This window comes from Lonchura striata, chromosome 5 (assembly GCF_050655825.1).
Source record: "Lonchura striata isolate lonStrDom1 chromosome 5, ASM5065582v1, whole genome shotgun sequence".
Taxonomy (NCBI): Eukaryota; Metazoa; Chordata; class Aves; order Passeriformes; family Estrildidae; genus Lonchura; species Lonchura striata.
This window is the reverse complement of record NC_140707.1, coordinates 29,472,113-29,757,227: the sequence shown is the minus strand read 5'-3', so window position 1 is coordinate 29,757,227 and position 285,115 is coordinate 29,472,113. Positions and strand designations below refer to the sequence as shown.

Here is a 285,115-nt window from a genome sequence, read left to right as displayed (position 1 = left end):
TTGTGGCTTCCAGGGTAAAACATTTTTCAGAGGAGCTTTGACTCCTGGGCAAATGCACCTTTACCCACATGAGGCTTCATTTGGGGTCCTACCTGTATTCCTGTTCCAGAAACTGAATGGAAGATTTGCCTCCACAAAGCCTAATGCCAGCAGCATTTTCATCCTCCATTTAATACCTCCAGGCTATTGATATCAGCCAGTAGTAATGAGTGCCCCTTCCCCTCCCAGCACAGCTCTAACACTTCAGCAGCCACAGAGCCTTTACTCATGTTCTGCATCCCATCCAAAAATCAGGACAGCACTTTCTTCAGACACCTGTTTGTTCAGCACTGAGTGCAAGGGGGCATAAAACCAGAAAACGCTACTTGGGCTTTCAAGCACTGTCCTCAGTTTCACAGGCAAACCCATCACACCCATCCATCCTTTTAGGCTTCATTTAAACTAAGCAAAACCAGGGAGAAATGCTACGCTCACAAGGGATGTTTCTGTAGTCCCTAAAACCACATTGTCTGTGATATGACTGAGCAGTTATGATAGGGATGCTGCAGAAAGGCTGTTCTGGTCTTCCCTCTGCTTTGTTTGATCCACAGCAATTTAGCAAGGGCAGAAATTACCCTCCACCCCTGCAAGCTCAAGAGAGACCTGTAGCACTTGTATAGAAATGGAGAGTCTGAGGGGGAAAAAGGCAAGAAGAAAACAAACTAGATTAAAACTGAGTTTCTTCATTTAATAAATTGTTGTATCAGTCTAAGATGAAACCTTGTAGGAACAGAAGTCAGAGAACACAAATTGCTCCAGTGCATGTCTTTGCTGGAAATGTTTTAAGACATGTGCTCTCACTTCTCAGGGAAAGACAAATAATGCCTTTGTTGTAAACTCTGGAAAGAAAAGCAAAGGCTTTTATTCTAAAGCTGCCCAGCAGCTGAGATATCCATGAAACAGCTAAAAGCCTTCTAACGTCTTGCTTAAATTTAGACATACTCCTATACATCCCAAATAAATGTTAGATTTTGTGCCAACACATCATTATTTTCTCTCTTTTCAACTAATGCATACATAGAAGCAGGATTTACAGACAGGAATTGTCTCTCCTTCTCCATTCCTGATTACCTGACTGAACAGACATAGCCTTTCTGATTTATTCATGTAAGAGAGGATCTTCACTCCTTGATCATCTCAGTAACCTTTTCTTGTGCATACTCATCACAGCCTGAATTAATCCTTCTTGGAAGGGAGAGTGGAGTGTGGGGGGCTGTGCCTTCACAGAACTGTGTATATTCCTTTGCTTCCTGCATCCTTATAAATAACTGCCCAGGGATCAAGAATCACTCTACTCACCTTATGCTAAGGATTGGAATGTTTCCATCTGAAGGAAAAAAGTGAGTCACACCACTTCCTACAGAGGCAGGTAAAGATTCCTGGTTGGGCAAAAGGCAAACACTGCTGGCAATCATTAGCCACAGATGTGCTGTCATAATGATTTGGGTGGCATAGACAGACCTCATTTTATTATTTCTGTTTCAGAATTGCAGTAAATAATTCAGAATGAAAAATGGGAGGGTCCTGATTTAAGCAGGAACCTGTATCACTGAAGCAGAGAGCAAAATAGGTCTGAAATGAAGCTGTGAGTTTCTATGGGTTTTTTTCTCCTCCACCTTCTCTCCTTTCCCTGTGCTGTTGACCTATCAATTACAGAATCACAGAATATGCAGAGTTGCAAGGGACCCACAAGGATCACCAAGTCCAGCTCCCATCCATGCACAGCACCATCCCCAGGAGTCACACCATGTGCCCAAGAGCATTGTCCAAACACATTTTGAGCTCTGTCAGGTTTGGTGCTGTGACCTCATCCCTGGGGAGCCTGTTCCAGTGCCCAAACACCCACTGGGTGAAGAACCTTTTTCTAATACCTAAAGCAAACCTCCCTTGACACATCAGGGCATTCCCTTTGCTCCTGTCACTGGTCACCACATGAAGTCACACAGTACAAGTCCATTTATTGCTTGGTGCATTTGCTGTCAAGCCTGCTTGCCTTTTAGGTGATGCACAAGCCAGGTAAGCAATTTCTAAAGTATGCTTGTTTAAACAGGAGCAGTAGGAACTGTCAACTCAAGAGCAGCTCAGCTAAGTGTGTAGCACCTCATCTACCCCTAATCTAGCTGGCCATAGTCTCTTCACCACCAAGGCCAGGCTCAGAGGCTCCAGGGAAAGCTGCAGGACCTGCTGCCTGCTGTTAGCAGAAAATTCATCTCCCTAACACAATCCTGAGCAACTCCGCCCATCCTGGCAGAACCAAACCACACGCTCATTTTTGCTAAGTCCACACAAAGAAATCCCTGAAACACCCAGCAAAGACAATATGGGCTCCCCTTTTGAGGGAGAACTCCCTGCAGAACCACCACACAGAGGACTGCTCTCTCCTGCAGTTGCAGCCCTCTCATGTCCCCACTGCTGGGCACCAAGGGCAGGAGGAAGGGTGTGTTGGAGATACAACCAGATGCTGTTTCCAGCAGAGGAAGGGCTTGCAACTCCACCCATGCATCTCTTGTGCCAGAGTTTTTCCTGTAACAAAGCACTAAACAAGATGCTTCTTGTGTCCAGTGTGGATTCCTACCCCCCAAATCTCTCTCAACTCCCCCTTGCAGCTGCTCCTATGCTTAGACAGAGAAGTGATCCACGTCTGCTGCTGCTAATTAAAAAAAGCTACAAGCTTTAGCCAAAAAGAGGCAGACCTTTTTGTCTCAGAGGCATATAGGGATACACAGAGCAAGCAGAGAAGACACTGTTCAGCAGGTTTGTGGCTCACTGATCTGAGATAGGCCTAAAGGATCCTAATTTACAGATGCACAATAATTTTCTTCCAGAAATCTTCACAGAAATCCAAACACACACACATACACACCCCACTTACATGATTAAGTCTTTATCTTTTAGTATTTACTACTGGTACCTCAAAATTGAGTTCTCTTATTTCATACAGAACCCTCCTGGTTTTTTCTGAACAATGCAAATGTTTCTTATATGTGTAATGGCCATGTTGCTATTGTTTCTGCAATTCTTTTTATGAAAAAAATCTGTGCAAGCTTTACCAACAGAGTGAAGCGTGCCTTACACCCTGGCTCCCCTGAGAACCAGAAAGCACATTAATTTCATCCTGTTAACTTCCACTCTGCTGTTCACAAGGCATAAAGATATAACCAAAAATAATTCAGCTGCGCAAGAGTCACAAGTTCAAGGACCCTTAATTCAGCTCCTTGGATGAGAAGCATTCTTTTTCTGCAGCTTGCTGCGTTACACCATAACAACACAAAGCTTTAGAAAGGTAAAGTCCTAGACAGGAAATCTGACATCATGCAATTTCTCAGCGGGCCAGTGTGCCAAGCAGAGCACATAAAAATGCAGAGAATTTCACCACAGAGAGTCAAGTGAGTCCTGCCAGGATCTTTTAAAGTCATTAGCAATGTAATTCATGGTGCACAGACCCCAACACTGTGATGTTGAAATGTCACAAGTGGTGTTTGCTTAACAGACAAGACAGAGCTCAGACGAACCTTTAACTAAAAGTAGAAATTACATACAAAATAAACTAACAAATACTTCCACCAGTTTTGTACTTAAGACTTGAAATGTGTTCTGTACCTCCCCACTCTTCCCTTGCCAGCAACCAGGTTTTACCAGATTTTCAATCCCACGCTGTCCTGTCAGCATGCAAAACCTCCCCCCTCAAATCAGATTCCCCACCCACCCCTTAAGTGTATAACACAATACTTGAGGTTCTTGGGACAAGCACTTGCCATTGTGCTCATGTGTCATTGGTTTTTGTCATTGTGCCAGGTCATCTGAAAACAAAGCAATTTTAAGTACAGTGGGTGCAATTGTTACAAAAATAGTTGAATGGGCTATTATAGGCACAGTGCTTTCTTTTAAAATACATGTGTTCTTGAGATATATTGTAGGATGTTTCTAAAATTTCCCAGTCTGAATACGTGGGAATATATTGCGTGGGTTTTAAAGAAAATAAACTGATAATGCTTTGCAGCCTACCTCCTCATGTCTCATAGACAACAGATTAAAACTACTGTTCTATATCAAACCATACCACTTTTTAGAACCCATTTGAAATTTCCTTTCTTACTTAAAAACTTGTAAATATAGCAACCTGTAAAAGACAAAATACCATTAGCCTTCAGGTTGCTCGAAAATCATGGTAAGTATGGCACTTTCTGGAATTTCAGTCGACCTCACTAATCTGCTGTAATGTCACTTTTTTTAGATAAATCCATACTAGCAACAGATTGTTCAGCTTTGGAACTAACAAGGAAATAATTCAGTGAATAATTTCCAACCTCTGAATCTGATCTCAATTTCCTTGTCCTGGGTATGCACTCACATTGTGTAGAGTTCATTTTTTCACCTTTTTTTATGACTCTGAGCAATATGCAAGGGGCCACATGAGCAAGCTGATATCCATATGTCTGTTGACAGTATCTGTCATTTCCAGTATTGGATGTGACTGCCAGGGATAGGCTGGGCACGTATGCTGTCTCAGAAAGAAAGGCTCTTACACACCCACTCCTGGCTGACCTGCTGATATCTGTCTCAACATCTCCTACATCTCCTCCATCAGCCAAGTGTCATCCACCCCAGTCCCATCCCATCCCATGGTCTCTCACAAGATACAGACATAGCCTGGTCCTCATAAAATTCTATCTTTCTCCCTGAAATTGAAAATTGTTCACTGAGCAATCTCAGTCCTTTCTCCTAACAATCCCTGTTCTTCTGGGTTGGTCCATGCTTGACATTTTTCTAGTATTTGTGTTTTGCATTCATTGATCCATGTACAAAACAGAACTTCTCTGCCTCTTTCTTTTGGATATAGGAATTTCTCTTCTGCTGTTCAGTCCAGTAATTTCTCATCACATGACCAGAGCAATCAGAACTATCACAGGATATTTTGGCTGCCAGTTTAATGTTGTGCTCTATCCCGACAATTAGGCACAGGAACAATATCTGAACATAAATGGGGAAAGCAGGGTCAGTGCCCCTTGGCCTTCCTTGAGTGTTTGTGCACCTGCTCTCAGTGAGACCTCATTTTTACAGTAGAAAGTGAAAGAGTAAGGGGTGAAGCTTTTTCTCCTTCCTTAACCTGTAGCAAGCCTGCAGCCTTTTTTTCCTACCTGATTCACAGTGGAGACCCATATGGCCAGAGGAACAGAGATACAGTGGCCTTATCATGGGTGTGAAATATCTGATGCAGACAACATGATTGTGTATTGACAGATGGAGCGTGTACTGTCACGCATAATTAGGTGACTTACATCACCACACTGAAAGACTTACATCTTAATTTTCTAAACTTTCCACTTTCTCAGGGCATGCTCTGCCAGCTCAGGCACAGTTCTTCCAAACAGAAGTTCATTACAGCTTTCTTTGTAACCTTTCCATTTTGACATACACCTCACACTGACCATATATTGCCAGTAATGCCATGTTTGTGACTCTTAACTGCAAAATCCTTTTCCAGTTTGATGCACTGTGTTACAATCCAAAGAACATCTTTCATGACATAGGAATCTCTTTCCTTGCTCTCTATGCACAGTTTTCCTGCATTTTGTAAATGTTTTAACAGTGACCTGGGTCTGTTACAAGTTCTAAATATTTCTTGCATCATCTGCACTGATTGCCACACCACTGATACTGTTTTCTGCTTCTCATATTTCTGCCATCCATCAAGTCTCATTCTGTTAACTTTTTCCTAATACGGACAGCTATGAGCACCAAGTGATCTTTTCAGCACCTGTATCTTTAGGAAAGACAGAGCATCCAGCATCTATCTGGTCAGTAAACTTTTTAATATCCCTTAATGATAGAAATAACCTCTTATTCCTGAACAACTCACTGTATTGTTTTCCCTTTGCTGTCACCTTGAGTCCTTTCACAGTAAATGACTTTCTTTTCTTTTGGCAAGAATACTTTAGCACTTCCAGACTTTTCACAAAATGTCCTGCCTTGCTCCCACATGCCATCACACAGTGTGACAGTCTCATGTCACACATCTGGGTCTGCACTGTTGAGCAGTCTTTCCTGCTCCTCCAGATCATTGTCCCAGAAACATTTAATTTCCATTTTCTACAACCACACATCATTTGTGTGTCCCATGATTCTCAAGGCTGCTCAGACTCAAGAGCACCTTTCAATATTACCTCTCTTTCCAGGTCTCTCACATTTTGTGTTGCTGTTTTCTTGATGAGCAAGACAGTTTTCATGATAAATCCTTCATGACAAATGAAAGCAATGAATAGAATAAGATTTTTTTAATCTGCTCTTTCCTCAGTGTAGGCTGTCACCATACTCTGTCCCTGTGCTCTTTTGTTTGACATTTAGCAGCCTAGTGTGCTGAGAGACATATTTGAAGCCTACCCATATGCCACAGCTGGATCTCTGCAGAACTTGTCATCAAACATGTGCATCTCATTAAATTCCAGGTTTCAGTGCAAACACACTGTTTCACTGCATTATCTGAAACCTGCTCACTTTCAGAAGCTTTTGGCTTGTTAGGACTGGTAACTTCAGGTGAAGTAATGAAAAATTTGAAAGTTTTGGTTGGATTCATCCCAAAATCTCAATTCTAAACTGAATCTTAAAGGATTTAAGATAAAGCACAGTCATCTGGACTCATGTGACATTAGAGATTTCCAGTAATGGAATAACACTTGAAGCTTCATCATGTATATGTCACTGTAATTCTGCTTTCCTCATGTAGCTGCAGATTGCTTTATAACCAAATATAAACATGTACATTTTCCAGCAGTACTTGATAATGAAATTCTGAACGGATAGTTCACGCTTTTCAAAACTGTTATTATCAAATGACTGCAATTCTACCTTTTCAGATTGAATATTAGGACTGGCCCTTGCAATATTGTGCTCAGCCAGTTCATCTTGTTGATATAAATCTGATTTCACTCAGTGACACAGGCATTGACCTTGCACCCCTTATACGCAAGAGTGAAGAAAACAAATCTCCCAGCTTTTAGACTTTTCCCTACCTTTGTTGTATCAAATAGGTCTGTGTGTCAGAGTGTTCCATGAATAAAACCTTCACCCAGTGCCAAATTGTCCCTGTTTAAAGTCAATATCTACATGCTCATGGCTAAGGGCTCCAGGAAGAAGAGCTGCCATTCTGAACACAGTTTGCAATATCAAAATATTTCTGCATGATTGAAAATTTTCACTGCTCCGGGAATTTCATTGTAACACAAGTGTGGATCTGTCAAACCAGCTCTGCCTCTCCTTAAGCATATTAGCATCCAAACACAAAAAATATAAGCCAGTATCAACAAAGCTCAGAGCTGAAGAACTAGCCTTCCTCCCCTCACTCCTGGCCTGCAGCCATGCTACTGCTGGCTGTGCTCTGTTCACACAGAATTCTGCATCCTCAAGAGGGGCAGCAGGGGTGCTAACTTACACAAAACTCAACTGCTGGGGAGCCAGAGGGGTTTTGTGGCAACAGCCACAAAATAGGGTTTTTTTTGGGCTCAGCCTATGTTTCCAATGCCTGTGAATTTCACTCTCCATGTCATTCCATTTCACTCTTCAATATAAATGACACCAAGTTAAACAATAATGAGGGCAATCTTTTAATCATGCTGGACTTGATGAACTGTAGGGTTACTAGAGATCTCATGGCACCCTTAGCAATGGAGAGGATTGTCCCTGGGCTGTAATCAGTCCCCTCCTAGATGTTGGCTTCTGTTTCCTACTGCCTCTCCTGCTCTGGGATCTTCATTTCCCCATTTACAAATCCATGTGTACCACTGAGGGTCCAAAGAACACCAGTGCCAGGGCATGAGTAAATCTGTGTGTAGGAGGAAGGAGGGCGGAGCACTTCCAATTTCCAAAGTGTTTCTAGATCAGTCTGTGGCAAATAAGAGCTACATTTAACGCTGCTTATATATACACACACTATGTATGTGGGCAATCCTGGATGCACAGACAGACTGGGGAATGAGAGGCTGCAGAGCAGTGCCACAGGAAAGGGCCCTGGGGTCCTGGTCCATGGAAGCTGGATCTGAGTCTGCAGTGCCCTGGCAGCCAGGAGGGCCAAGCCTGTCCTGGGGACATCAGGCACAGCTGGGCAAGGGAGGGGACTGTCCCCTCTGCTCTGCACTGGGGCAGCCTCACCTCCAGTGCTGGGGGCAGTTTTGGGTGTCACAATATAAAAATGAGCTGAAGCTATTAGAGATTGTCCAAAGGAGGGCCATGAGGATGGTGAAAGCCTTGAGGGGAAGCTGTGTGAGGAGCAGCTGAGGTCACTTGGTTCAGCATGGAGGAGACTGAGGGCAGACCTCACTGCAGTTACAGCTTCCTCCTGAAGGGAAAAGAAGGGGTAGGCACTGATCTCTTCTCTCAGGTAACACTTTTCTCAAGTGACAGGACTCGAGGAAATGGCCTGAAGTCACATCAGGGAGATTTAAGCTGGATATTAGAAAAAGGTTCTTCACCCAGAGTGTGCTTGGGTACTGGAACTGGCTCCCCAGGAAAGTGGCAACAGCACCAGCCTGACAGAGTTCAAGAAGTGTTGGGACAATGCTCTCAAGGCCCTTAATGGCATCCTTTGTGTGTCCTGTGTAGGGCCAGGAGTTGGACTTGATGACCATCGGAGTCCCTTCCAATGTGACATATTCTGTGATTCTGTGATGTATATGCACATACATGAATGCAAGGTCCATATCCTCTCATTTACGTAGCTACTCTCATCTTCAGACTATCTCACAGTAATAAAAACCTCCTTCTGAGTTAGGATAAAGGGGCATCTTCCCTTTCTAATATGCTGCAGAACATAGAGGTGTGAACTTCATCTACAAGAATAAGTCTCTCCAGCCTAATTTGTTAGTATTGAATGAAACTGAATAATTAAAACCATTGTAGAAATTCTACAGAGGCAAATTTATGGACTCAGGTGAGCAAAATTAATGAATTCTTCCTGGGGCAGCCTACTATACCACCATTCTTAGGTTTTTGCTAGCCCTGCAGCCAGCAGAGCCTTGCAGCACAATGGGAGAAGCTGCCGTGTGCTGCAGTTCATGGACTCATGTCTCAGTTCAAAGTCCCCTTTACCCATAACTAAAGCTGAAATGTGAACAAGGGGCAGATATACACTCCCTTGCCTGCATTTCAGGCAATGGACAGTCCCATCCAGCAGCCACACATTCAAAGTTAGTGCTCTCTGAAACCTGTGTGGGCAAACATGGGTCAGGACCTCGTGTGGGATATCCATGGTGATTAGACAATGGAGCTATGCTAGAAGCAAGGTGTTTCTGGACACCAAATTGTACTCTGATCCATGAGGACCCCCCATGGCTATCCTCAGGGCAGGGGATTTTCACCAGGCAGCATTATAAACCTCTCTGGCTCCAGAAAATTAAACAGCTGGACTTCTGCACTGACCAGCTTCGTAGCTTAAGTTATTTTGCACCCCACTGCCATGGTTTCCTTACCTCTAAACTGGCATGTGCTGCCAGGCAGACAAATGTACCAGTACACTCCTCATTCACAGCTCAATGCAAAAAATCAGTAGCATTCTGGTTGTTGTGTCCACATGAAGACATTAACAAAAGCAACAGAGCAGCAGCCCCACCTTTCTTCTCTCCTAACTGTGCTCAGTAATAAAATTTACAGCCTTAGTATTTGGAAATGCCCCAGATACCTTTTCCTTGGATACCACGTGCAAACTGAATTAGGTCTTAGTTTAAGAATGTTGTTAAGAAATTTAACAGCTCTGCAGAAACAAGTGCAAATCACCCAGTCCTCTACCTTCTTTCCCCAGTCATTGGGACAGTCATAAACATGCAATGAAGAACCAAATCTTCTGCAGTCCCTCTGGATGGAATTCAAATTTTGGAGACAACATTTCAAAAATGTAAAGGCTTCATTAACCAAGGAAGACAACAAGCAGGGATGAGCAACAATGAGATCCCCATAGCTAATGATAAGGTTTGTGTTGCTGGTGGAGATCATTGGTATAAAATGGAGTCCAAAGTACACATTCATTTTTGCACAGCCTGCACTTGAGAGCAATAAGGGATCAAACTATGTCAATCTGCTTTTTCACCTTGGCTTCCCACTTGTCTGCAAGAAATTCTCTGTGGCCAACAAGAACTATGATTCAGGTTGTCCCCTGGTCCCTGAGAAAGATTTTTTGAAAGCCTTTTGGGCTAGGGAAAATGAGTCCGTGATGCTTCTGTCTTCCTGTAAATGATGAAAAGTGACAGAGCCAATCTATGGATTCAAATTCTAAGATTTTCAAGGCAAGGTTTTAAGGTTTGAGCGGAAATCTGAGCATGCCTTAAACTGCCATGGAAACCCAACAACTTGTCAGCTCAGGAAGGATCACTGCTACTGTGTGGAGGCTGAGCTCGTGCCTGATGACATTTATGCTGCCTGTCCCTGGGTAGCTCACTTTCCAGAGACCCAGTCCTCTACAAATCCTTGAAGGTACAGGGATGGGCTGAGTTTCAATAAGTGCTGAAGTATGCACACACTTCCCTCACCCCAAGGGTTACTGAACTTACTGAGGTTTGGCACAAGCCATGGCATTCCCACAGGTAAGGAGAATTTACATTATCAACTTCACCTTATCAACTTCTTAATGAGGAACACCTCTTTGCAAAGGGAGTTATAAGATTAATATTTTGTGTCTGAGGGCCCTGAAAAAGGGAGTGAGTCACACATCCTTTTTCCATCATGCTTTGCAAGATGATGCAATATGACTTCAAGAGTTATAAGAAATACTCTTCTTCCTCCTCTTAAAGAAAAATGTTTCTTTTTCTTTCATAAAGAAGACTGAAGTTTTGAGTCATGGCAAGTTGAGCTCCTTGTGAAAAGCAGGAGGCCAGCATGGCTTATTTTCAAAGGATAAAAATAAACCCAGTGTTAAATAGAGAAGTTTATTGCTAGTCCTAAAATTAAAATCATGTTAGTCAATGCTTTGATTTTGTCAATGAATATACTATTTCCCTACAATGGTTTTCCAGACTAGATTGATTCTGTAATTGAAAATAAAATGATGCAGAGAAAAGTCAATAACTCTTCAATGAGGTTCTGGTACTATCACCCTGTGTCAGTCAACAGCTCTTTAGTTTCACAGTTCAGTTAAAACTGGGATCCCATTGGCAGAGCTTGTGTTGTCTAGGTGTGTTCTAGGAACAGGGCTATGTAATTTTATTTCTGATACTGTGCAAGGGGGGAAGAAGGCTGGTTTATGCCTCTGGGCCAAATTCAGTTCAGTAATTTTCCCCTCAGGCACAGCAGATATCCCTCATGCCAAGTGAGACCACACATGCTGGTATTTGGGAAGATTTTGAACTTGTGCACACCTCTGAAATAAACTCCAAAAAACCACATTGCAATAAAGATATGTCATAAAAAATCCTAAGTAGAGTTTAGAATTGCTGATGTTCAGAGATTCTTATAAGAATAATGCTTTTCCAGTTTAAATATTGAAATAAAAACTCAGACTTGTCACCAACACAGGTCCAAGTGGTGAGGAGGTGACTTTGTTACATGAAAAGCACAGTGCAGGCTGATGTGCGCACCCACAGTCATGCTGCAAAATAGGGAATTCCGGGTGCAGCATGTCCTAGATGTGAAAATGGACAAAAACATCCTACCTGCACCTTTCAAGGGAGTGAGGGGTTATTGCTTAGGTCAGATGTTGTGGATAAGTGTGCAGTCTGCACAAAGTAAGGATAGATAATAATGTGTACACTGGCATGACGGACTTCAGCAACTTCCAAACTTTTATACTGAGATCTTTATGCAGCACCATTCCTGTTTCTTGTCAGGAAATAGCTCATGTCAAAATCCAAAAGTATTATGATCAACACCCTATCTATATTTTTGCAAGTAAAATGTTGTTTCATTTGCCTTTGAAGTGTTAATTACTTTAGCACCTAAGAAAATATGATTCTAGGGAAAACAAACTGCTGATCTGATCCAGATTTTGCTCTGCTATCCCCTCTTTGTGGAGACAGGTATCTAGGCAATTCTGTTCTTCAGACAAAAGTTAAAAGATCCAACTGAAGACTTTCAACAAGAAGCTTTGTGTCCTCTGTTAAATGGAAAGGGTGGAGCTAGGCAATAACAGTGGTCCTTTCTGATTTAAGTTTTTAACTGTGCCTTTCTGCAGTAGCCCCATGGGAACAATCACACAGCTCTCTGAAGGCAGCAGAGCTTATAAAAGAAGTAGTGGGAAGGCAGGATGATCCTCATGGCAGAGCTGACAGTGGTGGTGGCTGTTGCTTAGGAATGCACAGAAGCAGCAGAATTACAGAGTGTCTGGGAGTGCTTTCAAGAAAGCAATGGCTGAGGCTCTGCCACAGAGACTTAAAAAGCTAAATCATTAGGGAAGAGGAAAGCAAACTGCTAGCATACACTAAATAAGCCCTTTTATAAGTGTCTTTGGTTTTGAGGGTTTTTTTGGTTTGGTTTTTTTTGGGGGGGATTTTTTATTTTTGGGGTGGTTTTTTTGGGTATTTTTTTTTATTTTGGTTTTTGGGGTTTTTGTTTGTTTGTTTGTTTGTTTTTTGTTTTTTTTTGGGGGGGGGGCGGGGTTTGTAATTAAAAAAGTAAATCGACTGAGTTTTGAAGCAGGTGGTGTTCGTGCCTGGGCAGTGCAATCAGGGAGCTGCTCCGGCAGCTCAGCCCGAGCACTTACAGTGCGGCAACAACAGAGGAGTTGAGGAGAAAATAGCGAGGAGGAGGCACAGTCTGACTGCACAGAGATTAACTCCTTCCCTCCACTTCCAATCTCTCTGCAAAATTCTGCCGGAGGGGGAAGAGACAACTCCATTTATGCGCTTCCCCTCCTGTAAGTGGCCAGAAGAACGCTGTGTTGTGACTGATGTGGGACCTTCTGCGGAGGGTCCGGTCCTCACCTCCCGGCATCCTGCGATGAGACCGGGCGCTTGCGGCGGAGATGACCATAAGCGCTCGGAAACACCAGCCGGGTTTTCCTTTCAGCTCTCATCAGATGCTGCTCGGTCCCCTTAATTCTTTGGGTTAGTTCCCGTTTTCATTATCTCTGCCTTTGTCTTGCTGATGGTGGCTGCATCTCGGTCCAGCTGAACCCGGGCTGTGCAGAGCATGATGGCATCCCAGCCACAAAGGTTTTGAAGTTGTTTCTTTCAAAAGCGGACAGGAAAGTATTTCTCATTCTAAGGAACAAGCTCGGGAGGTGAAAACCGGATCAGGTGATTTTGCCGTTTAACTCTTTTCTAGGTGGACGAAGAAATATCAGCGTAAATTAAACACCAGCGTTCACACACTCATCCCCACCCCATGCCCACGCTTGTTTGCCCTTCCTAAACACTTTGTTCCAAAGATTTTTGTTTAGCCGGGATGCTCAGGGAATGTCAGCGTTTCGTACCAATAGCTGCATACTGATACAGAGCAGAAACAAAGGAACTGCCTCTTGCTCGTTTACTACAGTCTTCACGATTAAAACAAAAACCCAAACCAACAGCCATCCAAGACACCAAGAACAGGAACAACCCTTAGCTAACTGGTAATTTCCACAGCTCTGAATTCTTGGTCTCACTTTCTCCTGACATTCTCTGTTTTGAAAGAGCAAGTTTGCAAGAACAAAGCACTGCAGAGAAGCAGACAAGATGCACATGCAGTGATTTCTACTTGGCAATCAAAACACAAGTTTTCTCCAGGCTGCACTGGAATAACAGTAATGTACAGAAATTAGTCAACCCATGATACCAAAAGCAACTTGGACATGCTAAAACAACTTCCTAGAGAACAAAGTAAAAAGAAAGTAAAAATTACACATTTTGCTTAACAGCTGCAGCAATTACATCAAACTCATCAGCAAGTATGAGATTTAATAGCCAGGGCGTTGTCTCTTTCAATAAGCAGTATGAATATGTATCAATTGGCATGCTCAGGATAGAATTCCTTGAGTTGGAGCCGCAGGGGTCTAAAACAGAGGAAGGTCAGCACTTGAGCCTTCTCCAGTTGCTTCAGTTTATCTCAAGTGTAGCAATTCCTTATGTTGTATAGTTCAGATTTAGATTCTTGTGGGACCCAGAGTTTATGCAGGGCTGTAGATTATGCATTCCTGCCAATGATTTGGTGGGATTGTCACTGCTGTGTTCCCCACAGAATGCTTCTGCATCATACCATTAAGTATAATCTCACTGCACAAGGTGCAATTAAATGATGGTATGAACCTTGACTACTGCACATTCAGCTTCAGCTTTCAACGTGTGCCTGTGTGCAGGTGTGGGCTGATTCCTGAAATAAATAGAAAGTGAGAAAGTGCAAATATTTAATCACCATTTCTTGCCAATTCTGCCCCTCTGTAGGAAAAGTGATGCAGAACTACGACTTCACATTTTCCCTTTTTCCATATGAAAATCACAGGTCTCAGTGTAACATATGATAAAGCTAACAAGGCTAGAGGAAAACAGTAGGAGATTGAAAACCCTGTGAGAAAGTGAGACCTTTTCTATCCTGTCTCTGTAATCTAGCTGAAGCATCTGCTATCCAAGTTGACATCAGCAGTCCGGCTAAAGAGAAATGCCTCCTGTCTCTTTACAGCTCCTGATGTGTTGCATCAAATGCTGCCAGTTCAAATGAAGCACTGCTGTTTTCTCCCTGTGTCCTGCCTGCTGCCTGACTTGTTGCACTTCTGTGTTCAGCTGCAATCTAGGTACCCTGGCAGAGGCAAGTGATTGCCCTGCTCCCTTGATAGCTTGAGGAAGCAGCATGGCCAAGTAGGCAAATCACCATAGTAAGGATCAGACTTGCCCAGCTCTGCACATCTCTGAAACTGGTCCTTTCCCTCCCTAACTCCAACTTTTTGTTTAGAAAGAAAGATTGCAGTCTAGCAGCCATTCAGAACAGAAGCCTTGTGCAGGCCCTAGAAAACAGATTTCCAGACTCAGCTAAGTACATGGTCTCAAATGAAATGGAGCAGCACTGAAAATAAGTGCAGTGCACCCAGCTTCTGCTGTACTGTATATTTAAGAGTGCTCCATATTCAGATGCTCCTACTTTCTCCAAAGACCAGTTTTCTACTGATGTGAAGTGTCAACAGGGACCATTCAAAAAGTACAAATAGATACAATACAGAAGCAAGGATTTTTGGAGGAGATAAAAATATCTCAAACTGTGAAGATGTAAAATTATATTCTTTTGAAAACTGGGATATACAAAACCCATACATAATTTATTTCGAACCTGTGGCTTGTCCTCCCAATTCTTAGATTAAATATCTTTTTGGATCTGAGACTGTCATGGTTCAACACCAGCTGGCAACTCAGCCAGACAGAGCCACTCACTCAATCCTCCACAGGGGGATAGGGGAGAGAATCAGAGGGTAGAAGTGAAAAAACTTGTAGGTTTGGATAAAGACAGTTTAATAGGGAAAGCAAAAGCCATGTGTATACAAGCAAAATAAAACAAGTAATTAAATCACTTCCCATGGGCAGGTGTTCAGCCTTCCCCAAGAAAGGAGGGCTCCATCATGTGTAATGGTGACTTGGGAAGGCAAATATCATCCAACCCTTCCTTGTTCTTCCCCCAGCTTTATGTGCTGAGCACAATGCCTTATGGTCTGGAATATCCCTTTGGTCAGCTGGGGTCAGCTGCCCTGGCTGTATGCCTTCCCAATTCCTTGTGCACCCCCAGCCTCCTCGCTGGTGGAGTGGAGAAGCAGGAAAGGCCTTGACTCTGTGTAAGAACAGCTCAACAATAACTGAAACATCCCTGACTTTTCAGAGCTGTTTCCAGAACAAATCCAAAACACAGGCCCCCACTACCTATTGAGAAGAACCTTAACTACCCCAATGAAATCAGCACAAAGACCAAACACTCTTCATTTCCTCTCATCTCTTAAATGACATCACTGGACTGTTGAGCAAAAGAGATTAAATCACAGCAAACACAAATTTTCCCTCATAACACACTGAAGATCAGCTTTGACATCATGCCAGTCTCTTAAAGGCTACCAAATTCATGTTCTGTTTCACCTCCACAAACTAGCAGGCACTGGGATTCCAGGGCTTTTAGAAGCCGTGCGCACACGGTTTCAGACTGACTACTTTAGGAAGATAAGTGTGGGTCAGAAAAAAACTTTTGCTTTACTGTGGCTTGGAAAAGCCCTTTTATCTCTCCTGATTTTACAAACTGTCTTCCTGTTTCAGATGCTTCAATAACATTTTAGGGCTTCATCTGTTGGACAAAATGATTTGCACAGTCCCAGCTTTCTTCCTATGCTAATCCTGGAGATGTTGCTCTTTCAGACATCTTGCCTAATGTAGCCATTGACTCCAGGTGCCATTATGCCCCTAGGTCCGTAGGGGATGGGAATGTCTTCCCCTACACTCATCTCATTGGAGCAATTCCTTGCCAGGGCATATTTTTGATTTGTCAAGACACACACTTCACTGCAGAGCTGTCCATTGTTGAGCTATAAAGGAGGCTGCCTTCTCTCGCTAGTCTAAAACAAGTGGCTCAGAAGGAAATATCTCAAAATTTATTCACAAAGCCTGCCCAAAAGAAAAACAACAGACAGAAAAAGCACAGATTTAGGCCCCTTAAAGTGTCCTGAGAATTATATACACTCTCTATTTGATTAGACTGTAGTGTGATATACTGGGAAACACCACTGGAGCCATAATGAACCCACAGGACATCCTGACAAGTTTCCAGACTAAACATGAAACCACAGTCTCTTGACTGTTTAATTTGTGTTTCTTTTTCCCTTGCATTTATTCTCTGGTTCCCAGTGCATTAATTTATCCTGTCCACAGACATGAAAATCTTCTAAATACTGTGAATACTGTGTTCTCTGCCTGCTCCCTCTCAGGTAGAGCATTGCCTTACTACTGAAGACTTCAAGGTTTCTAGCCAGGTAAAGAGCAACTGGCACTTGCTGGGACTTGCACATACAACCACACCCTTTCAAACCCTTTGGAAGGAGTGTCTCAGAGCAGGTTTTCCCACTGAGAGACATGATCTTCCACCTGTTGACCTCTGGAATGGGAATTAAGAAGGAATGTGTCTCAGTAGACCATGCAAATGTTGGGAGAAATCCTGATACTGCTGAAAAAATCCTCTACTCCTCTTTTCTTTCAACTCTTCTTTCCAAATTGAAGAAACAATTCTCATTTGACATGTCTATTACTTTCAGAGACATCCTGCTGTATAAGAAAGGCTGATTCAATGAAGGATTCTGCAGTCTCTTTACAGCACCTTACAGTGCTAAAACAAATACCAGACATTCACCATAGAACATCAAACAGGTAAGCAGAACCCAGCTTGAATTGGTCATGCCATAGGGAAAACCTCACTTACAGCAACATGGAGATAGAAAACTGCTGGGCTTCCAATGTCATCATGGCATGGAGTATTAAAAGAGCTAGCCCAGATCCTGAAAACCCTAAAGCATATGAAGCAGGAAGAGTCAGACAGGCTAATTTACACCTCCTACTCTGCAGTTAGTTTGAATATTTCCATGGAGTTTTCCTGTAGGCAAAGACAGAGAGAGAGAAGGTCAGAAATTTAACATACATTTAATATAACAGTGTTTACTATGAGGGCAACTAACAATGATCCATCTGTGATCATTTAGCAGAATAAACTGATTGGAAAGAGCAGTCAAGAAGTGTTTGTTAAAGCAAAGAATCTACTGAACTTCATTCTTCCCTCCAATTTTTGCACAGTTTTGGCACTTCTATTTAGCAAGTGTTGTAGTGCCTCTCGCTGAACAAGAATTAGGTGTTAGAATAAGTCCCTGCCAATAATGCTGACTAAACACTTGTGATACCAAGAAGATGGAGAAATGCAGCTGAGCAGCACCACATACATTTTATTAATGTCTCCTTTCTTCTTTTATCCTATTCCTAACCCTAGTTTCCACTATTGAAATAAATATTGCTGAATCTACTGAGTCCTCCCCCATATAGGGTCAATATCCAATTGCTTCTGTAATATGGTCTACTGCTTTATCAGTCCAGTCTCACATATGTCATAACAATGCATTCATCATTTTCTTTGTGAGGTAATTCATCAGTCTCCTAGACAACATGACAGTAATACTTAGGTCCAAAAATTAGGCAAGAGAAAGTGTATTCTAATTCCTCTGTAAGACATCTGGTAAACAAACCTGGCTCCACAACTTCTCTCTTCACATATTTCAACTACCACCAAATATTTATCAAACCTCTGTAGCATAACCAAGTTCTTCTTTCTTGAGTCCTTTTTTTTTTCCCCTTATTGTCTTGTTTGAATGTAGATGCAATGCCTGGTTAGAACCAGTAACTGAGTACTGTCACTAGGTAATTTTTAGTCTTGTTCCATACACACTGAAGTGACCAAGCATTTAATTAAAATCCAGATGTTCCAAATTCTTTATTGAAAGTTGCTAAGGTTAGACACATTTTTCTAACCACTTCAAGTTGCTCTGTTTTCTCTTAGTTTCCTGTGGAGATCTTTCTCATTCAATGAACCCCTTCCTCTGGCAGAATAAAGTATGTTGGATCAGACATTAATTTTTTAAATGTCTGGCACTTGTCCTTGTTAGAACAGAAATCAAATAAACCCATATAGAGAGTATTCCTAATTGTGTAATAAATAGTCCTTGTTTAACCCAAGGTTGTATGTATAAGCAGAGGCTTCTACAAATCTGAAGCTGCAACATGTTTTAGTTTGCCAGTAACCACAGATTTGCTGGAAGTCTTCAGTGACATCTACACGAAGGCCCAAATCCTAAGAGGTTGCTTAAGCAACCAAGGGGAAATTAGAAATCCCATTACTCAGGATTTGCAATGAAATAACTTACTCAAAGTCATGACCAGGACATGCGTTCAGCAACTCTGAAATGCAACCATGCTCAGGAACTTCAGTCCAAACTCTATTATAAAACAGGGTGAATCCTGATGTATACCTTGAGACCTTGAAGGTCTCCTAGAGACCACTGGGAGCTTGCCACACCTGTGCAACAATAATCAAAAGTAGATCCATCCTTGTCAAGATTTGAACTGGGATTCTGTCATATATGAAACCTGAAGTTATTTGATAATTATTTCTGTAGGCAAGCAGTAGTGTGTTAAAATTTTATAATATGGGCACTGAAATCAAGATAATAGGAAGAAGGTAGCAACTAAGAAGAAAATTCAGCAGAGAATTTTGAGGGGATATCTTTTCTCATATCTTACTTATTGCTGAAAGAAACACACCTGGACAGGCTGGGGCTGAGCTCTTGGAAAGCAGCTCTGTGGAGAAGGACCTGGAGGTCCTGGTGGAAAACAAGCTGTCCATGGGCAGCAGTGGCCAAGGAGGCCAATGGGATCTTGGGATGCATTTGGAACAGCATTGCCAGCAGGTCGAGGGAAAAGATCCTGTCCCTCTACTCAGCCCTGGTGAGGCACATCTGGAGTCCTGTGTCCAGTTCTGGGCTCCTCAGGACTAGAGAAACATGGAGCTCCTGGAACAAGTTCAGTGGAGGGCAACAAAGATGGTTAAAGGGCTGGAGCATCTCACAAGGAAATGCTGAGGGACCTGGGCCTTCAGCCTCAAGAAGAGAAGACTGAGAGGAAACCTCATCAATGTCAATAAGTATTTGAAGTGAGGATGCCAGGAGGAGGGAGCCAAGCAATAGAACAAGAGGCAGTGGGCAGAAACTGATGCACAGGAATTTTAATCTGAACACAAGGAAGAACTTCTTGACTGTGTGGGTGATTGCACACTGGATTGGCCAGAGAGTGTGTGGAGTCTCCTCACTGGAGATACTCAGGATCTATCTGGACACAATCCTGTGCCATGTGCTCTGGGATGGCCCCATTTAAGCAGAAAAGTTGGATCAGATCACTATGGTCTCTTCCAACCTGATCCATTTGGTGATTCTTTGAAATGGCCACAAACAAATAGGGTCATATGCTTATGACATTCTGGATTTAAAGAAATTGAGATTCAGTGCTGAAGCATGAATCTGTAACAAAAAATGCTTTTTAGGTAGAATTAAGTACAGTATTTTACTAAATCAGGAAGCTAGCTGACTGTTGACTTTGAAAGGTTTCTGTCACCTTTCTAAGAAAGAAAATTAAGTATCTTAGTGATTCCCCCTACTCCTGAAATACTTTTCTTCTTCTTTAAATGGGCCATCACTGATATATGCTCAGATGTAAAAGGAATGCACAAAGCAAGAAATGGTGTAATGCAAGCACTAATTTTTCTCCCTTTAAAACATACTGCTATTAAAGATAGAAAACACATATTGTAGTTTAGCTCCAGACCACTCAGAAATGGCTCAGAGATGGGTGAAATATTCATTCAGAAATTCAGGAATAAGTTCATGTACAAGAGGGGAGAACAAAATGCTGTTGCTGAAGGGAATAAGAAAGGAGGGGGACCTTAGATATGAAACATAATATTCCTCAGGCTATTATGTTACCCCACTTGTGTTAACATCCAATATTTCTTCTTTTAAATTGCAAATTGTATGCCCTGTATTTTAAGGCATCAAATTATACTGCCATATTGAGGATTATTTAAACAATCCCAGAAAGTAGGTCAGTCAGTAATTTGCTCTTGGTTTATTAGAGGGTGCTAAAAGAAAAGAGCAACACCGTTATTTGTTAAATGAACAGTTGGGCCCAAATTGTTGGGGGAGAAAGAGTCATTAGTTGAGGAACTGTTTTGTTAAGATTTCTAATACAATGGAAAGTATGGCAAAACCTTTGTTTACCACAAAAATTTGTGTAGTGAGCAAACACAATTAGAGCAACCTCCTTTGCACAGCAGGTTGGATTAAGCATCAGGAGGAACAAAGCAAAGAAGAGCTCTGATGACCCAGGGGACCAAGACGGGGGATGCATTTGGTCTTGTGCAGCCTCATTAGACCAGGTTTTTCCACAGTGAGAGTGGAAAAACTCCAGAAGCTGCTACTGAGTGAAAAAAGGAGAAAAGGATCTCAGTCAAATTTCTTTAGAATCACAAGCAAGAATCATTCAGTTATGATTTTGACATACACAAAGGCAAAAAAAAAATTATTAAATTGTGCTTATGAAACCAGAATAGCCTTCTGGCACCAAGTATATTTACTTGGTAACTAATCTCCAATTTCCCAGTGTTCCCATTGGAAATTCTCTCCAATACTGTAATGCATCAAAAGAATTCTAAAGAGAAGGTATTGATTTTGATGTGTGGCTGTAGGTAAATATATAAGGCTAGAATAAAGCTATTAAAAGGCACTAGCTGAATGGCATAGAAGGGGTGAAAAGGGCAAAAATCTGGTCTTAAAGCTGATGGAACAAGGCCCTGACACTCATTCTTCCTTCTGAAAGCAGCATCAGCAAATCCTCGATGTGAATACTCTGTGGTGAGGGATTTTCATGGGTTTGGATACAGATGGTGGTAAGGTCCTGCCTGTGCATCCTCACCACCACCCAGAATGGGCAATAGTATGCACTAATGCTTAGCATTCATAACAGAGGTAAATGGTAATATTCTTTTGGCCCAGTTATTTTACATCAGTATAACTGCTGTGCCTGGGCTGTGGTAATAAACCAACAGTTTTGCTGATGTTGGCCTCAAGAGCTTCTTTGAATGCTAGCTCTCAGTTACAGTTTGTCTTTTCCTTTGCTTAGAAACCTTGCTCCATAAAAACAAGTTTTATTCATGAACCTAGCTCTAGCTGGCCTTCTTCAGTGCAAGAGACTGATTTCAAAAGTTCAGCTTCCTTTCCCTCCCTCACAAAGAAATTTCTTTTCATAACCTCTGAAGCAAAAACATAATTAAATTTCCAAATCACTGCTACAGGATTTTATGGGAGACTTAACTTTCCAGAAGAGTCTGCAATAAATCAGAAAGGCTTTATTAAGAGCTAATTTAAAATATCCTGGTAATTTTTTTGCCCTTACAGAAACATCGAGATGAAACAAGATCATTACATCATTCTGCTATAGAAAATAAGTAATTTGGGGCAGTAAGTAAGAAATGGGTAGTCAGAAGGCCAGTACTGGGACAATCCCTGGTCTCTATTTAGTTCTCAGTTTTCTAAGTTCATAGCCTGTGGAGGGTAACAGGATCTTCCTATTAAATACTGGAAAATGTTAAGCAGTTACAGAATACAATTCTTGAACTTATTACAAGAACCAGCTCTCCACAAAAGGCAGTATGTCCAAGTCCCCACTGTTCAGAGCATTAGGAAACTTTGTACACAGGCAACTGCATTTTCAAGGGATCAGGAAAACAAGTATAGACACAAATTAACTGAAAGTCAATAAATTAGGGTACCAGCCTGAAGGGGGAAAAACATTTCATCAGAAATTCATTATCAAGGAAAGGAAGGAAAGCCCTAGATCTTTCTCTGGCACCTTTCTTGTGACAGAGTTTATTAGCCCAGATACCTCAGACAGTCTTGTAACCAGCAGTATCAGCTCATCTTCTCCAGGTAACCAGGAATCAATCCATTTAGGACACCATGCATCACATTTCATCTGGCAATCCAGAAGCCAGCAAAAATTGCAGAGCACAAATAATTTTTTCCTGAAGAAAAAACTGTCTGCCCATGGACTCTTGATGTTCATGGCTAATCCTGAGGCACAAGCAGTATGAAGATCATAGAGTTCATGTGGATTCCTTCAGGTGGCATAAGCATGGATTGCTGTTTTCTCCAGATTCCGAACCTAAATTCATTCCTGACAGCTGTGGTGACCTCATGTGTGTCCAGCCCTATGTCCTGCCCGCAGGATAATGTGTAGCTGACTAAACAAACCCAAACTAGAAATTCAACACCTTGCAGATGGCATGGCCTGCATGGTCTCACTGTTACCTTGAAATGGCTCTAGCTCTCAGGAGAGGCTGACAGAAAAACCAACAATTCTCAATTCACTTTGAGATGAGGAGGATAACAGAGTCAAAACAGGTAAACCAATGCCAAGGCCATTAGAGAACACATGTGTCCCTGCCACAATACTGAGCATGTCAGTATTTCCATGGTCAAGGAAATCAGAGAGAGATGACTCAAAACAATCAAATCTTGACCACAGGAAACCACAAAACTGATGCAGTAACCCAGGTTTGTACAAGGTACACAAACTATCCAGCCTCCAGAGAGTCAGAGGGTGTCAGGCATCATGAGCGATGAATCACCTTTTTCACAATTCTCTCCTAAAATAGGACAACTAAGAGTAGACTCATAAATAAGATTGCAAACAGCAGGAGAGCAAACAAGGATCCAGTAATCCCTTGTTTGAAAGCAAGCTTTACTCTGTGTTGCCCTCACCCCCACAGAAATGGCCTTGTCAGTCTGTCCTGTCCTTAACTACCATTTCACCACAAGGCACAGTGCATTAACAGATTTCCTCAGCAAAATTTCACTTCAGAAAATACTTTACTTTCACTTCAGAAAATACTTTTTTTCAGGAAAAAACCCTGAAAATTCACATAAAAATTAGATCATCTGGCCCATGAAATATGAGAAAACTTTCCACAACAAGAACCAGACAGATGAACAGCTACACTAAGGCAGCAGGATTTTTTGCAAAATGCCTGCTCTATAGTGTCTGGCTGATATAATGAATCAATAGATTACAGGCTTATGACCTGTGGAGTTTCCATTCCCTTGCAGAGCAGAGAGGAATATGGGTTAGAACATCCTCTAGCAGAATAATTCAGTGGTACTCGGGCATTAGCTACAAAATGCTGATGAAAAATACACCAAAAGTAGAGCTCCTCCTGGAAATTCCACTTACTAGTATTTTAACCTAACACATTTTTCTGCCTCAAATAAACAAGCATATGAGGAAAAAATGAACAGCTAAGAACCATTTGGAATTTTTTTTCTTTTTTAAAGTAACAAATAGCTGGTTTCTACACTGATGACTTCTCAATTACAAGGGGCCATTTGGTTTTTAAAAGCTTAACAGAGACTGTAACTAGACCACTGCTGCTTGCAGATTTGTAAACTAAAATTCTATCCGCAACATAAAGCGACTGGAAGAAGAATGCAAAAGAAATGTCTGCATTTCTGTGTGAATGCAGAAGGTATGGCCTCAAATCCACACACAGAGCCCGTTCAGCAATGCAGCAGCCTCACGAGGGGTGCCCAGTGCCCAACCCAAGCATGGCCAGGTGGCCAGAGCAGCTCTGACACAGTGCCTGGGGCAGGGGGCTTGCAGGGAAGTGGCCTCTTTGGGGCAAGGATGATGAGACTGGCCAACCCTGTCCTACAAGCTCTGCCTGCTACACCTAATGGATGGATACTGGATGAAAAGGATAAAAGCCTACAGAACAGGCTAATGGTTATTATGGGGTGTAACAGGACTGGCAGACTGTACAGACTGGAGCTTCAAAAAGAAGCTGAGATAGGGCATGATCGTATAAGCTAGAATCCTGGAGTTTATTTAACATTAAAAAATAAAACAACAAAACACATAATTGAAAGCATTGAACTGTTCTGTGTATCTATACTTTCTGGACAAAAAAGGATAGCAGAAACCAAAAGCATACCTATATCAGATGTTAGGTGTTACTATGAAAAAGTTAAAGTGAATTTCTATTACTTAACCATAACGAAAAGAAGCTAAGACCTGAGAAGGAGCTATAATAAAGAACAAGTTCTGATTTCAGTTGTGGAGTCCTTTAAAGACATTGCTCTTACATACCAGGTCTAAGGTTTTCTTGAGGAGAGAAATACACTACCAAAAGCAAAGCTGCACTGGGAAAAATGAAGGTTTTTCTTCTGTACTTCTCAGTTTCAGCAACAGAAGCTGTTTCAATGCAAAGAATAAAGTTGCTGTATTTCTTGAGGCAGCTGAGGAAAACCTTCAGGGTTTGCTGTGAAGGTGCAGTAATCTCTGCATTCAGCACAACACTGCACATGCAGTAACATCTTTGGCAGCTGGGACTCACACACAGTGCCCTTTATGCACAGGAACACAAGGCAGTTCTTAATGCCTCATCTCAAGCCTGGAATTCTGTTCATAAGACAGAGTCTATCAGACTACTTAGACATTTAATAAGATATTGCTCTTACCCTTAAGGTTCCTTAGTGAAACCAGGGCCTTCCACTGACTTCAGCTTTCACTGAAAAATCATTGCATCCTGCAGCCACCTAGACAGCTGCTCCCTGCCATTCCCCTGCCATGTAAACTACAGATTTGAACCTAGCCGCCTTTTTTGGGGGACTAATAATGTATTAGCTGCCAGCAAGTAGCTATTTTTCTAGAGTAGTTGGGATGTGAAGAAGTTGTATTGATAAACTGGGCTCTGAGCCCTTGAGGGAGAGCTGCCTCTCTCTGCTCATGGCAGGTCAGGCAGATATGACCTCTCATGCTGGCAGACATCTGCTGGGGAAGCAGCTTTCTGACACGATGGCACATCATCTTCCCCTTTGTGTGAAAAAAACCCCACTGACAAGAAAAGCCAGAGCTCCTTAAAAGAAAAAGGGGGTTCCCATTAATATTCAGAAGAATCAAGAAAAATTTCCCCTATCACCAGATGTCCTTTTACATTCAGGTAATGGGAATGAGAAAGGACAGCAAAGCAGGAGAAGCAAAACTGATTTGCTTTATGCAGACAAGTGCAAGCATCTACTCTGATCACTTCCATCCACGTTCTAACTCTGAATAGGGAAACTCCTTGTTTATCCTGGTGTGTCACTGACCAAGTTTCCCTATTTGTCTCCACCTCTCCTCAGAGGCATCTTGGAATTCTTCAAAGAGGTAAACGGGTTTGGCATTGAACTACTAGCCTTCAGCTACAGACTCAGCACCCTGAATCATGTGAGCCAGACCTCCCTCAGTCTTGGAACACAGGCTGCTTCTTTTTCAATGCTTCATTAAAGCAGTATTTGCACACTGGGCCCTCCTTGCTCCTGCTGGGGAAACTATACCCTCCTAGAAAGTTAATCCAGGTCTTCAAATCCCTCAGAAATTTCAAGAAAGACAAAATTTCCAATCAGCCTTCATCTTGGAAGACCTATCACTGCACTGCCATGACTATGGTTACTTCTGTCAGAAGGCTGAGAAGGATGTCAGAAAGTTACAGCAAATCAAAAAGAACTTTTTTTTCTAGATCATCTAGAAAGATGGACACAAGTTTATTCTTCCTCTAAATTAAGGGAAAGGAGGAGAATGTGAAAGGCTAAATTTCAGGAGAATCTTTTACTTCACTGCAATGCAATTTTTAAACCCTCTTAAGTCACATAGCAAACCTTTGAGGTAGACTTCATTAACTTACTGATAGGGTATGAAAAAAGAAGATTAGAAGGACAATGAAATAACAGAGGGAGACAGGAGATTAGTGAAATGTTTCACATGCAAAACTAGAACTGTATTGAGGAATCTGTCATCCCAGCCTTTCCCTATCCTCTAATGGCACCATTTCCAGTGAAGAGTTTTGTGTTTTCATTATGCTCCCTCTGTAAACTGCTAGTGAAGTGTTACAACTAAGAAGAAAAGCAGACAAACATCTTCTGAGACTGACCAAGAGGAAGGTGCTGTCTGCAGAAAAACAAAGTCAGAATAGGCAGGCATGTCTAGAACACATTACATCCCCGCTTTTCTGATTCCATCCCTCTGTCATTTCAAAGTACCAGCCCACGCACCAACTCAGAGCTTTCAATCCTGCCTCTTGCATCTACCACTTTGTGGTTTCACACAAATGCCAAAGTCATCAGGATGGAGTCTTTAACAGAGGAAAAAAACCAAAAACAACCAAACCAAACCCTGTCAAGCCAAAAAAAAAACCCTTGTTGCCAAGGCAAAGCCCAGTCCAAATGTGTTGGTAACTTCTTACTTGCCTGTATGAAAAAATGAGTACAGATTAAATTTCCATCTCTTGCCTTCTATTCTGCCTCCAGGAATAACACAGTCTTTCCACACCTTAGAATACAGGCATCAAGCCTCCTCCATGGACATCCATGGCAGTAACCAATTTTTTTTTTTCCATGCTTCAGTCCCAGACAGAGCTGAGAGGACAGAGAAAAGGCTCTTAACAGTAATATATTTCAATGTGCTTTACAGCCACAAGGAAGCAGGTCAATTATGACAGTTCCTGAAGTGATAATAACTGAGGTAGATTTACTGCATTGCTCTTTGGAGTCCAGCAAGACTTTCTATCATATTTAGGGAAGACATCTTATCAAAGCTGTAATGCCATTGCACTGAGACACACATAGTTATCACAAGCACACTGAGGGAAAGCCTCAAAAGTAAGCACAGACAAATGATCAATTTTTCTTTCACTCTAAGTAATCAAATTATTTACCAAAGAGACTTTAGCAGAACTCACCATTACATGAACAAAGTAGGCAACTGGGCATTATGACCAAAATTTTGAAAAGCAGACAGAGATAGATTGCCCCCTTTGTGACATTTTACAGTGATCTCTGGTTGCCAAAAGAGCAGAGCAACAATCCCTCTCAATCAGCCTAATCTTAGCACCTTAAATGGATAATGATTTTGAAAAACCAAAGTGAAAGTCACTGAAAATTCCACCTCTACAGAATGAAATTTTCCTAGGACCTGCAGGAACCTCTCCTGAGGCTAATCAAGTAGTTTTAGGGCCAATGTCATGTAAAATGGTGTGACACTCCCATCTGCAGAATTGTAAGGGTGAAACAGCAAAGCAGATATGTTGCACTCGAGTTGAATCACCAGAAGAACACCAAGACTCCTGTATGTCTTTCAACATCAAATAAAGCCAAAGTGGTTTTTCCCACATAACTCATATCTGGTACTGTATCCAAATGTCTTAACAAAAATTGGCTGGCTTTGACAGAATTTTTTTCTGGATTTCTTCCAAACTGTTCTCAAAATTACCTCCATAAGATGCAAGCCTCCAATGTAACAGACATGCAAGAAGAAATGATGCTCAGTAGTTGCATATATTAAATCCTGAGACATTTTCCACTGTTGCAGGTGTTGATAGATCATCTGGTCCAAACTTACTTCAGCTCATATTTTTTATCCTTCCCCAAAATACATAAATGAAGTAAAAAAGGACAGAGTTCTTTTAAACTCCTCATCCTTCCCTCCCCTAAATTAACCTCTTGCATTCTTCCAAAATGTGTAATCAAATGGTAAAAGACATTATTCCCCCTTCTGAACAAGTAGTGAACAAGTAAACTCCATTTTGCTTGATGGAAATGCTGCAGAGATGCACTCAACTTATTTTTTGCCACTTGACATAAATTCTCTATATTTTTCCTTTTTTTTTTTTTTTTTTTCTTTTTTCCCCAAGGAGAGGAAGAAGTCTTGTGCCAGCCCTGGGATATGAAGCCAAAATTACAAGCACACAAATTATCCATGCTACTGCACCATTGCTGGGTAAGGCAGCCTTTCTGGAAACAATAGCTGAGGCTTGAGGTACCCACAGGGAAAAGAGAACATTGTGCTTGATTTACTGCCCTTCTCATGGGATTTACTCTTAGCGAAGTGCCTGTGTTTTATGTCAGAACATGACTTGCATGTGCATCCAGTGCTCACTGTGAGGTAACTCTTTCATGCTGATGGAGCAAAAAGGAAATGAGCATCTAGTGAACTTTAAAAAAGCAAACAACAAAACAAAACCAAAAACACACCTGAGAACCATCCTCCATCAGGAAAAGCCAAAGGCCTGACAGGCTCTGATAAGAGAAGGAAAAAGATGAATACCCACATATCTCTCCAACAAATCCAACAAAAGCAGTGATGAGAAGAAAACACTGTTAGGTTTTGTAAGTAGATAATGGCAGAACAGTGTGAGTGCATGAAAATCTGCAACAAGAACATTTCTGGATCCTTTTTTCCCTTTCTCTGCTGTTTGGATCATTTTAGAAACAGACACTAATTTTTCCAGGTGTGTATTAGTACAAGTAATGTAGATAAATATAGATGGGAAAATAACACTTTGATCAGCATACTCAGGTGGAATCAGATCAGTATCCATCGGAATATTCCATGATCCTGTACTTTAAAAACAAACCAACCAAAAAACCTGTCAAAACCGAAACAACTCTGTCCAAGAAAAGAAAAGCACCCACACAAACTTTCTACAACAACAAAGCTTGCAAGGTGAAATCTGTGGTTTTGCTCTATCACTTGACACACAGGTTCCTACTGCTAGTCACATGGATGGAGACTGCTCAGTAACAGAACTGCAAATACCATCTCTTTGGATTCAGCAATCTGTAATGGATGAATGCAAATCCTTCCTCCCTTCTAACAGGTGTGATCCAGGCAGCCCAAAGAGTCTGCATAGCAGAACCTGGTTCACTACTATTTACCATGAGAGATAGTAAGCAGTTCATTGTTTCTTCTGGTGGCCACTCAGGATTAGGTCAGGTGTAACAACTACCTCTGCTTTGTCTCTATTTTAGAGGAGTTGGGGGACTGAGAGCACCAGGCATCTTGCTGCTGTTTGTGGAACAAATTTTCTCTGAACTTGCAGAATAATCAGGAATGGGGAGTAACACTCTGTATCATAACTCCTCGGGACTCTGTATTCTTGCACTGATTTGCCTGTCTGTGCAGGAAGGAAAAGTTGATTATAAAGAAAATTACAGGATTAGCAGCCTTCCTTGTTGATATGACAAAAGAAAATTAAAAATTCAAGCCAATATAATGAATTTCTGAGTAACAATGGAGCTTTGGGAAGATAGTAACAATTCCTCCCTCCAAAGCATGGAAATCGCAGAGATCAATACAGCTTAAGGGAGACACTTCCCAGCTCTCAAAGTTTTTGTAGAGCAGCCTTCATACAAACTGCATCCAAAGTAAGCAAGCAAAGCAAAGACACATAGAGACAAGGAAAAGCAACCCCAAACAACCTAAGCTGAGTTTGGAAAGGAAAAAAAAAAGGGGTGGATTCAGGTACAATTCAAGAGGAAATGGAGAATACTTTTGCAACTGCCCTGGAAGTTGCAAATCATGGGCTGGCTGTGGTCCAGCTGGTCACCTGCTGTATGCACAGTTCCTATGAAGTTAAAGGTGAGCCAGGAGAGTCAAACTTCTAGAGATGTGCTACTACAAAACCACAAGCAATTTTAAAAGTACCCAGAAGCAAGCATTTAATTCCAGGAAAGAAAAAACCAACACTCCCCCCCCCCCAAAAACAATCCCAAAAAAACCCCCAAAAAACCAAAAATAAACAAAAACCCAAGCAAAGAAACAAAAAACCCAAACAAAATATTTTTTAAAACCCAAAAAAAGAGGGAAAAAACCTAAACAAAAAACAACAACAAAATGAAAACAAAACCAAAAAACATATCTTTATTTAAAATACCTTTTTGATACCTTTCTGTACATTTATATAACATTTAATATTGTGGGTCCCTCATGTGACTGGGCTTTGTACATGACACCGTAAGAGCAATAACAGGCTTACTGAAATTAGTAAATCCATAATAAATTGGAAGGGCTTTGCCTCAAGTTTGTGAACAATACCTGGAGCCTCTTTTTCTTCAGGTTCCAACCTTTGTTTTCTGTACAAATACCACCTTCTGTCTATCCATACCTTTTACACGGAGACAGGTCAGACAGACAGACATTGGTGAAGGAAAGCAGGAACAAAGCAGTATTTGCTCAATAGCAAACCAGCATTCCTTGCTGAGAACAATAACTGCAGCATTCTTCCAAGGACTGGTGAAATCTATCAACAAACAGAACTAATCTCAGAGAAGAGAGAAAAGAGAAAACTGGAAGCGTTTTCACTGGGTTCTAACTGGCATCCAAATATTTGCTGGGAGTTCTCTCAAGAAATTCTGCATCTTTAGCAAATGTAATGTGCATAGTTATTTGCAAATGAATTCTGACTGTTCCTTCCTGCCATGCAATTCTTCATAATTTATTCTCATCTCCCTTTTCCTCTTCCTCTACAACTCGAATTACATTTTGGAAATGCATCTCTTATTTGAGAACCAGGATTTAATATCATCCTAATCAGCTCCAATTTTTTGGGGAGAAGGATAAAGGAATTGAAATTGTTATTGTTTCATTTGCTTGCACATGTTCATATTTTAGAAGAGTGTAATAAATCTAGGATCCCTACTCAGAAAGTTTTTATTTTCACCATTTTTATGGAAGAAAGAAAGGTTTCCTCCCTGTACACAAAGACTTTTGGTTTCCAGGCACATTTTCTAGCCTCTGTGTCCCTTACCTTCCTTCTAAACAGCAAAATCCAGTTATTATTAGAGATAGCACTTACAGCTAAACTCCTCAACCCTCTCCCAGCTTTTTGGGCTGGACACAGCCCAATGTGCACAGAGGCTGTGACTACAACATTGAGTGACAGAGGTTCCTGCACGTGAAGATAGTAAGATAACGACATCATTTATACTTGATGGTGGGGGGAAACAAAACCCAAAACTGGACTTACGCAAATCTCTACAGATACTGATCAGCTGATTTCAAACATGAAGAAAAGGGATGAAGTTGACATGCAGCAGTGGAGAAAATCTGCCTTTAATCATGGGCAGGCGTCTGAGCTTTTATAGTCAGTATTTCTTCACTGTGCCCCTATACTGGAGTCACAGAAGACATCCCTATAAGCATCAAGAAATTAAAACCTACACATTTTATAAATAAAAATTTGCAGACCCTAAGTGAATACAAGGATGTAATTCAGCCTAAGGTTTCTGCAGCTGTTAATAAATCACTCAAGCTGCACTCTGGCAGCTTATGACATCAGCAGATCCCCTCAAGTGAATTACAGCCATTAATTTACACAGAGGAGGCCATCTATCATCTATTATTGACCATCTGCTACTAAGAATACATACATATTTGATAAATTAGTAAGACTTTGGCGGGAAACATCTTTTATTTTCTTCCTAAGTATAGTCACTTGTGATATCCAGCTTTGGGTTCGTGACTGTCAATCAAAAACAACTTGTGACATCAGCCAGAAGTGGTCACACCTTGATGGCCTGAGTCCACCTGCCAGCACCTCACAGTGGCTGGTGCTTAACATCCTGCTCCTGCACAGAGGGAAGGGACTGATCCTCTCACAGCTACCACAGGAAGGTATTTACTCACCCAGTACACAAAGGAAACAAATTCTTAGTGCCACCATGCCAACAGAAGAGTGTTGTTTGCAATGTGAAACCTGTTACCGCTTCACACATCATTTCTTCCCAGTAGTGAAAGTGATGGCTACACTTTCACTTGAACAACTCCTTGCCCTGCACAGAATATAAAAAAAAAAAAAAAAACCACCATAAATGAAAGATCAGGCTCATTACACCTGATGATTTCCTTTGGCTCCTTCCTTGTAACACTCTCTGCTTCTGCATACTTCACCTCCACTCAGTGATACTGCTGGGCTCCTATGACTCTCAGACCTGATGGTGAGGATTTGAGCACAGTATTTCCAGTTTAGAATTCCAACACAAGTTTTACATAAGACATAGCACAAGTCATGGTGTGCTTTAAAACTTTTATGGCATGAGGGTGCCTTAGAGCCTGGCAGGCGTGCTAAAGAGCCAGAACATACCTGACAACTCAGCTTTGACACTGGCACAGGAACGCTCCCAGATGTCTGTGTCACAGCTGCTGATGCTGGGTCTCTGTAAAAGCACTGCAGAATAAAAGTCAGAAATAAAACCCCAGCGCTTGCATGGCAGAGTAGAACTGTCAGGCAGGTGATGGACTTTTCAATCGTGGTTGTATATTTGCAGTTCTCCAAATTACCCACTGCCACAGCCTGTAAATCAGATTTGCAAATAAAGTCAGAGTGGGCACACAGGCACAGAACACCATTTGCTCAGCTAGAGCTGCATCTTTTTCAGCTTAAGCTGGATTTGGCTTCATATCAACAGCAAGGTCTTGTTGTAGGGATGGTTTGGAAGAGGGAGGCTCAGGGCTGGATTCTGACCCTGCAGAGGTCTGGGCCCACACAAATCCCCAGAGATCACAGTGCAGCAGCAGCTCCTACATGCAACTCAAGTCTAAAGTTACCCTTTTGCTTCTTAAAAGATATGGCTTGTATAAAACTACTTATCAAATGAATATTTTAGTAATTACAAATTCCTAGTAAAAACTGGATGACCAAAAATGTTTACAATATTAGGGATGTGCTATTCCCAAAGTGGGAACATCTACAAAACCTGCAAAAAGCAAATTTTTTTTATAACTGTAACAATTTAGGAAGACTACTTTGGGAATTTAAAACTACTGATTCTTGCCAATGCACACTGAAATTTATCTTGGTACATGCTGAAAATCTTTTGGCTTAATCATATCAGAAAAAAAAAAAAAAGTCTCCAGAAGCAGAAGTCACTAAATCAACACAAATATCCTGAGTAACATGTAACTGAAATTTTTACACCTTGAACAAATTATTCCATCATTCCCATCCTTTGATAACTAAGTAGAAACAACAGAGGTTTATTACCCGAGATTTTTTTCATGTTCTGGTGAGGTCTAGACTGATGTGGCAACATTAACTTAGAAAGTAAAACTAATGTTGAAACTAACTGAAATAGTTTCTAATTTGAAGTCTGAAACATCCTATACAAAATGTAATAAATTACCCAAATTACATTTAGTGGGTGATAGCTACCATGTATCTGCTGGTTTCCAAAAAAAACCAACCAACCAACCAAAAAACCAAACCAAAAAAAAAACCCAAACAAAACAAAGCACTCAAACACAAAATAACCCAAACAAAACCACAAAAACCCCCAAACAAACAAACAAAATCCAACAACAACCCAAAAGGCACATTTAACATAGGAAACTTATTCTTGAAGCATCCTATTATAATTTCACCATGGTTTGATCACCCTTGCTTTCAAAGAGAGTATTTCGTTCTATTGAATCAAAGGCCTGCCATGCAAAAATGCTACAATGCAGAAGAAACAACAAACTGTAATTGAATTGGAAATGGTGAATATTTTTTCATTAAACTTTCATAATTGTTACCAGAAGAAATAAGTCTCAGATAAATGAATTCTGAGGGGAAAAAAAATAAAAATTGTCCTTCCAGATGTAGCCAGAGCTTTGTCAGCAGATCACCTGCTGGAAAGGATGCAGATAGGGGATTTTCTGTGTGCTGCTTTCAACCACACTAAGGATTCACCAGCCATTGCCAGAGCTATGGGAAACTCTTGTTGCCATAAAGACTGAAGTCAGCACACTCCAATCTAGCAATATCCGACCTTCCAAGAGGACTGTAGCCATTCCCATAAACCTACAGAGCAACCTGGTGCACTATAAAACAATATGCACACATTGTTACTAATATTATCAGTGCCACTGCTTGCAATGCTGCTGACAGTCCATTCTGGTTTGAATTAAATATTTTAGACGTTTATAATTTACCTGTAAAAGTCTATGTTAACTTGGTTTAGCAACTGGGCAGGCAAAATCTCAGCTTCAGAGGCAATTTCTTGTTATCAAATTAGAGTAAAATCAATTTGCCTAGCAATTTGGCTTGTTGAGACACATGGCATTTCCAAATATCATCTCACTGGTGTTATTAAAGCTAAATCAAACAAAGTCACCTGCAAAATTATGTTCAATTGAAAACCTTTAGCATCCTACTGTGCATAGAGCTGAGGATTTGGTATTCTGGGTGAGTAGCTGTTTACAGGATAGGTGTTACACGGAAAAGCTTTCCCTCTTGCACAGATGTTTCAGGTTGCCTTAGAACAAACAATCTAAGAGCTTTGAGAAACTTATAAAAATAAAGCTCGTATTCGAGAACACTTTGTACTGCCACAAGCTCATTGTACAACAAAATACAGACTATGCAGCATGAAATATCACGCACATCATACAATTCCTGAACTTCCAGCAGGAAAACGTTGCCCTGCGAGCTCTCCAAGCCCCACGAGTGTAGCACCGCTCAGCAGCTACTGCACTAAGCAGCTTTTTTCCCCCGCAAGCGGGTGCGCTTCCGCCCGTTTCTGCCCTCGGGCGGTGCCGCAGCCGCGCCTCCCCGCCCCGCTATCGCGACAGGGCGCGACACCGGCGGCGCCGCCTTTGTTCGGGCGCGGGGGCACGGCCGCGCCCCGCCACCGGGGGGCGCTCCCGCCGCCCCGGGCCCGTGCGGGCCGCGACCACCGCCCGCCGCTGCCCGGGGAGGGGAGGGCAGGGGCGTGCCGTCCCAGCCCCTCCGGCCCGCGGGGGCCATTTTTAAATGCCTCTGTCAGGCAGAGGCGCGGGGGGGAGCAGGTGCCGGAAGAGCTGAGTTTGCGATCCCACTCCCCTCTCAGGCGGGGCAGGGGGAGCTGTCGCCTCCCGGACCCCCGAGACCAGCACGGCAGGGGACCCGCGAGGCGGCACGAGGAGCCGCATCCCGGCTCCATCGCGGTGCGCGCCCCGCGGCGGGGAGTCCCCCGCGTTTAAAGGGCAGCACCGCGCGGAGGGATCCCGGAGCGGGACTTCTTCCCGCACACACGGCCGTGCGGGGCGGCCCGGGCCTCGTTCCCTCCCTCGGCGGGATCCCTCCGCCGCGCCGGCCGGTCATGGGCCCCGCGGCCGCCGCCGTCCCCGCTCCGCGGCCGGACGCGCTGCCCCGCCTGCCCCCGCGCCGCCCGCGGTGAAGCGGCGGCGGGAGGAGGCGGCGGCGCGGAGCGGCGCGGCTGGGGGCGGGCTGTGTTTCGCTGCGAGCGCTGTATCCTTCCGCGGCGGCGGGAGTGCGCGGCGGCGGCTGTCCGCGGTGTCCCTCCGCCGCCGGGAGCGCAGGGGCACTCGGCGTCTCCCCGGACGGGGCGAGGAGGTCGCGGGCTCCGCCGGGAGGAACAAGAAGAAACTTCGGGGCGCGGCGGCCAGCGCGGCGCTCGCCGGGCTTGGCAGGGCGGCGGAACGAGGGCTCCCCGCAGGGAAAGAGAAGAAGGACGAGGAAGCGGCGGCCGGCCCGCGCCGCCACCCCGCGGGGTCTCTGCGGGGGAGCCCGGGGGACTCTTTCTCGCGGGGTGCGGCGGAGGGATCTCCAGGCGGCTCTGCCCGCCGCCTCCCCCCTGCGCCGCTCGCCCCTCGGCGCCGCCATCTTGGATTTTAATCCGCCATTTTTTTTCCTCCCCCCACTTGGAATTATTTTTTATCACTATCGCCGCTTTTTTTTTTCTCCCCCCCTGCCTTAATTTTCCTCCTCACTCCGCCCCTCCCTGGCTTGGTCTTCACTTTCCCCCCTTCAGCTTCCTCCCTTCCCCCTCCCCCCCCCACCCTTGCCTTTGATGATTCATTTTCTCCCAGTGGCAGCGGGGGCAGCGCCGGCGGCGGGGGACCCCAGCGCGCGGCGGTGAGTTTGGGTCTCTGGGGAGGGTCTGTGCGTGCTCTGTGGGGCAGGGGAGGCGCCGAGGCCCTGAGGGGGCTGCGCCCCTGCGGGCGGGGGGGCCGCGAGGAGCCGCGCCCGGGGTCCGGCAGCGTGCGGGCCGCCGCGGGCAGGGCGGGGGCGGCCCTCGGGGCTCTGACAGCGGCGGGCGCCGCGGGGACCCGCGGGCGGAGGGGCGGCCGCGGGCGGGGCCGGGCCCCGGGCCGGGGGCGGCGGGGGCCGCGCGGGGCCGGGGCGCGCGGCGCCGGCGCGCGGAGAACGCCAGGGGGCGGCCGCGGGCGCGGGGGCGGCGCCGCCCGGGCCGGACCCGGTCCCGCTCCCCTTTCCGCCGGGCCGGCCCTGCGCTCGGACTCTCAGCCGCTTCCAGCAGCTCAGCGTCTGGGTCGGTGGTTTTAGTGACCCTCTCGGTTTGATGGAATGGCCGGACTAGTTGCCTTGGGGTGTTTTTTTGGTGTGATTTTTGGGTTACAGTTGGTTTTTGTGATTTTTCATCGGGGGATACATGCCATTAGGGAAGGAGTAAAAGGCACGTATTTGTCCAACATCTGTATGTGAAACTTTAAAGTGAAGTTACCTTAGACGTTACTCTCGGAAACGCGAAAACCGGTGAGTGAGAGGGAGAGTGCGTGGTGTTTTGTCAGGGTGTGTCACAGGCAGTGAGAACCTGAAGTGTAGAACTTTGTGGAGTTTCTGGTGCGTTAAATTCAACACGTCTCAGGAGAAGACGATAATCTTAAATTGTGCCGGGTGAGGTTTAGGTTGGACATCGAGAAGAATTTCTTCACAGAAGGGGTGATTAGACATTGGAATGGGCTGCTCAGGGAGGTGGTGGAGTCACCGTCCCTGGAGGTGTTTAAGGAAAGAATTGGACATGATAATTAGTGCCGTGGACTAGTTGAAAGGGTGGTGTTTAGTCACAGATTGGACTCGATGATCTCAGAGGTCTTTCTCAACCTGTTTGATTCTGTGATACGAGATGGCAAGATGATCAGTGTTCCTTAATGTAGCTATAGATACCTACTGGCAGGTTTTTATCAATGAGGATAAAATGTATTGTAGCATAAATTCTCATGGAGCCATGCCTTGTTTCCATGATCTGACCATTATAACTACATATGCAGCTGCTTCAATTTTCTTAATACTGAACTTTTCTCTTCAGTTCTCTGCTTTCTTCCTTGCAAGTAACAATATGGGAGGAAATCAAGGCTTACTTGGTTGAAAACTTGGATGTTACTGTTTCTTTATCAGGCTGTTTTCTTATTAGCACCAGATAGACACAGACATCTCTGCTTTATACCCACTGGAGCTCACAAACTGGAAATTCAGACTTATTTAAAGCAATAGCTTAATGTATTGCATATAAAATGAATGAGTGGGATGATGAATCCTTGTATACTCAGTAACAGGACAGATTAGGGCTCTTGAATGCTTTTTCTGCTCTGTTAGCACTATCCTATTCCAGGACTACACTTCCCAGTATGCTCTTCACTGCACACAGCACATGCTTAAGGCCCAAGTCTGTTGCCCAAGTCAGCATGGTACGCGTGAGGTGTGATGCCCTTGTGCCAAACCAGAGCTGTGGCTTGAAGATGCAAAGAAGTCCCAGCTTAAGTACTTACGTACCCCTGACCCTGTGTGTTCCCCCTGCCCCAGAACATCCACTCTTGTTTCAAGCCAGGCTCAGATTTGTCTGGTGACTCCCCTGATTCAGTGACCGAATTATTCGGGTCACTTTGCTCTGCATTTGTTTTGTTGGCACAGAGGGAAGATGCATGGATGAGCGCATAAGCAGTTGTGGGGGCAGAAACACTACTTTTGGAGTTACACTGGTTTGGAGTCTTCATTGGACTGTTTGACCCAGCATGGTGGGGCTGCCCCAAACTGAACCTGTGTAAGTCACATAGCTGCATACACACAGAGCTAATTTGGGTTATGGAGAAGTCCACGGAGCACCGGAATTGGTGGAAATGTTTGTGTGACTTGGCAAGTGGGAGGACGGAGGGTCTCCCTCTCCTGGAAGCAGCTGAGCTTTTATATTATCTCTATGACTGCTGAACAGTGGAGTTGTTGCAGTGACTTGGGGGAATCGCACAGGCTTTGGGCTGCTGTGCTCAGCCTCACCCTGAGAGAGCCCCCAGTGGAGGACATGGCAGGGCAGAGGAGGAGGAGCTGGAGCTGCTGTATAATTTGGTCTTTGACACTCATTTTGTGCTGGTACTGGATTGCTTCTGTGCCTGGATTAGTATCCAAATTGACACACAAAAATCATGTGGCTGCTCAAGAAAAAAGGGGAATGTACAGGCCGAGCTGTTGGTGAGAGACTGGAGCCTGGGTTTGGGTCAGTTTTGGATCCAGGTCTGCTCTCCCAAACTCCATCCTGGGGCTGCAGTTCTGCAACAGTCTGGACTGACCTGAGTCAGTTTTGATACAGTCTTACAGCCTCTCCCTGCCACTATTTATCCGCGTCCTATTCTGCACTGAGCTTATTCGCAGCACTAACTAACTGAAAAGAAACACTCAAAAAACATTTTTTGGGGGTCCAGTTTACTGAACCTCCAGATTCAGTAGTCTCAAGTCTTCTCAACAAAACTTGATTTTTCTGAATAGCTCCTTAAAGCTGTGCAAGTTTTCCTTCAGCTTTGATTTTGATCAGTCATTTTTATTCTGGTGATCCCATAGGAAAACTAGTTGCACAGTTTTGCTCTGCTCCCCAAATTCCACGGTCTGTTTACTTTTTGTAGGGTTATCAATAATGAAACCTTTGTTTTTTCTCTTGATACCTCTGATTTGTCCAGAAGAGCTGAGGCTGGGGTTTTGTTGGGGCTTTTTTGTGTCTTATATTTGCTTTAGGTCACTGTCTTGTTGAGGAAAACTTTCTTGGAGCTATTGTTAATTAAAATAAAAAAAAAAAAAAAAAAGGCAAGCCAAAATGTAGGTGTTTGAGTACTTAAAAATAATTATTTTAAAAATCTATAAACTATATTTTAAAGGAGGTCCATTGCTTGTCTGTACTAATTGTTTGTGCTTCGGTTGTTGAATGGTGCTTCTGAATGTTATTGACATGCAAATAATGCTCAGAAAGTGTTAATAGGTTTAATAAATTTAGAACCAAGTAAATGAAACTTGAATTTTCATTTTTAAGAGTACTGTTGTAATGAAATGCCCGATACCTCAGTGAAAGGTACCAAATGTAATTGAGCTATGTTTTGGTATTTGAGGAAATGTGCTTATCAAATTACCATAATAGAATTGCTAAAGGCAGTGTGATTTAAAGAGTAGTGATGTTATTAATAAAGGCTTAAAGCAGCGTTGTGGTCATTTATATTGAAATACAAAAGGTCCCTTGGAAACTTTAATTATGCTGGTAAACTTCACAGTTGTAGGTAAACCTCAAGTCCTTAGTGGTCCAGGTGTAGTGTTAGATTTTGATGGCAGAACTCTGTAGGAAGAGTTTTGAAGTATATAGTGGTGTAAGTATATTTGAGTGTTTTATTGAATGGGAAGATAGTATTCATCTCTGCCTTTTCTCCCTCAGTTCCTAAAGGACTTGTCAATATGAATCTGATGTAGAAAGCAGTGAGAACAAATCACATCAGAAGATATATTGAATACCACATTGATGGTTAGTGGTGCAGCTTTTGCTTCTTTCAGGTTTTCTGTTGGCATTATCTGCTGAGATGTTCATGGGAAAAGGAATCCTCACTGTTTCTGGCTTTTGGAAAAGCCAGAAACAGCTTTCCATGTCTGGAAAGCTGGCTTTGGGTAGTGGGAGGAGTCAGAGTCACAGAAATCAGGTTGGAAGGGACCTCAGTGGGTCCTCTGGCCCAACCTCCCTGCTCAGGCAGGGCCATCCCAGAGCACGTGGCACAGGACTGTGTCCAGACAGATCCTGAATAGCTGCAGTGAGGGAGACTCCACACCTTCTCTGGGCAGCCTGTTCCAGTGCTCAGTCCCCCACACAGTAAAGTTCTTCCTTATATTCATGTGGAATTTCTGTGCATCTGTTTCTGCACATTGCCTCTTGTCTATGGAGTAGTGGCTGAAGAAGCACACTTGCAGTCTTCAAGTTTGTCATTTGGCTGATACTGGAAAATAGAGGCAGCAGTAGACTGAGACAAAGGTTTTCTTGCTCATTGGGCTGAGGAGCCCAAACAAACAATGATTTTTTACCAGAATTGTGCTATGCACCATTAAATGGCCTGAATTTGCTTGAGGAGGACTTATGTTGCTGTCTGTATCAATCTCTTTTGGAGCAGAACAAAGTATTTTTTCTAATGTTTAGGACGGTTTGAGTATCATTCTGTGGCCACATTGCTTCTTACCTTTGCAGTTGTACCTTCCTTGTCATTGCTGTTATTGGTTAAGCAGAACATGTTAGCCCAGGCAGTACTCACCCTGCTCAAATGGCCCTTGTGAAAGATGGGTTTCCTTCTCCATGCAGAGAACGCCTTTCCTTCAGCCCACTCTGGCTGCTGTACCTGGTGATTGTCAGAAAATACCACAGTAAGCATTTCCCCCAGACTGCTGGATACAATACAGGATTCACCTACAGTCGGACGTCTTGGTAATTTCATTCACCTGTACTGCTTTTGAGCTGTAGCACAGCATGGACTTCAGTCCTGGTGTACAGACACCAAGACCGAATTTCATGTAAGCTTTTTATGTCGTTTATGTTCTAATGCTTTTCGCTACCAATGTTACAAAAACATGGCAGAATCAGGGTTAGTTATAGAACCCTGTAAAGTTAATAGGTTGAGAAGTAAGATAAAGTTGGAGAGTGGATTTGTCATTAAGTGTTTATGTCAGAGTCAGTGGCAGATCTTCACAGAGTTGCTCTTCTGACAGAATTTCAGGTAGGATGCTTAAAAAGGAAGTTTAAAGGGGTTGTTTGGTTGTTTTTTGAGGTTTTGTTTGGTTGGGGTTTTTTTTCAGATGTATGTTATCATAAACTTACATGTGTAGGTTATCAGGCAAGCTCGGTGAAATGGAAAAAAAAAGCCTATCCAAGGGTGTTTTGGCAGTACCTTGAAAAAGAGCTGGGTCTACCTATAGTTGAATGAATAGAATTAATCTTGGGGTTAAAGAAAGTCCCTTCTATTACTGGCAGCAAGAAAATTCTTTGTCCACTGAACCAATCTCAATTCTTTTTCTTGATATTGATGTAGTAATTGAGCCAGCTTTTGCTCAGTGTGATTCTGTTACACTTTGTTTATAGTCTTTACTGCCTTTCTGTAACAATTTTAAAAGGTTCTAAAACCTGTCAGTTGCTGGGTGATAAGTTCTAGTAAGATGCTTTTAGCCAATGAGTCTGTTAATATACAACACGCTTGTCTTTACTTTCCCTAATTTGCCTCAATTTTCTGCATCTTTGTAAATAACTTAATTACTAATCATCTGGCTATAAGTATTTCTTTAGGTAGTTGGATCACATAGGTGTCTAATAGAAATCTAGTCATTTACTTACTCTTACCTGATAAAAAGCAGAATTTCTACAAAAGACAGAATTTCAAACATCTATTAGTTTATTGTGACTTTCTTCCACCAGATTGAAATGTATGTTGCAATGGCCTGATACCGGCTGTGAGCAGAGCATTGGGTTTTTTTTATAAATACAGTAAAGTGAAAAGGCACAATTTATTTCTTTGTGAGGAAGCAGTAGGGAGGAGGGTGAATTAAAATCAAGAGAATTAATTCCTAATGTGTAAATGCAATTGTAAAATAATTGTGTAAATCAGATCGTATCCTGCAAGTTATACAGAGTGAGACACAACTGTGTACAAAAACATGATTAGCTTTCTTATAATTATGTATGCAAAAGACATTGAGACTTCAGACAAAAACTAGCAGTTGCTTTGCTAGACATTTGTGTACTGCAAAATTGCAACTCTACTTGTGACCCCACTTAGTATTGGCATGTTGAACCAGGTGTGTTGTGACTGGTTTGTTTTGTAATATAGAAAAGTAAGACTGGTAGCCTGGGTCCTCCAGGTCATCATTGAGGGTTTCTTGAGCTCTGATTTTTGAATAAAGATGTAACATCTTTCCCCGAACCTCATTGCAAAAATGTCTGTTTTCTGATTAGTTTTTTTCTTCTATTCTTCCAAACTCTGCTCATCTTTAGTTCTTGGAGGATGCATGTAAAATGGTCTTTGCTGTAGAGTTCCCAGTAAGTTCCGGGGTTTATGTATTAGGAGACAGAATCTCAATTGGATATGTATTTGAAAATACTCTGGGTCTGGAGTCACACAGCTCTGGACATGTTTACCCACATGTGCATATACTTCTACAGGTATATCTGTTGGTATAGTCCAGCTCTTAAAAATGAGCTGTCATTAGCAATTTATCAGCTCCAGAATTCTGTCCTTGCTGCCAGATGCCATTGTAAATTGTAGGACAGTACTTCACCTGTTCACAGTTCTGTGTACTGGTGCTAATGAACAGCTTTTCTTTCTTCCTGATGCAAATGCATATTGCTGTCTTTCCTCCCACCTTTCCCCACTTTTTCTTTGGAGGGGGTGGGGGTAAGGGTGTGTTTCAGTTCTCTTTTACTACTATTATTATTATTGTTGGGGCATTATTACTATTTTTTGTTAAACTTTGTGTCTTGAAAACAGTTTCCCAGTAAGTTCTAATCATGTTTGTTTTACTTCCAGTAGGACTTGGAACTGAATTTATTCATCCACTTCTCCAAGCCTTTTGAAAAGTGACTAAATGCAACTGAGTCAGATTGTCTGTGGGTATGAAGTGGCTGGGAGAATCCAAGAACATGGTAGTGAATGGCCGGAGAAGTGGAAGCAAGTCAACTAGTGACCACGCACAGACCAAATTGCAGCATGCAGGAAAGGAGAATCCAAAGACGGGCAAAAATGGAGTTGAGAGAAGATCAAGCAGATGTATGTACATGTTTCTGCTGCTTAGTGCTATGATTTACTTCCTAGTTTGCCAGCCAGGCTTCTGTCTTACCTTAATTCATGAGAGAGGTCTGCAGTCAGCATGGAGCTAACATCAGAAATATTAGTTATGTAGATATTTTCTGAATGTGTTAACTCCCTTCAGGAATATAGATTTCTTCAGATCACTTTAAAAGTCAAGTAAGAATAACTGGGTGTAAATTAATTTTGAACTTTTGTAATTATAAAATGCATGATTGGCACTAAGTGACAACTAGTATGATTTGAAGTGGATAATGTAATTTGAAGTACTTGCCCAGCTTTCAGTGAATACACATGTAGAAGTAAGCCCCATTTTTTAATCAAGTCACTTATATCGATAGCCACTCTGCAGTGGTTTTAAGGAATATGGATTCTTATTTTTGCTATTGGTCTGGGATGAAAGATTAAATGCAAATTAGTCCTTTATTCAGATGTCCTTTACAGTCCTTTATTCTGCTTCTCCAGGTACTTCATCATCAATTGTCCTGTATTTTTTGCCTCCAGCCTGTGTGTCTTGTCTGTCCCTAAATGTAGCTGGGCTTTATCATGTCCCTTAAAAGATATCTAATTTGTGCTCTCTTATTTGCAGGTAGTGGTGCTTCAGGATTTGAGGGACAAAGTCGTTATGTGCCTTCCTCTGGAATGTCTGCCAAGGAACTCTGTGAAAATGATGACCTAGCAACTAGTTTGGTTCTTGATCCCTATTTAGGTTTTCAGACACACAAAATGAATACTAGGTAACTTGTCTTTATTTTTCTAGAAAAGAATTCATCTTCTTAGTTGATGTAAATCAGCAAAAACATGGAATTTTGTGCATGTTATAACAAAGTGAAAGAATGCAAATTTGTGAGTAGCTTCTGTCTTTAAAAGGGTGTTGCATGTGAGTCTGGAGCTCAGCACTACAAATGCAGCTGCCCACAGTGCTCCATCATAGGGCTTTCCATTAGTCTTGTGTATTTGTGCTGTAGAACAGGTTGGTAATAGGCATCATTTTCTAGCTTAAACACTTAACTAATTGTAAGTTTGAAACCAGTAGTCATTTGAAATTATTCAAAGGCAGAAGCCGGTGTTTGTTAACTTTTCTGTTTATTCCATGTGCCTCGATGCTTTATTTCTCCTTCCTTATTCTTAAACATCAGAAGATGTAGCTCCTGAGCACTTCAGTGTTGGTGCTACTTGATCTGAAGTTCTTGCAGACCCCTGCTGAAGGAATTGCTACTCAGACTTGTCTGTGTGGATAAGATAAATGAGTGTGCCAGCTGGAAACTTGCTTCCCAGAGTTGCACCTACTTTTGCACTGTTACACATCTGTCTGAATGCTTTGATTGTGAATACTGTGGTCTCAGGGTTTAGCTGTTTGTGCTTCTCCCTCTGTTACCGATGTATCACTGATGATAACTGTGTTCTATAGATCTCTCTTAAGCTTGTCTGCATGCAAGATCTGTATTGATACCTTAATGAGGAAACTGTATATAAATTACAAGTTTCTAAGGACAGGAATTGTGTGCTTACTACTGTGCAATAATAAGAGCTGGAGTTTCCTGGCAGCACATCATGAGAAACAGACCCTCAGCCCTTCAAACTGTTGCTGTGACTATTTTTAAAGGACATTTCACCTGTGCAGCACAGTCACATAGACACAGTATCAGTTAAGCAAATTGTATGTATGCAACAAACTGCTTGAGTCAATAATGACTGCTAGATGAATTGGTGCTGTCACATTACATAAATAGCTGCTGGTATAGCCTGACAGTATCAGCTGCACATGAAATTGCAGCAGTGTGGTCCTAATAATTGTAAAGACTTACCCCAAAGAGATCTTTCCTTTTTGCTGGGGAGTGCAACATCCTCCTTTAAGAAGGATGTTGGAGTTTTTCCTGTTCCCTCCCTGCTATTGATTACAGTAGCACATTGTCCAGGTATGTATCCTTACAGTTCAGTCAGTTCAGTTTGAAGTGTCTTTGTATTTTCATTAGTTAATCAAGCTAAGAATATATGCTGAAATGAATTTTTTGTTCTGTTGCATGAACCTGTCTGCAGGTTATGCACAGGTTGTTAGGTCTTACACTTTTTGCTGTGGAAATGATATAGTTGTTGTTTAATGACTACATGGTTGTCATAGCTGGAGAAGCTACTTTTGTGAATGTTGTTTTATGTTGATAGGTTGTCAACTAAAATACTTATTTAATTACTATTTTGAACCAAAAGGCTACACACAAAGGCCATTATCATGTATTTCTTCCTTTCTCAGACTTGGAGAACAGTTACAGGCAGTCTTCAAGGACAGTAGTTAATAATCTTGGAGCACTATGGGAAATACTTAGGTGAGGCTTACATCTCCTATCAGATGTACACCTTCTCCCTCTATCATATTGTCCGATTGAGGAAGTTTCTGATGTTGTAATAATTAAAGTCCCAGGCATCAGCATAGTTCTTGATTATGTTTTGGGGGCAGTGATGACACCTCCTTGTTACTGTGGCTGTGATGCTTAGATTATCTTTTTCCATTTAGTAAACTGTAGTCTTTCTAAAACTCCTTACTGTTATTTTAATGGCTTTGAGGGAAGGTGGGGGGAAAGCAGGTGTGAAAAAACTATACTGCTTCCAAAATGCCAAGTGCCAGTACCCAAATATTACAATGTAGTAGAATTGAAGATTTGCAGCTTATGTTTGGGCATCTTCTGCTTCAGTGCCATGGAGTCATATTAGTTACGTAGTTTGTGTATGGAGATACACTTAAAATAAAACAGCCAGTTATGGTGGCAAGCAAAGATTTCCTGTTCCCTTGTTCTGATTTGTTTGAAGATGCCCTATGAAAGTGTCTGTGCCACTGTTCTGCTGTGCTGTGTTGGAAACATGTAAGAGATTTGTATTTTTGCAGCCCATTGTGAGTTGATGATCACTTACTGAAGTTCTTCCCCTTACCTTGGAAGCCAGGTCTGTACTTTTGTATGCCATGAGTGTCTTCTCTGTGAGCACTTTTTCTACTTAATTATTCCAGGTGAAGAGTTTGTAAATTTGATTTATCTAGAGTATTTTGATTAAAGAAAATACCCCTCATAGTAAAGTATCTAGGTTGATGTTGAAATTTACTTGTTTTCCATCGTCTTTATATTGAGTTAATAATCTTACAGTAGGATGCTAAGAACATGACTGTTACTTTACTTGCTGTGTTTTTGTGTTTTGGTTTGGAGGTTTTTTCTGAGTGTACAAAACTAAAGTCCTGCAGTTTGTGAATGCCCACCATCTTGGGAATAGGGTTGTTGGCTCTGTAAACTGTCAAATCAGGAATGTCTGAAAGAACTGAAGACTGTTTCTTAAAAGCTTACAACTGAATCCCCTAATGTGTTTGTCCAGTGTTCCTCTAAAATGTCTTGTCACTAGGGATTTGAAGGACAGTATAACAATGTAGCTCTGGAAATATCCTCAATGGCTTTACCCAAAAGTATTTTTTGCATCCACTTGGATTTCCAAGAGAAAGCAGGATGTTTTCACAGCTTCCAACCTTTTTTACAGGCCCAGTTGCCATTCTTTCCTCAATTTTGTAGCTCTTATCTCAACAGAAGAGCAGCTTAGCAGTTAATAAAAGAAACCCCATGTCTTAAAAAGTATGTTCTTGTCAAGTATTGCTGTTCTTAGAGATTTTGTTTCTTCTTGTACAAATCCTGTTATATCAGCCTTTGTTTGTCTGTTGTGGTAAAAACAAAACTCATTTTGCAAGCTACATTTCCTGGGTTGAAGGTTGACAAACACTTGAGATTAAAACTGACACTTGTAAAATGCTAAGTGAGTTCTTGCCTGTCTTGCCATCTCTTATTTTTGGGTGCTTTTCCCTAGGCTGAGCGCTGAATCTTAAAGTCATATGCCTTAGTGGCTAATCTGCTCTTCATGCTATCTTGCATATCAAAGTGTTACTGTTTAAACCTTAAGCCAGACTCCAGATCATGTTGCTGCTGTTAGCAGTCAGTGTTGTTTCCTGGGTCCCTAAAGCACCAGCATCATGCTAGGGAATACTGAGAGCACTTCCAGTGTGTCTCCAAATCTGCAGGTGGTTTAGGAAGTCAGATATGTTGTGGTCTGTTTGCTGCTTTTAGTGAAGTTACAAACAGGTGTATGGTGTGGGTGGTTTTGTGTGATTACATAGGACTAAAGGACAAAGCTTTAAGAATTTCCATGTTTTCCATTGGAAACATTAAGTGCTTGGGGATGATATGCAGGAAGCTGCTTCGTCCCTTAGAGTCACCACTAGGCAGTAGAGACAAAATGCACAAAGCAGTTTCATTGCATTTATGAGCCTGTGCTGAATCTCCTCTGCGTTCTTTAGGTCATTTCCGTATTATAATTGAAGGGTTCATTATTCATCTTGAGTGAGGTCTGGAGGCTGAAAAAGTGATGTGGGTTCTGCTAAATAAGATTATGTGGCCATACAGATCAGCTTCAGTGTTGTAGTGCTATGGAGATACTGGATTAAAGGTATACAACTCTTATGTAGTGATAACCTGTTTCAAAGTGAAACTTTTACATTCTTCAGACCTTGGTGTCTGTGTACGTCACAAAATTGTTTTGATTGGCTTTTGCATAAAATCAGATTTTTTAATTTTTTCTAGATTTTTTTTACTGATACCTTAATTCAGTAAAGTCCTTTACCTTGCTCCTGATTGTCTTCCTTCCTTGTATATAAATCACACAGTGATTACATTGGAACCAACTGTTTTGCTGTTCCTAAATGATTTGAATTTTAAAAAAAATCACTACCAAAAAAACACGCTAAACCATGCCCTGCCCCTCAAACCAATACCACCTTACTTTTACAGTTTTCTTATTTGTACTTTTAGCTTCAGCAAAAAGTTTTACATCTTCAAAACATGGAATGGCTTGCATCCATTGGTCATGTTACCTGCTGAATTAAATTTACGATTTGGAGTGTCAGAATAGGATTAGAGGCAAGTGTTAGGTTGTTGATTTGGGGGGTTTCTTGTGTCCCCCATATTTATTTTTTAAAAGTACTTCTTTGATAAATTGTGAGAATTTTATTTATTTCTATTCTCAACTATATTGGTGTTACGACCGCACTGGTGTGTATTTAGTGTCAGTTCAAGACATTTAAGTAATGTGGATTACTTTCTTCATTAAAAGTGCTGTTTTGAATTTGGCCTTTAAAGAACTTTAGTTTTTTTCTGTATGAAAACAATGGCAATAAATGCTGAACAAGTTGATCATAACTTGTATAATTAATTTTGAGGAAAAAATACACTACAGGGTTGGGCAGGGAGGAAGCCAAAATGTATGTTAATTAAGTTGTTTATGCTTATTTTAAATAGATGATTTTCAACTCTTGTTCTGCTGTCTTGAATGCTTAACAGGCTTGTAGTTTCAGATTAGTGCTCAATCTCTGGTACTAGGTGAGCATAAACTTGCTGTTTTCCAGAGCAGCTTAAACAGAAATACCATCCAGACAAGGTGCCTGTTGTTAAAAGGCTAATGGGTTGATTTGGTTTTGATAAATTCACTCTTCTTGTTGTTCCCTAGTCAGAAGTTGAGAAACAAGGTTTGGAAGTTAAACTCTTTATCATGCACTGGTTTGCTGTGTGGAGTTCCATACTGGATCTCTTGCAGGATCAATTTATCCTTTTTGTTCAAACTCACTGCTCTCAGTGACTGAAACTGAGCAAGGTACTGTGCTTCTGAACTTACCAGAAACTCTCCTTTAACTTCCTTTATAGGCAAGCATCTCACTGACCTTTGGCTTTATACCTTGGAGTTCCAAGAGTCTTTAAGTACTCCTGAGGTAAGAGAAACTGGAGAGAGAAAGAGCTTTGCTTCCCCAAGCCATTTTCCTACGTCTTCCTTGTTGAGACCATGTCAGTTTGCCCTTAATTGGGATGAGATCATCTTCTATCTGATTTTGAAACTGTAGTAGCCACACCTTTATCAGATCTTGTTGACTACTAAAAAAAAAGTATTTTCTAGGGAAGTGTGAAAAGTTTCTGTTCTGCAGGTTGTCAGGAAGAAGGGCTGATACTATTTCTTTAAAGATTCTGTTGTATCTGAGGTTTTCATTCTTTGCTCACTTCTAACACCTGAGTGTCTTGCAGCAATCTTCCTGTCCCATGAGACCTGAGCTGTGAAGCTGCTTGTAGATTCTGTGCCTGTGAGCAGATTCAAACACCAATGTGTCTTGTTCAGTTTCCATGATAGAATTTAATAAGCGTACTGTTCAGAGGAGGAAACCAAAAGTCTGGATAAACAATTCTGATTTTAATTGCCTTTTTTTTTCAGAGACTGGGTTGGCTGGTTTGTTCTGTTGGTTTCCTTGTGCTCTTTCTATCTCTCTTCTTTGAACTAGTTACTTGTTTTACTGATACTTAAAAGTTAGTTTCTTTGGTTCATTTTATATGTATACATTTAGCTGTGGGGCCTTTTCGGGCTCTCTTCATGGTGGAGGCTCAGAAACAGTGTGTAGATTCTTCCAGCAGATGTGTAGGTTTTTGGGGGTTTTTTTGATCTCATGTGTAAATGTGGAAGCCATGTAACACCAAAATGGTAGTATGCAAGGTTGCTTCTCAAAATCAATTAGCATTTTGGTTGAAAAAAAAAATGAATAAACTAATTAATTACACTCCTGGGACAAGTGAGGTATCTATCAGCAGACCCAAATTCTTCAGGAACATTGGACTTCTAGGCTTTCTTGGCTTCTTCAGTGTCTCAAATGAGAAGGTACTTTTTAAAGTATATATGAAGATTCACCTGTGAAAGACTAAAGCTTTCATGAGGAGTCTGGACTGTAGTATTCTGAATTTGTTTATAAACTTCATATGCTCTCAGTGCAATTTACATGTGCTGTTGAACTGTGAACAGCCCTCTAACTCAGGCTCAGGGTGCACAGTGTCATTCTGTTTCATCTGTTTGGGAAGCCTTGGAGTGAAGTGTTGAACATAATGTTGGTTTCCAGCATCTTTTTATGCACTTGTGGATACTTCTTGCTTGTTTGGATTCCTGTTTGTCTTTTCTCATTATCTCTGTCTTGTCACGATTTAAGAACAACATTTTGATAGAGGTGCTGCAGAGAGTCCTTAGTATTAATTTTTGAGCCTCTGGGTGCAGAGTCATGTTCTTTGAAAAACCCAGTTCCCATTTGGAATACTGTCATGCAGTCCAGCATTCATCTGACCTTGTAATGTCTTGGGGGTTTTACAATCTCTTCTTGTTTCCAGCCATGTTTTTGGTCCTTGAAGGGCTTAGGCATACACTAAATATTTTACTTTGTATGAATGGTGTTACAAAAGTTTCTGCTAATCACTTAAATGAATTCCACCAGCAGTGTGGTGCCTGAGACAAGAATCCATAGAGACACCTGCTGAATGTGATCCAGGGAGGTATGCCAGTGACTTTCAAGGGCTGGGGCGAGGTTCCAAGATACCTAAGGTCAGGTAGACATCGAGTCAGCCTCTGAGAATAATGTGTTGTGAAACACCTAAAATACAAGCACTTGGGGCTGTAGAATGTGCTTTGAATTGCCAGAAAATGTAGGGTATTGATTCTTTTTCTGTAGGTCTTGAGAGCTGCTGTTAAGCTTAGGATCTTCCATCCTTTTGTATCTGTATTTCTTTTCCTCACTGGTGGTTCAGTTGGAATACTGCTTTCTTAATATTTGAAGCCTTTTGATGATAAATAAGTATTATGATGTCTGTCAGCACATATATTGCTTGTCTCGGGTGTTAATGCAATTTTGCTTATGGTGGCTTTTCTACCTATCTGTGCTCCTGCAGGTCACTTAGCTAAAAAATGGTGTATTTCAACATGTAAATACAGTGTAAGGGAGAGGGCAGTCATTCATGTAGCCCAGCAAAAACAGACATAGCTGAAGACCAATTTTATCTGGAAATCCTGTGGGTTTTTCCCTTATGTGATGTTTGCAGAAAGAGGTGTAAGCAACATATTACCGTTACTCATTTGTGGAAATTGGTGAGCTCTCTAGTTCTCCTTGTGTAAGTTCAGTTAGCTCCTTGCTGGGAAAGTTGTTTCTGGTTGAAACTGAAAGTGAATGCCAAGTCCTGTTCTGAAACTAGTCAGGTTCAGTTTAGACTGTGTGATTTTAAATTCCCTTCATGTAGAGGAAATTCTGTGAGTTATGACTATCAAATCTGGGCAAAGTCTTTCTGGTTTTGGGAGAGCAGAGATATTTTTATGTGTGACTGGCAAGTTGAGGAAGACTTTGGTGTGCTGTAGAACAAAAATAATGGTTCTGTCATCTGTAGTCTGAGAGGAGTTTTCTTGCATGGTAAGGTCTCTTATTAGGTAGTTAGCTTTTTGGGGTGACAATACAAGTATATTCTTTAATAAAGAACTTGATTTGAAACTTTGTGGCATGGTGTGTGCTACAGTTGTAAGCAGGCATCTGTTTCTTGACTGATTCCTGCTGTCATGTTCAATGTCATATCCCAGCCAGAAGAGAACTGAACCTGATGTCTGCTCAGAACTCCTTACTGTGCTATGTCCTCTGAAAGCCCACAGGTTTATGTTGATAAATTTTGCTGGATTCAAAAAGGTGTAAAAGTGTGCTTAAGTTATTATGTCACAAGAAGTTTTTCAGATGGAGATTTGAGAAATTTATACAAGCAGTAGCATGAAACGCTGATAACCTGCTGAAAGTGATTCTGCTCTTAGGAGATCTGTCTTCATTGTATCAGGTGCATAAATACAGCATCTTCCTTCTAAGGAAGGAAATTGAATCCTCATGGTTGTTGCTTATTTCTGATTAGACTTTGAGTATTTTATGAAGTGAAACAAAATCAGGAGGTAACACTTTTTTGTCTCCTTTATACAAGTGGCATGGAAGAGGCAAATCTTACATGGTCATTTAAAATAAGTTACTTGCAACATTCAGCGTTCTAAGGTGATAATAAGCCAGTTCATATGAAGATTTAAAAAACAGGGTATCAGTGAGGAAGTTGAGGTTTACTTCCATCAATTTCAAGAATTTCCCCCCCACACCTTGTTTACTTTTGTAATGAAATACAGATTTCATTTGGCAAGTAAGAGGAAATAAAATCAGAATAGTAATGCACTTCCAGCAACAAGTAACAGGACTTACTCTTACACATGTGCTGAAAAGTTCTTAGTTTGTTTAGCACTTCTGTCATACTGTGTGTAAGCAGAACAGATGTAAAAAGAGCTGCAGAAAATTCTTTCTCATGATCCTGGGAAATTTTTAGCTTTGTGAAGAGTCCCCTGGGGTGTGGCACGCGTTTAAAAATACCCACACCCCACCTCTGCCCCAAAGCAGAGCATATATGGGTATGAGCTCAGTCAAAGGCAATGTATAGGGATTTGGCAAAATCTCTTAAGTGCTGCTTTCTCTCGGTGGTTTTGCAGCTCCAAAGTGGAGCTTCCACTTCTGGCAGTCATGCAGGATTTTTTTCTGCTACTTTTTCCCACTGAAGATATAAAGGGTAGTTTTTCTTAAATCTAAAGCTTTGAGAAGAAGGCAGAATTCTCTGCTAATGTACAGGTGTTTGTTTTCATATTTACATGCCCAAGAGTTCCTGTTTGGGGGGAAAAATTCTTACAATTGCACTAACTTTTGGAACCTTAATCTTCCACAGATACAGCATCTGCTATGTGTTAGTATTTGTAGATACTTCTTGTGTTTTATATGAATGCACATGTTAAGTCTGCAATCCACATAAACCCATGTAGTGAATTTATCAGTATAAAAAGGCTTTGGATTTGGCAAAAGTTGGTCAGTGTTTTATGCAGGAAGTTAAACATTTCTATGGGTAGCATAAAGAACTGTGTGCTGTAACTGAGGAAGAATTGAGAATGACTGATGGTGGACTGGAATAGCTTTATTTTTTATTTCAGATTTCGACCTATTAAAGGAAGGCAAGAAGAACTCAAAGAGGTGATTGAACGTTTTAAGAAAGATGAGCACTTAGAAAAAGCCTTCAAGTCCTTGACGTCAGGTGACTGGGCCCGGCACTATTTTCTTAACAAGAACAAAATGCAGGAAAGGTTGTTCAAGGAACATGTAGGTGTATTTGTAATTAATGTGCTTTTTCAGATGGGTGAAAGGCAAAGAAAAAGTAAAAATTTATTAAGAATGTAGCAGTAATAAAGCAATTGACTGCTCTGTTATATGTTGTTTTACTGTTTTTTTAAGAGAAACTTCCTTTGTTTTTTAAAGCCTAACTAGACACACCCTTCCTTTTTTTTTTCTTGTTAACCTGCATTACCTTTTATTAATAGAGTGTAGAAAGGAAGGGGTTTTTTCCCCTTCATAATTTGTTTGTATTGTGGTTTGTTTGGGGGGGTTTGTGTTTGTTTTAGGTTTTTTTTTACTAACAACTGTTGTAATTCAAATTGGGTGACAAAGGAAGATAAGGGTAAAGGGAGTAGCCTTGTTACCTCAAAATGCCCCAGTTGTTATGGGTATAGGGGCTATACCCATAAGGGTATAGGGGCTATACCTATAAGGATTGTTCCTCCTCCAATTCCCAGGCCCCAAATCCATTTTGTATGTAGCATAACAGTTTTTGATTCTCAAAGTTCAAAGCCAAAAAAATCATAATACTGTTTACTTAAAAAAAAAAGATGCTTCTTCAGGATTTAATCTATTGTTTCCGGCTACAACCAAAAAGAATGTGGCCTACTTTAAAATTACCAAATCTAGTAATGCAAGAAAGAGTTAGCAGAAGAAGTTCTGCTTTGTTACAGTGATTTCATTAGTTGGACCAATTTTGTATCACTCCAGGTATCTTTGATTATCCAAAGAGTTTAAGAAAATTAAAGATACCTGTGTGAGGATTCCTACAAGTCACTGTGAAGAAATAAGATCAACATAATATGGATATCTTAAATGCATAGAAACTCATTTCAGCAGATAGCATCCTGCTTCAGTATCCATGTTGTGTGTGGTTTTGTACTGTTCACTTTCATTATTTATATAAGAAGTTCCTCACTGCTTCCATTTTGTCTGTAACAGACAAGTACTGCGTTTTTTCATTGCAGGTATTTATTTATTTACGAATGTTTGCAACTGACAGTGGGTTTGAGATACTGCCTTGTAATCGGTATTCTTCTGAGCAAAATGGAGCCAAAATTGTTGCAACAAAAGAATGGTAAGAAATACAGTTTACTGTTGTGTTCTGTTTCTGTCAATCATTTGAAAGAATCTATAAAATTATATTAAAAAGTGTGGTTTAGAATTAAAACTGCAACCAGTGAAATGGCTATTTGTATTGTTACTTGAAAATTTAATTTTCTCTCTGTTTTTGCTAAGTACATAATACAGGATCCATGCCTCTGGAAGGTAGTCCTATGTATGTTTGGATTTATGCATATAGTCTTCATTATACTTTTTTTTTTTTAATCTTGTTTTCAGTCAGTTTTTCTCTACTCAGGAGCTGTTAGACTTCCACAAGAAACATGACATTATGGCAGATTTTTTATACAGCAAATAACTGGGGAAAATGAGGTTTTTGCCTTTTTTAAACGGGTGTTGTTTGTGTATTTTGATTGTGCAAGATGAATCTCTCCTGGAAGCACAAGGCTGGAACCCCAGTGTGCCCCATCTCATTCTGGCACATCTGAGTTTCATTATAAGCATGTGTGTGACAGCACCAGCAGATTTTACCTTAATTCAGATTTTAAAATCACTTCAAATGTAGACACCAATTGTATGAGGTACATACAATTCCATAACACGTGGAGGTTATGTTTGTTCACATTGGGATTGAGTGGCCAGACATCCTGCTAGTGGCAACACAATCTCCACCTGTTGTAGAGGAAGCTTTAAATACACTGAGGACAGTTTCCAGCTCTTCATGACCAGAGCTGAGAGTTCCACAATCCTGATACAACCCAAAAAATACTGATTGGGTTTTGGGGTTTTTTGGGTTGGTTTATTTGTTTGGGGTTGTTTTTGTTGTTGTTGCTGTTGTTTGAATTCACCCCTTGGCTGATTCTTTGGGGTAGAAGCTTTGCATGTGGTTGTTTTGAAAGCAGCCTGAGAAGTGAGCAAGACAGGTGGGCTACATCTTAACCCTGCTGATACCTGGAAACGTATCAGGACTCCAAACTAGAGATTAGAGTTCTCAGCACTCTCTGTCAAAGGAGAAATTTGCTCTTAAACGGCTTCGCTTTTAGTTCGTGTCCTTCCTATACCTTTAGTATCTCCATGGTCATCTCTGTCAGAGTAATGTGGAATGGCCACTCTGAAGAGCAGTGGAAACAACGCCCACAAGAAAATGAAACTCTGTGCTCCTACTAGGCTGAGCATTCAGTGCCTCTGCACTGCTCTAGTCATGATGGCATATTGGCTGTCTGCACACAAAGGCTTCATGGTTTTGTTGATTTTTTTAAGTGTCATTCACCCTCCTCATTCAAGGACCAGCTTCATGCTGAAGAACTAGTCATGAGTGAGGAAAACATCTTGCTTGAATTCCAGCCTTTGTTGGAGTCACTTCTGGGCCTTATTTAAAAAGCTGTGGAGCTGTAAGCATTTTCATTTTGCTGGGTTTTCCTGGTCACAGGATGAAGTTTAGGAAACACAAGCAAGAGCAGCTGGAGGAAGTCAAAATTTCTCAAGTGGTGATGGGGAGGGAGTGTACACAAATGAAAAGATCTTGCTTTTGGTTTTAACAATTTCAGAAACTGAAGTAATCAACTCTTACAAGAAGCCTCAGGAAATTGTAGAAACAATGGTTGTAATTGTTTCTGATGTCAGATTTGATGTAATTGATTCTATAACAACTTTTCTTTCTGTGAAATTATTTTGTAATTTTGGCACATGTAGTCTTATTTCTGTTAATCTTTTTCCATTAAAGGAAACGAAATGATAAAATAGAATTACTTGTGGGCTGTATTGCTGAACTATCAGAAATGGAAGAAAACATGCTGCTGAGACATGGGGAAAATGATTTCAGTGTCATGTATTCCACACGAAAAAACTGTGCACAACTATGGCTTGGTCCTGCTGCATTTATCAATCATGGTGAGTAGTAAGTATACGAAGCATGTTGAAGAGCATGAGAAATTCAGAAGTGTTGAATGTGAGCCAAACAGCACAAGAACTTGGAGAAAAATGTCTGAATCTGGAATAGTATATTAATGTAGGACAAAATCATATTGGGGTTTTCCCAGCCAGAGCTAATCATCTTTGAAACTCAGAGATGGCTCTAGGAAGCGATGCTGTTTTCCTTGAAAGAGACTTTGGAACTAGCAGCTAAATTAGTGGAGCATATTTTGGGTTACCTTGAATTCCTTATGAACTCAGTCAACAGTAACACCTTCATTAGGTGAACTTCTTATGGCTCTTTGACCTTTTGCAGAAGTTTAGCTGATTGTGTTGTATTTGTGTACCAAAGGAAGAGCAGGTAGGATTGAAGATGAAACTGCTTACCCTAAAGAGGAGGGAAACTGGACATTTGTAATAGCATAGGCAAGAGCTCAGAAATGCAGCTATACCAAAGCAGGAGTCTTTTGATGTATGGCTTTGTGCATTACTAACTTAATTCCCAGTATTTAGTTGAGATTCTGCAGTCTTTGAAGTCAAAGTGAATCCTTATTTTAGATATCTACAACTATTCATGTTTCAGGTCTTATCCACAGTTAATTGACTTTATCTTTTGGACCTTTTTCAGATTGCAGACCTAACTGTAAGGTAAGCAAGAAATTATAAATAAATAAAGTACCCCACTTTTTATTTCTTTGTCCTTCCAACTTTTCTTCCCCAATTATGTTACTTTTATTTCTTACTCAGATACTGTGCTGCCTTAATGATTAACCTTTTTTTTCCCTTCCTGTCATCTGCTTCTCCAGTTCGTATCAACAGGCAGAGATACAGCATGTGTGAAAGCTCTAAGAGATATTGAACCTGGAGAAGAAATCTCTTGTTACTACGGAGATGGGTTTTTTGGAGAAAATAATGAATACTGCGAATGTTACACCTGTGAAAGGTATGCATTGATGTAAATGGCTTTCAAATGGAATTGGGCATATTCATGATCTATTTTGTGAAACTGAAAGTCCTTTATTATGAGTAATCAGATTTTTGGACACAAAATTATTGCTTCCTACCTGTTTGCTATAATGATTTTTCTGTGTTGTTACAGAATGGTGATGATTCCTGAGAACTCTGTGTTCTCTTAATCTGTTGATCCTCCATTCTGGAGATTAGCCCAAAATGAGACACAACAAAACAGGGGTGTAGATTCTTAAAAATATTTGTACCGAATAAAGTAGAATTGGAAGGAAAAGCAGTTGCAGCTTCTACAAGACCATTGTGAACTGACCCCCAACTTTTGCTCTTCTTTGCATTTGATAAAGCAAATTCCATTAATGTTTTATTTGTGGAGATGAAGTTCTCTTTTGCTGGGAATGGGCAAAGTAGTTTTTCACCCAGTGTTGTTAGAGCTTGGGGGTTTGTGTATTCGTAATTATCTACTGGTTTGGACTGTATTTGTTTCTCTCTGTCCCTCATTCAATATTAGTTTTTCGCATGTGCTGCCCCAACCTGGTTTCTTCACATGAGCTGAAAGAATTCCATAGTTGATTTTTGCCATGTTGAAACTTCTCACTGTGAGCAGGGAGGCTCAGCATCATCTGAGAGAGCTTCACTCAGTTGCAAGAGGAGCTGCACAGAACTCACTGTTCTGTTTGATCTAACTGTAGGAGGGAAGACCCTATAAAGGACAAAATACTGCTCATATTGAGGAATAGCTTAGTGCACCTGCATATAAATAGTTTAATAATCCTACTTTCATTTTTATTGGCTACTTTGGTCACTAACAAATCTTGAAATTAAAGGGAAAACACTCTAGCATGGACCTCCAAGCTCATGTGATGTCAGATCATTCCAAGTGAAGGATGCAATCTCAGACTATCTTGAGAGCTGCTAGTAAAAAATGTACTTCCATCCTGGAGACTGTAAAGTGTTGAATAACTAGATACTAGAATTGTTCTTGCCTTGTGACATGGAGCAGTGTGGGGTTTTTCTCAAGTTCTTTTGATCATTGATTTCAGTGTAATATGGGCATACTTTCTTTTTAAGGACAAACTAGTTTTCTGTGTCTGAACGTTTTCATTAACTTGTTGGTTTTGCATTTTAAGTACATGAAAGTGTTACTTTTTAAATCTAATGTTTGAGTCATTTTAGCTTTGGGAATCTACTTTTCAATTACAAAGCGGTAGTAGAGGCAGTCAAATAGATAATACTTTATTTTGGGAGGAGTTAGTGAGGACTCATTTTGTGCTTGTTTCAAGACTGATGAGGCAACAGTCACTTTGTATACCACAAAAAATTAATAATTAAGTGTGTCAATTTTAACTAAGCTGTAAAGAGTGTTAATTTGCAATGTTAAAATGCTGGGATCTAAGGATCTGTGGGTATGTTTGGAGCAGTGGTAGATTTGGTGCAGTACAATTTGTTCCAAGCCTCGACAAGTCATCACCAGGAAGATTTGCATCTCTCTACATATGTCTATGTACTCTTCCTAGTGATCCTGCTGTTCTTGCTGGCCAGCTGAGACATTTAGGCACCCAGGATGACAGGTAGAGGACAAAACAGCCCACAAAATAGTAACAAGTTCTGTGGCTATTGGTATTGTTGATCCAGATACACCTGGGATCCAAACTACTGCATATGAAACAAAGCTCTAAGTTTACATTAAGATTTCTTAATACCTTGTGTCCTCTTTTTATTTGTAGACGTGGAACTGGTGCTTTTAAATCAAGAGTGGGATTGCCAGCACCTACTCCTGTGATTAACAGTAAATATGGACTGAGAGAAACAGACAAACGATTGAACAGACTTAAAAAGTTGGGTGACAGCAGCAAGAATTCAGATAGCCAGTCCGTCAGTTCTAACACTGATGCAGATACCACTCAGGAAAAAGGTAATGCAAGTAAGTAAGGAGAAGAGCTTAGAGTCATTTAAAGGCGTCACAAAAACATGGAAAACTTTCACAGTGATGGAATTCCTCTCTAAGTGTTGAAATGCTTTTCACATACTGGTCATTAAAACTTAATTTATTCAGGAATCTGAAGGTAATTTAAACAGCAAATTCATGGGTTTCCACAAGTGTTTGAAGAACAATAGGTGGTATGTTATTCTTTTGTTTTCCTTTTTTTAATATCAAAAGCAAATTTATAAACATGGCAGTTAAAATCCTGCCAATAATTTCTGTATTTCAAAATACAATAAAGTACCACAGGCAATAGTAGGGTTTAGGAAAGAAAACTTACATAGTTTGAATTCTTAGGAAAAGAATTTCTAAATAAATACTCCTAGTAGGTATTATTAAACAAATAGTTGTTTCCTTTAGAGGTCTTTTAAATTGGGCAGTTCTTCTCTTTCCACATCCAGAACTGATTGTTCAGACACCTCTTGTGCAGTGAAAGTGCACAGTTAGTAATTTCAGAAGAAATTGGAAGGCATTTTTCTTTGTAATCTTCCTGCAAGACTTCTCTCCATGGAGTAGGGAGTATGATTTATTTGCTTTCCTCACTTCCCCATCTCCACCAACCTCAGTATGGGCAAAATACAAATTATTTAAACTTTGATTTAACTGGTAAACAGATTTGGAGCTATGTAAAACACTGTGGTTCCATCTGTCTCCTGTTTGCTGCTGTGATAGTAAAGAAATGAAATGCAAAAAAACCATAAAAACCCAACCAACCAATGAAAAAAAAAACTTTAAAAAATGTCCCCAAATCTTTTTATTATTTCTGATTACCAGTATTTAGAGTTGCACCTCTGTTAAGCAGACAAAACTCCTTTGCATGCCACAGTAGGCAGTAGTTTCACCTGAAGCTGAAACCATTACATTAGATAAAGGTGTTTGGGGTTTTTTGTTCTTTCTCCATTAAAAAAACCCTGGAGATAATACTAGATCATGCTAACCATCAGGTTTTACTGGAATAATACTCAGCAAAAGCTGTGAATAATGTCAAATAGATTTTTTTTTTTCACTTGGTAGAAGAAGAAATTAAGTGAAAACACAGCTTAGTATACTGGTGGTAGGTAGGGGGAAGTGTATCTAGAAATGTTGATGTACTTGTGGCCTGTTTGGCAATTCCTTTCATGTGCTGAGTTGCACATTAAGCAGTCTCATTCCTTACTACATACTATCTTGTCTCATGGATTAGTTGGAGGTGCCTCAAATAAATGAAATAACTGCAGTATTTGGGAGTGGGAAATTCAAGTTATAGTAGTGTCATAACAAAACTGCTTTTTTCTTTTTCAGCTAACAGAAAATCTTCAATTGGTGTAAAAAAGAACAGCAAAAATAGAACATTAACCAGACAGTCTATATCAAGAATTCCAGCATCATCAAACTCTACCTCATCTAAACTAACTCATATAAATAATTCCAGGGTACCAAAGAGACTGAAAAAGCCTGCAAAGCCTTTACTTTCAAAGATAAAGTTGAGAAATCAGTGCAAAAGGCCAGAGCAAAAGAATGCTTCTCGAAAGCTTGAAGTGGGAAATTTAGTTCTCAAAGAGCCTAAAGTAGTTTTGTATAAAAACTTGCCCATTAAAAAGGATAAAGAATTGGAGGGACCAGTCAAAGTTGCAGTCTCTAGCGGATGCTTAACGAGGCATGCAGCAAGAGAACATAAACTGAATTCTGTGAAAGGTGCTTATGAGCATGGTGGTATTGCACCCTGCACATACATCACGAGGAGGTCCATGAGAACAAGGATGAGTTTGAAGGAGACCTCTGACACAAAGCTTGAACCAAATACATTGGATAGCTATCAGAGTAACTTGACTGGAACACAATCGGACATTGCAGAGCAGCAGTCTCGTGCACTAAACAACAGCAATGTGGCTCATGGACCATCACATAAAGGAGAGGGTCGGTGCCAGAAAAGTGATGCAGGCACATCAAAAAAGAAATCTCGACAAGGAAAGCTTGTGAAACCATCTTCAAAGACAGAGGAAAATGATACTATGCACAACACGCCTGTGAAGGATGAAGTACCAGATCTGATTAGTTCTCATTCAGAACTTGAAGAGAGGAATAATGTGGTGGACACACCTGTTGGCTTTAAAGACTGTGTCCCTGGATCTGGTGGCTGCTCTGTAACAACTGACAATTTTAAAGCAAAAGACAGCTTTAGAACTGCAAAAAGTAAAAAGAAAAGACGAATCACGAGGTATGATGCACAACTTATCCTTGAAAATAGCTCTGGGATCCCTAAACTGACTCTTCGTAGGCGCCATGATAGCAGTAGCAAGGCAAATGATCAAGAGAGCGATGGAATGAATTCTTCAAAAATAAGCATAAAATTAAGTAAAGACCATGAAAAAGATAATAATTTATATGTAGCAAAGCTAAATAATGGGTTTAACTCAGGATCAGGCAATAGTTCAACAAAACTAAAAATACAGCTAAAACGAGAGGACGAAAACAGAGGTGCATATCCGGAGGACCTTCATGAAAATGGTGTGTGTTGTAGTGAAACTCTCTCCCTTTTGGAGTCAAGAATGGAAGTAGATGATTATGGTCACTATGAAGAGGAAACAGCAGATGAATCTTCATCAGAAGAGGATGATGAAGAGGAAGATGACTATGATGATGAATTTGATGACTTTATTCCTCTTCCTCCAGCGAAGAGATTAAGGCTTATTGTTGGCAAGGATTCAATAGATATTGATATTTCTTCCAGGAGGAGAGAAGATCAGTCTTTAAGGCTCAATGCATAAGCTTATAGGTCTTAAACTGACCTGTATGTTGTTTCTAAAAAAAAAAAAATAATTAAAAAAAAATAATAGAAAACCCAACAAAAATTCCATTTGATTATTCCTCAACTAAAGAACTTTCTGAAAAACTTAGTGGCAGCACTTCTTTATTCACTTATCAGCGTAATATTGTAGAAAGTGTACAGCATACTGACTCTTCTTAAGTCTGATTTGTGCAGATTTTTATTGTACTTTTTAATAGCCTTCTTATGTGCAATTCCAAGTTAGAGGTAATGCTCTGTTGTAAAATAAAGGCTCAAGCAAAGTTACGAAATTGCATCAGATCTTTCCATGCAGGACAATGAGAATACAGTGTGGCTACAGAGTTATTTTTGATCAGTAGGAGCGTTAGTTTGCTCTTACCATATTTGACTAAACAATTTACAAAATCATAGTAGCAGCATATTAAGGTTTTCTAGTATATGTTAACATCACCAGCAATGATCTACAGCTTTCCAATTTATTTGCTAGATGGTTTTTCCCCCTTGGAGTTTGTCAGTTTTAACACTGTATGCTGTCCCAGACGTACTGTTTGTGGCCTTTGTTATAGTAGCAAACCGTTGGTTGGAAGTCAAATTTATTTCTTTAAAAAAAGAGAAAAAAATATGAAAAGGTGTTGACAATTTGCTGACTTTTTAGTACATTATATGTACAAGGGTAGCAGTATGCAGAATAAAGTTTGGATATGGTGTATTTATTGCTTGTTACGTAAATTAAACACCTTGTATTTAACACTTTTCAATACTTTTAGATAAAATTGTTCTTTGCAAGAATGATTGGTGCTTATTTTTTCAAGAATTTGCTGTGAAATAATGTGATTACGACGGGCAACATTTATCCAATGAACTGCAGCTATCCTAAATTGGTTCTTCATATTTTTCTGTTGCACTTGTAAAATGCTACAAGGAATTTAAAGAAAAATCTATTCACTTTAACTTATGATAGTTTTATCAAATTAAAAACAACTAAGTCACAGCTTTTGTTCTGTGGTAACCTAAGAATTGTTTGTCTTTTAAGAACCAGTTGTAAAAGAATGAAAAAATATGTATATGTTGTAAATATTTGTGTGTTGTGAGAAATTTTGTCATAAGAAATTGAGATAACTTGCCAGAAAGGTTTTTAAGTTTAGAAATACATCCATGCCAATAAAATAGGAAACTGTAAACCTAGTTTTAAACTCTGCATCAGTTGGAGTTCTTCACTCATACATAATTCACTTAATACTTCAGAGTCTGCTTTATAACAATGAAGAGCATCAGGGCGATCTTTGGCTCTTTGGTTTTTAATAAAAGAATGCTAGGAAACTTCTGGGCACAATGGATTGTTTGTATGTATGAATCAGCTTTCTAAGCCATTTTTTCAAACAGGTCTGAAACATCAGAGTTGACATAACTGTGTATTGCTTTGGTCTGTAGCATTTGTGTTTCTACTTGACTGTGGATTAAGGTTTCAAGTTTTTGTATCTAGAGGTGTTGAAACATAAGTTTCATGCTAAAACAGGTGCTGTTGGGTCAGCTGAATCCACTGTTGGCTGCTCAGGATTTTTTATGTCATGTCCAACTCTCTCTGCCCTAAAGATCAAGAGCTTGAGTTACATGGCCACTGTGTTACCCAGTGGTGAAAGCATTAGTGGAGAGAATTAAGTGTAGAATTGAACCTTATATTTGTACCATTGTCAGTCTTTGGGAGGGGCCTTGTGTCATGCCAGGGTGTGTATGTTTTTAGAATGGGGGTGGATCTCTCTGTGTAGTCCATGGCTCATACTGTCACACCTTGGCCTTCAGTTCAGGGAAGACTGCACAGATGCTTTGGTGAATATGGTCACAGCTCTGGTGATTGATCTTGTGGGGTCTTTAATTGTACTGTATCATAAAATGGGTTAAAGGAGATAGAGATGAGTTGTTAAGGGTTTGCCTTAAAGTCAGATGTGTCCAGGAAACAGCTGATGACAAATGACATTAATACAGCTCTTCTAGAATTCACAGGTGCTGTGACTGGATGCTATGCTCTACAAGCATTTCTGGCTGTATCAGCAAAAGCTGAACAGTCTCTGCATACTTCTACCTGCAGCCCTTCTGTGCCCTGCTGCTTCTGCTTGCAGGTTCATACTCAGTGCTCCTCTGGCAGCCTTGGCAGATGTAGTGGTGGAGGGCTGGTTTGTAGAAATGTCATTCACCTGGATGTCTGAGGAAAAGGGGGGTCAATGCAGCAACTAAACAGTGTCCACCATTGTAGGTATTTATGACCAGTGTGCTCTAGAGCAAGGCTAGGGCTTCCTAAAACAGCATCAAGCAACAAGAGCAGATGATAAAACAGAAGAACTTGTAAGTGAATCATGCCCTTAGAGGAAAAAGCTGTTTTCCTGGAGTGGATGATCCTCCTAACTCGTAGTTCAGCCAGCCCCTTAATGAGAGCTGCTTTCCTTTTCCTTTAGTGTGAAGGTAAGTACAAGTAACTCTGGGCATCAGGATTTCTGGATTGGTCTTGTTCACTGAACAACCTTCCTGTCTTGGAGAATCTGGAACAAAAACTCCTAGTCATTTCCATGGCCGCGTCCTCCTGTACAGATGTTTGTGTTACAGATACCTTGAAAACAAATGTGTTCCCTCAAGTGGGGCAAGTGGGCAGGGTTTCCACAACCCCAGTTGTGCCCCCTTCCCATGATGCATTCTAAATGTACATGTGAATTGGTGGATCTCAATATTTCCGTAACCTTGGTAGCAGGGGAAGGTGTATGTTTGTCACCTGTATGAGAACCTGACAACCTGGCCGTGTTTCTTGTCCTGGTTGCAAAGCACTGTGGAGCTCACAGTGGTTTGACTGCCAGGGACTCCATTTAGCCTTGACACTCATTGCCCAGCATACAGCTGAGTAGGTTTGGGGTGACCACAGCACCTTTTAGCAGGTTGGAGAACTGGAAGAAGTGTATCATACATAGGCTTTGCCGCCTTGTTGTGTGTTATGTGTAACAGGTTCAGCTATAAAAGAAACACCACAACCACTATGAAAAGGACAGGCTGGCTGACTGCAGATTTGGGAGCGTCCTGTCACATGTAGTTATGCTGCCAACCCCTTACGTAGCCAAAATATATGTTCATGTCTCATTTGGCTGGGGTTTTTTTCTGGTTTGTGCATTTTACCTAGTACTGTCAGTTTGCCTTCCTTAAAATCAGCTCAGAAGCAGTTCTTTGCTCCTTATATTTGTATGGTTGGTTGCCCTTTTTAGAATGAAAGGTTGAAGGCTTGGGAGCTGTGCAGAATGAGACCTACTGAAAGTCAGCTAAATTTGCATTATATCTTCTAGCATCATGCATTTTCTTAAATCCCCCTGCACTGTAAGTATTCTCTTGTTTGGGCTGGGTCTTAAGTAAAACTCTGGCCTTGCATAATCTCTGTTGGCCCTTCCTAAACTTGATTTCACAAAGTAGGAAGGTTATGGTGGCTTGCTGTTGTTCAGCATCACTTCATGGCAACAACAGTAATATTTCTTTGCTCTTTTTTGCCTGCTATAACTCCTGCTTTTTGCCAGCCGAGGGAGCTTCTGTGGTAGTTGTGCTTGAGTTCACATATCTTGTTTACCAATATTTTATAACTATTTTATAACTTTTTTTATTATTGCAAGGTATACAGGTTATTTCACTGTTACTCCTCCCCACAAAGGAAATCCATTACTTCTTCCCAGGCATCTACATTTGATTTAACTGTAATTTTACTTGGATATATTCTTGCAAGGAATTTGATCACAACAGTTCCTGCCACAGACACAGGAGCTTGGGTGGTTAAGTGGTGGTGTTGCAGGACTCCTTGTTGCATGTGCAGGTATCTCAATGCCGAAACAGATACGGGGCCAGTGAAACTGTTGCTTGGGAATGGCTTTAGCTTAAGAAGCAGAGATTTGAGTGTTTGATTGTGTGTTTCAGTCAAGTGTGGAGCTATTGATGGAGCCAGCAAACCATAGGTTTTTCCACTGCTGCTTTATGATGTTCATCAGAAGTCAGTTCTATTTAATAATTAAATTTATAGTACTTTTTACTTCAGTCCCCATTCATTTAAGAGTTTGACTCGATGATCCTTGTGGGTCCCTTCCAACTCAGAATATTCTGTGATTCTGTGTAATTCTCATGTTTAGCCACACTGTGACAACATTGGTAAGCTGATAGATCCAATAAGATGTGGCCAGCAGGTCAAGGGAGGGATTCTCCCCCTCTACTCTGCTGTCGTAAGATCCCACCTGGAATGCTGTGTCCAGGTCTAGAGTGCTCAGCACAGGAAAGACACGGGTCCAGAGGAGGGGCACAGAGATGGTCAGAGGGCTGGAGCACCCTGAGCTGCATGAGGCTGGAGGTTGTGAGGACAGGAAGAGAGCTGGGGTTGTTCAGTTTGGAGAGACCTTAGAGCACCTTCCCGCGCTGAAAGGGGGCCTGCAGGAAGGCTCGAGGGGGACTTTTCACAAGTGATAGGACAAAGGGCAGTGGCTATAAGCTGCGAGACAGGAGGTTTAGATTAGATGTTAGGAAGAAATTCTTTCCTGTGACAGTTGTGACATTGGATCGGGTTGCCCAGAGAAGTTGTGGATGCCCTATCCCTGTCAGTACACTCACGTGTTCATTCATCCTACCCCTTCGGCAGGATGTTTCTTTCCCAGATAATTCCTACCTTGCTGCAGAAATATTTTTCAAAATACTTTCTTTCCCTCCTTTGAGTTTGCAAAGAAACCCTGAGGTGAATAAAACTCAAGACAATACTGTCTGCAATTCCATAGCCAACTTGTAAAAACATTCCAAGTGGTAAAGAGGTAAAACTTAACTGATCAACAGTAATACAAAATCTTTGCAAATGACTTCGAAATACAAATTTTCAAAAAGTAATAACCTCTCATTTTTGAACAAATTAGCACATAAAACCATGAGGCTGATTATGCTAAAGTTCCCCTAAAACTCAGTGTAGAGAAGCAGGCATTTTCAGAAGTTCAAATTTGACCAGATGGAATTTAACTCATCTTTAGAGAAAAGTCTCAAAATAATTTAAAAATAAATAAGAAATTAAAACCCTGCTTTTATATTCCCCAAGGAAGCCAGCTGGCTTGTCTCACCTGTCCATTGGTTTAGCATAACAGTATTTTGTATCTGGAGATTGCTCTGTAAAATGCTTGTTGCATTTTACTGGTTCATTTTCCACACCTGCACTACTTATGGGTTTACCTGTTGCAAACTAGGCTCCAGCGGGGATGCCAGTAATACTCAAAATACTCAAAATTTTCCTGTTTGAGGTGACACCGTGTTTCTCCCTGGGCTTGTTTGTGCTGGTGTCTGCCAGCTGCAGCTAGCTGTGCAGGGTTACAGCGGAGGTGTGACTCTGAGCCGCTGTCTGGGGTCAGGGCAAACCTGCAAAAGTTGCTCGCTATTGCCCACCCGTCCCTTCATAAAAGGACTCTGCAGCAGGATATTGGGAGTTATGTTTGTTTGTACAAAGAGGAAAGATCTCCAGAAGCCAAAACACTTAATGCAGCTTTGCTTCAACGATGGCTTCTCCGCTTCCTCTCCTTCACGGTTCTGGACTAGCTTTTATCCATTGACTGTTACCGTTCCCAGCACAAGGTGGCACTAAGATTCCAAGAGAGGGACTTCTCAGCCATGCAGCCCTGCTACCGGTTAAGAACCAGTTTGTATTAGTTACAAGTTATTTGGCCATTTATTATTTTGTATGTGGGGTATCCTGGGAGTGGATCTGAGCATTACATGAAAGAAGCAAACAACCAGCCATGCTCGGCAAGGACAGTTTGGGAATACCTTGGTGCTGGATGCTGCTGTGCTTTTGCCGGTTTTAATCCTTTTGCATTCCACCAGGAGTTTCCCCTTCAGCACTTTCCAGCCTTCTCTGTGCCTGTCTCTCGAGTTTCCTCTGTTTCCATTAGTCAGAACAATTCCTGCCAAGGGCAGGCAGGCCGCATGTGCTGCTGTGCCCTGCATCCTGCTGGGAGCCACTTGCCACTGTGTTAAAGGTCCTTGTGCAACGGGCACCACCAATACAGGAGCAGTGGGACATGAGGGGAAAAGAGTGGAAAAAAGCAAGCAGTGTATCATCCTCCTCTCGTCCCCTGAGTCTATAGGAATTCTTTCTTGGTCGAGATCCAGTATTAACACTTGCCTCAGGAATGCCGTAAGGGTTCTTGAGGGGGAAGGGCTGTTGGCTGGTCTTACAGCTCCCAAAATCAAGTGAGAGCAAGTTGGCTGCTGCCTGTCCTGTTGCTATGCAGTACTTTTAAATTAGTATTTGCTATGGTGTTGTACCTCCATGCTGTGTGCTAGCAGCTGTAGGAAGATCCTGGCCATCTAGGCAGCATCTCTTTCTGGAATACTGAACTCTCTCATGTTTGGTTTACTTGCTATTCTCCCACACACAGTGAGGTATTTATTATCTGAGCAGACTTGGTAGAATAATTTCTGTGAAGTCTTAACAAAAATGATGGATGAATACAAAAAATGAAAAGTGTAGCTGAACGCTACCTGACTTTCATTCAGCCCAGGCTATGTGGCTGTTTTCTTTGTTCTGCAGCCCTGCCTTGCTGCTCTCAGAGAAACCATGGGGCTTAGTCCACAGACCCTTACTTTTGCCCATGCCTTTTTTTAGATCAAAAATTACCCAGAACCATGCAGCAACAGTAAACAGCAATCTACCACATATCCCAATGGTCTTGAAGGAGATCAGAGTTACGGTTAGCAGTTCATTCCTTAAGGGAACAGAGCAGTGACACAGTTTTAAATAGTACTGATCTTCTAAACACTGATTAAAGTGCAGAGACAAGACCTTCTGTAGAGGTTTAAGAATTCTCTGTCTGACTGGGACATCCAGTCAGAGGTGACAACGGTCAAAGGTGCAGGAAATCTTGGTTGGCTATTATAAGTTGCTTGTGTGCCTTTGAACTGGGTCCAGAATCCAAATTTTACTTGTTTGGTAGAAGCAGAACAATACGTAAATGCTGATCTGCTCTGAAAGTTTGGCTTAGGTTGGGTGCTCCAGAAAGTCAAATTGACTCACAGAAAGGAAGTTGAGGGGATAGGAGGCTCTACCAAATCTATAAAATCTATCAAAACAGCCTATTTAGATGCTTTTAATCAGTGACTGAGTAGTCATAGTTATCAGTGGGTTAAGGGCCCTGAGAACTGAGCTTTTCCACAACTTACTGGGAAATGCCTCTGGCAGAACTAGCAGGCTGGGGAGACAGAAGGGGATCTGCCCCCTCACTGCAAATCTCCCAGTCTGCACATGTGATCTGTGGTCGAGGTGAGTTGGTGACAAGCACAGCACTGTGCACTATAGAGTCTGAGCCATCCCATGCTGCCATTCATGCTGCAGTCCCAGCAACACAGGGGCAGTCTCTGGAGGAAAGGAGAAGTTTGAGTGCCTGGGGATCAAGACTTCTTGGTTGCATTGCGCAAGAAAGATTGCAATGGGTATTCTTTTGTGTAGTCTTGAACATTTCCACCTTATATTTATTACTTCTGTTCTTGTGCTTTCTTCAGACTTGCCTTACTAGACTTGTCTTACACATTACCAAAGCATTCGAAGTCAGGCTCCTCATCTGTGATCTGTCTGCAAAACAGAGATGATCTTGCCCATCACCTAATAAAGCCTTCAAGTCCAAAGAAACTATAAGCTCCTCAGGACAAGGACTTTTCCTAGTTATGCAATTTTTTATGTATTTAGTATTAGCCTTGAATTAGGTATTTATATTTCACATAGTTAGAACAATAATATTATTAGAATGCCTCTTTTTTTTCTTTTAGATTGTAGAAGATATAGGGCAATAGTGACTTTCCTACATTACTTTTTCTCTTTTTGAAAAGCTTTACCCCTGCCCCAACCTATCATATCTGTACAAGTGAGATTTTCACTTCTTTTATGTTGCCAAGCAGATGCAGTTGCAGCCAGTAAGAATCCATTTAGACTAATTAAATGTTGCAAATCCATTATGGCTCTCTTGTTGGCACCTGTAGACACAAAAAAAATTATGTGCCCCTTACAGAGCCTGACTAATGGCAGGGCTTCCCAGTGCTTGGCAGGCAGGAGTGCTGCTGCACTTGACTTCAAAATGGTGTAAGAAGGAGGAGTCTTGGCTGTGGAAAGCAGCTGTAAAGCCAAGAGGAATGGCTGTGTGTCTTGTGACCTTTGCTGATTGCATGATTGTCTGATGTGGAATCATATGATAACTCTCAGAGACCATTAAGAATCAAGCAAGGCTTTCTCACCAGGATGAAAGGTTCTACCAAGTTGTCATAGCATGTGCAAGTAGACAAGGTGGATGATTTTGGTCAAAGTCCAGGGATTCAGAAAGTGTTCGTTTGTTTGGTTTTACACCCTGCCACTGCTTTCTGTTTACAGGCAAGCCTGTCCCTCTCTATAACATGGATATAATTTTTTTCTCATTTTTAAATCATCACTTTTCCACACCAGAGGTCATCAGCTGGGAAAGGATTTAAAAGAAAGAGGCATTTCTAGTATCAGCCAGTATGGTAAATAATCATGAGTTGTTAAGCTCAGCAGAGCCTTTCACCTCTCTAAGGCTGGTTCATGTGGGTATTTACTGGCTGCAGTAATATGCCATTTTTCACCAGTTGGTTCTAATCTTATTGCAAGATCTTCTGAGCTAGAGTCACTGCAAAAACTTTAACTGGACTTTGGGATCCTAAAGCAGCAAAGATTAACTAAGTGGTGAATATTTCTCACCATGAGAGCATGTTTCAAGGTTATTCTTCCATTTCTTCACTCATAGCGACTCTAAAATTGTCAGTCCTTACCAGCACTAAAGACTGAAACTGGTGATTTCTGTCCAATTTCCAGCAAAGAGGAAATTCTACTCCAGCATTCACTCTGAAAAGTGCTTGCAAGCACTATTTCCTGGATCCTTGCCTGCTGTGCCACTGGACCACTTCAGTGGTTTGAGAGTGGATCTGGGTGGAGCTTGGAAGCAGCACCAAGCAGGGAGAAGGCAGTGTTGCTGTTGTCTGCGCAGGCTGGAGCGGTGCTTGGCTGTGCACGAGTCTGGAGGTCACAGCTGGCCTCACCAGCTCGGGCTCCTGTAGCCAGGACACAGCCCGTCTGGGAAGGGCAGCACGGGGGTCTTGCACCTTGCCCTCTCCCACTTGAACCTGGAAGCAGGGGGCCTGGCTGCCTGTAAATTCTAGGGGTACATTGTTTGCTTGAGGACTGTTTTGGGTTGTGATTTTTTAACTTTTTTCCGGTCAGGTTTTCCCCAGGAGAGGGAGCAGTCCACACAAATGATGTCGAGGGGGATGAATCTGCTTATTCCAGCTCCAGCTTAAGAGTGTTTGCTGTATTGCCATCAATGTCTTCTTTCCTCGTGTTCCTCATTACCAACTCCTTTTGTTTCACCTTCTGACTCCTCTGGTAACCTTGCAACCGCTCCGGCAGTGCTGGCCCTTCACGGCTGGCATTCAGGGCAGGAATTGCACCTCTTTGCTCTGTAAGCCCCCTTTCCCATCACAGTACTCCCAAGGCTGCTCCCAGTGCCTGGTCCCACAGCCTACATCTGCATAACCGGGCCCTGAGTCAAAGTCACTTCATTCCCAGCACGGCGTCCCACTTGCCTCCGTCCCAAGCCACAGCGCAGTGGCTCGGCGGCAGCTCCTCTGGTCACTATAGCGACAGTGGTCAGGCAAAGGAGGACATTGGTTCATTCAGGAACTCAGGGCTGCTTTGCTTAAAATCTCCTTTTTATTCTAGCTATGGTAACTTCCCGAGGCTTGCTGCTGGTTAGGTATCCATCTGGAGGGTTGACCGCTTCCCTAGCAGATGATTATATTTCCAGTAACATATGCATAGAAAAACAGACGAAAGTTGGGGGTTGTGGAGTTCAAAACCACTGCTGCCAAAGTTCCTGTCTTCATGGTGTCTTTTGTTGTGTCAGGAAAAGTTCCAAAGCACAGTAGCCTGGTTACCACTTAAGGAATGGATTGTGGTTTCTTGTTGACTTACTTCACTATTTATTCCTTCCTTTCCTTCTTTCTTTTTCAAATAACCAAGGGGGAGAGGGGGATGTAACAGAGCTAACTTTGTGTTACTCAAGCCTCTGCTGCATTGTATCCCAGTGCACCTTATATAAAACCATCTACTGACGTGTGCTGTGATTCTTAGCACTGCTGTAAGCTGAACCACTCTGGGAAAATTTCCAACGAATAATGGGTGGAATTCTCAAGGACAAGATGAGGAGGACAGCACAAGGTATCTGTTCAACAGCATTCCTGGGAAACTAGTGTACCAGGGAGGCTGTCATAGCAGTGACTCGCATGAATAATAGTATTACTTTTTATTTTGGTGTGCCACTGGAAAGACCAAAGAGGTTTTGTGTATGGATGACCCTCAAATTAAGGGCAAAACTTGAGAAGGGGATTTGCAGCAAAGACTTGAACTTATAAAGCTTTTAGGGGAATAAACTGTTTTCACTGGATGAGACCTGCAGCTGCCTGCTTAGAGATGGTCATCTCTGGTAAAGACATTCCCTGGGACACATGCAGTCTTTTAAGAGCACATAGCTGCAACAATTGCATCTCTGCAGCGTGCTATCTGAATGTCTGATACAAAGAAGACTACAGACACATGCTGTGATTTTTAATGCTACTGTCAGCTGAACCACTGGGAAATTTTCCAGGGAACATCGGGCAGAATTCTGAAGGACAGATTGAGGACAGCACAAGGTATGAGTGCAACAGCACTCCTAGGAGACTCCTGTTCTAGAGCCATAGCCTGAAACAGGGTAAACTCTTGAGTGTAGCCTCTTTTAAGTTAGTACAAGCAGCCATGCTGAAGCACCTGCAAAAAGCTTGTGTAGTGAGCAGCCCCCTCTACTCCCATTTAACAGTATATAGGCCACGCTTATGTCCCCTTTTCTGTACATGGGCACAGTGGGATTTCAGATATGTGTGTCCTTTCTTTGGGTGGAGGAGTATATTACACCTGAGCAGTGCTGCAGTTCATGAGGCACTAGTTGGAGTATGATAGTTTGCTCTGTCTGTGTTGTTGAGTGTTATCTGAACTATCAGATCATGTAGTTCATGTTGATTTCGCAGCCTGGAGGGTGACACTACACAATGATCAGGGTAAACATTTCATACAGCAGCCAAAGTTCACTCTTGCAGGTCTGAGTTATCGTCTCTTCTTCCAGGTTGCATTGACAAAATGGAATAAAAAAGGAAGGAGGTAAGTGGAAGTGGGTGAGGCAGTTTAACTCATATCATTGATGTGTCCATTCAAAGGGCAACATCAGTCAGCTGAGCATGAGTAAATTCCCATTTATGAAAGCCTGACCTTAGACTCTGGACCTCCACAGCTGAAGAATTACTATAGGGCCACAGAATTACATTTTTATTGAAAAAAGCATGACATGAACCTCAATATAAATACCATCTCCACCTCAGCCTTATAATGTGCTCTGAGATAACAGCATGTATTACTTCACTTTGCCATCTCAGCATAGACCTGTTGGCTGATAACACCCAAGGGATAAGACTCTTAAAAGAGTTTATAATCTGTCTTATAATATTTTGTTCAGAAGAGATGTCTAGGCAAGGAATTCCTGCTTCCTGTTAAGGCTGGGTGTGCAGCAGGTTTTGTCTGTTGATGTTGGCCTGTCTCTTTAGGCTTCATTTTAGTGTCTTTTTAGCTCTTTGCTTCCATGCTTCATTACATCAATCGCATGTCTTAAGATTTAAAGTTATTTTCAGTTGTTCCTTCTACTTGCTGGCATTGCAGTGTCTGGATATGTCAGTATTTAAAAGCACAACAGTGATGCTTAAACTGTGACAGTCATGCATAGTGGACCCCTTTTTGCTTAAGTCTGGGAATTTATTTAAACATGGATGAAAACTACCAAACAGGATAGGTTCTTGTGAGAAGCTAAGTTCAGCTGAAGTTTTGGATGTGGCCTTAGATGGGTTCTGACAACTGCCAGGCTCTCTCACTTTTACTTGCATACAAATCTATGTAGGAAAGAAGTTCCTGTTTAAAGGATTGTGATTTTGTCGGTTTATGTAGGAGTCTGGTTAAAGGGCAGATTCCCAAGTGCTATTAAGAAGGAAGAAAAGGACATTGGTTTAGATAGATCTTCTCTACTGCCCATCGTGTCCACAGTGCTGCAGATGAAAGATGTTTTCAATTCTACTGTGAAAGCAGAAAATTTCTATACAGAAAGCAGCCCAAGTTCACAGAGTCCAAGGGTGGCATTTTTCAATAGTACCAGCTGCTTCATAAGCCAATGGCTGATTTGACCCTGACCTCCATGGTAGTGGCACCAGGCCAACACTGTATGCTCCAGCTAATCATTCCCTCAGGCTCTGTAGATCCTGTGCTATTGTCCTGCTTCTGGGGCACTGAGAGGACACCCTATGTCACTCATGCACTGAGAGCAAACTATGCAGCAAGGGTGGTGACAGTGCTTTAAGCTGCTGCACTCAGCATGCAGGGATGGAGCTGAATCCCTAATTTTGGAATATCACTAGCTAGACCACTGCCACTGAGTGAACATCAGTTGTCTGCTTTGGCATTTGCAGAAGTGCACATGTCACGCTACCTGCTCAACATGAGACTGTGGAAAATAGAGGCCTCCTGAGCTGTGAATCAGAAATAGAGCAGCTGACACCATGGACTGTCCTTATTCCCAGCTGGAAGTACTATTTGCTGCAGTTCAAACTGAACACAGCCTCCCAGCCCTTCCTGCTCTCTCTCTCCTTTGCTCTTACTGTCAGCATGTACAAATCTTTTTGTTGCAAACTGAGATGCTGTGTGAGAACACAATGTCTTCACCCACAGCAGAAAGGCAAAGTTTCTTTACAAAGCCTTCCACTTATGAGGGGACAGCAGAAACATTGGTCCTGTAGCCATGTTTGAAAGCTGTTGTTTCTTCTATTTCTACTAATTTCATGCCTTTCAGCTGCTCTGGAAAGGGATAAAGACTGGATGAGCTAGCAAGAGACAATACAGAAGGTGAGTGGCATTTGCATGGAAGATGGTAACACGAGAAGTGGGGAGGAGGTAGAGAGAATGGAACAAGCACAGAGGTAAGATGACCTTGGCAGGAGAGAATAACAGACAGGGATGGCCCAGGAGAAGGAAGGAAAACAGACAGTGGACAGGGGAGACCTTGGAAAGATTAATGAGACTCAACTCTGCTAAGGCGGAGGGACCTTGCACTGAGATTTCCAGGCAACTGTGCAACCATTTTCTCATGCAGTGAAAGACATAAGCAATCACACTATGTGGTAGAAAGCAGAAATACAAGAATAAGGAATTTTTCTGTTTCCTCTCACAATTCGGTGAAAAATTTTGCCCTTTCTCTAGAGCTGGGTTTTTTCCTAGAAGCCGTTTCTTCAGAAGACATGACCAATTTTGCAGTTCCCCAGAGTCTGGATTTTAACTATACATACAGTATAATGCCTGTTTTAAGAAGTGTCATGCACAAATAGAAATCTGAGATTTTATGACTGGTAGACCGATAATGATTTAAAGAAAATTCCTCTCTCTGTACGAGTTAAGACATGTCAAATTTACTCTTTCTCTAACATCTGTGGCACCATCCATACAAACTAGTCTGAGCAGGCAACATTTTTCATCTTTTTTGAAGTTCTAGTCAGTGGCAGACCCACTGAGAGACCAAGTGAAATCTGTCCTACCAACTCCACCACACACTTGGCAGGTTCACCAAAGCTTGTAGTGTGGATGTCAGTGCACTGTTGAGTTAATAAAACCTTTGAAGCTGCCCTAATTTTGCTGATGTAGCTCTCTCTTGGGCCCTAGAAGTGGTATGCAAGAGCTCAGGTGGCTATTTCTAACATTTTTCCTCAAGTACATTCCACTGTACATGGAGGACGAGCCCTACTTTCCCTTTAGCAATCTAGGCAGGGCCCCATTACTTAGCTTTGCTTCAGGGAAAAGCTGAGGATGGATTGTCTTGCCTACAGGAGTACAAAACAAACAGGAAATACCTGACTGGGCACTGCCCATCCATTCTCTAGATGTGTCCTTTGCAGATGGATTTCTCCCTTTGCTCAGGATCTATGTGTGATATTGTGTCCCAGAGGAGTAGCTGCATCACAACAGTGGTGTTGTCTGTGCAGGGCATGCTCTGTACAGTCTGTCTCTGGGTACAGCATTTGGGAAATCTGCCCAAAGGCAGCTTGCCTGGCACACTACAGTCCTGGATGTTCCAGCTGGGAGTGCCACCCCACCTCTCAGCAATGCTGGGGCTGCAGCCTTGGTACCCAGGCTCCTTGGCTCAGGACTGCAGCTCTGTCTGTCTCTAACTGCCACACTGGAGGATCCTCAATCCGATGGCTTTGGCAGAGCCCCAAGCAGCAGCAGCTTGTTTCAGGAGTGGTTTCATGATACTGAAATGGAGGCATCCTATCCAACAAGCCTTTCCAAATGCACTACATGCATGGGAAGGATCGAGCTCCCCTCTGCCAGTGCTATAGGCCAACAGTGACAACAAATGGGTTGAACATTGGAGGAATCTCTCCTTTGAACACCAAGATTACTGGATTTTAGTCGATTACCAGCATAGAGAAAATTAGAGTTAAGTGAATTGATTTCTTCCTTCCTCTCATATTTATATGTTAAATTAATATTTTATATTCAGCAAGTCAACTGTGTCTGCAACTGGGTATGAAATACTGAAATTTGCTTTAATTATTCTTTCAGAAAACTCTGCACATCCTACCTGTGTAAAAGATATATACCTACATCTTACTTAGGATACCTCTATTTGCACAGGGTAACTAAAAGGTATTTTGGAATAGCTGGTTTAGTTGTCCCTGGTCGTGTGTTCCTAACACAATTCTCATGAATGGGGCAGATGGTGGTATAGAACCTCAAGTGTTTGATTTGGTTGATGGCATGTTTCAAGTAATACAAGTGAAACCCAGAGACAAGAAAGGAGATGTTATTGACTGGTGTTTTTCCAGAGGTTTACACTGCTAAGTTGGCAATTATCCCTGCTTTCATTTCCCTTCAATTTGACACCTCTACCCTTCCTGTGTTGAATGCCTGATACAGTGATTTACATTCTTCCCTTCTAGAAGTGAAGTTTCTTAACCAATTATAAATGAGCAAAAGATGTTTCTTGACAGTCATTTTATCTATTCAGAAATTATAATAATTAATCCAATGTACAGAGGTATTTCACAGTTAGAATAGTTCAGGAAGTGGTTTTAGGATGTATTAAAGAGGTCTCCATACTGTATCTCCTTTCCCACAACAGCCCTAGACACTGGAGAGCAAGTCCTTGATATGCTGGGCTGGTGATCAGTGTGGTACGCACAAAGGTCTTTTACCAAGCACTAGTTTGCAGAGGTGGGAAGTTTAAAAGTTGGGAAATCAGATAAGTGCTTGTCAGAAAATATAACTCATAGTGTCTGCAAGGTGTTTCAGTGTTGGATAGGTAGGGGAAGATGGAGACAGCATAGGAAAGATTATTACAAAAGCAGAGATGGTCTTTAAAACTATGATAGCTTTTCTTGCTTGAAACAGGCAGATGAGCAACTTCTTTTTCTAGCTGTTGGAAGCTGTTGAATTGATTGCAAATATTTGGCTCCACAGCTATGGAGGGGCTCATTCTCTAAAAGCAGCCTGCCTTCCAAGGTTGTATCCAGACCCACAGCATGTTTGGAAAGACACTGGTATGTTGCTGATTTGTGTAATTTTCTTTTCTAATGATGATTTTGCCTCACAAAGGAAAACTGGGGTTAACACTGGAGCTGGAGAGAAAAATTATTTGTGTGATGCTTGGAGGGGAGAAGAGGGAGCCCACTGTTACTGTCTCAGAGGGGCAGTGGGCTGGAAGACTACTTCTATGAGAAGTGCAGGCATTTCCTAGAAAAGGATCTCTGAAGTACCTGCTGACTGAAACATTCCAGGCATTCCTGCACTGTGCTGCTAAGCTCCCACAGCAGCAACTCATGCTGCTCAGGCTGCAACAGCCTGGCCTCAGCAAGTGTCCTGGTCAGGGACTGACACACAATTCTAATTAATAAATTCGCTGTGTGGAGTAGCACTGTAAGCTGTGAATTTGCAGCTGCAAGAGAAGATGGATGTGATTTTAGTGTGCTGCTATTGTGAACAGACCAGCCAGGAGCAGGTGAAGGGCTTGCAGCAGGCTACCAACTACGGTGTTTTCGCCAAAGATTTCGTGGGCACTTTGTGCACAGGCCGGAAACTGTACTTCTCTGTAGCCCTTACCCCCTCCTATAGCTGCTCTTTCAAGTTGTGTTTGCATCTACTGTAAGGGGCAGAAACTCACACCATCTCAGTGTCAACAAGCTTGTAAATCATCTACTTAATAGTCACAGGTGAGATAACATATTAAATACTAAAGGCACTGAAAAATCTTTCCCACCTCGCTCACCCTCCCCTGCAAGTACTGAATCTTGTCCAAAGCTGCACAAACAGGATTCAAAGATAAAGACCTTGGGTAAGAATTACTAAAACAAACAGAGCGTGGCATGGCTTGTTGAGGGACTGGCTTCTCAAGGCCAAAGGGTGGGTGTGGAAGAGCACACCACACGCCTTACAGAGAGGAAAGCTAAGAACATTTAAAAAGTACATCTTGGAACTAACTCCTCTTCAGAAGTCTGTAGTATTTTAAGTAAGTTGATGTAGCACGGGAGGAGAATCATAAAAGTACAATGCAAAATGTATTATCTGTGACTTCAGTAACTAGCAGCACAAAAGCTCTCTAAGTAGAGAGATTCTATTCTGCTTAGCAGGGTGCAGTGCAGCGGAGTTATTCAGAGTTAATGCAGTTCTAGCAAGGAAACAACATGCTCCAAGCTACATTTCTGTCTTTCCTTTAAGAATGCTTTGAAAGAATTTAGCATTCTGCTGCAAACTACCTGATTCTGAAGAAAAATAAAGGGCAGGAATTTCCCAGCTTACTTCTTCCCTGCCATGCCATGTGCAGGAAACCTCTCCATAGCAGGACAGTTCCTGGGGGCATGTTAGTTCAATCACCATGCTGTGCCTGCCTATTGATGGCTGGCTCAGTGTCAGGATTTCTTTCCTATTTTTGTTGTTGCACTGATGAAATCCACTGCTAGAGCACTATCTGCTATTGACAGGGGATACATTCTGATCTAAAGGCAAAAAACTTCTTGTCTGTGATCTTGCTAGCCTGTGACCAGCACCTGGGGGAGATATTTGAAAGTGGAACATGATGAGCCACAGGACTAGAGTTTTAAGCGAGTAACACCTCAAAACTTGTTCCTTTTGCAGGTTGATTTTTTTCCCCAGAAGAATATGTGGTCTATAGCTTTAGTCAGTGCCTAGGGGTAATCTCTACATCCCCTTGACTCAAGGCTTGTTTAACTTTCCTATGCTGCTGCAGAGCTATTGTTAGTTTGCAGATAAGGAAGTGTTATCATTTTAGCACAGTCTAAGAGAAAAGGATAGGAGGGAGCTATTAGATTCTCTCCTGTGTTACTCTCTATCTGGTGGCAGGATTGTCCTTCACACTGATCTCTCAAATGTGGTAATAATGACAGTAAAGTTTTATTTTTACTGGTTATCAGCCAAAAGCAACAACTAGGCTAAACCAGAAAATACCATCCTTTCTGCCTTTGCAGCATGTGTGCTCAATCTTTGTGCTGATGCTGATACTTCTCTAGCTCTTTTCTGAAGAAACAAGGAGACACAGACACCTTCATCCCTCCCCAAACAACCTGGTCTACCTAATCCTGGCCATCATCTAAAAGCAGGCCCTCTGCCCTCTTCCCAGCAGGGCAACACACATTCCCACCCTCCCAGTCCAAATCTGCACCAGCTCCCTTCTGTCCTAGCTTGCTTTTGCCATTAAGACATGGTAGACTTTACACAGCTAAATATTCCTACCTCTTTATGTGTGTGTGCATGACAGTCTTCTGGCATTTCCAGGGGGCCATATCACAAACAAGTTGCCAAGTTTGAAACCAAAGAAGACAAATTATGTGTCTGACCAAAAAGCCCCTGTAAGGGCCAGAACTGGGAAAACACATGGACTGATCCTTGTGCAAGCACTTTGCTTTTCTCTGGAGTGAAAATGCTCTTTAAGGACATAACAGAGACTGTCTCACCCAAGGTGTTGAGGACTATACAGAATTTAGGTGTCTCTAACCTCACATGTTTCTCCTTTAAAAGAAAGAAACCTTGCTGCAAAGGTTACAAACCAAAAGGAATTTTGGCCCTCTTGCTGGAAAAAAAGAGTGTTCTGGCTTGCTTAGCTTCCCCTTCATTTGTGTGAACAGTGAGACTATAATCAGGAGGATAATTTCAGAGTAATTTTCCATGGTGTACATCATTATTCTAGATATCTGCAAAGTAGAGATGTACACCAAGCTAGCCAGTCTGGGTTCCTTTTATGGCCAAAGGGAAGAAACTAGTAGTTGTTTGAAGAATTTTCAGGATTAAGTGAACCTTGCCCTTGGTGCTGTTGACTGCACACAGGAGTTTGGGCTGAGCCGAGACACAGGTGTCTGTAGTGAAATCCCACCCTTGGTGTAATAAAATCCATGGGGAGATCCTAAGACCCAAGTCATTCTGCACTGTGAAAGGAAGATGTAGATCCCAATAAAAGTGTGAACAACCTATTAAAAAAAATCATTTTCAGGTTGTGGCTCTACCAAGTTTACATGAAGATGGATGGTTTTTCAATAGGGAAAAATAGGTCTAACAGACCCCTGCAGGCTTCAGTGTGGGGGACAGAACATTGCAGGCAGCAAGTCATTAATTTCAGGGCTGGCTTGCTGGGATATGTAGCCATACAAAACTGAAGCTCCTGTGAGGCTTGCCAGTAGGTACAAATGATGGAAACTGGGTTTTCTAGGAAGGCAGGTGATGATTGCAGAGCACTTCTATTTTTGTTTTTTGAGGTCACCCTATTTGTTTTGAAGTCATTCTAATCCAGGACAGGAAGGGACCAGGAGTTGTTTTTTTTGGCTACAAATTCAGTTTGAACTTTAACTGAGCAGTGTCTTACTGTGGCATGCAGCCACGAGGAGTGATTTTGAAGGGCAGCAAGAGGCAGGATTGGCAGCATCCCTCAGGCTGCATTGACAGACTGGTCATGCACAAGTGCCAGAATGGCCTGACCCAGCTGGTGCCATCACTGCTGCACCTCTGCCTCTCACCTTGGGATAACAGGACTGCTGGGGCTCTGCCAGGGAACAGCAATGACCAGGTAGGTAAGGGGACACCGGTGTCCTTCTAAAGACAAATATAGGATGTCCCACGCCAAATAGGTTAATAACAGGGAAGAGGTGGCCTGGTTCTGCTCTTGTGTTGACACACTACGTGGCTCTGGTTTTGTCAGCATTTTCTCAACAATGAACCTCCAGGAGGAGGGGAATTGTCCTCTTGTACAATTTTCTAGTCACAAGAGGATAGCTGCACAGGTCAAACATTCTACATGGGGAGTATCTTACTGACATCCTGCATACCCTGTCAGTGTCCTAAGCAAGTTATCCATCCCTCACTTAAACATTTCTTAGCAATAGCCTTGGCATGCACACATGAAAGAAGGAAACCTCTTACAAAGTTTTAAATAGGCTTTTTCATTATTTCACAAAGAAAAAAAAAATCTTATCCATTAGCTCTTCATTTAGCATAAATGCAGGTTTCAAAGAGCCTTGCAAAACAATGTGTTGCAAAATCCATGTGTAGGAATAAGAAAACAAATTAAGGACTTATGTTTGGAAGAGCTTATTCTCATTTGAATGATCTGTTAGACAGTCCTAAAACCTCCATGTGACAGGAATCTTACAGATATTGTGCTTGGAGTCAAAATTAAGTTGGATTTTTTCCTGATCTTGTGCAAACCTGGAATTACAGTAATTTTTGCTTTAAATGGTTGATGAGCTAGAATTATTTCTCATAGCAGAGCCAATTGCTGAGATAGAGTATTTTGATACTTTGCATGCCCAGAAAGCATGCTACACTTATATACTGTTGTTGAGAAGCTGGGAGAAAATCCTCTACATAAAGTAATGGCAGTGTCACTGGTACAAAATTGCCTGCTTGAACCCAGCACTAGAGAACGGGGGAGAGGAAATGACATAACAATCAGTCACACTTTGCTTACAATACTTTCTCTGCTCCCATGTGGTGCTGATAACTGCAAAGTAGCTCAGAAGACCTTTTGTTTTTCTCAGCAGAAAAGGTGCACATCGGGTCCAGAGCAGCACTTCTTGAAGTTTAGTTCCTAAATCAGTTGTTTCAGCACCTGTCTAATGTAACTGTGATTCTGTTGGGTACCACACAGCTTTGGTTCTCCAAGCTGCCACTGAATCTGCTGCTGGCATTTCTCCAAATGGCAGCACAAGCTTTCCCAGGCCCTGGGGCACAGATCCCACAGTGATATTCAGAGGAATGAGTGCTGTGGTCACTCTCATCCTCCTGCCCAGATGCAGCAATGAATCACTCTATGCATCATCAGATGTCTGGCTGTGAGGCATGACATGTTTTGATGAGCTGTATAGCTGAGATCCCTAATGTCCTACTGGAATTCACAACAGAGAGGTCCCATATGCTGCTGGAGGTCCTTTTCTCTTCCAGAGTGGTGGATTTGCCAGGCCCATGTCAAAGTTTGAAGAGAAGCTAAGGCAGACCTCCATCTGGCCAAATCCTATCCAAAAAGGAAACTCATTTTGAAGAGGACTGTGAAACTGAATTCCTGCAACTGACATAGGGGGAAAAAAATATGGCTACAACGAGCTGGGAACCACCATGTTTGTTTCAGTTGCAGAGCCTGGATTGCAATAGCAAAAATTATCCTTAACACTGCAGTAGTTTGTCAACCAGTGGACAAAGAAACTGATTGTGCAGTTCAGAGCAATCTGCTAGCTACATTTGTAAGGAAAGGGTTTAAAATTGCACAATGTGCTAAGGAATGATACATGTATGGATTTTGTATTACAACTATTGGCAATTAGAAGGAATGGAGAGATAGCTGAATTTGCTCTGTTCTTCATTCCATGGAGCATAGGGAGACTCAACCACAGCAGATACTGCAGGCCAAAAGTATTCAGTTTGGCATGCATGGGATGTGTTCATGGCAAGGAGAGTCTGCACAGAGTTCAAGGAACAATTTTCTGCTATGTGCTATGGCATTGTAGAAAGCATATCACAGTAAAGATAGCACCTAGAGAATGTTTTATTAGGCTAGTTAGATATTAGAAAAAAGTTCTTCATTGAAGGGGTGCTCAGGCATTGGAACAGGGTTCCCAGGGAAGTGGTCATGGCACCAAGCCCGTCACTATTCAAGAAGCATTTGGGCAACATGCTTAGATTGTTCAGCCTTTTTTAAGTTTGCTCTGCATGCAGTCAGAAGTTGGATTTTATGATTCTCATGGGTCCCTTCCAGCTGAGGATATTCTATTATTTTAATTAGTTTTAATTCAGTGACTAGTTAGGGATTATTTATTTCCAAATGTTATGATTTATATAATGTCTCATGTGGTGTGATGCTCTAAGCATTGATTCCAACAGAGTTGTTACAAATATTATTAAGAAAACAGTGTTAGTCCGAAAGCCAAGATAATGCATAGATTTATTTTCTGTGCCTTTAAATAGTTGAAACAATGAGCTATTCTAAGAGATAGAAGTAGGCCAGGTTGAGCTGTTTTCATGTAAATGTACTTATCTTAAATTGCTCAAAAGAGGATCTTCATTTTTGTGGTATAATTCCTTTTCTTAGCAACTGGTTTAGTCAATACTGCAATTACAGAGCCACTCTTAAAAAGAGTATCATGAACACATGAAGATTTAGAGCACTTGGCTTATGTTACTCGTAGTCCACTGATTCAGACTGGTTGGAATGGAATATACATGCTCTTTTCTCTAATTGCTGCCTAAGGACCTGCCAAGACAGCAGTGCCCAAGAGACTGGAGAAACTCATTCTCATTGAGCTCTCTGTGAAATGTATCCAGAAGGATCTAACTATGAATGTATCCAGCTTTTCCTGCTCAGAAGAACAGTTGGGATTCAAGGCTAAGTGAGGGAAATTGCTGTATTGCAGTGGAAGAGGAGATTGCCTGTGTAGATGTGCCTCACAATACCTCTTGTAAGAGTAAAAACCAGTGGGTGCCGCATTCCTTTTCCCTTCCAATTGCTTGGAGCTTCCTCCAACTGATGCGAGACTCCTATTTTCCAAAGTGTTGAAGACAGTTTTTCATTTTGATGTTCAATGTTTCCTTCACACCTTTTTCTGCTTGTTCATTTAGTTTTGTGTAGTAAAATATATACAGGAATCTATAAGCAGGAAAACGTACCTGCATGTCCCACTCCCTTCCTGCTTTTAGTGCCCCATAAATAACTTTTTGTGTCTCATTCTCCTCTGCCCAGATGTTACATCTCTCTGGAGTGTAAATAACTGAATAACTTAGTACTTAAACATGATGTGATACCTTTGATTTTAGCACATCAAAACTAGGTTCTGATAGAGAGTGTCAGTATCAAAAGTGAAGGCAAATGCTCTGTTCTCATGAATTCAAACTGAAGTAAGCACTTTGATGTTGATCTCAAATGAGCACGGAGGGAGCAGTCCTCTCTGAAGTGGTTCAGTCAGCACCTGTAACCTCTTCAACTGCAGCTCTATCTCTCATAGGAATCAATATTTGAACCAATATTGACTTAGGACTCAAGCATGATTTATATGGCAGTCTTGGTATTGCAACAACTGCTGTGTTACTCAATCAGATTCCCAGATGACTGGTTAATACATAACAAACCGGATTTGTAGATTCAGTCGGCACGTGTTATCATCAGAATGGAAAGGGGAAATTAATTCTATCATGTAGCATTTAATAAATCTGTTAAATACCTGTAACTGAGTACTATGTGTTTTAAACTGTGTGTTTAAAGAAGCAGTGGGTTTCATTCTGTTTTCAGAGGGTTTTAATCTGGATTAATTTCTTGGTGACCAGGATTTTCTAGTTATGATGAGTAATTGATATAATGAGTGTTTCACAATAGAAACAAATTAGGATTAAATTAGTTACTTACAAAATTTCACATTAAAAAGCTCTGTAGTGTGCAACACTATTCTAGTAATAATTAACAGTCAACTTAATTGTGGGGTCAAAAACCAGTCTACAGCTGTTACGTTTAAGTAGTTTAGGCATATCACAAAATCACTCTGTGTGTCTATAAATTTACCCTCACCTCCCAGGCATTATCAGTGACTGTTTCTGAAGGAAGCCCATTCATCTGTGTGATTGTGAGTGTTTCACACAAAAATCCACTCCACTCATTTTATGCCAATATAGCAATTTAAAGATTATTGAAACTCTAAAGACTTGTACAATAACAAGATATTGTTAGTCAAAGATACTAGGTCAGAGGACTGACTTTAAAAATGTTATTTGATCTTTTGAGAGAATTCATACATATATATATATATCAGCACAGAACATTTAGAGTGACGTGTTTCCTCCTATAAATAGCAATATGACTTAAATCTCATCAGATAGTCTAAGAAACTGTGAAACAGACAAGACCTGTAGTTTTCTAGGTTTCAGGCTAGAGCATTTGAAAATCAATGTGTGTGATGAAGAACATGCTCAAATCTCTTTGTTCTGGTGACCCTCCTGTGTTTACCCTGTCTGCCCTCCACGTGTGTGCTCCAAGTCCAGTGACCACGTAGTCTTTGGCAGTCAGTTCTCCATGATAATCACACTGTGTCTTTTTGGAATAATTTTCTAACTCCATGACCTTTCTTTAACCTCAGAGTGCTAATTGTTATCACTGGCAAGGAACAAATGGGTCTCAGTGAGGTAAATAGGTGAAGCTCTTGCCTAGAACACGTGTCTTGCCCCAGGCAGAGTTCCACTGCTGCCATTGCTGCAGGCTTGGCTGCCCAAAGATTCCAAAACTTCCCTCAGTCACCTCCTTATGCTGACTGCTAGAGGTTTAATGGCCCATGAGGAAATAACCAGCTAGAAACCATTCTTTGTCTTAAATGGGAAGCTGCCAGGATGCCATAAAAGTGATGCCAATGGCTTAAGTATAATCAGCACCTGAGTCAAAACTATGGTGTCTGGAAGCCATACCTGGAATCCACCTTTTTACATCCTAACATAGGGAGGAAACTGCACCATGCTTGAATAACCAGCAGTACTGGAGTTGCAAGTTCCATCACAAATCAGTTCTTTCAGCTTGCTATTAGTCCATTGCTATGCATGCTTAGCATAGCGAAATGTTGCATAACAAGCAAAAATAGAGAGGGAAAAAAGGTCTTTTAGAAGTCCAAATCATTCTAAGATTAGTCTGTGACTTACCTCATTATTTGGATCAATAATAAATTTTGAAATATTTTAGAAATGTATGCTCATTTCTATTTTATTACTGGCTGTTGTTCAAACAACATATTGATGTGGGTGTGTTCTGGAATCTTTTTATTGTGTTGTACTTAAATATAGACCATTTACTATCATGGTAATGGCAGCAACATGAACATAAGAAGGAAGTCTTCTAGTTGGCTTGCTCCTGCCTAGTCTGTCCCACTGTCCAGTCAATGCTTTTGGGCCCTTCACAGCACACAGACTGAGCATTTAACACAAGCAATGACAGTGCCTGGTGCCTTGTTATCATGCACTACTTGCTCTGTCATATATGAATCTCTGCAGCCTTTTACTATTGGCCACAACTACATCTACAGTAGTTAATTTTGTGGCTTTTTTCTCCCTCCCTAGTCACCACATCATACCCTCCTGAGTCCACTTGCTGACAGAGGACCTTGTGCAGACAATTTGTCCATGGGTCTGGAATGTTATTCCTTACAGCAGGTTTGTTTGGCTCCCACCTATACACTTCCACAATGGAATTCATAATACAGAAAACTATTAGTCTAATGCCTGGCCACAGCAGACGTATTGGAAAAGATACACTTTAGTATAGTTTCGAATTTTTTCAGTGGTTTCCGGTAATTTTTAACCTTAGGAAGAGTTGCAAAAATGTGCTATCAAAGAAAAGAAACTGTATTCAGTTTCTTTTTTTCACTGAAATTTATCCCAGTGAGGCTGCAGAGGATGTGGAAGGAAGGCTACAGATGGCAAGTTGCAGGTGTGTTCTTGGACAAGATAGCAGTAGGGTTCCATCACAAGCTGGGGCAGGAAGGGGAAGCAAAGTGCCTGACCCTCTGCAGCTCATGTGGATCTGTCACAAAAGGACAGTGCTGGCAACCCTCACACAGGACATTCTTCAGCAGGCAGTTAGCAAGCAACAACCACCTGATGGGCGAGGACCCCCTGCCCCCTCCAGTGCCTTCCACGCATTCCTGCAGCCTGCAGAACCAAGCACAGCCCTGACCTGACGAGCTGCTTCTCACTCAGAACTAATAAAACCAGAGATGATTAAGAGGCTAGAGAGAGCCAATTCCGTGCAGGTAGAGAACTGGTTACTATAGCAACTCTTCTTCTTTGAGCATAGGCTGGGAGGGACTCCCTCGCAAGGGGATTTCTGTGCAGTCCTCAGGCTGGGGAGGGAGGTTGCAGCAAGAATCTCGTTGGACAAAGGTTTCGTGGCTGCACTCTTGAACTCTGTTGGGATCGTGGAGGGGGGGAGGGGGTGGTGCTGGGATAGGGCAGTGGAAGAGTTTGACTCTCATCCAAAAGTAAAGCAGATGTTGGAGAGCCTGTATTTAAAAGTGATACTCACGTCATGATGTATTGTTCTGTGGGTTGCAGCTACATCTGAAGCTGGCGTTGTCACAACCAGGACTTTCAAGGCTAGAGTTGTTAAAAGATGTAAGAGAATATTTAGCTTATTACTACTGGGTTTTTAAATCTGAGGTCCTAAGAAAGTTTCCCAGATATATTTCTTCAATAATCCCAAATTAGTGCACAGTAAGAAATTAAGTATCTTGTAATATAATAAAGGCTTAGTCATTTTGACTCTGGGAAAAGTCATTCTCTGGGACCAGGGCCAGGTAATGTTATCTTAGTGTACTGCTTGGAGTACCTGGCACTGTACAAGCTGTAGGTCTCTGTGGTTACCTTAGACCAACATAGCAAATGAATGAGCATATTATCCTTTTGCTAGGGCTGCTTTCTGGTGGAACACACCCCTTGCATTCACAGGAGACACAAATACCGAGTAGTGCCTAGGGTAAATCCCTCCCCTTTACCCTCCTTAACCCTGTGTGCTCTGGCAGGTATACTACAAGGGTCAAAGTTGCACCTCGGTTTTTTGCTAATATTTGGTGCCGGAAACTAAAAAACACAGCAGGAAAATAAAACAACCTATGATTGTCTCAAATTTAGTCCTGAAGTTCTTTGTCCCACAGCGTCAAAGCACAGAAGATGCAAATTCTTTTGGGAAGGGACAAGCAAAGGGGCTTTGGGTGAAATATTATGCTCTCCTGTTCTCCCTAGACTGCTTATTGTCTACTTTTCCATGCAGTATTTTTGCTGGAGACACAAATCTAGGAGAATATTGTCTGCCACTATCCCATCACCCTTCCTATCACTGAGGAAGAGGAAAGGGGGACAGCTGTGCAGCCTCTGTCTCGCAGCTGCATCTTACCTGGGTGTCTAACACAACTACAAACCTAGAAACCTTCCGAATCCCTGTCTTTCAAAGTAGCATTTTTTTTGGCCATTGATTCAGGGAATAAGAAACAGCAGCCTTCATTTTTGTTTAAAATTCAGCAAGTGTTTTACCAGATGTAGAATCAAGGAATTGAAAAACAAAAGCAGTTTCCCTACTCCAAGTGCAGCCTGAATGTAGGAATAGTCTGGGAGTAATTTGCTATGGCAAAATGCTCCCTTCGGAGCAGTGCGCTGAGGAGGTAAGCCAAGAGGCAGAGGGACTCAAGGACCACCCCAAACTCTCACCCAGACTGGAACAACTGCACAGTTGCCATGTCTAAGTCTTGGGCTCAGCTTAGCTTCAGAAAGGGGATTCACAAATTCAGTATCAACCTGCTACTGGTCCATAAAGAATCAACAATTTATCAACAACTACTATTTTGATGTCTGCAAGCTTTTCAGCTGAAAGAAGTATCTGCACTCTGTCATTCTCTCTATGCCATGCAGCAGATCTGCCCTTAGATGGTATTTGATCTTGTCAGTAAAATCTGCTGCTGCTTGGAATAAAAGAGAGAGACTTGTGAAAGTTGAGCACTTTGAGTCAGAATTGTAGACTTAGCTTTTTTGTGAGCAACAAGAAATATCTCCTGTAGCAATGCAATTGGTGTGAATAAAATCACATAAAATTGCATCAATCCAACAGTAGTTCACTTTGCTGCAGGTATATGAGTTTTACAGAAAAATGGGGAAAAATATTCCAATAAGCTTTACTGAATTACACAAACTAATAAATTAACAAAAGGCTCATATTATACCATCATAGACAAGAGATATGATTGACTATTTCCTGATTGAATATATGATTAAGGCTGCATTCACAGGCAACGAAATACAGACATTTTCTTCAAGACTTGCAGAAGTGTCTCCATTACTTCAAAGGATGTAGTGGATTCACTGACGATTATATTCTGTTCAGCCATTGAAGTAACAGATTACATGGTCATGGTGTGGAGTTGAAGGCAAGGTAAATTACAGAGAAAAAAAATGTGTTTTACTGTCTGAAAGGAAGGAGATTTCTGTGAGAAGCAATTTTGTCTCCCTCCCTGCTTACAGCAGAGGTCATACATACAAAGTCTCAAGGTTCTGCTCACACAAGGAGAGGGGAGCTTAGTCCAGCTTGCACCTTGCTTACAGCAGAATTAGTCATTATGTGTTTGTAGCCTAACCTTCCTTATCTCAGTTACTTCCTTTACAGGCTTTAAAGCCAGGTTATCCAGGAGATACAGGCAACTGAGGAATTATTCTCTTAATAGGTCTCATTTATTAGGTGCTACATCAAATTAACCTATGAGATTGAAGCAAAAGTTGAACATAAATACAGAAGCCACATCTGCTACAAAAGTGTGCTAATGCAGCTTGGTTGCTATGGTGTAAAATGCAACATAAGGATCATGAAGACACATTTGCCTTTTCTCATTACGAAGAAGATGGCTGGTTGATTGACTAATCCATGGAATAGGATATTGCACTGGTCCTAACAACAATGGAAACTGACATCACTTGCTGCTGAGAACGTACATAATCAGGCTTCACAAACCCAAGTTCAGGACTTGAATTAGTCAGTCAGTTTTGGAGCTTCTGAGCCACTAATTCAGTACTTAATTCTCTTCTTTAAGGTTTTTTTTTTTTTTCCTGATGCCTTTTAGGTTTCAATACATTCTTAAGTTAGCAGAAGCCTTAGTTTTGTTAAATTTTATTACAGGCATTACTTAATTGTAATTGATTCCTCCTCAGGAGCAGAAAAATATTGTACATATAAGTAGAAGAAATTGTTTTGTTTCCTTTTTTCCTAACTGTTTTATTTGAATGTGGACTTAAAACTTACGACAAGTCCATCTTAGTAGCTCTGTAAGGAGAGTATGCCATTCTGTTTATCTGTTCAATGCATGCTGCATGAAGAAGAGAAGTATAAATTCCTGATGCATTGCTCCTCCTCAATGCTTTGAGCCAAAATGGGGAGGTTCTTGGATAACAGCAGAAAATAAGAGCAGATAAGAGCAGATTTCTTTTCCTATCTTTCCACATACTCTGCTGAGTTTTGAATCATGCTCTCAGACCACGGACTTCATATCTCTGGCACTGCTGCCTAGGATTTTAGTCAGAGCAAGCCTGTGCCACATTGCTTCCTGCCCACTCCAGCCAGCCACACTTGAAATGCACAATGCAGGGTACCGTGGCTAAAAGAACTCCTACCCACAATGTAAACATGAGCACAATCTTAAGCAATAACCAATATTTACTTTTAGGCATAATGAAACAAAAATAATTTTGGCAAGTAACATTGCCTTCATATCAACCTATTTGCCTTCATATCAACTAAACCTGCAGTCCCTTATGATTATTCACCTTATGCAGATCACAAGTTCTCTTAGGAGTATTTTGTTCTTGCCTTTAGTGTGCTGTTCACTCTTGTGGCTCCTCAGGAGAGAGACCATGTTTGCTGGAAAACACAGTGAACTGTTTTCAAGTGAGTTACACCCTTTTTGCAAAATCAACAATGAATGGCTGTGACTTGCTCACTGCTAAGAAAGCATGAAACCAATAAACGGTGTCATGAGCAGAGCAAACGTCTAAAGGGAACACGCATGTGGCCTTCACATGGATCCAGGATACTTATCAACATGGAAACCATTAAAGGACTGAAACCCAAGCTAAACTTACACTAAGAAAAGGTGTGTTGTAATAAAAAGGTTATAAAAATAGTTCATAATTCTCCTATCACCTTTCTAATTCTCTGATATATTGGAAGAGATTACTGGAGGTTTTGAAGCAAAGCTTTTGGACAACTGTCAGTGAAATGGAAGTAGCAACAAGATGGAGTTTTCTTGTCTTTCTCTATATCCAGGAAAAACAAATGTTTATTTTATCTGATTTTACTGCCTTTTCTTTCTACACTGATAGCAATCTAGAAAAAAATCAGTCAAATAACTCTAATTAGGGAAAAAACCCAAGTCCTCTTATTAATGCTATCATGACAAACCAGTGTGAAGCTTGAGCACTTGGAAACAGAAGGGCCTGTGTGTAAGGCAAATATTTTTGCTCTTTTCATCACTTCTTCCTATTTTTTTTTCTGTTTAGCTATTTAACATCAGTACTGTTGACAGGTACTTGAGCAGGGTACTGAAAAAGAAAGAACTCCTCAGCAGCCCTGAGTAGCCATCTCCTGCAGTAACTGCATATCTCCTCTTCAGCATCGTAATCTGTGCCTCAGACAATGGATTTTATTTCATAAAAGAAGAGCTGAGGTATAAAGAGAAAAGAAATCTCTGTCTCTTCTGTCCCAGTTTGGCTTCTCTAACTCATACATCACTCTTCCTCTTAACTAGAGTCTGGTATGCCTCAACCAAAACAGCTTTGGTTGTGCTGAAGGTGCTTTGCCAGCACAAAGCCTGTTCCAAAGCCAGTTCTGGAGCTTTCCTCTCACTTCCTAGAAAGTCCACAGGAACTTCCTTGGGGGTTTTCCAGCACTAGAGTGCTGAGTTGTAGCATGCAACAAAATGAGAGAGCAGCCCGTGCGGTGAAATAGTTTGGGGAAGGATGAGGGAAGGAGCCTATCAGGAACTCCCTCACAACCCAGCAATCCCCAGTTTTAACAATGATCACCAAGATAATGGCAACTTTTATTACAAAAGTCCGCAACTCTCTCATATACAGAAAAAGACCATCAAAGGTGAACAGCCAAAGGAGAAAAAAAAAAAATCAAGGAAGTGCAGAGGTAGTTCAAGGCTTGAAGGGATTTATTGCTTTAGTGCTCATTTATGACAGGTGATGTAAGATGTTGGGCGACAATCGCAGCCGCTCCGCTGGAGGGGCGGGAGAGCCGCGGTTCCTCCAGCGGGCTGCGGCATCACGGCTCCCACACCCGGGGGCTGCACCGCACGGCAGGCGCTGGCGCTTCCCGAAACAGGAAACCGCATTTCCAGTGCCAAAACTATAAGTAACTCAGCTCGAAAGCACTGCGGGTAGACATCATTCTTGCTCCCGTAGCTTTACCCTTCTGTTCAGGCGCAACCCTCTCCCGAGCCACGAGAGACCAGTTTTCCATGCGGGCATGATCCAGCCGTCACACAGTAATTAAGGAACTCGGTAACTTCCAGTAAGGAGCGGATTTTAAATAAGCGTAATGCTGGTTGCCGCGACCCGCGTCGCACCGTACGGAGATTTCCCAAATTTTTCCAAAATTTCCCAAATTTTGGCGTCACGTCACGGAGTGAATAACACCGGCGCGTTGTGCAGCCCTAAGCAAAGCCAGCCCTGCCTGTGGGGGTGCCGGCTACATCCAGCACCGCATCACCGCGGACCCAGCGGCAGCAGCCTCACGGCACAGAGGACTGTGAGGTGTCCACTCTCTCCCTCCCTCCTTTTTTTCGTTCCTTCCCTCCCTCCCTCTCTCTCTCTCTCACCTTCCCTCACGCTCCCCTCAGGCTCAGTCCCCGCCCCGTGGGCGAGCGCCTCGCGCTCCCCTCGCGCGCGCGCACCAGCCACGGACGCCCGGAGGGGCCGCGAGCCGGGCGCGCGCGCCCGCCCTCTCCCTTCCCTACCCACCCCCGCTGCAAGGGCGGAACCGAGAGCCGGCTCCAGCCAATCACAGGCAGACGGTCGTGAAGCGTGAGGCGCGAGCGGGCCCGCGTGCCGAGACGCCGTATAAAAAGGGGGCCGGGCGCGAGCGCGGGGCTCACTCGCCGCCGGCGCTGACGGCGGAGGGACGCACGCGAGCTGCCGCACGCGAGCTGCCGCCCCCGCCCGCCGCCCCAACGGCCGCCGCGCCCCCCCCACGCCGCGCCATGAAAACCAAGTTCTGCAACGGCGACGCCGACCCGTCCCCGCTCGGGCTCCTCCTTGGCCGCGGGTCCGCCGCGACCGGTCAGCCGCCCTCACCACTGGCTCACCCCGACCCCGAGGGGAAGGATCCCACCGTGGCGGGCAGAGCGACCCCGCCCCCGGCGCTGCCTCCGCCGCTCGAGGAGGAGTCGCCGCCGCTCGACCCCCGGACGCGGCGCCGGGCGTATCTGTGGTGCAAGGAGTTCCTGCCGGGGGCCTGGCGGGGGCTGCGGGAAGAGCAGCTGTGCATCAGCCCCATCAGGTCAGCGCGGAGTGGGAGGTGGCCCAGCCTTGGGGCGGGGACGGGGGTGCGCCGCGGGTCCGAGCCGACACCGGCGGGGGAGGCGAAGGGCTGCGTCTTTAAATTCATTGTATGATTTTAGGTCGCTGCCGAATTGGGTTTAGCGGGAGCGGGCGGGGCGGTGCGGGGGTCGCGGGGCGGTGCCAGGTGCGCTGCCGCGCCCCCGGCCCGGAGCGGGTGGCGGTGCGGGCAGGCGGCGGCTGCATCGCGGCGGCCCCGCCTCGGCCCCGCGCCGGGGGAGGGGCCCGAGCCCGGCCGGCGGAGGGATGGAGCCCGCAGAAACCGCTGCACCGAGCGCCCTGCCGCGGGAAAGGGCCCTGCGGGGCTGGCCCTGGCTGCTCCGCACGGAGAAGGCAGCAGGTAAACGCGGTGTGCCGGCGGTGTGAGTCATCTACAGCACACTGTAGCGGGTGCTTGTGACTCAGCACGTTGGCAGCAGAAATATGTAAATCGGGGACGTTCTGGAAGCCATATGATGTCATGTGTTGGAGATCTTTGCCTTCTTTGCAGAATTAAATAGCATCTTTATTTTCTTCTAACTAAACTGATGTTAGTTCAGAGTTTCCCCTTTATGCACTGCTTGTCTCACATCTTCCAGACGGATCTTTCTACTTGATCAAACACGGAGTCGAGGACAGTTTCAAGGGATACTGTTATCAGTTTGCTTTCCCAACTTTCTACTTTTGTCCTACGCAAACCATGCACACATCTACCCTAGGTACCTAAGGGAGCATACACAGTTGACAAAGCTCTGATGTGTGAAAGTATGGTTAAAACACATCTTGCCCATTTCTAAATTTATTTTAAAAGCTGTATTGAAAAAATGAGCAATGCACTGAGACCCAGTGCAGGTTTTTTAGATTGTTTGGTTTTTTAGATTGTTTCTCCTCACTTGACAAGATCATAAGGAGTTAATGAAGGGAGAGGATTTTTAAAAACCAATACAATTCCTAAACAGTAGACTAGTCTGATATGCCTAGTTTGAGTTGCGTAATTAAATTTTCATCTGTATTAGTGTGTGTTGCTGACTTTGGTTCTTACTTTCTAGAGCCTTACATTTTAGCACAGTTATCTTTGCATTTCTTGGAAACCTCTCATGTGAAGCAACACTTCAGAATGGCTTGGTGGTTTCTAAATTTGGCAGAAGAGAAGATGAGCTGAAACTTAAGAATGTATAAAGCCATGCTAATTGGTAGTTGGAATTTTTTTGGCAGAAGTCTTCTCACCACTTTCATCTCTGGAAGATGCATCATATTGGTTTGCTGATTCTGGTTTCAGTCAGTATGCATTCTTCAATGTGTCCATTAATATTACAAAATGGTGTTCTTGTACAGCTGTCAGTTAAGTAGCTGGTAGCTTTATCTGTATGAGTGAGATGTGCCCTTTCGACCTTTAAACAAGCTGTTGAGTCAAGTGACCTTTCAGAAGAACAGTGCCTTTTGTTATGCTCCTGTATGGATTTCCTGGATAACTTTTCCAGGTAACTTTTGAAGTCTTAAATGCTATAGTGAACTTAAACACCACAGATGCTAGAGTGAAACTTCTGTTTAATGGAGTTTGACATCACTAAGACATTCCACTTTGGCTTGTCTGGTAAAAAAACCCAAAAATTTCTGGGCTTTCACACACTGTGCAGGCTGAGCATTTTTTGAAGTCTGTAACTCTACATATATTCTTGAGCTTTAGTACAGTATTTCTTGTAAAGTATTTTTCTGTGTGCTTAGTACTTCTATTTAATTATTGGTATCTTCACCGAAGTTTTTATCAGAGCCTTAGAAAAGGTGGCAAATGTTTTTTCACAAAAATCTGTCTAGTGCAGTTTAGATAAAGCCAGAAGTGTAGTTAGTATAACCAACCAGTTTTTGAATTGTGTTTGAGTAGCTGACTCTGCTCTTTCTTTGATATCCTTTCCATCTGTCTCTTGGGGTTTTTTTCCAACCTGTTCACCTTCATGGTTCAAAGTTACTTCATATCTTGTCTCTAAACATCCTTTTTTGGGTGCCTGCCAAACCACCTGGTTCTTTTCTATTTCCTTTCTTAAGCATATTGTGCAGCTGCTATTTTACCCTGTTTTCTTGAGATTTCTTTTTTTCTTAGTTGTTGACTTTGGATATGTAGGCCAGCTCCTGTCTCCTTCTTGGTAGTTTTTTTTTTTTTTCCAGAAAGTCTTTTCTGCTTCCCCACTGTGTTGAAAGAGCCCAGAAGAATATTTGAAAAAGCATTGAAAGGAATGTCAAGTTAGGACTGAGAACTGCATTTTAGCCATTACATTTTGGATCTGCTGTGGATTCTTGTAATCCAAGGTCACTGCAGGTATTATATTTTACAGGCAAAATCACTTGCAAAAGGAAAACTTGAGAATTTCATTCATGAACATAATAAAAAAAAATGCAGAAAGGCAAAGCGGTAAAGAAAATGTGGGTTGAGTAGATGTGTGTTCTTAAGAGCTGCAAGAACATCAATAAACTTAGAATCTCATCAAGATGGAAACTAGGGAAATCTATGCTTTAGTCATTCAGATGATAGACAGTTTTTTTACAACAGTATTTTTACAGGAGAAAGTCACAGCATTTATTTTGTTTTCAATAGCTTTATTGATCTAGATAGATACTAGATCAGAGAAACTGACTGTGATTTTGGATTTGACAAATACATGAGCAGCTTATTTCAAATAAAGAACTGCTTTAATTGTAAAATTCAAAATTTAAATTGGGTGCCTAAGAAAAACAGCAGAAGTAAGACTTCCTTCAGCAATGCTATAGCACAGTATTCAGGTTAAATCTTTATATCTGAGTTTTGTAGCTGCCAATCCCAGCGATAGCAGCTCTTAATTAAAATTTGGCGTTTTAAATTCGCTGCATGGTTTTAAACTATTTCTGCGATTGTTTTGCTTGTGCACCCAAGTATATCTTGACAAGACTCCAGCATCACTGAAAATAATTTACTTAGATCTACATAATTGTTACATTTTACATCCATTTGCTAATAGCTTGAGCTGTAATTTGGATCAATAGCTCTGGGTGAAGTGTACTAAGAAGCATGAAGCTGCCATTTTTTTAATCAAAGTCTCATGTGAGTTATTGGTACTGTTGGAAAACTCTCTTGTTAGAGTAAACCAGTTAATCACACCAAAAGGGTGTTTACTGCACCTCTAATCTGTTGAAAACAAAAGGTGTGCTTTTCCAAGTTAGCTAATCAATTTATTTCTGTGTCTCCAGAGGCGGCCTCAGCAACATGCTGTTTCAGTGCTCACTACCTGATACCATTGAGACAGTTGCAGATGAGCCACGGAAAGTTCTCCTGCGTTTATACGGTGCAATCCTGCAGATGGTGAGTTCATACAGTGCTTTGGGAGTGGGAGGGTTTCTATAGCTTCCCTGTCATGTTTGGAGATCTTCATTGGCGGTACTATGCAGCTTTATCCTTTAGAGAATGTTTCTGTGGTGGGGGGTAGATTGCAAGCTGAAATCAGTTTTCTTTATGGTTTGTTATTGTCTAGAACTTACACTCCTTTCTACACAGATACCGGCTGGCGTGAATTAGCTGAAGGCTCATTTGCTGTTCCTTTGGGCATTAATGTTTTGTTTATGGTCTTAAGTTTTGAGTGTGGTGTTGCAGAAAAATTTGCTTCTGTACAGAATGTAGGACTTTGCTATAACTAGCTAGATTGCAAGAGACTAAACTGCTTAGTTTTAATATTGATAGCACTTACAAATCTTGGAGGTTAGTTGAAGGTTTTGTCAAGTTTATACACTGCTCAAACATTTTATTAGATATTATGGGTACTTGTGCTGCTGGAAAATTTGATCTATAGTTTTAGAATAAGAATGAAGTGTGAACATCAATACTGTACAGTCATCTCATTCCAAAACCTGCTTTCCTGAATGTGTGAAATGCCTTATAGCTGGCACAGAAACTTAACCAGATGTTTTGTTGAACTCTTTTAATGTTAACTTTATTTGCTTAGTAAAATGTAAATAGAATTGAAATTTGTCACACCTTAAGTGGTTGGCAAATCTGTTTCAAATAGTAACATTTAAAAGAAAGACTGTTTTGTAGTCTTCTAAAGGTCTCTTCTAAAGCTGACAGGCTGTTACTCTAGCACTGTACAGCAGGTCTTCTCTTATCCATATCTGCTACTTACTTGATTATATTGTAAATAAGCAATCATAAGTGTTTAACCTTATGAAAAATTGCAGCTTCATAACATTACATTTGTATGTTGGCAATTGTTTCTGTTTGACTTGGAGGGTCTGGTTTTATTATCCATTAACTTTATATTTTCCAGTACTCAGTCACTTGCTTTGAACAACTGATCCAATATCTGCAGAAGATTTTCTGTTCCTGAGATTTCAGCCCATTCTTCCTGCTTCTGCTGTCTTGACCAAACTTACTATTAAAAGTCTCAATAGAAACTGTAGATTTAGTGACTTTGATGTGCTCCTTTATTATGTTATGCGAGTTGTTAACTTTCCCGTAGTAACAAACTTTACCGGAAACATGCAAAATATTCCAGTGGTTTGGAATAGCATGAATTGCTTGGCTACAGCACCATATGTGTGTTGGGAAAGTTAAACTCTTAAACAAGAGAAGTGTGTAGAAGTTCAGTAATTCAAGCTTAAATAGTCTTTAGTTTCACTCTTAGTAAAAGCTGAGTGAAAAAAGAGAGGGTGTGAAACTTTGTTTTCAAAATGGCTCCTAGGACTGGTGCTAAGTTGGGATTTTTTTTAAGAATTGTTACTGGTTTTAATGTAATGCTGTGTTAATATGTAGAAAGCTTGAGTAGGAACATGGGCTGTAAAACCACTATAGTGGTAGAGCTTCTGTTTCCCAAGAGCTGTAAAGAAATATAGCCTTTCCCTTATTTTTCAAAGGAAACTAGAATTTGGCTGCCCTCTTCTTCCCTCAGGGTATTTTTTAACTTGCCTCTTCTCTGCCCCTATCTACTGAAGAAATCAAAATAAATTTTTGGACTCTAAAATCAGAACTAATTTGGTTTGAAAATTGAAAGTGTGTTCATAACTTTCTAACCTTTCTGCTCTTGGTGTTGAAGGATCTTTTGAGATGTCTAACTTCCTTTATTTCCATAGTGGCAGTGAAATGACTGCTCTTGTTGGTGCAGTTCACTAATGGTTAAGTAAGCAGAGAAAGTCCCAAGGTAAAACTTTGATTGCATTGAGGTTCACAATTTTTGTCAACAAACATTTGTCTCTTCCAGCCCCTATACCTTAAATGCAAGTTAAAATATAAGCAAACTGTATTATTGGGTATTTTGAAAACCCCACATAGGATTTCTGAGTGTCTGGGTGGCATAAGCAGAATGTTATGACAAGACTGTTAAGTGGGAGTAATTTGACATTTTTAGTAAAGTTATTTAAGTTAAAAACCCTGTAGGAATTAAGGAACACTGCTTAAGTAAGTTGAATTTTGAGACCTTGTGCTAAAATCACAACTTAATTCTCAATGACTTAATTGTAACTGCCACTGGGTATTAGTAGTTACCACTTGTTTGTTTGAGCCTTTGTAGCATGTTTTAACTCTTGTCCATTTTACCTTCTGTTGAAATTGGAGCACAAACCAGTGATATCAGTTCTTTATCCCTTTACTGTAAATACTGTGTGATCTATAGCAACCTGCACCAAATTATTGTACATACAGAAGACAAGTTTAAGTTAAATTTTTGAATACAAGCGGAAAATAGATCCTTCATTACTAACTTAAGAATGAATGATACTGGCACCATAACTCTTTGAGCCACCTTTTAAATGAACCTTTTTTGCAGTTTGAAAATAGCTCCAGTTTGCTTATTATGAGTCTTGGAAGACACAAATGTCAGTACATAAAACTCATCCAATATAAACCATGCCAGCTGGCGAAAGCTGCCACACAGGGAAGGCTTTGTGCCTTCCTCTGTCATAGCTGATATGTTTAAGCCAATTTTTTGTGTGCATGACTGTTTTGGGGGGAGCTGGGTGGAGATGAACTGTGCTGGCTCGGCCATTATTATGAATGGTCGCACTGGCATGGATGTTTACAAATCAAGGACTTCTCTTGAGTATATCCTTGAGCAGAATTTTTTTTTTTTAAGGCGAGTATTGTACTTGTGACAGGTTAAAGTACTAACCACATTAAAACTCCAATGTTTGAGGCACAATGCAGATATGTCCTACACTGAAAAAAGGGAAATGTCTTACTCTGCTTCACTTAATTCTTGCTCCAGCTTAGTTGCTAAATTTAAAGAGGAGCATTGAAAGTAAAGCTTGTGGCAGAATGTCTTTAACTGTTGGTTGTATTAGTGTAAACAACTGAAACAAAAGGTTATCTAACAATATGCCATTTAATGTCCAGACTTTAAAATTGGATTTCGTATTCATATCACTGTAGTGTTTCTACTTAAATTCAAAACAGCATCTTGAAAATGCTAATAGGATTTCAACATAAGGTGGCATCAACAAAAAACAAGCTCAAATTAAGGTGAAATTTAAGTTCACTTATCAGAAGGTAACTCAGGGATTGATTCCCATTCTTTTACACATGTTAAAAGACCCTTGAACTCTGATGCACTGTGACTCTGTTACCTTTACAACAGCCAACACAAAATCTTGTATACAAATGAGGAGAACCAAACCAGGATACCTAATGTTCCTTTCTGGTCTCTCAATTTCTATGTGAGCAGATGCAAAATGAGTATAAATGGTTGCCACAGTTGTGTGCTAAATTTTTTCCATACCTGCCTTGCTGCCTTTTATTTTGTCTAACTAAATAAAATGCAGACTGCTGTGTAACTGTAATTATCAACGTCTTCTGTGGTTGTTGGTGTCCATGTCTGTTTGTAGCATGGAGTAACTACAAATCCCTGGCACTGGCAGACGGCTTGAAAGAAACCAAGCACCTCTTACGGGGATATATTTGTGTTGGGTGGCATTAAGGGTGTTCTGGGGGTAATGTACCACTTTAGTTGTATATGCATGTGTTCTCTGCTGCAGGCTTGCCCATGCGATCGTGCCTAGAGCACTCTGGTTTCCAGGTGACAGACACGATTCACGGTATAGTATGAGATCTCTGAAGTGGAGCATTCTCTACAGCTTTCATTTTCTTTAGTACTGGATTTCATTGTTTAAAAGTAAGCCTTAAGTAGCACCAGCTACTGTCTGTGCATCTAAATGTTTACAGAAATAACGGAATATCAAAAAACTGTCCCTTCCTTTTCTCTGCTCCCTCAGAATGGTAACTTGAAATGTAGAGGATTGGAGTTGTGGCTTTTTTAGAGCTTGAATTGGAAATTCTTCACATGCTGGATTTTTAGGACTTCAGCAAATTAGTATCGGTTCCTTCTGGTCTGACAGGGGTAAGTGCTCAATGGCAGATCCTGAGAAGCAGAAATGGTTATTGCTAAATCTAAAGCTGGTTTTGTTCCATACACTGAAGTTCAAATTGACATCTGCCAACAGCTTCTAGAAAAGTTTCCCCTGCTTACGTCATCTCTAACCTCTGAGGCAATTCATTGTAATGTTGTGATTTAAGATTTGCATTCCTAGGGATTTATCTAACTCCAAATGTTGCAGTATTCTGAAGTATTGAAAACTAAAGCTTAGTATGCTCAGAAATATTGAGTTATATTTTATTCAAGTTTGTAGGCAGAGCTCAAAGTTATGTATAAAAAAAGAGATTAAAGTTCCTTCTCTTATAGAATTCTCTGGTCAAGCATCATTTGGGATTTTTGGTAAGAGACTTGATCTTCCAGCTGCAGAAGAAATAAATTGGGGGCATTAGGAAGGAAATGTTGAACTCAGTTTTCAAATTGCCAGATGTATAAACACTGTCTGGTTATCTGAGCAAAAATCAATGTGTAGTGTTTCCCATTCAATTTACATGATCACAAATTAGACTCTGAACAACTTCTATTGAATATAGCTGTTCCCTTACTAAAACTATAGCAAACTTTCTCAGGGCTTTAAGAATAAATCTTCCCACAATAAAAAAAAGCTCTGAACAAATATTTGAAGAAATCTTGAAGCTGTAGAATACATATCCTTTTCTAGTTAGTTTCCATGTAGAGAGAACAATTAAAAAGATCTAGCAGTTACCCAGCGATTCTCTTTTTCAGGTAATTAAAATTGCTAATATCTGTTGATGTGAATAGCTCTCAGAATTAGACTGTAGTTGGAGTGGGCTATTAAGGGTTATGGAAAAAGTGAAATTGACTGATTTTTGCCAAGAATAAGAGAACTCAATTGGTTGATCAAATTATGAGATGGCTTATTTTGAACTACTGTTCTCAGAGGTGAGTGTGGAATCAGGAAGCAATCAAATTCTACTGCTTTAATCTGTTAAACTCTTAAACTTCTGGAACATAATATGGCATTCTGCTTACTTTGTTCTCCTTGCCCATGTATAGTGAAGAATTTCCTAATTCTAGGCTGAGTACATGGCCTCTTGTGAAGACTGATCCTCTCCAAGCTCCCATTCATATTTGCAAGTTATTTATATTAATTTTCTTCTGGAAACTAATGCTTCATGCTGAGGGAACAGAAAAGAGGGAAGGGATGTTGCAGAAGTCTCCTCTTGTGATGACTGCAGTAAAGCCCTAACTGCCCCTTTCTAATGGCACAGTAGATGCCATTAGGCTGTCTCCAACACTAATTTGAGGTGAACTTTTGGAACTGGCTAGCTCTTTATACAGTATCTGCTCTGGAAAGCAGATGCCAGTTCAGGTTTTAGGGAAAAGTCTAATGTGCTTACCTTCTGATTGAAACAAACCATTCTGAGAGCACCACTTATCAGGAAAGACTCCTGAATGGTGAGTAACTTTGACTGTTCAAGAAAAATCTGAGAGTGGTATTGATGTAGACCATGCTTGTTCAGAGAAGCCCTTTGTAAATGATTTTAATGCTATTGAGTAGTTGCACATTCAGCTGTAGTGAATATGTTTGGACTTTATTAATTTCCTTGAAAGTAATATAAAGTAATAGTAGTTTCCATATTGTCTTGTTTTAAACTTATATAGTAGTGTTATGGGAAGTACTTGCTGGAAGACCATGGATTGTTGTTAACTATCCTTCTTCTATAGCTTCTGAAATACTCTTAACTGCAGAGCTTGTTGTACTGTACTTAAGGCAGCTGGTGTTGCTTAACTGTATTCCATTAAGTTCATATTTCCACCCTTGTTTTGGACATGTTAGAGCTGTGGAACAGGAAGGTATGCACATGGTTCTGTGAATGCAATGTTTGTGTTGAGAAGGTGGAGATGCAGGCTGCCTTTATGGGCCTCTAAAGTTAGTCTGGTTTAAACAGTCAATGGTGGAATTGCAACATAAATAGCAGCCACGAATTGTCACTAATTCTAAGCAGATATTTGCTTTCTCTTCTCCTTACCTTCAAGCCCTTTATAGGACAAGGTTTTTAATACATCTTGTATTTTTAAATGTGCATCTCTATTAAAAGCATGTGCCATTGAGGGTTCAGCTGCTGAGGGTATGGTTTAGTATTCTTAAACTGCTTTGTAATGACTCTTAAGAACCCTAGCACAATACATTATTCATGGAATTTGTTAAAGTTTTGCTAGTATACTGTGGTTCTTACTGAGACACCTTTAGCTTACATGGTCAATTCATTCTAAGAATAATCTTGGATTTGCAAAGCCAGTGGTACACTGGACATACAGCCAAGACAGCACACTCTAAATAAGAAATTTCTAGTCACAAGGCATTTGGAAAATAGGGTAATAAGCAAAAAAGTGCTTTGCAACCTTCATAACATGACTCTTCCAATAGTCCTTGTAAGGCTTTTATGTAATTTCTGTAATGTGTCTCAAGTGCTTTGGCTGGAAGAATCTCATCCCAGATGTCATGCAGAGGGAGTTAATATTCTCTTAATTAAAAACATTCCTCTGAGCTTATGGTGCATTGAAATCTTGTTTTGAAAGACTGGGAAAAAATACAAATAAGTGAAAATCAGGTATTTACATGAATGGTTTGGTCTCAATGGCACATCCTTTTGAAAGATTTTGGAATTGTTGAAAGTGTGGTGGTCAGAGGTCAGATGGATACTAGTTCTGTAGCTGTCACAGATCGGAGACAGTGTTGAGACTTTTAGTTAACTGTAGCTGGTACTTCTACTCCCTTTGTTCTGGTGGTTGCAGGTTAATAACTTGAAATTTCATCTTCTCATTGTGTTTGCTTTTTCTCATTCATAGAGGTCCTGTAATAAGGGAGAGTGTGTTCAGTCTCAGAAGGAAAATGACTTACAAGTGAGTAATTAAATTTGCTTATTTCACAGAATTTTGTAGATTATAGGGAAATGTGGTGATCCTGCTTTAAAATTGTTTTAAACCAGTAGTTATTCCACCTGGACTATGTGTAGAAAAGGTACGAAGTATTTGGTCACAGAAGCAACATTATTTGAGCGTCTGAATGTAGTTTGGAAAGATTCAAGCATCTCACGTTATGAAGAAACAGGCCCCCAATTCTACCCTAAACCTAAATGGTTTCTTACCATTTTAAATATTGGTATCAGTACTGCTATTTCTAGTATTAGACTCTCCTTGAGTAGATGAATGTCAGTTCTCTGCTTTACCTAATCCCTAATTTTTTGATACTTATAACTCCTCTGAGGAGAGTACATGGAGCTGGAGAGAACTTGCTCTTAAATATGAAGTGTTCCTGGTTAGCACTGTGCTTGGATCATCTCTGGTCTCCAAAGTTTAAATTTCTTGCATTTGGAATAATTTCTTCTGCAGCATATTATTTAGCTGAGTGTATCTTTTCTTGAAGTCATCTGAACAGGATTTGGTGATTTAGATTTCTACCCTGGCAGTATTTTTTCAGTAAGGGATAACATTGTAGCATGCTAGCCAGATGCCTTGGTTGTTATGTACTCTGTTTTCAGCTCATAATGATTTTGGCAGTGACTAGGGAAAAGTACATTTTACTCAATTGATAAGTGCTGCTTTTCTCCCCTTGTATTTTTGCCTTCTGGGAATGCCATCTGAAACATTTTCAAGCATTTCTTTGTTTTTTTTCCTAGTGAGTTGAAACTGGTTTTAATTTTTTTGTTGTTGAATGACTGCTTTTGAAGTTTTGTTGAACTTTTGTTTAGCTTACTGGAACAGCTTCAATCAGTTGAACCAAGATTGAACTGAAAAATGTACTGGTTTGATACCTCTGTTTTTTTTCAAAGATGAAAAATTGAGATGGCTTGATTTCTCCTCTACCACAATCATGTAAAAAAGGAGTTAAAGTTATTAAGAAACCCCCAAAAGTCCAAACAAGCCCCACTCTGGTGCAGAAGCTCATAGAAGATTTGCAGTACAGGAAACAAGGTTTTGAACTTCAGAACTTCATTTGTGGTATTTGTTGCTTGAAAATATTCTCTGCTGATAGGTTTTCTGCTATTAAACTCATAGTGATGAAATTTCACTGTTGAATCTGTTCTCAAGAATTACTGTCAGGATGGATTTGTTAATTTTCTTGTGCTTGGCTATGAGAGAAGATGATATTCTTTAGAGGATAAAATTCTCTGGGTTCACTAGCAAAGTCATTGTAGCTTCTGAGCTGCCTGGTGTGAGACAACTGTGTCTAGACATTGTCAGCTCATAAGGCCTTTTAACAGGAATTTATTTGTTTTACTTTGGTTTTGCTATGACTTGCAGTAATTTCCCTTAGAATATGACTACTTTATGCATTTTACAGTGAAATTTTTGTTAAGGCAGGAAAAAAAGAAGCTTCAGCTCCAACTGAAGTGTATAAAGGTATTTGATCTCTTATTGCCTGTATGGGAGTTGCATCCTGGGAAAGCCTTGTAAAAAATGTGTATAATTGCTAGGTTTAAAATAAAACATTGATCTCTAAGTAGTCATTTAAAAGCATGAATGGTCCAGTCTTCTCCAGAAATCTAAATACAAGTGCTTATGGATGAATCTCTGAAACTGGTCAAAATGGAGAGCTTTATATCTTAAAATGTTGTCTTGGCAGTGTAAGTATATTGCAAAATGTTTGAAGGCATTGAGGTACATAATTTTCTTTGGTTACGGTGCTTGATCCTTTGAAGTCATCAGGTGAACATTAATCTGAAGAGTCAGATACCTAGATTTGTTCAGTGTCCATATGCAGTTTGCTGCAGAATTTCTTTAACATCCTTTAATAGTTTATTTCCACACCTATCCTGTTTGACAGCAGTGTATGGAGTGGACACTTGGTAAAAAGTCCCTTGGGTATTATGAAGGAGAAGCCTTCATGGATGGAACAATACATGGATGGTACTGTTCCAAAACTCTTATTGGACTTGTGCTCAAATAACCATTTGGTTTCAGTACAGGAAAGTTCTTCTAGTGCTTGCCACTTCTGATGCATAAAGAGGTGCCTTAATGAATAACAGGGATTTTTTTGTACTTTCTGTTATTCAAGAATAGTGAGTATCTTTTCAGTAAGATATGGAAATAAGGAGCTGATACCTTAATGGGAATAAACTTAAACATGCCTGGTGATGTACCACGCGCAGTCAAAGTCTGTGTTGGTTAATAATAGAGTGGACATTTAGTAGCTTGTAAATAATTTCCTTCTTGATGCTTGGCATTAGGTTTCAGAACTGAATGGAAAGAGTTCAGACCTGTGATGATTAGGGCATGTGAAATGGTTTAAAACATATTTTTGCTATGTTAGTGGATAAAGCATTTGGTGTTTTGAGAAACTGAAAAAATAGTGGGATTAAAATTGAGGGGAGAACATAGATGCAGTACATTCTTATGCAAATTGCCTTAACATCTGCAGAACACAGTAACACGAGTCTTTACTACACTTCAAAATGGAACTCTAGAATTTATTGAATATCTCAGAATAATGTGTGGGACAGTAATAAAAATAATTTGTCAACAGTGCTGCCTGGAGTGTTCGCAAGAGTGGAACTTCTATAGAGTTATATACTGTCTGACACTGTGTTGACTGCAATAATGCAAAAGGATCTGTGGTCAGAAATACCTAAGAGGTTTCTTAATGTTGTGCTCTTCCTTCTTACACTATTAAGTTTTATGAGTCTGACTTTGACATGAGCTGCTCAAAAGTAGGCAGAGGCTTGGAAGATCTTTAGGAACATAATTGCTAGAAGTAGATATTTATAATGTGACCTCTGTGCTTACTTACAGATAATCTTACCCATCCAGAAAGTGATTATTAACTGTGTTTTTAGACTAAATATTTCCTATTTATATTAACTTTTAAATTAATATTAAAAAGTTGTCTGCTTGTTACTGTAATGAAGCAAGCCTATTGATGTATGAAAACCTTAGAGAAAAATTACTGAAACTTGAGGTATGTTTGGTGGTAGAAAGGGAAGAACATTTATTCACACACACACATTCCTTAACAGGAGCTTTAATTCCTGAGTTTAAAAAAAAAAAAAAACCTCACCTTAGGAATTCCTTCCATTAAGCACATTCTAAATCATTCTTCTAAAGGAAAAGTTTTGTTCATTTGTTCACTTCATTCACTTGTGTAGTTAAAATGCTCTTTTGAGAGATAGTGTTCTGAAGAGTATCAAAATAGTTGATATAGGATAATATTTATAGTTCCTGTGTTGTTTCAGTGGGATGAGCTCCTCTAGGAAATGAATTTGCAGAGTTTCCACAGGTTAGAGAGGAGCAGCTGGTTTGGTTTTTGCAGTTTTCCTTTGACCTGGTCCACCAGAAGTTAAGTAATACAGATTTTCTTCCCCAGCTTTAAACTTGAAAGCAAAATACTTGTATTGCTCCCATGCTGACTAAAAGTTATTGGTCAAGAAACTTTGAGTAGAATGTTGAGTCTTTTCAAAGCTAGCCCTAAAATTTCTCACTTGGTAACAGTTTAGCTGTTGCCCACACCCACATTAATTTCTGTGCAAGCACCAACTAATGCTTTTGGTAATGTTTTTTTGGTAGGGAGCAGAAGCCATGGTTCTGGAAAGTGTTATGTTTGCCATTCTTGCAGAGAGAGCGCTCGGCCCAAAGCTGTACGGAATCTTCCCACAAGGGCGACTGGAGGAATTCATTCCCGTAAGTCCTGCTCATAATTAGTTAGTGGGCTGCTGGAAGCTGTTTTAATTGACTGTGACAAGGAGGTCTCTGGACTGCCCAGAAAAGCAGAGATGTGGGAATGGAATACTTGGCTGCCTGTAGTAATTGCTGTCTGTAATTAGATACAGTTAGAGTGGGTGTTGGAGAGCCCCATTGTAGCTCTTGCCAGGGAGAGATATCTAAAAACTCTACAACTCTAGCAGAGGCTAATAAATGAAGATAAAAAGCCTATTAGATACCAAACATAGCATGGGGAAGCTGTGGAGTAACACTTCCCCTTAACAGCAACAAGAGCAGATGCTTTTGATGTTCTTAAATATTTATACTTGATCTGCTTTGAAGATATTCTTAGTGTGAGATGTGATACTCCCCAGTTCTTGCATCTAGAAGTGAATTGATTAAGTTGTTAGTAGGGCTGACTAACAGCTTTTCCAAAGGCAGCAACTTTGTAAGTTCTCCTGTGAGCAAAAAAAGAGTATTGCTTGAGTACTATGCTAGTATTTCACACTATACTGCATGGACCCTAATGCTAGTGTTTATAATTAATCAATTCTGTAACTCGTCAATTAACTGTATTGTAAGAATACTGCATTTTATTACAGAGCAGGAAATTGACCACTGAAGAACTAAGCTTACCTGACATATCTGCTGAAATAGCTGAGAAGATGGCCAGATTTCATGGCATGAAAATGCCATTTAATAAGGAACCTAAGTGGCTTTTTGGAACAATGGAAAAGTAAGTTATGCAATACTTTATGTGGAAAAAAGGTGACCTATTGTAATTTTGATAAGCAGATCATTCTTCCTGAATGCCTGAGAACACAAGCTTTCACTGTACCCAGAAACTATGATATCAAGGACTTTGGTTACCTTGAATAACAGTAATGTTTTCTTCAGTAACTCTTTCAAACTTCCTTGATTTTAGTTTAAATGATATCGTAGTATGGGAAGAATAATATACTCCTTGTTCCAAATCCTTTATTATTGTCTCTTTTTTTACCAGGTATCTAAATCAAGTGCTGAGGATTAAATTTACCAGAGAATGCCAAACCAGAAAACTAAACAAACTTCTCAGTTACAATCTCCCCCAGGAAATGAAAAATCTAAGGTAGGCTTATTTTGTCTACCACTATCTTCTAATCTCCACAGTTTCTGGATAGATTTTTGTATACTTGTTCAGACATGTTATACAGTATAACACTTTATATTCATCTTACTTTGCAAGCCGAGGACTCTTTGGTTCTGTGACCAACCTGAGTCCCATACAAATACAAAATTCTTTGATGAAACTGCTAATCTGATTTACTGATCATGAAGTCAAACTTTGCGCTGAGGTTTTGTTCCTCATTAAGAAAGCAGGCTGTTGCTAGGAGGGAATAGTGTTCCAAATTCTTACAACAAAATTACCTGGAAGTTGAATTGAACTAAGTAATTTGTTACTTAATAGATGCTCTGTTGCTTTTTTCTAGAGCTATGCTTGAAGCTACTTCTTCACCAGTTGTATTTTGCCACAATGATTGTCAAGAGGGTAAGCTGCTATTTCAATATTGCTCAGTGATGTACTGTTGAGCCTTTTCTTGTTACTTGTTTGCTCTCCTAGAGGTAGCCACATTGTGGAGACACTGCCCTGACTGGTGTGCTATACCAAAGCAAAGTATGGGCTTCTGCAACCCTTCAGGCTTTTTCAGAGAACTCTGGGGTCATGACTGGGTTAAGCTAAGAATGTACTCATGCTCTTGTTAGTACAGGTCAGTTGATGATGGGAGCTTTGTGTTTTGTGTTTAGACCATACCTTGCTTTGCTGCAATATACACAATCAGAGTAGGGTATACTGGAGCTGTTTTAAAAGAAAGATGCCAAAGTGCAGTGAGTGGTGAAAATGGAGAGTAGGGCATTTTGACATGGCAGTTGTTAATTTGTACTGGTAAGAAACATTAGGAAAACCTTATCCACCTTTTTTTAGTGTTGATTCGGAGTCGTGGAAGGAATAACAATTTTCCTGAGCCAGTTACTGTAAAAGATGAGAAGGAAGCAAGGCTGAAGGTGTGCTTGGTATGCTGTGTCACCTGAACAGTGGACAAGCTGGGCTGAAGTGGAAGGATGCTCTAGTAGGACTGTGTCTAGGGCTGTTTTGTTGTCACTGGTCCCAGCTTTGTCAGCTACAGCAGAGGAACTGCCCTGGAGGGTAGGTACATAAGGAGAGGCAGCAGAAGAGGAAAAGGCCACTAACCTGAGATGTCAGTGGTGGTGAAGTTTGAGGTCTCCTTGCTGATGTGGCAAAGTGCACTACTGGAGAAGTCAGAGCATAGTAGGGCTGAGGCAAGCTGGGGAGCCTAAAGCTCCAAGGGGTTTGAGGGATGTGTGTGAAATACTGTGCTGCTTTTTCTGTTGGTGCATGGAGAACAGATGTACCTTCAGAGTCACACTACTGCAGAACTTGACATTGCTCTACATTTATCTACTAACTGGTACTTGACATAGGCAGACTTGATGTCTTTTAGATGAATTATAGTCACTGTGAATTGAAAGACACATAAACAATGGCCTAAACTTTCTGTATAGATAATGGTTGTGCCACATATTAGAACAGCAGAATGATCAGACTGACTTTCAGGCTGTTGACAAGCAATTTCTGTCCCAAGTGTTGTAGGATCAGTGAGAGTGCTATGCTGATATGAAAAATGCTGTGAAATTTATAGATCTCAAGCTGTGCAAAGAAACAATGCAGCAAGGACTGCTAAGGCTGACAGGGCCACCTGAGCCAACTGCAAGCTAAACTGGGGATAGAAGATCCTTGGGAGAACGAATTTGCCTCTCCCTGTACAGAAAAAACTTTCTTGCTTTCAGCTTTACAAGGTAAAGCTGTATATCTCGACTTCCAGAGAGCTGGTGAACAGCCTGTGCAACTTGGCTTTAACTAAACCCAGCTGGCAACTCAGCCCCACAGAGCCATTCAGTCTTCCCAGTGAGATTGGGAAGAGAATTGGATGGGTAAGAGTGAGAACTCATAGGCTGAGATAAAGGCAGTTAATTAGGGAAGGTAAAAGCTGCTCACACAAGCAAAGTAAACAGAGAAATTAATTCACTGCTACCCGCAGGCAGGTGTTCAGCCGTCCCCAGGAGACCAGGGCCCCATCACACACAACACAGACTTGGGAAGACAAACACCATCACTCCAAACATCCCCTCTTCCTCCTCCTTCCCACTCTACATAGTGAGCATATAGTATGGGATATTCCTGTGGTCAGCTGTTCAGCTGTATCTCCTCACAACTCTGCCTGCACCCCAGTCCCTTTTTTCACTGGGCTGTGAAGAAAAAGTCCTTGACTCTACAGAACCACTTGCTCAGCAATAACAAAAACATCCCTGTGTTATCAACACCACAAATCCAAACATAGCCCTGTGCCAGCTACTATGAAGAAAGTTAACTGCCCCTGCCAAAACCAGCACACCTATAATTCTTCTGTGCAGATACAAGGGATAACTGAGATTAGCTGAAAAATGTTCCTTGAGATACACAGTATTGCTTTTCTCAGATTTTCCTGCATTATTAAATATGCAGTGTTATCTTACTTTTCAGGTAATATCTTACTTCTGGAAGGCAGAGAGAGTTCAGAAAATCAAAAGCTGATGCTCATTGACTTTGAATACAGCAGCTATAATTACCGGTAAAAACTTTATTTTCTCTTCAGCATGGGAGTATGTTTGTTTCTGCATGCTGCAGGGAGGCCAAGTGCTGCATTAGTGCTTGTTTGTCTATTTTAGTGAATTGTGTTCTGCTTTGATAGTGGTGGTTAGCAAATATAATCAATCAAAACAGTTCTGATGCTGTTGAGTTTAGGCATACAGCAGAGGCAAAGTTGCTGTGGTTTCTTGATTGTTCAGACTAGAGAGTTTGTTATGCACAAATGGCTTTTTGCTTGCATGTCAAAAATGTCTTTCTGGTGGGAAGCTGAGGAAAAGGGTAGATTTTGTGTACATATGTATGTAGGACAGCTTTGCTTTGGTGTTTTTTCTGTCTGTCCTAATGGCTTTTTCATCTATGCAGACAAGAATACAAGTTTTTCACTATATGGTTATGCAACATGCTTGTTTTTCTTCCCTCAGCCATCTAGTTTAAGTTTTAAGGATGACCTAAGTGTATATAGTCACTGGGATTAAACATCACCATAGCTGGAATTCCAGTGAATTTCAATAATGTACAAGTGGAATATGTTGAAAACTTTGAATATTACTTCTTTGCCTGTAAGAATGCCAATATTAGAGATGTCTGACTTCATGTTGAGATGTAGTACATACTCAAGTATTTTTACTGTCTCCATTGGTATAAAGTTTGGTAGCAAATTCTAGTATTTTCACATAGCTGGTAGCTTTCATTCTTAACTGCCGCTCTTTACTGTTATTATAATAACTTGCAAAAACTGGTTATCAGTTCTCTACCTGCAGCAAAAGTGCAGTAAATTCTGAGTAGCCCAATGCTTTTAAACTTGATTTTGGGTTTGCTTAAAAAAACTCCAGATTGCTAGTTTGCAAATATTGAGGTACTTTGTCTTTATTTCTTTTTCAGAGGATTTGACATTGGAAATCACTTCTGTGAATGGATGTATGATTATTCATATGAGAAGTACCCATTCTTCAAAGCCAGTGTTCCTAAATATCCTTCAAAGAAACAGCAGGTAGACACAAAAGACATAGTTAAATGCCAGTGTCCAGTCTTCATCTTAATTATTTTTCAGTTCTCTATTGGACTTATTGTGTCTAAAGATATTTCCTCCACAGTTTCCTCAAGTGTTAATACTTTGTCTAATCGTGACTGCCTTTGCTTTAAAAATCATAGTAACTTAATAGCTATTCGGGATAGAATATGTACTACAGGCGGTGTAGCCATCCGCCACAAAAAGTCCAGTAGTTGTAGACTGCAACTATTAAATTAGTTAGCAGTAGCAATATGCTGCCTGTCCTAGTATTATAACTTTTCTTAAACCAGACTTTCAAGCAATTGTTGGAATCACATTAATCTTAAAGCTAACTCCAACACTGTTGATGATTGGAAAAAAATAAATACCAACTTATTAGGTCTGCCTAGGCCTGAAAGAAACAAACATATCTTGAGATGAAAAGCTGTAACTTGGTTGTTTATTTGCCTTCCAGCTTCATTTCCTCTCCAGTTACCTGTCTGCATTCCATGATGGCTTTGAAAATCTGAGCAATGATGAGAAGTCTGAACTAGAAGAAGAAGTGTTGGTAGAAGTTAACAGGTAACTTGCCTTGTAGAATTGTATCTTCAGACTTCCACTGTGGTACTTAGACTTGTATATATCTCACTGGGTGGAGGAACTTGAGCCATGAGAGATTGAAAGCTATTTATATGCGATAAAGAACAAACACTGTAACATTAGATATGTGATATACACTATTAGTGAAGTAAACAGAATACTACTCAATGGGGCATTATTTTTGTAGTATCATAGTTGAAGAAAAGGTGTGGACATCCCCAAACTAGGGAATACTGTTCTGAGAGGACATGGAAATAAGGTGTTGTGACTTAGCTGCGTATTTATTTCAATAACATAGCTTTGTAATTTCAGGTTTGCCCTTGCATCACATTTCTTCTGGGGTCTGTGGTCTATTATACAAGCAAAGATCTCATCCATTGAGTTTGGGTACCTGGTGAGTTTTATAATTGTAACTGTTATAATTGTAACACAACTGAAAACAATCTAAATAACCTGTGATACATAATTGAAAATGCAATGGAATGGTCTCTCACAGCAACTAGTACCTTCTAAGTGGTGTAAAGCTTTTAAAAAATTCATCTGTTACTAGTTTGTGCTCTTTCCTTAAGAATGTAAACATAAAAATTTCAGAAGTTGTTCCCATGGTTATGCAGGGAGTGTACAGCCTTGTGTCCAGCTATATTGCAGCATTATTCTGCAGTAAGACATCCCAGGCAAGAGAGGGGCCAACATGCAGTGAGAATTTCAAACTAAGTGCAAACTCTAAGTGAATGTGTTGTCCCATGGTGATGTTCAGTGTGCAGCAATATCTGTGCCAGGTTGCCGCTTGTACTTGAGAAACTGATCAGTCCAGCCCTTGGTCTATGCTCAGTGTACTGTAAAGTGATAGGAATGCCAGGTACATGGAATATCTTACTGGAAGTGTTGCAGGAGCCAGCCTTTTCAGTGAAGTTCTGGGCTTTTTAGTACCTTTTTTTCTGATATTTTGGCAGCAGCTAATTCTGTTAGAGTCGAAATAAAACTGGAGGAAATTTTAAGAAGCCAGAACACCTCTGGAGAGATTATCCTTCTGAATAGAGCTAATTAGTGCATTGAGATGATGGATTAGGAAAGTAACACAGTTAATTCCTCATTATGTTTACTGAATACTGAATGTCCCTTATTTCTCTAGGAATATGCGTTATCCAGATTTGATGCCTACTTTGATCAGAAGAGGAAGCTGAATGTGTGAATGTGGGAGGAGTAGCCTGTTGGTTACTGTATGAAGAGGGCAGCTGAACAGAACTTTCACTGTGCTTAGGCTACTGTATCTCTAATGAGGGTGTCGCTGAATTCCAGTTCCTGGGAATGCAGGTGTACAGTACTGAGGATTATAAAAATTTCCTGTTTACAGTTCCGTAAATAGTTGGAATGAGATTGGGAGGCAAAAGTAAAATACAACCATGCAGTATCTTTAAATCTTTTCAATCTAGGAGCTATTTTGTATTATTGGAGAAGCTTAAAATTAGGTGTCAATACCACATGCATCAGAGCAAACTTGCTGTGGGTACATTTTTGGGGGATGTTGGCATTCTTGTTTGTGTTGTAAGTGGAACAGCTGTAAAAGCTAATTTGTTGTAGACACTGCCTCTTACGGAGAAGGAAAAGCGAAGGAGACAACTGCTAAACTGTGAAGTAGGCTTAAAAACTTACTGTGAGTTTAGGTTCACCATGCCCCAAGAACACTATCTTCAAAGCTGCTGATACCTTACACCACTTTTTACCAGAAGCAACTAAACACCTTGAAGCAGTGTGCTTTAAAGTGTTAGTGACACACACATGAATGTTTCTCTTAGGCTGGTGTGCCTGGGAAGTGAAGTACCAATGAGCTTTGAACTGGGCATTCTGAAGGAGTTGTTCCATGTCATTCAAGAATATGCTTTAGCCCAGCCTGGCTCTCTTAAAATGCTGTGTCCTGCACAGGGTGTTCTGTGGGCTGGCAGCACTGGGAAGAGTGCCTTGAATTGCTCTAGCAGCTCCCCAGATAACTGGATTGGCATTGACAGTACTGGTAATTGAGGCCCATCTTTCTTCTTGTGTTGCCACAGTATATGGCTGTAATAAATAGTAGAGCCAAAGACTGTGGAGAGCACTTCAGGAAATTGCTGTTCTGCTCATCCAGTTCTTATGTGGCTTGAGAGGTGCTTTTCTTGCACCTCCAATTCTCATCATATTCCAGGAATCCAGTAAAGTGGAGCATCTTGTGGGGAACAATAACATGTATATTGAAACTTGAGTATAATCTGTGTACATGCCATCTAAAGATTTCCTTTGATTTTTGGGAGCTTGTTTATTTTGAATGTTACTTGTGCTTTCTAACACACTGTATTATAAACAAACTTCTAAGTTTACCCTTTTTGACTTGTATAGCAAATACTGTTTGAAGCGGCTGAAAAAATGTGCAGCATTTCATGTACTGTATAGCAGAACTTGTAAAGGCTGTCATGTTACTCTCTTGTACAGAGAATCATTTTCCATACATCGTTATTAATACTTTATAATAAAGATAAAGCACTTAAAAGCACTGTTGTTGATATTCTTGAATCTCTGTTACAGCTGCAGGAAAAAATAGATGCCCTTTCTGGCCCTAATCTCTGTTGAATCCTTGTGAAGACAGACTGAGATACAGGCTTAGTGCTCTGGAATAGATCTACTTAAATGTGTCTTCAGTGTTTATTATATAATTGAATTCTAATAGAAAGAAAGGTGTTTAAAGCAACCAATGAAAAGCAAATTGAACATCAGTTTCTAAGTTGATAGCTTTAGGTAGGAAGAGTTTTAGCTGAAGCACTTCACTCTATCTGCCCTGTTAACTACCCCCAAAGCAAAGTTAAAAGGTACTAGCACACATGGAATTTTACTACAAACACTTCATGATGTGTGCCATTATGAACAGCCAGGTCACGTCTCTAGGCTGCTGAAGGCTTCATTTACAGTATTGTTGCACACACAGCAAACCCAGTAGAAATGGTAGTATAGGGAAAAGGGTGGGAACAAACACTTCAGAATGAGGCTTTGCAGATAATTGAAAATATTATTGATATGTAATATGTGTCTGGAATCTTGGAAAGTATTCCAAGAGTAAATTCAAGCTCTTGAGAAACCACCCATGGATACTGACTCATCACTTCACGTTTCTCAGAAGCAAATTGGGAAGGGGACTCAGTCACAGTAGTGCGGTGATCCCCTTTAAGGGAGTTGCAGTGCCTTGTAAATTCTGAGAGGAAACTCAAGTTCCCTGGTGAGATGCTTTGGGCAAGTCCCGGAACTGCAGCTGTACACCAGCACTTCTACTGTGATCTCTCAGGGTGAGGAAGGACCTTGAAGGAAAGCAAAGCATGCTCCAGCAAGTGCCTTCTGTAATATGAATTGGTTTTTAAAAGGATATGATACCCCTGAGTGGGTTGTGGTATACTTGTTGGGGATATAGGGAAGTCAACACTTGTGAGAAGAGACAATGCTTAGATACTTCCTAGTAATTTTTTAAGACTTGGCTATTGATGGCAAGTTCCTTCTGTGTTCTTGGAGAGCTTGGAGTAGACAAAGGAACTGGAGTAAAACTTTCTCTTACTCATAGTCACTGAATGTTAAAGCTGATTTATAGGCTGATAAAGCAGCTATTTAAATGTACTGGCACTTCATAAGACTCAGTAAAAAGATAAGTATTTCTTAGTTTTTAACTTCAAAATGGTTATGGTCAAACTGATTTGCTTTTCAGAAAGGCAGTTTAAAAACTACTGATTGATCCTCCTTTCACTTGATTTGTAAGAGCAATTTGTACTTGAGCTCTTGCTTGAAACTGCTGAGTTTTATCTCCACTTTGTGAATTCTTGTCTCTGGACCTGCTATTAACCAAAAATGTGATTTTTGGTATAAGAGTTAAAAGAAGAACATTTGTTACATTTAAAGGAAGCTATTGCTTTTCTAGCCAGACACCTTATCTCAGCCACCATTTGGAGGTAAGTCAGTGGGTAATTAGCCCTAGTGTGTTATCCCCATCACTCCCACAACTATTTATATGTTCAAAGTGCATCACTACATTTCACTAAGGATTTTCCCTGCACAGTCCTAGGGCCTTCTCTTTAACTGGAAAAGTAGGTATTTCTGGGCAGAATGGCATACAATCAATTAGTAAATTAAACATATTTGATAGTGGTGATGCTACTAAATAGAATTACACTATTTTTGGAGTTGCTGTTCTTCATAGAATCAATTAAGAAAAAGTTTATTTCCAGCCTTTCCTCAGGGTACACACTCAGCAAGGAGAAGCTAGCAAAAAGCAACAGCAGCTTTTGCTCTCTGTGACTCTGGGCCTTTCCACCAAATGCAAAGGTACTTGGCATAGTGGGAGGAATCTGAGGTTTACCAGATTTTGATCTCTTAATGTTTGAGAACTGCTGTGTTTTCACTGCTAGGCTTTGTCACTTAAGGCTTCAGAAGTTCCCTTGGACCCTGTTCCCCAGCACTGAGCATACTTCTGGGAAAATTTCACTGGAATTGTTTGACATTTTTCTTCATGGCAGCTTGGATGAGTGATAAGTGTTCTGAAAAACAGGGAAATGTGCATATCAACTCTTTCACTGCAAATTTGCTACTATCAATAAGAATTTCTGCTTTTTCCTGCATATTGACTTGGCTGAGGTTGCACTGCAGCTTAAATGGAATCAGCTGGGTTTCACTCCTTCAGGTGGATGTAATTATTTCTCCTTGGTGATTATGGCTGCGGAAGCTCCTCAAAGGCACTGGGGCTTGCAGCCTGTTATTCAGGAACCTAGTATGTCCTGCAATTTCATTAGACATGTTGATGGGAAGGCAGGAACCTGGCTTAATTCTGCAAGAATCTCTAGGGCTTGGAACTGAAGAATGAATTCTCTGATTTGCAATAGAAAATGAGAAAGCAAATTTATTTCCAGAATAAAGAAAGATGACTGTCCTTAGCCCATGTGCCAGCACCTCAGCTTTATGTATTCTCCTTTCCAACTGCAGTGCTGTGAGCTCCTGAGGTTCAGCTGATGAGTGAGGCTGTGTTAAGTCACACTGAATCTGCTGGTGTCTCAAGACACCATTCTTGTCTTGTCCGGTCTGCAGACTACATCAACAAGTCATCACAGTTTTTCCAGGATGGTAAAACCCCAAGTCCAGCAGTCTCTGCTGCAGTTTCTCCACCCCAGTTCAGCTATCCCACTTGATACAGCCAGCAGCTGCTGGGCAGCACAGCCTTGCATTCTTTCAGTGGCTTACAGAAAAGCAGGTAGGTGAAGGATCACTCTTTTCTGGGCCTTACCAAGACAATAAGGCTTTTGAGAGTTCAAATCCTCCCCTGAAAGATCCTTGAGGCAACCTTGGGTGAGTTCCCTCACCAGGCAGGGAGGATTGTCCCTGATGCCAGCCTGGGTCCATGTGAAGCAGCAAATGGAGCACTTCTGTGGAGAATAAATGGCCATAATGGCTCTGGACTGAAATAAAATACAGCATACTCTTACAGGCTCCTGGCAAGAAGCAAAAAGGAGCTTCTGTACTTGGTACCCCGGCAACAAAGCTGATCACTAAAAAACAGACTACTTGTTTTTTCCTAATGCAATATTCACTTTTTATGGCTTTCATTTTCAAAGTATGCAGAGCTCCTATTACCTCAGCATTAAGTGCTATTGTATTATAATGGACAAGCAAGGCTCTGTGTGTGTGTATATATATATATACACAACTTCTTAACAATCTCATTAAAGAGGGATTAGCTAATAAAGTCAATGCAGTCCAGTCTGCCTTGCATGAATACACTGAGTCCTGCCTTTGGAGAAAACATCCTAAGCAGAAGCCATTTGAGATGTGGTACAGGCACTGGAGTGCTTGTCTGAGGAATGGTGCTAGAAAAGGCAGGACAGCAAGCAGAGGTGAGGGGGTTTGTTACAGGTCACAGGCACACTCTGGCAGAGCCAAAAACAGCACACAGCACTTGAATTCCAGCCTAGCATGCTGGACTAAATATCTTTTCAGAAAGCCTTACAGATGCTACCTCTGCTGCCAGTCCCAGGGAATGTTACTTTTATTTATTGTTTCCTTCTTACAAAAATAAAACATGCCTTGGGAATCAGCCATCCTTCCTAATTTTCAAAGCTGAAATAATTCTTAAGGTCCTTTAAAGCCAGGGCTGGCAACTTCTGTCTAAAGAGCTCTGACATTCTGTGAGGGCATCCCTAAGAAGATCCCAGCTTCCACCAAGTGAGAAATAAAGCAGAGCCAAAAGGCACAGCCTTGAAGAGAGGTGAAGCATTACCAGTTGCCTTCGATCTGCCTCAAGATAGAGATCTCCTCCCCAACAGGACTTTCAGCCTTTGGTTGGGCAGAGGAAAAGCCCTGCATGCAATCATCTTGAACATTTGCTGACCTCTGCTCTGGTTTTTGCCATCTGGAAACTCTCAGAGCTTCCTCTCTGCATGTGCTTTTTTCTCCGTGCCGTTGCACTTCCTCTTACAGCCAGTGAGGCAGCTGCTATGCTGTGTTTGTCTAGATATGTGTATTGAAGGCAAAGGCTATTGCAGTTTCTGTGTTAAAAACCCAAATCTTCCATGCTGAACAATCCCTCCAAGCCTGTGTCCCTCGCTTCTTGCTGCATCTTCCTGAAGAATAATACACTGGAAAGCAGCAGAGACTGTGGCCATAGGAACCCATTGCAGATGTACATAAAGAGAATAAGGAATGGAAAGGAGGAAAGAAGCCTGCTGTAATTACCCAAGACAAAGAACACTAAATAATACAATCATTTCCTCAGGAAGAGATTATAGAGGATTGTGTGTAATGTCTCAGGTCTGAAGGGTTTAAAAATTCACCTTAGAATGAAAGTCTAATTAGAAGGCTACAGCTGCAAAGACAAATGGTGATTTCACAAATCCCTCATTAGAGTTGTTTGGAAAAATACTAGTTTGTCTTTAGAAATAAGATGAATAATTTTCTCATTTTTAAATCACAATTCATTTACATTGAATTATGTTTTGGATGAAGGCTCAAGACAAACTCCTGGTTTTTTAAATTCTCTGAGGTCTTTTTCACTCCAGTCTGAAAGTATGAGCAACCTAAAGTAAAATGGAAGTTTATCCTAATGTCTTCATTTATTTTCCTTTCTAACCTCTGCCAACTAGCTTTGATTTTTTTCTATATTTTGCTCAGTTTAATTAGAAATATGCAGGCTTTTGTAAAATATTTATATTAAAAGTATTTGTACACCTACAAAAGTATTGAGTAACTGACAGGTAGTGATGATTTCTGAGGAGCAAGTGGATCGCATGGTGATGATCCTTTCTACTATTCAATTTAATCAAGAGAAGACAAAATAAGAACTAGTAAGTCATACTTAAGCACAAGTTTCCATGGATGAATGCTCCAGCTGTATTATATGTGAAACCACACTTTGTGTCAGAATTTGTGTTTTCACTTCCCAATAAAGTAAAGACAAAAAAAAGAGGAAGGGATGGAAAAGAAAGACAAAACTGGGGAGGTTGTAAATAGCAGTTTTAAAATGCCCTTGTTGCACAAGTCACTGGTTTTCACTGGGCATCCTCAGGGCCTTGCTCTGCCAAGGCGCCTGCAGGGCACCGTGAGCTGATGCTCTGCACCAGAGCAAGGTGGCAACAGAGAATGGATCTTTCAGGGAAGGGGCTTCCCAGCCCAGCTCATGCTGCTTCTGCTTTTGCCTGGCTGCTTCATGGCTCACAGCCTCCCAGGCTGTGAGCTTGGCACTGTGCCAAGAGCTGCCAACAGAGGAGAATGGCTTCAAATCCCAGAACCTGGGATGCTGGAGTGGGCATGTCCAGCAAAGGTCCTCCAGACAGGAATGCCCTGAGGAACAGGATGCCAGCATTCGCACTGTCTTCAGACACCCAAACTAGGTCTCTTGCTTTCACTCGCTACTCAATGTAAGAATGCAGCATCCAGAGCACTAACAAACCTGCAGTCTCCCACTGAAATATTTATGTATTGCAAAGAGTTTCTATCTCAGATGTCAGACTTCCTGGTAATGTTTTACTTTCATCTTCACCTGTGGGACAGACCCAGGCTTTCAGAATTCAGTTGTAAATTAAGTCTCTGGATACAACTTTTTCAGTTGGACTCTTCCAGTATGGGCTTGCATCAGACACATTTTAGCACTCCTGCCTTTGGCATAACAAGCAAGTTCACACTACCTTGAGGACCTTATATTCTTCTGTCAAGTTTTGGACTCCTCGTGTTAAGTCTAAGTCATCACTGAACAGTGCAGTGGACTAGAAATCTTGGCAGGGATCTGACCAAATCTGTAAGTTAATTGCTTTCTGTTCTCACAGAATATTTTGCTCCAGGACTAACCTTACCTGCAGTACTTACTTGTGTGTCATGGGTTGCTTCAGTGGCAGTGTAAGGCTGGCATTGTGCATCTACTGAACAAGCTTTGTTTTGGAAAGCTCCTGGTATTGCATCACTGCACGGGCTCTGGCAAAACTGGATGCTCTGTGAGTACAAGCTTGCTGACCTCTGAAAAGTGTAATGGGATGATGTGTTTGGCTCAAGAAACACATGTACAATTGCAAAGGCACTGGGCAGGAGATGTAAGAAATGGGGCTTTAAAAGCTCATCTCCACTGGGTCAAACCGGAGATGATCCTGTGGACCTTGGTATGCTGCCAGCTGAAGCAGCAGTAGGTGACAATTCTTAAAGAAGCTACTTTAAGAGCCCTATGTGGTGTTCACCAGGACCTGATGTGAGGGACCAGGACTCAGGGTCTAGTGGAACTGAGTGGAGCCTCCTACTTGGTTGATCCTCTTGTAGAAGGAGATCCATGGGCCAACAGCTTATTTACACATTTTTGACCCAGAAATTACAACATAACTTTGTCTATCCTGACTCTGATCCTTCCCCAAGGGAAGCTTTAGTCACAAGTTTCTCCTACAGTTCCCAGTGGCTTTCAGGTCACTGGGAGTGAACTCATTGGTCTTCCCTGCATCCTCCCTGAAGAAGGAGGGGTTCTCTGAAAAAACAGGACCAGGCAGTTGATGTAAAGGTCAATTGCCCTTTGTATAGGATTTCTAACCCTACAGAAGGATAATAAAAATGATGAGGATGTCACTCAGAAGGGAAAAGGTTATTTTAATAGTGTTTTTTCCTCAAGCCCTAGCTAAATTACAGATTTCTTGGCTTTACCTGTTACCTGCCACCAATACAGAGCAGAAGACTGGTCACTGCCCTGTCACCAACGCATCCGTATTTTTATTACATCAAGATTTCTGTGAACAGTGCAAGCACTGATGAGTTACTGAAAAGCTGCTCAGCCCTGTCTCCTCTTTTGAGGACAAAGTTGTTTGGATGCTGAATTAAGGTATAGGAAAAGGACTGCACAAGCTCTTGTACGCGTATTATAAAACAGAACGTTTTTGGCCGGATAACCTGAATCTGTTCTTCCTTCAGCTCCTGTGTGCCTGGTCATGGCTGCAGACTTCGCTTTTTCTTCTTCCATGCTAGTTTCCCTCTCCTGTTTCTGGAAATCCTGGGAAGTTTCAGTTGATGGCACCAGTTTGTTTACAGAGATGGCTTGATATGTCCTGTGTATACACATACATTAAAAGAAACCAACCCTCTCTTTCCAGGCCATCCAGTACCTGGATGGCCTTTTCAGCAACTGGTTTTGGCTTCAGTATTTGAAAGTAAATATTATGTTTGTGGAGTGAGCGTGACTGACTGGACTCAGACTGACTGACTGGGGCAGCTGATAAAGATGCTGGGCTGACAAAAGGAGGTGATCAGCCCCTGGGACAGCTTCCTTGCATGGCAAACCACCAGCATGACTTGTGTGCCTCCAGCTCTCAGTGGGTCCCCTGTCCACAGCCCTAAGAAAATCAAAGCCAACTCTTGCCTTCCAAGGTCACACCTTGGGTTTCAAAGCTTCCCTGCACTCGCACAAGGCTATTGGAATATCTGACAACATAACAAAAACAAACACCAAAACAATCCCCCCGCCCCCAACCAACAAATTAGCTTGGGGATGCCTTGATTAAAAACTTTTTGAGTTTTTGTGAGCATAGTTGCTCCTTTTGGGGTTGACCTGAACTCTCCCTCCCGCATGCTAGAGGGCAGATCTGAAAACCACTAAACTTGAGAACAGCTCAGCAATGTCTGGATGCTTTTGATTAAAATGGGATGATAAGAGGAATCCAGGGGAGAGACCTCTTTTTAAGCTGTAAAGAGACCAAATTAAAGGCCTCCTGGGATGTATATGAGAGTTCAATCCTGTGCTTGCTGCAGATCAGTGACTGGGGGGGAACATCTTCAGTTGATGTAAGCAATAATGCACCATGGGCTTGAGTGCCCTCCCAGGCACTGGAGCTCGGATGTTTCCTGATGGCCCTTAACGAGATCTCCATCTCAACCCCTGCTCTCTAAGCTGCAGGGAAATTGTGCAGTTTATGGTTAATGATTAAGATGTTCTTCTGGGAGCCGTGACTCTGCTTGGAGGCACTGGTTTGTTCATTAACACATGTCTAAAAACAGACGTCAAGGACATCCCCCAGGAGGCACACATTTAGTGTGGTTTTGACCCAAAACCAGAAGTCTCTATTTCTCTTAGGGAAGGAATTCTGAGTGAGTGAGAATAGCTAGATTTCAGACTGCATGCTGAGGGTATTTTCTCAAATTCCCACAATGCATCACTTAGGAAAATGGCTCAGTACAACACAGAGCTATGGAAGAGATGAGAATGGTGAGAGGGGCATCTCCAAAATGTCACCCCTGAACACTTCTAGGTCCCCATGCAGAAAGCCTTTAAAAAAAGGCACAAAGGTACTTTTTCCCTATTAAACAACCTGAAGTCTGGGATGATAGGAACTAATCTTAAGTAAATAAAGAGAAACTCTTGCACAAATTGGGCAACAAACAATCTGGGGCACCAGCACCGTAGTTATTTCTAAACATTTCTATTTCTAAACCCTGTGTGTATACAGGGCATGCTGCAGTCTGTACCACCTGAATTCATTTCAGGACTCCTCTTATTTATAGTTCTCAATGCTCATTAAAATGTGAGCATTTTCAACTGCCAGTCTTGCTTTACTAAAATTAAAAAAAAAAAACAAAAACCTGTTCAATTGCTGCCCTTGAAAATAAGGGTGCAAGAAACTTATTTTGAGTTAGACTAAGGAAAATTCAACATACAATCAGATGCCCAAACATGCCACTTTGGTGAGGCTTGAGTCTTCCAGGATGTACTCAAATTTCATGAGAAATTAGGTGCCCTTAATGATGGGATCTTTAACTGCTGGGGCACCAAAAAACACTCCACAGATTAAATTTTTTTCTCTAACCTTGCCCAGCTGCCTCTGGATGGCAAGCCTTCTCTGTAGGAGCAGACCTGGCTTCAGGAGAGGACAACAGAAGGGTTTGTTGCCAAAGTTCTTTGGGCCATGGCCTGAGTGAACTGATGTTTTTACCTCTCTTCAAAGAACAGTGAAGTCAGTGCTTGGCCGAATCCCTGGCATATGAAGAAGCCTCTCTCCCTGCAGGCTCATTTGGTTCTCCATAGCATTTCCTCCTTTTGCTTACATTGCTTCTTCCTCTCCCCACCTCAGCCCCCACACGTGTCTTTTTTCCTGTGTAGTTTTTCCTGCCACGTTGTTATCCCCATCGGGACAACAGCAAGATATTTCTTAAGCCAGAAGTTGAATGGTGAGTGCATTCCATTCAGGAATTCCTTCCCTTTGGCCAGAGGACATGTTGCACTTGTTGCCTGAGCTCCACCATGCTCGCTGCAGCCAGGCAGTGCTAGCAGGGGTGTCTGGAGGGGTGGGTGCTGGGCTCCCCTACACGGCAGGAAGAGGAAGCTGCCAGGAGTGAGCATGAGATCTTCGCATCTGCTGGGGCAGAAAGCCAGGCTCAGCTCACTGGGGATGCTCACACTGGGGCACCGGTGGATCCTCTGCAAGGAAAAGCTGAGCCTCGGCTCTCCTCAGCTTTGACACAGGCAGGTGTGCAGGGATACAGGGCTACAGACTAAGCAACGTGGGCCAAACATACTGCCCTTGGTCCTTGTGCCAAATCCTAGAGGCATAAAGAATTCAGACTTCTGTTTCTCCAACCTGTTATTCCCCCGCCTCTTTCCCAATCTCCTTTTCTAAAAACCTCTCCGTTTAACCCAGGATTGGAAATGTTATGCTACTACCAGGTAGCACCTTCCATCTTCTCATTTCTGCCCCAGCCACAGGGTGGCTGGATAAAATGGTTTGCTAGCAGGGTCTTTGGTGAGAAATGGTTTGTAGGGAGATCAGCTGCACTCCCACATGGAGTAAAGCCTCTGCCTGCAGCTAATGAGCAATACCAGGGCTCCACAGGTTTAAATTCTCTTCCTTCTTTTTAACAAGCTTTCTAGGTGAGTTCAATCAATGTGCCCTTATCTCTAGCATGAAATAATACTCACCTCCCAGCTAGTTTGTTGCAAAACGTAAATCAGTCATGAAGCCTCTTAGCTTCAGTGGTGGGAGCCTTGGAAAAGGAGATAAGTGCTGTGTGGGAAAGCAGATGCTTATCTAGAGCCAAGCAGACCTTGGAGGCTGCTGGATCAAGCTGCTGCTGTGCTCTCCAGGAGAACCGACTGCTCCTCCTTTGAAAGGTTGTTGTCTTGGTTTTGCTGCCGTAGGCCCTGCAAGACCTGACACAGTGATACAGACATGACACCTGGTCCCCTGCCAGCTCCCTGCAGTTTGTTTTTTTAAAACACACATTTGCATTTTGTTTCTGTGGGGTAAATACAGGGGGAAGGAAGCACAAATTCTGACTGCTGGATGTTCAACTGCTGGCTGGTACAAATTGCCTGCTTTGCTTGCCTGGGTGGGGCTGTGGACCACCACCACCTAATGAGACTGGGTGAGGACCATATGGCATGAGGAAGCAGACACAGAGCTGTCCCAAGCACACACTACTTCTGTCCTGACAAGCACAGAAAGAATCTTGAAACACACAGAGAAGCTCCCAGAGGGATCATATCCCCATGCAGAGTGTGTGAGTGCTGCATGGGGGGACACAGCTGCATGGGGGTAGGCACAGCTAGGGGTGCTTCCTGACTCCCTGTTTTTCACCTCTCATTGCATGTGATGGGTTACTCTAGTCTGGGACTTCAGTTTGAGTGGGAGATGAGTGCCCAGCATCAGGTCCTGTGTGTCAAAGGCAAAGTTTGGCATTTCTGGAGAAGTAGGGTTCTGTATTCATAGGAAATATTTCTGAAGGAATATTGGTGCAGCTGAGAACAGTTGGCAGGGACAGCAGCTTCTGTCCAAGGTCATCAGGAACACTCCTGATGAGGGATTGTTCTTATCAGAACTGCTCTGGCTAGGTTGGATTAGAAACAATCACATGCTTGTTATTCCAGAGAAGATGCTTTGCTGCTTTTCCCAGCAGCAGCCACTAGCACACAGAGATGGTGGGGGAAGGCTGGGGACAAGCAAGTGGGCTGTTCCACCTCACCAGCAAGCACCACTGTACCATCAATGTCATCATGCTCATCCAGGAGGGTTAGAATCATCCTGGATTTGATTTTTCAAGTCAACAGTAAGGGATAAACAACACCGAGATCTGGTCTGGTCCTCAGGAGGTTTCACCTGGTCCTGAAGATGCCCACCCATGACAGGGAGGGTAGCTGAGGGTACACAGACAAGAAAACAGGATTCAGCATTTTCAACTCCTTCCCATAACAGCCCATCTCAAGCTGGCACTTTGAAAGATCCCCACTCCCCACTCCAGCAGCTGCCACTGTCCCCAAGGACAGCTGCACAGGCCAGGAGGAGGGGACCCCAGCAGAGAACAGGGCAGGGAGCTGCCAATCTGGGAGCTGCTGCAGGCAGGGGAGGAAGGATTCACATTTGGAAGAGATTTTGGGTGGCTTTTGTTTACCCAAAGGGCCCACATGGGGTATGAGAAGCACAGTCAGGAATGATTTTAAGGTCATGCTGGGAGGGCTGCCAAAGGCCCGGGAGTATGGAGGGCATGGGAATGGTGAGGCAGATGCCTGGGCTTGATGAACGGCGCAGGATCTGGGCAGCTGCCTCATCTCTTCCTTTCGGCTGAGGAGCAGGACTTGCACTGCACAATGACTGGGCTGGCAGGAACAGGGAGAGCCAGGGCTCTACTCCCTCTCTTGCCATGGCAAGCAGGTGCTTAGAGAAGAGGAGGGAGGGAAGGGTGGATATGGGAAGTTTGCCAGGCACCAAAGCAGCTGGGAAATCTCAGGGAGGAGACATGTGGCACGTGTGGGCAGATTAACAAATTGAGCCGATCAAAGGCTGCTCAATCCTGCATCCATGTGCCCAGGCTGGCTGCCAGCACCTCTGAAATTATTTTTCCTGGCCAGCATCTGAAGGAAGGTGCCATTCAATGTGGCAAATTGATAATAGTTTTGTTTCTACCAGCCAAGCCTTGTCTGAAGACTCTCCTGGCTGGGACCAAGTCTTGGATGCCAGAGCTCTCAAAGTGTTCAGCGACACATCCTGGCTACCCTCAGAGTTCCCTGCATGGCAGCATAGCACAGGACAATGTGGCTTAGGGGACTTGTAACTAAATGCTGAACTGGTTTGACCCCAAAATTTGTCTCAAGAAATGAATCTCAGATTTGCCATAGTCTGAGGAGATCTAACCTGAGTGTAGAACAAAAGGGATCTAAGAACTTAGATGTTTGGGTGTGGTTGAACTGGACATGTTGCTTTAGGTCCACTTACGTAGTGTTTTGCTAGGGCTACATAAACATTAAATAAAGAAGGTCTCTTCAGGCCTGTTTTTAACAGAAAAGCCAAGTGTGTGACACTTTTGTCCCTCAGGCAACTACAGGAACTCAAGGTGAGAAATCCCCCTCCTTCAGCCTCTTGCTCCCAGCTATTTGTAGGGAAGAGCTTGTCTTCATTGCAATGCATGAAATCTGTGGAGAGAAACCCTGGTGATGCTGGGGGCTTCTGCTGGTCCCAGGCTGAACTTGCACTGGGCCCTCAGAGCTGGATCCTGGCTCCAGAAAAGCAGCTGTGCATCGAGCTCATGCAAATCTGCTGGTACCTGCATGAGAGCCTGGCACTACAAAGCCAAGCTTGCAGAAGGAAGCACAAACCCTGGAAAACACTAGGAATAATCCCAGGTAATCTAGGTTTCTCACTGAAGCTGCACAGACCAAAAGGAAAAGCCTTCATGTCTCTGTTCTGTGCTGCTTTCAGACAGTTCCCAGCTCCTGTGTGTTTCCTGGGACTCTCCGGTGCATCACCAAAACTGGTTTTGCTACTTCAGTAGGGAATTCTGCTTTATAATCCTAAGAACATCATTGCCTGTAGTTACTACAGGTAGGCAGGAGAAGCTGTGTAAGGACTTGAGCCTGTAGCTCACTGTCAGAGCTATCCCAGGCACCCCCAAACCAGTTGAACACGGCCAACAGCCAGGACAGGCAATTATATAGGAATGAAGCTCCATTTCACGTTAATAGCTCCAAACCTAAAATTGCCAGAGGCTAATTATGGAAGCTTTGAGACTTTGAGTAAAATTATCTTAATAGTTTAACTGTATAAACACACTGACTCATTATATTGAGGGTGGAATAACAGTCTCCTGAGCAGTGTTTTCACCTGTGAGCCAGAAGCTGGCTTATTCTCCACACCTTTGCCTTGAGATAAGGAAATATGCATGAGGAAGAAAGGAAAGTTATGGCTCTGTGGTAGTACTGAGTCAGGTAGTCCTGACAGGTTTTACAGAGCCATTTGCCCAACTGTCTGTACTTCTGCCCGAATTTAAATATTTTTTAAATTACATAATAATACATATTCATATAGAAACACAATGTATTTAGTTATAAGCCTCTTTTCTTCCTCAACTCAGCATCCTCTGGCTGCAACTGGAATCATACCTGTTGTCCATTCACACTCATGGGAAAGCAGCACAGCACCAGACCTGGTGAACTTCAAGTGAAATCTGTGTTTGGGAGAGAAAAATCATCCACCGCAGAACACCTGAGCAAGTGGTTGTCTTGGGGGGATTAATAATGATAATCTATTCCATGACCTGCCGCTCTGTGCCACAAAGTGGCTGTTCGTACCTTTAAGGCGTGTGGCCGAGGGAGGGAGTAGCCTTGAGCTCTTTGGCGGCTTTTTCTAATCCTCACTCCCCAAAAACCAAGTGCGGTGCAGTCTGCTTTTGCTTGGCTAGTTTAGTTTTGTCAGGCCAGGCAGGAAGCTTTTCCCTTCGCGGGCCCTGGAGAAGCTGCAGCAGCAATCCTTCAGCCGTCCTTGAGCTGGGCGGTCTGTGAGCCCCACACTGGAGAAACGGCACCCGTGGCAGAGCGGCCGCTCCGCTCCGGCCCCACACCTCGGGAAGCCGAGCCAGGGAGAGAAAGGAAACCAAGACGCTCCGGCCCAGCTGTTTCCTCTGCCGTGGAGAAGAGGTCGACGCCAGAGAGTCACCGTGTTTTCATCTGCTGCCTGAAGCTCCGTTTGTTTGGCGCTTTTTCCCTGAGGGAGGCGCCGGCGCCATCTTGTGCCGCGCCTCACACCGTGAGCAGGTGTTTCTCCCCGTGTGTGGGCGGGGGATGAGAGCTGACAGTTTAATGTCTAGCATTTATTTAATTTTTTTTTTTCCCCCTCCTTGCCTTGTGGACATTCTGATTGTTAATAAACTGTCGGGGTTTTTTTCTGCCCACTTTGATCCATTAATATTCATTTCCTGTTGGTGGAAAGGGACTGTTGGAATCTTTTAGAGGGACGGCTCATTCCAGAATGTCTTCTCCTAAACTAGCCTCTAAACTCAGCCAGTGGTACATCCTGAAAAAGGCCAGAGAAAGCGTCTGCCCCAGAGTGGCAGTCAGGGTGACAGGCATCAAAGAGTGCTGCTGCTGCTGCTGCTGCTGCGTGTGGACAGCTTTGGAGATTGAAGCCTAGAAGGGCTGAAATGCTCATGGATGAAAGGAGGAAGACCCCAAAGACAACCAAATTACATTTAGCCTCTGCAGGAAGGAGTGGACAGAGGATGACAAAGAGAGTTCTTACTTCCTGTTTTCTCCTTGCAGCTCTAAAATCCTGTTTACCTGGAGAGCTTCCACCACTCAGGAGCCAACCTCCTGCAAGCAGCCCTGAGCTGTCACCCGCTGCCATGGCCCTGCCTGGCCTTTGCACCTTGGGGAGCTGGACACTGGGGACACCTCAGCTCAACTCCAGAGAGCTGGACACTCATCTCTGGGGACACCCCCTCCAGCCTGCAGTGCATCACAGCCTTCCTCCACTCTTCCTCCTCCTAATTCCTGCCTGCACAGGACAGGAGCCAGGCCTGTGCTGCCACCCAAAGACATTCTGTAGGGCAAGCAAACAAGAAAGGAACTGTGCAAAGATAGGGATGGCTGCAGGGTCTCCCATTTCAACTCAGCACCTCCCCTTCCCTTCCCTTTTCTACTGGCCTCCTTTTACTTGCTTTCCACACCAACGGAAGCCTCTGTGACCTTACTGTTTTATTTTTGTGATGCTCTATGCAAAACCTATCCACACATTTAACAGATTTCTCGGGAGGTGAAACCTTATATGTCTTGTGACTAGGGCATAGTGGCAGGATTTGTAAGCAGTGCCACTAAGAAAAAATACAAAACAAAGGAAGACTGGTGCTTCAACCCACACCTGCCTGCAGGCAGGTCAGAGGATGGTTCTTTTATGAGGGAATCTGCCATTTTGAAAGCGTGGGAAATCAGTCACAAGACAGGCTGGGAGTATAGGAAATGATAAATGGATCTCTCTTATCACATCATGACAGTGAAACAGGTGAAAGGAAATTTTAAGCTGTGAAAATCTATTTTTCTTTAATTTATTTTCCCCTATGACATGCAATGAGCATGCCCCAGAAATTCCCAAGGGCAAAAATACATCAAGATTTAGAGAAAGACTAAATCGATATGAATGGCAAGAGTATCAGGATTCATTAGAATTAATGTCAGTAAAAATGTCATCAGGTATATTAAACTCCCTGCTTCAGGGTGCAGAAAACATTTGAGCCATTAGATGCAGCTGGAGTAGGGACAAGAAGGGTGGGGAGGCAGATCCAGCTTCAGCCCTCCCTGAGGATCCATGGCAGGTTCCTGCAGCAGGGGGACAATGTGAGGTAGGCACATGTCAGATGTGTCTCACACCGCTGTTCCCTTGGACACGGAGACAGGGCAGGGCCCCACAGCCACGGCCACCTTGGTGCTGCCAGGCTCTTGCCCTGCCAGTGCAGCGTGCTCGATGCTGGGAGCAGCTTCCTTCCCTGGAGAAATTGCTTCTGCACAGAGGTCAGAGATGAGATATGACCCTTGTATCTTCAGCACAGGAGAGGTGCCAGTGCTCAGTTTGGGGATGGCTGTACTGCTATGGAAAGCCTCTGTCTGGTATTTCAGAGTAGAGCGGTGTAGGATACATTCCCATTACCAACATGTTCTGTGCAAGCACAGTAGGGCTCACACCAAGACAGCTTCACTTCAATATCTCCAAAATCTCTGTTTTCACTCTTACTGTAGCAAATTTGGAAGTACTAAGAAGCCAAGCCTGGCAAGCTACTAGGGAAAAAAATGGTGATGGTTTTCTGAGCTGCTGGAAAGGATCTCAATACAAATTCAAGCTCCCAGCTACGTTTCTTGTTTGAGATTAGACATATCAATCAATCTTTTAGTGTATTTTTATCTTCTAATTGTGCATCCATATGGCACACAGCTGAACTCATTCAAGGGATGCTATCTGCCTTTAGGGCCTGTGTTCTTGTGTTTCTGTTCACAATCATGGGCTTTTGGGGAAGTCAGGATTGGGCTCTTATGCTAGCAAAGGGGCTGGTGTCAAGAAGGGAATTTCAGGTGCTTTCTTTTGGTGGTATCACCCTAAAAACCTATTCTGCTATGGTTCCACCCAGCTAATGACCTAGTACTCTTGAACATCAAGTGTCATTAAGTCACCCTGTCCTCTTTCTCAGACTGCTTTGAATAGGCTGTGTGGAGGCCATGACCCCTCTGACCTTGCTGAGTCCTGCCCTGCCTCCATGCAACGTTTGCCAGGGCTGTGTGGAGGGCCAGGAATGCTGGAATCCCCTTGCACTAGGGCATGAATTCTGCCAGCTGTCCACACTTGCTCCATGGTGGCTTGGGGCTGTCACTGCACATGCTCACACATGGCTTCAGCGCTCAGTCACCTCTTTGTGTCCCCCCTCCACAGCTGTTTCTCCAGCATGCAGCCATTTCCCACATCCAGTCCAAGCTCCCTGGCTTTCAGCTTGCTACCCCAGGAAAACTTAAGGGCCAAATCAAAGGGGCTTTGAAATAATGTGCAACTGAACACTTGTCAAGGAACATGATATCTGTAGCAACAAGTGGGAACTGCCACTCAGGTTCAGAGCCTCAAGCCATCTAGTCCAGCAGTGCTTTTAGGAGCAGCAATTGCTCCAAAATTGTCAGCAATTGCTGGCTGTTCCTGCAAGGAGCAAACATGCCTAAGACCAGAAAAGGAATATGTGGCCCCAGGAAAGCCATCAATCCTTGGCTGGTTACACCCCTAGCTAACACCTGGAGAACTGTGAGCTTGCACCAGCTCTGTAGTACCAGCTTGTCTTTATCCTGCTGGTGGTGCAACTCCAGATTTCTGGGTGACCCCCTTGCCTCTACTTCAGCTGAGCTCCTGGGCACCATGGCATAATGTGGAAAGGTGTTCAAAGTACAAAGCCTTCAGTTTCATGCACTTTCTTACTGCCAGCCCATGGTGTCTGCAGACCATGTGCAGGGAGTAGTTGGTTAAAAAATTAAACACAGATTTTGGGGAGATCAGTTCCCCCCCACTACATCAATAATGCAGAGCCCAAACATAAAATGTCCAAGAAATTGGTACGCATTTGAAAGCTAAAACATTTTGGGGGTTCTGGGCTTTCTGATTGGTTCTGAGCCTTCTGATTGTTGATGGCAATTTTGGGGTTTTATTCATGTTGCAAAGGGCCAGCCTCTCATCTGGCTGTACCATGAGGCCTTGTGACTTGCCTCACTCTGTTTCTCAGAAGGATAAGAGAAGGAGTCATCTCCAGAAGCCACTACACATTTCTTCTCTGGGCAAGGAACCCTTCTTTATGGCTACTGAGCTCACACCGTCTCACTTCCCACTGCAGTGTGTTTTTCTCTATCTTAGCATCCTGCAGGGAGCAGAGTGATCCCAAAGACTGGTCTGCTGCAGTCTGCCCTCCTGGACCACACACTGGAGTCTGGCCATGTGGGATGAGACCAGCCTCAGCAGCTGGATCAAGATGGGAAGGTAGGAAGGGAGGCAGGAAGGATGATTTAGTTCTGGTAGTAGGGCAGGAGTCTTAAATCCATGTTGCTGAGGTTCTTGGTCGTGTTAAAGGAGGAGATGGAGGAGGAGCATGGCTTGTTCAGCTCAGTTTGTAACAACTCCACCTAATGAAAATGAAGACAAGAGGAAAAGAGGTATGGATCTTTTATAGTCTAGTCATGTTGAATTTCTCTCCTGTTCCTACAATGGTAGTAAGAAAAAAAGGTATGTTTAGACCTGGTGCCTTTGCAGTAGAGCCAGGGGGCCCATGAGGGGTTGTGTGGTACATCCAGGACTCCTGGCACAAAATGAGCATCTAGTCCTGATTCAGGCAATGGGAAGAAAGATCTGGAAAAAGCATGGCTTTACTCAGGAGCTGCATGTTGGCTCAGGCTGGGCAGTGAATAAAATGCACAGCCCAGCCTGTGCTGCAAGAGGGAGAATAAGCATTGGCTAATTCCCTCACCCCTGGGCATGCAGGACAGGCTCTTTCAGATTTTAATCCCCCTCTTGCTGTGCTTTTCTTTCTGCCCCTGTCTCTTAATCAGAGAGGAGCAGCTGCAATCCTCTAATAGCTTCTAATAGTTTGGTCTTAGCAGCTGTCGGTGGTATTTTGATGCTGCCTCCTCTCTCCTGTTGCTGAGGTGGCTATTTCCCCACTGCAGAGCTGCCTGCCTGGGCTTTCTCCTCCCCACTGAGCCATGGCCAGCTGCAGGAAGGTCACTGGGGATTTGAAGAATTCATTTTCCTGGAAACCACATCCAGCAACCAAGACATGGGTTGGAGTGGGAGAAGAAACTGGATCCATTTAGTCATAGGAGAAGAAAAATTGTGGGAAAGGTTTGCAATTGCTTTTTTTCAGTGAAAATTTAAGAGATGGATAAAGGAGAAGGAAGTAAATTAAAACTATTGATCAGGTGAGACGAGAGATTTCACAACAGTTTCCCCAGGACCATGTCTGCAAATGTTTTAACTTCTCTTAGTCTTGTACTTCAAAAGCTCTGGAGCTCCCTTTAATGCACAAGGAAACAAACCAAGGTCCCTGTCCCACATTTTGATACCTCTCCACCATGTTTTGCTTGCATTCCAAAGAGCTCATCTCCTCATTTCCCTGTTCTGCATCTCTCTGACTGATCTAGTCCTGGCCCTGGTGCATGCATGGGAAGAGCTTCTGTTGGAATGAAAAAAACAAGATTTTCTGATACTTGGATATAAATGGAAGTGCAATGTTGCATGTAAAATATCTCGTGTTTTGCTCCATTCTGTTCTAGGTAATTATATTGTACTTTGCATCTCTAGTATTTTTGGTCTCTGTTGCACATGTGGTGCACACCTGTCAAGACCTTCTGCTGGAGTGAAAGGGGAATAGTTTCTATTACTATGATACAAATGGAATGTAGGAAGGGTTTATGTTTGAGGGAAAGAGCATGATTTGATATTATTGGGCTAGAAATGGAAGTAAAATGTTCTGTATAAAATATATTGTCTTGGGTTCCTCTCTCTTTTGTGAATAAATTCCAAAAAAGGCCTGCCATTTGGCTGTGTGCCAAATAAGATGGGAACTATTGGATTGTGATAAGGTGGTTTGGTAAAGAAAAAAAAAGGAAAACAAAAGTTTTCTTGTACATAAGCAAAGGGAAACATTCATCTCTAATTCCCATCAGTGACGATGCTCTGGAAGGCAAACACTGTAGAATAACAAATGCCCCCTATTCCTTCTCTCTCCCTTAGCTTTTATATCTGAGCTGATGTAATGTAGGTATGGAATATCCCTTTGGTTGCTTTGGGTCAGCTGGCCTGGATGTGTCCTCTCTCAGGACCTTATCCACTCCCAGGCCCTTCATGGGGGAGAAGGAATGCCACAGTGATGGCACTGCTCAGCAGTATCCAAAATCCAGGTGTGTTATCAACACTCTCCCAGCTCCCATAGCCTCTTTCCTTTTCTGGTAACTCATATGTTGATGCTTCTCAGGCACAAGTCACCTTCTCGGGCACTGTTCCAAAATCTTTGCCTTCTGGCTGGTTCATAACCTCTTCTAGGATTCCTAGGAAATAGGGTTTCCTGTTCGGGTTGGTTGTGTAATCAGTGCTACCCACTTACTCCATCTAGCGCTGGTTATATGATGTGTTGAGGGGATGTTTCCTGGAACATCCAGTGTGAGACAGGCAATTGTGGTGCCAAAAGGAGATGCTTCTGTCCCAGCAATTCCTGAGGTAGCTTGTACTCCCTCATAGGCTGCTAATTTCTCTTTTTCAGTGGGAGTATAGTGGGCTTCTGGTCCTCAATAACTCCAGCTCCAAAACTGTAACAGGTGACCTTGGGTTTCTCCTGAGGTCCTTTGCCAGAAGCTCCAGGTAAGCCCCTGCTCCCTGGCTGCAGTGTAGGGTGTATTTTGCACATCTCCATATTCACAGCAGACTTTCTCATTCCAAACAAACTCATTAACTCAATGTCATTCACCAAAGAGAAATCACTCAGCAAGGCAGGAGCCAGTATTGGTGAAACCAGGTCAGAACAGGGCAAACGTGGGGAAGGAACAAGGTGGAGAGGCTGCTGCTTCATTAACTCCAGCATAACTCTGGAGGACTGGTGTGTTGGGTGCCTGCTTGGAAAATCCAGCTATTGGAGTCACAATGAGAAGTGCTCCATACCTGCTCCCTTGCAGGTCCTGGGAGCTGCCCAGCGGGCACCACGCAGGACATGAAGGAAAAGCTCTTGAGAGGCTTGCAGGAGAGTAGTTCTGACCCCTCGCTGGACTTGGTGACACCAACCCATATTGACTTGTGAAGTCCTTCCAGCGCTGCCAGCCCTTCGTGGGCACAGCATAAATGAATGGCCCAAGAGTATGTGCTTTCCACCTGCTTTTGCTTTGCTGTTGCTTTAAATCTACTTTTGTATCCAAAGCAGTAGGATTTTTTTTTTCTTTTTTGGACAAACATTCTGTAGCAGCTTGATGCCAGCAGTGAATACTCTTCAATCTTTGCACACACTTCTGGAACTGGATCCATATTCTCAGAAGCACCAAAGCCACCCCATACCCTTTCAGTTCTGGCAGGCCTAAAATCAAGGAACCTAGAAAGGCTTGAAACACTTAGCAGCCATGAGCCATCTGAAAAGCAGGAGTGGTTCTCTCTTTTAGAAGATGATGCTAAATTACATGGAGATTACAGGGCCAAGAACTCTAGAGGGAAGTGAGAAAGGATGTAGAACACCATCCTCCAGTGCTTTCCTTCCTCCCTCATCTGGGTTTCAGTCTTTATCCTACCTGGACTTCGATGAACTTCTCTGAGAAGTCTTGGATCAGTCCCATTTTCTCTCTCCAGCCTCGGAAGCTCTGCTTGCTTTCTCTCAAGTGATCCAAATCCAGCCAGATTTCCTCCCCAGAGCATTCATTAGGTGACTCTAACCCTTGTCGGTGGAATTACAGCTATCTTTGATGCTGCTGTAGTTAGGAGGCAGGGCTGCATGCCCTGTGGTGTGTCTAATTTAGATTTGCTTTGCATCCTGTGGCACTGAGCAGGGAATGGATCCCCTGGGAGTCTGATGTGTAGAAAGCAACTAGTCCCCACTGGAGTCAGGGCTGAACAAAACAATCTTCTTTTCCCTCTCTGTGGGAAGTGCCATGGAGCAAATTCTTTGGTGCTTTATATTCCGATTACCTCTGAGTGCAGCCTCATGCCTTGGTTTGCAGTTGTGGCATGTGAGAGATGAGCTGACACCTCTAACCTGGCTAGGAGGAGCTGGTTCAGCTGAGCTGCACCCAGAAGTCATGGAGGCAGGCAGCACTTCCCAGGCAATCCCAACATGGCCTGTAGAGCTCTTCTGAACCCATGAGTAAAGAGGTGCTTTAATCATCTGCCAAGTGTAATTGGGTTGGAACTAAGTGTTTCTGTGAAGTGTAGACAAGGCAGAAGCAACTCAGAGGGGATGTAAAGAAGCTGGGGTGGGCAGTGCTAGGTCTGTGCACTGTCCCGATGGCACCAGGCTGTTCCTGGCATGTGATAATCACCAGTGAAGTAGGAAATGGAACAGCAGAGGAGGATTTGCCTGAGCTCCATGTAGGGTGCCTGTGCAAGTGATACTGTGCTGGTACTTTATTTCCCTCTGGGGATATTATGGGCTGCTGTGTACCAGCCTGAGGGCAGCATAGCCTGGCTTAGGACTTTTCCTGAGTGTTTGTTCTGGAATATCTTCAAGGGCTTTGAGGAAGTGCCAACAATTCACCTCTCCCTCTGCATACCTGCCTCTAATTGCAAACCAGATAGGCTCTGACACAATATTGGCCAATTAAAGTTTCCATTCCCCCCAGCCACATGGTCCTGCATCCCACATGCCACCGATTTGCCCTCTAGCTTGGAAAGGCTTATCTGTGCAGTCATCTGACCCAGCAGTTTCTTCCTCTGGCTGGGGGCTGCGTTTCCTCTCATAGTGGATGCAGCTGGCTTTAGCTGAGAGAGGCAAGACTAACCTCACATATTCATCAACCTGCCAATTTGCAAGTCCTTGCCAAGCTGGAAGAGCACAGGACTGGCTGGCGTTTGTAGTGTGAGTGCCAGAGGAGTGGGCATCACTCAGTCAAGAGAGGGCTGTGATGCTGTGCCCCAAGAGGAAAATGTTCATTTGCAGCTGTGAGGAGGGGAAAGGGTAAAGTAGATCAAAATTCTTCTTACCTTATGGGGAGAGGGGCTTTCCTGCCTAGTGGTTTATTTAGGGTTTTTTCCCATGTTTTTTCCCCTTTAGTAAAAGATGAAATAGAGATGTAGTGGAGGAAGGGGCAGCTGATGAAATTGGCACATAGAAAGGAGACAATATATTGTAAATTATAGTTGAAAATCACAATGATCTGTGCAAAAGAGGAATTCAGGCAACAAGTAAGTCCCTTTTAGACTATTTTAGTAGAAGTTTGGGAGTGACTCGGATGGCAAGCACTGTTTTTAAAGCAGGGAGCTGTGTGTGGTTAACGCTTGACACAGTGGGCTTGACTTCCCCTTTCAGACTCAACTGGAGCACTGTAATTGCTGATAGCATCACTATCATTTGAAGCTGGTACCTGGGGCCTTGTTATGCTGGAACTCCTTTCCAAAAAGCCCAGGTACCAAGAGAACAGTCAGGGATACCAGGGCAGCCATGACTTAATATTCCAAAGCAAGTAGGAGGTTTGGTTGGGGTATAAACTGTGAGGACAGTAATATTTGTTTAACTGCTTCTGGCAATGTTATCTGGAACACTGTGACCTCCCAGCTCAAGATCATATGCTGTGATTAATAAAAAATTACATTTATTGTAGAATCTGAAACTACTAGCAGAAACCTGAAGTTTTACTAAAGCCTAAACCACTGTTGCTGTTACTGAGGTCCAAAATACAGACCTATTTTCTCTGAATTGAAGACCTCTGGAACATGCCTTTTAAAGTACTAATATTTGCTTAAAGTGAGTCATACTTGTATTTCTTAATCTTTTATTTTGGCTGAGCAATTTTGTCCTTAAGCTTCATTATATGAGGTGAAATTCAGCCCTCACTGGTAGAAAGTCAGTACTTGCAAACCACTCTATCAGGGGGTCCAAGCATTTGCCCTAAGAACTAGGATGTGACTGCAATGTCCCAGGAACTGCTGAGTTCTCCAGCTGTGATCTTGGTATGAGTAAGGCTTTGCCTGCCAGCCTAGTACATAGTCCATATGAAAGGTTTGTGACTCAGTTCCTGACAACTTTAGCTTAAGCTGACTACCCACACATCTAAAATGCAGAAGCAAACTCCTGTGTCTTTCAGCTCTCCCAAGTTCACAGTCATGACAAGGTTTGTCAGAGAAGTGAGCTGGACCAACAAATAGAAGAATAAAACCAAATGAGGTTTATTCAAGCAAGGAATAGAAATCCTTGCTCGAGTCTTATTTATGAGCACAGGTGTCTCTTCCTACAGTGGCTTGCTCCTGGATCCTGGGATTTCTACCTGCATTTTAGAGCCAAGCACAGGACCTTATGTTGTCCTAAAGCACAGCAGAGGTTCTGAGTGCACAGATTTATCCCCATCCTGGGGGAAATGTAGAGCTCTACCAGACTAGCCTGGTCTGAGATGCCCTGAGCTCATGAGGAGGCAAAATACTGCTCTTGTGGTTTTCCTTGCTGTGGCTGGCAGCTGGACATGTGGCATTTGCTGCGGAGACTTTTCCAAATTCTGTCTGCATTCTTGGAGGAAATGCAAAGCCACTCTGGGATCAAAGGCAGGCGTGGACTTCACCCTGGCGGGAGCAGGCTATCCCAGGATGAATGCCCCCAGTGTGGCCATGGTGGCAGACCCTTCCCAGTGCTCATCTGCCTGTGGGGGAGGAACAGGAGGCATTTTCCAGGCAGTGCAGCTGCAGTGCAAGAGAAGAGAGCCCCCTCTCAGGAAGCCAGGATAGGGAAAATCCACTTCTGTTTGCTGTGTCTTTTTAGAGGGCTGTTTTTACACCCTCCCAGATGCCTGATTTTTCTGGCTCTCCCTACATATCTCTTTACCCTCTGGAGCTCTGTCTTCTCCCCCAACATGAAATTAATCTGGGCATCTGTGCATGCCAAATCCAGGAGATACCATGAACTGAAAAGCCTGTTTATGAGCCTCTTAGAATGGTTTTTATTCATGGGGAAGACCAAAGCCAAAAGGAGTGGGGTTTTAGCATTTTGGGCAACTATTAGAGACGTGCCTTGAGGAAAAAAACAAATCCTATCCTTCACACCTGCCCGAAGACACAACTAAGCTATTTCTCATGCACCATTTTAAGTTTGTGAAGGCTACTGTAGAAACTGCTTAGGTCAAACCTTCTAGGACAAAGAAAAGCTGGTTGTGGCCTCTACAGGATGAATGTGAGCAGCAAGAAGCAAAGCCTAGAGAACAGCTTTACCTTGGGTGCCACACAGAATTTGCCAGTGAAGGAAACACCAAGTGACCACTCCAGGATGACATGTTGGGGAATGGGATTTTTTTGGCATTCATCCTGCCAGCCAAGGATAATGCCAGGCTTGCCTTCTATATTTTTAAAGCTATATTCATTTTTTTGTGGTTTAGGTGTGCAGCAGTTGCATTTTCTGTTAGAACAAGGGTTTGTTACAACTCTGGGCATGAAACCCCAGTGTCCCCTGAAAACTGAAATATCTTCTAGGCTTGTTCTTTATCTAAAGCCCTGACTAAGATCTTCTCCTGGCATGTTTCAGCTAGGGAGTTACCAAAAACAAACAAGTAAAGCAATGTGTTAGTAATGTTGCAGTTCACAAATAACTACGTTGGTCTTAAAGGAGAAATATACAGATATATTTTATTTTTATAAGTAGAAAAATTAAGTATAAAGTTCCTGTAGAACTACTCTTTGCCAGATCAAACATATCAATCATTTAATCATTTCCCATACTAGCAGAAATGCACACAGCATCTTTTGTTTGTAGGAAAATCACTTTTTAAAGGACATGAATTTGACATTACACAGCTGAACAGCTGGTCATTTCTTTTTTTTTTTTTTTAGTGCCTTGGCCACCACTGCTTTTCCAAGAACTCTTTTAGGGAAAGACAGGGCAGAGCTCAACTTTAGATTAAAAACATTTATGTTTTTTTGAAAGCCTTCCCCAGAGACCTATCAAAAGCACCACCCAGTAACAATACAGTGGGTAGTTCTCTTGCCTTGGGAAAGGAGATCTCTTTAAAGCCCAACTAATTTGTTAGAAGGGATTATAGGATTAAAGAGCTCCTAAAGGCTAGAGACCCACTTTTACAAGACAGTAATTGTTTATTTCAAGGATAGTGATGCTGCAGCTTTCATGAGTCTCAGAGTTAGTACATCCAGAGACGCGGAGAAGGTCTATCAACTCCCCAAACACCCACTCAAGGAATCCACAAATGGTTTTGGTACGAGAAAATTCCCTATTAAGTTAATTAGTTTTACATATGAAAAGTTCAGATTAAGAAGAGGACATTGCTTTGACGTTGTTCTGCAGGCAGTCACCTCTCATGAAATGATCTTCACTTCAGGCTTGGACTCTTCCAAGGCTCTCAGTTCATCATCCACTTCAGAACTCCACAAAATGTCATACAAACTACACCAAAACAAAAAGGCAAGCGAGATTTAGTGAGCATCCTCCTGTTAAGGAAAGAGAAAAATGTACAGCTGGCCAGTATGAGAAGGTCATATGCCAGGAAGGGCCACATCTAGGTTTAAGAGCAGCCAGAAATTGGCTTTACAGCCCAGAACTCCCTTAGTCTCTCACCAGTACCAGCCTCCCACCCCTGCCACAGCTACCACCATCTCTCACATTAACTGCTGCACGTTGCAGCTGGGCTTCTTCAAGGCTTCACAGATCTTCCTGATGCCTTCGTCTTCCAGAGGGTTGTAGCTCAGGTCCAGCTCAGTGAGGCACTGCTTGGTGGCCATGGCAGTGGCGAGGGTGGCACAGCAGCCTGCTGTCAGGTCACAGTTTCCCAGCCTGCACGGAGAGGAGGGAGAGGCCAGCACGGTGAGCCCTGGCTCCAGGAAGCCCTGCCCACACCCGGGCAGCAGGTGTGGACATCCCCAGCATGGACCAGAGATCCCGGCAAAGATGGCACCTCCGAGACATCAGCAGGGGCTGGCCTGTGGTCTTGGCACAGAGGCCGCTGCCCTCGTGGTGACTGCTGAACACCTCAAAGGCCTCCCTAAAGCATAACAGCGTGTGGCTATGAGTGCAGAAGGAACCCACTGAAGTTATTCCAAATTTCACCATCATGCATCATCTTCTCTTATACTTGAGACTTGCAACCACCTCTCTAGAGGGCAACTGAGGCCTCTCAGTTGATGACCAAGTAGCTTTAAGTGGTCAAAAGACACTTTCTGGGACAGACTTACAAGTTGTATTGATGTCTCCCATGACCCATCTGCTTCACTCACTCACTGTGAATTTAGGCATCAGAGCACAGCTCTGGCTTCTGTGCAACTGCATGGAGAGAACAAGCACAGGGCCCTGAGCATCACACAGCCCAGAGCTGGGCCCAGCTGGGAAGGGAACAGGCCCATGGGGAAGGCAAATCCCATCCCAGGGCTGGAGGTGATGCTCCAGCTGGCTGCCTGCTCCTTCTAGTGAGGCTGGACCAGCACTTGTGCTGGCACCTATAAGGACCATGGAAGTAGAAGACAAAGGGTGATTCCAGACAGCAAGAGAAAGACAACTTCTGAGAGTGCACCTTACCATAGGGACTGGATGTTGCAGTTGGGGTGCATCAGCCCTTCACACAGCAGCTCCACACCTGCATCTCCCAGCTTGTTCTCGCCTATGTGCAGTACTTTCAGGTGCTTGTTGGTGCTGAGAGCAGAGCTGACAGCCTTGCAGCAAGCAGTGGTGAGCCCACACTCCCTAACCCTGCAAGGCAAAAGTGAGATGAGATCCAGGTGGGACACCTAGAGACTATCAGGCACTGTTCACTTCTTTACATTTATTTAACAGGAACCCAGACAGTGGGAACAGAGGAAGCAGGGCTTCCCTGCAATCACTGTACTCCTCTCAATGTCTATCTGCTCAGTCCTTTCTAGGCAGCACCTCTCCCACCCTTTATGTGGGATGTCTGTCTTGGAGTGTGCACCTAGGAAAGGCACCTGCCCAAGAAGCACAGCAACAAAGAAGGATGAAATGTCTTCCTCTGACAGTTACTGCTAGCTCTACTGTGCACTCCTGAGGCACCCCATTGACTTCCAGGCCACCAGGGCAGGGGAACAACCCAGCTGGGGCAGGAGCTGAATCGCCAATGCAGGAAAATTCAAATTCTAAGTGAAAGAACAAATTTCCTCTCCTAGACCATTCTAGCCTAAAAGGTAAGACAATCAACAGAACAGGATGATGAGAAATGTTTAATGTCACTAGAGCTTTCTTTTGTCTCATCAGTGAGAGAGTTTAGCTCCAGTGGACAGCCTGAGATACCTGATCACAGCACTCATTTTGCTATTTCATCAGGCCTTACAGACTTCAAAGTCTCTTAACTATCATTTGTTGCATGATAAAACAATTAATTAAAAGCTCTGCAAGTGATGCTTGGTTTCCTTTTGGTTGTAACAGGATAACTGTTATGGAGCACATCTTCAAAGTATCTAAGAGTTTAGAAATACAAATCCTTTTGAAGTCCTTAAGTCTAGAAAAGCCCTTTTTAACTCTATAAATCCTTTCAGTAACAACCAGCAGGATTTGCTTATGGAACCATCACAAATGAGGATCTATCTGGGTGGGCATTACTTCACCTTAAATCTTTCTTCAGTGAGGCCTCCAAAGAAGGCAGTAGATATGTGAAACTTGACAGCAGCTCACCATAGCTCCTGAAGCTTAGATTTGGGATCCTTGAGTGCCTGACACAGCATTTCCATCCCTGAGTCTCTCAGGTTATTGTCTATCAGACTGATCTCTGTGAGGGTCTCCTTTGTACTGATGAGTCTGGAGAGATCTTTACAGCTAGCACTTGTGAGATCACAATCCCATAACCTGCAGGGAAGAACAAAATGTTATTTTCTCCCAAGAATTACTTAGATTAGAAAACAGAGTCCTGTTTTAGTATTCTAAATTTGTGGTTACATTGTCTCATTTTCTTGTATCCTTTCATACATCATACCACACAGCTTCCTCCTTTTCTTACTTTCCACTTGCTGCACCAAAAGCTCTGTTTGTAACACACAAAAAAAAGAGAAACAGAAATATACAATTCTAGTAGACAGCTAACTCAACTGGAAGTCAAAACAATGCAATCATAAACTTATATTTGCCCTCTCACCAGAATTTGATCCAAGTAATTTCAGTGTGGTCTTATTTGTTCATTGTGTTCTCCATCCAGTTTTTGGGAATTAACTAATTTGCAGCTGAGACACTTTTTTGACCATAAAGGGTAAATGAGAAATTTCCACTTTGGAGCACACCAACAACACAACCTAAACAGCTCAGAAACTGCAGAAGGGATATAAGAAACCTCTGCCCACCCTTACCACAACTTCTGGATTTTGCAGCTAGGATGCATCAGTCCCTGGCATAGCAGAGCCAGACCAGAGTCGCCAATCTTGTTGTCCCCCACAGAAAGATCCATCAGAGATGACTTGTTCCTGAGAACAGCACTAATCTCCATACAGCTGTCGCTGGTTATGCCACAGTTCTCCAGGCTGCAGGAAAAAGCACAGCTGGAGTTGCTGCTCCACACCCACTGTTAGATACACCCCGATACCCCAGTTCAGACTGAGAAGGGTCCTTGCTGCAAACCAGTGCAGCTCGTACTGCCACATCCTGCAAGGTTCAGAGAAGATACAGATGTCCAAGATGGGACTCTGGGTGAGGTATCACAGTGCTCCTGCGTTTCATGAGGCTGCAGGGCACTTTGACCCAGCCATTCATATGCATTAATACAAGGATCGTTCTTGCCAAACTTCCCTTTTTATCAGTTATCCTTTCTAAGAGGAACTTTTGGCAGCATCATGCAGTGAGTCCCTGGTGAGCCAACCCCTGCTGAACCTCAGGGGCAAGATAAAATTAATTGTGCTTTTCCCAGAAAGCCCTGCACGGTCTTTACCACAGAAATGAGGCCAAACCCAGCACCTTTGTTTTGTAGCAAAAAAGGTCTCTGAATAAGTATACTCAACAGGCTGGTAATTCCAGTTTAAGAACTAGAGCCGCTGAGGGTGATTGTTCCTCTGCTCTGACACACAGGTGAGCAGTCTCCTTTAGTAAGTGGTGGTTTAACTTGGGAGTGCCAAAAACTCCAAAACTAAAAGCTCCAGCCATTTGTGTGCAGTTTCCAGTTACAAAAATCTGAGCCAGCAAAAATCTGGCCTACATTTCAGGTATTCCTGACAACAATTTTTTCTGTCCTGTGGATGGTATGACTAGCAGCAGCACTAGTTGCCATTAGAGATGACCAGCTCTTCCTTACTGTAGTAACTCAAGGTTGCAGCTTGCCTCCACCAGACCCTGGCACAGCTGTTTTACAGCTGTATCTCCCAGCGTGTTGTTGCTCAGGCTGAGCTCCTTCAGGGTGGGCTTGCTTTGCAGAGCAGCATTGAGAGCTTCCACAATATCAGCTGTAAGTTCACAGTACTCCAGCCTGCAAGAAAAAAAGTTCAGGCAAAAAGACAACCCTCCTTACACATTCTGCTACCAACAAGAATCAGCTGAGCCTGGTGTTGAGATCAGGCAATGCATAAAACCAGAGATAACTGTAAGTTTTTAACAGCATCTCTCTGCTCACTTCAAGAAACGTTAATTCTTAAACTAGATCCCAGGGAACCCTAGCAAGACCGATTTTTACATTAGGCCTCCATTAAACCAGTGTATAGGCAGCTTGGAGGACAGGGCTGAGCTCTGCACTGCAACACCATCAAGAGCTTCAGCTCTGTGCCTGCCCAGGGAGAGTTGGCTGCAAATACACCCAGATCCTGCTCAGTCATGAAACAAGGACCAAGGGCAGCAGAATATGATGTTTCTTGGGCATCTGAGAGGTCTTGCATTTACAGCCACCACTGCCATGAGGGCTAAACAGAGCCTATGGGAACAGACACCTGACTTCCAAACCCACCAAGATCCACCAGCATGAATAAATATGACAATTTCAGGTAAAACAAGAACAAATCCACACTTGGCAACAAAACTCCTGCCCATGTCAAGGGAAAAGTAAACATGGCCTGTTTGATGACCGAAAAAGCCCAGTGACTACTTACTGGAGTTTCTGCAGCTTACAGCTGGGGTTCATCATCCCTTGGCACAGCACCTTCACTCCAGCAGTTCCCAGTCTGTTATCCCCTACATGCAGCTCTGTCAGGGATGGCTGGGCACCAAGCACAGAGCACAGGGTCTCACAGCAGGCACTTGTCAGATTGCAGTTTTGCAGCCTGCAGGAGAGAGGCAACAGGGGAAAGGGAAATGCACTCCTAGAATTACAGAGGCTCTTCTCAGAAAGGTTTGTCTGCTATGGTTGGAGCTCGGAAAAGACACCACAGCTCTGATGGTACATAATCCTCTAGGAAGTGGTTTGTCCAGGTTAGTACCATTATTTTACAGGTGTGCCATAATATTTTATCAACTACACCTGTGCCACAAACAATAGCTTGCATGCTTCCTTCAGTGTAATGACTCATACAGCATCTCCAGCAGAATAAGGATTCACCCTACAGGTAGCCCCACAACTGGTTTATAGATGTGGTTTAAATATGAGGAGGCTGACCCCAGAGATAAAGCAAAGACATCTTATGATTTCTTGCCTCCTCTAGAAATGTGCAGGGAGGTTTGACTTGGGTTTGGTTGCTCTTTTATTTCCTCTAATTCTTTATATTCCTCTTACTTCCTTTTTATTTGGTTTCTCTTTTATTTAAGGCACCTTAGCAGAACCCCAAAAATGGACAATTTTATTTCTACAGAACTGAAAAACACTAATCCAGGCTGTTACTTGAGCATGTGGAGAAGTCTGAAGCCTAGGACGAACTCTGAAAAATTACTTAAGTTTTTCAGTACAGAGTACCACAGTTACTTCTCGAAGGACCATCAGAGAGCTGCAGTTTCATCAGCTTCACAGTCAACTTTTTTTCTATTTGCCTGAGTCCACATTGCAGGGGGCACAGGGACTTTAATATCTCATCTAAAAGGCAAATGATTTTTACAAGGAAGTGTCCTGAGGATCCCAGATTCCCCTCAGGAGCTGGAGGACTCCTGCACCCTGCAGAAGAGATGTTGGACAGGGAAGGCAGAAGCCCTCTTTGAGGGCTTCTGAGGAGCAGAGGCAGCAGGCACTGGCTCTGACTAAAGCTCCTGCACCAGGGTTGCTGAGGGAAGCCCACTAATGCTATAATGTGGTGGGTGCCTCTATAAAATGCCTCCCAGAGCCAGGGAACTCTCCAGTCTGCTGCATTCTGAGGATTGCTGAATGATAACGGATCCTGGGATAGCACCACCACTCCCAGAAGTTCAACTTCAAAGGCATCCGATGTGAGTCCTTCACTGAATTTGAGGGGAATTTTCCACAGGTGAGCACCTTGTACATAGTCCTTTAGGTTTGTGTGCTTGTGAGTGGGAATATGCTAAAGCAAATGGACTGTGACTGTTGCTGTCCTGAATTATTAAGTACTTTAAATATATGTTTGGCCTGTGAGTTACGGTTGCATTATAGTAAATTCTATATTAACCTTTGTTAAATTGTTTAACTCAAGCTATTAATCAAGTGCTGTTAAGCTGATTAGGCCTGAAAGTTTTAACTTCTAGTTTTTAAATTAAAAGTTAAATTTAACAATTTAAGTTGTTAAAGTGTTGGTCCAGTCCAGAACTCAGTTTAGGATTCTCAACCTTGGAATTCAAAAGGACTGTCTTCTTTATTCACCCTTTCCTGTCCTGACCCTTCCCCCAATCTCCATGTAGATAATTCTTCAGTTGACATTGGTTATTAACATTAGATTTTTGTTTGCTTTTTCTCTGTGTACTTTAACCATCTAATAAGTAGTAGAGTGAACCTTGTCAACAAATTGTTGTGCTTTCACTTTTATATAAAACTTGCCTTTGCCAGTGATTCTTTAAGAGACCTCACAACACTCATTTGTGACAGTATGATAGAGCAAGACAATCAGTGGAGCTTTACCATAACTTCTGTAGGCTACAGCTTGGTGTCAGCAACCCTTTACACAGGTATTCAACACCGGCATCTCCCAGCTCATTGTTGTTCAGCTTCAGCTCTGTGAGGGATGGATTAGTATTGATGATGGAAGAGAGATCCTTGCAGTTACTGCTGGAGAGATTGCAGTCATCCAACCTGAAAGACAAGGAGAGAAGGAGCACTTTAGAACTCAGAGTTGCTCTGCTCTCCCTGGCTGGAGCACTGTTCATGAAAGCAAAGTGGGCAATGTTCCTGCGGTTCTTGGGATGACTCCATAAGTATGTGCAGGACCTGCTGGGTGTTGCATGGCCCAAAACAAGGTGTGCTCTGGGCTGCACCACAGGACGGGCTGGAGGGCAGCTTCCCAAGCCTTGCTCCTCCTCTGTGCTGCACAGAGGAGGGCACAAATCATCCCCCTACAGCTGGAGGCAGCACCTCCACTTAAACAGTGACAGGACAAACCATCTGCCAGCTTACAGGCTGTCAGACTGGTTCTGCACTGAGAACTGCAGGCAGTCCCACAGACACTCATCAGCAGGTTGATGTCTTGCAGGTGAGTCATGCTGGTTTGCACCATCTCCCTCCAGCAGGAATCTCAGCACACAAACCCTGAGTTTGCGGTTCAGGAGCAGCTTTCCACATGGGACATCAGCATTCTTCTAGGTGCTGCTAAATGGATGAAGATGAATTTAATTGAAAGGAGAGCCAAGGAAAGGATCAGGACCATGGGACAGCCAGGGAGGTATAGAGGGAGGCAGAAAAGACACAGAGCAAAAAGAAGGTGTCATTAAGAACCGTACAGGCACAGCCACAGCCAGGAGTGCCAAAAGTTGTCTGGTCATTTCTCTTTAGACAACAGTATGAAAACTGAGGCTTTAGGAGGGTTCTCCTTCCCTCCCCCAGCAAGAAGACATGACTTCCAATGAGATCATGTTCAACACTGATGAAACAATCCCTGCATCCCTGCAGCAGTCACCCTTATCCATTGCCTCTGGAGCAGCCCAGCCTCTGCCCAGGAGACAACCATCCCACTGCCTTCTGCCACCCAAGGCAGGCCTTGGGAAGTCAAGGCCAGGCCCATGAAGCTTTGCCTTCAAAAGGCTCCTTTGCAAAACAAAAGGAAGTTGCCCTCACCAAGTCCGATGCCCTCTGAGGCACTGCTGGCATGAAATGGCCCAACCTCTCCAGCCCCAGCAGGATGATGCCATCCCATGAAATGTGAATTCCCAAATAGCAAAGGGGAAAGATAGCAGTAGCAACTCTTCTGGGCCCTGTCCTACACCTTACACCCCAGGAGATGGTTTCCTCCCATTGCTTGCTCAACAAACAAGGCTGGTACTTCTGAAGGTCAACTGAAGAATTAAAAGCTGATGGTGCAAGGCTTGTGCCTGACTACTGAAGCCAAAATCACTTGACAGCATTGAGCCTTCAACCCAAAGAGTGTGCAACCTAATTAGCACAGAGAGATGTCTCGCCCCTCTTGAGAGACAAAAGGCAGAATAGCCAAAATGGTGGTCAAATATTTAAATCACACTACCTAGCTGAGCTCTATGGCACACCAAGAAACAGGGCAACATTACTTCATACCAAAGGATATATATCTGTAGTTCAAAGAGCTTTGCAAGAGGACAGGGGTTTATCCACTCTTTAAATTAACTTTCTGGATAAAAACAGGTAGACTCATTCCTGTTGCTGTGCAATTTCTAGGTCCCAGGTCAAACAGTTCTGAAGATGAAAAGCATAGGAGAGAAATGCAACAGTTCTTACTCAAAAGAGAGGGTACACAACTAGTTACTACCTGATGGTTTTGCAGGATTTCATTGTGGTCAGAAGTTCAGCCCATCTAGATGGGCTCATCTCTTCACACTGGATGTCAAGCTCCATTTTGACAGTTGAGATAAGACCTGAAAATTAAAACAAAATAAAACCACCTTTTCTTTAATTGACTGAGAAGCAACAATGTTCTTCAATCCCCCCAGTTTTCAGCCATGAGTCATACTATGTAAAGGGGACAGATTATAATTTTCCAAAACCTGCAAATACCAGTATAAGGCCAAGAGAGTTGGAATGGTTTTGTCTGGGACTTGGGAAGGCCTTCCTCTGAGAGGAAAAAAGCAGAGGAATCCTGAAGAGATACAGCAAAAGCTTGTTATCTGGAGGTTGCTCGTGTGAGAATAAGGCATTCCCCCTCCACAGGAGCTTAACCAGAAGGAGCTTTATAGGGGCACTGGTGCTACTCACTGTGGCACTGCTGAGCCACATAGACACCAAGTTCCACCAGCATGGCACACTTTACCCATTGTGGACCCTCAAGCTGTACTTAAAATTGGGGTATTTTTGGGATAATTTGTGTGAATGAGAACGGTAAGCATAAGAACTGCCTGGACTCAAATTAAAAACCCTGCTGGACATGCGTCTGTATGTGAGAAGTGGAACTTGCATGGATTGGAGAAGTGTTCCTCCCCAATTCGACATCCAAGGCTTGAAAGATCACTCTGGTCGGGCAAATCCAAGTACAGAGAAGCTGGTAAGCAGATTTTTTTTTTTTTTTTTTTTTTTGGTCTGCAGTAAAACTGCATTTCTGAACTGATGTAAACAGCGCTGTGCAGAACAGCTCCAGATAAACGTGCACAAAAACATGCCAAGGCCAGTAGCTGAGCTCTAGGTTTAGTCTACAAGGGATGGGGTTAAAGGCAGCGCTGTAGTAGGTGATAAAATGCAGCCTTGGTCTCCTGGTTTGGCCAGCATGACTCAGACTACGGGGCATGAAAAAGAAATAATCCCTGAGCTATTCCGTGGGAATGTAAACTGCAGGCAGCCACCGTCTTCCCTCTTTCCAGTCCCCTCCTGCCTGCCGCCGTAACATCGCGGGGACCCCAAGCTGGCTTTTCGGAGGCCAGCGCGCACCAGCGCTGCCGTCAGGGCGCGCCCACAACAAACCCGGCACCCACGTGGGGAGGGGCTCGGCAACCGCGGCCGGACCGGGACACGGCGCCAGCGGCAGCGAGAGCGCACCGACCTGCCCGGCCTCGGCCCTTCCCTTCCCAACGCGAGCGCTGCCGGGAATCCCGGCCCACGGCCTCCGCGGGACCGCACCACAGCCCCACGTGTCGCGGGCTGATGGGGATCGGAGCCAGCGGCGACACGCGAGGGGACAGTGGCAGCCGGACTGCCATAGCCCTCGCCGCGTCGCTCGGGCACTCTCCCGTTTTAGCCCCCCCCGGATCGAGAAAAGGTTCTCCCCGCAGCCCCGAGTTCTGCACCTTCCTGCGAGCCGAGGAGGGATCCCGTTCCGTTCGGGGTCCCGGGAGCGGCCCGGTCCTACCCCGAGGCACTGCCGCCACCGCTGCCGCCGCTCCCCGCCGCCTCCCGCACCGCAAGCAGCGCTCTTCCCTCCCAGGCTTTCTTCCCTCCCTGCTTCCTCCGCCCCGGCCCGGCCCGGCCCGGCTCCCGGCTCCTACCGCCGCGCCGCCACCGCGCAGCTGCCGCCGGCTCCGGCCCGGCTCCGCCTCGTATCGCGGCGGGGAGGAGCAGGATCTGTCCCTCCTCCCCTTTTCCCCTTTCTTCCCCCTTTTCCTCTTTCTCTCCCTTTTTCTTCCTTTTTCCCTCCGTTTTCCCCCTCTCTATTTATTCATGCCCTCTCTGACACTTAACGCCCTTTCCCCTCTCTTTTCCATTTGTCTTTCCCTTTCTAAATTTTTCCTGACTTCTCCCTGCTTCCCTCTCCCCCTCTTTTCTGACCTTCTTTCCTCCTTTCCTCTCTTTTCCCTTCTTGCTTTCCCCCTCCACTCTCCTTTATCTGTTTCCTTCATATCTCCTTCCTTCCATTTTCCTCACTTCCTTTTTTTTCACTTTTTAGTCCTTCCTTCCTTCCTTCCTTCCTTCCTTCCTTCCTTCCTTCCTTCCTTCCTTCCTTCCTTCCTTCCTTCCTTCCTTCCTTCCTTCCTTCCTTCCTTCCTTCCTTCCTTCCTTCCCTCCCTCCCTCCCTCCCTCACTTCTCTCTTCCTCCCTCCCTCACTTCTCTCTTCCTCCCTCTCTCTTCTCTCATTTTTCTCTTTAACCATTCTCTTTTGTTCCTTTTTCTGCCCTCCTTTTTTCTGCTATCTCTCCTCCTCTGTCTTTCCTCTTTTTCATCTTCTCACCAACTTCTCTATTTTCGACCTTTTTCCCTCCCTTTCCTTTTACTCCTATATCCTGTTGCCCTTTTTTTCCCATCCTCCCTGATACCCCCTGAGGAGGAGCACTGGGATACGCAGGAAACAAAATAGGAGAAAGAGAAATCCCTATCATAAGGGGATGCACAAAAGGTGGCAGTATCAAACAGAAGATGAGGTAGTGTACCAATCAGCTGAGAGGGCAACCTTTGCAGTGTGCCAGGACCTGGAGCAAGATGGGAATGCATGCAGATCACCCAGGGCAGAGGCACCGTGGCAAGATCTCAGCTAGGGGAGACAAGATTTCCCCAGGGAGCACGGAACTAGGAATTGTTTGAACTGGAAACAACAAAAATATCCTCAGTGGTCTCCCTGACTTCCATCTTCCAGACAGCTGTGCACGGGAGGCCAGCTCGGAGGGCCTGGCAGCCCCTGCTCCCCATCCCTGGCACCAGTCTATCCACGACGCATCTTCTCGTATCTGTGTCCCTCATTAGCGCAACACCGGCAGAGAGCTGCACCTCGCTGGCACAAAGGCCTCTCTCTCTGAGCCCTTTGGAACGGAGCTGTGACAGCAGTGGAGGATGGGCGCCTCGGCCTTGTGCTGCTGCCAGGCCTGTTGCGCTCCGGGCTCTCCCCGTGCCACTGCCCCCACTGACCCCAGTGACCAGTGGCTGTCCCGCACATCCGTCCCGTGGCAGGGCGAGGGTGGCAGCGCTTGGTCAGGGCTGGAAGGCATTCGTCATCCCTTGGCTCGCTTCCTCCTCCGCCTGCTAGCTACTCCCTGTCTCCCTCCCTATTGTTTCCCGGTAGTTTTAGCCTCGGTAAAAGCTCATTCAGATTTTCACAAGACCGAACAAAGAAAGGTTTTGAAGTGCCGAGAGGCATTAGGCGACACCCCGACTTGCCTTTCTCCCTCCACCCCCAAGATCTCAGCGTCTCCCCAGTTTTTTCTACCTACAAACACCCTCTTTCCATAACCCTGGCTCACACAACAGTTCAACTAAGCACAAGCAGCTGTTCCCTACAAAGCAGGGCTTTGAAATGGTTCCGTGCTCCTCCCCGGAAAGCAGGAGGGAAAGTTTCGGGAGTTTCAGAGCCTGCTTTTGCCGCTGGTACGTACCTTGCTGTTGTCGGTTCTGTGCAGCAGCGAGGGGAGCAGAGCCGGCGCCTTCCTGCTGTCGTTACCACGCAACCTCTGCTGTCGTACACATGGTGCCTGCTAGAGGGAGGGAAACAGTTTTGGGCTCTGACGGCTTTTTTCCTCTCGTGGCAGCTCTTCAGGGCCTTGCAGAGCAAGCACGATTATGTCTGGCTTGTGACTAAGCAAATGGTGCAATAAGCTCCTGATGGCGACAGAGGCAGCTTTTACTTCTCGCACTGGATTATGTGGCCACTTGCCATGGTTTAGCACAGAACAAAGGAGTAGTTGCCACTGAAGGATCCATCCGAAAATGAGGCCACCACAGTGTTGAAGTGTGGGTAGAGATGGTGAAGTTTGCCTAGTTTCTCAATTTTCCAGGCAAGCCTGTTCTGCCAGGCTTAGGAATGATGCTGAGCACATTACCTGTCACCTTACTGGGGTCTCTGCATCCCTCTTCCCAGCAGGGGCTAGGGCACAGGCAGTCCCCTGCTTCTGCACAAGCTGAATGCTCACACTGTCAGGAAGGGTCCCTTGGGCACAGTCCTCATTGTGTCTCCCTAAAACTGCCCCTCAGCAGCTAGCATGGAGCTCACTCCTACAACCTTCTCCTCCCAAATTCCCACTGAGGCTCTTCTCCTCCTCAAGGAAAACCCTGCCTTCACTCAAGCTGTATTGCACAAAAGTTGCGGGTTGAAGTAACGTGCCTTCTTCCCCCATTCTCAATGGTGTGAAGATGAATTAATTTTTCAATAGCCTGAAAATGATCCAGTAGCAGAAGGACAGATTTGTCTTTCCCTTCTGTGGCTGCAGATGCTGACAGAGATGATGGTAGAATGATGTCCTGGGAAACAGAGCCTTTGTTGAGTCACAGGAGAAACACTAGAGGCTTTCCCTCCAGCTGCATTTATTACAGTTCTCCTGAAGGAGATGGGAACCAGGAGAGCTCAGTGAGCTAAAACCCACCTTCCTCAGTGCCCAGAAGAGAGTTGAAAGCCAGAGAATTCACTTCTTCCCTATTCCCTCTCAGGAAAACAGGGTCATCCACATAAAGAATTTGCTAGTCCTTGTGCTTCTGGGTCTGACCTGAAACCTGCTGAAGCACTGGCAAGAGCTTGGGGATGGCCTGAGCTCCTGGCTTTGGTGCTTGTTAGGATGCTCCCTGGCAGGCAAATGGAGGGGATGCTGTGGCTATTGAAGGATGTCTCTGCCCTTTTTGCTTGGCATGATGCTTTCAGAAGACCACTAGTGTTAGGAAGAAAGTTTATGCTGGCAGATCTCCCAGTCAACCAGGCAATTTGAAGATCCGACAGCAAAGGTGTCATTTCCTATTCAGCCATTGCTGGCATCTCTCTGCTCTTGGTTCCCACTTCACTGCACTTATCAGGAGTCTCTAAAGGACAAAGTCTAGTGTTTGTTAGTGATTTCAGAGAGGTTTATGTCACATGGACCTTCTGTAGACCTCTTGTCCTGGGCAAAACTCCCAATACACTCTGGTCTGTGTTGGTGAAATATTATATTTATAGGCCAAATAGCCTTACCAAAAGGTTATGTGCTTCTGTACCCTTTGGCTGCCCTCACTGTGGGGACAACAAAAGGCATCTCTGGAAAAAATCTATTGCCTTTTTCCTAGCATGCAGGACCAGGCCATCCTGCTCATCGAGATACACACAGATCCAGAGGAAATGATACAAAATGGGGCTCAGAAAGCCAACAGCAAACACAAGTGAGAAATACCTGTGAATGTCTTGCCACTGAAACAGTGGAAGACTCCTGACATGGAAGGCATGTCCATTTGGTTATTTGTACAGGCTCAAGCTGATTCCTTAAAGATGCCTTGAGGAGTCTGGCAGTGACATCTGCCCTGTGTTCTCCTCTTTATCACAGTTTCCCATTATCCTTTTGCGTTCATTCAAATTTATCTCCTCTTTTTTTTTTTTTAGATCCTCTCCCTCTTTTGGCCTTTGTAGCAGGGAGGGAGAGCATAATGATGCCCATCTTGCCCCTGCTGCCTCTCTGCATTTAAGATTACTTTATTTTAAAACTAAATTTATGCACACAATCCTAGAGTAAACTTACAAAAAAACACTTAAATTAAGGCCATTAGTGTAAACTGAAAACTCTGCCTCTTCCCCTTCTAGCAGTTTCCTGTTCTGTCCTCTCTGCTCTTATGATGCCTCTGTGCATATACTTAATGGTAATTAAAGACAATAAACTTCTAAGAGTAGTGACAGATCTTTTTCTAACTTGATTATGTGATCTGTACCAGCAAATTCATTCCATAAATTCAGCTGTGGAGATCAAAACCGTGAGTTTTAAGCATCTGCCCAGCTCCATTTGTTGCAGTGAGTGATTTGTTTATATCCTACTTGATCCATTGCTGGAAGCCATTTGTTCCTTCAGTTTGTGTGCAAATTTGAAGTAAGGCTTTGTAGGGTGAGGAAATGCAAAACTTGGGTCATTCCTGAAGAGTCAGTGGGCTGATTAAGCACTGGGGAGCAAAGTATCTGTGGAGCTAGAATGGAGAACCTGACACTGTGGCTTAACTGATGCCTCAGGAGCTAAAAAAAAAAAAAAAAAAAAAAAAAAAAAAAAAAAGGAGGTTATAAACAGGTGCTGGTAGCAAGCTGTGAGCAAGGTTTGGGTGTTTCAGAAAATACAGGCAATTGCTCACCCTGACTTGCATGCGTGCACACACACATATGGATGTTCCATTCTGTGGCAGCTCATTATAGATTCCCACAAGAAAACCATTAGAGAGGAAATTCTTGCTGTTCTAATGTGGTCTCCTTGTTCTTGTAAAAGAAAAGCTGTTGTTTCCATTTTGCACTGTGGGTTTTTTTGGGTTTTTTTTTTTTTTTTTTTTTTTTTTTTTTTTTTGAGGGATTGGAGAGCATTATATTGAAGTAGTGCTGTGAGTGTATGTGTAATATTTTATCCCTGTGGATACAGTCTTTCACAGTGGGTCCAGGGAAAATGGAGCCCCAAGAAAACGGAGCTTGCCAGATATCTACATCAACCAACACACCTGCAGAAAAAGTACTGTCAGAGGAATTTTTCTCACATCCCTGCTTTTCTTCATATTCTGTCTCAGCCTTCGGCAGTGTTTGCCTGCCCGTCTGCAGAGGGCGATGCAGCATCAGTTTGACCAGACTTATGGTCCTCTGGTTTTCCCTCATCCCGAAGTTGCCCTTGGTCACCAAGACATTGCAGGGGTTGAGGGCTGAGATGGAGCCACAGCTAGAGGGGAAACGGAGAGGACTAGACCAGAAACACAGGTGTATTTCACAGCACAGTCTCTTCATGCCAGCTGTGCAGCAGCTGATGAAATGGGAGACTGCAATGGATCTCACTTTCCTGTTAAATCTTGCTGCACAGGAAGACTTGAATAATTTGCTGAAACTTTGAAGGTCACTGTAGGGACAGCTGGTTATTTCATTATTTTGTCCAGGACTCAGAAGTGTGAGTTTAAATCAGCTTTAAAAGTCAAGAATGAAATCTTGGAGCTAAAAGAACCTCAACCACCATATGCTAATCTGGTTTTCAGACCTCACTTTACATGATACCATTGCTTTTTTGCAGAAAGGAATAATAGATGTCCTCTGTCTATCAATAATAGATGTCTCCATGAGAATATCCATGAGAATTCATGGGTATTTGTGTCCAGAAAAAATCACTTTGTATCCTAGAGTCGCGATGGTCAGGAAAGACCTCAAAATGATCATGTACATCTGTTAACCCAGCAACACTGTGTTCACCACTAAACCATAACCCAGAGTTACATCCACATGCCTTTTGAACAATTCCAGGGGTGGTGATTCCAACATTTACCTGGGCAGCCTGTTCCAATGCCTGACCATCCTTTCAGAGAATAATTTTTTCCTAATATCCAATCTAAACCTCCCATGACACAACGTGAGGCCATTTTCACTGATGCTGTAACTTGTCACCTGTGAGAAGAGACCCCTTCACCTGCCTAAAACTCCTTCCAGGCAGTTGTAGAAGTGATTTGGTCTCCTGAGCTTCCTTTTCTCCAGGCTAAACAGCTCCAGTTCCCTCAGCTGCTTCCCATAAGACTTGTGCCATAAAAAAACCCACTTCATTCTCTCTTTAATCCAGTTCTTCCTTGGATTATTAGAATTAATTTGCTGCAAAGGTTTGGGGGTGGGATATTTTGGAGTTTCCTCAGCTGTAGGCTGGAGCCTGAGAGCAGCTTGAAAGTTGAATTTCATTCTTTGTCATTGAAATTTGCCAGAAAGATAATTTCCTTGTGCATATAACTGAGGAAAGTGCTCAGAATTGTTTTCCTCCACTGAATCCCAGTTCAGTTTGTGGCAGGGATGGAAATGCCAGCTGAGTGTAATCCTGTGAGGTTGTTTTTTCGTTATGATACACCATCAGTTTTAATAAACTGATTTTTTTTTTTTTTAAGCTTTTGGTTATTCCTTGTGGCTTGTTGCAGTAGAATAGGGGCAGAATGTGAAGAACTTGCTTGAACTTTGCAATTGGATAAATTCAGGGAGCAAAGTCTTGACCTTTTTTTAAATAAATGCCACCTATATCAATGACTCCTTCTTAAATTTGCAGAAGATGAAGAAGTGTTTTGGCTCCACCAGAGGCCTCCAGGTGAAGGCACCTCAAAATGCTTTAGTGCTCTTGGGTGGGATGAGAAAGGAAGTGCTGGGGCCAGAGCTGCATGGAACAAACTGGATGCAGTGGGTGCTGCTCACTGTCGTGGCCTTATCCACTGTTCAATAAGGAAACAAAAGACCCTCTTGCAGTGCCAGGAATACACAGATAGTGTTCTGCCTGCCTTAGGCATTTGAATAAGCATGGAATAGTGTCCGTGTAGCCGTTCTGGGAGCAGGTGAGGTCACTCGCTCTGGTGAGCCTGGAGGAGACTGAAGGGAGACCTCATTGCAGTTACAGCTCCTGGTGAGTGGAAGAGGAGGGGCAGGCACTGATCTCTCTCTGGTGCCCAGGGACAGGACTCAAGGGAATGGCCTGCAGCTGTGTCAGAGGAAGTTTAGGTTGGATATTAGAAAAAGGTTTTTCACCCAGAGGGTGGCTGTGCACTGAAAAAGGCTCCCCAGGAAAGTGGTCACTGCACCAAGCCTGACAGAGTTAAAGAAGTGTTTGGGTGATGCTCTCGGGCACATGGTGTGACTTTTGTCATGTCCTGTGCTGGGCCAAGAGTTGGACTCGATGATCCTTGTGGGTCTCCCTTCCCACTCGGCACATTCTGTGGTCTTTAAAAACGTGAAGGAAGCAAATAAGAATAGAAGGAATTTAAAAAGGCAGAACCACTAACTAACGCTGTGGCTTGCAATGGAAACAGGCGGCAGGCTGGCCACCGAGGGCAGGAAAAGGAGCTGGAGAATGCGGGCATCGATCCCGCTACCTCTCGCATGCTAAGCGAGCGCTCTACCATTTGAGCTAATTCCCCGCGCTGCTGTTCTCGCCACTCAGCATTGCCATATTCAGCTCTCGCGAGATGCCGTGCGCCGCCGGCTGTTACACGTCCCGCTCGGGGCTCCCAGTGCGCCTGCGCGGGGGCGCGACGGCCGGGGCTCGGCGGCGGGCCGGGCTGGGCGCGCGCCGGGAGAGGAGGATGCGCCCCGCGGTGAGACCTGGAGCGGGAACGGGGCGGGAACGGGAGCGGGGCGGCGACGGGAACGGGATGGCAGTGGGGACGGGAATGGTGGGGGGCTGCGAAGGGCTGTGTGTTTGGCGGGCAGGATGCGTACGGCTCTGTGTGTGTGTGTGGGGCGGCGGTGCGGGTGGAGGTGGGAGCAGGGGCTGGAGCCCCGGCACAGGCTCTGACTCTGGCCTTTGAGTCAAGGCGGGCTGCGCTGAGGGCAAAACAGAACGAAACAACCAAACAACCCCCCCCACCATAAAATATCGCCCCCCACCCCGGCCCCCAGCTGACGGAGGGCGCCGGAGCTGCCCGGATGACCCCGGTGGCTGTTCAGGGCTGTTGAGGACGCTTCGCCTGCCGGCAGCTCCTGACCGCCCTGGGGCGCAGCGCCCGCACCCCCCGTGCTCGCGGGGCTCGGGGTGGCACTCGGCCTGGCTGGGCTGCCCCCAGTATTTGCCGCCACCCATGCTGGGATATCCGGGCAGGGTCCCTGGCGTGGCTGGGACGGCGGGGATGCCCAAGTGCCTGGATGTGCAGACCTGCTGCGGGCAGTTGGTTCTCCCCGCTTTGCCTTGCAATGTCTCTTCTGAAAACAACACCCACAGAAGTGAAATCTGGCACCGTGGTGAATCGTGAGGTCTTTTCCTCCAAGAAATGGTTCCGTTTGCTCTTGTGCTCCAGCTGGAGTAGAATTAAAGGCAGCAATTTCCCTGCTGGACAAGGAAGGAGATGCTGGCTCTGGAGCGGGGAACTTCAGGTGCCTGTTGAAATGGCAGATGGGGGCATGTGCTGGAGTGTTCTGGGGAGCTGCATTGACCAGATGAGATTTTGGTGCCCCTTTTGAATGCGGGAAAAGGGGATGCCCTCAATCAAGGGGTGCATAGCAAAGCAGGTGAGAGCACTGGCTAATTTCTCTGCAAGCACTGAGGAAGACGAAGCTGTTAGTGGGCTTGCTGCTGTGTTCAGCAGTAGCAATATCCAGGACTCAGTTAAAAACCTGTCATTCTGGTAAATATCTTGCCTTGTGCTCAATCACTTTTCTTCTCTGATGTTCTTGAGTCAGACATGACAAAACCCTACAAGCATTGATAGCCAGTGCAAAATACTTTCTGAACCAAAGTGATTACAAAATAACCTTGTTGTATAACCTCGGTGGTGGCTGCTTAACACCTAGCTATGTGGAGAGCAACAGAGTCCTAGGCTGAGCTGGCCAGGCTGCAGGCAGTGATCCTGGTCATCAAGTCGCTGCAATTCACTGAGCCAGCAGGGAATTTGGTGAAAGTGATGAGACTTGCTGTAGCTTTTGCTCCATCGAGTTCCTGGGTGCTTTACACATTGCTTTCCTGCAGTACTTTTTTATTTCTGCCTTGGCTGTGTTCAAGCCATCGTCTGTTGGTTTCAAAACCATTCCCTGCTCAATTTTACACCCTTCCTGAGCGATTTGCCTTAGTTCTGCTTGTGATATACAAGTTACTTTTTCTGGATGAATTTGCTGAGCTATCCTCCTCCAGACTATGAATTTCTGATTAAATACTCCTATATATCAACAGCTTTGCAAATGAAATAGATGCAAAACATTTTTTATTTATTTTACTTGACAGGTTTCGGGCTCTGCAAATGAGGTCTGCTTCTTGCAGAGTTTGCTTAATAGGTTCTCTGAATGATATTTTATTGAAATACTTAGAATTTTAAATTTACTCCTCTTTTGTTCTTTTTGACGTGTTGTATCTTACTTTAAAGGGCTGGTGAAGCATGACCTCAGAGCTCTTTGGAAACTCTCCTGTCTCTCATTTATAGTTTTCACGGTTATGAGCTTCCTTCTGTGTGTGTGTGTTTGGGGGTTTTTTGTGGTTTTTTGTTTGTTTGTTTGTTTTTTTTTTTTTTTTTTGTCAGAGAGAAGATTGGCAAACAAACATGGACTGAAAGACATGTTTATCTTTAAGAAAAAACCCAACAGCAACCAAACAAGCAGGCAGCCACACCCATCCAGCAGTATGATTTCTTATCTTGGAGCTTGACTCATAATTTTGATGGCTCCTTACCCTTATTGTTTTTTTTTGAAAATAGTTTTTGTAGCTGTTTCCCTGGGTACCACACTGGAGAGCATTGCACTTTTGTAATTTTCTTTTTCTCTTTTACATCACCCTGAGCTGCAGAACAACCCCACAATCTTACCCCAGGTTTCTCTTTTTTTTCTTTTTTCTGATATGGAGTAAACCAGGAGATGTTTGAGAGTCTCTCCTGCTGAGGACTCTTACCTTCAACACACGCAACAGCGTTTCACCAGCTTGGCTTTGCTAAGTATCAAGCTGACTCTGTGGAGCTGGAAAATATGTTTCAAGCTGTGTTTTGCATAGATGCTCTCAGATGTGAGGTTTCACCCCCTGGGTGTTATGTGTTTTTCCTGTCACGGGGCAGTCTGCCTCTGAATCATGTTGCTGGGAGCTCCTGGCAGAGCAAATGCAGGGGCAGGAATAAGAGAGGCCTGTCTTCAGCCTTGCTTCGTCAACGCCAGCCATAGCACTCCCTCATTTGTGCCTTGTTTGGTTTAATAACAGGGTTGTACGGCAGCTTTTCCCACAACAAAACATATTTTCTCTTTTCTTTAGAATCAAAATTGCTCCAAAGAATGTATTAAGCTCAAAGCTTGTCAGTCCTTCACAGTCATGCTGGAATAATGCCTGTTCTTTCCTCTCCTTCATTTTAGTTACAGGGGAGAGTAGTTCAGCTCCCACAGCTCAAGCTGTTGGAAGGATATGTCTTTGCTCTGCAAATAAATAAACTTTGTGCTTGCTTTCTCTGTTCTGTCTTCCACTTGCTCTGGTAGAGCTCACCTGAACAATGCTGGGCAAGTATTGTTCAGGTTTTGGTGGATCTCTGTTTTCTCCTTGTGCTCCATCCATGCTGGATAGAAGTTGCCTTGCAGGTGACTGGGAATATGCCACCTAATGAAGCATGCAGCTGCTCTGTGTAAAGAACAGCCCGCAGAGATGCTGAAGTTGTAAAGCTATCAGTGCAGCTTTGTGCTTGCTGCATCTCCTTCAGCTCTCAGCAGCTTGGGACATTCCAGTTGTCCATTTTACTGGGTGGTGCAGGGGTTCTTTAAGGGGCTGGTTCATGCCACGCTGCAGATTGCTCAGCATGGCACTGCAAGAGCTGCTGTGTGTTGGAAGGCAGATTTCTAGAATGTGCAAGATACTCTCATGTACTGAGGGTAGCAATCTCAGCTGCTTTTCTGCCATACACCTCCCAGACTGAAGTAGCAGTGGGTATTTCTGAAGCAAGTATTCAGACTGGAGTGCTTGCTCTGATTTTCGAGGTGGGTGAGCGCTCTCTGTAGCTGTGGGTTTGCTTTGACACCCTCAGTTTAAGGTATTTGTAAGGGACTGGTGTAGATTGTCCCCCCATGTCTCCTCGAGTGCCAGCCACTCTTGCCGGCTCCGCATCCCGCCGGGTTGTTCCTGCGCGTGCCATCCCCCTCTGCACTGCAGAAGAGCTAAGTCGGGGTTGCAAGAAAGCTGGCGAGAAGCCTGGATGTTCCTAGAAAGATATTGATTGCCCTGGACAGTTCGGGGTTGTTCCTTTTGTTTCCCTGGCTCTCGTCACGGGGTCGGGCTCGTTCGGGAGGCAGCTCACTGGAGGATGGAGAAACAGTGCCGGCTTTGCGGGCTGAGGCTGGAGCGGAGCCATCCCAGCCCGCCTCTCTCAAGTGTTAAGTCTGAAGCAGCCTGCCTGGTAATTCCATTAATGAGAGCCTAGTGCCAGAGAGATAAATGTAATTCCTCCGTAAAGCTAACGCTCAAGCTCAAATGGAAAGGATTTGCTGGTTCTCCCAGTGCACTGCTGTGAGTAATGTACTCCAGTATTACCCACAGACAATGTTTCAAGTCTACATTTCACTGCAAAGACTGGGCAGTGATAAAAAAATCTGCTTCTAAATCTTCATGTGAGGAAATCCGTAGCTCCAGAGTGTAGCTGTCTCTTTGCAATGGGTTTTACAGGGAATAAAAGTTTCCTGCTTAACTCCTGACATGCAGGATGGCACCATGCTAAGCAGCCAGCTGATCCAGGAGACAGCTTGCATGGGCTATAGCCAGAATGAGCTCTCTGTGTATAATCAATGCAGAATAGAAATTATATACCCTTTGTGCTTGCAAGCACCTCAGAGCTAGCCACCACAATTGCAACTCACACAAGCTTCTCTACATTTTTGGCAATGAGGTCCATGCTTGAATTCAGAGCTTACAGTTCTGGCTAGCTTAGTTTGATTTCTTTTTGAAAGAATTTTTTCTGATTTCTCACTTTTCTTAGTTTGATTTGTGATAGCAGATAACATTTTCCTGTTTGCAGTTGTATAATACCCTTGTGGCACCATCTTCAAATCTTGTGTTGAAAAGGAATGGTTAATTGGGATATTTTTAGCTCTCCTTGTGGCTTGGATCCTGGAAATCAAGCACAGGAGCCAGCGCGATTCAGCTTTCTGCAGAGGAGCTTCCCGTGCTGCAGGCAGCAGCTGGGTAGTTGTGTCTGACAGGGTGGGAGCTCACAGTGCCAGTGAGCCCCAGTGCTGTGGTACCCCAAAGTTCAAGCAAACAAATCACTTGCCTCATCTTTGGAGCTCAGTGAAGGATTTACCTTGTCATCAGTCCAAGGTGAGGGAAAAAATTTCTGTGAAAAAGAAGCAGGTGCTGGGGATGCTCAGCCATTTGGGTGTTCCCATCATTTCACCTTTGCCTGAGTGTTCATCAATACATATCTGACCTCCTTAGTTAGGTCCCTGCTGGTGTCCTGACAGCAGAACTAAAGCTAGCTTGCTCAAAATGCTTGTGTGTTGGTGTACTCAGCAGCTTGCTGGTGCCTCTTGCTGCAAGAGGTGTGGGGGAAAGTGGCTCATTGGGCAAAGTGAGGTGCATGCTTTGCTGGTGACCTAGCAGCAGCTGGAGCAGCCAGCCTCTGCAGCCTGCTCCTGCATCTCTTACTTCTCTTTGCAGCAGCTGTGCACACATGCCTGCCTTTATGCACATGCTGTGGGCCAATTCACTCACCAGAAATCAGGATCAAAAGCAGATTGTCTTGAGTTTTTAAATCTCCTGCCTCCCCCAGCCTTCAGTTTTGTTCATTAATCAGTGAGGGACATGCGTGTGAGAGCCACATCTGCCACTCACCACCGCGGTGGCAGGATGTTGGGGGGGATACAGTATCAGTGAGAGCTACCTCAGTTGCTCTTTAAAAAAACTTCTCCTGTTTGCGTCATAGCTGACTACAGAAGTTTTAGCTTAGTAGTGTGGTTTTCTCACCCCAAGTCCAATTTTTTCAGTATCTCCTTTCTTTCTTTTAAAGCTCTGACATCTGATTTGGGCTTCAGTGGAGCAAGGTAGTACTGATAGCGAGTTATGTGTTCTGCCAAACATTTAAATACAGAGTAGATGAAGGAGCAGGTAGGAAAATGACCTGCACATTTAAAAATTCAGTTTTTTGAAAAACTCTGGTGCCTTGTTCTTACAGTATCTCTCCTCCCCTTCAGTTCTGTGAATCAAAAGTGATCATGAGAGTGTTGATACATGATTGGGGGGTATTTATCAGGAAGGATGTAATGTGTTCGTTCCTCTGGTGGTAACAAAGTGGGTCAGAAGTGTTACCTGTTGTGTTGCTACTGCTTACAATGCTAACGAAATAAAGTTACTGAAATTAGTTCAAAGCCTCGCTAATTGCTTTGCTCCATGACTTGCTGTATAAGTTTCACTGGGAAGCCTATATCTGACCTGCAAGGCATTAATTTGTTTAGTGGCTCTTGTGGCCAAGAGCATGGTTGAGCCACAATGGTGCTGCCAGTCTAGGTGGCCTGGCACTGGATTTTTTCTTTACCAATGTATTTTTGAGCCACAGTTGCATTCACATCAAGTTTGCTGCAGAGCTGACCAGGCTGACAGTAGCTATGGTAGACAATCAGCCACCACTTGGCTCCCTTGGATAAAGGGCTGGTAGGACCATCGCTTGACCTCCCAGAGATGCTCTAAATGTCTGGAGGCTGAGCAGAGCCTGATACATTGTCCTTCTGCCTGCCTTGAGCTTATGGTGTAAATCTCCCAGCAGACTCGGCACGGGTGACCTGATGGCTATACTTTGATACCTCTGTGTGGTAAAGAGATCTGGCTGGAGTTTGCTCAGGGTTTCCCATGCTGTGAGAGAAAGATGCCATGAGGTGCCACACGTGGAAGGTGAATTTGGAGTGGGAAGAGGGCATATGTCTCATATAGCTGAGAAAACCAGTAAGCTTCACAAGATCTTAACCACTGAAGGGGCTGAACTTGTTTCCAATTGATGTGTTTAAAGTGTGATTAGTCACCTCCTAAAGTAGGGTGCTGTAATGCTGTTTCTGTGGAAAAAATTGCACCATACGTGTGTCAATACAAGGGGTGGACTCAGTTCTGCAAGTGTGTGTGTGCTTTCAGGCTGGGTCTATAAATCCCTTCAGTTATTCTGGCCCTCTACAGTCTTGTAAGAACATGGGGAGTTTTCTTTCCTGCAGCATTGCCCTCGCCATGCTTTTAACGTCTGAAAGTCTGGATGGAAATTGTTGTCATCTCACCCTCTTATGTGCCAGCACTCCGTCTGATGGCAGACAGAGATTCCGTGGCAGCCAGAGCTTTTCCCTCCATTCTGCTGGAGGGAGAAGGGGCAGGGGATATCTCTGCCCCTCTTTGGCAGTAGGCTGTTGTCAGCCTCCTGTGTGTCCAAGGAAACAATTTTTTAAGATTTTTGTCTGGATTTTACAGGGATCTCTTCATTTACTGCTTTCCTGCCTTGGGCATGTATGCCAGCTGGATCTCCACTGACCTCATCCTGAGGTCAGATCAGTACTTGGGAGTCCGCATATCACCTACAGCAGGGTGCTGGATCTGGCATGGGGACAGCTGAATGGACAGAGAGGTCCATTCCCAGAGAGGCTGGGCAGGAGGGGTATTCCTGAGAAATGCATCCTTGGTCTTTAGTTTGTGGCTCAAACAATGTTTCTACTCCATATTCTCTGACTGCTGGAAATGGCAGACTGAAATGAAAAGATTGGATTAGCCACTATCCTGCCGGAGCTCAGAGAGAATGAATTTAGCTGTTCTTGTTTGATTTCAAGAAATTGCATTAAAATGAGCAAAGAGGCTGTGTACCAGAGACTGCTTCCGCTGCAGGCATCTGCTTGCAAAACTGTGTTGCAGAGTGATTCCTGCTGGTGCTGCAAAGCTGGTGGGGAAAGCAGAGCTGTGGCACGGGCCAGGAGACCTCTGTGGAGGTGCAGCTGAAGGGCTTGGCTCGCTTGATTGCTTTGGCAGCTCATCTGTACTTAGAAACAGGTGTGGGCATTGCTTGCACCTGTTATCAGTGGTCACTGGTGTCTTGGTGAGTGCAATGAGCTGCTTTTCTCTGCAAGCTGAGGAGCCATGCTCTGCCCCAGGTCCCTGCTGCTGGGAGGTGGCATGCAAGCAACTGGAAGGTCCTCAGCCTGAATGTTGGATGTGTGACGTGATGATGGATGTGATGGCTTTTGTGTCCTGACTCATATGAGCTCTGTGGTTACACCAAGCTGCAGCTGACTTCTGAAGCTCTTCTCGGTAAAAACTGACCTGAATTGATCCGTTGTGATTTCTTTATTTATTTTTTTAACTAAGATGCATTTCTGCAGAGGTGAAAGCCTGAGCTGTATTACAAAGGCCATGATTTTCTTAAGGATGCTTTGGGATATTTTGGGGGTATGTATGTGGTCTGTGTTATCAGAAAAACTGGGAACAGGTCAGTTGGAGATGTGTAGCTGCTTAATTGATTTAATACCATAGAAATTCAATTTGAGTAACTGGGTGCTTTTTCTGCTGGGGGGAAAAAGTAGAGCTATGTTAAATGGAGGGGCAGCTCTGGGTATTTCTGTGAAAGGTGTGTAAAGGAGGCTTAAATGTGAGCTTTTGAACTGTGCTTGTCTGTTCCTGTCGAGAGTTGGTGGTTTCAGTGGGAACACGCAGCAGCCATCGAAGGCAAGGCTTGCCTGGGGGCCCTGGGGCAGAAGCCTGTGTGACTAATGTTGTGTAACTCAGAAAAACAAGGGAGGATTACTCTACCTCCTTCCCCTCTGTAAGGAGCTAGTGATGGGGAGCTAGTCAGGCTGCTGCTGGGATGCTTGGATAGGACCTCTGGGCAAGCTGATGGATCACAGTGCAGCTTTGTGGCATGTACTTTTTAGGTGGGGACTGTGCCGCTTGCTGGTTTTGGAGGCGAGGTGACTGGCTGGCATGTGAAGGCTGATGCTGGCAGCCCCTCTGATAGATACCCTGTGCTGCACCTGTGTCTGCTGTAACCCCTCCATCCACACCTGTGCCAAAGGAGAAGCAAGGTGGGGGTGAGGGGGCTCAGGCTTCCCAGTGCTGGGGAAAAGCCAGCCTGTGGGGACCATGCTGGGCTGTGTTCTCCTCTCTCCATACTCCTGGTGCTGTTGAAGTTGGTCATGTGTTGGGATGAAGGTCTGGCTTAGAGTTTGAGCCTATGCTTCTACTTTTCCATCATTATTTTCTAGGCTTTCTCTACAAGGAAATGGAAAATCCTCTCTATGGGCTGCCGTGACAGCCTTAGAACTATCCAGATGGATTTGAACTTTGGTGCTGCAAAGGGCTTTGCGTATTTATTTTCAGCTTCCTGCTGTCTGCTTTGCTTAAGAGCTTTTGCTAGATCCTTTGCATATGCTTGTCCTTGCTCCTCTGCTCCTGGAAACCATTTGAGAACAACCTTCAGCTATGACAAAATACCCCCCTCCTCCCCCCAAAGAAAATATCCCCAAACCGCTTGGAGGAATTTTATTTTACTGCTGTGCCTTGGTAAGCTGCAAGGCTTGCATAGCTGTGGTATGTTGCTGTTGGGGTGTACCAGCCTAATTTGGAGACTTCAGAGAGCAAATCACTGGGCTGTTTCGGATGAGTCTTTAGAAAAGTGAGTGTCTGAGCATGCTCAGCAGTGGATGGAGCTGTTAAACTGATTTTACATTACTTACCCCTGTGCAAAGACAAATATATGTTGTGTTGAAGCCTCATCTAGGTTTCCACATGTACCACTGTGCTGTCTTTCTGAGATCATGCTTCTCATCGGCTTTAGCTGATCTGAGGCTGTTCTCTTGCCAAAAATTCTTTCCCTTAATTTTCTTATTTCTGAGATGGCTTCCAGTTGAATCAAGCAAATGATGGTTGATACCTCTAGTGTAGAGATGCCTGGGATGAGTAGAAGAGGGGGGAGGAAAAAGGCAGGAGTGACTGTTGTGGCAGCAGAGGGTAGTTTTGGATCAGTTGAGCTGATGAGCACGTGGGAGTGGGCATGGCTTGTTGAAGAGCAGCTGTGCAGCCCCTGGTAGAACATGTCCTGCTTCTACTCCAGTTTCCTTCCATGTGAAAGGATGGCAAGGATTGCCAAGTGCATTAATATTTCTGGGACGATACAGTATTGGAAGAATGCTTTGTGGGGCACTGCTGACTGATGGCTTTGTGCACATGCTGCCAGAGTTTGGCTTCCTGCTTAACCCAGGGGAGGTTTCCCTCTGGGAGGACTTCAAGCACGGCTTTTAAATAAAGCTTCCTGCTGAATGTAGATTGAATATAAGGGAGAAGTATTCTGTGATGACGGTGGTGAGGGCACAGGAACAGGTTGCCCCCCGAAGTTGTGGATGCCCCATCTTTGTAGCCGCCCAGTATCACTCAGTCCTCTACTGCTTTGCTTCATAACCTTTTTATAAACTCTGGTGAATCTTTGTTTGCTGCATTAGATGAAACAAAAGGTTATCATGTTTCTGCAGCACTACTTCAGTCTGCAATAATCAAGAAGTCGTCTTGGCCAAGGACAGAGAGAATCTGCTGGGTTGGTGACACTGAGAAATACGCATTTTGATGGACAAGTTGGAGCTGCAGGAAAGCAGCAGAGGAGCTTAGCTGTCATGTGTCATCTATGCTCTGCATTGCCCGGAGCCTGGTGGTGGTGTCTTGGGGAGCAGCAGCCCTAGGATGAGTGACTCTGCTGGGCACTGCAAGGAGGAAGTTTGGGAACCAAGGGGGAGGCTGAGCACTCTGATTCCCTGGTACTCTGCTGTTTCCAGTATATTTGTCTGTTGTGGACAACATGCTTTGTGTGAAAGCTGCAGTTGCTTTGGGAGGGCAAGCCAGGCCACCTTCATATGGCTTTGATTAAATCCAGCAGCACTTAAGAAAGCTTCAGGCATCTCTTTTTGCCTTGCTTGGCAGTATTGGAAAGCAAGGACTTAAAACTTTGCCAGTGATGTTTCTTCAGTGTTGTATAAGAGTAGGAGTTGCATTTAGAAAGTTGTTAAATGGAAAAGGAACTGGAGGAGGAAGGGAGAAAAGGTTGTCTGTATGGCTGTCATGTTGATTACTCCCCAGTGCTGAGCCCTGGTGCAGGCACGGGTCAGTGCCAGTGCAGATGAAAGAAGCTCCCCCCCGCCCTCCCCCCTTCAGATTAAGCCATGTGAAGTTAAGGTATGATTTCCTTGCTTTCTGTACCTTTATCCATAGGCTACTACTGAAGATTATTGTCCAGGTTGGATTTTTCTTGTTATTTCTGTCCTTGTAGAACTGCTAAACAGTGTTCATTTACTGGCTTCAAAAGAACAACAGAAGACCCTCCTGGAAGTACATAACTGGAGTAAATAACTCTTGCGTTTTGGTAATGTAGAGTAACAGGGTGATGGAAAATTTGTGATTGAGGCTGGAGTCCAAGATCTGTGCTGTGGTCTTGTGGCCTTCAGCATTTTTTTCATCTTTAGAAATGCCTTCAGCCCTTCTATAATGGGAAAGGGGGAAATGAGTGAGAGGGAATCACAAATGGATTAGACTTGTCTCAGTTCTTTAAATACCAGTTGGCAATGACAGTCTCTGAATCACCTGCAGAGACTGGGGAAAGCAAGCAAGTCTCTCTTTCTCAGTCCAAGGTAAGCCGCTGTGCTGCATGAGTAAGTTTTCTCACAGTTCATAATGAGGTCCAGTTGGCAGGAAGTACATGAGACATTGTCAGGCTGATTCTGTACCTTCCTCTTGCTGATTTGGTGTTTTGACTAGGGACGTTGTCTGTTTCCTTACCTCCCTCAGCTTCCAGATCCTCTATGTGTTAGCGTGCTTGAGGATGGTCCTTCTTCCACCACATTCCTTGCTATCCCCAACAACTGCATGAACAGGATGGAAAAAGTAAAATTACATTAGATGTGGTGACCTTTGCTTCAGTTGTATCATCAGAAAAACTTCTCCTTGTGGCTGCTTAGAATTGTTTCCAGTAAAACATTCCTGCTATCTCTTCTTTGGCATGCAGCAGGCACTTCAAATGCCCGAAATGAGGTGTTTTTGCAGCCTGCAGAGGTGACTTTTGTCACAGCTCTTGCTGGTTAAATGTCTTCTGTGTGACTAAGGTACAAAAGCTTTATACAGCCATCAGTGGAAAATATAAAGCCTTTTCTATTATGACACTATAATGATTATGAAAAAATGGAAGCAACCTGGCTCTGACATCATGTAGGATTTGCCTCCTCTGCAAACTAGAAGAAATTGCACAGGTGCTGTGGAGCAGATCTTCAGCAGCATCTCAGTGAGCACAGTAGGCATTGTAGGTGAACCCTTCCATCCCATTTACCAGTCTCTTCTCTGGCCCTGCATGTAGATGTTATCTTCATTGCAATGGCTGTTTAGGTGGCTTTACTGGATGAACAGTCTTGGTTTGGGACTCATCATCTTGCCTTTTACTTTAGCTTCATTCTGTGATTTTAGAGAAGTCCCCTGATAGCCTCATGCCATGTACCTCTGCTATGATGCCAGGAGTGTGTTCAGGGCAGTGATCTAACACCCTCCTGATTCTCGCGAGATTGTTTTGGCATCCTTCCTTTTCACCAGCCAGCTCATTAATGTAACTAATTACTATTCTCTGTAATGCTTACAGGATTTGCCAGTTCCTGTATGCCTATGGGAATTGTGTTCTGGCTCCTTGTCTGTGCTATAGGAGAAGCTGATGCTCTGAACAGGTATGTTTGTCATGTTCCTTGTGAGGGGAAGAGGGGCTGCATATGGCCAGGGGTGAAATGTGTGCAGGGTTTGCCTGATGGGCATGGAATGGACCCTGTGGTGCAGACTGCTCTGCAGTGAATAGTTATTTTTTCCATCCAGAGGTTTTGTAAAAACACCCAGGCAGAAGATAAGGTTTGCAGGGCTGGAAAACAGTATTACTGCAGAGCAGCCCCTGGGAGGCCATGATCCTTGCTAACACAGGCACTGCCTTTTCCTTCCCGGAGCACCAGCTGGGGAATCCCGGCCGAGCTTGCGGCTGCGCAGGCGGCTGCTGTGCCCTCCTGCTCAGCTGGCCTTTGGCAGCTCCCCCGTGGCGTCCGCCTGCGTCCCCAGCGGGGTGGGAGGGAGCTGTGTGTGTGTTGGTATCCAACCATGAACAAATCTGCTGTTGTTTTCTTAATGCATGGCAAGAACAGCCTGTAGCAGCTTATTCCTCCCTGGATAATTACTGCTCTGCTCTGCCACTGATTGCTCTCAGGAGCGGTGGAGTAGTGCCTCCCCTATGCTGCCTTGTGCATCCTTTTGCCTGAGTTATTTGGTTTGTTATTGCTTTAAGGCATCAGTGCTCAAATAAAAAATCTAATCTGCGCTCTTTGCAGCTGTTTGACATTCTAAGTGCATTGCTTAAGTCACTTGAAGTCCCTGAGATGCCAAACATGCTTTCAGTGATGCCCCTTGCTATGCCACAAGCAGGTCTGCTTGCATCTCAATTTCAATTTCTGGTTTACTTTGAATAGGAGAAAATATAGGGCTGGGTTGCAGTCTACTATTGTATTATCTGGAATTGTGTTCACAGCTGATCAGAGGTGCATGTGCAACTGGAATTGGAATGGAATATTTTGCCATCTGTGGTTGCTCAGGGGAGGTCTGAAAAGCAGGTGCGTGATCCTGCTGTGGGAGCGTTAATGAACAAGAGAGGGTTAGCCTGGTGCACTGAACTCAAACCTTCAGTTTGCCATAGGAGCAAAAGGAGCTCCTTCTGCAAACATCTGTCCCTCATGGACCTCATAAAAATGGCATTGCCTTGCATTTAGTTTGCCTGAATGGCCCACTTGATTGTATAAGGATATAATCACAACTTGCTGCATAGAGCTTTCTTGATCCCTAAGAAAGTGAAATGGATTCATTATGGAAAGAGATCTTTCTTGAAAACCTGGTTCATCCGGGACTGTCTGGGTGGTGCTGCAGACATGAAGAGGAGTAGGAGTCAGGGTGGAGCTGTGTCCACCCGATTCTCTTGTATTTCCCGGGGTTTATCACAGCATGCAAGCAGACGTGCCCTCCACTTTGGATCTGAAAGCACAGCTGGTTAGTTGAGCAGTGCCTGTGCTTCCTGTGCCAGTCTTCTTGTGCTTTTTCTTAATTTTCTGCTGTAAAAGGCCTGTTCTTAAAGGGAAGACCACAATAGGAAGGGAACAGCAAAGGTAGGAGTGCCTCCTTTTGCTAGCAAGCTGTTGCAGGTGTGTCTGAGTTGAGGGAGCCAGCACTGAGTCAGTGTCCCAGACTCCCAGTGACTCAGGCAGCAAAATCCCAGGTAATTCCCTTCTCATGCCTGAATTGCAGTGGATTTCCTGTAATAAACTCTCGCCTTCTGTAGTGACCATGCAGGGAATGCCATCCTCTCCCTCCCAAATGGGTTATGACCAGCTTGGTCCACTGGGGATACAGGTACATGGTGGTGGTGGCACTTCTCTTCCTGCCACCACAGGCAGAAAGTTGATTTATCTCAGTACCCTCAACCTTACTTCGCTCCTTCCCCCCCTCCCCACTCCCTGCCTTGTTTCTTGTTAAGATGGGATAAGTCACAGGAGTTGCAGCTGTCTATTGAGCTTAAGGAGATTCTTATGCAAATCTGAAGGCTGTGTTCTCCTGGCAGATCTGCTTGCATGCGTTATCCACTACTTCATTGTACTGGAAGGAGATCTATTTTCTGAAACATGGTTTATTTTTAGTAAAGATTTTCGCTGTCTAACTGGCAAAAGTTCAGCATTTGCAGCAGGATTTGCAGAAGAAGCAATTTTGCCAAATCCTTGGACTGGGGGAAGGGAGAGGAAATGTTATATTAGCTAGCAAAAAAGCTAAGTGCTGACTTTAAAAACAGCTTAGGACACTGTTGTGAGAACATAAGGGTTGGGTGATGCAAGTTGAGAACAGTGTTGTGTTGCTGCAGTGGATAACTCAGTCTGGGTGGCTCTTGCTTTTCCTTTTGATGGCTGCCACGAGGTTAAACAGCAGTGGGTGGGGAGTGCTGCTCAGGGCAAGGTGGTCAATGAGCCAGCCTTTTGACCTGATGCTGAGCAGTGAATTAGCAGTTACCTTAACTGCAGCATCCATGGGAAAAGTTCTGTCCCTGCAGTGCATTGCACTGTCCTGTTGCAGCCGTGTTTGGGGCCCCTGGAGGCTCACGGAGGGTTGAGCTTTTTGATGATATGGAATGTATCATGGCCGTGTTTGAGTGCCCTTGTCAGATACCCTGAAACGAATAGGGTGGCACGTGGCATGTCCTGGGGCAGTGCTGCAGCTGTCTCCTCTCTTCCCCAGCTGCTGCTCCAGGGACAAACTGTCTGCACATGCCTCATTGCTTTCATGAACTGCTTCTAACTGCTCTGGGTCTTGTACTGCTTTCTCACATGAGTAGCAACCTTTCAGAGGTGCAGGGATATTTTCTTCTTGGTCTTGCATCTCCTCAGACATTTCCACCATTCCTTTTACAAAGTAATCTTTGTTACCATTAGCTGGTAGTGCTGCAAGCACCAGACATCAGAGATGACACCAGAGAGTGGATGACTGTGTCCAAAGCCTTTGGTACTTTTCTGAAAAAATGCGAGTTGATTCCACATTTTGGCATGTAAATAATTAGTTTCCTGCTGTAGGTTAACTCCACCATGCTGCTTTAGCCTTCTTTTTCTTTCTGCCCCAATTCCCCAAGAGACAATTGCATAGCAACTTTGTCATGGTTCCATTAAGAAAACAAGGAGAAATCCTTCAGTTCCAAGTTTTTTCTGAATGTTTGGAAATCAGAAAAATGGAGAGGAAGTGACACTAGGAGTTTAGGTGTGTTCTGCATTTGGAACAAGTTGGTATATGTTGCCTGCAGGTAAAGACCCGCATCTGTGTGAAAGGATTGGGGATGAAACAAAATTTTCAGTGCTGTTTCACTCATTGGGGTAGAAGCACCATGAGAATCAAGGTAGGAGCACTCATTAACTGCCTAGAGCAGTAATCTTCCTAAAGGAATTAATCAAATTTAACCTGATAAAAGAATTTATGCAGTGGGGGAAGTCTCTACCATTTCCTGCCAAGCTTCCTGAGAAGACTAGGAAAAAATAAGTGCCAAAATTACACTCTTCTCTCCATGGGGGAGAGGGCTTATGTCTTCCTAAAGCCTGTTGTTATCTTTCTGTTAAAAACCATCTGTATTAGCTGGCAAATCAGGATTGTTTTAGCTATTCAATTTTCCCTAGTTCCCTGGGGACTTCCTAGTTGCAAACCTATTTGCAAATCCCCTGTCCATCTGGGATGCAGATGATCTCGTTGCCCCAGTGTTGATGCAGAAGGAGGCCCTGTGCTTGCCATACACCTGGTAGCCTGTGGGTATAGAGACTTCATAAGTTTGAAGTTAGTTAGTTTGTTCCTTAGGGAAAGTTTGTGGGTGGTTGGGTTTTGTGGTTTTTTTCTTACACTGCTAATTATTTCAGGGAAATTCCTATCTTATTAGTGCTTTCTCCCCAAAAGCAATTCTCTTCCTCTCTGTCTCTTTTCCTCAGAGGCTGGAAGTATGCTGATATGTTAGGAAAGCCAGTCTCTGTTTTAAATGGCCTTAAGCATGTCAAGATTCAGATCAATTTCCTCTTATAGTGGCTTGCTACAAAATGAGTGGGAATCTCAGGGCATCCCTGGGTCAGCTTTTTTTCTGATGCTCAGGAAGGTTTCATTCCAGACAGGTGAGTTCATGGAGGAGGAGATGTCCACCTCGAGTTTTGTGTACTCTGATAGGAAAATATTTTTTCTATCAGTGAATTTTTGCTGATATCATTGAACTATACTTAAAGTATGTGGGCATGTGTTGTAATCTGCTGGCAAAGACACTGAAATTCAGAGTCCTGGGTTGGCTCAAAGGTTCATGTAAATTGCTAATGTCTGAATCAATACCCTGTGTAACAGGAGCTGCTCTGGAAGGACTTGGATAGAGGCTGAGCAGCCTAATTCAGCATTCCTATCTGCTCTATCTTGACCCTGTGCCTTGCAAATGTGCTGGGTTTTAAGCAGGCTGAGAGCTGAACTTGGCTGGTAGCCTCCTGTCCCATCTCATCTGCTGGGGCAGATGAGGAGCTGAGTGCTGGAACCCACATCTGCATGGGAGGGTGCAGCAGTGGGAATCCTGGCAGTCTCTGGGGTACCTGCAGAAAATAACGGAGCTGACTTCAGATTGCCATTTTAAAACCTCTGTTCAGTGCAGGTGAGCAGTTCTGTGGGCATTCCATAGCTTGTGCTTACCCAGCCCTCCCAGCACAACTGTGCCAGTGTCCCTCAGCTTGGTTTCACAAGCAGAGAGCTCATGCAGCCCTCATGGAGTTCAGCATTTGGTGACTGCCTGAACTGCTGCTTATCCCCAAAGGTGCTTCCGCTCTTCATTGCTCTGTAATTACTTGCCACGAATTGTGTTCTCCCCAGCAGCTTTCACTGTGGTTTTTAAAAGGGAAAATAAGGAACAGTGGACAGATGGACATCTGGGAGGACTGCTGGTAGTGGGCAGGGGGAGTGGTTTTAGCCCTGGTACTTGCATGCAGCATACTCTCCAGGCAGATCCCACTGTGATTCTTGATGAAGTTTCCCTTTTCTTGGCTGGCTCATTGGAAAACCCTTTTCATTCCAAGTTTTGTTTGGAAAGAGAGACGCCCACACAGATGGCTGCTCTTCAGTTGTCATTCATGTTCCTTTCTGCATTACACTCAGGTGAAATCCAGGCTTGCCAAGAAAACATATCCCAGATTTAGAAAGAAACTAAACAGTAAGAATATTCTGCTTCTTCTCTCTAAGCTGGGAATGCAGTGGGCTATCTCATATTTTATCGGTTCACAAGAGATTGTGTTATTTTATCTTTTTGGCTGAGTTTCCTTGTAGTTCTTGTTAGTTTTCCTCAGAGAAAAGGTACAGTTTTCATTAAGGGTGGTTTTGGCTATGTTTTCCTCCTTCCTTGAGACTGAGTGGTTCCACTTTTTCCAGACAAGTGCCAATGCTCTCTGCTTTGGAGTCCTGCTGGTCTTATCTGATAAGAGTTGGGATATTTTTTCTCCTGAGTGGCTCTCAGAATTGCTGGATTGATAAATAGTGTTTTTAAGTCTTTGAGATATTATAGCAGAGGGGAAGGGGAAGAGAACAATAGCATTGCTGAAAAGCATGAGTTTGGTATGCTGGAGATTTATGAGACTGAAGTTACAGCCTCTTGCTTGGATCCCTTGCTAGGTTCCAGGATGCTGTGGATAGTGCAGTCCATAAAACCTGAGTTTTAGGGACTTGCATTGCTCCTGGCCTTTTAGCTGTAGAGAAGAAGCAGAGTTAAGTCACAGCTGGCCATTTTGCAGCTGTGGTTGGACTTCAAGTGCCCTGGAGAGGATTCAGGAGGGTCCCACTCCAGGGTGCCAGGGTGCAGGAAGATGAGGCTGAGAAATAAGGTGAAAATTGCAACCTGAAATGGCAAAGGTTTCTGGTAGGTTTCTAGAAGTGTGGCTTCCTGTCCTTTTCCTTCTTTATTTATCTAACCTTACAAAATTGCTGTGGCAGGGCTGGTGGTAGGCTTTGGGAGGCTGGAAAGATGCCAGTACAAGGAGGTGGCTAGTGCTTCCTTCCAAGTGTATTAACTCATTCCTGAAATACACATTTCTTCTAAAAAATAATTTCTACAGTAGCTGTTTTTGGAGCCTCAGTGGTTATGCTTTGAGTGGAAATGAGGCTGTCAAAGAGTTCTTCAGGAGGACAGGACCAGACACATGCATAGCTTTCAATGGTGCTGACAGTACTGCCATCAGCCCCACGTGTTTGCAGACCTCCATGTTGCATGGTGGGGAGCACACCAAGGAGAAGTGTCGTCTCCCAGGGATTTAGCAGGTTACATCTCTATCAAAGAGGATTTTTTTAAGGGATTGACAATCAATCCTCCACTCCTTGTTTTTTGCCCTCGCATGGTGCTGGCAGCCTAGGTGTGGTGGCTGGGCTTGTCCCACATCCAGGTGGAAGCTATGGGAGCTTTGGAGTTGGGAGGATCCCTGGAGTTGGGAGGAACCCTGCATGGTGTAAGTGCCAGCAGCTGCCAGAACCCCTGTGCTAGTTTTCTACTCAATGCAGTCCTGGATTAAACTAAGTAAAAACCAGGCTAATGGGAGCCAGGATAAATGGCCTGACCATGGTGATTTTCTTTTTGTTATTTATTTCCTAGCATGCAATTGCTGTAATTCTTCTGTGTTACTTTCATCATTCTTTATTTCTGAAAGCATGTTTTCCTTTTTTTTTTTTTTTATTATTTTCCTGAGGGTTTTGGAAAGTGTTTTCCAAAGCTATTGTGGTGGGTATTTCCCCTTCTCTCTCAGAAGCAGCTTTCATTTTGGAATGAATAGCTCAGCATTGTTCACATTGTATTCCACTTTTATGGGCTTTTTTTCCCCTTTGGGCTTTGACAAAAGGGGAAAGCAGTTTCCTAAATACTTCTGGAGTCTTTTGGGTTACTTTGCAGAAAATATTTCTTTCCTGTTATAGAAGGCCTCATATTCCAAAGCTCCAGGCAGGAAAGGTGTTTGCAGCACTCACGTTGGAGTTTCTGAAAATGTGGTTCTTGCATAGCTTTTGCTTGGTTTTGGCCAGGTTCAGTTAAGATTGTGCTGAATTCACCTTTGATCAGGACTTTGTAACCTTGTAGGAGTTAACTTTTGTTGTAACATTTCTAACGACCTAACTTGCTACTACTGGTTTCTACAGAGCATCCCACATGTTAAACCTGTTCCACTCTTCCAGACCAATGCCTATTTTCAAACTCTCCCAATTCCCTGCAGAAATAGCAACTTATTAATAGGATCTTTATGCATATGTGTTTACCAGCCTTGACATAGCTTTGCACCAAAGTGTCTCTTTACCTACATTGCACTCAGAAGCTGAATGCTGTGGTCAGCATGGTGTACCTCTGCAAATCTCCCTTGGTTTGTTCAAAGCATGATGATCTGGCTGTGCAAACACTAAAATTTGCTTCTCTATTTTAAAATGAGTTGCAATAATGAATTTATCCACTCAGGTTCTTATGGAAATAAATATTGTTTATTTTAGATGAGGGTTGATTTGCATTTTTGTATTTTACCCTTCCACTGCAATAGCAGTGAACAGCTTTGGGTTACATCAGCCCAGGTATATGGTACTTGTAGCATATAGCAGTGATGTTTCCTAGGATGTGTCTGACTTCTTCCCTTCTCTTTTAATGATCATTCTCCTTGTTGAGCGGGCACAAGGTCTCCTGCCCTGCTGGGTCCTAGGAGTCTGCTGATCCAGCAGTGAGAGGGTTTTGGTGAGCCAGCTGCAGGGACAGGATGTGAGGCACCAACCACAGAAAGTCACTATGATCTTCTCAGCTGCCACTCGTTAGCATGACCTTGCTGCATTTGCAGTGTGTGATCTGATGCTCAGGAGATAGGTTTCCTGGGTGGTAACTGTCTGAACATGCAATCCCAGGACTTGTTGCAGCTGACCAGCCAAGTTGGATATGCTCTAACAATGTGCTCCTTTGGCTATAGTTCCCTTAAGATGCCAAAAGAAGAATAGAGGGTGGAGGCAGAGAATGCAGTACATGTAGAGATTAATAACCTCTTCTCAAGTCCTTGTTCTCTTTCATCCTTTGAATTAGCTTTTTTCCACCTAGCGTGACAACAGAATTTTGTAATAAAATCCACATGGGAGAAACCAGTGGTGTGTTTTCTAGTCAAAACAACCTTCATGTCATCTGACTATTCAAATGGCAATAGAGAAGTGTTTGGATTAAGAGACTAGAGGTTGAATGCATGTTGAACGAATTAGTTTTTCTCCTTTAATGATGTAATGGTGATGCTCTTAGAGAAACCACAAAAGAAGAACATTTCTCAGAGCATCTCTTCTGAGTTCGTGTGTAAAAACTGCAAACTCAAGTCCTTTTAGTCTCAGTTAAAACTGTTGGGTTTTGTGGTGGGACAGCAGTATGTGCTTGCTGCTGGCAGTGGGTTCGTCTCAGAGCAGAAGAGCTTGTCTTCCTTTTTCAGCCCTTATTCTCCTTTCAAGTCATGCCATGCTGTATCGGCCCCTCTGAGGACATTGGTGATAGGTGTGGAGGGATAGTAATTATTTAGCTCAAAACAATGGTGAATATGAAGTAGACCATTTTCTTCACAACTATTTGCTTATATTGATCTGGAGTAATACTCCAAGCATGGTGATGACTTTTATTTCCATAGGAAAAGATGCACTTTCTTTCCATCTTTAATTCAGTTTCCCTTAAGGTTGTTTGAAGCAACTGTTTTCAGATACCAGCAAAAAATACTGGTGTTCAGCCTTCAGAAGGCTTAATGTGTAGGTTAAATTAAGGGGTAATTTACTAAAGGACCTAACCCTGGCACTGCAGCATCCCTTAGGTAGTCATCATTACCTAAAAATGCCTAAGGTATCATAAGAACTTGATGATGCCCTTCCTTGAAAAATCTGGTTAGAATTAGAGGTCAATTTAAAAATTACAATTTTTTGGAAGGACTCATATTTTACATTTTGAATATTATTTGTGAGTGAAAATGCTGTTTACTTTTCTTTCTGACAGTGAGAGATCCCTTCAGGCATCCAAGGCAAGAGCACCAGGAGACATCTCCATGCTGCAGTAGATTCTCTTTAACTTTTTTGCCTGGTGTATTAAAATCCTTCCAGATAGCCTGGGTTGTGTTTAAATTATCTTATCCTCTACCTTAGCTACAAAGCTCTCTTGAATATTTTTTACTGTTGGTGTTAAAAGAGAACATTTCTGTAAGTAGCCTGATGCCAAGGCTATCAGGATGTTAATTCTGTGTGGAAAAAAAAAAGAAAAAGGAAAAAGTAGTCTATGGACTATATTCTTGAGCTTTCCAGCCTTGGAGGTTTGGCAGGCGTGTTGTGAAAGAGACTCCTGCTTTCCTGATGGAAACCTCTTGAATTAAACTTTCTTTGAGTCAAGGGACTTTGTATGTCTGTGTATGTATGGAAAAGCCTGCGAGTGTACTCGTCTCTCGGCGTCTGTGGAAAAACCAGCTGCTGTGTCTGCTTGTCAGTGTTTGTCCTGGGGATCTGCCTGAAAAGCTGTTTTTTCCATTGCTTGAGCAGAATATCAGGCTTGGCACACTTTGTCATGCAAAGTGATACAGATAGGGTTGGCACCTGGCACACCTTTTAAAGAGCCTGTTATTATAATCTTGCCATAACTCCTTAATTATGCTGTTGAGGTAATGGTAGTGGTATAGTAGTCTAGCTAAAACAATTTCTATACAAACCTAAGTTCATTTTCATTCTGTCCTTCCAGTTTGACATGCTACAAAGGTACAAGGCAGTTCTATTTTTCTGTACTTCTCCTTTGTGTATGTATTGATATCTGTGATAAAATAATCCCATGCTGTTCCTAACCAGCTTGCAAAAGCTGCAAAGATGACACATGGGAAAACAGGCTCGATGTTAATGATTTAGCAGAAAAATAATTAAGATCACAGAATCAGAGTGGTTTGAGTTGGAAGAGACCTTAAAGATCATCTCATTCAACTCCCCTGCCATAAGCACACCACAACGCCTTCCACTAGACCAGGTATAAAATGCCTAATGCTTTCTTAATAGTTATGGTTGTACGCATGAAAATATGATTCATGTATTGATAAGAACACCCTGCAAAAGGTATACAGTGTGAATTTTTACCTATATAAAGCCTCACTTGTAGATGTAACTGTTCATATTTATACCTAAGTATGAATTTATCTAACGAAGAATTAGATATTGGCCTGCACTTGAAAGGTCACAGTGGTTGTGCTTACTGAGGACTCTGTAAAGCTGCATTGATCTGTAAATCGGGCAACCACCTCCTTTTTTGTGGAAATGTGACCCTAACAAAGAGAAGTCTTTAGATTAATTGCAGTTACATACTGTTTTCCTTCCAAATCTAGAATTTCAATTTATGAAAGTAAGAGGGGAACAGAGGCTTATTTAATGCTCCTGAGAAGATTTCTGGGATACCCTTTGCAGCAAAGAGGAAAGGAACTTTCAGCTTTCCCCATTTGCTACACTTGTTCCCTGGTGTGCTCTTGTCTGCAGAGCAGATGCTGGAGGGCACCAGCTCAGTCCAAGCTCTGCACTAAAATGCTCTGCTGGTCTGAGGTAAGTGTAATTGCTGTCTCTCTTTCCTGGGGGCTGAGCTATTCGCCTTCCCTGGAAATAAAGAGGAAAAAAATTAGCTGTATTAGCAGATCAAAAAAGAGCAATCTGCCAGCCTTCCTAATGCATGGGTCACACCGTGCCCGGAGCTGGGCTTTTTGTTAAGAGCAGCTCAAATAAGAAAAGCAAGCAAACCTCCAAACAAAACAGAAACCAAAACCAACAAAGGAAGCATCTGCTATTCAGATGAACTGATATAGGTGAGGGAGGAAAAAACAAGTCATCAGAGACTTCCAAAGGCTTGCTGCTTTAGCCAGGAATCTGCAACTTGAGATTGCAGGCACTTCATAATGTGATGGTGATGCAGATGGTCCTATGGTGCTATCCCAGGCACAATCAGACTGGGTGATGATGCTGAGCTAGGATGCAGGAAGGCCAAGACTCTGGTCTTGCTCTGTTTAGAAGTGTTGAGATGTGCCTCTCCAGGGCAGCTCTGGTTCTGTTGTGGGCAGACAGGAAGGAAGGAAGGAAGGAAACTTTGTCCCAGTATTTGCCTCTGTTTTCACTTTGCATGTTAAAGTGAAGTGTGGCAGTGGTTTGTGGCAGTGCTGAGGGACTTGTTTGGCCACTCTGAATGAGCATCTCTCCATAGCAACAGGAGAGGAGCCTTGGTCCATAGAGCACTTCAGACTGAGGTGGGTTAGTTCATTTGAAAGTCTGGCACAAGGCAGTGATGCTTAGGTTACTTAGGTTTTATTACCATAGCATTTGTAATGCTGGGTTAAAGATGCATCCCTGCAAGCACATGAGCAGGAGGATTTTTATGGTTATTCTCCTAGTTGTCAGAAGCCCAACTGGTTCAAGGTGAGAGAAGAAAGAGAGAAAGGGTTGTTTTAGCAGGATGCCAAATACAAAGAGTGGGTGTAACGTGCCCGCCGGCTGCACTGTCGGCATATAAACCTAGTGAACAGGAGAGAGGACAGACTGCTTGTATTGGCACTGCTGTCAGCTCTCATTTTCTCACAGCTGGGGGACCATGAATACACAGACCCCATTGATGGGATGTCCTGGTTTTAACCTTCTCAGTTGAGGGATTTGTCAGCCCCAAAGCATAACATGTTCCTGTGTGTACCTTTCCAGTAGCAAAGGGTTTCACACCCTTTGCTGAGTGGTCGCTTCCAGCTTCAGCTTATCTGCACCTCTCTGTGGAGCAAGAGGTGATGGGCCCATGGTTTCTAATTGTGATCATCACTCATTATTACTGCCTGCAATGCCCACAGAGCTCAGTTTTTTATCTAACCAGCAACTGGTGAGAGAATCCTTTTGAAACTTTGCAAACTTGATTTTAGTTCCTTAAAATTCTTGGCTTCTTCTAGTCAGAAATGAGTAACCTGGTGTAAGAATACCTCAGTGCTCTTAGTGTGCATGAATGCTTGAAGCAGCTGCCTAAGATGGGAAGCATGACAGGAGCACAAAGAATCAGAAGCATTTTGTCAGCCAGGTTGGAAAGTAGCTACAGCAGTGAGCAAATTATTCCTTTTTTGTGTACATGCAGTGTCTGACATCCAGGCAGAATGCTGACAAGCTGCTGTGGCTTGGAGGACAAGTTGAATGAGCTGCATAAAGTCCTTATGATTTCTTCTCTTAAAGCAAAAGTGGCTTAAAACCCTTCAGAAGAAGAGGCCTTCATATTAATCACGTAGCAATTACTCTCTGATTTTGTTGTGAATTTGTTCTAGAGGGTTGGTTGCCACAAGAAGGATCCCTGCTCCAGGTTACTGGTTTTGGATCTGCTCCTGGTTCAAGGAGATAGAGGTGTCCTCTGTGTGAGCCATGAACCTGTCTCTCCTGGATCTTGCATTCATGCATCTTCTGACAGACAGAGATGCTTTAGAGCGGAGTTGATCAACTTCCTCTTGCTGTGAATGTTTCCACTGTTAATGAAATATTTTTGTTCTGGAGGCAAAACACACCCAAAGACACCCTGGCAGGTTTGTTTGTGCCAGGTTTTGACTCAGATACTTAGTGAAACACAGGAACAGCTTGAAAACAGTGCCCTGGTCCTTCAGCTGCCTGAGGACAAGTGCAGGAGTAAAGTGGTTTAAAGCTCCTTCAGTTCAGTAGCATGCACAGCACCTTCCTGTTCCTTGTGAGTGCACTGATCTTCACAGCCTTCCAGCACCACCTACCAATTAATGGCTTTGAGAGGGCTTGCTGTTTGTGGAAAAGCTGTGATGTAGAGAGGTGATCTTGGTGGAGAGATGTCTTCCTGGAAGTTTGTTGTGTCTGGTGGCACAAAAGGTTTTAAGCATGATCTGCTTGTTGCAACATCTGAGATTCCAGTGGTCTGTGTGGCAGGGATGTCCAAGCAGATGGAGATTACTCTTGCCCTCAGATTTCCTCTACAAAGTCTGTGGCCCATTAATCATGAGGGTGTCTCTTTTTCAATGGGCTGATGGCTGTAGATGCTGGATAAGTTACTTGGGATCTCTGTTCTGGAGTTTGAGCTGCCTTTTGGTAGAGGAAGGGTTGCACTTGTTCTTGTTTCTTTGAACACAGCTTCTGTTTCAGAGTGTCACACTGTGGAGGAGACAGGACATGCTGTGTCTCACTGCTTGGGGCTCTGCACCATAGAAGACATTTCCCCTCTGAATCCTCTGTCCAGGAAAGATGTTCTCTGCAAGAACATTTGGAAGTATCTGTGATCCCCTCTTGCTCTGCTTATATTTCAGACCCCTGTCAGTGGCAGTTTCTTAAGATGCCAGGTCAAAGGGTTTAAATGCAGTAGCTCAAACCTTTCCCAGCTCTGCCCTAATGCCCATGTGTGGTAGCTCAAGAGTGGAAGATCTGCTACACTGGCTCCAGCCAAGGTCCAGATTGGCCAGTATCCTCCCCTGGTGACAACCAGACTGGATCCTCACAGAAGGAGGAACATCAAGATTAAACAGCTGCACCAGTGTTGTCCTCCTGCAGTGTCCATGGTACATTGCAGACACTTTCTATAACTCATTCTGAATAGCAGAACACAACACTATTGTGGGTCACTTGGAAGAAGTATTTCCTCCTTCTGGTTAACTTTTTTTTCCTGCTGTCTCATGGTCTTTCACTGTGAAGAGCTATTCTTTGCCCCTAACATGGTTTGCATGACACCAGTGGGTCCTGCACATTGTTTTCTTTCTTGCCTCAGTACATAGGTTCCTTTCTTTGTGGTGGCCATAGCTTAATATTTCATCATGATCCACTGTCTGCATTGACTGTCCCACTCTGGAGTCTGAATTCAGGGAAATGCTTTGTGGTTGCTTTGAAGGGGATTAGAGCTGACCTCTACTTGAAGGGAATATGGAGTAATGTCAGATTTAGTTGCAAAAGCACTCTGTGCTTCTAGCTGGAAGAGTTGTTGAATACACTGAAGAGAAGGAATTTAGAAACATGTCCACATGACCCCACATCTATTATTCAGCAGGCATTTCTGTTGTACATCTTGCATTTATTTTCTTGCTAAAACTTTAGGCAATTTATCAGTGTTGCCATTCTGTAACTGGACACCCCTTTGCACTGTCTGCCTCTCCAGCCAAAACTGAAGTGAGAGAGATGTTAGCTAGAGGCATGATCTCAGCAATTCATCTAGACAAAGACAGAAGTTGGCTGCTCTCTCCATTTATTCACTTAGTTTAAAGTAAGTCACAAATGAACTGGTTTCAGTTTTCCAATGCTGTGAGAAGATAACCAGCCCCATTTCCTAAAATTTTCCAGAGCTGATGTCCATGCACATAGAAAAATCCAACACATCCAAAGTCTATCTCAGGTTCCTACACAAGAGCACCACTGCTTGAGATGGCTTGATGGAAATAATAGTGCCTCCAGCAAATTGGTAATCATGTTCCACAACAGATAGTACACTTAACAGCAGCTTAACTTCCTGTTTTGTCTGTAGGTTTTTCTGATCTCTCCTCAGCAAAGATTTATATTTGAATGTCTGTGGATTTCTGTGTTGTGCATATTGCTTGGTATGGACCTTAAAGGCAATGGTAAAGCTTTGCCAGCTCTTACATCAGGTGAGGTGCGGAAGGGAGCAGCCCAGAAGTTATGCCTGCAGATTTCTACTTTTCTGCTAAGCCTTGTTTTTTCTGTGCTGGTCCATGTCGGAGGATTGGAGATGCATCAACAACAATAGAGTAAAAACTGTATGGTAACTCGTTCTGGTGAAACTTTCCTGTGTGTCTTGGTTTCTCTTTCCAATGAAATTTCCTGGAAATTCTCTCCCCAGCTTCTGGTGCCTGTTCCTGTCAGATTGAGAATGGCCTTTGTCCATGGCCAGGGCTCCCAAGCACTAAGATGACTAATTGATGAGTCTGAGTGGAGGAAATAGCTGCCTGCCTGATCAGATGCTGATGGCTTAGCAGGACATTTCCTCTCCTCCTGCTTTTTTGGTGTCCCACATTCTGTGAGACTTGTATTCACTGTGCATGCAGGATTTGTTCTTCACCTGTGACCAGAACGTGACTGGTGTTTCTTTAGGAATGACAGCAGCAGAACCAGGTAGCTGTCATCTGCTCTCCAAAAAGCTTTTGGTTGCTGTTTTCTCATATGCTACAACAAAGCACTGCAGATTTCTCTGTCTTTTGCTCCAAATGCAAGTAGCTTTCTTTGGTCTTTTGTGTTCCTGAAGAACCTTGTGGCAACACTACATCAAAATTCTGCTGTTCAAGTTGAATAGTGCCATGGACATATCCTTTCCCTGAACGGAGGAGCAGAGCCTGGACCAAAGGTGAGAGATGTTACACATTAAACAAGGTGACTTGACACAGTCTATCTGGCATCAGTGGTCCTGAGAGCTAAACTTTTGTGGGGTTTGATGTGCCCGTGTGTCCTTTCCACTGTGAGATGAAACTTGGCAAAGTCTGGCTTTGGAAAGCAGAATAAAATGCTATTGGATAACTTACTCCTGACCCTCTGCCTTCCGGCTCGAGCAGAGGCTGCAGAAGAGTGCCAGCCTTTGTCAGTCTGAATTCAAGGGGCTGCTGTCCCCCAAGGTGCAAGGGATGGAGAAGCTTTGCAGCAGGTTGGGAACAAGGAACATCTGTGGCTGTGTGAGTGTTCTGTGCTCACGTGGCAGAGAGTGTCTGTCAAGGCATGGGTTTACAAACATAGGAGCTCATCAATTAGAGCAGCCGGATGGTGTGGCAGAAGGCCCGGACTTGGGTAAGCTTTTGAGCAGCTACTCAAAGGAAGAGGCAGTTGCTGTAACATTCATAAACTTGACTGTGAGCAGACTTCCCAGTTGCCTCATCCTCAGTAGAGACAAGGGAGTATAGCCAGGAGCTGCTGCACTCATTCCAGGGGAGATGGCAGAGAGCAGCAGGCTTCAGAGTTAATTCTCTTCATTAATTCCCATTAAAAATTTCCACCTTCAAAAGCCTAAATGAGCAGAGGCCTGCCAGAGCAATATCCCAAGTGGTAGCTTTTCCTATTTTTTTTTCCTCTCATCTTGTGAGATTCATATGGAGGAGAATGCTTTTGGAGTCTCAAGAAAAATAGCAACAAAACAACGCTAAACATTGGCTATAAAAAACCTACTTATTTGTTGCATATGTTGAAATGGGACAATGGGGGCATCTCATGCAAGCCCCTTGTTATTTTAGCTTTTATCTTTGCCTCATATGTAAGGTGTAATATTTTTAAAATATTATTCCTTTATATTTGGAAATATTATATAATATCTATTTGTACAGTGGTTTAGCTTCCAAATACCTTCACTCTCTGCATGTCTCTCAAGGCAGCCAGGTGTGCTGTACCTGGTTTTATGGCTCTATGTCTCACACAAGCTAGGCTGACCTATCCGGTTGAGAGCATTTTCCCACACTGTTGTCTTGTTTTCCTTTTTAAATTTTTCCTGTTTTCCTCCTGAAAAGTAACAGTGGGTGGTGTGAGGAACAGAGTCAGGAATTCAAGGATAACTGCTACGCTTGTCCTCAGTTCACCTTCTCATGTCTCTCACCATGACAGCCTGTGTTAGCAAAGATGACAGTGTGTTAGCCAGAAGAAATGCATGTTTTGCTGTTTGAAGAATTGGCTAATCATTACATGCCTCATCTTTCCCATTTAAGAATGTGTTCTTTAAAACTGCCTGTTTTCTCCCAAGTTTGTATCTCTTTCAAACAGCATGAATTTTGTTATAAGGTCCTCTGCAGCAATGTCATGAATCTGATGCTGTTTCCTCCAGAGAGGCTCAAAGTGCTTCTGTGCATCAGTTAGGGAATGGCCTCCATAAGAGGATAAAACTTGCAAGGGGTTCTTTTTGGTTTTTTGGGGTTTTTTTTAAAGGTACTTTTACAGATGTTGTGGTTAAAGGCTTCTATATTTAAAACCCTAAATCTTGGAATGTGGCTCCATAACAGTACATAGTGGGATTTGGAAAAAGTCTGCTAAAATTGCATATAAGTAATAGTGAAACAGTTAGGTCATGTTAAAGTTGTTAGACTTTCTGGTGCTAGTGCATGTCTTTTGGGGGTTTTTAATGAATGTTTTTCTTTTTAAAAATACAAATAATGGACCTACCATTTTAGACAAATGTCCCTTTTTTAGGATGGTGATTTTTTTTTCTAGTAAATGGCTTTTTCAGTGGGAGCTGCCTTGCTCTTCCCGTCTGATCTCTATGCCCACATCTCTGAATGTTTCCATTCCAGAAAGGAGGAGGGTTCTGGTGCCAGCAGGCAAACTTAAAAAGCTGCAGTGCAGGGAAGTTCTCAGTTCCGAGGCATTTGGAATGAGCAAGAAAAAAAACAACACCAAAACCCCTTAAACTTTTACTGCCATGCAAAAATAACAGAAAAACTTGCTTCTTGTTTTCTGTAGTCCTTGTCTTGCTAAAGTACTGAAATGGAATAATCCTGTCATCTCCTAAAAAGAACCTGAGATATTTAAGAGCATGCAATAGCTTTTAAAGAAAATACAGTGTTTTATCTGTTGAATGCTGCAGTTGTGCTCTCACACTTGATGACTTAAAGTGGGACTTTTGGGTGCTGCTTAGATTCAGGACACAGGTAATGGCTCTCTTTCCCCACATGCAATGCTATTACTGGTGTTTGTCACACCACACACCCAAGTGGTGCCCAGTAGTTGTGCTCACCCCTGTGCCCAGCATCTAACTCCAGCCATCCTGGTGGAGCCGAGTTTGAATTAGGCAATTTTTTTCTATCCAAGCCTCCTAAGAGCCTATTGAGAGAGAAGGGGAATGGCTTTTCTTTCCAAGAGCAGCTGAATGCAGTGCCCTAGTTACCATGGTTTTTTAAATGGAGTACTTCAGAGAATGTACAAAAGCATCTTTAGTACTTGCAGTACAAGGAGAATGAAAGGACCTAGATTGTGTCAGCAGTGTAGCAGAGGCTTAAGTGAGTATCATTCATTTATTGTTAGGAGATGACCCAATTTGGATTGTATTTATGGAGTTGGAGGAGAGAATGGACCTGTTTCAGATTACTTTTGAGCTTTAAATGTACTTACAGGCTTTGTGTAGGAATTGCATTGGCTCCTGCTGGGTAAACAGAGCCTTTCCCCATGAGGAAACAACATGAGGGTGTTCCCCATGTAGTGGAGCAGTGATGCATCCTGGCTTCTCTTGTGCTGCCAAAATGGGTTGATTCATACCACATCTCTCCACATGGCAATGTACTGGATGGGGAAAAAAAATGAGCTGTCAGACAGAACTTGTCCAGCTCATTTTTATTTATTTTATTGCATTTTCCTGCAAGGATTTTAAAGCCTCCAGTTACTATATAATTTTCTGTCTAGTTCCAGCTAAGCAGATCCTTAGCTGAAGGTTGTGGCCCTGCAAAGGGCTGGTGAAGGTAATAGGGTTGGTTTCCCCCCACTTCCTGTAAAACGGTGGGTGGTCTGTTTTAAATACCTGTGTCATGGTTCATTGGTGCCTTCTTTTACCTGACTGTGATGGCAATATCTGCATCTCCTTCTGGGAGTCTCCTACTGTCCTTTGAACAGTTTAGGTACTGCTGAGAGGAACATGTCATCTGTAGATCCTGTGAAGGATGTAATTTCTTGAATTATTTTTTTCTCCTGCATGGGTTCCTGTAGTCATTACATTAAACTCAACCCTGATGCAAACCACTTTCAGAAGAGTCCAGAGCAGAAGCTGCTGTGCTTAAACCCATCTGCAAATTTGAGAGGGGGAAGTGAGATGAGCATGGAAAACTCATAGGGAACTGAAGCTTGGTTAAACTCAGCTTTTTCAGCAAAAACTACATGTTAGTTCAGATGGGTCTGTGTGAAGAGCATTTGAGTTGCATTGTCAATTCATTAGCAGCGTTCACATTCATTTCAGTGGAGCCAGGGTTGCAATCTTCTGCTAACAGATGCTTTAAGTCTGTACTTCTTCCTCTGGAGAGGCACATCTGCCTCACATCCTCTGCAGCCACCGGCTTTTATAGGGAGCCCTTTCCCCATGAAGAGCAGGAGAAATGCATCTATCCTTTCCTACAGGTGTCCCAGCAACCCACGGTCTGGTCTGCTCCAAAGGGGGGCTGCATTCCAGCTCCAGAGGTATATGGCAGCATGGTCACTGGGACACCCACTGGAGGAAGAGCGGGCTGTCTGGACTTGTTCCTTTTGAAAATACCATCAGCTGTGAAGTCTGGATGCATCCAAGCACCAGTGCATCCATGCCCAGGCTATGCTGGCACCACTTGGCTTCTGCATTAAGGGGAAGTTGTTGCTCTGTAAGAATCAGCATCCAATGCCTTTAGAGAACCTGCTGGCTGGAAAAGCTTTTTTGTTTGTGAGCCAAGGTAGCAAAAGTATGTTAAATGCAGGTGTACTGCACAGCTGGAGGTGGGGACTGGCAGGTGGTCTCACAGGGTAGAGTTCCTGGGGTCTGCCAGCACACCAAGGTCAGAGCAGCACCAGGTTGCCTGCAGCAACTGCAGAATTGAGCATGTAGGGGCAAACTGGCATTTCCTCCTTTTCCTGGCTTTCGCAGGAGTGCAGATGGTAGGTTTTGATAACTACAGGCTTAGTACAGAGAGGTCTGTCTAGTGTGGGATATGTAAACCTCAGTTCAGGCTTGGATATGTTCCTTTTCTGTCTGTAGGAGGTATAGGCTGATTATTCTGTTCTGTTCCTTTTTTCCTTCCTGTTTTGGTTTTTTTTTTTTTTTTTTGGGTTTTTTTTTTGGGTTTTTTTTTTCCCCCACTCCAATTTCATAGTGTTGATCCAAGTAAAGGGTAATGAAAATTAAGTAACTTTGCCTGCCTCTTACACAGCTACTGCTGTGTGTAGTTAGCAATTTAATGAGAAATGAGGCAAGGCAGAGCTATATTTTGATCTTCTATAGCCAAACTGGCTGTGCAGGACTTCAGAGTAAGATGGGATAGTAATCGAGTGTGATGTTGTGGTATTTAGGGCAAGATCACAGGAAAAGCATTGTATTTCTTAGAACAGGATGGAGCCTTTCATGTGATTTTTTTTTTTTTTTAATTTTAATTCTGTAATCTTGATCTGTTGTCTAAGAGCAGGAAGGTATCCTAAATTTGGAAATGTATTTCATCTCCTTAAGGAGCAAAAGATTCCATCTTGGTCTGTCTAGGAAGCCCTGGTGTCCCCCTGGTGTGGGGCATCTTGTTTGGCAAATGCTGTGGTTGCTGTGCCCAGGGCAATGCACTGAGAGATCTTTAAACTTGCATTAGAGCTGGAGCATTTTTGTCTGTTGCTGTTGGCTCACCTCCAAGGTATGTTGTGGGTAGTGCGGTGCTGGCCCACACAAACTTCCCCTTCGCTGTTGTTTCTCATACCTGAGAAGTCACTCCAGAGCAGCTCTTCACTGGTGCTTCCCACCTGGTAAAATCTGCCTGTATGGGTTGTCTGTCATTGATCTGGCCTGACTGCTAGGCTGACTCCTTCCAAGCTCACTGGAGTTTCAGAAGAAATAAAAAAATAGCTTTAATGTCAGTGGCCTTGTGTCAGGACGTTTGGTTACTGCTTTTTTGTTCATCCTGCTAGCTTTTCTCCTAGATGTCTTAGGCATGTGCAGATTATAATTGAATTTCCTCCTGAATTTAATAACTTTGAAAGGACTAAAATCAATAGCTGTTTGGAGCTATGATTGGGGATGCAAAAACTTTCATGCCTTTCCCTTCTACAGCAGATAATGCTTCAGGTGCAAGGGGGAGTGCGGGGCTGTGCTGTAAAGCAATCCACTGCATGTCTGCAGCCAGAGTCCTGTTTCAAGCCCTATGGGGTAATGTTGGGATAGTCCTTTAATCTCATGTGTGACCCTCAGCTTTTAAAGAGCACAGCTGAGCCTGTTTTTTTACCTTGGCAAGTTTGAGTCCCATGTGCTGTGGTCTTCAAACTTGGGGTCCAGAGCGTGGCTTTTCTGCCACTGTACTTCTCCCTGATGCTTTTAATCTGGTTTCAGTGTAATATCCCTGTCTGCTTTCTCCTAGTAACCTCTTGCCCCATTTAACCTCATTTGTATGGAGTAGAAACTCTACAGAGTTTATTTTGTACTTTCTGAGAAGATGTAGTCTGAAGTTAATTGAGGGAAGACAGATGGGACCTGCTGGCTCTTTGTATGCCAGCAGCCCATCAAGGGTGTAAAAACGAAATGTCTGATGGCTTGCCAGCATGAGCTTGTTAGTGTGTTACCACAGGGTGGTTAGGACTTGGGGGACACAGGAATGACTCCTTACTAAGTTGGGCTGCAGTAAAGTGTCCACAGAACAGGTGACACATATACCCCACTCTTTGGAGAGTGCTGGGTGGTCCAGCCACCCAAGGACCCTCTGCCTGGACTGGAGAGCCTACAGGTTGGCCATGGTGTGACATGCTTGAGCACCTCTACCGTGGCTGGGTGTGGAAGTTCCAGGATTGGCTTGCTCATCACCTGCCTGGGCTCCACTGTTGCATCCTTGAAGCCTCAGGGAGAACTGTGAGCTCTTTTCTTGAAAGACAAAGGACAAAATGCTACAAACCACAACAACTTCCACGCTAAAAATACCATAAAAGGTTGTGTCCTTAGGAGCTGGGCATGGGAGTAGTTCCCACCCACATTATTGCAGCATGAGTCACCAGGCTATTACAACTGCTCTCCGTGTGGATGCCCGGCTGAAGATGCAGGGCAGAAGAGAGGAAAGGGTGCTGCTCTGTAACACTGTGGAAGTGATGAAGAATTACGAAGAAGAGGATGACATGCGGGCATACATGAACACTTTGCTTTCCTTTTGTTAATTTGTTTGTTTGTTTGTTTGGTGCATTTTTCGTTTGTTTTGTTTTTTGGAACTTCCAGCAAATGGAATTTGCTGATGATTTGAGCTTAAGGCATTTGGAGCTAAGAGTCTTCTGAATATGCAGAATCCCCCAGTTTGCTTTTAGGAAGCACAGTAATTGCTACGTGATTAATATGAAGCTGGAAAACCCCTCTGACATGGAAGTACGTTTTATTTACTCTCTTTAGGCAAAGGGGTTTTTTCTCTCACTATCCTCTCTCCTCATCTTCATCCTTTAACCCCCTACCCTGATGCCAAAATAGGCTGTGTGTCATTGTGACAGATAGTGTAAAAGCACATCTCCCTTACATTGTGCCCTGCTCTTCCCTGTGCTCTTTATCCAACAAGCAGGTATTAGGGAGTAAACTTTTTTAGGTTGTTTGGGTTTCTTTCCTGAGACACCACCCACCTGTCCAGGCCCCAACAAGGCTATGGGTATTGTTTTCCCTTTTCCTTCCTTTCTGCTTGACGTCTTGCCTATCAGGGTTTACCGGAATAAGTTTGTCAGTGAGAAATTCTATAAAAAACTTCCTTTATTTAGACACCAGCCCACTAATGACATCATGAGGGCACATCTTCCAAGTTCCTCCAGGCTGAGCAGAGGGAGGTGGTGGCTGTGAATCTGAGCCCTGCCTCTTTCCCAGTACACCAGTGGCTGTCCTTCAAAATAACCCAAATCTTCCTCCTCCTCCTTTGAGTACAGGGAGGCCCCCCCAGCACACTGAAGCATCTTTAGCAAATGTTTTAGCAGTAGAATATAGATAGCTGTGGTGGTCTGTCTGTCTTCCTACTCATCACTTCCAGGTTAGTCCTTTGCAGTGCTCTCTGATGGGTATTCTTCTTGACTTCTCAGGGCAGCAGGAGGCTTGCACACTCAATCTCTTTGATGCTAGTGAATTTTGCATCAGGCCAATTTCAAATAACTTTAACAGCGGAGGAGGTGAAGTTAAAAAAGCCTGTGTGGACAGGCAGAAAGCAGCAGGAACAGGCACATAAGAGATGCTTGTTTTATGGTGGAGGGAAGGAGGCACTGGGTGACGGGTGGCAGAGCAGGAGTTGGCCACTGAAGTAATGCACTGTCAAAATTATTTTGTGAGTGATTTCTTTAAAAAGTATTGGTTTATTTAAAAAGTATTGGAGTATTTCTGAGTGGGAGAAAGGTGTATATTTGTTAAAGGTTAAAAAGTAGTGGGTATGACCTGGACAAGGTTTGTGGACCTACTGGAGAAGTTATTCCTGGGTTTCATTTATGTCTTTGGAGAAGAAAGTATGCTATGGTGTGCTAAGCTTCCCCTTGTATATGCTCAGTTTGTTAAAATGTTACCACAGGTGTTTTCTTACTGGCCTGCAGTGGCTCCTGGGTGATTTTTTATGTGATCAGTAAACCAGAGCTTATTTAATCAATGGAAAGGTATAAAAGTCTCTGCTGAGAGAGTTTAACTGACTTCCTTGATTCTGCTCATCCTACTGTTGCAGTAAGCCCTAAGGTTGACATACATCATGGCTGTTTGCTCTTTAGATCTGGGAGACTTTGAGCAGTAGTCTTACTAATTCAGTGTATTCATAATGCAGATTTTTCCAGTCCTGTCTAGAATTTGGGTCAGATGAACAGCAGTTTCCAGCCCTGTGCTGATACCTGCTCTGCACTGTTTTTCCACTTGTCCTTCCCATATTGACCTCCTTGATACTCTGAAGTAATAAAATCTCAAAATAAATCCATATTGCACAAATACTCTGCAACATTGTATGAATGGCCAAAAATACTTTCTCTTTAGAAAGCTATTTTCCAAAGTTAGAGGGTGTTAGAAGAAAATACAAATTTGCAGGTGCCAGTTTCGGAGAGTCTTTCAATCAGGTAGCACAGAAAAGTGGGATCTTTGGGGATACTTTCCTGGGGTCTCTTGTGGTCTCTGGCAAAAAAAAAAAAAAGGAAAAAATCCAGTGTCCGAAATACAACCTTAATTAAAAAAACATATTTGTTTTTACTACTGAGACATGGCATCCAATAGTATTTTCTCTAAAGATGGGGTGTGTAGATTGGATATTTTTAGCTGCACCTATTTTCAAGTTGTTGTTTTGTGATCTTCTTCTAATAATAAATTTCTTTAACACTTTCCTTAGAGTTTTTGTAGTTCTAGAAGCTTTTTCAGATAAAGATGGGAGGAGAAGAAAAGGGAGCAGTAGCACGTTGGCAGGAGAATTATGGACATCTGTGTTCTGATGGATATTGGTGCCTAAGGGGGGTGCAATGTTAGAGTTGGGTGTACCTTGTGAAGGACCTTTCCCAGGTCAGAGAGATGGCTTGGGGTTCAGCTTTCCCTCTGGCTGTAGCAACTATCTGATCGACACTGCCTTCTTAAAAGCAGTTGAAAACAGGATTAAGGTTTAAATAGCTGAAAGAGGAAGTCTTGGACAGAAGAATGATGTGCAGATAGAAATGCTGTAGTGCAGGGATCCCATGGAAGGGCAGGTGTTAGAAATGGCAGTTTAAATTTCAGGTTTTTATGGTTTGGGGAGTGGCTGGCATCTGGAGTCTCTTAGGATTTACCTGCAAATGTTGCCTCTGAGATAAGTGAGCAAATACATTCCCACATAAAACCTGAAGTTCTTCATCATCCAGCAGCTGCTGGGCTTCTCCTCACCTCTTGCTGACAGACTGAAAAGCAAACATAGATGTTGAGGGACCAGTGAGCTGATCCTGGGGTTTTGTGAACATCAAAGATGCTGTGAAAAATTTTCTCAAAGAGAGGTGATATGAAAGATAGGAGAGAAGAAGCATTTTCAGGTTGGGTTGCTGGTGTTGTCTGTGTCTCAGTAGCTACCCATGGAAATGATCTGGCTCTCCAAAGGGAACAGCATTTATGTGTTTCCCCAGGCTTGACTCTGGTGGTATTGTGGGAAGAAAGCAATTAAGCTGATGGTAAATAATAAACACACATGAAAGCAAGCAAGCTGAAGAAAGGATAGGCAAAAGTGGTCTGACTATGCTGCATCTGTGGTATGCTGCTCCATTTCAGAGGGCATCAGGAAAGTTCTCCAGGAAGAACGTGATAGTGGGGCTGGAGAGGTGTCTGGCTGAAGGGACCAGGAAGGTGTTTAAGTGGTTGTTTACTTGTTTATGTAATTTTTATTTCCCCAGAACCCAGATCAGTGATCAATGCTAATTGCTAATAAATTAAATGAGCTGAGGCAATTTTGCTTTCCAGCAAATCCTTTTATGCTGTGGTGCCTTTTTAATGAGCAGAGCCACAGTCAGAAATTACAGTCCAGTCTACTGAAGATGTTAAGACCACATGTCCAGCTTTGGGTAAGGAAAAAGAAAAAGGTTGCTCCTCCCCAAAATACCGAGCCCACATCCTGGGCCGCTGGTTGGGGAGAGTGGGCTGTGTGGTGTGGGGTGCTTGCAAGTCCCACACTGCTCTGGGGCTGGGCAGGGCTTGCCACAGTAAAGGGGATCCTGCTTGAAAGAGGTTATAGATCATTCAGCATCAGAAACTTGCCAAAGTGGTCCTTTCTGCACCACTCTCCCTGCCCCCATGTTCTTGGACCAAGAAATTGCTTACTTATTTTGAAGCTCATATTTTTGAAATCTGTCTTCAGTGGAGCCTTATGCCAAAATTAAGGCCAGAGTTAAGGCCTCCTGGGAGCTTTCATCAGGAGATAGTGCAGGGCTGGTGCTGAGCTCCCGTAGGTGCCAGTTGTGCATTTTCCCTTATATCAAATTTGGGACACAAAGTGGTTATCTGGGTAATCCTTTCATTGCAGGGAACCCCACCTGTGGAAGAAGGCTGTTTGGGCTTGGCATTGGCACCCATGGGCAGGTTTCAGTCATGAGTCTGCAAAATGTCAGCTTGGGTGGCCATAGTTGAGTATTTAGTATCCTGAGTAATACTTGGACTTTTGGTGCCCTTCTTAGATTTAGGACCTGACATTTGATACTGTGGTTGCCTAAAAAAAGATTAAATTAAATATAAAGAGTGATTGAGTAGTGCTTTTTGGGGAACTGTAAACTTGATGCCCTGCTTTCATGTCACACCTGGGTTTAATTAATCATAACTCATTAGCAGAAGTGCCACAGGCTTAGTGCCTATGTGAGAATGTTTCCTTTGGTTACTGAATAAAGGAGCAGCACCAGCAAGAGTGGAAGCTTCATATGTGTCATCTGGGGACAAAACATGGTGATAAGGGATATGACAGGAAGGAAGTGCAGTGTGTGGTGAGAAGAGCAGGTTCTCAAAGGAGCATATTTAGAGTACAGCGGATACTCAAGGTGGGCACAGTATCTTCTAGGGATGGTTGGTAGCTGTAAAACAGGGGCAGCCACTTGAAGCCAGGTCCGTGGTGCAAAAGGGGCCCTGTCTCTTCAAGCCATGCTGCTGGAACATTGCCTTCTCCATGGGACCTGTAAGGATGGAGGAGGTGCTGGAGGCTGTGCGGCTGGGAAGGGCAGGACCAGGCTGTTCCCGGTCTGGGCTGGATTTAGGGTGGGCTCCGAAGGGCCTCTGTCTCAAATCACCCCCTGCTGCTTATTGTTGAGAGTGAGCTGTCACTCTACTAAAAATCCTTCTGAAACAAGCTGAGTGCAGAAACAATCTGGGAAAGCAAATATTTTCTGATAACAGTGAGCAACAAGCTTTTGTTTGTTGTCAATGGCAGGAAGTGGGAGAAACATGTAGTAGCTATAATGCAGCACAGGCTTGATTGCTGGAAAAGAGATTTGGTGCACACATTTCTCTCGAAGGGGAGATATCCTTGAGGGAGGGCTCCTTAAAGTGGGTGGGAAAGGCATGGCTTTTGTTTTGCTGCAGCAGTGCATCTGTGTGAAGCAGATGCTAAAGGAAGGTCTGTGGCCAAGATGAAAATCTAGGTCCAAGCTTACATGTGAAGTGGGAAACAGGGAGATGAAGTCTTTGGTTTGTATTCAGCCAGGACAAGATTGGAGCAACTGTGCTTTAAATTAAAGGGAGGCCCCTGTACTCAACTGACAGTGATGATAAAGTGTGAACCAGCTCTGATCTCTCTTCTGGAAAGATCTTTCCTGCTGAAGAACTTGACATTTTGTTAAGAAAAATGGCAGAAAGCTCCATGTAATATTAGATTTGAAGACTTATCTGAAGGCCTGCAGGCATGTTCTAACTCAAGTAGGCATTTTATTATTTGTGTTGGGTCCATTTTTTACATTAGGGGGAAAAAGCTTATTTCAAAAGGCATTTCACTGCCCTTAGATGCTTATTTATTTGCAACTTCCCTTTTACAAGCTTTCTTGCACAGTGCAGAGTCCAGCTGCCCTTCAGTAGGATGCATTCTGATCTCCCAAGTTTTGATCTTGGAACAGGAAGATTCATTTCCCAAGCTGCTGAGGAAATCATCATCCTGCTTGCAAATGCCTTTTGTAGCAGTTAACTGAAATTTTGTGTTTATAAGTGAACTGTTTAAAGCGAACTGTCGAGTTGTTGCTTTGTTGGGTAAATGTTAAAGCATTTTTAAGGTAAATGCACCTTTCATGTTCAAAGTACCTTTTTTTTTCCTTCAGCTGAGTATGTTTTCAGCTAAGTAGAGCTGCATCTTGAAATGCAGGTGATAGTTGAGTTGTGTTTGTTTGTTTCCTGGAGAGAGCAGCATCTGCTGCTTCTTTTCTGGACAGCCTGGCATGGGCCTCCATCATACCAAATGCTTGTCTTTATATAATGACCACAAGCTCTCATGTACTTAAATTTCTCTCTCTGATTTTTTAAACTCTCCCCTCTGCTCCAAGGAAAGGTTTTGGGAGTTTTTTAGTTCTTCCATTCACACTGTCACTCCCTACATGCAAGCTCTAGCTTTCACTGGAAAAACCTTACTCAAGTATTTATGTTGATAGACTTGAGCCTGCTCTGGTCCCTTTGACTTGCTTTTATCCCACGTCCATTGCTGTCCATTATTCACATCAGAAATGCTGAGGACATGCAAAAAAGTAAATGTTGGTAATAGATCCATTGTGGTTCTGAGCTTGGGCTTTTCTGGAGTTTCTTGTGTTGCTTTCTGAAGCGTGTTTGATCAAAGGTGCTGAATGCCTCTGAAAGCCTAGAAACTGAAAGGTGCCATCTGACTTGATGTCCGTCTGGCTCCCTCAGTTGTCACCTGGCTCCCTCAGTTGTACATCCCTTTGGATCCTGGGCTCCATGGTGGCAGGCAACCAGCACCAACCCACCTGGTGTTCTTCCACCACTCCCCTGAGCATCATTTAATTTTACTTATAACTTAAATACAGAAACTGCTAGTGAAATAATATGGTTTGCTCCAAAATGTTGGTACCATTTAATTTTTTCTGTCTGGAAAGCAGTGTCTGTTTTTCAGCCTCTGTGGCAGGCTGAAATAACCACAGTAAAATGCTAACAGCCAAATACACAGTAAATTGTGAGATGTGTTTTGAAGCCCTGACCAAATGGGACAGATGTTGATTTCAGCACTTTTCAAAATCACAAGAATCCTTGAGTTATTTTCATATTAACTCCTAATCTGGAAAGCTGCTTTTAACAAGGCCGTTGCTGTTTCGTAAGCTAAAGTATTACCTCTGCATGAAGTCTTTACCTATGGTTGGATTTTATAAACATGTTTTCCATTAATAGAAGAGGAGAGGACTTCTTGTGGGGACAATTCCCTCGAAGGGAAGACAGCAAATATGAGGAGGGAAAACTGATAATCTGGAGATCTGGATCAGGCTTACGTACTTAGCAATTTCTTTGCTTCATTCTTCATTAGTAGTCAGGCTTTCCACATCTCTAAGGTGGGAACTGGGGGAATGAAGTTCTTCCCAATGTAAGCAAAGAGCCACATTCAAGACTATCTGGTGAAACTGAATAAGCACAAGTCTATGGGGCCTGATGGGATGCATTCCAGGACTCTGAGGGAACTGGGTGATGTGGTTGGCAAGTCATTTTCTATCATTTTTGAAAATTCACAGTGGTCAGATGAAGTCCCTGATTACTGGAACAAAGGGAAGCATCACATCTGTTTTGAAGGGTAGAAAGGAGGACCCTGGTAACTACAGATGAGTGAGCCTCACCTCTGTGGCTAGGAAGATCATGGAATAGATCCTCATGGGGACAATGAGAAGGCACGTGCAAAAGACGAAGAGATGATCTGACACAGCCAGCACAGTTTCACTATGGGCACATTGTGCCTGACCAACCTGGTGGCATTCTCTGGTGGAGTGACTGTAACACTCAACGAGGGAAGAAGACCAATCAGTGTCATCTATTTAGAGTTCTGCAAGGCCTTTGACTTGATCTCACATGACACCCTTATCTCTAAAGTGGAGTGATGTGGATTTGAAGGGTGGACTGCTGGGGAGAAAAGAAATTGGCTGGCTGGAGGTAGTCAGAGAGTTGTGGTCAGTGCCTCTATGTCCAGGTCAAGTGGTGGAGGCCAGTGTCAAGTGGTGTCCCTCAAGGTTCTGTCTTGGAGCTGGCTCTTCAAGAGCCAACAGTGTATGCTCATAGACCAGAAAGCTAAAGCATCCTGGGCTGCATCCAAAGCAGGATGAGGGAGGGGGTTCTGCTCTACTCTGTCCTGGTGAGACCCCACCTGGAGTGCTGTGTCCAGCAATGGAGTCATCAGCATGAAAAAGTCATGGACCTGTTAGAGTAGGTACAGAGAGAGGCTGCAGAGATGACCAGAGAGCTGGAGTACCTTTCCTATGAGAACAGGTAGAGACAACTGGAGTTCTTAGCCCAGAAAAGAGAAGGTTTCAGTGAAACCTTAGGGGACCTTCTAATACTGAAAGAGGGCATAGAAAAAAAGACGGAGAGTGACTTTTTACACAGGAATGTATGGATGGGACAAGGGTGAATGATTTCAAACAAAGAGATATTAAATATTAGGAAGAAATTCTTTACTCAGGGAATGGTGAGGCACTGGAACAGGTTGCCCAGAAAGTTTGTGGATACCCTATCCCTGGAAGTGTTCAAGTCCAGGCCAGATGGGACCCTAAGCAACCTGCTCTAGTGAATGGCACCCTGTCCTTAGCATGGGGGTTGGGAATGAAATGATCTCCAGGGTCCCTTCCAACCCCCACCATTTTATAATTCTATGATTTTAATAAAATGTTGTGTTTGCACACATGCACCAAAAAAAAAAAAAAAAAATTGTATATCTTAAGCTGGTGTGATTTTAGGAGTTAACAACAAGCAAAAAGAAAAAGTTATGTTGTAATTAAAAAGATTCCTTTAGTACAACTTAAATTATGTGTCCTAATGCTATCCTGCATATAGTTCCAAGGCTGTTAAAAAAAGCTTTGGGAGACATTTTCTCAGTACTTTCCAGTGTTGGATCAAATACTTCTTGTTTCCCTCAAGTTTTCTATTACTGGATTTGCTTGCATGGGGTTTTGATAGAAGAAAACAAGTTAATAAAAGCTCATGCATTAGCATCTGGAGATGCTGTTTGAAGGTAATGCAAGTCCAGGATACTGCCAGTAAAATGGTCAGGGAGTGTCCTCTACAGAGGCTGCCAAAGACAAATAATTTCCTGCAAAGGTTCTGTATTTGGAGGCAGTATGAGCTGATTAAACTCATTAAAGTGATTGAAGGAATGAGGGTGGTTCCTAGGGGCTGGGCATTACTTGGGGTCAGGCTAATGGCTGAAGATCCCTCTCTCCTGAAAAAGAGGTGAAGCCAGAGGCTCTGAAAAGCAGTGTAAGACACACAGCACAGGTCTCACTTCAACTCAACTTATATATCTGCAGCATACAAATAATTTGCCTCAATAATTATTTTGGACAAGTTTTTCACAAACTGCATCTTGTTAGTGGGGTTTTAACTTCCTACTCTTTTATTTCATTGGCTGTACCAGCAACTTTATGTAATGGTACATTTGTTATTTCCTTGTATGTGTTTATAAAAAGATGCTGCGTGTCTGTGCCAAAGAGAGCACAGGGTGCTGGCAGCATAGCAAGTTATGTTTACATCCTTTTTCCTTTGGTTTTGGCTAGGGAACATCACTAGCTCCACAGTGCCCAGGGTGACATCTTGGGTATCAGCCAGGACACGTGTCCTCACCCTGCTGCTTTGGGCACATGTTGGGGGTAGGTGGCCTCTAGCTGACTGTGCCTCACCAAGGCAGAACCAGGGAGAGTTTTAAATAGCAAAAGGAGCCTTTAGCTTACCCAAAATTGCCAAGTATAGCTGGAGGCAAGAATGACAAGGTAAGAATAGCATGTCCTGTAGTGTTCCTACATGTACCATAAAGAATAAAATATAGTGTTTTAGGAGGAATGCATGTCCAAGTAGAGAATGGCCATCATCGTAGCTTCCTTTAGTTTATGGTTAAAGAAATGCTTTTTCCATTCTTAAGTAAACAGAAGAAGCCAGTTACTAAGCTCTGTGTTGATAGAGTTCCCTTCCAGGTCAGTGCATCACCCAAAAAAAAGAGAATTTTTTTTCCCCTCTGACTTCTTCTTTTTTTCCCTTTTTATAGACACTGGAATAAAAAAAGGATGGAATGCAGAGAGAAAATTAATCTTCAATTCCCAAAAGAAGCATGTGGACCTTTGCATTCTTCAGTTTGCTTATCTTTTTCAAATGAAAAATAATTTAAATAATTATGCTTTAAAAAATAACTCATGCATCTTTGATTTTTGTGCAGTCCTTTGTCTGGATTTTTTTGGGCTATTGTTGTCTCTAGAAGTTGAGCTCACTTTAAAAGGTGTTTAAAAATATTTGGGTGCTCTTTTATTCCCTGTGAGGTCTAAAAATAGCAGCTGACAAAGAATTGCTTATAGACTCACTGCTTTGTACAGAGGGTTTAGTCTAAAGCTGCATCCTCTGACTTTGCAACAGCTGAGCTGGGCAGAAGCACCAAGGCTGGGCTTACTGAGCCATAAGCAGGGAAGAGACCAAATCTCTTTATCAGCTCTCCTGTTTATCTCCTCCCATCTCCATCCTTGGGAACAAGAGCGCCAAGGAACAGCACCAAATGTGTGTGAGAATGAGAGTGAGGTGTAAGTACTAGGAGCAAAGGAAAAGGGATGGTGGGAAGAGAGTTCAGAGAGGTTTTATTTATTGCCAGTGCTGCTCATGTTGAGGGGGTGGATAGCATATAGTTGCTATATGGCTTTTTAGTTATTTCTATAACGAAAAGACTTGGCCAGTGTATTTGGGTTTCTTGATATTGCTGTAGTCTAGCAGCAAAGTGTTGTTATTGTCACCGCAGCTTGCAATTGTACCGTAAAAGCTTGGTGCAAATTGGGAGAATAGAGGCAAATGTTTATAATCTGCATTTAATGTGTGTAAGACACATTATAACCTACTAGGTGATAACATATATAAAATGTAGTCTGTGTAATGGGTTGCTTGATAATAATGGTGAACACCTCTGAAAGGGTGTGAGGCCTTCTGGAATTTAGGGCCTCCAAGCTGTTGTGTCTGGGTGCTGGAGGGGTGACAACAAGGAAATTCAGCACAGGACAGCTTGGGATTGTGTGGTAAAGTCCATTTGCTGGTGTTTGTGAGGGGGATTGGAAGAGAGGTGGTGTTATTAAAGTGGCAGCCCATGACACAAGTGAGCCATGCTTCCTCTGCCCAGTGCATGCTGACTTCAGGCAGAGTGTCATGCTTTGGGATGCTGTCTTGATTTCACACTTGTGGAATTAGTGTGTTGCTTCTCTGAGTTGCTGAAGGTGACAACTAAAAAGTTGTTTTTTCTAAGTGATAGCTCTGTGTTGGGCTTTGCCGTCCTTTGGACTGTGTAGCTGTTTGGATGTATCAAGGAGAATTGCCAGTGCTGGAAGGTGCCTCAAGTGGCACAGCTGGAGCCAGCTCTTCTACTATGCATATCAGTGATGTGTCTTGGTCTTAACCTGACCCAAGTCCTGAAGGAATGGCCTGAACCCTCCATTGCAGTCCTTCTTGGGGGCAACATAATCTTAGATTAGCTGGAGTAGAATGTAATACTGTGGCTTTGGCTTGGGTAGGGGACATCTTCTGCCTGCTGAGTGACCAGTGCAACCTGCCTGCTGGTATAAAGGTGGTTGGGCTCTCAGACCTTCATGGGAAACCGTGGGACCTAACCAGGGTGGAAAATGGCAAGTAAAACCACACTAAGGCTTTTTTTTTTTTGCAATGCATACAAGCATAGTTTACTTTCTGCCATTGTATGCCCTGCAGTTACAGTCTATTCCTTCCCCACCAGCTCCAAAGGGACCTGCCTTTCCTCTGTGTTCAGAGACCCCTGTGGTAAAGGATGGTGCCTTTGCTGTGCCAGAACTGGAAAACTGATCAACTTCTTATTTCCTTTGCAGTGAGCCTGCGGGACAAGAGAGTGTGGATTTCCTCCTGCCTTGCCTCTTCTCCCAGCCACCTGCAGTGAGCTCTCACGTGCCAGAGGACGAGGGTGGAGGAGACCAGCCACGTGAAGCTGGGGCGGTGTGGGTGAACCAAAGGGCTTTTGACCAGTGGGCTGTGGCAACTGGGGGTCCTCGCCACCCTGCAGCAGAGACAACTGGCTCCTGCCAGGTAGATGCCTTCAGGGGAGTGGACAACTCCAGCTGAACTGATGAATCTTGGAACCTGATACAAGGCTCAGGTAAGGGCACATTTCTTGGAGCTCTGTTTTGTTTTCATCTTGTCTTGTCCAAATTCATAAACTGGCTCTGGAGCAAATGAGAATCACAGTGAGAGCTGTCATATACAGTGGTTACATATGCTAGTAAATCAGCACGATCTCATCTACAATAATGCTGTTTGCTCTGGCTTGTTGGGGGTATTGCTGGTGGCATCAAAGTGAGTTGGAGGGTTCTCCTTGGTGTTCCCACTACCTCTGCTGAGGGAGGTGACTGTGGTTTTATCCAATGCAACATCCAGTGCAGTTTGAGATACAATGCAAGTTTACTAGGACAGGAGATAATTTGAATTTTCTGTAGCACATCTGTGATTCATCTAAAGTGATCTATGTGCAGTTATTTTCAAAGACCCCAAGACAGTTAAAACAAACCTTCCTGCAATTCAGATGGCTTGGTGCTTCTTATGCTTTTAAAACAAACAAACAAAAAAGCTTGCTTGTGTTCTCCTGAGTTGTAGTCAAGGAAATAAATAAGCAAACAGGATCTCCTGTTTCTTGGTTAATCTTGCTTGATAGTAATTTCATTCCTGAAGCCGTAATTCACTTTGTGAGTGCAGGTCTTGATTTCCTTTCTGTTAACGGGGATGTAATCATGTGCCGGATTCAAGCTAAGGTCAGGGATGCACAGTCCAGTGATGTGTTTTGAAGCTGGTGCTGGCTAGGATGTTTGCAGTCTGGGTTTGTTAATGAGAGAGAATCTGCCCATGGGGATCAGCAGAAGTCCTCAATACAAGTGCACTGAATATGTTGTCCATTCTGGAGTAGATGCTGGCCTGTCTTGCACCACAGCCTCAGGAGCAGGTTGACTTCTGCATGGGGCTGGTTCTCATGAAGCAAAAGTTCTTCCTGCAGTCAGCAGCACATGGCCATCACTTCCTCCTTGGCTTGTCAACTCATGGGCACACAGCCAGGCGTGCCCGTGCCCACCTATAACAGCCCACAGCCCCTCCTGAGTGCCTTGTGGGGCTTTGAGGTTTCCTCAGGCTGTGGTGGAGCAGTCCCAAAGCCATGCTCACTTTGGCAATGCGTGGTAGGTATGTGCAATGGTGTAATGCTGTGGCTTTGCTTCTGAAAGGCTTTAAGAATGTGGGAAAAGAGCCTCTGATGACAGCTCCTCTTGGCTTGCAGCTGCTGACTGTCCCCCCATGTTCTGCCAGGCAGCCAGGATGGGCAGGTTGCTTCAAACCCTTAGCCTGTGTGGTTTGAAGTGTGTCAAGGTGCTTGTTCCGTGCACTTAAAAAGTTCTGATGGGACTTACTCAACTTCTCACAGCTTGCTTTAGTTGCTTTCACTGCTCTGCATGGCCAGGTTTATTACAGGGCGTGCAAGTGTGTGAGTCACTGTTAGAATTAGTAGTAGCTTTACAAGTGAGTGGTAGCAAGATGTATATGCTTTTCCTTTAAAACTGTTCCCCTAAAGCAAAAATTGCAGGCTGATACCATAGATGGCTAAAGACATAAAATGCTGTGTTTAAATATATGCTTTTAAAATAGAACATGAAACAGGAACGGTGACTTGTTGTGTTTCAGCACTGGTGGGTATGACTGTAGTATGTACTTTTTTTACTTTATTCTACAGCAGTAGTTTCACTCTGATAGAGGCCAGAGTGTTAGTGAAGTACAGTGTGTCAAAACTTGCCTTTTTTTTCTTCTCCTAGCAGCAGTCTCTAATATTTAAAGTGGACACAGTCAGAATGAGAACACATTTACCTAAACCCATTTCTGCTTTTTCAATGACCTTCCACCAAAGAGAAACTGACTACAAACATGTAGTCTTAATCTTAATCTTAGGCTTGAGTAGATACTTTTCTACAGTACAAATTATTTAAAAGCTGGGTTCCAGAATATCCTCAGATCCAGGCTGAGCCTGAGAACATATTGCTATGCTGTGTTTCCTAAGAAGAGATTTTACTGATATATTCATTTTCAAAAGCCCACCTGTCAAGTACCAGCAGGGTGATTGCTGATGAATTGGTAAGCGTGAGATATGGTGGTGTGGCTGGGGGTGACAGGACACGTGTGTGTGTCCTGGGCTGTGTCACAAGGAGCACTGCTGCTGGGCCATGAGAAATGCTCAGTTCTCCTGGGCAGTGAGCAGGGCTGCAGAACTGGGCTGGTGGCTGTGGACAGAGGTTCCCCTCTCCCAACCAGGCTGGTCCTGGCAGGTGGTATCCCATGTGGGGAAATGGGAGTTTGGCACATCTGACTGGAAAAATATGGGGCTTTTGGGAAGGGTATAACAGTAAATCTGATTTATGGAGAACAATTTTGACATGAAGTCTTGGATTTTTTATGTAGATGCTTTCTTCTTGCTACCAATATTTGAGATTCCAGCTGGTAAATTAATTAAAGGAAAGTCGCTTTCATTCAAAAATTGGGTATTTTATTTCAGGTTGGCTGATAGCTAGATAATGTTCAATGCGGGTTGGCAGTAATGTGCAGTTTCATTAAACATTTTTAGGCTGATTGTAGTTGGTATTAATTTTTACTTCCTTAAATTGTTGACTGGAAGCTGCAAGTGTTAGTGTCAGATGACAGACTGTGGACATTTTCAACTCATTTTCAAAAGGAGCTAGTTCATAACTTTGTTTTGGGGTTGAATTTAAATGTGCATAGTTCAGGGCTTTCTGTTGCTTATATCCTAGTTAATTATCTAATACCATTGTTGCATAGTACACATCTTCTTACTATTACTGTTCATAGCAGCTTCATCTTGTGTGTTTGTCATGGAAAAAAAAATCTCTTTGCTAAGAAAATACAGTGCTCTCAGGAGAAAATTGGGTGGTAGGGTTGAGAAACTAATTTGAGTGCTGTATTAAAAAAAAAAGAAGGTATGTAGCATACATAGGTATATGAAGAAGCATGGCAGGTACAGTACAGCCTGTTCCTATTTATAGGAAGCCTGTTTACATCAAGTAAAAAAATGATGTGTTTCATCAAATCCTTCAGAAAATAGATCTCAGTACATGAGGTATCATTTCCCTCAAGCAAAAGTTATATAACATCATGATGTCAAAACTACTCTGGAGTTTGAGCATGTGCAGAATGGAATAATAAAAATACCCCTATTGAATATATGCTGTTACTGAGCTAAGCTATGTTCTGTTCCCTCTCCAGAGTACTTTGACCACCGCCTCATTGAGCACAGCACCATCTCTGTGCTCTCCCAAGCAGCAGCACTGTGGTCACACCCCAAGGCTGGTGAAGCCACTTGCCATCTCCATCCTTCCCACTGCCAGTAACCATTTTCTCTGCTTTCAATTTTTTCCCTAAATTTGGACTTTTGCACTGTTATAGAAAGAGAAAACAAATATGCATATTCCAGGCATGAGATTAAAAACTGGCTCCTTTGCACAAGTCTGGTGTTTTTGGCTGAAGAGAGGCTTTTGCAGAGGTGAATGCCAAAATATATATGTTCTTGCTGTGTAAATCCTCCCATGGTACCAAGTTGATCTTCCTTTGTTATTTTCTTAGAGTGTGGTCAGAGATGTCCAGAATAGCTTTCACTTTATAAGTGTCTTGAAAAATTGCCCCTTTAGTCTGACGTACAGTTTATTTTCCCCTGTAGCCTGCGGAATATTTGTATTTTTAGCAGCATGTAAAAGACATTACTGGGATTTTTTTGGCCCCATAACAACAACAAGAACAAAAAAGTCAGAATTGGGGGAGTGAAATTGCCTATAAGCTTCACAGGAGATGTGAGAAGGAGGAGATGAAGAAATATTAGGTGACACGGTGAGACAGTTATTCAGACCTTGCTGCGCTGGAAAATTAAGCTGTGATTAAAATGTACTGATCAAAATTTACATTTGAAGTAGGAGCTGCAGCTTGGAAAAATAAAAGAACAAAATGCACTTCAGTATTTCTGTCCTTGCTCTATTTTGATTGTGGAGTCAATAAGAGGGGAAGATACACCCATTCCTGGCATGAATGTGAAGATTTTGCATTTTTCCAGTGTCTGAATGGATGTGTCTAAAGTGGTGCCTTGCCTGTGCTGCTGTCTGATAATGGGTCATGGAAGAACCCTGATTATATAACCCCCTTCCCTGGAGGTTTTGTCTGCCCACATTTTCTCCTTGGTGTGTTCCACCTTTGGTGCATGAGGGACCAGTTATGGCTTGACAGGAAGGATGCTTCTTTGGGTTTGTACAGGACAACACCCAAGTGATGTTTGATGTGGGAACCTACTTTGCTCATAGGTATGTGTATGGGATGAAGCAGAGCAATGAAGCAGAGCAGTGCCAGGGACCTGGAATAGGTCTTGCTTAGACCAAGATTGGTCCTTCTCAGCATAGGTGGGAATATCTTGCTGCTGTGTTGTTTCCTTTTGGAATTGTATACAAAAAGTAATGACCTAGAGGCTAATTCACTTGTCTCATGCACATTTCAGTAGGCAAAACCTTCTTTCAGTTTCTTCTTTAATATTAAATCTGATTTGGATGCCCCTCCTGGCTTCCCATCCGTAGGTGGGGCAGGAGCATGGTGGTTTGCTGTCATCCATGTGGATGCTGCGCCAAGGAGCGCCCGGCTGGCGCCTGTTCTGTGCTGGGCCAGCGCTCTGTGGCTGGTTTGCGTGTCTTGATTTAAAAGCCATGTCTTTCACACTGCCATGTGTGTGCCTGAGAACAAAGGCAAGACCCCCTCCTTGCTCAGCTTGGGCACTGTCCCAGTGCAGGGAGCAGGGAGCTGGCGGTCCTGCTGCGTGCAGGCAAGCTCCACAAAGTCTCTGTACAGCAGCTGTGCAACCTCAGCCTAATTTTAGCTGTGGGATATAGCTGGAAGCTAAAATTGTCAGCAAACGTTTTTTGTATTAGCACTTTCCTAAAATATTTCACATGCTGTGTACACATTTACTTATCTCCTTTCCCCTCCCTCCTGCTTTTTTTTTTCCCTACAGCTTCTGATATGAAGAAGGATATAGAGTCTTTAATAGCCCAGGAAAAAGCAGAAATCGTCGCCAAATATGAGAAGGTACCAGCCTCATGCCTCTCCCCAGCATGCTGGCTGAGGCTGAAGCTCTTTCATCAATTAGGAATGCATCAAATTAGAACTTTTGCCTCCCTGCAGGCATTGCCCAGTAACCCTCTTGCCATTAGGCTTCATGCCAGCTCTCCCTTCCTATACATCCCCTCTTACTACATCCCTGGCGTTTATTGAGGGTCCTACCTGTGGTCAGCATAGGTACTGAAAGGTGCTGAGTTTCTGGTGCTTCAGTGCTCCCTTAATACAAGTATGGCTTATGCCCAACAGCACTGTTTTTTCTGATGTACAGCTTTCCCCAGCCTCTGGCAGAGGTAACATGGAATGCTGGATAGGCTGAACTTGGCATTTTTCTCTGTCTTGAATTTGGCTATTTAGTGCAGGTTTTGCTCTCCTAGTTCTGTGCCTTTTATGATTCAGGAAAGAGGGATATGGGCTTTGGGTGCAGGATGCAGGCACTGAGGTATTCCTGATGCTGGGACCAGCTCACAGGTGTCCTTTCTGCTTTCAGGGCAGACAGGAAGGAGCTCAGATTGACCAATGGGAAGATGCTGATTTCACACTCTACAAAGTTACAGACCGGTTTGGATTCCTGCAGTAAGTCCTCCTGCCCTCTCCTTTCCTCTCTGGCCTGTGTGTGTGTGTGTACCTTCCTTCTGCACGGAGTATGACTGGCCCAGCATCTCTCCCACAAGCTGCTTTGTGGCTTGGCTTGATCAGTCCCAAATGCAGGAGGAAAGACTAAATGGGCCTCCTTCCTCAACTGTGCATGTCCAGGCACTGATGCTTTGAATCTGCTGCAAGACAAGGCTCAGAAATTCTTTCCTACCACAAGCCTGGCATTAGAAGGTGCAGGCTGGTGCTCCTGTGCCTCCATGGTGTGCCACAGAGGGAGAGGCCCTTGTGTTTGCACCTTATGATTCAGGGGGTATGGGAAGAGACCAGACAAGGTCGTCTTTGGTTCCCTTAGAAAATAGCCATCCTAACCAAGGTGTATATGAATTACACACACTGTGCCTGGGAAGAATGCTTAAATAGAATTATTTTTATTCTGATTCTTAACATAAGTTACAATAGTAGGTGTTTTGTGTGCAGGAGGGAGGTTTTAAGCAATTGCTGTCCAGAAATTCTGTTCCCCACCCTTTAAATTGCTGATTGTGTGTACTGAAGAGGAGATACATGCCCAGGTTTTCCAGTTACATCCAGTAGCTCTTTTACCCCCAGAGCCTCCTGTTGGGTGGTGGGATTTTGGATGGTGCTTCCCCTGCCTCTTTCATACTGGGGACAGCTGTAGGAAGGGCATAAAGTCCCCAGGACATAACCCCTCAAGTGTCTGAGGTGGTCAGTGAGCTGCAGCATCCTGTGCTCCCCCACACCCTTTCTTGCCCATGGAGTAACCAGTGACCCCTTGCTTTTCCAGCGAGCAGGAGCTGCCAACCCGCACCGCCTTGGAGGAGAAGGTGAGAGCTGCCAGCTCTGTCATCATGGGTGTGGCATCCTTTTCACACCAGCTGGGGAGGGGATGTGTTTTGAGGAAACGAGCAAGTAAGAGCAAAGCAGGCAGCCAGCACCCACTGGTCACTGATGCTCTCCCAGATATGGGCACTCTGCACGATGCCCAGCTGTTGGAGCTTTTATTTTGCTGAGTTAGACAACTTTCCTCCTCCACATGGCACTGAAAAAGCACCTCTTAAAACAATATCAGGCTTTTCCCTCTGCTTTGACACAGTGCTCAGCAGCTGTGGCTCTTAAATGGGACTGCATGTGCAAGGGAAGATGGTGGAAGTTGTAGGTAACAGGTAACCAACCATCACTTCTGTCCTCATCTCCCCTGAGATGGGAGCATGTCCTCTGGTAGGACCCTGCTAAATGGGACTGAATCACATTTCTTCTGATCTGATACAGTGATAGGATTTGAGTCTAGCTGGACCTGCAAAGATTTTTATTGTCAGGGAATACTCTTGGGAATGCTTTCTCTATGTTAAGCTTGTGTGTCTTGTCATTTTCACCAATGCTGCTTTTAATTACCAAATGCTGAAATTACAAGTTTCTGCATGCACCTGTGGATTATTCCCATCCCTGATGTGAGGTCTTTGCATAGAAATTTAAACCTAAGAGAATGAAGTGTTGTGTTTTCAAGAGACATCTCCCAGGGCTTTTTTTTCTTAAATTTGTATTTTCTTCTCCCTTGTGCCAGCAAAAACAGCAGGAAATAGAACGTGTGGACAAGTGGCTTAAGATGCTGAAGAAGTGGGGCAAATACAGAAACAGTGACAAGGTAAGAAGGTAAAGAGTGTATGTCTGGAAGGGTGGGTGTGATGGAGCCTTGTGATGCGTGAGGCTTTCAAAAAGTCAATAGGAAAAACAGATCTCTGGATCATTGCCTGATTGTACTTGTTAGTCTTTCATATTTTAAAGCTTTCCTAGAAATTTTTGGGTTACCAGTCGAGGTAAAAGTTCTGTTCTGATTCACACAGCTTTAAAAAGGATTTCCTAAATGCTGCTGCCATTTTTGCACTTGTACCTGTGCAAGCAGGAGCACAGCAGGAATGTTCATGTGCCCAGCTGGCTCCCTGCCCTGTGAGAGCAGAGGGCAGTGCATGCCAGCGGTCTCTTTGGTGTTTTCACTTCCTGGAAATGATGTGGGAGCTGTGACTGATACAGCCCAGCTGATGTTCCTTGTAATTCTCCCTGGGGGAAGAATTATTTCTCTAGAACAATACTTAGATTTTGTATTTTGCTCCTAGCTGTGCCTCTGAGAAGCCACTTAGGTATTACATTGTGTACATCTGTCTGGAAATTAAGGATGGAGACACCAACATTATGTCTTGGCTTTGGTATTAAAATGGACTTTGCACCAAACACCACTTCAAAAAGGAATTGTTTTTAATAAATAGTATCTGTTATATGTTCTTCTTACAAACCTCTTGAAACAAAAAATCCTTTGAACCTAATGGCAAGACCCTTGATGGGTAGGGAGTGTTGTGTCTGACCTGCTCTGCTTGTGGCACTCTGCACAGGAGAGGGCTGAAGCCTGGCATGACCTTGTTGCTATGGCCTCTGCAGCCTTCGTGTTTAGCAGGAGTGGGGTGTTTGGCTGGACTGCTTCTAGCTCGTCCTTGGGAAAAATTTGAGCTTGATTAAAAACACTAAGTAGAAAGAAATACCTGAAGAATATCTGTATAGCTATAGGGACAACATTGAACAGAGCATCCTCCTTGCCCAGCTGTCAGGAGTCATGTCCAGTTCAGCCAGCCAAAGACCAGCTGTAGTCTCACTCTTAAAAAAAAACCCAAAAAAACCAAAAAAAGCCACCCCAGAAATATAATCACCTTAATGGCAGCAGGGATGGGGTAGAGGTGGGCTTGGGGTTTTATAATCCTTCTGTTCACTTCAGGGTTGTTCTAATTACTTTGTTAATCAGTGCTGCTCCAGAGGCAAAATTGGAGGTTCTCCTGTGACTTGGTTCTTTCTAATTAGAAGTTAGCACTAATTGGTGCGTGACCTTGTGGGTAAACCGCCAAATTCCAGTGGGGTACAGGGAATTCTTTCAGGTCCTGGAGGGTGTTTGGTGTGGGTAATGATGAGTGCTTTTAGCACACCTTGGCTTTCCTGAGTCAGATGGTGAAGACAGACAGGATCCAGCATGAATGCTGTGGAGCAGTAGCAATCTGATACCTGTCTGTTTTGGATTTCCCTTGATAATTACCGGGGGTGTTAAGCACACTGTAATTGATGCCATTCAGATCTGCTGGCTGGTGAAGGGTCAGACTGGCAAGTGGGTTTTGAGGGTCTTCAAGTCAGAAAATGAGAAAGCTCTTGTAGTAGAATAAAGGATGTTATGAATAACAGCCTGTAAATGGTTGATGACTCTTGGACACAGAGATGGCATTGTCCCATGCTGGGAGACCGGAAATGGCCATCCCCTCTCCCAGCAAAGAGAAAAGCAGTGCTTGGCCCCAAGCAGGGAAAGAACAGTCTGGTGACCCTGGGGAGTAGAAAGGAGCTTTGGTTTCAGTCCTGTCCAGCCTAACACCCATTGCCTGGCACCAAGGCAAGTGCAGGCTGTGAAGTCTGTAGCAGCCACACACTGTTAAATGCAAAGACTCCAAGAGGCACAAAAGAAGTGTGCCTTCTTTTAATAAAAAAAGTAAAATCAGGTTGTATCCTACACCTAGATGTGAAACCCCATGCTCTTGTGTCAGGAGCATGGAAGCTTCTCAGATATTCCTGCTGCCACAGCTGGATGCAGTTCAACTGTGGCATTTCAAGGACCTTATGCTGGGATCGCAGTCACGTCAGAGGCTATGTGTTTTGTTCTAGCTAAAGTAAATGTGACAAGCCCTTGATCAGATTTTTCTAAAGCAGAGTGGGTTGGTTTTTTTCCTTTTCTGAGCACTCAGGCTGCCACATCGGCATTGCATGTTTCCTTCAGGTTTGTTTTCATCACTTGGCTGACATGAATGTCACAAGACAGCCATTCTGTGTTATTTTAACAATGACTAAGGTGTCATCTTTGAAAAAATCCTCTTATTGAAAACAAGAATCTTCCCTTTGATGTTAATTTTGATATGCTGTGCTTTATTAGAGGGGAAAGCAATCTTGTTGCAGGAACCGCAAGTAGTATCAAAGGGATGTTGCCCTGACTTTGACTGCTTGAATGATGTAGAAACCCAACTTATTTTCCAGACTAAGACTTCCTGGACTTAAGGGCCAACCTTTTCAGTCCCTGTTCATGTATTAGAGCTGCAGACATCTGATCATATCTAGTCCTTTATAAAGAAGGACTTAGCAAGCAAGCCTTTGTGTTTTGCAGCATCTGAGTATCTGATCAAGGCTTAGGTTGTTGTCTCATCTTCTGTGCTGTGAAATGTCAGCAGGAGGGGTGAGGTTGTGTATCCATCCAGGGCATTGATCCCTAAGCAGCCCACCTGTCAGTGGTCAAGAAAGCAGCTTTTTCAGATCCTTGGCATGAGCCACCACCAGAGAGCAGCAGGTTTGGCTTTTTGTTCCCCCACCTGCAGCCTTTGTGCATCCTTACATGCTACTCAGGGCAGTCTGGGTCTTGTGACTGTCACAGATTTTTGGAAATAAGAATGAATAAAAAGAATGGGACCTTTTACATTCCTTGCCTAGAATGGCCTGGCTAGGAACTGAAATAATTTCTGGCATAACCTGTTTCAGGATGAGCAACAAATAGGATTATCTTAATTAAAGCATTGCCCTGGGGCTCCCTGTGCTCATCATTGCCTTAGATCTGTCTCCAGCTTTGTTCTAGACACATTTTGTAACAATCTGATTTAATTTCAAGATCAGCAAAGAGTGGCACTCAGCACAATTCCTCATATGGGTGGGGTTAGAATGATGCAATGATGCCTTTTTCTGGCTGAATTTCCACAAGGGAAAGGGTACAAAAATAAAGAAGTCCATGAAAGGATGACATTATTTTACAGAGTTAAGGTATGTCAAACCTGCAAAGTGCTAAACTGTGTTGTTCAATGTTCAGCACAAGGAGGCTCACATGTTCTCTTCAGTGCTGATTTGAACCCAAGTTTAAATACCAGCCTGACTCTGCTTGGGAAGGTTAGGAAATGGCTGGTGCCATGTAAAAATCTATACAGTTCAGGCAGCACAGTTTTGCTGATAAAAAAGGCTGTGCTGTGTGTGCTGCAACAGTGGGATAATTTATTCATCATAGCTCTGAAATGGATTTCAGCCAGAAGCATCAGTCATAGGAGGAGGATATGACCTCTGCATCATTTGCAAGCTGCATCTTGCTGCTGGCCTTGTGGGATGGGACCTTTAGTGAGGGATGTCTTTGGTCATAGATGCCTGTTTTTAGGCAAAGCCTGCTTTTGTGCAGGAGGGAAGCCTTGTCTCTGCTAAGGTCACGGGAGTGCAGAGCACTTAATCCAGTGCATGCCAGCAAAGCGGTTTAGGATGAATCAGGGATCTGTATGGACTGGCACAAACCCCCAAGAGCAAACAGTCTGCTAATGCTGGGGACAGCCAGCAGACGTTTGTCGTGCCAGGGCTGGCTGAAGTCAGATCTCCTGCCTCAAATGCCATGGGAAGGAAAGGGGGTTGTGTCTGGGAGTTGCAGGGTGGCTTGCCTTTTTTTTTTTTTTTTTTTTTTTTTGGTTTTTTTTTTTTTGGTTTGGAAAGGCAGATAGCATTTTCCTCTCCTCCAAAGGAAGCCTGGGCAATAACTGTAAATGTCTGCCCATGGCTCACCAGCTTTAGGATTTAAATTTGCCCCTGCTTTGCTGGTACCCCATCAGGAATAGCTGCATAGGCTCTAACTGCAGGCATAACAGCTGAGTTGGGAGCAATCATTAATCATATGGAAAGAAAGCCATGCATGCTGATGTCCAGTCTGCCAAGCATCCTGCATGGCCACATCATCAGTCAATAGATTACGTGTTTCTAAGAGGAAATTCTCCACTCCAGGTGAGAATTTGCACAGCTCAGTTCCTCTGGTGCATCACTGGTAGAGGATGTGAAGAAGTCCTTTCTCTTTGGAAGGATCACTCTGAGTCCTAAAGGAATTGAGGAAGGAGGACTGCCCCCACTTTAGGGTGTTGGAGACATATGCTGGATATATGGAAAGGCTTGAAAGGGATATCACCATGCATACCCAAAATTGGGGCATTGCTTCTGCAATCTCTTCCGGGTGATCCGTGGACATGGCTGAAGTGTTAACAGTGACAGACTCCAAAGTGTGAAGGTGAACTGCAATGTGTGTATTCTGCTTCAAAAACGAACTTCTCCCAAATCGTCTTTAATTTCACTGTCTTTACTACTGTAAAAAGATGTTCTGTCTTTAAAGGCACTCCATCCCTCATATTCAAGAACCTGGAACAATTGGTTGGGTACTTCTCAGAGGAGATCACTGGTGCAGGAGAATGGAGCTCAAGTCTTTCATAGTCTTCCTCATCCCATTTACCTCAGAGAAAATTCATAGGAAGGGAAGCAATAGGGATGGGGTGATGATGGCCTCTGTGCCATGAGCTTTGTATGTTAAAGCCTGGAGAGGGAAGATGGTCCTATGGCAAAACCTGGAGCAAGTTTTAGACACTGTGGTTTCAGTCCTTGGTTGACAAAGGCTTTCTACAGTGTCTCGAGCCATTGCTTTGACCACCAGCATCTCCCTTTGTGAAGCAGACTGGTGTTTGTTCTTCTTGCCTGTGCATTGGTCTGTCAGCCTGCATGGGACATGATTTAGGTGTTCTCTTCCCATCTGAGCAGTTTATAAAGAGACAAAGAGAGTGACCTTGAGGGTTCTTTTTGACTGTCATGTGGTACAGGAGTTATAATCACATGCTGCCTTACCTCTGTCTTTTCATCCCATCATAAATACCACTTACATGGTAACTTCCCTGTTTTCCTTCAGGTTTCATGATGAAGAAAAGTTGCTAATTTTTTTTCTGGGTGACTCACAGCACTGAGGTTTTATCACTTTCATGTCTGGAGGTGGTGGGAGGAGGAAAGCCCTTGGATAAATAACAGGAAGGCATTTCATTTCAGTTCCATCTCAGCATGTTTTGTACCTCCCTCTGTTCCTTTAGCACTTGTGCAAAGAAAATCATTAGAGACATTACTATATACCACTGAGAGTTGCACTCACTAAAGTACAACAATACCAGCTCTGGAAATTCAAAACAAAATTATTTCCTTCACATGCACCTGAGTATCATCATATGCCTTGGCAGCTGTCAGTCAGTCTCCTGTAATCCACTGGAAATAAGTAATCTTTTCTGAATTAGTGTCCTTGTCAGAATTGGTACATATTCTAGTTTCTTAATTCTGCCTCAGCTTTTGCTTCATAAAGGCATGAGTCTTGCAGGAGCCAGGCTTTTCTTTGCACCTACTACTTTGGGGATGTGGTTCATCTAATCCTGTTGCTTTGTGTCTCTTGATGCATTGCACTTCTTTCATCCTGATTTAATGGCTCTTGGGAAATGGGTCTTTAATCTGTGGGGATCAATCTGTCCCACATGGTGTGAAGGTTTGCTGTCCTTAGAAGCACCTCCTTACATGAGCCTTTGGGTGTGCAGATGGTGAATTAGTGATGTCCCACTTGAAATGCAGGATGCAGTTGAACAGGATGGTGGCTTTCCATGGGCATGTCTTGCTGGTGAGGTTGCTTTTAGGGGGTGGCTTTTATTTGGTGCATACAGAGGGAAGGGCAGGATCTGGTAAAGGATTTCTGCAGGATTTCATTCTGACTATGCATTGGACCTTCACAGCTGGTGCTAAGCAACACTTGGGGCAGAGCAAGCATTTGGGGAGTTCTGAGGATGGTGTTTTAAATGTTGAATGTCCATTACACTCTCAGGATCAGGATATGTTGCAGACACTTTCTCTGTCAGCTGAAATACTGAAATATTTATTGTAACGGAGTGGAAAAGCATTCTCATAAACATCTGGTTCTCCTGGTTCTACAGACTACAGAGTTATTTTACATACTTTTTTTGAATGGGATAGTGGTGTTAGTTCTTTGCTATCCCCTAACATGTCTGCTTGAAGCCCACCTCCTGTCTTACCTCCTGGTCTTGTAAGTCTTCGGGACAACGACCACCGTTCCTGGGTCTTGCCCTCAGTAGACACAATGCTGACATGAAGACAATAAGGAAATGGGAGCATTTGTGTTCATGAAGGCCATAAGCCAGCACAGTGCCATGATTAAGGTCTTAATGTCCTTGTGAGAGACTGACCTTAAAAAGTCAGGTTGGAAATAAAAGAGCTGGTGGTGTGAGGTGGATCTGAAAGGAAAGGCAAGAGAAGCAGGTGTTCAGCTGGGTGTGGCAATGGCAATGTGGCAGGCCCACATCCCAAAACTTCTTCTAGGATCTTGTGCTTCCCTGGGGATTGCAGTTCTTCTCTTGCATCAACCTGAATTGCATGAAGCAGAGTACCCTATGGAAAAAGTAGAGGGATTTTGAAGGTGGTTGGATGCATTTGTACCAGGCAGTGACAGTAGCTCCAGTTGATTGCCTGGTCAGGCACTGCCCTTTTAAGCTCCAAGCTTATTCCCATGACTGGAAATCTGACACCTCTGTCCCTTCCCAAGGAATTGCCAGGTTCTGAGGGAGCATAAGGCAACATAAATGCCTTCCATGGCTGGAGCTTAGACATGTGCCATTGGTCCTTCAGTGTACCCAAGGTTCCTCAGGAATCTGGAGGAGTGCTACTGTGGGTTTTGTAGTGCAGCTGCAAGGCTTTTCACAGGTGGGATGAATGAAAGGAAGGAAAGTATTCAGAAAAGGATATTTTTCTTTCTTCTGAAGCTTTTTCTTTTAATGGAAGTAGTCAGCAATTGGAAATAAAAGCTTTTTTTTCTTTTCTGTTTTCCATTGAAATTTAATGGGGGCTTTATGACAAGAAAAAGGGAAGAAGCATCTGTGAGATGATGTGAACGAAGACCTCTCTGCTATGAAGACAGGTTGAGTTGAGAGCAGCCTGAAGCAGAGAAAGCTCTGAGGAGACCTCAGTGTGGTCTTCCAGTACTTTAAAGAGGGCTCTTAAAAACAAAGGCAAATTACTTTTCACACAGGCAGATAGTGACAGGACAAGAGGCTACAGTTTTAAAATTAAAGAGGGTAGGATTAGACTACATGTAAGGAAGAAATCCTTTACTGTGAGGGTGGTGAGGCACTGGTACAGGTTGTCCAGAGAAACTGTGGATGCCCCATCCCTGGAAATGTTCAAAGTTCATGCTGGATGGGATTATGAGCAGTCTAGTGTAGTGAAAAGTGTCCCTGTGCTTGACGAGGATGTTGGAACTAGATGATCTGTAAGGTCCCTTTCAACCAAACTGTTCTATGATTCTCTGGTTCTATGATTTTGACTGAGTAGTTCTCTTTGATGGATGCAGGTACTCGGCTCATCCATCAAGTTGGAGATGTCCTCTCTGTGCCAGCACACGCAGAGGAAGTGATTGCCTGGGGTGTCTGCTCAGATGGCTGATTATTTGCAGCAGCAAACCATGGAGAAATTGTGTTTGCCACCAGCAGGATCCAGCTAACCTTGCACGTGTTTTCCTCCCTGCAGATGTGCCGGCGTGTGTACAAAGGGATCCCGCTTCAGGTGCGAGGCCAGGTCTGGTCACTTCTGCTGGATGTCGAGAAGATGAAGAAGGAGAATGAAGGAAAATATGAGGTAGGGGCTCCACCTGGCAAAGACAGCAGGAGAAGGATGATAGGGAGATTGGTTGATGAGGACTGAAAATGCAAAGGGTATCAAGTCTTTGTCCATGGGTTTATATTAAGCTGGGGTCTTTTAGCATGTTAATTGGCTGCTTTCTATAATATCTTGCTTCCATTTATTCTGCTGGAAGTTGGGAGCAAAGCTGCTGTCAGTGTCACTGCATCTTTAGAGAAAGATGCAGGGAAGAGTGAGGGAAAGCTTTCCATAGGCAGGGTGTTTAAGCCCTTGGTGGATAATTAACTTATTTTCCAAGCTTGTGTTAGGATTTATTTTGCATCATGTACCAGAGTGAGGATCAAGGTGTTGTGGAGACAATTATTTTTCAGAGGCAGGAGGCCGAGTACTGCTTCCAACAGGTGTTTCTAAAAATCCCTGCCTACTAAGCAGGATGATGCTAAGACTCATTATAGTTAGTCAAGCATGGATGTTACTGGCAAGTTGCCACAGGGCTGGAGGCACACGCAAGGGCTGGGGGAAGGCAGGCTGGGCTCACCACAGTAAGCACAGATAAGGAAGCTCTCCCAGTATGCAGATTAAAATTGTGCTCCCTCCCTCAAAGCTATGCTGCACAGGCAGGGAAGCAATCCAAACAAATGAAAGTCGCAAGGAGTTTATCTGTGCTCCAGAGGGGTCTGCAATAAACAGGAGCTTCAGGGCTAATAGGCTTTGCTGGATGCAAACCCCCTACAAGATCATCTTAATCTACCTCTTCTTTGGTGCTGTCTGCCACCAGTAATTAGCTCTCCCCTAATTTCCTCCAGGAGAGGCTCAGTGCAGGTCCTGGAGGGGTTTTGCTTTCAAGAAGGAACTAAGCCTCAGACTTGTGTCCTGAAGGAACTGGTTCCAGGGCCACCCCATTTCTCCCTGGGGCATAACCTATGGTACAAAAGCCTGAAGGCTACCATGGGACATTCCATGCTTGCTTTTCATGTAGGTATGATGCTCTGCCTCCCCAGGGTTTATTAGCTGCATCCAGAGGGCTTGAAGGGAGCTTGAAAAGGCAGCAGGAGAAACATATTGGCCATGAGGCAGAGCAGAAGCATCCTGGCTTTTACTCACTGCTTTGTCTTTGGGATAGGACTTCCAGCTCTCCAGCTTCTGCTCTGCCACCAGCTTGCAGTACTCACAGTGCTAATGAGCTTGACAGAGCATCTGTGGAGCTCCAGGTTATTTTCATTAGGAAAAAAGAGAATAACCCATCCTGTGTTTCTTTTTTTATTGTCTGCACAATTAGTAAAGCCTGCTGGGTGCATGGAGGTGACAAAGTCCTCTGTGACCTACCTGCTATTCATGTGCAATGATTTAAAAATACCTAAAGGAGGGTATTTACAGTCTTTGGGAGATTTCTGTGTTGTTCTGACAGGGAAAACAAGAGAGCCTTTAACAGGAGAATTTGAACTGAAGTGACCCAGTGTACATGAATAGTCATATTCTCTCAGGTAGTCTGTCTGCTTTGTAGAGGGCAAGGAGCCATAGGATACAGAGACCACAGTATTTGCAGCAGAGAAATTATGTTGTTCATCAGATCCTCATGCCATCACCACTTTTATCCTCACTTGTCCTGTGTAGGCAATAATTCAAAATAGCCCCTATATACTATTGCTCCTCCATACAGCTGCTTTCAAGGTTGGAGTTAATATTCCCAAGACACTGTGATTGTCCTAAGTGTTGGCTGTGCTAGACACATGTGGGTTCTAATGACCTTCTGATGTTCCCCAGAGCTGATGTGGCCACCTTGGGAGGTCAACAGCAGCCTGGAGGTGCCTGGTATCAGGCTGATAAGCATTCATAGGATGGCAGCTGCTGGAGCAGATGATAAGTATCTGTGCAGATGTTCTATTTTCTGTCTCCTTTGTGAGCCAGGAGGGGTCCTGACCCTAGGCTCAAGGCAAATTGAGCCTGCTGTTCATTTCTGCTGCCTCCAACCTGCTGGTGAATCTCAGTGTGCCTGAAGACAGTCACAAAATGTATTTTCTTCATGCACTTAACTCTGGAGACATTAGAGGAGGGCATGATCACTGGTGGCATCTAAAGGCTGTGAAATGAGATGCTTAGCTATAGTATAGTGGTCCTTGCCTGCAGTACAGAGCTGAACATGGTTGCAGATGGGACTGCTGTGAGATTTGTCTATAGAGCATCTTCATCTTGGGGCTCTGAGGGCACAATTGGTTGAGATGGTCTTAAACTTTCATTTGAATTTCCATTTTTTTGCAGTGGACTTCAGTCCTTTTTCTGTGTGATGCTGCCTTAAATGATTAGCTAGCCTGAGGGGAACATGGGGATTCTTGGCTTTAAGTTTAGCTTCTGTTCTGGACTCTGCCAGTTTCTTAAAATTTGTACCAGTCCAAGGGAATATTCCAGGACTGCTTTTCTGGTGGAAACTGCCTTCTTCAGGGAAAGTAGTAGTTGGAGATAACAGAGTCTGTCATAACAGTTTGGATTTTATTATGATTGAGCCTCTGAAAAGCCGAGAGTGCTGCATACATTTGTGTATTGGTTCCTTAAGGATGAGCAGATCCTTAAGGCAGCCAGCCAGGCAGAGAAATCAAAATAAATGAGAGAGGAATTGAATTATAAAGGTTTTAGATTCTGAAAACTCAGTATCTGCATTGGAAGATGGGTGAAGGCTGGGTTGGCAGCTGCTGCTGTCTTAGGATGTGAGTGTGGGGTCATCTCCTTCTCCCTGGGCCAGTGGCACAGACAAGGGGTCAGGGGCTCATCTCCAGGCTGCAGTTCACTGCTTACTGGAGGACATCAATGTCCCCTGCTCTGGATAGCTCTGTGCTGCTCTCAAACTGCTACTCCTGCTGCAGGAATCCTGCCTTCTCCCTGTGTGGAGAGAGGTACAGGCTGAGATGGTGTCTGATTCCTGCTTCTTGTCTGCCCCTCTCCCTTCCAGCAAATGAAAGAACAAGCAAAGAGCTTTTCATCAGAAATCAAGCAGATAGATTTGGATGTTAACCGCACTTTCCGAAACCACATCATGTTTCGGGATCGCTATGGAGTGAAGTGAGTATCGAAGGCTTCTGTGGCTTATATGGGCAGTCCTGCCAGTGCATTTGTGAGGGATGAGCTGGATCAGCAGCCAGAAGTCCCCTGGCTCAGAGAAAAGCCATCTTTGTCTTCTCCTCAAACCATCACCACACAGTGTGACCCACAGGTGCTGGGCTGCTGATTCTTTCTTCAGAGAGGTCCACACTGGAGCAGGTTCAGCCCCAGTTCTTGAGCCAAGCAACAGCCTGTTGCAGTGCCTTGTCCCCTAAGGCTCACAGTTGCAGAAGACTTGGTTTGGGATGGCTGGGATGATGGAGTGAGCCCATCAGGATCTGGGAGGGATGGGGTCTTCATGACAGATGGGGTTGGAAAGGTTTGATGAAATGACTTTGTCACTGGGGTAAGTCACACCTGGCTGCCCTACACAGTCTCCAAGGAACGAGCTTTCCAGTTCTGTGAGCCCTGTCCCATGCAAAAACATTATGTACTAGCTAGATGGGTGTTTTCAGAATCTTTGCTCTCTGTGTGTATGCACTGATGTGTTCATGAAGCTGGAGACTTCATGCTCAGATGTTTTAATATCTTTTTGTCTCCCCAGGCAACAGGCACTCTTCCACGTCCTGTCAGCATACTCAGTTTATAACACTGTAAGTAGTAAGTCCAGTTAACATGAAGAGCATTGTGCTTTATATATTTATATATATTTAAAAGAAAAGCTTTATAAGTGTGTATATTTGTGTAGACATATGTATTTTCATGTGTGTATATATATGTAGTAAACGCATACTTATTTAGCCAGTGGTAATTCCAATTTTACATCCTAATAGTGGGTTGTACAGAGAGCTGCAAGACTCTCAGGCAGCACAAGAATCTTTCCACAGTTGTTTCATTCCCTTGTTCATTTTGTCACCTGGTAAATGACATCTGGCAGATTTAGTTTGGGCGAGTGTCAGCAAAGAACAAGGGATTGCCCTTTGGCTTTTCAGCAACACTAGTTTTCTGGCAGTCTGTCATGTTTCTGACTTCTTGTCTTACACTAAATGGTATCCTTGTTGAAAACACGTATTTACTACAGCAAACCAGTAATTTTTAGCTGAAGGATACAGGCAGAATAAGCTGAAATTAGCAGCTGAACCTACTGTCTCCACCTCTAGGGGGGAACAGTTAGAATATGTGCAGGGGGTTAGTTAAGGAGCCTCCCTCCTTAAAAATGCCAGATAAATGTTTACCAGATTTATTTACTGTTTAATTATTTCAGTGCTCATATATATGGCTGAAGGAATCCAAAACAGCATTGGAGCCACATGCTGTTTGTCATCCCAAAGATAGATTTGCCATAACAAAGACATTTTTTACAATGGCGAGGCATGGAAATAATTGCTCAGAGAATTTGTGAATGCCCTCTCCTGGAAGTATTCAAAGTCTGTTTGGATGGGGCTTTGAGCAACCTGGTCTGGTGGAAGCTATCCTTGCCCGTGGCAGGAGGGTTGGGCGAGATAATCTTCAAGGGTCCTTTTCCAACCCAAACTACTCCATGAGTCAGTGATGTGGTAGATGCTGTAGGCATATGGGAGCTGTGAATTTGGACATAAATGGTAAAGACTTTGAATTGGGATAGACCTTGGAAGAGGAGAGGGAAGTACAGGCAGCTTTAGCATTATGGTAGGCTCTGCCAGCATGGCAGCACATGTGCCCCTCTTGACTGTTGCAGGAAGTGAGCTACTGCCAAGGGATGAGCCAGATTGCAGCCATCCTCCTGATGTACTTGAATGAAGAGGATGCGTTCTGGGCACTGGCACAGCTGCTCACCAACCAGCGCCACGCCATGCATGGTAAGGCTGGGCTGGGGGCTGGGGGTGTCTGCCAGAGGAAGATTCTTCAGGTTGGTCAGTAGAACTTTGTTTCTTGTCACATATTCGTTTAATTAAAGTGCATGAGGCTTAACTACTTGCGCTGCCCGACTGGGGAACTGAACTTCACTCTTGGAGGCAGACAAGCTCTTATCAAAAAAAAAGAGTTTTATCCACCTGAGCTTTAGTGCTCAGGTAATTAACATTTTCACAGAAGTGCTGTACTCCCTTCAGGGTTCCTTGCCCTTGGCAATCAATTAACTCAAGGTTATGAGTTTATAAGAAGTCTCACAGAAGTACATCCTAGAGTATCCACACTAAATGTAGATGTAATTCCACTAAATGTGTGATGCATTGTTTTACTTCAAACACATTAGAGATCCTTTAATCTTACTTGTGGTTAGCAGTAATCTATGCACAGAGAGTTATTTCATGGGCAGAGAGCTAAACCTTATGGCTTGATAACTTTGGGCAGTCTTAAATATGTGTCCCACTAGATTACAGGGCACTGAACAAGCTTGTGGTGTTCAAACATCTTCAGCTTTTCTCTGAACCTTGGTAAGCAGTGAGGTGTGTTTGGAGAGCTCTTGGCCAAGCCAAGTTGCAGGCAGGCAGTGGGAGCTGGGTGAGAAGGACCAGCTGGGCTTGGTCTGAGAGTCCTGTTGCTCACATGGGGTGAGGGGTGACTCTGGAAAGGGGGGTGAAGAGGAGGTAGCAGGGGCACCCTGTTGTTCAGCCAACTTCAACAGATGATGCAAGAGATGAGAGATGAGTTTATAGATAGTCAGACTATCCCTGTCACTGCTGCAGAGCTTACCTGATTTCTTTTTATTTCTCTTGTCTTTTCTTTATAAGGTTTTTTCATTCCTGGGTTCCCGAAGCTGCAGAGGTTTCAAGCCCACCACGAGCAAATTTTAAACAAACTGTTCCCCAAACTGAAGAAGCACATGGTATTTCTACAGTTGGTCTTCCTATAATAATGCTACATTTTAATGATAAAGCAGTTCATATAGTGTTCTACCAAATAAATGCACAGCTGAACGTATTTCTAACCATATAGGACTGCTTCAGCTGCAGAGGCAGGCATTTATTAAATGGGTTGCCCAAATCTTGCTGAGGTGAATGGTAATCATTTGCTTGCTGATCATTAGTGGAGGGACTGCTAAAATGTAAAGGCTTCCCAGGAGAGCCAGGAAGACTTACAGAGCCTGCAGCAGGAGGAGCAGCATTGTGACTGGACTGTGTGCTTACACCAGCTGCAAGGTCCAAAGGCTGATGCTGGTCTGTCTGGAGTCTCATTCCAGTCATTAGCTCCAAGTGCTTTGCTGTTGTTTTAAGTCAGGAGGCACATAAGATTTGCTGGGTGTTTTGTTGCTTGGGCCTGTCCAGTTGCTTTTCTCTCTAGCAGATGGCCCATTTGGTGGCTGCGGGAGCATCTGCAGGGCACACCAACTCCAGTCTTGTGTCTAGGCCACTGTTTTGCAGCACCTGCTCTCTCCCTTTTTTCTTTGGCCTTGCCCCCCTTTGCATTTGGTGTAGACAGCTGGTGTTCACTGAGCAGACTCCTGAAGTTTTTTCTTATCCTTCCAAGAGGCTTGGTGGCCCCCATCTCCAGCAAAAGGTGCTTGTATTGCCATCTGCAACAGCTCTTGCTTCATGCTGCAAATGGCTGTAAAAGTGAAACAGCCATGTTAGGTTTTCACTTAATTATAGTCATGTGCAGGGAAGGGGATAGGAATAACTCAGAAAGCTGCTCCTTCTTCCTGCTCCTGAAGGCTCTCCAGGCTTGCAGGTGCACAGTATCAGCCAGAAGCAAAGGCTGGAGCTGGCCATTCATCCCATGGGCTTATTTCTCTTCCCATCCCCACTACTTTGTTGGCTTTGCAGCAGAGGTCATGTCAGCTGTGCACACATCCCAGCACTGGGCACCAGATGGAGAAGTGTTAGACTGAAGTGGTGATGGTGAGGTTTTTAAGAGTTTTCCTTAGCCCATCAGGCTGTCCTGCTTCTGCCGCAGCCACATCATGTAAATGAGGTGGTGCTTCCAAAGCTGCCTTGACTGTGCTCCGAGAGGCTCACATGGGAATTGCTATGGAAACAAAAATGGTAGTCTGCAAGGAGTGAGTGGTTTGAGCTCCTGGAAGGTTTCTATAAATCCTTGGAGTAGGTATTGGGCCAGAAAAGCCTCTCCCAGAAATCCCTTTCCAATACTATGGCTGAAATCTGGCCACGTTGAGGACCAGGTTCAATGGATGTCTTAGGCAAAGAACCAAGGCAGGGCTTCAACACTGGTGTGCAAAGCAGGGGTTTTCTGGGAGATGGGAGATGAACCACAGCCACATCCTGCACCCAGATCTCTGAAAAAGTAAACCAACCAAATAACCTCCCCCAAGGCCTTATGAGCTGCCTGAACCTGCAGTAACCAGCCTGGTGAAATGCCTGTCTCTCTTTGCTGTCTTCCCCCAGGACAAGGAGCAGATGACCACCGGGATTTACACAACGAAGTGGTTCCTGCAGTGTTTCATTGACCGGGTGAGGATGCTCTGGGGTTTTTTGCTGCTCTCCTATTTGCATGCATGGTTAATCTGCCTGTGTTTTATCATACTTTGAAGAAGATGTTAATATTTTATAAGGTGGGATATTATGCACACTCTCATAAAGCAAAAAAAAAAAAAAAAAAGGGAGAAGATAAAAATAACTGCATGTCACTGATGACAAGCCAGTTCCTGCTGCCTCATCACAAGCTGCCTCATGTCGTGGGGAGATGGCTCAGCATCAGTAGTATAAACTTCAGAGTCAGGAGAGATCTTTCTCTTGCCCACTGGCACTGCTGCAAAGGCAATTAACCTCACTTTGGCTCTGGAGACAACTTAGAAAGAAGAAGAGCTAGGGGCACAAACCTCAACAAATAGCAGTGCAGCAGCTGCAGGCAAAGGAGTGGATTGGGACTAGAAACATGTGGAAGTGTGAGAATATTACCCTGATCTGTCCAGAGCTTATTTGCTAGTCCTGAGCCAAGACTACCTCATTTTTAGGGTCAGCATTGTGCTTACTGGACTTGAATGCCATGTCCAGACTTGCTAATATTTAGAACATCTGTGTGCTCCAGTCTCATCTGTGTGCCCTGTCTTCTATAAAACAGTGGATGGCCCCTTCCCATTGAGGAGAAACTCACTGCTTTTGCCACTAAAAACTGTATAAAACGCAAAATCCCTTAATTGCAGTAGTGTGTGGTAAAAGAGCTGCAGTGGTCAGTTGTGCCAAACTCTGGAGAGTCAGTGCAGTATCCTAAATTTAACCTAAACATCTCAGTAGGATTAATATTAATTTCTGTGTTGGTGAGGTGCCTTAGATCTTTGCTGGGACGTATGGGCTGTTCCATCACTGTTCAATGTTCAATCCTGTTTGTCAGATTGGGTTGGGGTGCAAATGAAAACCTTTTGCAGAGGTGTTTTTAGCAGGCAGAAATAAGCCTGTATATAAGAAAAAACCTCTTCTTTGGACACCATATGAATTATGTTTTTTAATGCTTAGTGATGCGTCATTGGGCTTTCAGACCTATCCCATAAATAGCCCTTCTGGGAAATCTAGATGGATACAGGAGTTTGTGCTCACAAGGCTGAAAGATGATAGCTCTCTCTCCAGGGTAAGGGAATCCACATGTTAGCATGTGAGGAAAGTTTTTCTTTTTTCTGCATTCATGGATGGATTTTAAATATTTCCCCGGCCACCCAAGTTCATTAGCTTTAAGGAAAAGCCATAGATGATAAAAAAGACATTTCTGTTTTTTAGATGAATTCTTGCAAAGCCTGTTGTGTGATTTGATGCAAGGTGATGCAGTGATGGCAGCAGCCTCTGTTGCATCATCCCCTTTGTGATTTGTCTGTGTGTTTGAAACAGACCCCATTCACACTGACCTTGCGGCTGTGGGATATCTACATCCTGGAAGGGGAGCGGGTGCTGACAGCCATGGCTTACACCATCCTCAAACTGCACAAAAGTAAGGTCCCACCTGACTGCATCACCTATGGCTCTGGTGGCACCATGCTGGGCCACCCTTGTCCTGCTGACCTGAAAAACCTTGCTGGCCACTTCCAGCCTCTTGGTGCCCTGCGCTGGCCACAGAAGGCACAGTCCAGGGCAGGAAATGAGATGCCACAAGGGTTGAACTTGCTGTGTGCTTGTCACACAGAAACCACACCTGAAATGCTCCCAGCTGCCTCTTCCTTTGTACTATACCCCACAGATTGCCTTTAGGGGCAATACAGACAGCAGCCCATCTGTCTGCAGAACTTTATGTGGTGGCTCAACTGAAAAGTCTGTAGAGGAACAAGTAAATCCACTAATACACTTCTAAAATGATCAAAACCTGGTTGTCTTGCATAACACTAAGGCAGTGATATTTCTGCCTCAAGATCTTTGTAACTCTGAACCCCTTTACTCCCATAAATTTATAACCTTGCTGTGTCCATCTCTTGGCCTTCATCTGGGCAGGAGTGTGTGATGAGAACCTTTGGGCAGCAAAATTTATGGGACTGCATGTGTTGGCTTCTGCAAACAGCCACCCTGCTCTTCCTTCAGTTAAATGAAGAACAGGCTCTCCAGAAATAAATCTTGAAATATTCTATTTGTTTGCAGAAAATGAGAAACTGGCAGGCAGATGTTTCAGTTTGGCTGTGAAATCTTACCTCCCTGAGGAATGTGTAGTGCGGGTTGACATCTCTTTCTACAACCTATTTCTGCCTGTATCGCACCCCTGTCTATCACCTCTTTAAGGGCCAGCACCTCTTCCTGCATCCCTCTGCCTGCTGGTGCAGGTTGGCATCCCTGGCTGGTGGTGGCAGCTGCCAGCAGTGGCTGTTCAGCATGATGCTTAGGGCCTGTCTCATGGAGCTTTTCCTCCTCCTAGAGGCAATGGGGAGAACTTCCAGAAATGGCCTAAACCCTGCATCCTCATCAGCATAGCTCCCAACCTGCCATGGTCCTGCCACTGAGAAGCAACTGCTCAGGTGGCATGGGTATATATACGTATTGATGACCCTGAGCAATAGTGGGAAGGTGGGAGAGAGGCAAAAGCATTCAGATGTCCCACTGTGGAGTGGGAGTAGCAACAGAATCCCAGATAAAACCAAAGTGTGGTGTAACCCATGCTTGTGCTACCCTGAAATTTGTCTGTGCCACTGCCATTACTCCTTTCTCCCATCCCCCAGAGCGCTTGCTGAAGATGACACTGGAAGATTTACGTGAATTTCTGCAGGAGAAAATTGCTGCTTCCCTGCAGTATGAGGACGATGCTGTCATTGAGCAGCTGCAGGTGTCAATGACTGAACTGCGCAAGATGAAATTTGACCTGCCCCCACCAGGTGGGTAGAGGGGAAAGTGGGCAGCCCAGCAGGGACCAGAGCATCCCGCTGGCATGGTTGCGATCCAGGGCAGCCCAGAGGGGCTGGCACCTGTTGTGGGGAAGCATTCATCTTCCTCACATTCAGGGCGTGCAAACACAAACTGATGCACAGTTTGGGTTTTATTTTGTTTTCTCTGTTTCCAATGCAGCAAAGCCTGAGGAGTTTCCAAGGAAACCCCTGGGCCTGGAGCTCTCCCTCAATCCAGTAGCCATAAAGGAAAACACAGCGGCCAATGGCCAGAATGGCCAGGTGGGTGAGCACACTCCAGACAGGGAGCACCATCCCCACAGAGTTCCTGGCACACCAGGAGGAATGACAGTGGTGGAAGCGAGGATTCTCACCTTCCAGGGTAGTGAAGCAGCTGAAGCAACGAATGTGCCTGTTTCGGGTGGGCAGCCACTGGATGAGGAGAGTCAGATGGAGCCCATTGTGGATGGGCAGCCATCATCTCTTCTGAAGGCAAGCGAGACACAGGCTCAGCAACACCTTCTGCCCACGATCCTGCCTCCAGAGCAGCCTCTTCTTGCTCCTGGCTGTGCCGTGGTGGACCATGGAGTCTCCCTCCATGCTTCAGCTGAGCACAGCTCCTTAGACTCCTCTCTCCAAAGCAGGCTGGCTCCTGCCGACTCCAGCACCACTGAGCTTTCTGCTACGGACCAGGCAGTGTGGCAGCCAAATGCTGCTGCCCTGCCAGCAGGAGAACAGGCATCTTCCCTGAGCAGAGACACAGTGCTTGAAGCAGCCGGCTGCCGGCGGCTCTCCTGCATGTCACAGGGTGATGGCTCCCCTGAGAGTGAGCACGGGGAGGAGGTGGCGGATGATAGGCACTGCAGGGCAGTGCTGCCAGACAAAATGGGCCTGAAGCACTCGGCATCCAAAGCTGCATCCACAGGAGAGCTCCTCAGCCTGCGGCACAACGGGCTGGGCAGTGCCACCGGCACCACGCGTTGGCCCGAGGCCGTGGGCGCGCTGCCTGCGCACAGGCAGGCGGGGGGCAGTGTGCCCACCTTGTCCAGCAGAGAGCCGGAGGCAGCAGGGCTGGCCGAGGGCTGCCCCGCCCAGCGGGCACCGTCCCCTGTGGTGGAAGGGAACAGCCCCTATGTCGTTATCAAAACCACCACTCCCCTCCACCTAGCCCATGCGACAGAGCAGGACTTCTTGAACAGAAAGCAGGTGGCATTGCCCCTGTCAGAGACTGGACATCCTCTGCCTACCACCTCCATGCCACCACCTCTTACGGCAGACCCAGAGGAGGAAGAGGTTCAGAAAAGCCTCCAGAAACCATCAAATGCACTGAAAGCCCCACGACCCCCGCTGAGCCCCAAACCAAAATTTGTGCCGCAGGTTGCCAAATCCCGCTCAGAGAACAGTTTCCTTTCAGGCTCTCCTTCCTTTGCAAAGCTGCCCAAATCGGTGACGTTCTAGTGGGGATGAGGAAGGGGAAGTTAAGGGAGAAGAAGTGGGTTCTGGAGAAGGACCCTTGCCCCATTTACAGGATCCCCTTCTGTCAGCAGGGCTGTTGGGGTGACAGCACAGCACCATTGCATGTCAAGCTGTGCTTTGGTACGAGCGCCCAGCGAGGAGACGAAGTGGTGGCCACCAGCACTAGGAGACACCAGCAGATTGGATTTGCGTGTTTCCTATGGACAAATTGGAAAATGCTTTCATTTTTTGTTCCTCAAAACTCCCCAGGTCTCATCACTTGGGGAAAGAGGCAGGGCTGATGAGTTTGTTGTGTTTTCTCCTGCTCCTCTCTGCTGTGGGAACCCACGACCAAGCAAGCAGGACAAGGTGTCAGAATCCGAAATGCTTTCTTTACAATGCCCCATCAGCACAGCTACAGCATTGCTTTCAAAGGCCTTTGTAGCAATAGATCTTATTTCCCAGACCTGCAGTTGTAGGCAGCAGAATTTCCAGACAGTGCTATGGCATCCTGGCAGGACACCAGCACCCGCTGCCCCCTCTATGCAATTCCACAAAGCAGTGCCCAGCTCTATCTGGCTCCTGCTGCCATGGTGGATGGTGTTTAGGAGGACAGATTTAACAGCTGCTGAGTCCCTTGGACATCTCCTTGGTGTCACCCTGGTGGGGGGCTGCCAGCCCAGGTTCTCAGGGTGACAAGGACAGTGAAGAAGGTGGAGCCTGGTCTCCTGGGCTGAGTGCCCTCTCTGCTGGCCTTTCCTTCCCAGGGCCAGTGCAGCAAGCAGGCTTGCTGCCTTTCTGTTCCCCAAACACGAAAAGGGGCTGCTGGCTCAGGAAACCTGCCTGCACTACCAAGCTGCTGGATGTGTGATGGCATCTAATCACAGTGCCCCAGATAAGTCCACTTTTGCTTTGAGTAAGTTAAGTGTCAAGAGTGGAAAGGACATAGGAATTGGGGAAGGGGGAGCACATTGCTCAGAACCTGATCTTAGCCCTTCTGGTTGAGCCCACAGAGAATTAACAACAGGAAGGAAACTTGGACATGATAGGTGCCCACATGCCCGCTTGCCCTTCATGCACCAAGTCCTAGAGGTCAGTCCATCTCCTCCCCATCCCAAGGTTCTGCACTGCCCAGGCCATTGGCTGGAGATGTGCAGGGATCTGGGGAGACACCCATAGAAAGAGCTGGTCCAAAATTCTGGTTACAGCATCTACTTCACCCCTAAGAGGTGAAGAGACTTCATCAGGAATCCAGATCATTGAAAAAGCAGGAAGTAGCCCAGATATGCTGGATTTGACTTTGCTGTCCAGAAGGGGTAGCTGCAAGTGCCACCTTAGGTGGGACTGCAAGAGGGATTGCCATTCCTTCAACAGGGATCCTGAGCAAAAGCTCCTTTAAGTTCTAAGGAGACTTGGAAAACTATTTTTTTTTATCTCACAGGCTGCTCCAATTGCATAACCTGTTCTAAAGCCTACCTAAACTTCAGCTAAATTACTTTGTGGGTTCCAGGAGCTGGACTTGATGATCCTGGGGGATCCCTTCCAGCTCAGCATATTCTATGGTTCTATGATTTATCAGGGTTTATTTTGCCTTGTGTATGTGTGGTGGTTTATGTTTGCAGCAGGGAGTGTCAAAGGGAGCACTGGATTTTTTGGATGTAGCCAGCCAGACAACAGCACCCTCAGCTTCCATTGGAACCCCAGCTCTGTCCCAGGCCCCATCTTCCACTGAGCCTCCAACCTTGCCCATCCTCTCCCTCTGCAGAGCAGGGATAACCCTTTTAGCTACCTCGCAGGGGTGTTGTGAGGAGTCAAGCATTGCTGTTTGAGGAAAAGTGCTCTTTGAATGTTCAGTATTTGTGTTTTGAGACACCACAGGTCCTTTCTAGGACAACGGTGCTGGAATTGTTTTTAATTTAGAGTATGTTTTTCCATAATTGTGCGTAGTTAAACGTTATTTGTATGTTAAAATACCTGAGCAGTATTTCAGGACAGATATCCATTGCCTTTTGCTAGCAGCCCACTGGCCACAAGAGCTCACTGGGAAGCAACAACAAGCATCTGAGAGTTGTTGGTCACATCTTGACTTTGCTTCTGTAGCTTGGGGCTCTGTCCTCTCCTTGAAGCCCACATAGGACTCCTTCTAATGCAGCTGAGCTTCACACATGCAAGAGCTGAGACCTCTTTCCTCTTGTTTTAACCCATTTTCCCTCATTTCACGCACACAGCCTTTGCACATCATATTGCTTGTGCACCCAGACTCCTCACACAGTGTATCTGGGATGTTTTGCAGTATTAACATTTGAAAAGGTGGAGAGCTGTTAAATGCACAGTACTCATTGCATGGCATTTGGTGCATGATGTTCAACATTAATTTTGGTGGGGAGAGAGGTGGGGTTTGTCCTTCCCTCCGAGCCCTAATGGGAATGAGCAGCAAGGTCCTCAGTCGGGGAACTACCAGCAACATGCGTTGCTGTCCTTGGTATGATGCTGTCGTTGGAACACATCAGTGCATGATCCCCAGGGAGATGGCCACTTCTGGCTCCTCCTCCGCCTCTTGCTGCAGACAAAGCTGCAGCCATGGTGGGTCTGTGGCAGCAAGGCCTGGCCCAGCCTCAGCTCTTTTCCTGGGAATAGAAGGGAAGGAGAAGGATGAGGGTGGCAGCTCAGCAGCACAAATTGCCTAATAAAGCCACTTGCAGCCTTGCCCAGCCCTCTGCAAGAGTCTTGACCCCTCAGCAAAAACTGCTCTTACTGTGAGCAAACATGGGAAAGCAGCTCCCCCATCCTTGCTCTTGCAGCCTTGAGACAATGCTGGCCTTGCTGCCTTCCATGTAGAGGTAAAGACCAGTGCTGTGGGTTTGGGGTTTTTTAGGTTTAGTTTGTTTTTCTTTGTGTTGTTTGTTTGTGATAGAGCACTTTGAGTGGCTGCAGCACTGACAGCAGGAGCCATGTGACCCAGCTCCAGCAGGGGCCAGAGGGTGAGGTTAGGGTTTCTTGGCCATGCACTTTGAGAGCCTGGCTACTGTCTGCTTTCCTTTTTATTTGCTAGTCTTGTTTACAGCGTGGAACACTTCTTCCATGACTCTTTCTAATGTATTATAATTATTACTTTTAAGAAAAAAGAGAAAACATTTTTATGGCTGCTTTTTTGTTTGTTCAGTTTGGTTTTTTTAAGGAAGGGGGTTTTGGAAACAAAGGTCAATCATTCCTTTTATGCTGATTCAAATTGTCCAGAGTGTTTGGTGCTGTGTTCTACATGGTTGTAGTAATAATGGTTAAAGAAGTTTAGCATAAATTCAGACTCCACAAGGTTTCTTACAGGAACAGAAGCTGCACCAAGAATGGTTGCCTTCTTCTCATGACTTTTAGCTTGGTCCACTGGTTATGTTTCAACTGCAACAGGTCCACCCTGTTCCATCTCTGCTTTCTTTGCTGATTTTTCTACTGTAATTAAATCCAGGCAGCTCCAGCAGCAGTGGAAAGAAAAATGCTTTTTTCTACTTACCACTGTCCTCTCCCAGCTGAGCAAAGAGCAGCATCCCTTCTGACACACAGCTGCTGATCAGCAGCACTGCTGAAGCTTGTTTTTTGGCCAAGATTTTGTGTTTGGAGTTTGTTTTCCTGCCCGTAGGCAGTGTAGAGGGAGGGTTGGATGGGAGGGGGAGCGGGTGGACACAGCTCCTCACACAGCGGGTGGGTGGGTGGGTGCGACTCACACTTGTGAGTCAGGGCTGAGCTGAGTCACGTTTACAGCAGCCACTGGGAGTGTAAGGTAGTGCTGCTGACAGCTGAAGATGCATTTTAAAAAGCTGTGCATGAGCAGTACCTCTGACACACCCCAGATTACATAGCCAGGGCTTCCTGGGCTTAGTTGATGATGGTACTGGTTGCCTTTGAGGTGTTAAATGTGAGCAGTGTTCTGGCTCCCCTGACAGAAAACTGCCACTTGGTGTTAAGCAGCATGTTTATGGTAAACACAAGGCATCTGTCTCTGCCAGAGTAGCACAGAGGGCACAAAGACTGACAGCAGATGGAGGGCTCAGAAGTATCTAAATGGCACCCTAGGATTTAAGAGCAGTGCCTGAAATTGGCATTCCCATCTGTCTATCACCCACTGAGTGCTGTAGGCTGGATTTCCTGCTTCTATTACTGCCCTGCCACACCTAAGAGGTAAACAGGAACAAAAATTGTTCTCCAGTGGCCTAAAATTAGCTCATTTGTATTAACTGGTTAAAACCAGGTCTGAAACACCACAGAAGAACAAAAAGAAAGCCCAAACACCACAGTATTTACTGTTACAGAAGCAGCCTGAGGATGCAGCTCTTGGCACACCTCCTGTGCCATTTCACACTGGATGCCAGCACAGAGATGCAGCACTGTGACCAAGGGTGAGATCCCCAGGCAGGAGTGAAGCAAACCAAATCCCTTCTGTGTTCCAGGTGCTCACAAGCAGCCTCATTGCACAAGCTGCTTTGTGTCACCCCCCCCCGCTCCCATGAACTTGTTGGCTCTCAGGCAGTGCCAGGTGCCATCAGGTTTGAACGTCTGCCACAGTCACTTACGTGACAGGCAGTGCAATGTTTAGATGTGGTATATATCCAACTGCTAAAACAGCATCCCTGTCAAGGAGAGAGCAGAAGTGTCCAGAAGGGCAGCTTCCCCAAGGGAAGGCAAGTTGTGCTAGGTTTGAGGGTTGTGTTCCTCCATTAAAAAGCCTTGGTTCACTTAGTTGTTGAAAAAACAAAAGGAGTAAGATACTGCTCATTGGTATGCTTGATCCCCAGACTCCCTGCATTTGCCCAGTTGTGGTCTTGTGGCTGTGGTACTCTCACCCTGCGAGGACCAGGGACAGGCATGGCTCCACCACCTCCTCTGACAGCATCCCTCCAGCTAATGCAGGAGCCACGGAGCCTCAAACTGGTGCTTGATGGGGCTCTCAGGTGTGGTTTTGGGGGGCTGAGCACCCACTGCAGAGTCCTTCCCAAGGGGAGGAGACCACCCCCTGGGACTTAACAACAGGTAAGCCTAAGCCCTTCCCTCTCTTACCAGGGCAGTGTTAAGACCTCGGGGTGAACATAAGCCATGCCTGTTGTCCAGCCTGAACTGAATGCCTGGCCTTCAGCTGCTGCCAGGAGCACCAGGTCATGGCATGCTCCCTGCAGCAAGGAGGTGTCAGCACGGGAGCTGCTCATGTCCCTGAGGGGATAGGAGGGTAGACAGCCCCTGTGTCATTCCAGCAGTACCCCTTGCCCCTCCTGTGCCCCCAGGGCCTGAGTGCTGCTCACAGGGGACAAAAAGGAGGATAATCCTAAAGCCCAAGGTTACAGATACCCATTTGATGGACAGCATTGGGACCAGCAGCCAAGTGAATGTCATAGATGGTGTTGAGGCTGCTGCTTAAATCCTAGTGGTCTTATCAGCTGGGGACTGGTCCTCCCGCTACCTCTTCCTGTGCAGTTGGTATTTGCCAATATTATCATCCCCCTTTTCCTGTCCTCACAGCAGCTCTCCAGCTCCCAGAGCTGGTCCCCAAAGCAGAATTGCAAACTCCCCAAGCTGTGCTCATCTCTGGCGTCCTGGCAGCCCCAGGAGCTGGGACAGGCAGGAGACCAGGTCTGTCCTCGCTGCTCACTGGCTCTCTGCCAAACCCCGGCTGTGCTCATCCCCATCCCTGCCCACCTCCCATGACAGAAAGCTCATCAACCGCTGCATGCCTCCACACAAGGCTTCAGCCAGTTGGCACTGAATAATTTATGCTAAGTGGAGCCTGGAGCAGAGAAACTGAGAGAGGGAGTGAGCAAGGCTTTATGCTACTTTAGGCTCTGCTCCCAGGATATAGGGGGAGAGAGATGGGTGTGCTGTGTCTGGCAGCTTTGTGCCCCAGCCAGTTTGGCTGGGCCTGGGAGTGTTCCTCTTGGGCTTGTTGTGCTGCTCACCTGCTGCTGTCATGCTCCTTGTGTGCTACAGGGGGGCCATGGCAGCAGTGGATGGGACTTGGGGAGCAGAGCAAGGGCACTCTCAGTCCCAGCAGCTCTTGCTAGGGCTGGTACTATGGCTCTCCTAGGCTACTGACCCTGTACTCAACCCACAGCAGGAGCAAAGTTGTTGAATATGGGGCCAAGCCTATGCCTTTTCCACTTCCCACCAGCTGCTGGTGGCCAGGATCATCGTGGCTGTCACACCATCCTCTAAGCAATGTCACCCCCTTCCTACAGCACATCCCATAAGTATAAAGCAGTGTATGGAGGAAATAACAACCTGGCAGTTTAAAGAGGCAGGTCTGACCACTTCCCAAACCATCTCCCAAATCCTACTGTCTAAGGAGCTGAGGAGGCCCACAGGGCATACACCAGCATACTCTTCACCTAGAAGGATGTGAACACCAGGAGACAACCAAACCACAGCTGAAACATCTCACCAGGAGATGGAGCAGGTGTACCCATCCCACGAGCATCCTTACTCACTGGCAGCAGTTACAAAAGAGCCCAAGATGGGGATGGAGAAGGCTTAGAAGGCACACATGAAGATGTGAGTCCAAGGGATTGGAGTCACTAAAGCCTGGCTATTCTTCCACACAGTAAAACAGGCTCCTCCTAAGACACAGAGAAAAGTAAACTAACTTCCAATTTTATCCAAAACTGGTATGAGGTCCCTTAGAGGTACCTGTGGCTACACAGGATGCAATATCACAAGCCCCTCTTCCAGCCATTCCATTGAGAGCCTGGACGATTCTGGTGCCCTGCAGGCCACTCAGCTTGGCCTCACATCAGAGCCCTGTTCCTGGAACATCTAAGCCTACAGACTTAGATAACCTCAGGCTTAGGGAAGCTGCTTCTTGAGTGGCTTTGCTTACCTTTATGGTGAAGGCAAGAAGTGATACAGAAGTACTGCTTAGGCTGGAAAGGTTTGCAGCACTGGCTGTAGTCCAGAAGGGAAACCTGGTCTGCTCCTCTACCCAGTCACACTGCAGGTGAGGAGGATGAGGCCAGCATTTAGGCAAAGCTGCTCTGCAATACTTAACCTTTCATTCAGCTGCCCCCACCACCACCCTCACATCTCAGGTCTCACTGCAGCACCGAGTCATTGCTGCCAGCTCCTGCACAACCCAGGTCTTTGCCAAAGCCCTCGGCAAGCACAATGCACTCACCTGCTTTGGAGTCACCCTCTCTGCTGGCTTAGGAGAATGCATCTTTAAGGACTTATAAGTAATTCTGGCAGTTGACTCAGCTGTAATGTCTCTGGAGCCCTGACCCCTCTGTAACAGGTGTGGGGCACTTGAATGATGTGAGAGAAGAACATGTATTATATGTCTGTCCTGAGACACCTGGACCTGACCAGGCTATAACAGACCTTGTCAGCTATTCTGTAATTTAAGTATGGGTTCAAAGGTGACACTCCTCCATCATGGGCTATGCAGTCTCAACATAATCAGTAGGATGCTGACGGAAGCCTTCTCACAGCTGGTTTTTATGCTGGCTGGAGATCCACAGCACAAGTTTAGTTCAGCTTTGCCATGGCCAGCTGAAGAGATCACAACAGCCAGAGATGAGCTTATGTACTCAAATATAGCAAAAAGCTCACTTCTGTGGACTCTTTTCCAGCTTCAGCTGTGCAACAGGAATAATCCTGAGCTCGTGCCTCTGAAGCAGAACTGGGGTACGCAACAAGCTCCTTGTCATAAGGGAAACAACTGCAGTGTCTGAAAACTTCATCTTCCAGTCCAGAGTACTTCTAGAACAAATGTGCCTTGAATAACTATGGGGAAGATTAACTCCAAACCCCTCAATTTCTTCTTCAAACCTACATCAGTGAAACTGTGATCCTGGCATTACTTTCAGACTTGTGAAGTTCAGCTAGCACATCAGAACACATCTTGAGCTCATGTACCGACCTCCTGCCTGTCAGGGGTCAGGAAGATGATGTCCTGTCCCCAAATCATCAGTGAAGAAGCCACGTCAAGAGTAACAACTCCACCCGAGAGAAATGATACAATCTAATTTTTGCTAACAGCAAAGATCAGACCAGATCATGCCTGATGTATCTTGATCTGTTGTGATTTTCCTCCTCCAACAAAGATGCAGTACGACAATACACAATTAATACGTGGTTTTTGGAGAAGATGTATGGTATCAAGCTTTTAGCGCCTCCTTTTGCTTCTAACCTACCTCCCAACTTTTAGCATTGACTTAAACAATGACCTGACTCTGGATTTCTTGTGACCTAATTACAGCAAAAAACGAACAAACTCCTGTGATGGTCCTGTCACTGACTAGGACTGTCTGACAAGCTTGAAAATCTTACCCTGAGTGCAGAAACCTCTCTGAAAGGGAGATGCTCTTACTTCAGCTTCCTGCTCCTCACCAAACTCTTCTAAGTAGTTTGTATTCTGGCCAGTGATGTTGTAGCATATCCTCACCGAGATGTGCCAGTTTCTTGGAACTGCAGCTATTGCCTGCCCTGTGAAGACACCTTGGCCCTGGCACTCCCTGGAGCTCCTCAGCTTCCTTGACCGCAGCTCCCAGTACTTGACTCCCATTGACATCTGTCTCCCAGCCAGAAATGAGAGGAGAGGACATGAGGGAGGTGTTGTGCCAAAAAGAGCTGACAGGAAAGGAATCAGGTAAGCAACAAATACAGTCCCTTGAGAGAGCCCCAGAGTGTTAATTCTCCTCTGAAGGCCTCCAGATAGATCTATCCCATCCTTCACCAAGGGCCTGGGGAAGAAAGGGGTAAGTGCTACTGCAGACAAAGAGCACCAGGTTCCCAGTGCAGTAATACTACCAAGCAGGGGCCCCCATGTCATCTTGTAGAAGGACAAAGTATCCCTGTCCTGTGGCCCTCAAGATGCTAACTTTAGGAACAACACCCATACTTCCAGTCTTCACACTTGAAACAACTCAGAGTAGGAGGTAGAGGCTCCTTGGAGTCTCTGGTCCAGTCCCACCATGTAACACCAGGTTCTGCATCTTCAGCAGTCCTCCAGCACACGGACAGACACTGCTGTAAACAGCACACCCAGCTAAAGGCAGGGCACTCTCCCCTTGGGCAACTTCTCCCACTCCAGGGACTGGTATCAGCCCTTCTGCGGGAACAGGGTGCCAGGCAGCTGCAGCCAGGGTGGGGGCTGTGCCCTACAGCAGTTCAGAGCAGGCATTTACTGAAAGCAAGCCATTAGCACAAGTCCTCTCTTGCCCAGGCCAAAAGCAAAGACAATACCCGCAAGGAGCATGGGAGTTGGATTCTGTTGCTTTAATTCTGCTGCTGCCTGGCATGACAGAGGATGGGGAGTGGGATAGGAGGTTGCCTGTAAGGATGCTAGGAAGCCCTGGGTGGTCTTTGCCTTTATGCTGGGGGTGACCAGGTTTCCTTTACTAGTTTTGCCATGTGACTCACATGCCACCCTTGCTGCTCCCAACCCAGTCCAACCTTGGCTGCCAAACCCAGCACCTCTTCAGGCCTGGGCTAGCCCATGCAGAACAGCTCCCTGCTGCACTCAGCTGGATCACCTTCCCCCTTTGATGCTTCTAATTCTGGATGCAAGGTAAATTAGCCTGTGTAATAGCTTGGAAAAGGGAAAGACAGCGAGTCTTTCCCTTGGTAGCTTGTTCCCAGCAAGACAAGCTACCCACTTCACTGAATGCAATACCTTGTCTTGGGGCTGCAAGTGAAAGGCACGTAGTTCAGACCTCAGGCAAAAACCCCAAAGGAGCAGAACTGAACAAAGACAGGGTTCCCAACAGATTAGCCCTTATCCAAAACACTCTTCCCCACTCGAAACTCAGGGACTGGAAGCCTGAATCCTATAGTCTTAGTTGCTGAGCAGCCAGACAGCTTCTGCACTGCAGGAGAGCCCTTCTTGACCAGTCAGGAAGCTGTGCACAGGTCAGACAAGGATTTGCTTACCTGTACATACTGGAGCAGCCCAAGGTGTATGTGCTACAAAGGTGTTAGCATACCTAGGGCTGGAGGGGACCAAAAAGTCCCCAAATCTACCTCTAGAGCACAACACATGATGGAGGTCATGTGCCAAAAAGAGCTGACAGGAAAGGAATCAGGGAAGCAACAAACTGGTACCAGCTGAGGTGAAATCAGCTCTCGAATCGCCTTGCTGATGCTTCTTCCCTTCCAGGCATTGCATCTGAGGCCATAAATCCCACAAGGACTAGGCTGAAAGCAAAGCATTCAAAGGGTGCCAAGGACAGGTTTGGACTGGTTGCACTCTTCCACCCTCCCAAAACTTTGGGCCAGCAGAGTTCCAGGTGGGTTGAAGAGGACATGATAAAGACTTGCTGGAGACAGAGACAAGATGTCTTGCCATGAGAGCTTGTGTCTCCCACCCCAATCACCTCCATGATCTACAGCATGACCTTGGTCTGTGGAGAGAAAATTTCGGCACCCTTTCCTCCCCACCATCCCACCTGTGATCCTTCTGGAGCACCAGCAGCAGCAGCCTCTGGAAGGAGGACACACCCATCAAGGTGATTTGTTGAGACAATCAAATAATAATTTACTGTGATTCAATCTGTGGCTTTGTACAGTTGCCGGGTTGGGAGGAGGTCAAAGGATAAGGGGACGGGGATTAAAAAAAAAAAAAAAAAAAGTTGCTTGCCGCAGACTTGGGTGAAGTGCGAGATAGTCCTTGGAGGGCCTCATGCTCCCCCTATCCTCTTCGTCCGGCTTCTCTCCCCCCCCCAATACTTCTCCTCTGAATCCGTTTGCTTGCTTCTTCCTTTGCTTCACCTCTTTCCTTGCACACTGCACAGTGGGAACCTCGCCAAGACACGGTCCAGACAGCTGAAACAGAAGAGGACACTCATGAGCACCCATTCCCCATCAGAACAAGCAGGGCTGTTCCTAGTACTCACTCCTCACATTTTGGGATGACCCTGTTAGTGCCCACAGAGCAAACCAAAAGGTTACACAGGTCTTAGAGGCCTGGGCCTGTCTCAGCAAAGCATCTGTACATCAGCTGAAGGAACAAGTCTTGGAGTCAGTGGAGTGATGGGTGAGCTTTGGGCACCTCACCAGACCTTCTGCCTCTTTCTAAACCTTGTGGGAGGGGGCACTGTTTGGGAAGATCTTTCCACCTCCTCCAGGGATGATGGGAACTACAAAATTAGTCCGGGGCAAATAAAGCCAAATTTTGTTGACCACAACACCACCCTTCTTCTCCCCAAATCCCAGCATATCTTTGCCTCACTTCTCCTTTTGTGCCTTGATGTTCCTCCCTCTCTGCTCTTGGGCACTGCAGCCAGATTAAGCGGGAGGTCAGGTTTCCAGTTTCTGTCTGAGCAGAAAAAGACAAAGGCAACTTGCAAGGTATGTTCTCTTAATAGAGAGAAGTGTTTCCAAGTGACCCTTTTCCAGCCCTTCTTGCCCAAGCTGGTGCTGCCACTGGGCTGTGACAAGGATTGGGCTCCTGGCAGTCAGTGTAAGGGAGCAGCACTGGCTGCCAAGCCCATGCCGTCAGCTGTGAGCCAGAGCAGGAAACAAGCCTTGAGCTCACATCCCCATCCGGAGGAAATGCTCCTGAACATCTGGAGGACACAAACATCTGGAAAATCTCCCTTAGCAGTGATAAGTGTGCTGGGCACAGCATTCAGTTCAGCCCCCAGCCGACCTCACACGCCTCAGCTGCGAGTGGAGGGGTGGGGTTCTGGGGTGGGTGTTTGCTCATAGGAAACAAATGTTGCCAGCACTGTTTTGTTGGGGATTTTTTTTCCTTGGGACTGGGGGACAGGAAGAGCTCTGCTGTGCTCATGGCCTCTAGCTCAAAAAACATAAGAGGAAACCTGCTGTTCATCTCCACCTTTATGAGACCCTCTTAACACCATCTCTGGATACAGTGCACTTCTCTTTACGACTCCAGCAGTTATTTAAAGGGGTGAAGGGCCAGTCCAGGTGCTTGGGAGAATCCCCAAAAGACATTCATGCACGCTTTTGTCCCAGTCAACCTTAGAGATAGATCTCCTTGGTGGACCTAGTTACTCCTCTCTAAACTTCTGCCATGAAGGAGTTTGTTACACAGCCAGATGTTCCCAGGCCTTATACTTAAAGCCAGACAGCACATGCAGGGACAATAATATGAACTCTCCCTGACTGCTATCCAGCAGTGTTTTAAATAAACTCATAATTTAAAAAAAAAAAAAAATGAAGGAAAGAAAAACAGGCAAGAACATAAACAATCTGAAAAATACTGTTTCTGGCTCCCAGCACACACAATTTATAAAAGCAAACAGCCCCCTTATGGCTAATTCTCAACATTGCATCAGTTCCAAATATCCCAGGGGATTTATCTAATGGTGAAAACTCTTCTGAGGAACACAGGACTTTTCACAACAAGACAGGTCTGCTCTAAAACTTTAAGATGAGGCAATTTATGTGAGTGCATGAGGAGGCAATGCACCCAGCCAGCTCTTCATCTGAACCCTTGTAGATCCAGTCGGGTGAGCATGCAGTGATCTGTACACCTTCAACACCAGCTTAACTCCTCTTTTAGAGCAGCAGCATGAGAAGAAGCTTTCCTGGGGAAAGCACAACAAAATATTATTTTTTTCAAATATTCTGTTGTATAGAATTCTGTTGCACAAAATGAGGGGGAGAAATAAACAACCCTTTCCTGCCACACACTTCCTCAGGGAAGTGGGAATTTTGACTTACCTATGTTTTCACAGAAAAACACTATATCGATCAGAAAGGTGTTTCATTAAACAATACCTGCTGCTGAAATTGATCCTGTTGCACTTGTTTGCTGGCTAGTGCATCTGCACTCACCTCCTGCCCTGCTTCCAATGTTTCCCCACTGCACCTCATGTCCTGCTTCCAGCACTTACCAGAGTCACGATACCACACATTTACAGTTCATGCAGCCGGGGCCGCTCTCATCCGGGGGATTCAGCTTGCGCAGCTTATGCTGCCGGATCTCCCGCACCAAGGTGTAGAAGGCATCCTCAACGCCCTGGGGAAAAAGCACGGCTTGAAGCAGCTGCCCACTCTGAGGGACAGTGGAGAGAGGAGAGGGCTCTGCTCCCCAGCAAGGTGTCTCTAGCACTGTCCAGCAGTGCAGATTGCAGAGTTAAAGGTACAGAACCAAGCTGCGAAGACTAACAGGGACCTGAGTGTGGCTCTTAAACAGAGAGCAAGTCTGAATGAGCAACCACGAGGATGAGGATCTCTGAAGTCCCTGAGATTCATCAGCTCTCAGCAGTCTGAATAAGGTCTACCACCCAAAAGAAAAGCCACTACTAGACCACTGAAGGTCTCAGTTCCATTTCTACCTCTGTGATCTGGGAGCTCCACATGTCCTTTCAGCACTGGTATATTCTGCCAAAATAGACCATGGATGAGGTTAACCAAGTGACCTGAGCTTAGCTGACTTGCAGTGACTCTAGAGGTTATTCCAGCGCCTTGGAGAAAGCCCTGAGAAGGCATCTTCTCTTCACTGCTGCCACAGCATGATGAGGCACTTCTCATGATGGGAGCTCAAGCCTGGACTGGGAGGGAACATCCTGAGGGAGGGAGCATTTAGCCTTGAGGAAGCAACTAAGCCCAGCCCTAACACCCATCTGTCTGCAAGGTGGTGCCTGCCCGTTCCTGCCCCTCCAGGGCAGCAATGGAGGAAAGAAAAGAGCATTTTGTTTAAAAGTCTCCTCCTACCTGTCTGGTTTTGGCAGACGTTTCTATGTAGGGGATCCCGTAGCTCCGGGCTAGGTCCTGCGCTTGCCGGGTCTCCACTGTCCGCGCAGGGAGGTCACATTTATTCCCCACCAGCACCATGGGAACATCATCTGAGTCTTTCACCCTCTTGATCTGCTCCCTGAAGGGAAGGCAGTGTGAAGAAGTGAAGGAGCAGGTCCAGAACACTCCCCACCAGTATCTTTGTTAAGATTTGACAGATACCCCTCACTCATGTTGAAAGCCTTGTGTTGAGTTTTCAGGAAAATGTAAATTACTATGGCACACAAGTAAGTAAACAACAAAATAGTTAAGGCACTTCTGGAAATTAAAACCAAACATACTTCTGCTCTTTAAATGCAACTATTTACAAAACAACTTGAATAATGAAAATCTATATTAAGACATGAGCTTAAGATAGTTTAAGTTAAATAAAAATGAATTCTCAAGCAGTTACCTGTGCTATTTCCAACATTTTAGTCAAGTAATCTCCCCCAAATGGGGGGAAAAAATAAAAAATCACCTGCAACCAGAATTTGCTGAGCTGATGAAGTGGCTTTTGGCAGCTGTAACCTTTTCTGCAGATGCACAGGCAGTATTTGCTCCCTTTCAGTTTAGTTCAGGTCACTCAAAGTTGAGAAACCAACTGGGAACTAAAAGAGCTGTAATGCTCACTTCTTCATCCCAACATTGGATCTAAAACTAGGTGGGCGAGGATGAGATCTATCACTTCTAAAAATCTTGAAGGCCATTATGTCCACCAAAAATCCATTCAATTCCCTTCTGATAGATAATAACTTCCTTTGTTTAATAAATCATTTAACTTAAGATGCAAAACAGCTTTTCTTTTTGTGCATGGGTCCAGAACATTTAACATGGTTTTAATTTAACAAATAAAAGATTTAAAATGCCAATTTCTGCATTTTAATTGAATCCAAATCTCCATCCAAAGGCAGCTGGACATTCACGCACAAAAGAATCAATCATCTTTTTCTGATGTAGTAGAACATAAAAATGAAGTCTGACTATATACACGATATGCCATAAAGCCATTTAAATGTTCTGTGTAACATCCTGATCAGCAAATGCAAGTACTAAATTTAGTGCACAGGCTACACTTAGCTGAAAAGAGATACCTCCAAATGGTTGCTAACCAGGGAGACCAGCAGTTCTCTGGGGAATATTCTTTTAAAAGTGCAAACACAAAGAGCACAGGCTAAAGGAGATGAAAACTAGTGATTTACATCATGATGGATTGAAATCAAGCCATCCTTTGAGCAATTCACAGGCACCAGCCCTAGTACAAGGATGAATGCTGCTCAATCCCTCAGGTGCTTTAGGAAAATCCCATCCGTTGTCCTTTGGTGCAGCTAAAAGAAGCCAAATTAGTGCACCTGTGCAGCTATTACACTCATCAGCCTTTTGATGAGACTGAAACCTCAGCAGCTCCAAAGCAGCACCTCTGACTATGGAGCAAGGAAGGGATGTGCCTGCCCTCGGAACAACAGGATTACTGGGACCCTGGTTTATGATGAGGGACTGGGATACACAGTCCCTTGTGGGCAGTGACTGAGCAAGGACAGGCAGAGCCGTCTCCTGCATCGTCTGCAAGTGCCTGCCATCGCAGCCAAGGCTCAGAAAAAGGCACAAGCAGAGTGATCCCTCCCTAAAGTAGCACTGGGGTAAACAGGAAAGATTCCTGCTGTGTTTACATCACCCCCTTGACTCTTCAGCTCTGCAGGGGTGACATCAACAGAGAGGAGAACTGGGATGGGTACTGGGATGGCATCCCTGCTTTGTCACCACTTCCCCATACATCTGCTTGGGCAAATCACCTCACTGGTGCCCTGACTCCCCTTCTGCTCCATCTTTGCCCCGGTTGAAACCAAGCTCCAGTGGGGCAGGAGTCTCTCCACACATGTGTGTGCAGCTGGAAGATCACAGCCTGGTCATGACCGTGGACAGCAGGGCAAGCAGCTCTCCCTGTCCTTCCCAGCCTCCTCTCCCACCTCTGGGGCCAGCAGAAGTCACTGAGATCGACTGTGCTAACAAAGCAATTCCACTAATGAGGGAGGGAAGGGAGGGGGGTCATACAGGATCAGCTCTCTCTTTAGTCACCATAAACACTTAAACATTACATTACCCGTCCCCAAAGGCCACAAGCAATCCCTTCGGAAGGGTTTTATTGGAGGCACTGACATTAGCCGTCTGCTCTGTCTCTTCCCTGGGGAATGGCCACTTGAGCTAATTGTCTTTGCTGGCAGTCTGTGCTTCCACCATGGGGCCTGATCTAAAAGGGTGGGCAGGAGAGTGCAGCAGCAAGGCCTCCCTTTAAATAGGGCAAGAGGGAAAGGGCCCTTCCCAGGATACTGACCTGTACTGGTGAATATCTTCAAAGGACTTGGTGTTGTTGATGGCGAAGACACACAGAAATCCTTCCCCTGTTCTCATGTACTGGTCTCTCATGGCACTGTACTCCTCCTGCCCTGCAGTGTCCAAGATGTCTAACAAACAGGTCTCTCCATCAATGACTACTTGCTTTCTGTAGGAATCCTGCAGGCCAGGAGAGGGAAAGAAAGGAGGATGCATTAAGGAGGGGGTTTGGATCTGGCTAAACAAGGGGACGCAGCGAGTGCATCCCTGGTAAGATGCCAGGTTATGGTCTGCCTATGTTCAGCTTCCATTAAAGAGACTACTCAATCTCTTTCAAGAATGGGAGGAAAAGGAAAAATAATTTAAACAAACCCAAAAGAAAGGAAAAAGGGAGCAGCTAAGCAGGTTTCTCCTTGTCTGTTAGAACCACAGAGAAGACAGCTCTCAGCTTGCTCTCCCCATTTCCAGCCCTGCCTCTGGCAGACCAGGTGCAGCTTCACCTCTATCATGTCGCATAGCCCTCAACAAGTATTTCCTAAGCATTGTTTAGTCTTAGCTCTAATTCCTTCTGCTGAGGATGAGGAAGGACACTCAGGAAAGGAGTTCTGACCAGCCAGGGCTTCCAGTCACATCTGTGATCTGCAGGCCTGGAAGGTGTTTAAGATAACCTGGAAATCCAGTGCCTCCAATGCATCGTAAATCAGGCACCAGAGGCAATACTGCCATCAGTAAGGTTTCAGACTGGGTTTGATGGTAAACCTCTTCTTTAAACATGAGGAAAAAAAATAAAATCACACTCTGAACAGGGTGTTTCCCACAACCAGTCTGTGCCCAGAGGGCTCCATGAGAGGTAAGAACTATCCGGGCAGGCCCTTTGAAGCTGGGAAGCTTGCAGCAAAGGCAATCATAACTTGTCATAGATGTGAGAAGGTCTGGAAATCACCCCGAGCATCCCACAAAAGGTTTCATTTTCACAGCAGGTTCCTCAAAGCACTGCTCCTCCCCACTATGCTTCTCCCTGTGCTCAGTCTCATCAGCAGCGATGCTGTGGGGTAGCCCTGCATGGAGGACATCACTCATCCCTCTCCAAAAGCCATCCCCTGTGGACAGTGCAGCATCCTCAGCTGTCAGCAAGAGAAGGAAGCCAAAACAAAAGGTATGAAAAAGGTACAAGTCAGCAATACAACCACACAGTGCTTTGCAGCCACTCGCAGAGGCTTCGGCTGCAGTTTAAAATTAATTCAAATGTCGGCTGCTCTTCCAACGACCACAACAATGTTATCAGATGAGCTTTGCAGGTCTGCAGACAAACAGCTGACACAGCAAAGGGCACCAACAGGACCAGCAGCAGCACAGAAAGGGAATGGGGCCAACATGGCCTCTATCCTTTGGTTCATTACAACATCGTCATTTGCTGGGGCTAATTAAAGTCTATCCTCACCTTGCAGAGAGGGCTGTGAAATCAGAGATCCAATCTGCTCTGCCACGACCTTCTCAGCTGTGCCTTCCCAAAAAGTGGACTGCTGACCCATCAAGAACAAGCATGGAGTGAAAGGCTGGCTTTCAGCCAACTGCTCGGAAGTCAACTGGCAGGCTGCCCTGTAGGAATGTGCTCCCATTTCTAATCAATAATGTATCTGGAGCCTCCTGAGTGCAAGGGGACCTGAGTGCCTTCTCTGCCCCACAAAGCATGCTCCCACCTCTGCACCTTGGCTTGAGACAGAGGACCAGCCTCTCAGCACACATGTTCACAGTTAATTGCCAAGTCCCCAATTCCAGGACGTTTCACCAGCACCCAGCACGCTGACAGAGAAGAGATCCCACATCTCAGCTCAGGCCATCAACAGGCTACCCACCTGGCCAGCCACCTGGCTTACAAGGCAGAGACATAAAGCAATCTTGCAGAGGATGCTTTGCAAAGGACAAGCTCTCCCCATCAATGCTTTGTGTACAGCTTAATTCAATCTCCCCCTACCCAGGAAGCTCAGGATGGCAAGCTCAGCTGCCCCTGCCACACAACCAGGTGACATGGCTGCCACTAGCCCACACCAGCACCCTGCAGCTTCAGCACTCCTCTGCAGACCTGCATGTCCCACCCCACCCTGAGCAGAGGGGAATGCAGCCAGACCCAGCTGTGAAGTGCCAGGCAGCAGAAACAACCTCTCTTTGGGGTTCAGACTCAAGATCCCAGGCAGATGCTGGGAGCATCCCAACTGCGGTGGGGACCAGGCCAAGAGGCCCATTTGATAAGCACTGCAGTCAGGATATGACCAGAGGTTTGGGAAGCCCATTACTAGCTAGTTGCTAAGAGCTGGAAGATGAACTGAAGAACTTCTCAACACTGTGAAACTCTTTATTATTATCCCTGCTTATTCACCATGGGACAATGCCAGTGGCATACCTTTCCTTGCTACCTTGGCCCTCCTGTTCCCAAAACAAAGGTCCTAAGGCACCTTGGCAGCCCAAGAGCTGGCCTGTCAGAGTGTGCTATAGTGGGGTGGACAGCGCTGAGTTACAGAGCCAACCATTTCATGAATCAGAAGAATAGGAGGGGAGCAGATACCCAGCACCCAGTCAGGACCTCTACCCCAGACAGGGGACAAACCTCCACACCTCCTGCTCTGGTGAACATCTTCTCAGTGCACCCCAATCTGCTTGCACCCCCCTTTGAAGCACAGCCTGTTCTCAATCCATGTGGGCAGTGGGCAACGCCTTTGCTCCATGCATGTATCATCTTTTTACCCCCTTTTATCCTGCTCGTTTCAGCATTGCTGTGCTGCTTGTTAGCTGGCTGAACAGTCTTAGTCAGCTCCTGGGCATGATCCAAAGCAGCTTAGTCACAGGAAGGTGGTTTGTTGGTCACATTTGGATGGCTGGCAGGTAGCTCTCAGTCTCTTAAATCCCCATAAAATGAAGCATAATTAAAAGGAATCACCTTCAAATGAATCAGTAGTTGGCTGGGGTAGCAGGGAAAGCAGGGTACAACCAAGGGAACTGCAAAGGCATTGGGGCTGGTGGTACCCGCAGGTGGAAAAGTACCAGGGGTAAGAGGGCTGAGGAGCAGCTTGTGGCAGCTTTTGGAAGAGGAGAAGAACAGAATGGGGCTGGAGTGAACAGTGGAGGAGAGAGCAGGCGTCTCCCAGAGCACTGCAGAAGTGCGTAGGGTGAAGAGGGTGTGCTGGGAAATGCCATGCAAGGTTTACATTCCCTGCTGCCTGTTTACATGGAGAAAATTCCCTGCAGGGTACGTACAGGGAGCAGGCAGCTGGAGACAAAAACCACAGGATGCCAAAACCCAACACATCGCTGTGTAAGAGTTGCCTCTGCCCACCTAAGGTCCAAGAGAGGATGCATCCTTGCAGGTGTCTCCTCAGGGAAGGTGTTCTCTATGAACACTCTTTTAACAAAAACAACCTGAAATGGGTTTCTGAGAAAAGTAGACAATACTACTGGGGACAGCCACATGAGGGGAGAGGAGCTGGGGATAAAGGCAATTGCATCCATAAACAAGGAGACTCAGGAGCCCTAAATTAAATTCCAGTCTCTGCCATGGATGTTCTAGGTGACCTTGGCCAAATGATGTAATACCACGTGCTTTTTAAGTGCTTTCTCTCCTTGCCGTCTGTAGGATTGTAAGACTATTTCTGCCTTTCTACCAAGCCTTGTCTTGCTTGTTTATGTAAGCTGTAAGCTCTTCAGGGTGGGGACTACACATACAACACCTACCAGAATAAATTTCTCATCCCAGCTGGAACCTTTAGCCATTATGATAATAATAACTGCAGCAACCACAGCTGTATTTAAACACATCTGGTAGAGAATCCTTTAGGACTCCAGACAGGGAGGTTGTTCAGGAAGCATGACAAAGCTGCAATTTGCCTTCCCAGGATGGACTTCACTCCTCATGCAGAGCAGTGGCTACTACCTACATCTCACCCAACAAAGGTGTAAGTCATGCAGAGGCTAATTAGCACATCACTAACTATGGTGAAAGCAGATGGAAGATGGAATGTATTTTTGAAAAATTAAAGAAAATAATAATAGCAGAATTTATATTGAAGACTGAATCCCCCTCTTCCCCCATACAGCCCATGAGGACCACACGGTCCCTGCCTGCTTCTTCAGGCAGGGTGCTGAGCTAGACAGGTCAGTGCTGCCATCCACACCGACTGAGAAACACACATCAGCCTTTAACTCCTTGTGAAGAAGCAGAGGCAGCACTCTGGGAGCCACAGCAGTTCAGCTGCTCAGCACGTCTTGCTCAAACTGCAAGACATACATAATACAACCAAGCTCTGATAAAACCCATTTAATCAGTAAGGCTCAAAACATCCTGCAGAAAAAGTCAATACATTTACTCTGATTTCACGGGAGGAGAAATGGAAGCACAGGCACAAAATGGCTCTTCAATTCTAAACCTTTAATCCCTCCCTATGTTGTCATCTCATCAGAAAGGAAGACTTGTGTTGCCTCTCAGTCCCTGCCCTGCTCTGCCTGTCTCTGCTGCCTCCCATGTCACCTCTCTTCAGCAGACACCACTACCCATCTGCAGGAGATGTTATGTCAGTCACTGCGACCTCTGAACACACACACACACACAGTGACTCAGAATAGCTCTGCAAAGCAGAGCAACATCCCCGCTCAAGTTCAGACTTGAGACCAAACTGAGCATGCTCTGGGTTGGAGACAAGGTGGAGAAAAGCAAGAGGAAAACATGCAGACAGACTGACCCCATGCCCAGAGCCACTTACCTCTATCGTGGGGTCATATTCATCCACAAAATGGTTCTGAATGAGCTGTATTGTCAAAGCACTCTTCCCAACACCACCTGCTCCCACCACCACCAGCTTGTATTCGGTCATCTTCCAGCTGACCCCAGCTCAGGACTTCCAGGAGCACCACCACCTGCAAGGACAAACATGGTCACTATACTAAGAGAGGTGACTTTAAAATGGGCAAAATAATCCATCAAACCAAATACAAGAACTCTGTTCATCCTGTGGTCTGTTGCAATCCTTCCGCCTGACCATCTGGATGCAAACTTCACAGGTTCCTTGAGCAAGCTTCAAGAGGTAGGAGAGCATTACTGATGAGGAAACAAGAGGTACAGGCTGTGTACATCAACTCCTAAAGCAACCAATTTAAGAAGTCTGGTTTTGCAGAAATGCTCAGCACCGTCCCCAGTTTACCTTATCTCAAGCTGACAATCTGAAATCTTTAGATCCTTGGCCAATGAGGCTGGGATGTCAAATCCCACAAGAGCAGGGGAAAAGGTCCAGCCCTGCTCAAATATGCTGTTATCTCCATGTCTTCAACCTCAAGGCTGTGTCAAACCTCAAACCACACAGTAGGGTTGAGAGGGTGGCACATCCACACCCTCTGCCTGTCCTCCAGCTAACGGTGCTAGTATTGTGAGAGGGAGGACTGCAGAAGGGGCACCCCTGCTCCCTGAGCTCAATTTGGCACATTCAAGTGGGGAAAGAAATGCTGGCACAAAAGGTGCTGAGTGACAATGATGGTTAGGGTCAGGATGAGCAAACCATACTTCTGCAGTACTGTGTACCTCCCATGGCTCTTCAGCAGCAGAAGATTCACATCCCCCCAGCTCCTCCCTTAAATTTCTGCTCCAAGTCTGCTGAGAAAGAGGAACTAACTCAGGAAGATTACAAAACCCCAACGGTTTAAATAGAAATCCACCCTCACTGGACTGCAGGCCCTGCCCACTGAAAGTCACTCTAGGGTCAGATACTCGTTCTCAGCACCATCTGCAAGCTCTGGGGAAGCCACCCAAAATGCAGCAGGTAGCAGGAAGACAAGCTCACAGTTCCCCTTGTCAGACACCCTTCAGTGTTCACAGAGATTAGAACCCCCTCCTCCATCCTCCCACCGCAGATAGTTAAATCACTCCACCCTCCTCCCCAGGCTTGCCAGCCCTGCTCCTAAACTGTGGAAGCTCCTACGAACTGTGCCAGCAAAGGCTGCTCTAGGCCCAGACCACAGCCGAGTCTTCTTCCATCCTCTGCATTTGCTAACACAGCAAAGATCTAATGGCAGGGAAGCCAGAACTTTCTGCCTTCAATCCCCACCTGACTGCAACCCTAAACCACCCAGACAGTTCCATCTCCTTCTTGAGCAGGGAGCAATCAGACACAACCACCTCTTGCCAAAGCCATTTCTTGAGCTGCTGTCTTGATAGCAGAAAGGCAAACAAAGCTCAAGCCCTTCTCAGCATCCAAAATCTGAAAGAAGGGCAAACTAGAGGGTGCAGAAGAGCAACCAGGTAACAAATATGATGCCAAACAGGACCCCTGGTTTGCTGTACTGGAGAAGCAGTTAAACACGATGGAAAGGTGGTGATGGTGGGGGAAATGAAGTGCAAATAATGTCATACCCTAGATGCCTACCTGAAAGTGACACTGCTTTCTCTGAAAGTCCAATGTGCCTCTGTTCTGGCAGCCAGGGAAGAGTTGCAGATTGAAAGCAAGGCTACAGAAGACAATCTAAGTGATCTCAGTAATTGACTGTGCACACATGTTACTCTGCTCCATTAACGCATGCCCTCATGTATATATTGTTCTCACATGCACTGCTTCTCAGGGACAAGAGAGATCCCCACCCCAGGCTTCTCATCTCTCTGGGAAGAGATAGGATGAAAAGGGGACTGAAAAGCAAATGTCAAGTGACCATCTCCACCAGCTGTTGGGGAGGGAATTGCTCCTTCAGCAAACAGCTGAACACAGAGGGGTCCTGGGGGTCTGAAGAAACACTGTGACTAGCTCCCACCTTTCATTACAGAGCAGGGAGATCTGCATCCCCCAGCAAAACACATGGACTTTGCTCTGCATCTGAAGATGAAGCAGTTACCACGAAGATGCTCAAAGAAAACAGCACAACTGCTCAGGCTTGTAGGACTTGCTGAGGCAGTGAGAAAAGGTTTGACTCTCCAAGGGAGGAGAAGACTTAAGTTCTCTGAGAGGAGGTTCTCCCTCAAGACCACCCCAGTGGAAGGCACTGCCTACTTCTTTGGAAGACCCTCAGCTCACAAGGCCATAGCAGCTTTATGGTCCACACTGCAGCAGGAGGTGGGGGACAAGGTGGTCACCCATGTTAGGTTGAGTGTCTTCCCCTGCTCCTGACCCCAGCTGAGTTCCATCGCACAGCAGAGGGGCAGCCACACACCAGCAAGCCCTGCATATAACTACCTTAGCACAGAGTTTTAAGGTCAGGCTCCTCCACAGAAACACAAATCCACATCTTCTTGTACCCCCCACACCCAAGAGGCAAGGAAAATGAAGTGGGCAAAGGAGCTATTGCTACTCCCCGCTTGTGGTCTGCACATGGACAATTTACAGGCAAGAGCTCTGCAGTGGTGGTGTTTGCTCACTGACACCATCCCTAGAAGGTGCTGTCACCTCAGCTAACTCTCCACAGCTCTGCCATCCTCACCCCTGCAGTGGCAGGAGAGACCCTGCAGCTCACAAAGGAGGGCAGGTCCAGCCTACCTGCTCCATACCACTGCTGCAAAACATGTCCTAATGCAGAGTGAGAGCATGGAGAATGATGGACAGCTCTGAGCATGAGAGCTGCCCCAAATAATTTGGGCTAAAATCAGTGCTCAGGGGAGCTCACCTCCTTTCCCCAATGCAAGCTCCGCATGGGCAGCATGTAGACCCAACTGCCCACCAGGGCATGGGCAAATCTCATGGAAGAAGCAGCCTAGCCAAAGGCTGCAGGGAAAGCAGAGATTTCAATATGGCCAAACTTTGCCACAGAGCTGGGCAACTGGTCCTATCCTTAAGCTTACCAACACCATCTCATAACTCCCCCATCACACTTTTTGCTCCTGACCATGGGAAAAGCAAGGCTGCTCCTCGATGCAGCCATAGCTTCTACACAGGGTAGCTGTTCCTCAGTGCCACAAAAACATCACCACCAACACCACCATAAGGGCTAGTTCAAGGAACAACCATCCCAAAAGCAACATTTCTGGCTTCCTATAACACAGAGGCAGAGACAAGAGAGTGGGGTTCCTGTCAGAGAGGTGGTAACAGACACCCCAGTTTTCATGCTGGTGGCACACCGGCTGGAGGTTTACAGCCTGTTGGTGGTTGTGAAAGCTCTCCTGATGCGAGGATTTCCAGTTTCTATTGCTCAGCAGCCAACACAGAGCCCACACACAGCTGACCACAAAATAACAAAGTGAAACACAACACAGCACAGCCTCCCAGTCCCACACAGAGCAGGAAAATGCTTCTTCCATCTTCTGCAAGCTCTTCAAGATTGGAAAGTCTGATCCAGGTCACCACCTATCCAAATTTATCACCTCTGCAGCACTCCACTACTACACCCCCCAAAAGCCACACACAGGGTTGTCAAGCACAGCTGAGAGAGACAACAAGGAGGAAAGCAGTTCCAGGAGCACCGTATGGAAAGAGGAGGGCTAGGATCCACGTGCCAAGCCAAGAGCCCCAGCGTGGAGCCGGAGCTGCTGCTGCTGCTGTATTTCCTGACCTCGTGGATTTTCTCCTGTAGCGAGAGGGCTCCTGGCTCCCGTTCAAAGCTGTCTAGGAAAGCCTCGCCGAGTGCTTCCGCCTGGCAGCAGCAGCTGCTCCCAGCCCAGTAGCCAGAGCCACACAGCTCCAGCAAACAGGAGCCATCTGCCAGCCTTGAGCAGGAAGCGGGGGCAGCAAGCACCCAGCCCTGGCCGACACCAACATCCTACCTTTGTCTGCAGGGAGGGAATGGGGGTGTGGGTGGGCACCATCTCCCCTGCCTGCACATGCTGGGTGCCAGCATGGAGGCACTGCCCGCAGAAACAAGGACCAGGATGCTTGGCAGAAGCTGTCACAGGGCTAAGACCTAAAGTAGGTCTGAGCATCAAGGCTACAGGTGTTACCCAGAGATCTAGCTGTGTCCTGCAAAAAACAACCTGATCTTCTTCATGGCCCCTATTCTTTAGCCTAGAGAGATGGTTTGGGAGATCTGACTGTTAAGCCTCCAGAAACTCCTCAGCAGAGGTAAGGAACTCAAGGGGTTCAGCCCCATCAGTACATCCCATCTCACCACCAGTTCCAACAAGAGCTCAGGCATCAACAGTGGGTTTCCAACACATTCACCACAAGGGAGCCTCTGACACCCTTCCAACAGAATAAATAACTGAAGGAGCTTTGTCTGTGTCCCCTGTTTCCTCCCATCACTTTGTTTCTCTCCCAGGACAGACACCAAGCCAGCTAAACAAAACAAGAGACAGATTTTTGCACAACGCTGCTGTAGTAAGGCCAGCCATGCCAGAAGTTTTACAACAGTTCATTACTGAGCACTCACCATCACTGCACCTGTCCCCTGGGAGTTTCTGCATTTAAAGGCAGTTTCAGCTCTGCAGATCTCTTTGGGCTCATGTCAGACCAGGCACCCTTTCCTCCAAAGCCCTGTCCAGAGGAGCCATATGACCACAAATGCCACTGTGTTTGATTCTATTTCCCTTCAGCAGAGATGCCCTGCAGGCAGAAATGGTCTGCAGCCCTCTAGGAGAACAACACTCATCACAGTCTTTTACTAGCAGTCATCCACACCCACACATCAGGAATCCTATTCAGTGATCTCTGAGCATTGATAAAACAAACCTAGTTGGCTTACCCCAGTGACTGTCCAGTCTCCTCCATTTGCTCATGCACAAGACTGCCATCAACATCACAAGCACAGCCTGTGGAGGGACTGAAGGAGCCTCTCCAGTGGTGTGAAATGCCACCTCTTGTTTCCACTCAAGGACCAAAATGCTGATATTCTCTGTGGCTTGTCCAGCCCCAAAGAGATTAGGGAACTGAGGCCGGCAAGCTGATGCTCTGTTATGAAGCCTATCCAATGTTTCATTTTAATTTACTTGCTGCTTTTTAAATCAACAAGTGAGCTACAAATCTAACCAATTGTACCTATTGTTGGCTTGCTGTCTGTATACCTGCAAACTCAGACAGTGCACCTCACAGATTAAAACCGTGAAAGGGATGCCAAAGAGAGAATAAAAATACTGGCCCTGCCTTGGAGAGATGACTTGGAGATAATAAATGTCTTCTATTGGGAGGAAAAAAAGAAAAAAGCCAAAAAGGAGCAAGCAGAATGCCTTCTTCCATCCTCTGCTAGCTCTTCAAGATCTGAAGGAAAAGGCAGCCTGTCCCAAGGGACTGAGCACAAAAATATTGCTGCAGAGGAAAGGAAGAAAAGGGGTAAGGAATGACATAATGTAGGAGGCTCAAAATACAGATGCGCATTCAAGGAGAAACCTGCGAGGAAGAACAGCAGAAAGCTGCAGGCAGGTCCAAGGGGTAGGCAGGTCTGGAAGAGAGGGATTGCCTCTCCAAGGCAGCCATAAACATCTCCCAGCAGCAATGTGCAAGCCTCAGCTTTGCACGAAGTCTTGAATAGGCATGGACTGGTCACTGCACCAGGCCCAGCCCTCACAGCTTCCAGTCAAAGCACCTCTGATAACACAACCCCTCTGCCAGAGACTACTCAGCCACAGAGGGCTTAGGAAAATATGGAAGGACAAAGGAAAACAAGACAGTATCATTCTCTCCAAAGCTGCTACCTGTTCCCTGGTTCCTGCTTCAGCTGCCAGACATTTAAGTAAAAGACAAAGCTGTGCAATCACCTGCTGCTGGCAGTGAGACTACACTGTTCTTGCTTTCCCTCTCAAAAAGTTCTTTTTTGGCAGCTTATTCCAAGAAAAACAACTGGTTGGTAGCTATAACTACCCAAAATAGCAAACAACCTAAATCAGTCAGTAACACAATAAACCCAGAGAACAAACCAGCTACACAAGAGCTTTCATCTGGATGAAGAAATTGCCCATGCACCCTACTCTCCACACCCAATACAGGTCAACAAAATTACTATTTTCCATAAAAAGATAAGCAGGCCCATTATCTCAGAAACTTGTAAGTCAGAACTGCTCATGCCCATGTCTCCAGCATCATGAATGGGGCACAAGGAGCACTGTGCAGTCAGGAAACTCTGGAAGGTGCTGGGATATGCCTGAGAATCATGGTGGGACCTTCACCTCCCACCACCACCATTTCATTTGTCTCCCTGATACCAAGTTTCTCATCTCACCACAGTCTCTGCAGAAGAACCAATGTTCCAAGCTAACTTCCACAGAGGGAAAACACACTGCTCTGTGGGTTAAGTGCTGCCAGCCCACAGAAAGCGTGAAAGAAACAGGCAAGCAAATTATACATCCCACACCACTGCTGAACACAGACCCTTAAAAAAAAAAAATCACATGCAGATGGGAGAGACCACCTGTGCTAGCACCCAAGTCACAGTTCTCTGCATCTGGCAGGGCCTGTGATGTGAAAAAACTGAAGACAATTTTTAAATTACACTTGTGATTTATGATCCAACACTTCAGTGCTCTGACTCTACATGAGCAAGAGTAATCTGCATAAGGAAAGAGAGTAGTGTCTGAAAGTTGGTAAAGATGTATAACAAAGGCACAAAGAGACCACAGTCAGGACTCGGGACCTAGTGTTGAATATACCAACACATGTGAGAAAGCAGTGTGAAGGAGGAAAAGCTCTCACTGTGGAGATGCAGAAGGCTGCAAACTCCAGGACTCCTCCACTTTCATCTCCTCTCCAGCCTCCCAGGGCTGAGCAGGTGGTTCAGAGGCAGACACTTCCCTGCCTGGGTTGGCAACCCTCCAGCTTCACCCTAGAAAAGAGACTTCTCCCAGGCCTCCCAGCCATTCTCAGAAAAGCTGTACTCTGTAACAACCCTAGAGAAAAACAGTACTCTGCAGAATTGAGCTCAAGAGAAGACACAAATTTTAAGTTTCCTTTACATTAAAATCCCATCTATAAGCATTAATGGGATGCATGAAAGGCAGTGTGATATATCTTGAGTATTTAAAGAGATGAACAGGTACCCAGGAAACTTTAAAACAAGACCCACATTATAGATGACAGTAAATGTTAAGTGTTAAAACACATGGTACACAACCATGAACCCAGCCTCTGAACAATCTCTTGGCTTGCCAGTCTCAGTCCAAATTCTATTGATTTTCCCAAAAGATATAAGGTGCAATGAAGTAGAAACTTGGAGCAGATGAGTATGCAGCATCAGTGTAAGTGGATCTCTGTAATTACAGCTATTAGAGAATATCAGGCTTTGGGGAAAACACTGCCCAGTAATGGTGTGGAATTACAAGAGATGCTGTCTCCTGAGGTACCTGGTATGTCCTGCCTGGTCCTCTTGGTGATGAAAGGAGCAGCTGCAGGCAAGCTGCTGGGGAAAGGTCCAGCCTCTCCCATGCCCAGAGGTCCTGTCATCATGCTAGGGCAGGTTACAGCCATCTGGCTCTGCTGCAACAGCATAAGAAGGGACAAATTCAGATCTCACTACTAAGCTGCAAGTGATGGAGTAGAGCTGGAGGCAGCCATGCATGAACAGAAACACCATCCTACTCACTGCAGAGACAGGCAAGGGGATGCAAACAAGCCAAGGGACTGGCCCAAAGCCATCAATGGTGGTAAAGCTGGGAACTAAATTCAGGCAATGTGATTTCCCATCTGGGGTTTTCACCTGAGACAAAAAAAATATATATATATAAACAAAAAAACTCTGAAGTTTTTGGCAGGATGGGAAAGCTGTTGGTCTCCTGCTGAGTCTTTGTGTTGGGCTGTCAGAGCTGGCAGCTCATCCCCAGCCCAGCTTCCCAAGGCAGAGACAACTGGGGAGGCAGGGTACATCAAGTGGGAAAGCACAGAGAACTGTAAGAGAGGCCCTGCTCTCCAATTATCCTGATGAAATCACAATTAGGTCATGGGCACAGGCAGCCAGTAGAGAGGCAGATGCTCTGATCCACAGATAAGCACCCAGAGATGCAGGTAGGGCTGAGAGCAGAGGAGCAGACTCTGCTGTTTTCCTCACTTGAAGCCCAGCTACGAGAAAGGGGGAAGTCACTGGTATAAGGCAGCCACCTCCATCACTTAAGAAAAGGGCCAATCCCAACCTGAGCACCACTGATGCACAGCAAAAAAAGTACCCCAGAGTCAAGAAACATACTCTCTCTTTGAGCTTTCTGTTCTACTCCCCTTCCCTATCCTTCCTTATTCTTCCCAAACAACTGTTGACAAAGAAAAATTAAGAAACTGATTTCAGGAAATGCATACAAGCCCTTTTCACTGAGAAAAATTTGCAGTGGAAATAGATATGGTTGTTCAACTTCCTGCTGGCTTTAAATCCTAACACATGGGTAAGAAAATAGGGTAGTTGCATCTGGGAAATTTCAAGAATTGTTCTGATAATGCTTTTAGGTGTTTGTTTTGGTTTTTTTATTGGTTTTTTTAGCATTTAATGGTTAAGAGATTTTTTTTTAAAGGTCAGTTTTTGGAGTAAAATAGGATTTATAGCAGTATTGGTGAATTCTGGTCTCCAGGAATGGAATGGTTTACACAGCACATGTCCTATTGCACTACAGCTCCTGCAGCAGAAAGTTCCAGACAGCCAGTGGCATTGGGTTGGGTGATATAAGGTGGAAGCTGTTGGCCAGCAGCATAAGAGCAGACAAATGAGTATCCTGGGACAGCAGGAGCCCAGTCTGCTCCTGCTCATATGCCACTCACCCTCTGGATGGCTAATGCCATTTCCACAGAGAAATAGGGTCCTCTTGTCTGGGAATGGTTCAAGTCCCCCCTAGAAGAAGGAATACAGAGCAGGAATGAGAGGGGTCCCTCTCTGCCAGGACAGACAGTCCTGGCTGTTTGGACTCAGGCAGGTCTCGGGATACACTTTGGTTAGTAGCCAAGCTGGCTTCCCCAGCTTCCATGGACAACACTTTGGATCTTGTATTTGAAAGAAGAAAAGCAGAGCCAACCCCCATCCATCCTCTCTCACATGTGGTATTACACAGGCCATTAATCATATCTTGCAAAAATTTATCTTTTCCAGGGAAAGGTGGTACAGCACTTGTCTTCCTCCTCATTTTTTCAAGACAGAGAATAAAGCAGCATTTTTCAAGACAGAGGATAAACCAGCACAGCCAACAGCATCTTCTCCACAGGTGAGTCGTGGGTGAGGGACCAAAACTGAGTTTCCTTCTCACACTTCCATTCCCAATGGGATAGCAATAAAAACTCATTCAAAAACAGAGCTCAAAGGAACAGCCAAGACCAGATACTTCAAGAGTGTCTTTTTATTAGTAGGCCTTTTTAATTTACATGCTCAAACATAACAATCATCCTCTCATGTTCATTTAGTCCTTGCAGGGCCTTTGCTGGTACACACCTTGATTTATTAGCAGAGTGGGAATAGAGGGGAAGAAAGCACCACAACAAAAAGCAAACCTGCAGGGCTTGCTTTAGGACATCTGGGAGAAGCAGCTGGGGAAAATGCATTAGAAAAGCAAGAGAGAGGGGCTATCTTAGGGAGCCAAAGACAAGGTGGAAGCAGAAACAGGAGATAAAATGAAGCAAGGAGGCACCAGCTACTGAGACCCAGTCCCTGCTCTCCTTCTCACCAAGATACATTATTAGCAGGGTGATACAACATAGCAAACATGAATATGTATCAGTCATTATGCAGCAGATATTCAGGGGCACTCTGCTGATTTATGGACCTGGCAGCTGCAGCCTAGAGGGATGGGGACGACGAGCACTGCTGGCAGAGAGGTCCACAGAAGACCTGCAAACCCAACCCTTCAACAGCCATGAATGAATTAATCACAACCAAGTTTGCAGCCATGCAGATCCAACCAATGCATTGTGTGTGCAATGCTGGGAAACCATCACACAACTTGACAGAAACAGAAACTTCCAAAGGTTATTGTGCAAGATTTAAGTTTGGGTCAGCAGAACTTTATTAAGTTCGGGTCCTGAATTACCCAAACCTCACTTTGCTGCTTATAAATCTCAGCTACATCAGACTTGTTAATGTGATACTCATATCCCCTCCCTCTGCAGAAGTCTGGATTTTAAAAAAATCCAAGCAACATTGCTGTGAGGGAGTTAGGTGCATCACTGTCACATCACATACCTGCTACAAAAAAGACTGAAGATGTGAGGATTGCAGCTCTCCACACTGAAAAGGAAGGCTCTGGAGCAACAAAGGGATACTGTTCAAGGACTCATCCTGCCTGTCTTGCAAGCATCACAGAATGTACACAGGAGACATGCTCCTTCAACTCCGAGTGGCCTCCACACAGGTTCATATATTCCACCCCTCAGCAACACATGACTGGCACAGCAGATAAAGGAACAAAAAGCTCCACCCTGCAATGAAGAACCCACAACAATTAAGTGACTTCCTGATGGTCACACAGGAAACTTATGGTAAAGCTGGGGATTTCTGATCCCCCACATTCATGCTTTTGTCGTAAAACATGTGCTCATCAGTGACTGCGGTTGAGTGTGCAGGGGACAGGAGTACAAAGCTTTCTCCACCACCTCCGTTGCAGCCTCCAGCATCTGCTGGCAGACCTGCACAATCAGCAAAAGCCGGGGGGGTTTCCTTCCAGAGCTTCCTTGGGAGTCCACAGCAACCATGACAAGCAGGATTTGGGTGGGCTCACAGCCAGCATCTGCAGGCCAAGTAAAGCTGAAAAGAAACCACAGAAATGCAAGACACCAAGCCTGTGTCAGATGTGGCTCCTCAACACTGGAGCCCAACAAGCTGATTCACAAATAAGCAAAGCCCCTGAGAGCAGAAGAGTGGTTCAAGTCCCTCTGATAATGCCAAAGGTTAGATGTACCTACATCTTTGTAGCAACCGTCAACTCCAGTCCCTCGAACAACCCTGGCAGAGGCAATGAGTAGATCCAGATCTGGCTTTGGTACTGCACTTGACACAGCCATAATGCTCCAAAGACCCTGCCCAACTTAGGTGTTCCTCTATACAGATCAATAACTGATAGAGAAAAGAGCAGCACTGGTCCCAGGTCCTCACTTGCAACAGGCAGGGTGGGCAAACACTCCAGTCACACACAAACCAGACTGGCTTGATTGAAAGCAGTAGACATAGGAAGCAAACCATGCCCTGAGCTTCTGGGATGATATCTTGCTGTGGAAAAGAATGTCAGAAAGTCCATGAAGTGAATAGACAAAAGAGATGCAAGGGAGCCTGGACACAATCCCCTAACTGCAAACAGAAAGAAGAAAACAAAGCCTTGATACCAAAAATATCTTCAGTAGGAGATATCAGCCAGAGACCAACACCTGCATGCAGTTGGTACCACCCTGACAAGCACCTGGTGACAAGACACAGCTGACACTTGTAACAACCTGCCCTTAGCACCCAATTTATCCTGAGAGCACAAAAAGACCATGCAAAGTACAACCCAAAACATCTGCAACATGAACTGAAAGAGTCACAGCTTGGGAAAATTAAAATGAAGCAATGTGATCCTGCAGATGCCTTTCTAAGTTGAAGCATCCATTTGTCAGATGTGACAACCTAACCTCCCTCACAGATCAACCTCACATGGCAAAGTCCCCAGGCAAATCCCATGCAGCAGCAAGAAAAGCTCCTGCACATTTGAACAAAAGCAAAGCAAAAAAAAAAAAAAAAAAAAAAAGCCAAAACCCAAAAGAAACAAAAACCAGAAAACAAACAAACAAAAAAAGGGGGGACTTTTGGACTTTGAACTGTACTGCACTGTAATTACTGTGATGTAACTTCATTTGGGCAGTGTAAGTGATGGTTGGGCATCAAATACATCATTGGGAATTCTCCACTGCCCAAAATTTTCTTCTACTCTTTCCAGTGGAAACCATCTCTGGTCCCAGAGCAGGGTCTCATCCTGCCAGATGATCTGAAAAGAAAATAAAAGGACGCCCCTACACCAGTTTTCTCTTTGAAAAATGTCTAGCTCTGGTTGGCCCTGCTGTCCATACAACACTCAAATCTTTATCTTCTTAAGCCACTGGCTTCCCTAACACTTTGCAGCAATGAGATTCCAAAAGTATAAACATCACTTCTTTTTACATGCATACATATGGCTTCCCATCTTCTTTCCTGGTGTCCAGCCACCTCCCCCCAGCCTCTTAAGATTTTCTGGTGCTGCTGCTCAAGCACAGCTCTGCAACACTGGGGAAGCACACATTGCAGAGACATTTAGAAACACAGCAGCATTCATTGGATTTATTCTTGGACTTTATAAGGCTCATGCAAACAGTTCTGTATTTGACCTGAATAAAACAACCACAGAAGGCAAACTCAGAACTTCAAAGACAATTTCTCCTGACAGCCTAAGCCATTATTTGTGTGTAGTATGGACAAGGTGCAAGTGTTTATAGCTTCCCAAAGGAAGGGAGAGGACAGCCCAAGCCAAGGAGTAAGAACCAGACAAGTGAGTCCCACACCTGAGATCTCACCTTGAAGGTTCACCCTAAGGAAAGGGCAAAAAGCAGAGTCCTTGCAATGACACCACTAAAGCCAAGACAATTGATACTGGGTGAGGATCTCACTTGGTCTATGTAAATTTTCAGCCTTAGCTCATTTGGAGCACTTACCCCTCACTGCATCTTGAGACAGCAGCTAGGAAGACTGACATTACCTTTGAAAGCACAAATAAGCCTTTGTTCAGCCAGGGAGGCACACAGAGTGCCTACAGAGCAACTAGAAAACTCAGCCATCATAAAGCAGAAGAAAGGAGGTGGAGAGTTGTTTCCTCCTCCCTGGAGATCTGGCTGCCATGAGGAATTGCATATGGTGCTGGCACAGAGAACTTGCTCCTGGGATCAGCAGCTAAGTGTTTTCTGCTAAGAGGCTTTCCCATACCACTGCTCCTAAGCATACACAGAGGCTCTCTAAGGAGTTTCTGCAACAGGGTGACAAAAATAAGTCTGCAGTGTCTGGGTTCATCCAGCCTTGTGTGGGTACAGACATCTGTGTAGGTTAGACAATGCCTGGGGACCACAGCACAGGAACTACAGCAGTGAAGATCAAGCTGACTCACAGTTCTTTGGCTTTGGTTTAGCATATAATAAATAAATAAATAAACCAAAATCTGAACCTCTCTTCAGCCCACTAGGAAAAATCCAAGCATCTGCCTTCAATTCCCCAGCACATAACAATACAACTTTATTATTACAAGTAAAATTATTATAGTTTCTATATGCTGTGTGTGTGAAGATCTGTTACATGACCTACATCACACTGCAAATCCCTGACTGCAGGGAATATTTCATGCTATCACCCTTTGCCATCAGCCCCCACCAAATAAATCCTGACCTTTTATTCAGCTGGTCATCCCTGCTCTCATAAGCACCAGCAAAGACACAAGAACTCAAGCTCTGATAGTTAAGCCACAGTGTCTAGAAAGGGGGTTGATAACTGGACCAAAAAGCTCATGCAACTACCTCCTGGGCTACAGAAAATACCACTAAAGGCAGCTCCAGGAAGGGCTTGGCGGACAGAGATGGGGTGTGCAGCAAAAGACCTAAGTTTGCTCATACTGGTGCCTGATTTGAGGCTCCTCTCCAATTCTGCTCACCCACACCCACAAAATTTGCCCTATGCTGACCATTCAAGACTGCAAGAGTGTTTGAGTAATGCTACATGTCACAAGGCTGCTAGAGTTTTATTTCTTTCCCCCGTGGTTTGGAAAAAGCAAGAAGTGGACAGGTGATGTGAACTGGCACTGTTAGAGATGATCCAATCCAATAAGATCATGTGAACTTCCTGGCTCTTGTCATGACCCCATCTGTCTTGTGGGTTTTGAGCTGGATTAAAAAATTGCGCACAAGCTATGAAAGTGATCCCCCTGAGGAAACAGTCATTTGGAGCAACTACAGAAAATCTGCACTTTTGGACAAGAACCTCTTTCAGAGTTCTGGGGATTTGGGGTTTGGCTTTTTTCCCTTAAGAGAGGACAGAACCACACCAATATCTGGTTCTACTCTGTGGATCTGTAACTCCTTAGATCCTTGGTATGACAAAATTTTATTTCCTTAGAAGAATAACTTCAGTGCTTACACTTGAACTCTGAATTTTTACAGTCTTGCCAATATTGTGAGATCTCAAACATGATCATGTACCTTCACAGGAGCCTAGCAGAGAAGCCACCAGTTAGATTTTCAACAGGGGAGATGTGCTTATAAAGCTCCCTCTTCACTTAGGGGTAGTGGAGCTCACCATGTGTTGTTTTTCAGGGCTCCTAAGGAACAACCAGCAGTCTCTCACTCTTGTACATCGTTCACACCTAGCCAGAAATAAACTGCTGCTTGGTTTCTCTCTTAAAATCCTCTTATTTTCAGAAAGCAACACCCTGAGGGCCATGTGTGTCCCTACAATTAACCTTCCAGGCCACAGTGTGGTGTAGTGGGTACAGCTCCTACACAGCTCTCATTGCTCACACACAGGAACTTCAACTGAAGAAATAAAATTAAATTAATTAATCAAGTGTTTGCAAAAAGCTTTTTCTAAAAATGGAAAAATCCCACAGAAAACCACCATCTCACAGACCAAACCAGCCAACTTCAACCTGAAGCACCACTCAAGCAAAAAGACAAGCTGCAGTGTTTTGTAATGTAAGTATATTGACACAAGATAAAAATTCCTATTCCAACAGCAAAGAAAAATAGATCTCGGAAGACTGAAAGTTTGTCAACTTAGCCTCACAATCCATCTTTAAAAACTTACAGTGGAGCTTGTCTCACTCTTAATCAAGTCCCTCCATCAAAAGCTGATTAGGCTCTAGGATTTACCATTATTGCCTTCCACCTGTAGACTTATGATTAGGACAGAGAGGGTGAAGACCTGCATTGAAGGAAAATATATTGTAGGTTACTATTTCTTGCCCAAATTGAGAGTTTTCATAAAGAAACTGGTCCAAGTGGTGGTTGCCATTCCACAGGCTTCATTTTCCCTTACTTCCTCAGTTTTTGATCAAACTCAGGACACACTATGTCAACTCCAACAGGAAATCTGAATTAAGCTAAGAGTCAAAACCCTGATCATATAGAAAAATTTGTGTAGCTTGTCCTTATTTCCGCCCTTTAAGTGGCTGCATGGTCATAAGGCAATACCAGTGTGACTGGCCAAGGTCATTGTGAAACACACAGACAATGGCCCAGGCTGAGTTTTATAGGGTGACAACTCCTCCAACCACTTTAGGCAAGTGTTTTATTCATTATTCTACAAGTATACACTTTAAGCTAGTGTTTTATTCTTTATTCTGCAGCCCCAAAAGGAATTGTTACTTTTGCACAACACAAAACAAATGCAAGTTCAGAGAGTATTCTGAAAAACACAATGAACATGGACTTCATGAAGTTCACTCAAAGGTTTTCCACTGTACCTAAACATGAAGTATGCTCTCTAGGTCTAAACTAGATACCTTCTTTTGAACCCATGGAGGCAATTTACCCTCTAAAGTAGCCACTTTTCATCCAGCAGCTCAGAAGAGAACATGCAAGATATCTGTGAGCTGTGTGGGTGCCTGACACAGCTGTGACAAGCACACATCATACAGCCCTCTCAAGATAAGGCTGCCGTAGCTAACCGAGGCAGAGAAAAGGCATTTACTTGAGACAGGTTCTCATTCCTTTGACAGCATCCCATGGTGTGAACTTTGCTGCTCTTGCATGGTCTGGAGCAAGGCAAAGGCTTGCATCTCCCAGCCACCACCGAGTGAGTGCGGGAATGCAGTGGGAAAGAAGGATCCTGCCACTCGGCTGGGCTGGCATCCCCTCCAGCCAGACCAGGCTGGGTACCCACAGCACCACGTCCTGTCTGTGCCTTGCTCGCAGCAGCTGCAGTGCCAGCGGACAAAAGCTCCCACAACCTCTCCAAAGCTGAATTTGCAGCAACACGTTGCTCCTTAAGGAAAAAAAAAACACAACATGCTCTTTTCAAAGTAGCCAGCTGGTGAAGAACAACAACACAGAGGGGAAAAAAAATACAAACCACTTAGCACCACTTCCCTTTCTTTCTCTCACACAGAGTTGAGAAGCTTATATTAATTGCAAAGCATGAGAATCTGAACAAACACCCTCCTTGGGCAACCAGGGCCAACCCCAGGAAAATATTTGCATCTATGGGATGTGCACGTTGTGCAACCAGCAACATATCAAGACAGATAAGGCAGGGAGCTTTCATTAGGATCTACAGAAACTTGCAATTCTGTATTGCTGACCATTTTCTCTCCCTTGCTTTAGCCTTCACAGGGGAAGTAATACCAGCCAAATTCACATCCAGTCTGAAGCCACTAGACAGTATTTCCAGAGCTGAATCAGAAACCAAGCAGCCTTTGGTGGACTACCAGGGGGAACTGTGTTACCTGAGATGGGAGTTCTCTTTCCGCCCTACAGGTAAAATCTTAAGGAAGTTCTTGGTGCAATAAGGTTAGGTCTACTGTGGACACAAAAGGCAACTTGATGGTATTACACAATTTCCCATGCCCAAGGCTTGATATGGCCTTGTCTGCCTAGATTTAATTACATATGTTATTAGACAGTTAGGAAAATTAGTTAGAAGGTCATATAGTTACAAAACCTTTGTAAAAGGGATGGATGGATCCTGGTTTCTCCTGCCAGCTTTCAAAGACCTGTATGTGCAACCAGGAGAGCAAACAGCTGAGCGACACTGATGCAAATCTTCCAGAGACCTATAAACCATCTCCTGTTGACAAGGCAACCAGCCTGCTGTCAGTGGCAAAAATTAACAAGAAAAAAGTACTGTTTTGTCACAGTGCATCCAGCCAGCAGCAGGATGATGCCAGCAAAAGGCCAGCCCTAAGCATGTACCATGGGATGCATGGGAGCTGCAGGGACCCGATGCTGTGCCAGGCACCTCCCTGTTGGGACACTCTTCAAACACTGTCAGCTGTTTACAGTACCAAAGGTCATAGGGAAAGGACAGCAAGGAAAGTATCAGAGAAAAAACTTCAATGAATTAAAAATCTCCTGAAGGCCCTCTCCATTCCCCAGAAGCATAAAAGGAAAAGTACAAAAGTTTGTGGTGGACACATGTAGCCAGGAAAGACAGCAGGGAGAGAATGGATGCACTGTGAAATGAGGAAAATACACCATATAATGGAGTACAAGGTATTTCTTTGCCTTTTTCTGTAGCACAGTATGTATTTCCCACCTAGGACCAGCCAGAAATTTCACCCCTAACAGACTTCCCGCTATTGTAAAGTTTGAAGTGACTACAGTGCACACACTAGACAGACTCTCCAGAGCACCATTTTATGGGTGTCTGAAGTGATGGGAATTATAGCATGAGTATCAACAACAAACAAAACTGGGATATAAAACTGACTCTTCAGGGTTGCAGCACTGAATCATGCTGACAACACAGACATGAGATGGAGGGTAACGACTAGCATGGCACCATCCCCTAGCGAGCAGTCTTGCAACCAGCTGTTGGCACAGGGACTCGGAGGCTGAGTCCAAGCTCTGTGAGCTCTTGCTGTGGACAGGTTTCTCACTCCCAAAACACCCAGTATACTGCATTTCTGCCACTGGGCTAATTCTTCCCCAGCAAAAGGCATGATGGAACAAGTGCTCCAAATCAAAGGGGAAACTCAGCCAGTCAAGAAAATCCTCCCCAGGCTATGAGGCTTAATTCCTTTCAGTTGGCTCAACTTCAGTTTTCTAGCTCCTTCAAGAACAGCTCTAGGTCTCCTCCAACCTGCTCCCTGCAGACAATGCCGGGGTCTTCAGAGAAACCATAAAAGTTCAGGTCAAACAGCATACAATCTACAGAAACTTGCTCCATCATCCCCAAAGCCACAATATGGCATGTAGCTGTGCTTCAGTGTTAGGAAAAAGGCTCTTTTTTTTTCCCTAACAGAGTTTTACCCAGCAATCCTAGAACACCCAGACGTGCAGCCCTTTTTGAGGCACTGCAGGGCTCCTGCTGCTATCACCTGCTGGTTTGCAATCTGAAGTCCCCAAGCCATTGTTTCAGCTCTAGATATAGAGGTCTCATGTTTTCCCCCACTCTAATACAATACCTGTTTGGGCACATGCAGGAGGTCAGAAGCTCCTGAGAAGTACCCGAGTAACCCCTGACCTATGTTAGCAGCTACTTGGCCTCAGAATGAAAGGATGAACCAAGGACAAAACTGCTCCATTCACACCTACATTTTCTGCCTTTGGTTAAAATATCCCTTGGTCCAGAGCTGGGACAGGATTGGAGCTGAAGTCTCAGAAGTCCTAGGAGCACCTCTGAGAGGTGTTTAAGTTGGTCTTCCAGTTGCTGTCTGGATGACATCCCTCTCCTCCACTGTTGGCCAGCAAGGAATCAAACTGAAGGGTAGCTTCTTACCAAAGGAAGATGAACTTGCTTACCAGATCAGATAGCAAAAGACAGACTACATTCAACAGTCTTGCCTCCTTTTTGTGCTACCCCAGCATGCTCAGTGGAGCTGGTCAAGGTGGGGCTCATCTCACCTACAACACAGATATGTCCACAAGAGCCCATCATCAAGACCCTCTTTATCTGTTTCAGGTATCCACCTGCATTACAATGAGGTGGAAGTGCTCATTTCCTCTGCTGCCTGTCTAGGGGGACTGAGGGGCTGGGATGTTAGATGCCAACATCTGGACAGGGGAATTGCACCCTGACATTCCCCATCCTGCACTTTGCTGGTAAGCTTTTCAGAGTGCAACTATCTCACCCTGCACCTATCTCAAAAGCACTTCAGCCCCTAAGGCCCGAGGGTAACACTACACTTCAAGCAGGAGATGAGAGGCCCAAGCCCTGAAGTGTTTATGATCAAGAGAACTTCACAACACCTTCCCTGTAATGATGTTCCAAGTGGATCTAAATAATTTTGGGGGATGGCTGAAGAGAAGGCAGAGCTGCAGGTCTCAGCCTGCCTCTATGTTAGCAGGTGAAGAAAGAACATCCCAGGCACCAAACACTTTGTGCCATGAGAACCCAGAGAGCCTGCAAGGTTCACTTTGTGCCCATCAAGACGTGCACCATGACAGGCAGGGGAGGATGAACACATGCAGCAGGGCTAGGTCAAGGACATGGGAGAGGATTGCCATTTCTTCTAGTAGAGAGACTTGGGATTTACAGGCCAGCCTGAGGACTCTCCTCCTTTCCATGACTTATATACAATCCTTTGGAGCAGGCAACACAGGAGCTTGATGCAGACAATTGCAAAATAACAAGTCTAGGGGAAGGAAGTCAAAGCAGACAGCACACATTAAATGGAGCTGTCATGCTCCTGGGCTGGCCAGGGGAGAAATGGAGGAGGTATTCTGAGATCTGTGGAGCTGTCAGCCCTCATGCTACAGAAAACAACAAAATCAAGCTCAGACAGGGATTGCAGACAGAATAACTTCCCTGATAACATGATGCATGGAGGATAAGTTGCTACAAAGGGCCCTCAAATCAAATGGGGGAAAAAAGCAAGCATGGAAGAGACTGCACAACATTCACCCATGGTGGAACTGAACTGAAAGGTTCAGAAGAAAATGAGAAGTTTAACTCAGCTCCCTGAAAGGGTGACTTACTGTTGGCAAAGCATGTTCTTCTACCTCAGCATTCAGTTATCACCAAGCTCACAGACTCCGACCTCAGATTTTATACATTATCTCTCTGTATTCTAATCCAAACAGTATTTCCTCCCAATGTCCCAGGAGAGCAAGCCATGTTGAGGAAGTGTGCCTGCTGATTGTCCACCTCCCTGCAGCAGCTGCCAGTCACATCCCAGTTCCACAACGCATTTGATTATTTTGATCTGTTCAGGTGGTAGTGTTCTTTTTCTTCTCCTCTGGGATTTCTTCTAAAATTGCTCTAAGCTGCAAATTGAATAAACTAATTCCAGGTGCAAATATTTTGAAACAAAGGAGATGAAAACCTGAACTGACCTGAGAGATGCTGCACTGCCCACCAGCCCAGCCACTGCAGTCAACAGAGTTCAATCAACTTCAGCTGAACCTGAACAAGACCTCACAACCCTGTTGCAATGCAATTGCAGGGCTTGCCAAAAAAAGCATGTACTTAGTAGCCTGCTCTGAGAAAGCCCAGCCCTCTCCTAGGCACTCAGCTTCCCACCTCTTCACAAGGAGCACACTTCAGATAAGCAACTCTATAGATCTTTCTTTATTTTTTTTAACTGTACATCTTCCACTAAAACTCAGGAGGGCTTTCCTCAGCCTTCTCAAGAGCATCCTTGTTTTCCCTTTCCAAAACAATGGCCTTGTTTTTTCTTTAAAACAGTAGAAATTGCAAGCCAGCTTTCACAGCTCAGTTTGCATCCATGAATTGGTGATTACAAAATGCAAGTAGCTGCCCTGGGCCTTTAGAAATCCCCAGCCAGGGACCTGTACCTTATGGGCTGTAATCCTCCCCCATTTCATCTCTAAAGCTGGCTAGTACCAGAGGCTCTTCCTGACCACCTCCCTCAGAGAATCCCCACCACAAAACCTTGTGGCCACAGCAAGGACTCAGCAACAACTGCCCTGTTTAGATTATTTGAACAGGCTACAGCCCCATTAGAATCGAAGGAGGAAGACAAACCTAAATCACAGGAATTGCACCTCAGCATGGGCAGTTTCATCTCAGCAGCTTCCCTTTGCTCACCTCCTGTCCTGAACAGGTTTATCATCCACTCCACGGATGCTCTGAATTACCCCAGAGGTGAGCATATTTCAGCAACAAATTGAACCGTCACAATACATTCCTTTCTACACTGCTTTTTAAAATACGTGAGCCCTGGCTGCCAGAGATTTGTTTTGGAAAGATTAGATTAGATTAGGTGCCTCGGAAACTGCTTTGTAAAAAAAAGTAAAGCGTTTTTGCTTCTTGAAGAAATCCACCTTTCTTCACCCCCTACCCCAGGAGGTTTTATTTTTTAACCTTAAAAATTTGGTCAATTAACTACACTTTGTTTTTCAGATCTTTCCACAAAAAGTGCCTCGGTGCAGATGACCAATAGGGAGGTTGCTCATTTTGCAATCATCTGCCAGCAACACAAATTAAGATCCTAAAGCCCTCTGATTTTAAAAACAATCCACATCCAGAGGCCTCCAGCATTTCTATTCAACTGACCAAATATTCTTACTGTCTTGCCAACTCATAACAAGACACTCAGTTTTACCAGGGGATGTCTATCCATTTCTTAGGACTTCTTAGGACACAAACCCCACTAACAGCCTGGAAGACTGACATGCAAAGGACTGCCATCCCAGCCCTCCACTCGCATCACTTCTGAGACCAAACACCTAAAATATTAAAATACCAGTTAAGACAGCCTTGCTTGAAATGATAAAAGGAAATAAACCCCCACCTTCTCAGGGTTCATTGCGGTAAGAAAACACTTCTCTCACCAGAGAATCAGCTTAGTGACATGTCAATAGCTGGGTGCTGAATCTTTTGACACTCATCAGTTACCAAAGGAAATGGGAAGCTGACCTTGCAGTCAAAGTGCCAGACTAGGACAACAATTTCTGTTCTCAGCTCTGCACTAAGCTCCTCCTGTAAATGTGAATGTTCATTCCCCAGTTCCCAGCTGTAAAACAGGGGGTTGTAATGTCTCTCCTCTCCCTGCCCGGTGCCCCAGCTATAGGCACTGGTAGATACTTGGCAATTTTTCACTTTCTAGCAGATACGAGGGGCAGCCAAGCCTGGGCACTTCATAGATTGGAAAAGGGCGGCTGCTTGAGATATACATCACAGAGGAAGAGGAACAGCAGAGGTATAAACTGATGTCTACTGAACACAGACTAACGTGTTCATCACAGAAGGAATGTGAAGCACAGGACATCTTGTCCAGCCCCTGATAATCAGGTGCAGTAATTGTGGGGATCAGATGACTACAGTCTGCTCATGAATCAGAGATTTCCAACCTTATCCATCTACCTCCTTGGTCTGCCACAGACCTGGGTGAGACCCTGCACATGTTCTCGTAATTATGAGCCACATCAGTACATAGCCATAGTTTCTGTGGAAAAGCAGAGACTGAAGCACTTTTCCACGTTTAGATCTCACTCTCTCATAGCTCTGTTTCCTACCTCCACCATGGTCATGGTAGTAATTTCTTTCCAGTGCATATGTTTTGAGAATCAATACCTTGATATTTGGAAATTATAGGGACCACTAGAATAGCTACAGAGCCATCAGCTGCAACTGAGTACGGCAGAATAGAGGAGATGCAGCTGTACTCTTAGGAGAGAGAGCAGATCTGACTCTCTAACACTTCAGTACAGCCACCGCACACCCCAGGAGGACAACGAGGCAGAAAGTGAAGCTGGGATTTGTGTGCACCTCCTCATCCATCAGCAGCTATGCTGACTGTCAGATGGGAGGTGACACCACCAACCAGTGCAGTGATATCCTCCCCCTGCCTAGCCCCAGCACTTATCCTCACCCTGCCTCCCACATCAGCGGAGCAAGAAGCCAGCACATGCTTGTCAAAGCAGGTCAGGGAGCAGACCACTTGCCCAAGGCTGCCTGTGTGGAAAGTGGGACAAGCCCTCCAGAAAAAGCTGACTGGCCTCTTACAATATCATGCAAATCAGGAAAAGGCCGGGAGAAACAAGACTGGGAGAAACCTTGCATGACCAAGGTTATATTGTAAGGTTATCTATTCATCCTCTGCACACAAGGAGGGTAAGCAAGGGGTGTGCATGCACACACCAGGCAGGAGGTACCTCCTGCTTTCACCAACATTTACTATGTTTGCATTCTACAAAACAGAGTTGTGCTGTTCACGGCAGGAGTCTAGCAGAGTGGGACACAAAAGGAGCCACTGCATCTACAGACAGAAATCCAAGGGGAGACAATGAAAAAAAAAACCAAAAACCACAAAATTAGCATACAGACAAGCCAGGATCAGTCCCATACAAAAAAACATGATTTACTTAACATAATTAACTACTATTTTATCTATTTATCATGCCAACTAAAGCCTGGTTTCTCAAGCCCAGCCTTTTCCTGGAGAATGAATTCCAGTCCCTCACATAACATTAAACCCCTGACATCCAATGCAAAGCCATCAGCAAGGAAGGAGCATGGCTGCTACGATCGCTACAGAAACAGAAGACCTAGTGCCACACACTCTGGCTCCTGAAGTGGCTATCTGGGGTGGGATGGAATCCATCATTTGCAGGCTCCAAATTTATACATTCAAGCTTATTCTCTTCACATGGTTTGAAGCAGGCTGAATAGAGCTGGATGTAAGCCACAGAATTGCTGAAGATAGCACAGAGTGTCAGAGCGCTCAACGTGATCCTGGAGCAGGCCGACACGGTGGCTGCCTGTTACCCAAAAAACTGCTGATGAACAGAGCTCAGTTCTCAGCAAGCTTCTAAACAAGATCCCAGTTTGCCTCAGGCACAAGCACTTGCTGGCCAGACTCTTTGGAGATTTTTCACTGGCTTGCCTTTCTCAGGGAATACAGCCCCATGCACTTCCACTACCAGCCAGCCATGCCTGGGTTCAGCCCTGACCAGCACGAGAGCCAACGCACCACTCTGCTAAGCAGCAGCCTCCACAGTGCCCTTTTCCACTGATCTCCTCGCTTCTCTCTGCAGAGCCTCAGCCAGGGAGAACAGGGCAGCCTGGAGCAGCCCCCGCTGTGCACACCTGCATCCCTCACTTCACTCCTACTCTCTGGCTTTTTACATCTTGCTCCTCTTCTTCTCCCAGTAAGAGCACCACATCCTCTTCATTTTACAGGCCACAGCTTCTCCTTCACATCTGCTGTTCTCTCAAGGATGCTAAACAAGCAGAAGACGTACAGGCATCTTCCCAGAGACATTGCAGCAATGTCTCTTTTTTGTATTTGTCAAGTTAGTGCTCCCACACACACACATTTAAACTCAGCTCCACCAGCTCTTGAATTTAACTTGCATACAAGCAGTCTGATCTATAAAGAATTTAGCTATGCAAAAGGAAAAATCCTCTTAAAGTTTGGCCCACAGCACTATACAAGCACCTGGGCTGCCACTGCCTCTGCATTATCAGAGTGCCTTACCCAGGGCATCCTACCCCTTCAACAGATAACCAGCAAATATCCAGCCTATCTGCTATGTCAGTACCCCTCCTAAAGAAAAGTCCAGCAAGATAAGCAACCAGTTTAGCCAAGACCACATGGTGGTGGGGGGGGAGGGTCAGGACTCCCCAGCTCACAATTCTGTGGCTTTAACCACAAAGCCATCTTTCAGCACAGACATCAGCTGTTCCAAGAACCCACACTGCTGTCAGATCAGCACCACAGGCAGGTCAGGCTTTGAGACAGTAAGCATAGAAAAGACTATTCTTTCTGTAGGCATTCAGGTCAGTCAGCAGCACACAGAGGAGGCTATAGAACCATACCTCACTGGTGAGAAGTTGCTAACAGGGTTTTGGTTTTACCAAGCCGGTCATTAAACAGTGCTGGTCCCACGTTACAGAGAAATAGGTACCAACACACATAATAATCCAGATCATGCTGAAGTATTTACCTCTGGATATCTGTAATTATAAACCAAACATCATCAGCTTCTCTCTCTCCCTGCAGTAAATAATTAACTGCAAAAGAATATTCCTCTTGGCTCCATCCTCCCCAATCAATTCTGCTTTGCAATGGTGTGCTGCCTGGATTGCTCGCTGTGTCAGTGCACCCGAGGGCTCCCCAAAGCCCCTTGGAAGACTCAGGAGAGGTGGAACTGTTCAATTCAGTATAGCACAGACTTTTCCTTCAGGGTACAAGGGGGCATTGTGGCATAAGTCCCAGTACTTCAAGCAGTCAGCTATGACATGCACAGCTTAGCTCATACACTGCTGCAACATCACTGCAACCGTCAGCGGAGGCGAATCACGCACTTTGAGCACTCCCATCACACTCCTCTGGACTGCCTGAGCTTTATTGCCAAAGCAGAGCAAATTTCCTCCCCTGAAAGACAAGATTTTCTATTCCTTTCATTGTTTTTTGAATTATCCTCCCCATCCCTAGATTTCATCTAGGGGTAAAAAAAAAAAAAGAGAACCACAAAACAAACCAGGTCTTCTTTATAATAGAAACTTCATTTCTTAAGAGACTTTCATTTCTGAATACTAGATCAAAGCTGAATATTGTGACTGCTCCGTCATGCACTATAACCTGCACAATGACCTGTTCACCTCTCACCACCTACCCTCATCAACCTGCATTTCGTACAGACACTGGAAGTAATAGATAAAACAGAAATCGTCCAGAGCACTCGTTCCTTTTGCCCTACTGAAAGACACCTCCTGGCTGTAAACTCAGTGGGGAGGAAAGATGATGCCAGGAGGAAAGCAAAACTGCCTGGCAGGAAGGCTGGGTTTGGTCAGACAGCAGATGGAAGCAGGTTACATACAGATACACAACCAGGGAACAACACAAGGACTGCCATTTGATCCTGTTTCCTTTCTTAAGATATAAAGTCAAATCCACTTTTGAAAAAGGCATAAGGAGAAGGCAAGCAAAAATGAGAGCTGGGGAAATCCTCCAGAACTGCAGGAACACCCTTCCTGCAACAGCCAGAAAACACAGGGAGAGGCAGAGAAGCATTACCACCAAGCAAACATCTTCATACTCACACACAGTCTGAGTTCAGTTTTACATTTTTATGCATTTAAACACATCCCATATTTAGTTCAGCTGACTATGAAGTGCTCAATAAAAAAATTCCACCAGGAAAGTAGAGAAAAAAACAGAAAAAAGGCTAATTGAGACTCAGAAAGCATATAAAGAGAAGTTCAAGAAAGAGACGTAAGAAAGAATGGAAGTAAAACCATGACACAAAAGAGATAAATGAAACAGATACCAGGGACAGTTCAGGAAAAGATCAACCATGCAAAAATGGAATGAAAACTGGAAAGGAAAGATAAGAGAATGAGGAACATGCCATAACAGATCAGTTGAACAGCAGCTGTCAGATAGATAATTCATTTAATTTCATCTGTATTTGTCAAATAATTTGTTTGATTAATGATATTTTGTGGTCTTCAGGCAGGTATAAAGCTGATCAAATATCATGTCATAAATATATTATTAGATTAATACAAGTAAAAATCAAATACATTCAACATTTTTATCTGCTGCTTAATAAGCTCTGGTTCTAAGTTTACAGTTCAAAAATGTTAAAATAGAAAGTTGGGGATAAATTACAATTAAAGATTACTTGAAGCACAACCATTTTGCTTTTCCTAGACTGACAAAAATACAGTATACTGTATAACTCATCTTGAGAGACAGGAGAGAATCACCACCCTCCCACAAGGAATCCCTCTCTATAGGCAGTACTTTTTGTCTTGATTTTATTTTGTTGAATGTTTCCCCAGTATTCAACTTTGCTACTCCATAAAGGTTTTTCACCCCCCAAAAAAAACTGGTGAGCGCCAAGGGCAACCTAATAGAAATGTAAATTTGGGGTGCAGTGGTTGCAGGAGGGAAGGCAGTGGGAGCCATATCCAGCCTGGAAGCAAAAGCTTATGTTTGAGATGAGCTTTGCTCCTCTTAAAGGGAAGTCAGGTGAAAGATGGACAAAGACACCTCAGGATTTCTACTCTCACAGGGAAAAGTCTCCTGCCTTATCAGCAGCCTTCTCCAAACCTCCCTGGAAGAACCAGGAAAAAAAAAAAGGTCACTTGGCAATTTTTCAGCCTGTTTTTATCCTCCTCCCCCAAGACAACAGTAAGGTCCCCTTGAGAATTGTCAGACCATGGGGTGGAAGCCATCAAAGGCAGAGCACCTCCACAGGCGTGGTGGCACAGCTGCCAGGGAGCCCTGGGAAGCAGAAGCAGGCTCAGTAAGGAAACCATGGCCATGGCTTTCTAGGCCAGCATCAGAGGAACACGAGGCTACTCCCACTGCTGTTCTACCTTCACCACTGGCAGCAGGCAAGAATCAAACTCACCACAGGAGAGAGCCACAACAAGGGCAACACCCTGGGACCAGAAAAGTGTCCCTCAGGTCATAAGTCCTGTTTAAATATCTCAGCAATATCCCAAACTGAGATAATTATTGCTAATTACAAGATCATTTTTATGTAAACATGAAGGGTATTACCATGCATACTTCATCTCTTTTTAATTAAAAGAAGTAAGAAGTTAGCTGAGATAAAAAAAAAGACATGCTGACAGCTCCCACCCAAAAGCAGACTCTTCTGCAGTGATAACACCCATCAGCTTCCAGACCCACCGAGAAGACTGAAAAGGGAAATCAATCAGCATCAGCCTCCCCAGTGCTGAAATGAAGCAGTTGGCACATTATTAATCACACAGAAAAAACGTTTTACGAGGAGAAGGAAACGACCAGACACACAGAGGGGTGATACACATAGCTTCAGACATGGCTGTCTTAAAAACACTTGGGAAAATGACACAAATCACCAGCTGTAGAATTAAAATACTTCACGACTGTGAAGGATAAACACATCAGCAATTCTGACTACAGCAACTCTTTAGCTGAGCCCACACCAAACCTCATGTGCTTTCCTCCATTCAAAACCAGTTCCTGCTCCAAGCTGCACATCCTACCCATGCCAACCAGACTGAAGTACATCGTGACACAGCTTCACCAGGAGTTCATACCTTTTCTGCATTTCAAAGACCTACCCAGGAGCAACTTGTGTATCACAGGCTACAAGCGATATGACCATCCAACTCAGGACACTGAAATAGTCAATGGCTTGACTTGCCATGCAATGGCTTAACAAGCCATTCCTGCTGCACAGTCCTGTTTCCAGCTGTCCTAAGCATTTCTCCAGTAGCTCCAGAGTTCGCCAGTCCACTCTGACTTCTCATCATCTGTCTCCAGGCACGCTCCACTATTTGAGGCAATTCAAAACACATTCCCAGTCAGGAGCTGTATGGGCCAAGCGAGCCATCAGATGCACCTTCACTTGGGGTGAAGACGCTGCAGCCCCGGACGGCGCGATACCCTTGGCAGGGCAGCAGGGCGCAGGAAGGCTCGGCACGCTGCAGAGCCCCGGCGGCCAGCGTCCCTCGGAGGGAGGGAGAGAGAGGAGGGAGGTGTCACCAGCTCCGCAGAGCCGCATGCTCGCAGAACGGGGGACCTCGCTCACTCGCTCACAGCTGCACACCAATACCTGCGCCTCCGCCACCTGCCTGCCCTCTCCGCGCCTCGCTCCGGGCCTGGCGGCGCCTGGCAGCGCCAGGGAGCCGGTCTCTCCTGGGGGTGTCAGAGCCCAGTAGGTACCCGCTTTGGCCAAGAGTGGGAGTCTGCTGCTCCCCTTTTGAAGCATCACAGGACAGCGTGAGGGATGCAAGGGGATGAGGGAAGACGGGTGCAGTGGGCTGCAAACTGGGGGTGCGAAGAAGAGGAGGTGAACACGGCTGCAGCTAAGGGAGACGGAGGGGCGCGGGACGGCAAGGGAGGGAAGGAAAAAGGGCTGCAGCCTGGGAGGAGGACAGGAGTGCACAGAATCGGCAGAAGGAGGGCAGGGGATGGAGGGCAGAGAGCATGGAGGGCAAAGGGGGTACAGAGGCTGCGGCTCGGTGGTACCCCGCCACCCTCCCACGCCGGCGGCCTGCCGGGGCTCGGGTCGGCAGGCAGCGCCCAGGCAGCAGAGTCATGGCGCGGCCAGGCGAGCAGGTGGGTGGCCGCCACCGCCCCCAACACCCCGGGCCCCGCCGCCGCCCACCGGGCCGAGGGTCCGTTCCTTTTCACCGCCGCCCCGGGCACGGCGGGCACAGCCGCAGCACAGTGGGGGCACGAACTTGGCGGCGGGGGGAACAGCCCCGCTAACAGGTGGCGGCGGCGCTGCCGACCCGTCCCCGCCGAGCCGGTGGGCGCTGCCCCTGCGCGACGGCGCGTCCCACCCACCCCGACCCAGCGCCAGCCCGCTCCCGGCGGTCACTCACCGGCTCGCCCACCCCGCCGGCCGGGATGCGCGTCCTGGAGAGCGGAGCGCGGAAGTTTAAAGCCGGATAGCAGTATTCGCTTTTGCCCTTCCAATGTAGGAAAAACCAAACTAGACGAGGCGCCCCCCCAGGCGGGCGAAACCCCGCTCCGCTCCTCCCCGCCGGGGGCTTCAGCCGCGCGTCGGCCCGGCGGCGAGGGGAAGTTTCCACCGCGGTGGTGGAGGCGCCCCCGGCGTGCCGCGCCCGCCCCGCATTGGCACGGGGCGCCGGGGCGCTGTGCCGCCGCCGCGCCCGGACAATGTGCGTGCGGGGAGAGCGGGAGCGGAGCGGGAGCGCGCCCCGCCGGCGGCCGCGGCACACGCCCAGCCCGCGCCCCGCCCGCCCGCCGCTCGGCGCCCGCCCGCCGCCCCTGATTGGCGGCCCCCGCCGCCTCCGCCCTCCGGGTGGGCCGCCCGCCCGTCAATCTCCGCCGCCGCCCGTCCGCCGCGGCCCGGCCGCGGGGCGGTCCCTGGGGCGGCGGCGGCGGCTGCGGGGGGGCCGAGCGCTGCCTCGCCCCGGCGGGTGACCCCTGCTGCCTCCGCTCCCTGCGCCCCGGGAGCCGCCGCGACCGCGTCCTTTCCCCTCCGGGACCCGTGTGCGCTTCCCGCGCCGCGGCGGCCCCGCCGCAGGAGCGCCCCGCAGCCCCGGGGAGGGGAAGGCCTGGCGGCCGCCGCTCCCGCAGCCCGCCCTTCCCCGCGGGACTGCCGGGGCCGCGCTGCCTTTGTCGGCGCCCCACGGAGCCCTTCTGGGGAGGAGGACCGGAGACCCCCGAAATGTAGCGCTGATGGCCAGTCACGGTCCTGCGCTAAACTCGGCTCGCAGGGTGCGTTTATCTGGCCCCTGGAAATGGCTAGAAAAATAGATGACTCCAAATTATTCAAGTGCAATTAAGGCCACAAAGGAAAAGACACCTGAATTGACTCTGTACAAGGCAGATGGCGTTCAGTTAGGCTTAACACCAGAGATATGCACTGTCTGGGCAGAATTACTGCAATTTCAGATGAAGGTCCAAGCGTGTTGAAAGGCTCTCATCTGATCCTATTTGGGTGCCTCAAGGAGCACCGCTGAAGTAGAGCTAGTAAATATCGATGGACTCAAGCTTCATGTCCTGAAATCAGGTCTGTCAATCAGTGCTTCCCATTCTGCCACACTACACCAGACATTTTCTACTCTGGGCACTGTGATTCCCCTATTACTATTTGGAAACTGGATAGTGGATTGCATAGTCGCTGTATTTTCCAGCAGCTTGCAGAAGTCATCAAGCTTTGATGCAGAATATGATGCCAAATAAAGTAGGCACTCCTGGTACTGGAGAAGTACTGTTCTCTCTGACATATGTTTCAAGTACACTTTCACAATTTATTTCTTCCATTAGAAAAGTATCTAGTAATCTGAAAATCGATCTAAAAACCATTGTTCTAGATACATAATTTTGACACATAATAAAAAGAAAGCTCTTGCCCTGCAGAGCTTTGTATCAAGAGCAGATTAAACACATTCTAAAGATATACATTGAGAGAGTTGTGCAGGTTTTCTCAGGTCTCACAAACATGTTGCACCAGCACAAACAAACCTGCCGGAGCACTTTTCCAAAAACCAGCACGCCAGCAGACAGGTCCAAACAAAAAGGCTGAAGCTTTAACCTACCTTGAAACTCTTTCCTTGCTTCTAACAAGCCCTCCTGACTCTGAATGACCTCGTAGCTCTCCGCGGAAGCGAGGGCCGCAGCTCACGGAGAGCCAGCATCTCTCCCCAGCGAGCCGAGGGCAGAGCGGCAGCGCACAAAGGTGATGGGCTCCTCCGCAGGCAGCCACACGCACGCACCGCGCACCGCCTCTCCGGGCTACCTGTCTCGTCTTGTTTTAGCCCTTTCCAACGAGCAGGCAGGGTACTGGAGCATGCAGAAAGCTTGCTTTTTGAAGCACCCTGAAAACAGGCTTGTATTTTTTGGTACCTTGGTGGCCCTGAAGAACTTGTCAGGAAGCAAGCACCAAATAGGTAGTAAAATAGGCACAGCTATGGGGGAACCTCAGTTTCATGCTTCTTGGGCTTCTCAGTGACCTACAAGAACCAAGAAACACCAGAAGAGGAGACTGAAACTGCCTCTCTCTTGCTCATTCTTCGGTGCCAGATCACATCAGGCTGTAAGATACCTGAGGACTATTTGTTTGCAGACTGCTGGAAGACAGAGACCGAATCACCTATTGGTGAGTCATAACCACACCATTGCAGAGGGGTGATGGCACAGACTTGCAAAGACACACAGAGTGATAATAGCTTGAAAGTATTGTCTTTCCCCTTCTGCTTTTTTGATAAAAAAGCAAAATACTGGGACTAGATCCTCAGCTGTGGCAAAGCAAAGTAATTCCATTGCTTTTGTCAGAGCACAGATTAACACTTTCTGAGGTCATAGCCCATTCTATTTGTAAAAATTTGCTCTTCCTGAGCAGATTATTCCTTCCTTTCTCTAAATTCGAGTTTAATTATTGGAAAATGCCTGGCTTGCAGTGCTCTAATTGTTGTGAGCCTTGCTTGACAGGAAAGGAAGGCTAACCAAGTACGGGGTCCACTGGCATGCAGGGTAATGAAAAGGAGAGTGTCTTAGATCCTTACTGCCACAGTAAAACTCCAAAAACAAAATGTGCCATGGAGTTGAAATGCCTTCAATTCCCATAACTTTAATTTTTCATGATTGTTTTCACCAAACTGTATGTAGCTTGCAATTGGAAGGCCATAACTCATCAACATGTCACGGCTTTTTGTATCAAGACTCTAAATTCAGTCTGTAAAGGTACGTAACTGATTTTTGTAGGTGCTGTGACCCAAAATTAACTCCTTGATATTTTCACCCCCTCTTTAACTTCTGTAAGAGGGGAATTGTAGACAAGACATAAACTTAACTGTCCACTGTGTGACATACGGACATGCCAAGAGCTTAGTGAGCAGCTGAACTTCCTCATCAGCTACAGAGCAAGGCTGCATTTTTATAATTAGCATATTTTTTGGAGTGATTTTTACTAGAAACCTTAGTTGATTTATTATTTTTTTCCCTAGTAAAAAACTCAAAAGAACATGAAAAAAATCTTCTTGTGATCATCAAAATAATCAGCAAAGTAGGTAACAGTAATTTTTTAGCTTCACAAAGACACATACTTAAATACATCCAGATATCCACCATATAATTACCATATAATTTTGATATACTAGAGGGTTTATTAGTTCTCAGCAGACACAGAGAGTAGATTAGTGGTGTCAGTTGCTATTGTTGTTCTGGGTCTCCTGTTGTCACCATATCTACAAGTTCACCTGACTTTTGATCATGCAGATTGCTTTCTAGTTCTTTCCATGGCTTTTGAGCTCACCCTAGTCTGATTTCCTGGATGCAAACTTTTTCTGTGTAACTGAAACTTTGTTGGAAAGTGTTTGCAAGGAAAGCTTTGTTACTGTGCTCCCTGTAACAATGTTTCTGAGAGCATACTGAGAAAAGCAGAGATCTCTGTGAGTTTTGCTTCCCTGTTACACCATATTCTTCATGATTTTTTCATTTAATCCTCATGAAGATACACTAGACTCAAGAAACCTGCAAGTCCTTTTCTCATACTGAGATGTTTTCTTGCTTATCTCTCCCTGAGCTTAGAGGATGAGTAGTGTCATAGCAGAAAGCAAACTGATAAGCAATTGACTTTTTAAAATTTCTATCTTTCTAGGGAATGCAAATTGTTTCCTTGTAGTATCTGACAGAGTAACACAAGTGACTTGCCATGGCAACCAGCTTATGGAACAGAAAAAAAAATATATATAATTACAAGGTGCTTTATTACTATAACAGGGAAAGAAGCTGAGACCTTATCAGTTTTGTTCACTTGTGTGTCATGCATCTTCTAGGTAGCAGAACCTGTCAGTAGAAGTTTGTGTTCGATTCAGTGCAAGTCATCTGCCTTGTGGGCCTATCTGATACTTGGATCAAAGCTGAAGTGCAGTCAGAAGGAAAGAAGGAAGTGTTCAGAAGAATTGAAACAAGGCTGGATTCTCAGAAACACAAAGACAAATCCATTTCCTCAGCAAGCTGACGCAACTCTGAAGATGCCAGTAAGGGATGAATGAATTCTGAAATTAATTTGGCTTGCATTCCCTGACAGTCTCCATTATTTTATGTCCTCCTTTATTCTTTTTTAAGTGAATTAA

The 285,115-nt window shown here is 44.3% G+C and overlaps 6 protein-coding genes, 2 long non-coding RNA genes and 1 other non-coding gene across 30 annotated transcripts in view; 4 read left to right on the top strand and 5 right to left on the bottom strand.

The window, feature by feature from the left end:
• LOC146767317 (uncharacterized) overlaps positions 1 to 34,961 on the bottom strand; it is a 54,264-nt gene extending 19,303 nt beyond the window's left edge. For all 3 annotated transcript variants that reach the window (XR_014955995.1, XR_014955993.1, XR_014955994.1), the window contains exons 1-2: positions 32,494 to 34,961; positions 1 to 32,182 (exon numbers count right to left, since the gene is read on the bottom strand). The exon at positions 1 to 32,182 is cut by the window's left edge. This is a non-coding gene — a long non-coding RNA (uncharacterized LOC146767317). The remainder of the gene's footprint in view (positions 32,183 to 32,493) is intronic.
• Positions 34,962 to 35,631: 670 nt separating this feature from the next.
• On the top strand, positions 35,632 to 63,263 carry KMT5B (lysine methyltransferase 5B). Of its 9 annotated transcripts, none has more exons than XM_085581644.1 (11): positions 35,671 to 36,246; positions 40,721 to 40,843; positions 42,936 to 43,172; positions 43,801 to 43,948; positions 53,076 to 53,241; positions 54,222 to 54,331; positions 56,039 to 56,205; positions 56,855 to 56,874; positions 57,033 to 57,169; positions 58,920 to 59,116; positions 60,458 to 63,263. In XM_085581644.1, exons 3-11 carry the CDS (start codon positions 43,019 to 43,021, stop codon positions 61,921 to 61,923), a joined length of 2,565 nt encoding a protein of 854 aa, XP_085437770.1. In that variant the 5' UTR covers positions 35,671 to 36,246; positions 40,721 to 40,843; positions 42,936 to 43,018; the 3' UTR covers positions 61,924 to 63,263. The 9 variants fall into 9 exon arrangements, with proteins under 9 accessions (XP_021410858.2, XP_085437769.1, XP_085437770.1 ...); XM_085581645.1 differs by lacking the exon at positions 40,721 to 40,843 and adding an exon at positions 38,041 to 38,170; XM_021555183.4 differs by lacking the exon at positions 40,721 to 40,843 and having other exon boundaries at positions 35,632 to 36,246.
• Positions 39,755 to 93,093, bottom strand: LOC116183749 (uncharacterized). Its single transcript, XR_014955992.1, has 2 exons — positions 92,988 to 93,093; positions 39,755 to 87,723 (listed from the first exon to the last, which is right to left on the bottom strand). It is a non-coding gene; the product is annotated as an uncharacterized LOC116183749 (long non-coding RNA).
• A 163-nt stretch (positions 93,094 to 93,256) lies between these two features.
• On the top strand, positions 93,257 to 115,550 carry CHKA (choline kinase alpha). Of its 2 annotated transcripts, XM_021555074.3 has the most exons (12): positions 93,257 to 93,667; positions 96,925 to 97,036; positions 103,902 to 103,955; positions 107,616 to 107,729; positions 108,353 to 108,486; positions 108,754 to 108,858; positions 109,220 to 109,278; positions 111,331 to 111,418; positions 112,318 to 112,426; positions 112,902 to 113,008; positions 113,339 to 113,420; positions 114,159 to 115,550. In XM_021555074.3, exons 1-12 carry the CDS (start codon positions 93,369 to 93,371, stop codon positions 114,216 to 114,218), a joined length of 1,323 nt encoding a protein of 440 aa, XP_021410749.1. In that variant the 5' UTR covers positions 93,257 to 93,368; the 3' UTR covers positions 114,219 to 115,550. The 2 variants fall into 2 exon arrangements, with proteins under 2 accessions (XP_021410749.1, XP_021410750.1); XM_021555075.3 differs by lacking the exon at positions 103,902 to 103,955.
• A 25,031-nt stretch (positions 115,551 to 140,581) lies between these two features.
• RNH1 (ribonuclease/angiogenin inhibitor 1) lies at positions 140,582 to 153,268 on the bottom strand. Of its 3 annotated transcripts, none has more exons than XM_021555144.4 (10): positions 153,192 to 153,268; positions 149,713 to 149,818; positions 147,900 to 148,070; positions 145,996 to 146,166; positions 145,212 to 145,382; positions 144,277 to 144,447; positions 143,612 to 143,782; positions 142,505 to 142,675; positions 141,596 to 141,766; positions 140,582 to 141,379 (listed from the first exon to the last, which is right to left on the bottom strand). In XM_021555144.4, the coding sequence occupies exons 2-10, from the start codon at positions 149,796 to 149,798 to the stop codon at positions 141,292 to 141,294; spliced, it is 1,371 nt and encodes a 456-aa protein (XP_021410819.1). In that variant the 5' UTR covers positions 149,799 to 149,818; positions 153,192 to 153,268; the 3' UTR covers positions 140,582 to 141,291. The 3 variants fall into 3 exon arrangements, with proteins under 3 accessions (XP_021410819.1, XP_021410820.1, XP_021410818.1); XM_021555145.4 differs by lacking the exon at positions 153,192 to 153,268 and adding an exon at positions 151,178 to 151,433; XM_021555143.3 differs by lacking the exon at positions 153,192 to 153,268 and adding an exon at positions 151,376 to 151,433.
• A 5,314-nt stretch (positions 153,269 to 158,582) lies between these two features.
• On the bottom strand, positions 158,583 to 158,655 carry TRNAA-AGC (transfer RNA alanine (anticodon AGC)). The gene has a single exon. It is a non-coding gene; the product is annotated as a tRNA-Ala (tRNA).
• A 46-nt stretch (positions 158,656 to 158,701) lies between these two features.
• LOC110484447 (USP6 N-terminal-like protein) lies at positions 158,702 to 234,189 on the top strand. Of its 6 annotated transcripts, XM_085581649.1 has the most exons (17): positions 158,722 to 158,832; positions 170,809 to 170,890; positions 185,989 to 186,087; positions 203,877 to 204,160; positions 209,093 to 209,166; positions 209,687 to 209,772; positions 210,596 to 210,635; positions 211,373 to 211,453; positions 219,229 to 219,336; positions 222,284 to 222,393; positions 222,977 to 223,025; positions 224,090 to 224,210; positions 225,084 to 225,178; positions 226,695 to 226,760; positions 228,129 to 228,228; positions 229,439 to 229,591; positions 229,782 to 234,189. In XM_085581649.1, the coding sequence occupies exons 5-17, from the start codon at positions 209,101 to 209,103 to the stop codon at positions 231,056 to 231,058; spliced, it is 2,352 nt and encodes a 783-aa protein (XP_085437775.1). In that variant the 5' UTR covers positions 158,722 to 158,832; positions 170,809 to 170,890; positions 185,989 to 186,087; positions 203,877 to 204,160; positions 209,093 to 209,100; the 3' UTR covers positions 231,059 to 234,189. The 6 variants fall into 6 exon arrangements, with proteins under 6 accessions (XP_021410742.3, XP_085437775.1, XP_021410740.3 ...); XM_021555065.4 differs by lacking the exon at positions 185,989 to 186,087; XM_085581650.1 differs by lacking the exon at positions 185,989 to 186,087 and having other exon boundaries at positions 210,596 to 210,720.
• Positions 234,190 to 241,404: 7,215 nt separating this feature from the next.
• On the top strand, positions 241,405 to 281,304 carry LOC116183752 (uncharacterized). The gene is made up of 3 exons (XM_085582387.1): positions 241,405 to 241,536; positions 261,050 to 261,161; positions 268,255 to 281,304. Exon 3 carries the CDS (start codon positions 280,291 to 280,293, stop codon positions 281,302 to 281,304), a length of 1,014 nt encoding a protein of 337 aa, XP_085438513.1. The 5' UTR covers positions 241,405 to 241,536; positions 261,050 to 261,161; positions 268,255 to 280,290.
• LOC110484448 (GTPase HRas) lies at positions 241,541 to 282,770 on the bottom strand. 4 transcript variants are annotated; one of them, XM_085581660.1, is made up of 6 exons: positions 282,578 to 282,770; positions 251,857 to 252,010; positions 247,107 to 247,285; positions 244,715 to 244,874; positions 243,892 to 244,016; positions 241,541 to 241,852 (listed from the first exon to the last, which is right to left on the bottom strand). In XM_085581660.1, the coding sequence occupies exons 2-5, from the start codon at positions 251,965 to 251,967 to the stop codon at positions 243,897 to 243,899; spliced, it is 570 nt and encodes a 189-aa protein (XP_085437786.1). In that variant the 5' UTR covers positions 251,968 to 252,010; positions 282,578 to 282,770; the 3' UTR covers positions 241,541 to 241,852; positions 243,892 to 243,896. The 4 variants fall into 4 exon arrangements, with proteins under 4 accessions (XP_085437786.1, XP_021410744.1, XP_085437785.1 ...); XM_021555069.3 differs by lacking the exon at positions 282,578 to 282,770 and adding an exon at positions 280,892 to 281,031; XM_085581659.1 differs by lacking the exon at positions 282,578 to 282,770 and adding an exon at positions 262,133 to 262,290.
• Positions 282,771 to 285,115: the final 2,345 nt, after the last annotated feature.

Excerpts from the sequence above, each read along its gene's own strand:
- KMT5B (XM_021555183.4), top strand. The coding sequence starts at position 43,019 with ATGAAGTGGCTGGGAGAATCCAAGAACATGGTAGTGAATGGCCGGAGA. Across the intron at positions 43,173-43,800 it reads TGAGAGAAGATCAAGCAGAT|GTAGTGGTGCTTCAGGATTT; the intron begins GTATGTACATGT and ends TCTTATTTGCAG. Across the intron at positions 56,875-57,032 it reads ATTGCAGACCTAACTGTAAG|TTCGTATCAACAGGCAGAGA; the intron begins GTAAGCAAGAAA and ends CTGCTTCTCCAG.
- CHKA (XM_021555074.3), top strand. The coding sequence starts at position 93,369 with ATGAAAACCAAGTTCTGCAACGGCGACGCCGACCCGTCCCCGCTCGGG. Across the intron at positions 103,956-107,615 it reads AGAAGGAAAATGACTTACAA|GGAGCAGAAGCCATGGTTCT; the intron begins GTGAGTAATTAA and ends TTTTTTTGGTAG. Across the intron at positions 109,279-111,330 it reads CCACAATGATTGTCAAGAGG|GTAATATCTTACTTCTGGAA; the intron begins GTAAGCTGCTAT and ends CTTACTTTTCAG.
- RNH1 (XM_021555144.4), bottom strand. The coding sequence starts at position 149,798 with ATGGAGCTTGACATCCAGTGTGAAGAGATGAGCCCATCTAGATGGGCT. Across the intron at positions 145,383-145,995 it reads TGTAAGCTGCAGAAACTCCA|GCTGGAGTACTGTGAACTTA; the intron begins GTAAGTAGTCAC and ends TTTTTCTTGCAG. Across the intron at positions 141,767-142,504 it reads TGCAACATCCAGTCCCTATG|GCTGGGAAACTGTGACCTGA; the intron begins GTAAGGTGCACT and ends CTCTCCGTGCAG.
- LOC110484447 (XM_021555067.4), top strand. The coding sequence starts at position 209,101 with ATGAAGAAGGATATAGAGTCTTTAATAGCCCAGGAAAAAGCAGAAATC. Across the intron at positions 222,394-222,976 it reads CGGGATCGCTATGGAGTGAA|GCAACAGGCACTCTTCCACG; the intron begins GTGAGTATCGAA and ends TTGTCTCCCCAG. Across the intron at positions 226,761-228,128 it reads TGCAGTGTTTCATTGACCGG|ACCCCATTCACACTGACCTT; the intron begins GTGAGGATGCTC and ends TGTTTGAAACAG.
- LOC110484448 (XM_085581660.1), bottom strand. The coding sequence starts at position 251,967 with ATGACCGAATACAAGCTGGTGGTGGTGGGAGCAGGTGGTGTTGGGAAG. Across the intron at positions 247,286-251,856 it reads AATATGACCCCACGATAGAG|GATTCCTACAGAAAGCAAGT; the intron begins GTAAGTGGCTCT and ends CCTGGCCTGCAG. Across the intron at positions 244,875-247,106 it reads GAAGATATTCACCAGTACAG|GGAGCAGATCAAGAGGGTGA; the intron begins GTCAGTATCCTG and ends CCTTCCCTTCAG.
- LOC116183752 (XM_085582387.1), top strand. The coding sequence starts at position 280,291 with ATGCAAGGGGATGAGGGAAGACGGGTGCAGTGGGCTGCAAACTGGGGG.